Source organism: Ochotona curzoniae, unplaced genomic scaffold, assembly GCF_017591425.1.
Source record: "Ochotona curzoniae isolate NIBS_2020 unplaced genomic scaffold, NIBS_Ocur_1.0 contig_430, whole genome shotgun sequence".
Taxonomy (NCBI): domain Eukaryota; kingdom Metazoa; phylum Chordata; class Mammalia; order Lagomorpha; family Ochotonidae; genus Ochotona; species Ochotona curzoniae.
The window spans coordinates 26,502,817-26,791,174 of record NW_024466219.1 but is presented as its reverse complement, the minus strand read 5'-3'; the positions used below and the strand labels follow the sequence as shown (position 1 = coordinate 26,791,174).

Below are 288,358 nucleotides of genomic sequence, written 5' to 3'. Positions count from 1 at the left end.
TCAGAAATCTCTCCGTCCCTATCTGAATGGAGAATTGGGTTATTCAAGGTTACTTCAAAAACCTTGTGGAAAATGAAATTAACTGTTTGTTTTACTGCAGAAGGTTTGAAATTGAATATGCAAGGAATGATCAAAATATTCATGGAAATGCACATTATGAAGAACAACTGTACCTGGATTTCAAATTGCTTTTTGCATCAAAATAAATATATTTCAACTCCATTTTCTGCGAACTTTTTAAAGTGTTCTTATCTTCCTTGAAGGTTTTATAGAAATAAAACAGATTTGAAAGCTTAATAGCTTTTTTACACCTTGAAAAAATCTGGGATTATAATTTTCTTACAAGAGAATCTTTCAAACACTTCAAAATCTTCTGATATACTTGCTACCAACCAGTCCCATCTGCTTATACCCCCACTCAAAGTTCTTTCTTAGATATAGTTGATATAATTTTCATGTCTGATCTCTCCCCACCACCTATTCTCTTCCCCTGCCACCTCCCTCTCTCTTTCTTTCTCTCTGTCACACACACACACACACACACACACACACACACACACACACAAATACTGCTACCTTAGAGACTTCCCCAACCTAAAATACATGTCCAATTAGGTCTGTAGGACTGACACATCAACTTCCTAAGGAGGCAGTAGTGAACAGCCCCACTATTTTGAGAAAGAAACAAGTGTGCAAGAAACAAGTGTGCCTCTGCAGAACACTTAGCCAGATGCAAACCATAGTGCAGCATTCTGGGAAAATGAGCAGAGAGCTGGCGAGTACAGCCATGCATCCCCAAGCTGATTAATAAGCTCTGCTGGGAAGCCAGTTGGTGAAATCTTTCTACCATGCTGTCTCTTTTGTTCTCAAGTGCAAATCCCCAGTAAATCTTGTCTTATGGTAAGTTAAGAATGAATTGGTATCACTTCCTTCATATTATATCAGATAACTTCAAGGGAATTGCGGGGGAGCGGGTAGATAGTGAGGAGAACAAGGTCCCAATGACTGGTTTACTCTTCGCAAATGCCTATAACAGCTGGAGCTAAAATGGGACAAAAGTTGGGAATCAAGGATGAAATTCAGGTATCCCATATAGGTGGCAATTATCAATTATTTGAACCAATTTTTTCCACTGCCACCAAGGATGCACACTGAAGAAAACTAGAGTCAAGATTCAGAGTGGGCACTGAACCTGGGTATTTGCATGTGGCATGCAAACATCTTAACAATGAGGCTGCAAATCCACTTCTGACATTTTATTGTTGTACACATTTTTAGTGTTGTCCAAAATTAAACAGATATACAGAGAGAAGGAGAGACAGAGAGGAAGATCTTCCATCCAATGGTTCACTCCTCAAGCAGCCGCAACAGCTGGAGCTGAGCCAATCCCAAGCCAGGAGACAGGAGCTTCTTCTGGGTCTCCCATGTGAGTGCAGGGTCCCAAAACTTTGGACTGTCCTCAACTGCTTTCCCAGGTTACATGCAGGGAGTTGAATGGGAAGCAGAGCAGCCAGGATATGAACTGGCGTCCATATGGGACCATGGCATGTTCAAGGCAAGGACTTTAACCACAATGCTATTGCACCTGGCCCTGTTCTTCTCCACTTTAAATCCATATTTCATTCTTGACTTAGTTATCCATTATTGGGTAACAAATTAGCCCAGAGAGTTTAGGAAACAAAATTTACTATGGATCATAGCTTCTGAGGATCAGAAATGCAGACTTAGCAGGATGATGATACCTTAAGACCTCTTACAAAGTGTCAAATAAATTGTTAGACTAGGTTGTAGGCTTACCTGAGTCTGTAGAAGCCACATCTAAGGTTACTTGTGTGTTTTCTGCCTTGTTTTCCTTGCTAGCTGTCAGCCGAGTGGTTTCACTTTCACACCATTGTGTTACAACATTGAGGCAGATAACTTTTCCCAGAATATATCAGGAGACAATGAGAGTGTGGAAAGAAAATAACCAAAATAAAAGCCGCTTTCTGTCCAACATCAACCTCAGAAGACAGATATTACCCCTTCTGCTGTATTCTACTGGTTACATGGACTGGTACTAGTCCACTGCAGGAAGGGCTCACAAGTGTATAAATGCCAAGAGGCAGGAATCACAGGGACCATATCAGTAAGTAGATGGCTACCACATGTTTCTATTGCTTACTCTACTAGCTTTAGAATTGGCATTAGAGCCAACAGTAATGATAACACAAATTATTTAGACAATACCCTATAATTGCATAAGATTAAGTTCATTCACTAAATCCCTCATTATGTACATATTAAGTGTTTTTGCCTCTTTGATTAAATCTTGACTTAAGAACTTCACTTTTGGCCACCTTGCTTGGGCTAGAACCTCTGCTGCATCAGCCACTTTTGGCTGATAGGCAGGGGTGTGCATCCTGGCCTGACTGCTTAAAAAGCAGCTGGTGCCATCTTGGCTTGGGTCTTCAGAGCACCTATTGGCACTGGGCTTTGCCCACTGGCCACCCATCAACAAGCTCTGGGGATTTGGGGGTAAGGAATTACTGCCCAAGAACATCCATGGATAAAGCCACTGTACATGTAGGTGAAGAATGAATTGTGAGGGACATCCAATGACAGGGCCATTGTACTTACAAGTAAGTGAGGGAACTGAGACCCAGTGGTTTGGAGGGGAGAGACTGGAAGACCTGTAAGGGTATACTAAAACAGGGTGTGGGGAAGGCAGGGTGCAATAGTGGCCAGCCCATACAAAGGCCAAGAAGGAGGGGCAGGCTATGCTGGGAAAGGGGCTATCACCTACTGGAATGTGTGAGATCCGAGTCTTGGAGTGGACCAAGTGGGGGAACTTGGGAAACTCCCCTATGGGGTCATAGCTTCCATTGGTGAGCACATGGTCCCAGACCTGGAGGTCAGGCAAGCTGGCAAGGTAGTTCCACCTGTTGGCATCCTATGGGTTGGTTTTGGAAGGGGGTAGACCAGACAGGGCCAAGAAAACCTTAGCTCACTGGCAAGTGTAGAAAGCAGGCTGGTATGCAGGTCATGCTGGGAAAGGCTGTCATACCTGCCAGTCTGCTTGAGTAGGGCTGGGAGCAGACTGAGCGGGGCTAGGTGCTGGTACCCACGAGAGAGAGTTGGGACTGGGGGCAGGCCAGGTCATATCAGGCTACAGCATCCAAAAGCAAAGGCCAAGATGGGGTGGGGGGGCGGGGTGGTGGTGCTATGCCAAGCTGGGTCAGAGCAACCACTGATACAACAAAATTTATGGCTTAGAATAGGCTTGGTTGGGGAGCTGACTGGGTTGTGGTTGAACTATCAAAACCTCTTGAGAAGGATCCTTGGTGCTCGCCTCGCATCAGGAACCCTGGGATGACATCAGATGGCTGTCCTCCATCCCAGGATATGAAGGTGGTTGGCAGGCTAGGTGTGGTTTCTTCTCTTGTATCCTCCTTTCCCCCAGATGCAAGAAGAAAAGGAAAGAGAAAATGTGAAAATGGTGGTCTCACCCACTTTCCTGTAGCCCTTGACTCTTTATACCCTAATCAACTACGTAAAAATCATCAAAAATAAACTTTTTATTGAAAAAAATAATGTACAGGAAAATTTAAAAAAAGAACTCCACTTTGTAAGGTTCTTACAAAAATGAATTGATAATCTGCAATCATATATTAATAAATTAATTAGCTACTACACTTCTGAAGCCTTAACTACCATGTCCAATATCTATAGGAAAATGCATTAAAAGTTACAATTAGGATGCCAGTAATATCTTCTCTCCTTTATATTCTAAGGGGTATCAATCCTTGAAAATACTTGGCCATGGGACTGGTAAACTAAGGACCAGAACTTTATGTGATACCAATTATGGAGTCCAAAGCTTTGTCCCACACAATTCGTAGAAATATTTTGTTGGTAATGCTGACTACCAGGCACCTGTTTAGCAACATTTTATTATTTCTGTCATTTGGAAAAACATGACCTGAGAAGCTTAGAACTGGGAGAAATTATGTTGCTCTTGTTCTACTATCTTTTCCTGTCCATGGGATTCAGACAATCCAGTTGACAGTTCTCAAGAAGGAAAACCATATGGGGAAGGGGTTCCTAAAAAGCAAAAATAGAACTACCTAATGATGTGATAATCTCACTTCTGCGTATTTATCAAAGAACTGAAAGCAGGATCATAAGAAAACATTACACTCCAATGTTCATTGTAGCTCTCTTCATAATATCCAAAACATGGAAACCACCTAAATTTGTACTGATGAGTGAATGGGTAAAGAAATGGCAGCATAAACATACAATGAAATCATGCTCTGCCTTAGAAAAGAAGGAAATGATGCTATATGCAACATATGGGTGAAACTTGAGAACATTATGCTAAGCAACATCATCTGGTCACAAAACGACAAAAACTGATTTCACAACTAGGAGGCATCTAGCACAATCAAATTCACAGAATCAAAGACTGGATAGTGGCTGCAAAGAGATAGAGAGAGGGAGAAGTGGGGATTACTAATCAACTGGAATAAAGTTTCAGTTAAGCAAGATAAATAAGCTCTATAGATCCATTGTACAATGTTAGGAATATAGTGAATAAATACTATAATAGAAAATTAATGGTGTTAAAACTCATGTTATCCCATGTTAAGTGTTCTTATTAAAATGAGATGTTCTCTAAAGGTCATACAATCCCTTTGCTTTAGACAAATATTGAATAGGGCCTGGCATGGTGGCCTAGTGGCTAAAGTCCTCGTATTGAACGCACCGGGATCCCATATGGGCACCGGTTCTAATCCCGGCAGCTCCATTTCCCATCCAGCTCCCTGCTTGTGGCCTGGGAAAGCAGTCAAGGACAGCCCAAAGCCTTGGGACCCTGCACCCATGGGAGACCCGGAAGAAGTTCCTGGATCCTGGCTTCGGACTGGCACACCACCGGCCATTGCAGTTACTTGGGGAGTGAATCATCGGACGGAAGATCTTCCTCTCTGTCTCTTCTCCTCTCTGTATATCTGACTTTCCAATAAATAAATAAATCTTTAAAAAATAAATAAATAAATAATAAATGATAGGGATAATGAATGGGGCTGGTTGGGATGAACTGACTTTAATACCCATCAACATGTACGAGAGCTGAATGGGATGTGGGACAGACAGGAGCAGTCTGCTGTACATACTGGCAAGCACAGGAACTAGGGCAGGGGTGGGGCCTGGTGGCGGTTTTTGTGGGTCACTCCGAGTAGGCTGCAGCTCCCACTGGTTTACATGAAGGCCAAGTATGGGATGGGCAGGATTGGGCTAGGCTCCAATACCCATTGGATTTCATGAAACACGAGGCTGGAGACAGAACTGACACAGCAATTGCAACTACCAGTGTGAGTGTAGGCTGATTTGAGTTTTAGATGGTGCCAGACCCTGTATTGGCAAACACACACAAGAATCAGGTCTAGAGTGGCCTCAGAGGTTTCTTGGGAGATTCCCTACCAACTGAAGTGCTGGACTCAGAACCCTAACCATGGAGAGAATTTCAGGTTCCATGGGCTGTCTGTGGGAGTGGATGTGTCAGAACTGGGTCTCCTAAATGGCTCAGATGGAGCAGAGGACAGCATATCCAAATGTACGTGGAGGATGTGGCAGTACATCAAAGCCTCCAGAGAACACCTGGTACTATGGCAGAGGACAGAGGACAGAACAAATTGATCAATTACCCCAGCCAATTATTGGCAGTCAAGATCTGGGCAGACGGAAACACTAAGGTGGATTATAGCAGCCAATAGATTCGAGAGAGATTTCATTGTGATTGGAATAGTGGGATCGTCAACAATTCAGGACTGTTGAACTGTCAAAACCTCTTGAGAAATTCAGGTTTTGTAAATTTCCATTTTTCTTCCTGTTGTTGATTTTGTATTGTGGCTTTTCATTTAAGAGGGATGTGTGGTGACTGCGCAATGGAGACTATCATGTCCAGATGTGAAGATGCAGTGCAGTGTGCATCTCTACTTCCAGATCAAAGATGGACTCCCAATGAAACTATTAGCCGTATCTTGACAATGGGAAGCTGGACTCTACCATTGTCCGTGCCCACAATGACGAACATGTGACTGTTTATGAAGAGCTATGCTATAGTAATGATATAGGGGAATTTGGTGGGGGGAGGATATTTGGGGAGGGGGCAGGGAAAATATAAATTAATTAATTAATTAATTAAAATAATAAATGATAGGTAAGTATTAGTCTAGTTCAATCCTGGCTGTTGTCTGTCTCAAAGATATCTTGCCTTACAGTGGGATGTCTGATGTATGTGAAAGGGGTCTCATTCAGGTCAGGAGAATATGCTTCCTATGGAGTAATCCAAAATCACCCCAAAGGCCATATCCTCCCAAAAATCACATTTAATCTTTCCACCCTGTTTGCTTCTCATCCTTTCCCCAAACCATTCAGAAACACACCTGAACTACATCATTGTATAAAAGACAGTGATCCAAAACCCCACCCACTTTACCATGCCATATTTGATTAGGAAATCCTTTGTCCAACATAAATCCTTCTTGTTCTTTTTAAGACTCATTTCCTGGGGCCAGCATGGTGTCATAGCATGCTAATTCACCTGCAAGGCCAGCATCCTAAATGGGTGCTTGTTTGAGTTCTGGCTATTTCACTTCTAATCCAGCTTTCTGCTTATGGCCTGGGAAAGCAGCAAAGGATGGTTCAAGTCCTTGAGTCCTTACACCTATTGGGAGACCCAGAAGAAACTCTTAACTTCTGGCTTATGTCAGCTCAGCTCTGGTGGCCATTATGGCCATTTTGGAAACGAACCAGAGGATGGGAGTTGTGTGTGTGTGTGTCCCTGTCCTTCTCTCTATAAACCTGACTTTTGAATAAAAACAAATAATTTTTTAAAAAAGATTCATTTCCTGTTGTGCTCTTTAGAGTGGAAATTGAAAACAAAAAAACATAAAACAACAATACTGTGTATAGATCTTATGCGGCTCATTACTAAATTTTCCTTGGTTTTGGTCCCTCTCTCTCCCTCTCTCTCTCTCTGTGCCACACACACATACATAAGCTGAAATGTCTCTTCTGTCAGCATTATTACTCATTTCCAAGGCTTGATACAAGTTTGTGTCTTTCCATGTTCTATGGGAAGCTCTTTTTGCCATCTTATTTTTCAAAAACACTCCCAATTTGTTAAAGTTAGAGATTATACTACATCTTCAAAGCATTTCAGCAAAAAAAGAAACTACTTAATGTTAGTTTTAAATTAATAATAAAATTTTTGCAAGGGAACAGGCATTTGACCAAGATATCTGAATCCAGTGTTTGGTCCCAGTTCCATCCTGATTAACGACTCCACCTTCCTGGTAATGCAGTCCCCAGAAGGCAGAAGTTGGCTTCCTGCCATCCACACAGGAGACCTGGGTTGCGTTCCTGGCTCCCAGCTTTAAGTTCCCTAAGGTTGTAAACATTTTGAGAGTAACCCAGTAGATGGAAGGACTCTATCTCTCTGTCTTTTAAAGAAACAAATCTGAAAGCAATCAGTACCGTAAAATGAAATGGATTTATGCTCAATGAAATGATCATCATGGAAAGTCATTAATATTTTGAAAATTTGATATAAATTAATAATCATTTTTCTACATGTAGTCAACTAAAACTCAGGTAAATCTTCAACTTACTGGTGACACAACTGCCTCATTCTAGGAGAGCTACTGCCCTCACCATTTTGATGAGTAAAACTTTGACTCTCATTATTAGTCTTCTCCCTAACATTGTTGATTGCCATTGTAATTTGGGAAATAGCCCACCTTCTCCATAATTCTCCCTCTCCATGTAGAATGCTACACTACATTAGAAAAGATTTGATTAATTTTAGTTTAATAGGAATCACAGTTTAAAGGAGTTCTTGCTTGGATCTTTCATTAGATTCATTCAAGCCTCTCCCTTTCTCTTTATACTTTGAAGACCAAGAGTCCATTAGTTTCATCCTGCGGCTACAGTCCTTCCTTTTATGATTTCCTCAGCATTATGAATTTTTTCCTTGTTTTCAATAACATTGACTCAATTAGACTTGATTATAGGTCACTCTTGGTATATTTGAAGTCTTTTGTTTTCTTTTTATGTAGACTGAGTCTGTAGGTAAGATTTTGGAGAAAGGGATGTGCATTGGCTTTCATTCATGATCTTGCTAGCAAAGATAGAAATGGGTGAAAAAACTGGGGAAAGTAGAATTGCTCTGGAAGAAGACATCAAAGTCCTACAAGAAGTAGATTTATCCTGAAGCTAATCATACTTGAACTTCAGGCCCGTCACTTGCATTGTATGCTTCCAAGCTTTAGGGAATGATCCTAGCATTTTAAATTCACCCATTTGTACCATTTTTCCTTAAAGAAGAGAACCCCCCTCTCACCAACAAGTGTTACAAGAGTTAGCCCTCAAAGACTGTATCAATCTTAAAGATGGCACTCAATGCTAACAACACACCCCTTAGAGGGAAATACTTCCCCTGCATGATCAAAGTTGGACTCAGCATGTGACCTGAGCCCTGGATGGGTGAAACATAGAGTCAGGTGGCTGGAGAGATGTTTTCATAGAAAGCAGCAGCCTGAAACGCAAGGGAAACCACATCTCAGGAAGTCATGATCCCCATGTGGAAGATAGCCACAAGAGATGACATCCTTGAAACCAACCACCGTATGAAGGACCTTCATGAAGGAGTCACCAGTGACCTGACTCAGAAAGGAGAGTAGAGACTGTAATGGTCAGGTGAGACAAGGGGGGCCCAAAGTCACCCACCTTTTCATCCTAGAACTCAAAGCCATCATATAAGTTCCCAAATTCCCAGTACACGACCAAGGTGGATGGTGCTCTGCTCCATCAATCACACCTAGAGAACACATATTTCATGTCTTTTATGCTGGAGTCATGGATCACATTTACTTATAAGAAAAGTCACATTTCTTTTAAAGTTCAAAAAATAATGACATGAAGGTAACACTTCTCTGAGAAACTGCAACACAGACATATTTTAGAACCTATGTTCGTTGACACACTTTTCTATTCGTTAAATCTCTTTCTCTAACAAGATGTTAAGAGCCCTTACCACAAAGAAGCCCTTTATTGTTCTGTAGAGTGTGTTTTTCAAGATATCTCACTCCAGCTGCTGCAAAACCTGATGTAAACAGTGAATTCTTCAAACATAGATTATACATAATTGATAAAAACATGTGACAATAAGGAAGGAAAGAATGTTAAGAGCATTCAAAATCAAGGTCATGTGCACGTTTTTCTCTGTGCATCCTCCCACACACCCCCACTCCCACACCTGCAAAAATAAGTCTCAGGCATTTATTTTGCATCTTCCTTCTTGCTTGTAATCTCCATAGATTTGCAACGCTGCCAGTTCCACACTAATCACCACAAGGTTATTTCACTGTGATATTATTTCTTTTAAACAATTGCCAATAAACTTTCCAGTCTCTATCAAAGGGACTAGGGTTTTTTTCCCCCCAAATCTGTTTCTAACCATGTTTCATCTTGTTTGCCTTCTACTCTCTGGAAACAATTCACGACAAAGAAATAAACAAATAATGGAACACACTGAGAAATAGTAATGAGGAAAATATGTTAACAAAAATGTGAATGCATCTTAGAAGTTGAAGCCGTATTTAAATATAGACTGTGATTAAGGTTTAGGTTTTGAGGAGTTTGGACAGACATTTGCTAGTAACACAGATGTTTGGAAAGACTTCTCAAGTAAATATTGACTTCAGTCAACACAGCCTGACATTTCCTCCAGCTTCTTTGACACTGGTAAAATGCTTGTTCCTTAGTAATGTGTGTGAAGGTGGAAGGGTAAGCAAGCAAGCAGATGGCTGCTGACGATGCAGCAGATAAACAGACGATAGTCCACAAAAGATACAACTTTTTCCCAGCACAGTTGTCCCCCAACTTTGGGTGGTATTTCAAACATACAGATTTCTGGTCAGTTTCTGACTCAGAAAGTTTGGCATGTTGCCCAGGAATCAGTATATTTCTAAAATCCCCAGGTGTTTTTGATCTACAAACAGGTTTAAGGAACTATAGCCCTGACAGTTCCTACCACAATTACAACTATCTGCTCAGTACCCACGTCAGCAGGGCTGGCGTGGGTCAAGACGAAATAAGATGCAAAAGGAGCAATAACCTTATGTTCTACAAAGAAGGTCCTTCAAGGTTAGGGCTGAAGCACATGGCCGCTGTGTCCATTTCTTGCATAAATAGTGGAATTTATCCTGCGGGCTGCCAATTTGGCATCCATGTGGAGCATTAAATTCATTTAGCAAGTAAGAAAGTGAGGCTGTTTAAAAACATTGGTTAGGGTAAACATCAACTGACAATGCCCATAGCTTTTTATTGTAAACAGCTGTGTTTGCTCAAACACTAACAATCACACACAACTACACCTTGAATTTTCAGTACCACACTCCTAACAGTTCTTTCACAGATGAATCAATCATACTCAGGAATGCCAACTATAGCAGAACAATAGATAAAATCACTGAAGTCAACCAGACGTGGGAACAGACATGTGGCCCAGAAATTAGGATGTCCACATCCAACGTCAGTTTTCTGGGTTCTGTTCCTGACTGAAGCTCCTGATTGATTTCCTGCCAAAGCAGACAGTAAGAAGCAGTGGTGATGACCCAAGTAGTTGGGTTCCTGCCACCCATGCAGGATACTTGGCTGTCAGCTTCAGTTCTAGGCCAGATCTGGCTCAACCATTGTGGGCATTTAGCAAGTAAACCAGCCAATGTGAGCACTTTTTCTCTCTCCCTCTCTACTCCCTTGTGCCAGTGGTTGTGTGTGTGTGTGTGTGTCTTTAAAATTAGATGAAAAACATGATTTGAAGCATAGTTTGTTGCACCAACTGACTATGTTCATGGATACAACTCCTCAGTTCCTATTCTTCAGGGCTCACCTCTATAGTATCCAAGTATACTGCACGGGTGGCAGGAACCCAACTACTTGGGTCTCTATAAAATGGAGATAAAGTAGTAGTTATCACACAGTTATCTTAATTATAAAAATATAACACAGGTGAAGCTTCCAGTTGATGCCTGGTCATCAAAATTTCAGCTGGAGGCAAGCATCTGACCTTTGAGTGTTACCTTTGAGTATTTAAAGAGAAACAATTAGAAATGGTGCTCCTCACTGTCAAATTTATAGAAGATGGTTTATGAAATAATTCAAGGCAAAGAAGAATCCATTGATTCTCCTCCAGCATAATATAGTTAATTAAAGTATTTCTTTGGGAAAAGTCAAAGTTATATCAATAGCAGGAATAACAAGTTCTGCATCAGACCAAAAAGGAGGGATGCTTGGAAGGAAATTGATCTGTATAATGATATTTGATTTCCAAAACATTCAAGGCAACTAGCCAGAGCCAGAGAAGACCTCTAGAGTTTCCACTTATCCATATCCGGGAACAGACTCCCAACTCTGCCTTTGGCATGCAGTGGTGAAGACTATAAAAGATGCAAATTCTGAGAAGGGACTTGGGTCCTGACAATTTCTATAGGGAGGGATTCCTAAGGGCAAGTGGGAACTCTGGAAGTAGCAGGAATAAAAGGGCAAATGCAGTGGAGATGCAGGATACAAGGATGCTTAGGATTGAATCCTGTCTGCATCTGATTCAGCTTCCTGCTAATGTGCAGAGGATAATAACTCAAGCACTTGGATCTGAGCCACTATATGGAAGACATTGATGGAATTCCTGGCTTCTGGTTTCAGCTTAGCACCATCCTTGCTATTGTAGGAGTGAATCAGCTGATGATTTCTCTCTCTCTCTCTCTCTTTTGCAAGGAACTTTTCAAAGAGGGATATAAATTGAGAGGTTAGGAATGAGGGAAGTATACAAGGGCATCCTCAAGTTGTCTGGGAAACATCAAGGTAGGCCTCTCCTGCTAGGCCTAGGTAGTAAGACCTTGACCTTTGTGTGATATAGAGGGGCCCAGAAAACAATATTGGGAAAAACATAGATTCTTCTTCAGTTCTTTTTTCCATTCTGTCTAACTTTGGAATTCCCAAACAAAGCCTTTTCATGAAAAAACCTCTTATGAAATTTTTGAAGTTTTTGGGCCCACTGGTGACCCCAAGGAAAAATCAAGAAAGCCTCACAGTAGATCATGTGTAACAAAAGGGGAACATCCATAGCCTATTATCCCACATTGTCCCACTCCTTGAACGTCCTCAGCCCCTCACAAGGGAATGCTAGTGACACACTCTTTAGAACCAATTAAGAAGAGGCTCATTTATATAAAGAGAGAATTGGTAGCTCCTGTGATAAATGTTGATAAATCAAAGGCAGCTCAAATTTTATATGCCAAGCTTTTCAAGGATTTGAACGTAGAACCTACGGGATTTGTGAACTTATAATTTCCAGATACTTTTGAAGTCCATAGTCCATCATCTTACACAGTTTAGCCTTTAGTCTCAGCTGACATAAGAAGTGGTTGACCAGTTACTCCTTCCTTTAGCTCTTTGGAATGAAGTTCATATTATTATCAGTCAAGAAGAATATCAGGCGGAAGTGACACTGGCCAAAGCAGAGTCATATAGTTATCTCATTTTATCTTCAAAACTTCATTTATATGAAGAAGCTCAGAAACTGAAATTCCTAAACATGAACTTAATCCAAACTACAAGGCTCCATGAAGTGTTAAACCCAGGCTCCTAGCCCTTTTTTCACACCCATTCACACTGCAAAGTGACAAGGAGAGGAGTCAGTATGGAGAGTAGGTTCATCTCTTAGAGAAACTCCTGTGTGAACGCTGAACACAGATGCAGTTCAGACCCCACTGATATATGGGTTTTTTTTAAAAAAATACATTTGAATTAAACATAAAGATTGACTTATCACACAAATAGATTTTTACCTTTTTTCTTCCTACTCAAATGAATACCAGCCACCTTTTTTTCATTCAGTTGTTCCCTGACTAGTGGGAAGAGCTCTGTGCTAGCTGCTGCAATATTGGGTGGAGCCCACTGTTTGCAAAAGGATGCTGCAGGCTGGGTTTTGGCACAGGAACATGAGCATTAGGTCAGTAGGTCAGAGTTTATTTCAACTGGGATTCCTATCCCAGCACAAGAGCTTAGATGGACATATCAGATACACATCACTGTAGTCAAAGGTAGAATTCAGACTTTGATACTCAAGGGAATTTGAGAAACACAGGGTCTTCAGGCTAATCAGTAAAGATTGTCCTAAACTGAAGACTAAATGGGGTATGTGTGTATGCTTGAGGGAGTGATTGGTTAGGCACTAAGAAAGACAAAAACAAATATTATTACTCCGAAATGATCACAGGATCCAAGTCAGAGATCTCAGAGATCTGCTTAGAAACGACATCTTTTAAGGTAGGATCTGTGCAACATTCGTTCTGAATTTGAAGATGACACTGACTTCTTATGAGCAAGCTATTAGAGTTCAGTGGCATCCGCACGTTTAGCAAATGTATCATAGATTGTTTCTGCTTGTGAGAGTGTATGGGTGAGAGAGACAGAGAGAGATTGAAAGAGAGAGCAGGAGAGACCGAAAGAGAGAGGGAGAAGGAAAGGAGAAAAGAAGAGGACAGAGAACGAAAGCAAAAAAGGAAGATGGCCTCTCACTGGACCCTGTTTCCGCAGCTCTTCTGATGCTAAGAACTGAAAACATCAGAGAATCATTATGTCCAATCCTTGACTCTAAGGTCTTCATGGATAAACATGTGCACAGTGAAATATCAAATCAGCCAGCTTATAAGACACAGAACTAGAAAACTAGTGAGGGAAAGTAGTGGGAAAGATTTGAAAGATAAGATTTGGACCAAATTAGGAATAGTTGGTCTGACAGGCCAAGAGGAGGCTTTGGGAAACTTTTTCTTTTAAAAATATGTTTTGGAAGCCATCTAGCTGTTTAGCCTCTTGTGAGCCAAAGATATACGTACTTTCCTACTCTTCAGCCAAAGATTTTGATGTTATTTAAATAATGTCTTCGTACATTTGCCACAATTTATGCAAAGAAAGCATTTCCCAAAGGTTGTGTTCAAGTCACATATTGTAAATCAAATCATGTTTTAAATGTACTCAGGGACCTTACTATTTAAAAAAAAAAAAACCCTGTTAAACATTTTATCTACTGAACACACAAACATGCACAGTGCATATCCGTGTAAAAGTGTATGTATGTGTGTATATAGCACATTTGTCTTGGTTTAAGATTGGATACAGTTGCAGTTTACTCACCCACTACATTTACTATTTACACAGCTTTTACTTTGCTGTCCTTCCAAGGACTGAATGACCTGAGTGCAAAGCCACTGCCCTAAGTCTTCATATCTGCCTGACTTTCTCTGAAAGATACCAGTTCATTGTCACCTATTTTGTGTCCTCAATAAGTGACTGTCAGTGCAATGTCTGACATGTAAAACATCCAGTGAAAGCATGTCTTACTTTATAAGGAGGAGGAGGGAAAGAACTGCTTGTACACTCCCTGGGTGTCTGTCAGGAAGAGTGCTGCTTTGTTTTTAAGGACTCAGTAAACCCTCAGCATGAGGAGCTGGGGAGAGGATGTCTGAGGCAATGAGCTTCTGAGAGTGGAGGATGGGGAGGGATCAGGTGGAGGAAATTTCTAAATCCAGCTTAGAGAAATTCCACAGAGCAAGGAACTGTTGTGCTGAGGTTATGTCTCTAGACCTTCCTGAATTTCTTAGCTAAAGCAGACAAACATGGATCTATTGCTTTAATTATCAGCTTACTGCTCTAGTTTCCCTTTCTGCTTTGTCAGCAGGAACCATATCCACATACGTAGAAGCACTGCCCATATTTGCATGCAAGAGCCATCTGTTTATTTTGCATCTGGCACAGGCTGGCTGGGACCTTCTGTGAATATTTTTCTGGTTATCTTGAACTTGAACAAATCTTTTAACTGCTCCTACTCAAGGCTCTTTCCTTACAAAACTTTCTGTCCTGGAATAACTTGTCCCAGGACACAGATTAGCACTGTGCCAGGGAGATAAAAGGCACTGCCAGAGATGAGGCTGCCACACATCCCACCTGCACCAATTCTGCATGTTCACAAGCTCTCATCTCTCTCTACATCATCCATCACAGACTCTGAACTAGTTGCAGGGACATGGGACATTTAGCTGGCTATCAACCCTGGAACAAATTGAAATGCCAAATCTGATGTTATGCTAATGTGATGCTTAAATATGTGTTTAATTCAACTCAATGAATAAAATATTCCATTGATTATCTAAAAATCTATCTATGGATTTGGTTGTTGTTAGTCCATTTTTCGTTACTTGAAGTAAAATACCTGACAGAGGCTCCTTAGGAAAAAAACAACAAGGTTATTTTAGCTGACAGTTGTAGGCAGCAGAATCAGGATGCCCTATGGGCCAAACATCTGATGGAGGCTGGTCACCCTGAGTGTGTAGGTGTGATGATGTGGCGAGGGACAGGTGTGGCAGGCATGATCAGAGAGAGACAGTCTAGGCTAAACTTCAACTCAGATAATCAATCCTCTTACAAGAACCACCCTCCCAGTTCATGACCTAGTGACTCAAAGACCTCTCACTGGCCCCTTTCCAGACAACTTTTCATCCACATTAAAACGTCAGAGATTAAACACCTGTGTGAATTTTGCAATGAAATCCAGCCGTTCTCAGAATACCTCTTTTCACAAAATTGGCTGTTTGGTGCTGTGTTGTCACTTCCTACTAGTAGTTTATACTCAAAAGTAAGACTGATTCCTCCCCAACTCAACATGTCCTTGAAAAGTTACAGAAACCCAAGAAAAGAATGTGAAAGCCTATGGAAAGAGCAATCGGGCTGGAGATGGAGGGCAGTGACTTCAAAGAATTCTTTACTTTTGTTCTGATTTTTCTGCCCAGTTGTATTTGGAATCATGGAGCTAGAAGAATATGTGTAGGAGTGAAATATAAAACAGGAATTAAAATAGCTTAAACTCCCCAATAAAGCAATTGAATTATCACATTCCCTCCCAGAAGTCATTCAGTTAGTGGCATTTAGTCACATGGATCCCTGGATGAGGTCTCCATACATTTCTTCTGCCTAAAATCAAGAGTATGACCTTTTAATAAGGTCATATGATCTCATATAATTGCTAATAACAATGGCTACCATTATCAAACCCTGAACAAGGCCCGGGTCTTGTGTTAAGCACTTCTCCAAACATTATCTTGCTCAGTTAATCTGCAAAACAACCCAAGGAGATCTTACCTTCATCACTGTCCTGATGAAGTAAGTGAGGTTCAGCATAGCAAGCATGTCTTGTTTTGGTCTGCTCAGCTTTCCTCCCCATGAAGATGAGCCTTTCCCTCACTCTGTAAGCTCTGAGGGTTGAAATCACAGCTCCATCTCATCAAAACGTGATGGGGCTAAGTACAAGAGCAAGGCCTGCCAATCAGAATCTCTATCCTGAGAAGTTGCATTGTGAGCTGGAGATTCATGCTAGGACTCAAACGCAGCTGGAGTGGAGTACCCTAAAGGTCCAAGAGATTTAGCATCACATTCAAGACCCCTGAACTGTCCCAGACCCCACTCTTTACAAGGCCTGGGTCTTAGCTCTCACTTTCATTCTGTGAGAGACACTGTTTCCTTCCAGCAAATTCCTTTGGGGAATTTTAACCAGAGTTATTTGTTCTCTGCAACCCAACAAACAGGTGAATTAATTACTTACGGCTCTCTGTTACTAAGGGGTAAATTAGGCATTTTAACTCAGGATATTAAGCTACAAAATTCTACAAGTAGCATCTGTTCTGCTGATTCTTTCGTCCTATCACAGTCATCTCATTCGTCATTCTTGGAGCAACAGGTTTTTGCGGTTTTTTACTCTTCTGCTAAAGGTTTGGGTCATTTCGTTACTAGTATAACAATCAGCCAATATCAGGTTTGTTTGTGTGGTTTCTTTTCTTGATTTCTACCAGGAAGTACATGAGTGATTATCAGCCTTGTAAACATGGACAGGTTGCTTCACCTACCTGATGTCTGCTTTCTCATCCATCTGTGACAATAGAGAAAAAATTGAGAGACTTGCAGGCTCCTTCCAAGGAGGAAGGATGCTGGTAATTGGAGGGTCTTCTCTGCTAAGCAAGGGTGATGGATGAAGACAGGCAGAGTTATTGAAACACAGCTACACTACCCATAGGCTTGGGGGAATGATCCAGGAGGACAAAGGCACCCAGTCAGTTTCAAACTTTTGTTTATAATCCCATGACAAAAGATTTTGAGCAGGAACTCTCAACAAAGTACATTATTTTTGCAAATATTAAACATTTACTTCTGAATCAATACCATATGTTTGTGTATCTGCATGATAACTAAGGGCTCCTCCTACAACATCCACATCTACTGGGACCCCACTGATTAGGGATCAAGGGAACAGGGTATCTGTGATAACTCCAGAATTATTTCATTTGAACCAGGCTTTTTGCTGTAAGGTTTTGTTTTTTTCGTTAAAGGTTCTCTCATGCCCCATAAGTATGCATGTAGAAATGGAATCCTAACTTATCTTTTGTCATATTATATCCATTTTTGTATATGTTATATATATATATATCTCCTGTGAGATGGCGACATTCTTGGGGACAAAGGTTTTGTCTAATTTACCTTTATGTGCCCAATATGTAAATATTAGTGTCAAATAGGCAATTATTTAACAGAACTGTGTTTCCTCTGTAACATTCCTCCAGAAATTGTCCACCCAGGCACTGCTTTGTTGTGTTCATCTTCCCTGGGGCACCACGAGACAGTAGCTAAGACCTTTGGAGCAGTCACCCAAGGTTCCCAACTCACAGCTTCTGCTCTCAGCCCAGCCTTGCTAATCAATGCCAACTGAGCGTAGCATTTAAAGCACAAACAAATGTAAAGAAGTAAATATTAGGAGATTCACTTTTAGGTTCAGAGAAGAAAATCTATCAAATAGCAATATCTTAAAACCCATCTTTCCTATGTACATAAGCTCTGCTGGAGGAAGGAGCAGGGTTTCAGTGGGGACTCTGAGCTCCCAGGGCTACAAGAATCAACAATGTGTGCCTTCAGGTTCTCCCCAGTAGCTGTTATAAAACCAAAGTCCTATGGCCGGAGGCTCTTCCATGAGAATCACAGTTCCCATGTCTGCAATTTTTTGGTTCTGAGGCACTTAGGTTTTGTGTTCAGGTCAGGAAACAGTGCATATATATGTTTCTTGGTTTCTCTAATCCCTTAACTATATATTATTGGAGTTTTTGGTGACGGAGTTTGCATCTCACATTTTTATGACATTATGCAATTCAGTATGCCCTGGCATCCCACAAGGAGCCTGGGAAAACTCATGCATTCAACTTTTTCACATTCTGGAGAAGGCAGTGGAATTCCATTCTTTGTCCTTGATGTTTTTTTCCCCCAACAGAGGAAAGAGGGTTGCAAGGAGTAATTCAGAGAATTCAAAAAATAATCAGGCTCTACACTCATATCCTCAGGGAGGAAAAAATTAAATCACCCAATTGAAAGTACTGTCTCTTTCATGTGTTCTCAAACAGTGAAACAAAGGACTAGCAGCCCACACCCCAGATTTACAAAACAAGGTAAAACAAACTCAGAAATAAAGATAATGTGAATGGTGAGACCTGCAGGAATTGAAAACACGGATACTGCATTCCATCCATGAAGAGGGCATTTCACCTGTGATGGGAGCTCCTTCCTTTGAGACGTGATATTAGCACTAAATCCAGGAGGCTGGCACTGGGGCTGGAGTGCCTGGACAGACCTGACTGGGGGATTTATTCAAGCCTTTCTCCAGCTTCACAAATGCTGCCTCAGCTGTTTGTGGCGGGCACTTTGAGATGCAAATACAATGTTGGTCCCTGGTTGCTAATCTCAGTTGCTATTCTAACTACTCCTCTGTCCAGGAGTGAATTGGCTGGAACATCAATACTACCCTGCAACATGCAGCGTCATGTCACGTCTCTGCGCCTACTGCACTTTAAGAAGAAAAGTCTTGACAGAATTTCCCTCTCAACGGGGCTAATTAGTTATGGCTTTTTTTTTTTTCTCCCTCACTGCTATTCAGTGAAAAGCAACCAAATGGAACCCCCGACCCTCCCTTCCTTGAAGTTCCCTAAGAAAGGCACAATGCACAAATCAAGGGAGTGTCTTTCCTGGGTTGGGTTTTTCTCTCCAAATCTGTGTCCAAAAATATGACTGTGGTATTTGTGCCTCTGAACTTTTTCTTGCCTTTTGTACAGAAGACGTCGTTTTCCCTCCTAAACCTGGAAGAGAAGCAAATGTTCACTCTCAGTTGCATTCTCTCCTGGAGCCAGACTTGCTTCTGATCAGGGACAGATTTGTAGTGAGATTGAGTGGTCTTCATGGCTGTCGGCAGAATAGTAGCACTCTTTGTGGAGGGGGGTGACAAGCCATACAAGTGCTGCCTACTTCATCTGCTTGCACTGAATGCAAACTTTGAAAAAAAAAACTCATTGAAATATTTTCCCATAACCTATATATGCTAATTGAAGGAAATCTATCTATCTATCTACCACATCATCAAATTCAATCACATCATCAAATTCAATCACATCATCAAATTCAATAAAGAGGAGAGAGGAATCACTCACAACTCCACTGCTCACACTTGCAGGGTATTAAATCTTACTTCTTTATCTACACATAAATTTTCTCCTTGGTTAAAATATACATATACACACAAATGCTTTTTAGCAACTAAACAAAATATTCTGTATATTTCTAGTACAAATTTTCTGAAAATTTATTTTTAAAAGATCTTTATTTTGTTTTACCTTACGAGTAGACCATAAATAACTTAATCAATCCCCCATTTTGAGAATATTTGAATTTTTTCTTTGGTAAAAAAATTGTTGGATAAAATATGTATTCTGAATAAATTATTGATAGTGTCATGAAAATCAATTACCAACCATATAAGTGTTATTCCAAAAGTAAGCAAAATGCTGCCTTTTGACTCAGTGTCTAATTTTTTGAAAAAAGATTATGCCAACTTACAAGATCACCAGCTATGTATAAAATTATCTTTAATCTCTGGTATTTTGATAGACATAAAGCATGTCTTATTGTTATTTGGTCATACACTGAAATTTTTTCTCTCTAGTTTCCATCTGTGCTGCATTTGTTTTGACTACCTTAACTCTGTGAATACTTCCTAACTCAGAGCCCCGAGTCCCCAGAGGGACAGTGCTTAACGACCTTTTGATTAGGAGCTGAGTAACTTTTCTATTGATGTACCAAAACTTTTTACATATTCTATTCTGGAAGACAGTCAACTATATGACACAGTGTTTTTTTTAATCAGTTTTATATTTGACTCTTAATATTTTTATAGAACATAGGAAATAATTTTATTGGCTTTCTAAAAATATTAAATGAAGAGAAACAAAAGATAAACAGACGTTAATCTCCTGAGTAGCGCTACCCAGCTATGTAAAATTTTTTATCATTCTTACAATTCAAACTATTTCAATATTTTGTTTTATAATTTTTCTTGTTTTATAATCATCTGCAATTTCTTCTATTGTTCTTTATTAATACATAAATCTTTAAATGTATCTGGAATAGTTTTGGTGTATGGCATAACATAGGGTTATAATTTGATATTTTTCTGAATTCTTTCTTCTGCCCAATCTATCTCTTTGCAAAATAGGGATATCAGGAGGCTGATGCCACAGTGTAACAGGTTAACAACTGCCTGCTAGCAAAAGTTTCCCTGTGGCACCACTATCCTATAAGGGCACTAGTTGGAGTCCTTACTTCTGATCCAGCTGCCTGCTAATGCAACCAGGAAAGCAGCAGAGGACCAGCCCTTTGTGCCCAAGTAGGAGACCTACAAGAGGCTCATGGTTCCTAGCTTGGGACCATCCCAACTCCAGCCATTGTGGTCATTTGGAAATTAAACCAGCAAATGCAAGATTTCTCTCTCTTCCTCTCTCTGTATCTCTATAACTCTGTCTTTGAAATATATATATATATATACATATATGTGTGTGTATATTAGCATACATATACATATGGAGAGATAGAGAGATTTGGGAGCTGCCATTGTGGTGCTGGCATCGCATATCAGAGTGCCAATTCAAATCTTGGCTGCTGTGCTTCTAATCCAGATCCCTGATAATGCACCCGGGAAGGTAGCAGATGCTGACCCAAGTACTTGACACCCTGCCACCCACATGGGAAACTCATATGAAATTCCTCTTGCGTTTGGCCTGACTGAGCCCTGGTTGACCCACTGCAGCCACCTGGGAAATTAAATAACAGAAGGAAAAATTTCCCTCTCTCTCTCTTAGTCTCGCTCCTTCCCCTGCCCCTGATCTGTTGCTCTGCCTTACAAATAAATAAATTCTTGGATAAATAAATACACAGCTCTGGAGCTCTTTGCTTCCAAGTAGATGTGGAAGAGTGAATAGATGGAATGATGAGTATGTCAAACAATTCTGTAAAAGCAAGGAAGTATACCATGTAAGTCTAGTGCTTCTGTCAGGTAAGTCTCCCAACATAAAAGCAGAAATAAGATATACAGTCTTAAAATATATTTCAAGCATATATATTTATTCATATGTGCTTAAAATCCTATGATGAGAACACCAAAGTGCATGCTTCCTTTTCATCCAATTTGCCTTGATGCTTAAGTAAATATAAATTGCGTTCAGAAAGTCTCACCAGGGGAGAGTCCAAATCGGCTAACTGGGGATCAGCACTTTCTCGTAAAGTTTAATTAGACTTGTCATTGTCAGTCCGTTCTTGGTTAGAAATAATTAGTAGATCTTTGTCATAAGAGAAAGGCAGAACAGTTCTTCCTGCTGCCAGCATTCTGAGCAACATGAAAGCAAGTCTAAAATCTCATATGGAATTGATATGAACTATCCAAGTGTGTGTGTCTATACAATGCACACTTCTCCATACATGCATATATAGGAATTTATTGATAACAAATGTTTACAGTTATGGCGAGTTTCCTTCGCTCTCATTTTAGAAGCTTAGCATGTGTTTTTAGGGGAACAAAATTTTGGGAGAACAACATACAAAGATGTCTCCCACTACAGTATATTTTTTTTCAGGAGGGAGCTTACTCAGAAAACCAGGTTAGTAGAGATCCCATGTGAAGTCAGGGACAGGATTTGATATTCAAGTCACACTTCATCTATTTGAAGTAGCTTGTTGTTGGACAGACCTGACTTTGTTTTTTGCTTGTCTTTCACATGGCTTTTATGTCTCCCAGGAAGAGGGGGCAGGAGAAATGTCAATCAAAATCAGAGAGAGAGAGAGAAAGAGAGAGAGAGAGAGAGAGAGAGAGAGAGAGAGAGAAAGAGCCTTCAACACTGAACCTGGTATCCTTAAGACAGAACAAGGAAGCCTGCTTGAAAAGAGCCACCAGCCCTGAGTTGCAGGAGCAGAGTTCCCTCCCACGTGGATGCTCACGGAGGAGCCCAGCTCTGGCAGGGAGGAAGGAAGCAGAGAGATCTTCTGTGGCTGTCAATGCAAGTGTCAACTTTGTATAGTGGTTCACAAATCCTGAGAAGTCCAGAATGTTCCCCCATGTGGCAGGATTTGACAAATCTAAATATAGCTTCACACAGGGCATGGAGAATGAATAAAGATATTGAGCTTATAAGAGACACCATTTAATAGTCTGCACCGATACAGGCTTTTTATACATTCTCACTTGCTCATGCCCATACAAACACATACCTACAAAATTAAGCTCAGAAATCCTATCCCCATCCAACCTCCAATACCTCACCTGCTTATTCCTAAAGTGCAATTGTTTACACCCCAAGGCTAAATAATGCTTAGCTAAGGAGACTTAAGTTTTATATTTGGTCCTAGGGTTTAAAGCATAGCTTTGTCTACAATGCCCTGACTAGACCTGCCTTATTGACTCTTGAGCTCCCTGCCTTCCTGCTACCCTCCAGTGCCATTGCAAAAAACATGTCAACCCGGCTTTCAGCCCATCAAAACTGACCTACAGCCCTGGACGCCTAACCCCCACCCTCACCACGTGTGACCCTGAGGAAATAGTTTACCTTCTCTTCTTCATTAACAGGTGGTACAAGATGCCACTTCAAAGATTTAGGTAACCAATTGAGCAGAGCCCTCGGAGCAGGCCCCACATAGGGGACCCTGAGATGGTTGGGAGGCTGGGTGTGGTTTCTCCCTTTATTTCTCTGCTTCCCCCAGACACAACAAGGCAAAAAGAAAACCATGGTGTTATTCACTTTCCTCTAGCCCTTGACCCTCTGCACCCTGATCAACGATGTACAGACCATCAAAAAAAATTGAATTTTAAAAAATGTTTGGGTAATGCCTTGTTGGGATAGTACATACGAATAATTTTCACAGTGCCCTAGTAACAAGCTTCTCTCTCCATATATTTGCCACCATGTCTGGGGAATTATGTTTAGTTCTAGGCACTACTGACTGTCAGAAGGGACTGCTAAAGTATATAATCCAAAAAAAATCTGCTTCAAGGTGGAAGAAATGATAGTTACCCTCTGTAAAACAGTATGCCAATGAAACTTAGTTATTTCTGTCATTTTTTTTTTCTTGGTCAAAACCCCCAAGGAATTGAGACAGAAAGAGCCAAATTGCCCAATAATGTCACAGAGTTCAGAGGCACCGATGGAACTGAAGCCGAAGTCAATCTGAGTCCAAAGCCTGCACCTTTCATACTCCTCAAGCCTGCTTCCTGCCAAGTGATAGGAGCAGTGAGAGGACCGGGGACATTTGTGAGGCTGCCAGGGTGTGAGGACCAAGTGGGAAACCCTGAGATCTCCAACAGCTCATCCTCATGATGATCTAGTGGTCAGCAGCAGGAAATGGGAACAAACTACAGAGTGCTGAAATGCATGTGAGATTTTAATTCCGGCACCTTAAATTATGGACTTTTCTTTGTCTTTACTTTCCTTTTTCTACCATTAAGAAAAATTCACTTTCTCCCCTGACATGAACTCAGTCCCTTTCTAAGGGCTGATTTTCTCAGAACTGCTAGGAAGCTCCCACAGGGAGACACACACTCAGATAGCCTAGGGTTGAAGCAGGGGCCCATGACATGGCTCTTGGACACTGATAATGTGCCCAGGCAGGGCGAGTGCTTGCTGTGTATCTTTGTTCTATGTGCCTGACAGGTACCAACGCACGGAAGTCTCGTCACATCCCCGGGGACAGTTTCTAATTAATATTCTGTATTTCTGATGTCAAGCCTTATGAAATGGCTTGCTCTGTTTGCATGATAATAGATAATACATGCAATCAAACGACACATTGTAACTTCCATACATATGAACTATCCCAAACAGAGAAATCTATGGAGATAGCAAGTAGACTAACAATAGTTTATAGATAGAGGAGGAATGACTAGGGAGCTAGAGGAATGACAGTTAAAAGGAATGTTGATCTGTTTGGAAATAAAACAAGTATTCTAAATTGGGCTGTGGTGATGGTTGCACATGTCTGTGAATTTACTACGAATCACTGAATGGTACACATGGAGAGAGTTGCATGTTGCTCTTCAGTAAAGCTGTTTTAAAACAGAAATTGTAACAGCAAGCAAGAAACACTGTTATTTCCTTCTCTAACATTAAGCTGGTCTGACATTAAATTTAGGTACTTATTTATCTTTGGCGTCAGAATGAGCAGAACACAGATAATTTCAAAATGTTGGACAACAATATGAAAACATTCACATTGGGTTCTAGAACACATTAGAAGGATTAGGAGGGAGTTGATTCTCTTTTTCAACTACATTTTGCCTGGGTGACAATGTAAATTTGCCTTTCTTGAGTTTACAAAAAAGGGACATCCAGGGAGAGATGAGAAACAAATTCTCTAAATGGTAAAAGCCAATCAGTGATAAAATGTGCTTTAAGAATGGACATTGTAAAGTAACAGTTTAAACCACTTCTTGGGATGCCCACACCCCATATCATAGTACCAGGTGGCACCTTGGGTATTCTGCTTCCAATCTAGCTTTCTGTTACTGCACTTGGGAGGCAGCAGGTGCTAGTTCAATTACTTGTTTCCCTGATACCCACGTGGAAAACTGAGAGGGAGTTACTTCCTGGCCTCTGGCTTTGGCCCTATGTAATACCAGCTATTGTGTGTACTTGGGGAGTGAAACAGCAGCTGGAAGACCTTCCCTCATGCACACCCCATCATTCTGACTTTCAAACAAACAAATAAACAAACAATTTTTTAATGTGCTTCAAGTAATTCACAAGGAGGAAGAGCAATTATGTGGATAATTAACAGAACACAAATATACATGTACACACCATACCACACAATATTTTGTCATTAAATTCGGCTGAATCTTTCCTTCCTCTCTTTTCCTTCATTAGCTTGATTACCACCTCAGCTATGAATAAATGACCCCACTGTGTGAAGCCTACAGCTCATAGAAATGGGCTATTTAAACATTAAACGGAGCCAAGTAGACAGAAGGCAAGATACGGCTCTAAGCATATGAACTCGAACTTTTTTTGCCAGATTCTGACCAGCAAATACAGAACACTCTCACTGAGCAGAAATTAGCTCATCATTTGTCTATAGAGTTGGCCCAGGGCAATCATTTATTTCCATGTTCCATCTGCATCCCTGACATCCCTGTAAAATGTGGTTGGCATCCTTCCAGAATCAGGTTTTCCAAGAGAATTCGAGGAATCATTCCCAGTGTGGGTCACAACATGATACATGTTTTTTCTTCAAGGTAGGACTTACCTCAACACAATGGAAGTTTTCTGCCAGGGGAACAGATACAGCCCCTGTAAATGAACCCAGCAAATGGACAACAGAGTAAGTTATATCTCCTGGGTGAAATGACATGACACAGAGATGGGAAGAGAGAGAAGAAGCTGGTTCCAGTGTCAACAGGAGAGGTTGACATGTGTTGTGATGCTTAAAAAAGAGAAGGAAATCTTCCAGGCCAAATGAGAGCTTTCTGAACCCCTGAAAAGACTGCTGGCTAATACAGGCCAGTGCTGCAGTCCCTGTCCAACTCGGCTTGGGATGTTGCCCGTGTAGAATTACAGAAGACAGTGAAAAAAATTAGGGAGTAATAATTCCAGGTCAGTGTTTCCCAGTGTTCTCAGCTACTAGTCCATACAAGTGTCTGCTGAATTTGCACCCACTCTCTTCAGCTTTGTCTTCCCAATCTGCCCTTTTCAAATCTTGGTATTATTCAGACTACCTAGCTCAGTCCTAATTTCCAAAACGTCTTGCTATTATCTCATAACCAATCAAAGTCACAGGAAATCGGAAACCTTTATCAATTAACTAGATTTCTTATAATAGCTTTTACAACTAAAAATGGATTATGTTTTAGTCACTTTGGACTATATAAAAAATAACTATGTTATGGGTAGCTTAAAAAACATTTAATTCTTGTGGGTCTGGAGATTAGAAGTTCAAGATCAAAGTGCCAGCATTGTTGGTTTCTGGATGAGGGGTCTTTCTGTGCATGTGTGCAGGGATAAAACTGTGTGTGTGTGTGTTTAAGGCTCTATCCTCATAGTTTAACTTAAACCTAATTACTTTCCAATGGCCCCACCTATCAATACCACCCACATTGAAGATTACGTCTTCAGTATGTCCACAGCAAATCACAAGTCAGAAGCTATAGTTGTTTAGGTCTTAAAGGTTAATCCAATATCATATGTTGAAATTTAATTTCCAATGTGATAATATTAAAAGGTGGGAGACTTTTTATATGATTAAATCATGAGGGTGTAATAAAATTCAGGCCCTTATCCAAAGGGCTTGGGAAAGTGGGTTTTCTATTGTCAGCCCTCCTGCCACAGAGACACAACTATGCCCTTCCTGCTATGTTAAGCGTACAGAAAGACTCACCAAACAGCAAGCACTGACATCTTTATTCTTTTTAACCTCTAGAACTGTACAAATAAATGAGTGTCACTTACAAATTACAGCAGTGCAAATGGACCAGCTAGTTGTAAGATATAGTAACTCTATTAAAGGGACCAGGTTACAGACAGAGAAAGAAGGCCACAAAACTGAATTTCTTCTCTCAGAAACTCTTCCTTTTCCCTTGGTGTATTAGAAATCTATCAGCTTGCCGGGCAAAGACCATTGTAATTGTGATATGGAGGGTCAATAATGGGAGTTGTTGAGTAGGACAAAAGAAATGGTAAGACTCAAGATTAACTTTAGAGAATTGGCAATGCCCATCTTGACATATTCATTTAAAAACATAACTCACATTCAAAATCTAGATAGGCTTTCTTCTGCTATCCCCAACCTTTAAAATACTTGCACATGACTTTCGGGATAACTCCCAGAGGAAATTCCTCCTTAAATTCACTCCAGCCCCTTCTATTTAATGCAATACTCAGCACCAGGCACTTCTTTAATTGATACTTTCGAGGAGCTTGGCATATGTTTCTACTCACTCACCATAGGAAATCCATTTGCCAGGTGCTGTGGTCTTACCAACACATTCTGTTAGAACACTTGTCATTGACATGGGAGACATTAGCTCATAGACAAAACAAACAAAAAGCCCAACATGACTCACTCCCTAGTTACCTTTTTCATCATGTAAGGGATGAACTCAATATTTTCTTCTCTTTTCCTTGGGAAAAAAAGAATTACTCAAGTTCCCCTAGCAGATATCAGGTCCTCGAGGACCTGTCCACTTGCTATATTTCCAGGCACTCTCCCTAATAGCAAAGGATTATAGGTAAGCTGAGTGGTTTGTACTTCCTGTACATGCTTGTATCTTTCTGATTGCCAATGCCTTGTGTGGCTTCCTGCCTCCATCACAAATGCCTTCCTCTCAAATTCCAAGTTGAAATTTTATCTATCCCTCAAAATCTAATTCTAATGCTATCTTATCCATGAAATCTTTCTTAATCCACATCCTCCAACTCTTTCCGCTGTTGTAATTAATCTCCTTCCTCCATAGCCATATCTACCTACATGATCATCAAATTTTGCCTGTTATCAACTTACTTATCCACAAGTATTTCTCTCACTCAAAATATGCTTTAAGGTACTTTACCCATCTTCATAATTATCATGGCAACCAGAAAGTTGCCCTGCATAAACTACTTTAGCATGTGATATATTGGTGGAATGTACGATTCTACCTCTTGCTTGATGGACCTTTAAATAAAAGGAGTTAAAAAATAATTTTGTGCCAAATAATTTATTTTGTTTTGGACTAACTGAGGCAGCCTTTAGAATATGGTAGTGATGTCACACTTTTATATGATTGTCCTCTTGGGGAGCATAAGATTGAACCACCCTCTGATGGCTGGAATTAAAGAATCATTTCAATGGAAATAAATATCCAGGTTGCTTAGTGCTCACAAAAAGAGAGCAATCTAGCATTAGCAAACACCGAGTCAGAAGGTAACTTCAGTCTAGCATGAGAGGGATACTGCTTTCCCTTCTAGAGTGACAAGTGCTTTACAATGACTCACTGCCTTGGAGTCATTGAGAATGCATTCAATTCCAGAGGTGAGAGGTGAACTGCTCTGCCTACATGTTTATTGGTTGCACAAAAAGCAGAGGTTCTAATGCAGGATCCATAGACATTCTGACCTTGTGAGATACAGTTATTTCATTTTTCTTAGCTCGAAACTTTGATATATTCTCCTCACCAATAGCATTCTGCTATGTTAAGGACAATAAGGGCTCGTCAACAGAAAACACAGGGTGAGCTATGTTCCTGTCTGTATTCAGAAGGATCAGCGCGTGGTAGATGCTGAGCACAGAGGTGATCCTGCAGGGAACCTGGGGAGCCAAAGGAGCCAGAGTACACATCAATAATCCGATACTAAAAGGATCATGATGCTGAAAACTTTATCATTAACTACTTTCTAATTAGTAATTGTTCTGGGCTTTTTATATCAGGTATTCTAAGAATGGTTGATAACTATATATTTTTTGTTACATTATTTTTTATTGATTACATTGCATTATGTGACACTGTCTCATAGGCTCTGAGGTTCCCCCAACCCTTCCCCAGGCCCTCCCCCCATGGTGGATTCCTCCACCTTGTTGCAGGATTACAGTTCAAATTCAGTCATGCTTCTTTCATTGCAAGCATAGAGTCCAGCATCTTATTGTCCAGATAAATTCAACGGTTCCTTGGGGAGACCATCTCTGGTCTGAAGGCAGAGATGGCAGAATATCATCCCGATCAATTAAAAGCCGTAACATAACATCAACAATAGTTTACAACATTATGGAATTGACATGGTATTGAGTAAAAAATATGTTAAAAATGCAAGTTCTTTACCACTTCCTGTGACTACTTCATTGACATTTCAATTTTAATTTATACACAGAACTGGCTGCTTACACCTTAAAATGGCTATAGGGTACTATTCAGCTGTCTCGTGTCTATTTTCATTTTAGCATTCAGCAGTTTATAGTATTGAAGCTTAATTTTGCTGAACTTGGTGGATTTGGGGATAGTGTAAACTGGCTTATAACTCTAACAAGCATATGTCAACAGTTGAAGTGCAGAACAGTTTTAGGAGGGGTTTGCAGAGAAATCTTCAATACCTTAGTGAGGAGTAACTAATCTTTGTGTCCTACCTAGTAAGGCATGTGTGAGTCCACACTGACCATTTCCTGTCTGGTTCCAAGCTTTCCTTGTTGTGATAACTATAATTTACTCATGCTATTGCAAACACATTAAGCATAGCAGAATTACCCAAGATGATTTTAGCGCTTTGCTATAGGAACAATTCTACTTGGAAGAAAGATGTCTCAGAAGTCAATATCAAATTAGGTTAAAGATAATTACTTGCAGAGGGTGAGTGACAGAACAACTCAGAATAAGTTCTGAAATACATTGCCAAGATATTGATTTTGTCTAAATGAAGTCCACATTGTTTCACAGTTTAAACCCCCTTAGCACTGTTCTCGGCCTTGGGCCACCTCTGAAAGTATCTACAATATGCCACAATACTGAGCACTAATTTACTGAGTTCCTTGCAGCCACACAGTGAGAGACCACATTGACATTAAAATACTATCCCTATAATTCAAAGCTCTCATAGTTTAAGAGAGGATGTGAACCTCCAAATGGATGATTAGAAAAACAATTTTTGGTGACTGAGATATGCCAGGAATAGTTACAGGAGCTCCAAAAGAATGTCAGTCACTGAACTGATGACAAACCTAAGAAATTTCTTTCTTGCATGTTTCACACTGAATTAATTTGCTCTCAAGTTATGTGAATAGACTTTTAATTGCTTGCAATTATTATGCTGCCATACCAACAAGAATTTTCTCCGGTTTCTGTGGCTAGATTTTTCTTACAATTAATTAGAGTTCCAAGCACCAAACAGAGATTCTGAAAGACCATAGCACTCTCATGGTGGAATGAGGACCTTGGCACCTTCTCCATCACAAAGCATTGATGAGACTGGCGAAACCATCAAACACAGTCATTTCAGAACATTGGAAGCAACCAAAAGCATTTGATAAACTAAAAACCAAATTATTCAAGAAAAGCTACTGCATCTCAATGAGAATAGTGGGGTTTATGCACTATTCCAGTTCTTCCTCCTCAGGTTCATGAAAGGAGCCAGGAAGATGGACAGCTGCATTGCCACGGATAAGGATCTGATTTGAAGTTCCCCCTAAAAACCCCCACAGCTGGGACATTATCAAAGCAAAAGCAATTTGTGGCAAATAAGTGGAAAGACCAACACTGTAGCTCACTAAAGCTGTGATATTGGTAGGGACAAACAAGGCACTAGCTAAAAACATAAGTGGCATATTTGGGAAAATAAGAGGCCAGTTAAGTGAGTTTCTATATACTCCGGTATGTTGCTGACGGATCTCTAAGATGGTGCACTTGCTTGGGTTTGCATTCACACTCAGGAAAGAGTGAAAAGGGCCTCAGGGGTTCTAGCAGGCCATGAGCTTCTGCATGAGCAGAAAGTGAATGTCAGCCGTCCGGGCTTTGAATGTATGTAGCAAGCCACACACAGATCCCTTGGCAATGAGTGGAAGGCTCGCTGGATCGAAATGTTGACAATAAATTTCAAACCAATTATTACACTGACCCTTCAATTTTCCATTCTCCACTCATTCTCTGTCAGAAAGACCTATGACCTCTTGATGAAGCCCAACCTTCTAGCTGTAGGAAAATCATTTTTATCCAATTGCCATTCAGAAATTAGAATTAATTAAAAGAAGGAAGATATTAAGGCAAAAATACCAAAGCAGTAAGTTAAGTGAAGTGTCCATAATCAGATGACTGGATATAAACTCAATGGAATATTATTCAGTCACAAGAAAAATGAAATCCTGTCATTTGCAGCAAAATTAGTAGAACTGGAGGACATTATCTTAGGTAAAATAAACCGGAAACAGAAAGAAAAATACTGCATATTCTCTCTCATATATAGAAGTGAAAAAATTGAGCTTTATTATCGAATAGTAATGACTAGACCCTGGAAGGGGTACTGGGTACGGAAGGAGGTTGGATAACGGGTACCAAATCAGAATTAGCTAGGAAAGACAAGGTTGTGGTATTACACAAACTATCACATATTTTGTGACCAAATAGAAGCAAGTGGTCTCCAGGCACCAATTATAAAATAATATCAAAGAAAAGGAAATATTAATACCCTGATTTGATTAGCATCTATTGTCTATAAGTTTTGAAATATCACACGATACTCCGTAACTATATATAATTATTGTTGACAAAAAATCTAATTAAGTAATACCATCAAAATGAGATGAAATATAAATACTTGAATACTTGTATAGATAAATAAATAAGTAAATAAATACGGATATAAATAGCTATCATTGATTAAACTGTACTTCTTTTTAAACTGGTGTGTTCAAGAGTCATTTTCCAGCTATGTTTCCTTTACTCTTTGCCTCGCTGCAGTTGGAAGGTGGCAGCTGGAAGCATGGCTCTAGTTGCCATGTCCCTCAGAAGCTAGTGCTGTGGACCACGGTAACAGGCTGTACATGGAGAGCACTGGTAGCTGCAAGCTTGTATGACCAATCCCAAAAAGCAGCTGGGAAGGGATTTGAGATATGAGATATGAGATATATCTATTTGAGATACGGTATACCCCTGGGGACACACAGATACTCCTTCAACTGCACACTGTTCCAGCACTTAAACGTCTGCTTTGCCTTGGCCAAAAGAACTGACAAACAACTGTGACTAGAAAGCCAGAGGTTCATCCAAGAGGAAATGCCTCCAACCTCCCCTCCACCAGTAAACGTCTCAGAAATCACTTTGTTCCAAGGAAGCTTTCAAGAGCACACTTGTTCAGATGCCCTCTGAAACGCGAGATGTACATATGCGAGGTATGTCAAGGACAGGGCTGCGCTCCGTGCTCAGCACCATCTGGAGGTATTAGCATGAGTGAATCCACTTATCTTTTTTGTCCTCTTGCAAACTCATTTTCCAAACTCTTGTACCCTGAGTAAGGCTGTTCATGCACAATAATTTGGCTTTTATAAACATCCAAGAACATCAAAATTAACTCTGCACATTTATCCCAGAGGAAAAAGATATCAAACTTTGATCTAGTCTCAGAAACATTCTTTGCACATAAAACTTTTTTGATCACTATAACACCAGGAAAATGGTTTAATTATGACCTTACTATTGGATAAAAGTGAATTGTGTGCGTCCCTAAATGAGACCTGTAATACCCTTTCTTTAGCAGGTGACATCCAGGAGGAACTTCTCTGGTTGGCATGCACAAGTTTAGACCCTCAAATTAGAATTTCTGTGCAAGGTGAAACACATGCTGCATCTAAAGAATCCTTTATAGTAGGGCCTGGTGCAATAGCATAGTGGTTAAAGTCCTCCCCTTGCACGCCCAGAAACCCATATGGATGCCAGTTCTAATCCCACCAGCCCCGCTTTCCATCCAGCTCCCTGCTTGTGGCCTGGGAAAGCAGTCGAGGATGGCCCAAAGCTTTGGGACCCTGCATCTGCATGGGAGACCCGGAAGAAGCTACTGGTTCCTGACCTCAGATTGGCTCAGCTCCAGCCGTTGCAGCCGCTTGGGGAGTGAACCATTGAATGGAAGATCTTCCTCTCTGTCTCTCCTCCTCTCTCTATATCTGACTTTCCAATAAAAAATAAATAAATCTTAAAAAAATAAAGAATCCTTTATAGTAAATGAAAATGCTAGATTTATGATAGCATCATGTTAAACCTTGAATTGACAGGCCCTACAAGGAACTTGAAGATATTTTTTAGACTCAGGAATGGACTAGTTCACAAAATATCAGCCTATGTCAAAAAGAGACATTGACTCTGAGCACTTTCATCATATGCATTCCCAAAGAAAGTGTTTCGAAGGACACTACAATCTTAATTTCTTTCAGAAACAGAAAACCATAACTAACGGGAGTACTTTTTATATCCCTCTGGCTGCAGGATGGAAGAATATCTTTTTGTGAATATTTTCAAATTTAAGAAAACTAGATGCTATAAATCCAGCACTCTTTGCTCCATTCAAATAAAGTGATAAGATGAAGAGACCCTAGGTTCTTGTGCGGCCAATAGTGGACACTAATTTGGAGAGCTCAGAGACACAAATCTGCTCTAGGAAAGCTACTTGGTTTCTCTGAATCTCAGTTCTCTTTTCCATAAAGTCTAACTAATAGTGACACTCATCTACTTCATGGGAATGCAGCTGGAACCAAGAGATGCTATTTGTAAAATGCCTCCACTGTGCTGAAATTGAAGTTACTGGTTTGTGAAGACACATCCTCCATCTCTTTGCAGATTCTCAAATCTTCCCAATTTTGGTACCTTGAGAAGGGCCATGATAAGGGTATTTATAGTGACCACAAAATAAATCAGGAGGCAACTTATTATTTTCTCTAAGGTCATCTGTTAGGCACACCATTATACCTCGCCAGCAGTAAATGCTCAATGGCAACTCCTTATCATTTTATGTTTTGTGATGGTCCATTGTATTGCTATAACACCCAAAGTTCTGGGCTTCTGCTTAGAGGTGACCATCAATGGGAAAAAATGGTTATAAACAAATTCAACTAGCTTTTTCTGGCCGTGTGACTGGAATTTTAGAATGGTAATTTCACTGATATTCTTTTTAAATTATTTTTATTATTTTCAATGATGTATTTTATAGTTATAGGGATTCTCCACTTGCTCTTTTCTTTCTCCCTCCTCAATTTCCCTCCTCTCACCATTTCCCTCCAAATTATTACAGTAGTATAGTCCTTTAGTAACAGTTTTAACATTCTGTTTACCCAGAAGACTGAAAAAGAGCATGTGTTTTTTGTTTAACCAACATTTTAAAAGAAGCTACAACTCGGTACCAGTCTGACTTGCACAGGAATAAACTGGACAGGAAGGTCAGAGAAGGCTTCAGCTGGAAGGACTTTTATACATGTCCCTGAAGAGGACAACAGTTTTAGTTTCCACCTCAGCATAACATTAAACACGACACCTTTCCTAATAGTGGAAAGGTTAGCTGCGCAGCTCTTCTACTTGAACGGCAGATGATAAGACTTTCTAGAACAGCCAATCTTAGAAAATAAATCTCATTACAGAGAACTCATATGGATCCTTATGACCTTCTGCAAGTCAAATTGGCCAGGGTTTCTAATGATACCACATCTGTATTCATAATTATTTCCACCAGCTCATTTCCTGATGATCAGTTGAGAGAAGTGAAAAAAAAAATAAGACTCACTTACAAATTTGTTGCTCTCCCTATGTGTTTCTCCTTCCCTCTCCTCTCTTTCCTCTTCTGTCTCCCTCCTCCACTTCTTTATCTTTTCCTTAGTCTCTCTCCAACTCTAGCAAGGAACTGACGAACAAAAGGAAGGGACTGTTCCAATCTGAGCTAAACTGGGAATGCTAGATAGTTTGGCTAAGGGAGAGCCAAATCCCAGAAATCCCGGGGAGAACAGAATGGTGGAGCATCATCTGAAAGTAAGATGTCTGGAAAGATAAGTTCTCAGTACCAAGAAGTCCAGCAAAAAGCAGTGAAAACACAGCCACAGAAAGTAGGAAGAGCAGGAAGCTCCCAACTCTAAACAGAAATGCTCAATGGAAAGGCAAATAAGGTCTCTGTGTCAGAGCAACAAAATTATCGGGATTCAGGACAGCATTTGAATGCAGGACTAGATTGAAGGGAAGAAATCAAGGAACTAGAAATGCTGTGTGAGTCATAGGTGGGCATAAGTCAAAACCAGAAGGGGATTAACTAGGAGACTGGCTTTGTGCTGACTGTCTGGCCCAAATATCTTTGACTGATAAAGGACCAGAGCAAAATGTACGTGAAAAGTTGCTTTGGACAGCATCATCTATTCTTCAAAAGAATGTTGTGACCCAGAGTCAAGAAACCATGTAAATTATTAAAAAGATTTTGTAGAGTTTCCACATAGAGGACTCAGATCAAAGCTGGTTACTCATCCACTAAAATAATCCAGGCTTATCAAATTACAGCGGCTAAATCAACTCTAAAAGTACTTAATATGCGTAGGCAGTAACTACTCTGGTTTTGGTAACAGAGTTGTTCTAGGAAAATTAATTCTCAGAACTTCTTGTTCTTGAGCAAGTAAAATATAGCACATATGCTGAGGACCATTGCTATTTTCATATGATTTCAACTGAAATGTTCATGATATGTAAGCAGAAAATAACTAAATCTCACTAGGTACCTGGATCCCCTAAAAATGTCTGGTTGATCTCGACAGGTTTTTATAAAACACGTACTTGTTAGCAGAACCAAACTTACCCAAAGGCAGAGTATATATTCCCCAGAGTATATGATATATATATTACCCAGAGTATATGATATACCCAGAGTATATCATTCCCCAATCAGCTAAACTCAAGCTCTGACTATGAACTGTTGACTCAAAACTTAGTACTTATTGAGTACCTACTAAATATCAGGTAATAAACAAAGCCTTGGGAACAAAAAGATGTGACCATTGGCCTCTGCTGTTCCACTTCATGAGAAGATGGACTGTTAAGAAGCCAGATCATTAATATATACAAAGAGATATATGGAAAGACATTGCATGATAGAGATTTACAAGGTATTTTTTGGGGGTAGTTTTATTGATGCAGTCCAAGCTCCTGGATCAAAGGATTATATGCAACAGGGCTCAATAAAAATCTTGCCAATAGGCAAGCATAAATAATACCTCATCTGTTTGGGAGATGGACAGTGAGTATTTCGGAGATATTCAACAAATAAGCATGCAAACAAGCATGTTGTATAGTGGTTAAAGCATTGCTCAGGACTTCAACATCCCATATCAGAGTGCCTGCATACAATCCTGACTCCACTACCAACTCCAGTTTCATGCTAATACATACACCGGGTGGCAGAAGGTAGTGATGCAAGTGATTGGGTCCCTGCCACTCACATGGGAGATATAGATGAAGGTCCAGGTTTCTGACTTTGGACAGGACTAACCCCACTTACTGAATTCATTTTGGGGATATACAAGCCTATGGGAAATCTGTGTATTTCAAAACAAATAAATTAATAAACAATGTTTTAAAAATAAGAGGTAGACCCAGCCAAGTGTTGGCACTGAACATCTGGGCAAACTGAGACTCTAAGGTGGACTGTGTTAACCAGTGGCTTCTGGAGAGATTTTATCATACTCAGAGTGGCGGAATCAACAGCAATTCAGAACTGTTGAACTATCAAAACCACTTAAGCAATTTTAAGCTGTGCCCTAGGAGTATGTCCCACATCAGAGACACTGGGATAGTTTGGAGAGTGGGTGTGGCTTCTCCCCTTATCTCTTTCCTTCTACCAGATACAGGAAGGAAAAAAGAGAATGTGGAAATGATGGTCTCACCCACCTTCCTGTAGCCCTTGACTCTTATCACCCTAATCAACTATGCAAAAATCATCAAAAATAAACTTTTAAAAAGATAAGGGGTTGTGGGTTTAAAACCTTCTCTGGGTGATTATAGAATAGGAAAACACTTTAAAGTGTTTGTGCTTTTAGTACAGTGGCTAACCATTGAAAGAGATTTTAATCAGGGAATAGATTCAGTATACATTTGGTTGAAAAGAGATTATTCTTTCTATAGTATTTGAAAATTTGTTGAAAGAACACTGATGTTCTGATGAAGAGTCCAGGAACTGGTGGAGCTTAAGTAGGAGTCAGGCATCATATTCTGAGATCACCCTGAAGCTGCTGCTCCTGCTGCTGCATAGCACCTCCTTTTAAGTACCGCTCTGATTTGCGTGCCTGACAACTTGTTGAGGAATCAGGCACATGATTGTCAGAGCAAGGTGAGAATTTACACATTGTGTGTTGTAGCCACTTCAAAGCTGTGAAAACTGCCTGACGTCATCTCACTCCTCAACAGCGCTCAACACCAAAAAGTCAGAAGGGAACTTTGAGAGGCAGCTGTTCACCCACTTGATAGGAGTGTTACAGCACAGCTGGATGTGTGGGAAGCTAGACCCCAGAGAGTCTATGTGAGGAGTGCATAATCCATGGCTGCTTAGCAAGACAGTTCAGCTACAATATTAATGATGCCAATGTCACAGCTTTAAGATTCATGGGCGAATTAGTCTCAGTTGTACAGTACTCTTTGTCATGGGTGCAATTCCTAGTCTCTATGTACTTCTCAAAAATATGTACTGGATGGGTGAATTTTTAAAATATGTTTTAAAATACTACTGGGTACAGTACTTATTTGGTAACTATTTGATGAATAAAAAATCAGGATCAAGACTTTGTTGCTGACTTGTGCCCCTAGTCCAGCCAGCATGCTGGTTCTGATGCTTCTTCCCTTTCTGCAGTTCCATAATTCAGGTATCTAGGGTTTTAATGCTCTTTTCTCTCTTGTTTCCTAAATAATCACTCAATATTTATTCATGTTCCACGATCACACATTCATTTCTCAATGGAATGGCAGAGGCCCATGACAACAGGGAATCTAAACTTCTATCATTCCAATCAAAAGATCCTATCACAACCAGGCTTGCCTTATCTCCATTCTTGAGATTTAAAATTCTGCCTGCTTCCAAGAATCAGTGCCCACCCTGGGCCGTGCTTCTGATGCCTGAGATCCCAACTCCTTGTGTCTTGGATCAAGCTGGGTCAGTCTAGGAAAGCCCCTCATCCTCCTTCCCTCAGGACATGCAGGGACTATGATCCTGTTCATCAACTTATGACTGTTTCTCCCTCACCTTTTCCTAGAATTGGAGACAAGAAAAATAGCTTGGTGGGACTGTGTGAGAGGATGGTGGCATTATGAATTGTGTAGTAATGTGTGCTCCCTGCTCTGCAGGCCTGCTAACCTCTTTCCCAACTGCAGACTCAGGCACAGCCTCACCAGGGGAGCATGATCCCTTTCAAGGCACTTAGCAAATGCACTTGATATGACTCCTTGATTGGAAGTGTCAAAACCTCTGCAAACAACCAAGAAGAGGAATGGAGTCAGTCAGCCTTGGTTAATGCACTCTGCTAGCACTTGCCACTTGCTCAGCCTAAACTGACTCCATGTGGAAGACTTGGCCCCTGTATTCTAAAGGAAGTGCCTCAAGCCTTGTTCCTATTTGATATGCCAGCACAAGGGTCACTCAGCCTGATCCTAACATGTGGTTTGTGTTACATGTACATAACATAGAGCTTCCTATGGGACTTGCACTCTCTCATGTAAGGTGGCTTTGCTGAGAAGGCGAAAGATTCAAGAAAAGAATTACATTTGGCCTCAAACATGGCCAATGGGTTGATGACATATCAGATAATACCTGGGGACACAGCGATCCAGTCATCTTAGAGTTTGTGATTTGAGGAGAGGACACTGGAAATAATCTGGCACAGAAAGCACAAGTGAGATTCCCAGGGAGAAGGTGGGCAAAATGCCATGACCAAGAGTGGGCATCAGCCATTACTTGGGATCACTGCATCCCTTACTGGAGGGTTTGGGTTCAAATCCGGGCTTTGCTCCTCATTCCAGATTACTACTAAAGCACACCCTGGGAGGCAACAAATGAAGGTTCAAGGGTTTGGGTTCCTGCCACCCACGTGAAACACTCAAATTGAATTCCTGGCTCAGAACTGCTAGAGTTCGGGAAATGAATTAGTATGTGGGAGTATTCTTGATAGATGATAGATACATACATACATAACCATCAGCACACAGCCACTAAAATGCCTGAAAACCATAGCAGAGTATCTGAGTTCAAGTTCCTACTCTATTGCTGATTTTAGCTTCCTGCTACTTTACAGTCTGGGAGGCAGCAGGTAATAGCCCAAGTACTTGAGCGCTTCTCATGCACAGGGAAGACCTGAGGTAAGTTACAGGATCTGGCCTTAGCCTCACCCAGCCCTGGATGTTGCAGGCATTTAAGGAATGAACCATTGGATCTGTATGTATATCTGCCTCTCTAAATTTTGAATACATTTTTAAAATAAAATTAAAATACCATGACCAGATTCTAAAGAGAATCATGATTAACAAAAGATAAAAGTTTACAGAATAATTTAAGGTTAACATCAACAATGCAATCCTGGGCCTGGCAGCATGGCCTAGTGGCTAAAGTCCTCACCTTGAACGCACTGGGATCCCATATGGGCACCGGTTCTAATCCCGGCAGCTCCATTTCCCATCCAGCTCCCTGCTTGTGGCCTGGGAAAGCAGTCGAGGATGGCCCAAAGCTTTGGGACCCTGCACCCACGTGGGAGACGTGGAAAGAAGCTCCTGGCTCCTGCCTTTGGATTGGCACAGCACAGGCTGTTGCACTCACTTGGGGAGCGAATCATCGGATGGCAGATCTTCCTCTCTGTCTCTCCTCCTCTCTGTATATCTGACTTTCCAATAAATAAATAAATCTTTAAAAAAATGCATTCCTCCCAAATCCCAACAATGATTTAAGTGAGAATAAGTCAATGAGTCTGTCCATTTTTTTAAACCTGCTAAATTCTTAAGGTACAGAAGGCATTATGTTAAACTCTTCACAATTATTTTCTCACTCAATCTTCAAAACAATCATAACTATCAATCTGTTATTATGCCCATTTTAAAGATGAAAAATAAATTTTCATAGGATTAAGTAAATTGGCCAAAGTCTTATAATTGGCAAGTTTCTCAAATATGGACATAAATCCGGACAATCCAACCGTAGCCTTTATCCTTAATCTTTACCTAAATGAGAGTGAGATGGCATAAAACAACAATATCAGGATATTATTTAAAGCCAGAATCGGTTGGAAACTATGAAAATAATACTATCTAAAGAGTTATATTGAAAGTAGTATTACCAATTAACACCTTTGGAGATTCAAATGGTATCATCCAGAACAGCAAATAGGTGCCACTTACATGTCAGTTATGTTCTCTAAGATAACATGCAAGCTGAGCTAGAAAGAATGTCGGAGTGTGCAGTGGCAGCATATATGCTGTGTCTGCCATTCATAACAGTAGGCCAAGATGGCAGAGAGGGACAGCAAGGTTCCCTCAAGCAAACAAGCAGATGTTGACATAGATGTGTGGGCAGTATCAGAGAGGCCTAAACATGGCAAAAGTTATCTAACCCCTAGGACCAGACTGCTTGTAGCACAGACATGGCAAGGGGGTGGAGAGTGAAGGACAGAACACTAGTGGAGTTTCCAACTTCCTCTTCAGTAAACACTGGTTAAGTATCTAAGAATAACTAGTTAAAAGGCAAGATTCTTCTTCCAGAACAGGATACTAGAAAGAAATTGGGCAAGGTTCCTGCTGATTTGGAATAAAAGCTCGAAGAGAAAGGGAAAGGTAATTAGCCATGGCCTATCCCTAGAGGACAATCACAGTAAGACCATCAACAAGGCTGCGTCGCACTGCTGGATAGAACTATGGACTTCAGATCTGCAGATGGCTCACCAAGAAGGGTCTGAAGTTGTTCTATAATACAAACCAAGCCAGCAACTGGGAACTGAGCAGTCCTCATCATGGAGTTTAAGAAAGGACAAAGCAAGAAACCAGCGTGTCCTTACACCCACCTGATGAACAGAGAATAGGAAAGAACTGGTTTAGCAATCAAAGGAAAAAGGCCTGGAGGCTGTTAGTAGACCAGTAAATTAAAATGAAGTAGCAGCCTACCTGGCCTCTATGAATGCCTGTTTACTAATGCTGTTACTGGAAGTGTTGTCCAGATTGAAAGGAAAACAATTCAGATTGTGCATTCACAGGATGCCATCTGGAAAGCTGTGCGCAGGCCTGGCCATGCCACGTTAAGGGGACAATGGACAAACTGCAGAGGGTCATGAGAGAGTCTAGGATGTGCAACTGTAGTAGTGATTAAAGGTGGGTGTGTCTTTATTTTTTGGTCAATAAAGAACCTTTAAGGAACAGGTTAGTTTCTTCTAGCTAAAGGGTTGACCTTGGGAATAGCTATTCAAATGATTCATATTAACTTCTGAGGGTGGGATTAGAGCCAGAGGGTGACAATTACAGGGATATTAAGTTTTATTCCACAAATGAGGGCATTTATAACAAATAAGCAGCTTGTCCCAAATGACTTCTCCCTAGACCATTCTCCAGCTAAAAATTAAGAGATACATTATGTGTATTTTTTGGAAACCCTATGTTAGACAAACTAAACAGGCTTGCTTGTGGTTGGACTCTAGTGTTAACAAGTATCCAACAGGCCAAAAGGACTATTTCCCCAACTTAACTGACCACAGAATCAAAGTCTAGTTTAATTATTAAGATTTCATGAGTATTCTGTCAATGTGTCCTGAAGCAAATACTGTAGAAAGCACATTTGAGAACTCTAAACTGAATGCATTCAGTGGGTTGTTCTGTGATGAAAAAGAGAAACCAGTCCAAATTCGAACACAAGTCCTTCAGATTCTACCTCAGAAAAGGGTTGTACAAGAGTTTGGTTATAAAGAAGATGTTTGTATTAGATGATTTTAGAATAAATGGTTCTGGTTCCATGACTGCATCAACAACATCTGTCCCACACAGAAACATTTCCAAAGGAAAGTGAATTTGTTATGATATGAACAAGTCTTACAGCATTGTAGAGGTCACCACAGAAGAATAGTTAGCTAGCTATTTCCTGAGACAAGTCTAGCAAGAGTATATTGTTGGTAAATGTAATTTTATAATATTTCATAGGATTGACATTACCCTAATCATCCTATTATGTGTAGAATCTTCCAGAAGTCCTCCAAGTCATGAGTATCTTTTTTCCCTCTTGTTCTTCAAACCTTGCAGAGCTGAATTTGTCTTAACTATATCCATGGCTTCCTCTAAATATGACCCCCACTTCTCAAATTTTTATAGCATTTGTCACAGGCTGAACATCTGTGTCTTTCCCAAATTCCTACTTTGAAATCAAGCCCCAGTGTGTTGGCATTTGGAGGTGGATCTCCAATTAGGGCATGAATGAGATTAATGTCCTTTTAGGAAGTGTCTAGGAGCAGCTGTTTGACCTAGTGCTTAGTATATCCACATCTCATTCTGACAGTGTGCCTGTTTGAGTTTTGGCTCTATTTCCTGATTCCATTTTCTTGCTGCTTAAGACTCTGGGCAGTATCAGGAACTCAAGGAATTGGGTTCCTACCACTCGTGTAGGAGACCTGAAATGAGGTCTTGGCTTCAGCCCATCCCAGCCCAGCCCAGTGCCAGCTATTAAGGGCATTTGAGGAGTGCATCAGTAAATGGGGATTCTATGTTCTCTTCCTCTCCCTATTCCTCACCCTCTCCTCAACTTAGGCAATTTTTTTTAAAGGAAAAAGTGAGAAAACTAGCTAGTTCTCTTTCTACCATAGGAGCATGCATAAGAATTCAGCATTGTACAGCCTAGAAAAGAGCCCTTACCAGAACCTAGCCATACCAGTAGCCGGGTCCCAAACTTCTGTCTCCAGGGATATAAAAAAGAAATGTTTAATACTTAAGCTATCTGTTCTATGAAAAGCAGCTATAGAAACTTGAGCTCAACAAATCATCTACTTAAACACTTTCAGAAAGACAGGCTGGGATATAAATTTTAAATAGATCAGTTTAAGAGCTAAGCGTCTTCTATAGGCATAAAACAGAGGCGTATAACTAGTTTTTAAAAAGTAGATCTGGGGTACTGCTGCTATTTTCCATTCATCCCCTCATTGGTACAATTGAATAAAACAGACACTTCTATTTTGTCCACCTCTGTGTTCTTGGTGTGTACACACTGGCCCAGAGTAGGCACTCAGCAAATATTTGTTGATAACTAAAAAAAATAGCAGTGGGAAAACCTCTAATTCTATATGAACAGAAAATCTCAAGCAAAATTGGAATGATTCCCTTCAGAGGGAAACATATCAAGAGGTGTCCCCAATGCTGTGATAGCAGTTTATGACTGACCGGCAGTCTCTGACCTGGACATGGTACCCATGCTTGTACGGACATGCACTTTAGGGTGGCGCCCGCCCCCCATTCCCTGGCTGTTATTCTTCCTGGACAAAAGCCTCTCCCAAAAGTTATAAAACAAAACAACACAGGCCTTGTTGTTCAGTATGATAAACCTAACTCTCTCCTGGACTTGTTCCTAATCTGGTCCTGATCACCAGGACTTGCTGTTGGCCTACGAACTTGAACTTGCTCCACTGTCTCTAAACTCTGACTTCCATCCTTCGCTATGACGCAGCTCTCTTTCCTAGTCTTGCCTTTCCCCTGAGCCTTGCATCTGCCTACTTTCCTGGGTTCTCCCTTGTAGTCTACTCATAGGACCCAGAAATATGCCTCTCTAGACAATCACACAGCATGAGTAAATGAGACCAGCAAACAAAATACACAGAAGACCAAACAAAATGCCCATCTCAGCATTCTCTGTGCAAAACTAGGAGGAACTTCCATGAAGGCTGGAGCAGGCTGACCATGGAGAAATTTTCAGGTTAAAAATGAGCATTTTAGAAACAAGGCAAGTAAAGAAATTGAACTCCAAAAGCTGTAAGGCACAGCCCTTCAATCAATAGGGGAAGCAGGAAAGATTTCTACTTGCTACACGTTACCCTGTTTTCAAATATCACATTTAAAACCACACTCCATTAAAGAGGGTTTATGTTGGTGGACTAATATGAGGGAAAAAATGCATTTTACTACACCTTCAATGAAAGGTAACAAAGCAATAATCAGCCTGACTTTACACAAAGAAGTTGGCCGAAGAGAGTTCTCTAAATCCAAGTGAATTTAAAACCAAAGATTGAGGGATGCAGAATATCATAAAGCAAACAACTGGACTTCATAAGCAGTTTCAGTGCCCTTGCACCTGGAGATCCCTCAGTGTCTGGGAGCATCACTTGTAGGTGTCACTGTGAAGCACCTGGGGGAAGAATGTGCTTGACATTGGTGTCATTTGGTTCTGTCCCATGCTGCTTCAGAATCATTGGGCCTATTTCAGAATGGGTTAGTATCATATGTCAGCCTTCACACACTCACACACACACACACCGAGGTCGGGGGAGAGAGAAGAGGAAGGAGGGGGAGGGAGGGAGGGAGAGAGGGAGAGAGACCATACACCACACTGCAACAAGCTAGTGATGCTTTCAAGGGAGAAGAGAGTATTAAAATCTCCAGAGGGAGACTGTAAAAAGCATGTTCACTGAGTTTGTGGTTCACTAACATGAATCACCGAGGATGTAGCTCCACGGATGTCTATGTCAGCACATATCAGCAGACACACAGCGAGCAATACACTTTCCTTCAAGCCACCAAGCTTTTCAGAAGTCACTGAGCATCTCTGCTCCTGTCCTTGCTAAGGACATCCACGGCAGATATGGCAGGGCAGAGGGTACTTCAGGGCAGTACATATGCGTCAGTGCTTGGGAGTCAAAATCTGGCCTCCAAGCAATTGACTCTGCATGGAAATCTGCTTGCATTAACCAGCTGGGTGCTGGAAAAACATGCCTCTGCTTCACAGAAATCATTTTACTGACAGATGTCTGGTCTCCCCTGAAAGGATTACTGGGCAAATAGCAGATTTGCTTCCAACAGCAGCTTAGTGAATCATCACTGATGTCAGGCAATGCACTAACTGAAAACATTTGGGGAAATAGTTGGAGGGGACAGCTGTGAGCTCTGGTGTGGTAGCATCTTGACAGGGAGCCAACACTCTGGAATCCATGTGACTGGATTTTTATACACGCGATTATCGGCAAGGACCTTAGAATGTCAAGACTTGTTAGATGCAAATCAAAATGTTGATTCCAGAGTGGAAAACAGTTCTTCCACCTTAAAAAAAAAAGACAATATTCTGTCTTTATTTGGTAGCAATGTAAAGTTACAAAAAAAAGTTGAGCTTTCAAGGTTGAAAGGGACTACAGAAGTGATTCAATGCAGTAATCCAGAGGTCAACTTCTACAACCTGCTAAGACACAAAGTAAGAGACTGAAGAGCTATTCTATTTAAACACTGGTTAAAAGCCTACTAAACATATTCCAAAATCCGTACAAAATATAAATGTAACTACATGCTAATGTCCAATACACACATGTGCCACACACTCCTTTTTTTTTAAAGATTTGTTTTTATTATTTTTTTAATGGAAAGGCAGATATACAGAGAGGAGAGACAGAGAGGAAGATCTTCCGTCCGATGATTCACTCCCCAAGTGAGCACAACGGCCAATGCTATGCCGGTCCAAAGCCAGGAGCCTCTTCCGGGTCTCCCACGCATGTGCAGGGTCCCAAAGCTTTGGGCCGTCCTTGACTGCTTTCCCGGGCCACAGGCAGGAAGCTGGAAGGGAAGCAGGGCTGCCGGGATGGAACCAGCTCCCATATGGGATTCTGGGCGTGCAAGGCGAGGACTTTAACCACTTGCACCACCGCTCCGGGCCCTTGCCACGCACTTCTTACATATAGGCACTTATTTAGACTCTTCTGGCCCTCCATCTACATCAACATTACTGCTCATTAGAATGATCTGAAACTTTCCAAAATTCTGATGCCAACTCCACATTTCAGACTGGGTAGACTGAAACTCCTGGAGGCCAAACCTTGGTGTCTAAGCATCTGCTAAAACTTACCGGTGACTCTAACATGTAGCCTAGGTTAAGAACTGTTCCAGAGAGAGCGTACAGTTGTTCATCCACTCATTCACTCATTACATTTATTTAAGAAGATCTGTTGAACTTTTAGTATGTGTCAGGCACTGTATCTGACACAAGGAAATGATGATCTTGGATTTCAATGAATGTTCAATGTATAGAAGGGAAATTAATGAGCTACAAACTGATTACTTCATTTAAAACTTATTAAGTGTTCTGGAGGAAGGATTATTGCTGTGAGAGCACATGGAACAGAGCATCTAACCCAGACAAGAGGCCAGGAAATCTTCCATGAGGGAGTGACTTTTTTGGGTGACATCTCACGTTTTAGTGATATTAACCGGCAAAGAGCAGGAGGGTTCATTTAACCTTTCTAGAAAGAGAAGCAGTATGTGCAAAGAGCCTTTGGCAAGAAGGGGAGGCTAACAATAAAATAAGGAGGGGAAATAGTGTGGAAAATACATAAAAAGCAAATTGTGTGGTAAGTGTTTGATACCACTTAAGATACATGCATGTTTAGAGTACCTGAATTCAAGTCCCAGATTCTAAATCTAGCTTCCGGTTAACACACACCTTAGAAGGTAACATCTGATGGTTCAAGTGCTTGGATCCCTGCCACCTATATGGGAGACCTCGATTGAGCTTCTGGTTCCTGGCTTAGGTTTGGCCCAGACTCAGCTATTACATACATTTGAGAAGTGACCCAGTAAATGAACAATCTCTGTCTCTCCACACGTCAAAATACATCTATATATAAAATCAGTTGTCAAGAATGGCTAGGAGCAACACTGAGAACTAGATGACCAAGGCCTTATAAGCTACTATGTTAGCCAAGGTCTAAGCATGACAGAAGAAATCATTCTGAACATTTAAAATAAATGAAATAGAAGGTAATGAGATGGATTGCAGATGATGAATAAAGAGTGAATGTGAAAGGATAATGGGAAAATCCAGCAATTAGCAGCAAGTCACACTTGGGCCTGGCTCTGGGGAACAAGTGCTTCTCCAACCCAAAGGTTAGACTCACCTGGTGGAAGGAAGCTCAGATCGTTACAGGTCTACAGAACAATCTCACTCTTAGGATAACTTCCTGTTTCTCCCCAACATTAGGCACTTATCATTAAATGAAGACTCCTCAAATAATAAAATAATAAAATCCCATCTGGTGCTAAACCTATCTCAAGCCTCTAGGCAAAATGAAGTTCTATTCTTTAGATTCAGTGCACTCGTGTGGAGGGCAAGGAGATCATGAACATATGGTAGAAACAGGAGCCTACAATTCACCCATGATGTTGAAATCAGCTGGTACCCCCACTAATGAGAGCCCTTGCTTTGATGTTGGAAGAATCACAGTGACTAGAACAGAGGAGCCCAAGCTGAGATCAGGTGCCCACTAAGAACAAACTGCTATGTCCTCTATGTAGGAAAGGATCTGTATTCATTTTGTAGGGTTGTCATAACTAATTCCACAAACTGGATGGCATTAACAGCGACTTTTTTTCCTTATAACTCTGGAGGCCAGAAGTGCAAGATCAATGTGTGGAGAGCATTATTACTTTCTGAAATTCAAGTCCTTCACCTGTAGGGGTGACTATGTATCTTCTCATGGTGTTCTTTCTGTATTTCTCCTTGTCCTAATCACCTCTTCATATATGGACACAAATCATACTGGAATGGGACTCACTCCAATGACCTCATTTTAACTTAATTCCCTCTATCTCTGAATAGTCACATTCTGTGACATTTGCAGTTAGGATTTTAGTAGAATGAATTCTGGGAGGGTGGAGAACACAATTCAGCACATAAAAAACTACAGTGTATTTAATTTGCCTCCAGGTATCTGGCTGATTTCACCTTCCCCAGGAACAAAGCCATATCCAGGCTCAGCACTGGCCATGGGATGGAGAGTTGAGCCAGACTTGTGACAGGAAAGTTCACATTGTTGAGCCCAGTAAGGGGAATTGCCAAAGTTCCTCCCCAGTCTTCCCCACTGTGATCCACGGACACGTTTGAGTGAGCCTATGTGCTCTAGCAGTGCCTTCTGACCAAATCAGCATAAATAGGAGACTCATCTGTGAAAGCACTGTAATGGGAGCCTGGCCTACTTGCTTGTGCCTTTCAGACATGCCTGAACCCAACCTCCTTTAAATACCATCCCCACTTGATAATTAATTGTGCTGCAGATATTATGGTTTGTTGAACCAAATGATATTTACTTTATTATGAACAGCTTAGGTCACAACTTCTATGTCATGGTAAAGTGTTCAGTTCTCTACTGAGGCCCAATAGCAAAGAAGAACTATTTTTCAAAATGAGAATTGGCAGAAGAAAGCATAAATTTGCTTCGAAATCCCAGAGTAGCCAACAGTTCCATCAAAAAGTGTCCATAAAAAGAATTTTTATTTTTCATTGACACTGGAACACTATTAAATCTTGTTGGTCACAAAGTCCAAGTAGAAGGTTGACTTGCAACACAGCCCAGCCCTGGTACAGTTTTCTTACTTTGGCCCCTCTTTAAACCAGCAGTCCTTTAGAAAAATTGAAAAAAGTTTGGAACAGCATATTCCTGTGTACTACATATTGACTCTGGAACCCAAAGATGTCCCTGAGCAACATAGCCATATTATCATAAAAACAATGGAAGCACAACAAGTGGCATGGTTTAATTCACAATGTTTTAAGGCATTTAACTTACAATGTTCTGGCTGTCGTGTGGATAAATGATAGGAGGAAACCAAAATACAAGTGAGGATCAGGGTCAGAAGCATTAGAGTGGCCAAGTAAGAATTGATGTAAGTGGTGAAGTGGTGCCCCAGAGGTGGGCAGAAGTGGAGAACTGCCAGAGCTCAAAGGATGAAAGAGTAAGAGCCCTCATCGAAGTACTGCAGCTAGAGGGGAAGGAGAGAGATTGTCCCTTGGATCATGGCTTCTGCTCCAGGGGATGCTGGTGCCCTTTACAGAGGGAAGAAACAATAGAATACTGGTGAAATCAAGCCAGTCAGAGGGCCATCAAATGCCAGATTGCACAAGAGAAACTGCTAGAAAAGCTCCAGTTGTTAACATCCCACTAAAAATACACACATCATGTCTTTGAACCACTTCTTAACTGTTAGGGTATGCTCGTGATGGCAGTACCACCACTATTCTTCCTGCCATCCTACCAAAGCATTGCTGCCAAGGATATCTACCACCAAACTGTCCACAACAAACTGTGATGGAAATGACCCAGGGCATTTACAGCTGTAATCAAATATGAATCCCAAGTCAGGGAGCAGATAGAGCATAAAGAAAAAACAGTGAAGTAGGTTAGCAAGTTTCTGATGCTGAGGCTGCATGTGAGCAGCTTTGAATAAAATTATAAATGCTATAAAAATTAGAACCATATCACCCAACACAAATATGTGTCTTTTGGGAGCTTGTTTCACAATGACTAATGGAAAAACATGACTCTGGCCTGACACTCCCAACACTGACCTCTCAGAATTACTGACCAGAAACCCTGGTGAGTAATCCTGCAGCCTGGGGGTTTGCCTGGCAGTGAAGACACTGTGCCATAGCACCACCCACTGCAGAGACTGCTCTGAGTTTCCTGAACAGTTACCTACCAGTGAACGGCGCGGCCCAGAAGAGGGATAATGACTGCACAACAAGGGAGAGAGATCAGCTCTGGCTCCCTTTCATTTCAGCTTTAATGAAAAATGTAACCTCCAGTTCCTGTGACCCTGAAAGCATTAATCGCTGAGACTGAACTGAAACCTTCCATTCATCACTAGAGCCCTGTGATTCCAGGAGGGTCACAGCATGCTTGCCCATTCCATCTGTCACCTGCCTTCCTCTGATACTTCCTCGTGTCAAATCATAGAAAAATCAAGGCAATCATTTCAGGGTCTGAGAACCCACTGGACAGTGTGTATCAGAGGATTAAGGACTCAGATTCACTGGGTTCAGAGAGCTAGGGTTGGCCTCTAGAAATGGAATGACAAGGTCATTTGCCCTCCCCTGATGACTTAGACTTTGGTTTTGTAAATTTAGTTTTAGTTACTTACTTGAGGGAGCAAGGAGTGAATGGAGGAAGAGACAAAGGAAGATAAAGAGAGAGGGAGGGAAAGAAACAAGTAGGGAAAGATAGAGGAAGGGAGCTATGGAGGGAAGGAAGAAGGGAGGGAAAGAGAGAGATAGGAAGTAGGAAGGAAGAGAAGGAGGGAGAGAGAGAGAATACAAATATTAACATCTACTAGTTCTGGGAGTGAACCAGTCCAGAGCCAAAGGCAAAATTCACTCTAAGTCTCCCACATGAGTGACAGCAACCCAGTTATTGGAATCATGACCTAAGCCTCCCAGAGTCTGCAATAGCAGGAAGCTGCAGTCAGGGCTAGAGTAGGACTCAAGACCCAACACTCTGCCCCAAATATCTTTATCTTGATGGATGGATCAAAATTACTTAGCAACACTGTTCCCAGTCTTCACCACCACAATGTTTGGCACATGTAGTTGCAGTACTAAAAAGAGAAACACTACAAGAGTGAGTTGAACACTTACGATTTGACATTAGATCTGGCTCAAGTCCCAGCACCTCTGAATCCAATTGAAACTTTCTGTTAATGGATCTTAGGAGGCAATAGATGATGGTTCTCTTCCAACTACATGAAAAACCTGGATAGGTGAGTCCCCACTGTCCGTTTCCTGTCTGGTTCTAAGCTTTCCTTGTTGTTCTCTATCTATTCTAACTTTTGTTTTGGTTTGGTTTGGTTTGGTTGTTGTTGTTTTCATACCTTACTAGGTAGGACACAAAAATAAGTTACTCCTCACTATGGTATTGAAGATTTCTCTGCACACCCCTCTAAAACTATTCTGCACTTCAACTGTTAACATGTACCTTGTTAAAGTTATAAGCCAGTTTGGGCTATCCTAAAATCCACCAAGTTCAGTAAAAATTATGCTTCAACACTATAAACTGCTGAATGCAAAAATGAAAATAGACATGAGACAGCAGAATAGTACCCTATAGCCATTTTAAGGGGTTTAGCAGCCGGTTCTGTGTATAAACCAAAATAGAAATGTCAATGAAGTAATCACAGGATATGGTTAAGAACTTGCATTTTCTAACATATCGGTCACTCAATACCATGTCAATTAACTCCATAATGTTGTAAACTATTGTTGATGTTATGTTACGGCTTTTAATTGATCGGGATGATATTCTGCCAGCTATGCTTTTAGACCAGAGATGATCACTCCAAGAAACCGTTGAATTTATCTGGACAATAAGATGCTGGACTCTATCCATGGTACATGCTTACAGTGAAAGAAGCATGACTGGATTTGAACTGTAATCCTGCAATAAGGTGGAGTAATCCACCATGGCGGGAAGGAATGGAGAGGGGTTGGGGGAACCTCAGAGCCTATGACATGGTGTCATATAATGAAATGTAATAAAAATAATAATAATAATAAAGAAAAACCTGGATGGAGTTCTGGCCTCACTTCAGCCTGGCACTGCTATGCCTGTTACAGGTATTGGGGGCATGTACCAGCAAATGAAAGATCTCTCTCTCCCTTTCTTTCTCTGTGTGTGTGTGTGAGACTTTTTATCTCTCTGCTTTTTCAATAAATAAGTCCTTTTAAAAAGAGAAGCTAGAAATAATGTTCCCATTTTCAATCTACAAACCTTCCTTTAAGGTTTTTTTTTTTTTTTCATTTGTGCTTACATAGACCCTAGTATGATCCAGGCATGGTTTCATTAGACTAGATCATGAGGTTTGTCTAGGTTACAACTTCTAAATTATTCTAGTCATAGTTAAAAAAAAAATAAGAATTCAAATTTTAGTATTTGAAAAATAAGTACCCTGCACCCAAGAAGGCTAGATACATTTTTTCACATCAAACAGAAAGCATGAAACTATCAAAGATGACTCCAACAAATAAATTCCATTCATTTGCCTCTAGAACTTACCAAACTCTGTCTCTATAGGTAAGGGTGCTAGTTTTATAGGACGCACATCAGGATCCAGTCATATCACATACCCGCAGAGCTACAAGGTCCTAATACCATATGCAGTATATTGTTATACACATGATTACTAAATAACACAAAATATGAAAATCATCATATATAAGTTTATGTATTGCCCTATATAGTTTGCTTTTCTGTTACATACATGCCATTATTTAAACAAAACAGCAATGCAACTAGTTTAAAGAGTGAACTAGTTGTAATTAATACTGGGGGTAAACTAAACAAGAAGTATGGGATGCCATACTTGAAGGTAGAAGGTTAGCCAGTTGTGCCATTGTGCCAGACTCAATAACAGTATTTTTCTTCTGTCAATGATTTTTTTTAAATCATCATTGGATACTTAAATTTTATTTACTATATTACTGCACACACTTAGATGCAAAAATGTTATTTCGAAAGAAAATGCAGCAAGATAATTAGCCCAATGTTAACAATATTTAACTGAAAAAAAACCACAAAGACATGTTCAGGTACCACGGAATGGTAAGCTACTCTACTCTATCTCACTTTCCAATACTCTCTTCAGGTTGCCTACAGCCTATAAGACATCTTTTAAATTTCATTATGAAACACTGATTACAGTGAAATTCGTTTTGACCTACAATTCTGTTCTTACGAAGTACATATCACACTGATTCCAGGGGTGTAAGTTAACATTCTTACACAATGTATTTATTTGAATTTGAAATTCTCAGCATTTCACTTACTAGCAAGCAAAAACTTTTAGACTTGAAGGATCTTGAGTCCAGCTTTCTAAAGTCTGCCCACTTAGTATTTGCATACTGATATTAGTGGGTCAGATGTTGGTTAGCTCACTCCTTTGTATATATATTTTTTTATTTGCAGGGATGCAGACCTGTGTATCGAAGTCACAGTGCAGGTGATCATGTCCAAAAGGGCCATCCTTTTGAAACATTCTGAAACGTACCAGATGTCATCATAAGTCGAACATGTCTTTCTCAGAAAAAGCTTTGAACTTGTGAAATAGAAACTGGATTCCAAACAAATTGTTTTAGTGAAGAGACATATCAAGTTCTATTTAAGTTGGCTGCCCTTTACTGGTTACTTTTTTTTTTTTTAGTTCTGAAGCACTGTTGTTTACCAAAAAATTAATCGTATTTCTAAGCTTTATTAATTTTTAGCACAATCAGGGTAACATCAAATACTCAACCGAATCACTTTGCCATTTTCTAGATTTCTCTGGCTTCTTCAAATATCATCAAAGAAAACAGAATAAATTTATATCCTACTTTTTTCCAAATCCCCAGTATTTTTTTCTCAGATTAGGCAACATTTGTGTTTTATGTTGTGAAAATGTTATTTTGCGGAAAGTCAGTTGCTAAATTCCTTTGCAATGGTTACCATCAAAGACAGCCATCATTTGTCCACGGCTAAGGACACATTTCCTTGCACTTCTATAAAGCTAAAGCTCTCATGACATGCTTTGACACATTTGGAGAAAACTGAAAATTACAAGGATGTTTCATTATTAAAGCTCCATTGTCAAAACTAAGCAAGTTCCTTAAACAGCGCTATATGCAACATATGTAGGACATATAGCAGGTAAGATCTGTTCATTCAGTTTCATAAGAAGTGGAATTTGTGAGAATCAAGATGGCAGAATAGGGTAAGGACACGTTAAAACGGATAGAAAAACAGTTAATCACGGTGAAGCAGAGAAAACACATCCCAGAAAATAGGAAAGGACTGAACAACAGAATAGGGATACCTGGAGACTGACAGATACAGGAAAGCAGCAGACACAGCAGTGTGGTGTTGCAGTGACTGATACTCCAGCAGCATTCAGCTAACAGCCATCTGAACTCCACCAGCAACCAGGTGGGAAGGGACTTGCACTGGGAGCTTGGGAGGTGAATCCAGACAAAGAACTGTCCATCCTGCTGGTTTCTTTGATTTGACCAGGAGCAGAGACAGAGTGGCAGATCCCAGAAGGACAGTGTCAGAAAAAGGTGGATTTCACAGCGCAGTCAGCCCCCTAGAGCTGAATTGAGCACCATTTTGCGTAAGGAGACAAAGGCAAGGGAAAGGACTGAGCATAAACTGAGCTCAGAGTGAACTCGTTTTTGACTCAGTTAATTGCAGCAACATGGCATTCTACAGGTTCCACCCAAGACAGGACTGGGTAGCCCTAAGACCTGATGGCCAGCAGATCAAGAACTCTAGTAGTGGTATGTTAGGCATCATTTCACACACTGTGGCAATAGCTTTAGGACTGCAGAGGACAACAGTGAACTGCACCTGTGCTGAGCTCATGAGAACTCCCTGAGGTCCGTGGATTGCACTGCTACCACAGGAAAACAATACCAATTGCGGCATCGTACGGGTCAAATTAGGTCCGTGTGGCATCCAGACCTAATGTCCAACAGGTTCTGACAAGATCAGTGCCACCAACAACCTAACTATATAGGACACCTGGTGTCTCTCTAATCCTGGGACCTGCTACAACCGAAAGTGGGAGAAACATTGTACAGACAACAGTGCAGCTTCAGCACAGTATCACAGGAAGTGGAGAGTGGTAAGCCAGGAGCTGGGGCTGTGGAGACCATGGTGGAAATCTAACATAAGAACCCAGACCTGAAATTCACTGGAGGTTGTGTCACAAGTGGCTGCAAGCAAAGAGTTGTGTACACACTGCAATAAGTAAAATCAAACAGTAGACCTGTGAGTGACACAGCTTAGAAACCTGCCCCAAGGAGAAGACTCTGCTAACCAGAAGTACAATGACCAAGAGCAAAAGAAGAGACAAAAACACAATAAGCATTACCAAAAACTCTCCTGCAAAGGAGCAAAACCCTATGCCAACCTCAGAGTTCACTGAGGAAGACATCGAGAATATGAGGGACACAGAATTCAGAGAACTCATTTTAAAGCTTCTGATCAACAATGAGAAGCACATACAAGAGTTCAGACATTTTAAGGAAGCAATAAAGCAAATCAAGGCTGATATATCAGAAATTAAGAACACAGTAGAGCAAATGAAAAGTACAATGGAGAGTCTCCAAAACAGAATGAAGCAAGCAGAAGAAAGAATCTCAGAATTGGAAGATATTTCCTGTCACCAGGAAGAAGCAAACAAAAAGCTAAAAGCAGAGCTGTTTCAGGCAAAAAAAAAGTATTCAAGCATTGAAAGACACTATTAAGAGTCCAAATATAAGAGTTATGGGAGTCCCAGGAGGTGCAGAAAGAAAAGCTGAGTTTACAAATGTATTTGATGAAATAATAAGGGAAAATTTCCCTAATCTAAACAAAGAATTGGGAAACAAGATCCAGGAGGGGCACAGAACTCCCAACAGGCTTAATCAAAGGTGATCTTCACCAAGACACATGATCATCAAGCTCTCTTCAATTGAACATAAGAAAAAGATCCTTAAATGTGCAAGGGAAAAAAAATCAATTGACATATAAGGGAATGCCAATTAAACTCATAGGAGATCTCTCACAGGAAACTCTACAGGCAAGAAGAGAATGGAGTGACGTATTCCAGATTCTAAAAGGAAAAAATTGTCGGCCTAGAATAACATGTCCAGCAAAGCTTTCTTTTGTCTTTGAAAATGAAATAAAATTCTTCCACATAAAGAAAAGCTAAAAGAATTTGCCTCTTCCAAACCTGCCCTCCAACTGATACTTCAAGATGTTCTCTTGACAGAGATAGCAATAGCACCAAACAAAACCAAAGGCAAATGGGAAGAACATCCCAGTAAAATGACAACAGAAGACCAAATCAATGAACAACCCATTCCTAAAATGACAGGACCACCCAAACATATTAACCCTGAATGTAAATGGCTTAAGCTCAATCAAATGTCACAGATTAGTATACTGGATTAAAAAACAAAACCCATTTATTTGTTGTCTAGTTGAGACACATTTTACCAACAAAAATCAGTGGAAACTATATTGCATGGGTTTTGAAGTTTTCTGTTAGTTTCATCTCTTCAAAACACTCTCTTCTCATTAAATCATGCTACTGTAGCATCATTTTCTGCAAGAAGGTTCTTGATTTTCATTTCTTCAGTGACACATTCGTCATTTAGTTAGTAGCATGTTATTTAACTTCATGGTTTTGTTAAGTTCTTTTTTCTCCCTCATGTTGATTTTGTTTTGTGGCTTTTCATTTAAGGGGATGTATAATAGCTGTGTAATGGAGACTGTCATATCTTGTAACATGTCATTTAACTTCATGGCATTGTAAATTTCTATTTTTCTTTCTATTGTTGATTTTGTATTATGATTTTTCATTTAAGGGGATGTACAGTAGCTGTGAAATGGAGACTAACATATCCAGAAGTGAGGATGCAGTGTGGTATGCATTTCTGCTTCCAGACAAAGATGGACTTACAATGAAACTGTTTACTATATTTTGACAATAGGATGCTGGGCTCTTTACCATTGTCCATGCCTGCAATGATGGACATATGACTGTATATGAAGAACTATATTTTAGTAATGAAATAGAGGTGGGGGGAGGAATTGGGGAGGGAATAAGGGAAATGCATGGAATTGTATCATAAAATGATAATAAAATAATAAAACATATGAAAAAAAGAAGTGGAATTTGCCAAAACACATATTTTCACTGTGTCCTAATTATGCATATTAATGAGCAAAGTCTAGTTTTTATTTGGATATCTTAGTCTCATGTCTTGTGTTTCACAGTTTTATTGAAACCTTGAAAACCAAGAAGACAATTTGAATCTCATTTTTTCAGATCAAAGTACTTATAAAAAAGGTAACTTTCTTTTTGTGCTTTAATGCATTACTTAAGTGTAATTATTTTTAAGATTTTTCAAATTCAGCCCTGCAGTGCAATATGTTATAAAACCGTCCTCTTTTGTTCACCTGAAGGACATTTTAGTTGTAATCTGTGAATCAGAAAAATACAACTTGACTAAGCTTGATAGAGTAATCACAAGCAGATACTCAATTATGTTATCTTGTTGGCTAGAATACCCAAGCTAATTCAGTGGTAGCAATTTTTGACTGAGAATTGTTACCTTTCAATGAAATGGAAAAAAAAATTGATCGACTTGAAGGCCTGTTGTGTTCCAAACTTATGAATTCAGTTTCAATACGTACTTTCAGATCCCTTTCTTCACCATAATCAGTCATAAGTTCTGTTAGCCTTATGCTGCAGTGTCCTGTTTGCAGTCTTTCCGTCATTTGCTTCCATTAACCCAGTTCTATATGTCCTTTCCTCCATTGTAAAAGGAATACACTTTTTAGTCTTAATTGGTATGTGGGTCACACTGTAATGGTTTTCATTTTCATTATCTAAAATCTTAGCAAACATGGTCCTATAGTTATAATGTGACTTCACGAATTTCATGCGTCAGGAACTGAATCCGCAATGTAACAGTGTTGAAAGGTAAGACCTTTGAGAAGTGATTAAGAATGATTTAATGCTATTATTGCAGGGTAGTTGATAGAGTTGGTTTGGCCCTCTTTTGCCTGTGTGTTCTTTCATTCTCACTTTCTCACACTCTCCCTCTTTTGCCCTTTCACCCTCCACCATGAATGACACAGCAAGAAGGTCTTTGCTAAATGTGAGCCCATTGACCTTGGACTCCAGACAACACAAGCACTCTGATGTGGAATGCACATGTCCCAGTGAGTATCTTAAACACTAGAACAAGTAACCATCCTGAGAAAATACATTTTTAATATTTGGAAAACTGACATCTCTTTGGTTGATGTTTCCATTGTACTTTGTCACAAAAAGGAAATCCGTCCTATTATAATATATCAGAAAATCTTTTATGGGGGGAGGGTGGCATGTGGCACAATGGGACAGGCTGCAGCCTGCAACCAGAGCATCCCATCTGAGTACAGACAGCAGATAGACATCCAGTTGCTTTACTTCTGAACCTGCTCCTATCTAATATACCTGGGAAAGTATTGGAAGATGGCCCGAGTGCTTGGGCCCTTATTACTCATGTGGATGACTCAGATGGAATTCCAAACTCCTGGCATCAACCAAGCCAGGAGACTGTGGTCATTTGGAAAGTGAACCAATGGCTGAAAGACAGGAGTCTTTGTAACGGCCTCTCAAGTAAGTAAGCAAAACATCTTTTATGACTAAAACTCTTTGTCCCATCATGCCTGCAATAAAATTATGTATATAAATGCAAGCTAAAAATCAAAGTTTTCTTTATTTCCAGTGACCTAAGGCATTAAATATTTGAATACATTTTTAGATTGAATTACCATTACAATGGTTGGCAAACACACACTCACGCCAGATGTATATTTTTACACATTTATATTGTATTAATGCACAAAATTATATTGGGACTATATCACTAGTGATATTAATCTAGATAAAGCTTTTTATGTGTATAAATTTGGCCACTAGCAGTTAACTTTATTTTTTGTTAATGAGCTAGAAGCAATTTAAATTTTTTATAAAGATTGATTCTAACTAGAATAAATATTTTATAATCTCATTATATAGTATAGGTTTTAACTAAAAATAAATCAGAAGTTTTTCCTGTACTTACGGTGGACATTTAACCGAGTGTAAGACATTCTCAACCCTGGTTGGAATACCATATCTGGGTTACGCTCCCATTTCTGATTCCCAACTCCAGCTTCCTACTAATATAAGCCCTGGGAGGCAACAGTGATGGTTCAGGTATTTGGGTTTCTGCCATCCACATGGGAGGCTCAGATTGAGTAGCTCTAGCCCAGTTCCAGCTGTTGTGAGTGTTTGGGAAGTGAACCCACAGATTGGAGCATTCCTTCTTCCTTCTCAACCTGTGCCTCACAAATAAGTATGTAATGTATTTATACAATTTTTCCAAAGCTTTATATATGTCTTTGGAATGTATCTTGAAAAGCTTCCTGATACATCTGAAAGAATTGGTGTCACTGTTTCATATCATGGTTCAGAAGTGACTCACTTTCTAACTATAAAGAAAGAAATAATATTCCTTTGAAAATAACTGGGAAAAGTTTACATTTAAATATCTCAAGAAGTCTATCATTTTTATTTTTGAAGATTTTTTTTTTTGAGCGAGAGAAAGAACTCCCATCCTCTAGTTCATACCAAATGCCTGTGATGACTAGGACTAGGCTAGAGCAACCCAGGTCTCCCAAATGATGACAGGATGCCAGTTACTTGAGCCTTCGCTCTTGCCTCTCATTGTCTGCCTTAGTAAAAAATGGATTTAGGACCTGGAAGTCAGTGTTAAACCCAGCTACTCTGATACAGTACTTGGAAGTCATAACTACTAGACCAAACACCCACCCTAAGAAATCTGTATTTAGCCTTCCCTATTTCTTATAGTTGCTCTCTGCTTTACTTTTACAAGGATTTCTTTAAATATGTAAAGAATGAAAGAGGCAAAATATCATTTTTCTCACTGGCCCATTCAACCACATATCTAAATGAGACCTTCTCAGCATAAGGAATGTCCTTTTTCACCTTTATAAGAAGGAAGAGAGACCAGTGCTGCTATGCATCAGGTTAAGTTACCATCTGTGATACAAGCATCACAACAGCTCTCTGCTAATGTACCTGGGAAAGAAGTAAATAAGTGTCCAGGTGTCTGGGCTACCTATGTGGCAGACTTAGATGGAGTTTCAGGGTGTGGGCTTTGGTCTGACCCAGCTCTTGATGTTATGGCCATTTCAGAAAAAAACCAAGGAGTGGAAAATTTTATCTCTGCCTTCCCCTCCCTCTCTCTGAAACTCTGCATTTAAAATAAACTATTTAAAAAAAAAAAAACAAGATATACTAGTAAAAACTAGGAAAGACAGGAAAGCTATGAAGTTCCTCATGTCTTCATTACCCAACAAAGGAAGTCTGGCACTTGGAGGTTTTGACAGCCTGGGCAGTGTGCCCGTGGTAGAATCTGAAGTGGGTGAGGGATAAGAAGAGCTATAAACACAAGGTCTGTTTTCCAGGAAAGAAGATATTAATGGCGAGGGTTAATGATCTGGAAATTGATTTTCTTAAAACTATACATTGTGTGACTTAAATTGTTTTTACACTCTCCAAAGGGGCATGTACACCAGTTAGAAGATCACTGAGTAGAAGAACTTGTTTTTTCTCTAAGTGGTATGTCCATCCCAATCCTATTGTTGTCAATACCAGCTCTGTGCCCTTAGGTTAGGGGTCTACCCTCCCTGAGCCCTGGGTTCCTTTTGGGTAAAATGGCAATAGTCAGACATACAAAGGTATTTCAAATATCCTTGGATATCTCATGGAGGGTAGAATGAAAAGATAAATTATTTTGCTGTAAAAAAAGAAAATTTTAATGCACATAGTTTTTTCATAACACACATTTCATGAACATTCTGAAGATCCTATATATCGTAAAATTCTAATGAGCAATAAAACAATGTTCATATCCACCTCAACTTACAATAGAGTATGACTTGACAAATTCACTATAAATTGAAAATGCCTCTTATATAACTAGTCTTAATATCAGAGCTAAGCCTAGTTTAACTTAAACATGCTCACAACACTACATTAGCCTTCATTTGGGCAAAATCATCTAAAAAAGTTATTTTTAATGAAGTTTGCAATATCTTATGTATATGTACCAACGGGCATTTTGTAAGCATAACGGGATGTGAAAATACAAAACACAGTATTCCAAAATACAACAACATCTAGTACACTATAAAGTATCCATTGCTTACTCCATGGTCATGTAATGGATTTGGAGTTGAAGGTTACCATGCTGTCCAGCTCCGTGAGAGAATCTGCCACCAATTACTAAGCCAGGAAATAATCAAAATATTAGAAAAGGGGAATATGTTATAATGGCACATCTTGAGACACTCAAACCCCATATTGGAGTTCCTGGGTTTACACTCTCTCTGCTTCCAATCCAGCTACCTGCTAATGTGTACCTTGGAAGGCATCAGATGATGGCTCCAGGACTTGGGAACCTGCCATCCACACGAAGAACCCAAATGGAATTCTGCTTCCTATTTTCAGTTGTGCCTACCCTTGGCTGCCAGGATATTTGAAGAGTCAACCAGCAGATGGAAACTCTGTCTCAGTTTATCTCTTTCAGTCCTCTCTGCCTTAAAGATAGATAATGATCCAGCCCTGTGGTGTAGCACATAAAGTCACCACGTGAGGTGCAGAAGTGCAATGCCATCTTAAGCCCTGGCCACTCTACTTCCAATCCAGCTCCCTATTAATGTGCATGACAAAGCAGTGGAGAATGGCCCAAGTGCTTGGACCTCTGCACATTCATGGGAGACCAAGAGAAAGCTGGCTTTAGACCAGCCCATTTCCAGTCACTGCAGTCATGTGGAAGTGAACCAGAGAGATAATGAGAGATCTCTCTTCCTCCCTCTCTGTCTCTCACTGAGAGAGAAAGTGTGTGTGCGCGCGCGTGCATGTATTTAACCCTGTTTTCAAATAAAAAACAAAAATAAGTAATAAATAATTTTTGAAAAATTCTAGAAGAGAGGAGTTCAAAGGCTCCAAACATAAAATGATAATATCAGTTAGTCTGATGATTAAATTTTACAAAATAATTGAAATATGATACATAATACTATATCCTATAAATATTTTGTAAAATATTTTTTAAATGTAGGAGATGAAAATAAGCAATCTGTTTTTACCATTGCCCATTAATACAAGTATCAAATTATCATACCTATACCTCATAAATCTGTGTAAAGTTTTTTTCAATAAAAATTCAAAATTCAAAGAACAACTCTTGGATAAACATTACCTTCACACCATAGTAAAGTTGAAAAAACATGAATCAAGCCATCATTAAGTCAGAGAGAGACTGCATATAATGCAGCTAATACTTCACCTAGTTAATACAGTGGCAAACCTTGGATAAGCCGCTCTTATTAGGTAATTATTGTCACTGTCATTGCTGGAATTTTAGTACAAATGTCACTATTAATCTCTACCTGCAAGAGGCATCAGATTAGTAGACCAACATATGAGCCAATAAATGATCCAGAGCAAAACTGAGTATGTTTTGCACAAGCTTGACCTGAGAATTCAGATTGCTGGTGGAGCAGAATCCATGACTAGAATCTGTATCTGTTCTGAAAGTATTTCATGTGGTTGCTATTGCAGAGAATGGTTTAGTCATTCTGTTTCCCTGCTAAAGTCTTTGTCAGGCTCTTGTTTAGAATTCTGCTTAATCACTGTACTAAAGGTTTTGGTGCCTGTGGATTGTGCAAATGCTTAAGTAGAACACTTTACAAATAATTCCCCTAATGAAATGCAGACCAGAGGCCACTTTTTTCACTCTAAGGACTCTGGAGGCAGGTAGACCAGAGTCCAGCTGCAAGCAAGAATGCTTGAGTGATTCGATTCTTCACTAATTAGTAAAAAGAGTGTAACAACATTAACTTTTCAGAGTCAGTAAGAAAAAGTTGCATAAATATCTAACATGTAATAGGTATTCAGCAGAAAGAAGAGGAAATGAGATGAAAATTGTGTAAATAATCAAGTAAGGAAGAATGTCCAACACTATGAAAAGATTTAGTTCAAAGAAGACAGCACAACTTCAGTTCTGGAAAAGTGGAGTTACAGTGGGAAGACCCTAAATGCTGGAGTTTGTAGCTAAAGGAGGAAGACCTGAAGTGAAAACTGACTCAAATCTCAAGCTAGGTGCAGGACTCTGACGATGAAAAGAACTGGTTTCAGTCCTGATTTATTCGTCATAGCACTTAGGTTAAGTCATGCCAGGCTAAAGTTCTGGATACTATTTAGAGAATGATCTTCTGAAACTCTTCAAGTTAACATACCTTGCATACTGTAAACTAGTCCAATGTGATGCATACATGGACCCTAAATTCCTGTTATTTTTCCACAAGTTATTATTTGGGTTAACAAATTAACCCAATTTCTGAAAAGTCCTGAAGCAAGTGCACTTTTTCCCTTTCTTTTACCCAGCATGTCCCAAATGATTTTCAACTTAGCCTATTGTCTTCACAACACCCTGATTAACAGCTTGTGGAACATGGTTCAGCAGAACCTAGTCTGGGAAATATGTCTTAGGCAAGACCTAGTTAGGCAGTTAAATCACGACTTTGGCCAAGCGTTTTGGGAAAAACTAGAAGAGGGCAGGGAGAATAACTCATGATGTGTCAAACTAAGATGCAGACCAAGAATTGTATAGATAAACTTCATCATGGACTAACAATGAGGTGACAAAAGAATCTGATCATTCTGAAATATGGAGTGACTAACCTTAATGTTCTTGAAACTCTAATCCCTTTATGCTTTTAAATTGAATTTCCAAATTCTGTTTACTAGCTCTTTTAAGAACCAGAACTCCAGACTACTTTGTGATTGTTTTGAAAGAGGATTCTGCAGCATGCCCAAAATTGAGTGTGAAATGGTTAAACAGTAAATTCTAGGGTCTCTGCAGCCAGAGCTCTTTTTAGTAGTTTTGCTCCTGGCATGTCTCACTTATTCCCAGTGATACAGCCCTTTTCAATTCACACTGGAGCTACACCCATTTCTTCCCAATGAAAATCCAGAGGTTATAAAGTGGATCTCCCCAATTCCTGTCACTCCACCTTCCTCTGGCTCAATGTGGAGGAGAAAAAAAGGCAGTTACTTTTTAGTGATATGTAAGTAGTAATTAATAATTTTCAATTAGTAATGTTAGAAAACAGTAACTTCGCTAAGCTGCAACCAATAAATTTTCAGCGCTTAATTTCAGGATTTTAAGCCCCTGAAGATAAAAGAGGCTAAAATTCTGTGTCAAAATTAAAATACCCAGGCCTGGCGCCATGGCCTAGCCTTGAACACCCCGGGATCCCATATGGGCGCTGGTTCTAATCCCAGCAGCTCCACTTCCCATCCAGCTCCCTGCTTGTGGCCTAGGAAAGCAGTCGAGGACAGCCCAAAGCCTTGGGATCCTGCACTCGTGTGGGATACCTGGAAAAAGTTCCTGGATCCTGGCTTTGGACCGGCATAGCATTGGCCGTTGCAGTCACTTGGGGAGTGAATCATCAGACGGAAGATCTTCCTCTCTGTCTTTCCTCCTCTCTGTATACCTGACTTTCCAATAAATAAATACATCTTTAAAAAAAAATTAAAACACTCTTGGGCCAAGAATAGTGGTATAGTGGGTAAAGCTGTCCTCTGCGACACTGGCATTCCACATGAGCACCAGGTCATGTCCTGGATGCTCTACTTCCAATCAACTTCCTCCTAATGGCCTGGGAAAAATAACAAAAGATAGCCCATGAGCTTGGGTCCCTGCCACTCATATGGGAGACCCAGATGAAACTCCTCACCTGCCACTCACATGGGAGACCCAAATGAAGCTCTTCACCTTAGCTAAGTGCAATTGCAGCCCTTTGTGGATATCTGGGAAGTGAACCAATAGATAGAAGGTCCTTCTTCCTTCCTCTCTCTTTCTCTCTTTCTGTCTCTCTCTCTCTCCTTTTTCTTTTCTCTCTCTCTCTCTCTTTCCCTACTCTTTCTGCCACGCTTTCAAATAAATAAAAATACCAAAATAATTACAAGGCCATTTATATGAAATCTGTATGAGCTATAAATGACACTGTGTAAAGGCCTTAGGCCAGAATGAGCAAACTATATTAGAACAAAGGCAGTTCTCCTAGACATGCCTGGAAAAGTACTTCAATAATTTTTACAGTGAGGAATTTGGATTCAATTATATGTGCCATAACAGACAGCATACATAGCAAATATACCTGACCAAGTTTATTATACAGCAAACTACACATAGTTAAATTCATATAACAAGTTAATTATTCAGAATTAATGTTTTTTACTGTGCATATAACATCTGTAATTAAATGATTATTTTAAGTCCACATAATTGGTACACAAACCTATAGCAAGGAAAATTTTACTGAAAACCTCAGACATAATTTTGGTATCTAGAATGAGCAGACCAGCTAAGTAGCATGTCTTGCAATAGGTTGTGTTAGCCAGACTGACTTTTTTTTCTGACATGCCAGTTATCCTACATTCACTGATGGTCTACATACCCCCATGGCTATGTATCAGCTTTAGAATCTCCAGAACTGAGTATCAGCTGTGTTTTGCTAAAATGAAACACTAAGGCAAGATCAAAGGCTTCTTCCCAGATGAGCTAATGTTCTGACCCTAAAGATCTTAATGCTTCCCTATTTTTCCTTCTAGTGTATGGCAGGACATATTATCTCCCAAGAGAGGTTTTAACTCTGAAAAATGGCAGTGCTCGGGGATGCCTACACTCCCTCCAAAGACTGAAAACATTAACATACAAAAGTAACTTTTCCCATGCATTCCTCAGAGCAGGCAGCAGCCCTAGCAAAATATCAGTACCTGCCAGAAAGCTACTTTCTGGACAGTCAGGAAACTGTGCAAATAGGAAGCAGTATAGCACCAACTACTCTGGGATTGCACTGTGCTGTTGACCACATGATGCAAATTTCTTCTTACAGAACAAAGTCAGAAACAGTATAAGAATAATCCAGACATACACAGGGACACAGGTAAGAATGAATGAATGAATGAATGAATGAATGAATGAATACTTTCCAACCCCCTCACTTGGCCCTCTAACAAATTCATGGTGCTGCCATTATAGCCAGACTCTCACACGATATCCTCTTTGCAGATCATTCAGTTGGCAAAGGGAATGCAGGGGGAAATGCATTCCTCACAGTTGAAGCAGCGTGTGTGAGACCTGAACTCACACTCCTGCTCCCACTGGCTTCTGCTCACTGTGGATAGAAAACCTCTATGGTGACGGCACAGGAATAGACACTAACTATCCAATGCCTGGAGGATGGTGACTACAGAGAAGCTCCAAGACATAGACCCTTGGTTTCTCTTATTTCTAGCTCTGTTGCAAAACAAAAACAGACAAACTCAAAATACTGAAATGAGCATTGTGACTTGGTAGGTAAAATCATTGTTTGGGATCCTCACATGCCAGATGAAAGTACCTGCTCTTTCATACTTCTTTTTTTTTTTCTTAAAGTAAGATACACAGAAAGAAAGATCTTCCACTCACTGCTTCATTCTCCAAACAGCCACAATGGCCAGAGCTGAGCCGATCTGAAGTCAGGAGCCCAGAACTTTCTCCAGGTCTCCCACGTGGGTGCAGGGTCCCAAGGCTTTAGGCTGTCATGACTGCTTTCCCAGGCCACAGGCAGGGAGCTGGATGGGAAGTGGAACAGCTAGGACTAGAACTAGTGCCCATATAGCATCCCAGTGCATGCAAGGCTACCACGCCGGACCCTACCCACATGACTGATACAACTTTCTGTTAATATCTTAGGAAACAATGATGAGGGTCCATGTCTTTGGGTTCCTGTTACCCATATGAAGGACCTGGATGGAGTTCCTAGCTCCTAGCTTCAGCCTTTCCTAGCCTGGTTATTGCAAGTATTTGTGAAGTAGACAAAGAGATAGTTGATCTCTCTCTCTCTTTCTCTCTCACTCTCTTTCCTCCTGCTGCCATTACTCTGCCTTTCAGATAAATATACTTTAAATTAAGTTCTCATGTAAAATGCAGGAAAGTTGTCTTTTCTGTTGCTCTCATTCAGCCGTGATTCCTAAAGAACACGGACATTGAAAGGTTTGTGTCCCAGGAGGTAAACCTGGCAAAAGAGGGGAACTTCCTCAATGTGAGACCTTCCTGTCACTCTGGGAGAATGAAATATACCCCTGTGAGTGGTGGCTCAGCCGTCTCCTCTATCCACTTTTGTTGAGTCACTATTGTGCAAGCATGCTAGTAGTGATCAATTTGAACATCTCCCTGACCTGTGTTGAGTCAACAAAACTGGATCAGCAACCACAGATAGTGTTCGTTCAACTTCAAGCAAGCAGAAATTTGTGCCAAAGATAAAAGTTAAAATGCTGCTGGAGGTGCTGTGACTAATTAAGAATCTGAATATTTCCCAAGATCAGGAGCTTCTAAACCAGCCATAAAGGACATCATGTGGGTTGCCAGAAAGGGGAACAACTGGGAGAATGCAGAGCAATAAACAGGCAGCAAGGTCAACAACAGAGAATAGCTCGACTCCTGTTAGGGAATCAAGTTCAGAGCAGTGGTCAGGGGCAGGAAAAGGAAGGGCAAGACAAGCATTGGGGCTCTAGGATATTACAGCATTGAACAGTGCAGGGCCAGGCAGCAGAGGTGCCGCAGAAAGGAGTGTCAGATGGATATAAATGTTTAGCTGCCTTTGCTGGGGAGGTCCTATGTCCAGTTCTTCTGCTTCTGACAACTGCTCACTGAAAAACATGGATGTTTCTGTGGCAACTCTGCAAACCGGTGTTCCCTAATTATTCATAAGGTCCCAGGTACCTCTACTCAGCATTCTTAAGATCATTTATTTAAGGAGAGGAAGATATGGCTTTCTGTTGTTTGCTCTCAGTCTTACATTTGAAATAAAGTTCAAACATATATTACAGCAAAATATTTAGCTTTTCTTTGAGTAGAGTTTAATCCAACAGTTCAAGAAATGATATTCATGCCTGAAAACACATTGGCATCTGCAAAGGAGCAAAAAAACCAATAAATAAATAAATAAATAAATAAATAAATAAATAGGGTTAAGTCACCCATTTTTCCTATGGCTAGCATCTTCCCTCCTGTTTAGCTTTGCACAGATGCCAACAATAACAAGAGGAAATGCCTGGTCAGGCAACACAGCCCCTAGTCAGGTGAGACAGCTGCTGCTGAGGATGGATGACCAGAGCTAAATTGCTGCAGTATGCTTAAGGAGTGGTAACAGGACTCAAGAGGGAACATTAGGTCCATGATTTGGAACGTAACAATGGTTACATGAACTTCAATGTTGTACTGTGTGTCTCAATTCCAATTTATATTTCATTCTGAGGTAGATTTAAGATAGAAGAGCTTCTAACCCAAAGTCCCCTGAAGTCTTAAGTCATGCTGGACTAGACAGCTGCCTCTGGGACTCCATCTGTATATCGGAACACACTTGGTTGAATCAGTGAGATCTAGATCTCCCACATCTGAACCCATCCTGAAAGGAGGATTCATTTTGCTATCAGACTGTCCAGTGGGTCCAGATTTTGTCATAGAATGCACAGAAACATATGTGAAATTAGTTCCAATGATAATAGGTATTTATGCAAGATTTCTGCCTGCACTTAATCCCCAACAAAAAGCACCATCAGCATCACCATTAATAACACCTAGTGAATTTTCAACAGGCAGAACCTAGTGTAAGCACTTCCTTTACTGAACAAAATTTCATGAAATCATCAAGCCAACACATACGTTCTGTCATTTTTAATTATGTTATTACAAACCAACTTGGAAGGTATAACGACTCTTCTTACTATGATGGGTAGTTATTATTAAAATGCAAGAGAGTACACAGATTGTAAGTTATTGAAGGCATGAATAAAAGCATTCTGATTAATTCTGAGCTGTTCTTCTGGTTGACAGAGATGCTTTTTGTTTTATACTGTGATTACCAATTTCCACATAATTGGAATAAGAGAAAATGCATACAAAAATTGAACTGAGGACCAGGCACGGTATCCTAGTGGCTGAAGTCTTCACCTTGCAAACACCAGGATCCCACAGGGCTGCTGGTTTTAATCGTGGCAGCCCCACTTCCCACCCAGCTCCCTGCTTGTGACCTCAGAAAGCAGTAGAGCATGGCCCGAAGCCTTGGGACCCTGTACTTGTACAGGAGACCCAGAAGCTCTGGGCTCCTGGCTTCAGATTGGCTCAGCTCTGGCCATTGCAGCTATTTGGGAAGTGAGCCAGTCATGGAGGATTTTTCTCTGTGTCTCTTCTCTCTGTAAATCTGCCTTTTCAATAAAAATAAATAAATCTTTTTTTAAAATATTGAACTGAATATAATGGGTTTGAGAATTCTCATGATAAGCATTCATTGAACTTGGGTTGAAACTCCAGCTGAAATGCGTTCTTGATTTTGATTTGTTCTAATACTACTAATGAAGAATGAAAGCCAACTACATAGAAACAAAATTAATTAACTTGGTTTATAATTTACTTGGGAGAATATCCTCAGAGTGTCACAGGGAAGGGAGGAAAGACAACAAAAGAGGTATAATTGAGTTGGTTACCGCTGTAAACATAGGCTCAGTCTCCACCAAGACCTTCTGAAGAACCATACAAAGATTACCTGGAGGCCATGCTTCATGGCATACCAGGTTGAATTGATGCCTGGACATAGAATACTGTATGGGTTCCAGTTCACGTACTTACTGTTTCACTTAAGATCAGTTCCCTGCTAAATGCATGTGGGAAAGAAACAGAAGATAACCCAAGCACTTGGGCCCTTGTCACCAACATAGGAAACCCAAAAGAAACTCCTGGATTCATCCTGACAAAGCTCTTCAGGGACCGGATCAGTGCATGAAAAATCTCTCTCTCTCTTCTCTCCATCAATCAAACCAATCACCCTCTGCTATACTCAGTTATGCTTTATGGGGCAGCCATTTTGTGATACACCTGTGAGACCTAGGCCTGTGACTTCAGATTTAACTGTGGTCAGCTCCTGGGCATACGCATGGCTTTCTATCCCAAGGGCTATTTGAGTCACTCAGCTTTTCTGTCTCACAATTTTCAGCTCTACTCGGGGACATGTTTCATCTACTTGCAGAAAAGGCAGAAGGTGGGGAAAGTTGTTAGTGACACAATAATTCCAGGGGATTTCCCTTCTTTCTTTACTTTCCTTCCCTCTTCCCTCTTTCCTTCCTTTCTTCCCTCTCTCATTCTGCTCCTTCTCTCTTTCTTTCAAAACTTCTTTATTTGAAAGGCTTAGAGACACACACACACACACACACACACACACACACACACACACACACACACACACACACACACACCCCTAGAGAGACAGAGACAGAGAAAGGAATAAAGAAGTTGTGAGGGGAGGGGAAAAAAAAAACTTCAGAAAAAGAAAGGTTTAGACTCTATAGGAATTTAAATCTAATAGAATTTCTCAGCTAACCAAAGTCATTGTCTTTCCTCCCAGCGGTGGTTTTTGGAAATTTGCTGTATATCTGTTTTTGCTCCTGAACTATTTATTCAAGCATTAGCACCATATGTTTGTACATGTTAAACCAAACTTCCAAGCATGGGAGAACCTTGTGCTCTGATCAGCAGGCAAGGAAAGCAATAATAGAATCAAAACAATAGATGCTCAACATTTATCAGGGACTAAAGGGTAATTTATCATGGATCTGAAATTATTTGAAATAATTTCACTTTCCCACTGTGGGAGGTTACTATAGCTTTTCCATCCACTTCCAGCAGAATCTGCAGTAAGCGAGCAATGTCAGAGATTGTGTTCAAAATAGCTATCTGTTGCTATTGGTAACTAAAAGTAACTTGAACTGTAGGAATCTATGCCCCTTTTTGATTTTCAGATGGTTGAGACTTTTAGAAAAAAAAAGAACATAGTTTATTTTTGGTTTTTATGGTCCAAATATTTCTCACAAGGTCAGTAGGCCTTGGGAAGGTTTTTATCCTATATTTAGATTACCAAAGCTATGTTTTAAATGAGAATGCTTGGGACTTTTCCAAAAATTAAACTTAAAAATGAACTGGGAGATAAGAAGGATGTCAGCTGCCGACCACAGCATTTACATGTGCACATGAGGGACATCACCATCACGCTTCATAATCGTCCATTCTCCACTGACTTCTCAGTGGTCTTCGTAAAATGTATTAAGCCTTTCCCCTCAATCCTAGCCCTGTGCCTGCTTTTTGGACTTGGTAAGGTAATTTGACTAACCCATATATTGAGAGTTCTGTATTTGCAAATAACTGAGTATTCAACCAAACTGACATAAAACAAAAGGAACTGTATTAACTCTTACATTTGGGAAAGTTCAGAAGTTCAGGCACATCATGCTGCAGGCCCTGAGGCAATATTTCTAATGACATATTTACTTTCTATCCCATGACTCAACTTACTCTGTCTTGATTCTATTCTCAGATTCTCATATGTACTCCCCCTGTGACTCCACAATGGTTATTTCCTGCTTGGAAACAATGTCCTTCAAGGCTTAAATCTGGTAGAAAATGGTGTGTCTTTAGCTCATAATGTTTAAGAGAGGTTCAGAAGTTTACATTGATTTAGACCAGTTAGATTGCAGTTCCACCCTGTGCCAAGAAAATGTGGTATACCAGTTCGTTTGGGCTTTAATCCAGTTTTTATTCTCAGATCTAGAGTTCTATTTAGACAATAAGCAATAGAATGGAGAAGAAATGAATTTCCAAAGGAAAAGAGAGATATTGGCAGAAGCAGGAGGACTGGATACCAGGGTAAAGGAGCAAATACCCAATTACACTTGACTTTGACCATTAGCTCTTCCTCAGCTCAGATGCCACTCAGTACTCCAGCCATTTTGAACTCCCTATTCCCCTAGTTTACCCAGATCATTTTCTTCTTTGTGGCCACTGTGAGCTGAAATATGGAAATGGATTGCCTGTAATGAAAGAGTGTAAACGCTCTTAGTCTAAGAGAGATTAAGTCATGCATAATTGTGATCGTTGTACTTCATCTTTTACAGCATCCTGGCAACATCAGAAATCCAAAGAAGAGAATGTCGTTGCTTCTGAAGGATATTGGTCATGTAAACTAAAGCACTTCTAAGGTCTTAAATGCATCTTGATATAAAAAGAAATAAGCTGGGGGCTAGCATTGTGGCAGAGTAGATTAAGCTTCTGCCTGTAAAGCTGTCCCGTATAGACTCCACTCCTGATCCAGTTTCCTGTTAATGCAACTGGAAAAGCAACAGAGGATGCCCTAATTGTCTGAGCACCTGCACCTATAAAGAAGACATAGAAGAAGTACCTAATTTCTGATTTCAGCCTGTTCTAGTCCTAGGCAGTTGCAGCCCTTTGGGGGATCAGCCAGCAGATGGAAGATTTCTTTCTCTGTATCTACTTCTATTTTTGTAACTCAGCCTTTGTAATAAATGAAACATATCAAAAGGAAAGAAGGAAGGAAGGAAGGAAAAGAAAGAAAACCTCCCCAACAAATCCAAAATCCCTTTGCTTATTCTAGCCTGAGATGATAGACAAGCTTCCAAATCTGACTGCCCCCGAGCCATATTCTTTGTAAAAAAAAAAAAAAAAAAAAAGAGCAACAACAACAAAAATACCAGTATGAATATTAGTTAGAACTGGTTTTTGCAATGGTACCAATAAAATTTTGAAAATGCATTAATACCTGTTGTCTTAAGAATATTTAAGGGCTTATCCACAAGCAATTAATCTTTTTGAGATTACTAGGTGCCTGACCTGGCTTTTCAAGCTCAGAAAGAAGAAGGCCAACTTAAAGTTTATGGAGGACCATGAACTACCTAATCAACTTTTTTTCCCACCCACATATGAATAGAGCTTAAAAGGAAAAGTTCAACATAGCAATTTCATCTAACTCCTGGAATGTAAGCATAATGAAACAACCAAGTGTTAGCTCTTTTTAGCATTAGCTCTTTTCAGTATAAGCCCTTTCCTGTTTGCTGCTACAAGCCAAAACAGCAGACACAGTGAGATACACAGGAGGTTTTAATCCAGCCAGGATGATGGCCATGGGGATGGGAGCAGAGGCAGAGAGAGGGAGTGAGACATCTCCTGCCATAGTGACAGGAGGCTCCAAGACAAGGAAGGGAGCGAGGGAGGATGAGCACGCATACATGGGAGAGTGTGTCTTTACGGCTGGAGGTGGGTATCACAGGGCCATGAGGGACTGGTGGACAGGGCCGTGGGCAGGCGCGAGGGATTCATGTCAGGCCTGTGGGGATTGGCAGGTGCAGTGGTGGGTGAGGACTAGGGGGAGAGACTGTGAGGAGTTGGTGGATAGGTCCATTTAGGTACATTGCCATGAGGTTACAGTGGATTGGTAGGTACAGGGTTATGAGGTTGCAGCAGACTGGTGGACAACCAAATTTGAACCTAAAGGGCATGTGAATCTTAAGGAAGTAGATATTTAAAATGGTGTTGGGATCAAAATGGCAGGGGTCTTCAGGGCTGATGTTTGAGTAAATCCTCACACCAAACATAAATTTCATTTTTTTCTATTAAACAAACATATATTTTAATTCCATTTTCCAGGAACTTTCTGAAGTACTCTTGTATTTATCAATAGCTGATAAGGTCCCAGACTAGATACATTAAAATGACAAATAAGATCCCTGCCTTCAAGGATTAAATATTCTGGCAAGAAACAACAAAATAATCTACAAGTTAACAGCACACATTGCTGAATGTCCACAAGGGTAACAGTAACCTTAACTGAGAGCCAACACTCCTCTTTCATTTCTCTTCCAATATTTCCACCTGGAAAAACAGGTGAGCAGACACAGTTTCTATGATATTTTAATCCCTGCTTGGCATATTCCAACTGGTGATCCCTCCTCTGCCATTGTTTCCTTCCTGTGAAATTCTGCTGTGTCAAGGCCATCATGGAGCTTTTTTGCTAAGCTTTCCGTACTGCTGTGAAAGACCTGTGAGCTGGAGGAAGCATCACTGAATAATTTAAGGGCAGGTTCTCGCTTTCCACAGTAACACTCTAGTTACCTAAGATAGCATCAGGCCACCCAGTTTGCCATCTGTGTGGTGGACTTGACTAAAACAGCCAGGCTGTCCAAAGAATCTCATGATTTATGGACATCACTCAAAATCAAGGGCTGCCTGATACAGGGTGTTGAAGAAGACCTGGTTAGATTGGTTGGTCAGCAGCAGGTTAACAAGCAAAAAAGCAAGCAGCAGGTTAGCAAGTGCCTGTCTTCGATAAGAACACATTCATGACTGATTACAAGTTGTTATTTTTAAACAGGTATGGAAGTTGTATCTAGTTGAACCATACCACTCCAGTCTCAGATATCTCAGTAAGCATCTTTGCCTAGAAAATCAGAGAAATACAAATTAGATAATACATTTGAGTCCTAAATATGAATAGAAATAAGATACCTTGTGTGAAGAAGACAAAATGAGGGAAGATTTAGAACTCCTCACCAAGCTTTCTGAATTCAAATCTCCATTAGAAATATTTTTTCTAAATAGCCCTTGAATTGCAGACATACAAGATTTCTAGGTGTGGCTACTGAAATGTGTTTATTTAGTCAAGGCTGATTAGTCAACAGAAGCTAGAGTTAGAGGAGGAAGGGAAACAAATCACAGGAACAGAGTCCTCTTTATATCTGCTCTGTGAAGGTTGTTCTTATTCATTTAATTAAGCTGCTAGATTAATTTAGGTAAGCCCTTTGTGATTCATTCCTATGCTTGCTGGGAACCCAGCCGGAGCCTAAGCTGGTTCACCGTAGGACTCAGGCGTGTCAGAGCATATTCCTACGACTTGTGGTAGGGGACCTAACATAGATTTACTAACTAAGGCATAAAGAAACCTCTGGAATTCCTTCTTCTAGAAGGATACTGCCAAAGCAATACAATGATCTAGAGAGGAAGGATAAAGGGGTTCACGGGGTAAAGGGCCTCTTGTATGGGAACCCGAAACCCTTCTTGATTTTGAGACTTGAAATTCTGCTTCAAGAAATACCAAAACTGGGTTAGAAATGCATTCAAAATATTGTTTTTTACTCCAAAAATTGCAAATAGTGGTATTGTTTCCAAGATCATAAGAGGATTTTTAAGCATTGTTAGTTCATTATGCATTACATGTAAATGTGATCCAGTGCAGGGGTACAAGAAAAGGCTGTATGGTGAATGCCCTCTCTGTCAAGTCTGGTGGTAACTCTCAGAGGTGGCATAAATGCCCTTGTAGGGAGTTAGCCCCATCAGTGGCTGGAGTCTGTTCCTAGGAATGTCTGTTTGTTCAGTCCTCACTGACCCAGCCTGAATATTATGTCTAAGGGGTCACAGGAAAAGAGCAAATGGAAACCACAGGAGCTCTTTATCCAACAGCTCTGAAAGACACTGAGTAAGCAGATTTTGCTGCCAACAACTTCCTCAGCAACTTTGGTGATTCTGGCAACTTATAGGAGTTGACTCAGACTTCTTTGTGACCAGGCACCAGGAGTCTTGGCACAGGTGTGTCTGGGCTATCATAACACTGCATTTAATGGAGCAGTAGTTGCATCTTCCAGGCATACTGGCAACAAAGCTATTGTCCATAAGAACATTGGCTAACAGAGAATTGAATGTAAGGAGAATTTCCCTTGAGAGTCAGGGTAGTGGAAAAATGCAGTAGCCATGGAATAACAACAACGGTCTTGCTCCATAAAGCTGTCACCATCCTCTATTTCAGGGGTGAACCTCCCTGGGAGAACACATATCCTGTTGCACCAAGGCTGTTTTTAAAGGAGAAAACTCTCAGGGAGTTACTACAACTGATTCTATCTAACTCTTAGGTTAGTATTGAGAAGTCCACACATCCACACATAAAAGGCTCACTCTCCCATAAAACTTTATAGGGAAATTTTAAAATACTATGAGGTTGACTTTACATGCTGGTTCTTTTGTCTTATTTCTAGAGTAGTAGTTCAGAATTCAAGAAAGAAAAATGTTATTTATTGTGGCTCTTAAACACTAGTAGGAATTATCATCATCACCAATCATTAAATACTTTATTCTTAGGCATATGTTAGATGCAAATAAAACAGGAAAAGGAATAAGCCATCCAGAACTAGATGTAAAAAGGGAGGATAGAGCTTACAAAGGTGTTGTTATAGGGTTGATCTCTAGCTACCAAGCTCCATGCTTGAATGATCTTTCCCACCTATAAGGTTTCTTCTACAGGAAAAAAAAAATGCAAGGAATCTGAGATTTCATCTAAATTGAACCTAAGATGTGGGACATTTTAGTCAAGATCAAATCCAGAAAAGCTTTCAATCTAATTTTTGAACAATGTTTTATGTTTAGGCAGAATATGAAGGTGACTTTAAATTTGTGTTCATTTGTTACAACATGGATTCTTTTCAATTGTCTTAGAAATGATGGCTCCAACCCACAAGATACTGACTAGCAGAGATGTGTATACCATACGACTCTAGCCCTGGCTAGAGCTAATAAGATAAAGAATGGCCATACAAGATGGACCAATCAATCTCTCTCTAGAACTAGAATAGGATTAAGAAATATTTGAAAGTGCTGTTAGCCAAGGAATTAATGTAACCTTAGATTCTGTGAAGCCATCTTCTACCTCATGAATGGAGAAAGGCCAATGTGTGGGGAGCAGAAGCTGATGCAAAGTGAAAAAGGCACAGATGAGCCCAGCTATCAGTGGTGGAAATCCCTGCGAAATAGCTCAGCTGTCACCCACAGGTTCCTGTTATTCTCTAACATGGGCTTTTTAAGAGAGCTGACCTCTATCACTGTGAGGCAGATCTGAATTAAACATGCTTCAGCTAGAAGAAACTGAAAATGCTCATATCTAAGGTTTGTATTTCTCTGCATCATCATTTCCTTCAGTGATAGTAAGCCTCCCATAAAGTCTTCTATTACAGTGTGGGCTTGGCTTAGCTGCAAGTAAAAGAAGGAACTGTTTGCTGTAGTAAAGAGAGCATAGACTATCCTCATCCTGAGTTAAAACTCATGATTGTAGTATCAATAGAAGGGAGATGCGAAGTAAAATGTTCTGGAACTGCAGAAAGCGGTCAGCGGGAAAGTGAATGATGATCCATGATAGAGTGCAGTTTGCCAGCCCGGAATCAGGCAAGACATGGGTATAACTTTAGTATAGTTGACCTAGGAATTAGCATGTTGCAACCTTCTCCACTCACTTTTTCTTAAGCATTAGGATAGGGACTGGCTAAATGCCCAACGTAATTTCCTCCCTGAGCACACAGAAGACTACATTTCTCAGAGCTTCTGCAGTGCCAAAGAAACATGACAGGAAGTGATGTAGGCCTCTTTGAGCCCTGAATGTTAAAATCTCCATAGTATCCTCTTCCTGGTCTCTCTTCGCTTGCTCAGTTCAGATGCTACACAGAGGTCTCCAAGAGACCTATAGAAGACAGCGAAACCAGAGACAGAAGGAGCCTTAATCCCGAGTCCTTATTTAGCAGAGCATTATAGACCTGTTTGAATTGATCAGATCCAGAAACAAACATTCACTGTGTTAAACCACTGAAGGATTTTGAAGCTGCCTTGCTAATGCATCTAACATTAATTACTCTTGAAACATGGAACAGCGTAGCAAGATATATAGAGCCCTATTATAATACAGATGATGGCCTTTGAGCCAGCAGAGATTTGGGCTACACAGATACAAATCAGATCTAGATAATTCCCCTCAAAGAGTTCACCATCTAGAAAGAAGCTTAGAGAAGTGACAACAGAAGAAAAAACAGGATGCTAATGATTGACACTGTGTTCTGTTGTAGAGATTAGCGATGAGGCACAGAACCACTAAGAAACAAACCATCAACAAATGTGCTGATTAGGACCGCTCACTTGACAGGCTCATCAAGAGTCAAGAGCTTGTCTTAAAAGTGGTGAAGTTGTTGAGATTCTATCCATGTATTATACCCAAGTGCCCAGTTTTTGTTTGATCAGATCATAGGGTGTTTGGGAAGTAACCTTTTTTCCTGCATTACCATGATTTTGCTTGTGTTAATGCAGCTGTTAAAAAAACAAAACACATTTAAGAAATGTTATCCTAAGTTAGTCTTACTGAACCAAGACCTTGCTCACACCATGCCATTTAAGTCACTAAGTAACTACAAATTAAGACATGACTAAAGATGTAAAAATAGGCTGACACTACAGAAGGAATAGATGTCCACCTGGGACAGATGAAGTTTCTGTATTTCTTTTAATCCGCTTTGCTCATCTCCTTGGGAACCGTTGAAGGTAGCAAATTAGAGGCTGGCAATGGCAGTTATTTCACAGCCTGCCGAGTTAAAACTGGGTGGAAGGAACTAAGCATCCAAGTGAGTGAACCTGTAGCTTTCACTCTCATTGTTAATTCAAATGTAACTGTGATACAGTCTGAAACATGGATAGAAACATATTATGTGCAAGATGCCAGGCACAGAAAGGTCACAGATTATATAATTCTGTTTATGTGAAATATACAAAATTCACAAATGCACAGAGAAGAAAAGATTTGTGATTTCTAGGACCCGATGGGAATGGAAGAGGGGCAGTGATTTTCACTTAATGGTATAGGACTTCCTTTGGGGCAAAGAAACTGCTCTGGAAATAGAGTCAGGATGTTTGTGAAACACTGTGTGTGTATCAAATGCCCTGGACTCTGTGCTCCAAAATGGAGAAAATGGCAACTTTAACCTCAACTTTATATCAAATTTTAAAAAATAAAATCTTTAGGGCCTGGCACCATAGCATAGTAGACTAAACTTCTGCCTGGGGTGCTGATATTCCAAAGATACGCTGGTTCATGTCCCAGCTGCTCCACTTCCAATCCTGTTCCCTGCCCATGACCTGAGAAATCAGTGGAGGATGGTCTAGGTGCTTGGGCTCCTGAACCCCCATGGGAGACCCTGAAGAAGCTCCTGGCTCCCAACTTCAGCTGGGTTCTGGCTATTGCAGCCATTAGGAGAGTGAACCCCTCCCTCTGTGTCTGTCCTTCAGTCTGTGACTCTGCTTTTCAGGTTAGAATAAAATAGATTCTTTTTTTCAAAAAAAATTTAATAGCTTACATTTTTTGTTATTTTCTTGTCCCATAGCACTCTTTTTCTGTCTCTTACTCATCATTCCTGATGCTTTAGTAGTAATACTGATAGCACTAATAACACAGAAATTAAATGCAATTCACTGACACCCAACTAACAAAAATGCAACATTAGAGCAATTGACCACCAAAGCAATAGCACATGTATATGGGGAAGTCAAGTACTGTTCAGTCAAATCTCAGGAAAGGTTATGTTTTCACTTTGAACAGAGAATTATGGGTTCCTGGAAACAAGATGGTGGGATAAATTAAGGACAGGTTTAAACAGAGAGAGAATCCTTAGCCAGAATGAAGCAGAGAGGCCTTGATCCTGGGACTCTGTGCAGAGGGACACCTGGACACCCGTGGACACACTGAAGACGCAGATGTAGCAAGTGGTGTTGCAGTGAACAGATACCCCAGCAGTGGTCAGTGATCGGTGATTGGAGCTCCACCAAGAGCCAGGTGGGAAGGGGAATTCACCAGAAGCTCAGGAATTGAACCCAGGCATAGAACTGCCCATCCTGTTGACTTGCTTGATTCGAACATGAAGAAGCAGAGTAGCAGAACCCAAGCAGGTGGGCAGAATTGCAGCCCTTGGACTTCTGTGTCCCCATCCTCTATCTGTAGCTGTTTTGTTTTTTTTCCCCAAAATTTTACTTAAAAGATTTCAATTTAACCTCTTAATCTTATTTTCAGATCTTTTTCACCTGAAAATATTCCTCCTGACAACTACAGCGAGAGGTTTCTGATTTAATAAATCTAGCTTGGATCAAAAAAAAAAAAATTCTAGTGGATTGAGATGTAGCCTCATTTGTTATATGTCAAGATTAAAGTTTAAACATAGGTTGGTTATATATACATTATTTTAGCAAAAAAATTTTGTAAGAATCAGGCAACGATATGGACTCCCCAACAAAATGTTATATTTTATCACTATTTATAAATGATAGACCATATAACGTTCATACCCATAAAATCCATAATGCACTCATAAACTTACCTTTTATTCAGAAATCCAGTAATTAAACTGTCTAAATGTCTATAGCCCTTCAGGACCTAAATTGATATATTTGTTCACATTCCCACTGTGAAATGAAGAGAAGAGGAAGGAATGAAACTATGGAAGGGAAGGAGGAAAGGGGAGGGAAGGAGAAAAGGAGGGAAGGAGAAGAAGGGATATTCTAGATAATCCTAATTTTCAAACTGAAGTAGTGAATATAAGGATAGCTATGAAAGACACAGGGTTCATCTCCACGTAGTAAAGCAGAAGCCTCCCGTCTGCCTGAAAGTTTCCCTAAAGTTGGGCAACCCAGAAATAGCTAGTCCACTGGCTTGCCCAAGCTTGCTTCTGGAAACTCATAGAACATTAGTGGTTTTCCTTTGGGTGAGCACCATCTCCCATTGCTTTCTCTTGCCTCTAATCATACTCATTAGCACCTTAGTTCACATTTGTGTATAAATAACTAAATGTGACCTCAAAAAAGATTGAGCTTATTCCCAGGAAAGTTCTGGTGTGGAGAGAGTGTTGAAAAGAAACTTCAAACATGCAACATAGCTTCACAGTACAGGCCAAAGAATGAAGACTCTCAAACAATATTAGTCCCTGGGTCCAGGGTACTTATTTAGAGCAAAAAGGATTTGAAAGAGTAAGTATAAATGTACTGGAGGCTGTGTCACCTCCAGGCCAAGCTATGCAATGTTGACCTTTTGTTTTTTAAAAGGAGGCAGACAGAAAAAAAAAAGGCTCCCATTCACTGATTCACTCCCCAAATGCCCACAACAGCCACAGCCAAACTGATCCAAAATCAGGAGCCAGGAGCTTCTTCCAGGTCTCCCATGTGGGTGCATGGGTCCAAGGACCTGACCCATCCTGCACTATTTTCCCAGGCCATAAGCAGAGAGCTTGATCAGAGGTGAAGCAGCAGGGACACAAAGCAGCACTGGTATGGGATATCGCCACTTGCAGGTAGATTAGCCTGATGAACCACCATGTGGACTACAGATGTCAGCCTTTAACTTGCACATTAGACCCCACATAGAAAGTATTAGGGTTAGAGTGAAATCTAAGGTAAACAAAGGCTTTTGGGTGATAAAGATATGGCAGTGTAGATCTATCACTGGCAACCAAAGCATTATGTTTGGAGTGATTTTGACTTGGGGATGTTGTGTAGGAACTTTCTAAACCGTCCATTCAATTTTGCTGTGAATCCAACCATCCAATTCATGTGACTTTTTCCACTTGTCAACTATACGGATGATATTCCCAAGAAGATTCCCAGACACACCTACTCAGTGCTACCTTTAACCATTTGGCTATGCTGCTTCACTGACTCCCTTATATATGTAGGAACATGAGAGAGGAAAAAGCCAGAAGAGGGATGGTCTGCTCTGTAGGACAGAACTGGGTGTCAATGTCTCGAGGTCACTTTTCAGCATACATTCCATTTGTCTTGGCCTGCTGGAAATGCTGAGCTAGCATTAGTTTGGCAGCATTCACAGATGTTACAAAATGGGAGGCACATTTTCCTTCCACTGGAACTCACCTTCAAGAGTGTTAGAAAGTGATGAGCTGAACAGGAATCCTAGCTGAGTTATGGCTTCTGGGTTGGAGGGAAAACCCAACAGTAGCAGCTAAATCATGAGGAAATACACAGGCTAGAGGCAACTTTGTGGCTCCACATGTGCTTATAAGGCATTCTTTTTCCTGTGTCCAACCTTCCCCTAAAAAAATAAAATAAAAAGTAGTAGATGCCAGTTTGCCTGTGTTGGTTTTGATTCTGCTCCCTCTTAGAATTGCAATTATTGTGGTTTAACAAAGGACCATTCTAGGTCACCAGCTGTGCCTCCTGAAGGGGCAACTCCCATCTGGAAAAACTGATTACTAAAGAAATACAGGAAGGAATATGAGCCTATTTCTGGAAGAATTCAGGTTTCCAGAATTTCTCATTTCGGACCCTGCTTTCCCAAACAGCATTTGGGATACATGACCCAAAAGGCCATTTTGAAGTTCTCACACTGGGGCTGAGTCATTTGGGGCAAGCGAGGCTTAGAAATACAAATGGTAGAATTCCTGGGGCCAACAAAGGTTATGTGTAAGAAAACGGGGAGAAAGAACAGTTTTTTTCCCCTGGGAAAACAGAGACTCTATGATGGACTATGTCAATCATGGATTCTTCAAAGACCTCATCGTGCTTGGAGTGGCGAGATTGGCAGTGATTTATGACTAGTGAACTATCAAAAACCACTTGAGCAAGAACCTCAGAGCATGCCCTATATCCAGGACCTGGGATGGGTGGGAAACTGGGTGGGCCTTCTCCCTTAATACCCCCCTTTAAACATGAAGGAAACAATATGGAAATAATAGTGTTACCCACTTTCCTATAAAGCCCTAGAGCCTTTTTACCCTAACTAACTATGTAAAGATTGTCAAAATTATAATAAAAAAGTGTTAAAAAAAAAGGACAGTTTAGGCAAATGTTTAGGCAAATGTCATTAGAAAGTATACATAGGTATATATATTCAAATGCACTCGAATCAGTTCAGCTAAATCACTAGTTTTATGCTAGAATAAAACATTTACTACCGGGCCTGGTGCGGTGGGGCAAGTGGTTAAGGTCCTTGCCTTGCATGCCCGGGATTCCATATGGGCGCCGGTTCTATCCCAGCAGCCCCGCTTCCCTTCCAGCTCCCTGCCTGTGGCCCGGGAAAGCGGTCGAAGACGGCCCAAAGCTTTGGGACCCTGCACCCGCGTGGGAGACCTGGAAGAGGCTCCTGGCTTCAGATCAGCATAGCATCAGCTGTTGCTCTCACTTGGGGAGTGAATCATCGGGTGGAAGATCTTCCTCCCTGTCTCTCCTCTCTGTATCCACCTTTCCAATAAAAAAAAATAATAAAAATAAATCTTTTAAAAAAAACATTTACTATCTACAATGTCCAAGTTACCATAAAAGAACTTATTCTTATATGAAGAAAACATATAATATAATTGGGGGAAAAATAACATATAATAGAAACAGGCCTAGATATAGTATATTTATCGGATTCTCAAAAATGCACAAAAACAGTTACAATATACACATGGAACGATATAAAGAGACATATACAAAATCAGTAACCAGAAGAGAAAGTCTACCACAAAATTATGACTATTTTAAAGAACAATAATAGCGCGCATGCACACACACACAAAAAAAAAAAAACAGGAAGTAAACTAACAGATTGTGCAACTGGGGACCCACAATGAGAAGTATAAGAAAACTATTTTCTAAGAAATGTTCAAATTGATATATCAACTTAGAACCCGGGAGTCACAACCAACCTCAACAAAATAAACACCAGAAAACCATTCCTCAGCATACATAATAAAGTTGCTAAAGTCAAAGAAAATCTTGAAAGACACCAGGCAAAAAGAAAACATATGTGATGAGGAACAGCAGTATGTATGACTACTGAATTCCTTCTCAGATCAAATGCAAGCTAGAAGATAACTGAATACCTTTCTAAAGTACTGAGTGAGAAAATAGCCAATATTCAAAATTTATATCAAGAAGGAATACTCTAAAAAAAATGATTCATGTATTCATTTGAAAAGCAGAATTACAGAGACAGAGATCTTCCATCCACTGAGTCATTCCCCAAATGGCTGTAAGGGTCAGAGCTGAGCCAGTCTAAGGCCAGGAGACAGTAGTTTATTCCAGGTCTCTCATGTGGGTGTAGGGGCCCAAGTACCATCTTCAGCAACTTTCCCAGTTGCATTAGCAGGGAGCTCAATTGGAAGTGAAGCTGCAGGGACTTGAAACAGTGTCCAAATGGAATGACAGCACTAAAGACGGTGGATTACACCATACACACTATGTTGGTCTCAAAAGAATCATTTTTTAAAATTAAGGCAAAAAGAGAGGAGAATCAAGATGGCAGAAGACACGTTTAAACTGACAGAGAAACATTTAATCAGGATGAAGCAAAGAGGACATATTCCAAGAAATAGGAGAGGACAAAACAATAGCAGAGGGATACCTGGAGACTGACAGATACAGGAAAGCAGCAGGCACAGCAGTGTGGTGTTGCAGTGACTGATACTCCAGCAGCATTCAGCTAACAGCCATCTGAACTCCACCAGCAACCAGGAGGGAAGGGACTTGCACTGGGAGCTTGGGAGGTGAATCCAGACAAAGAACTATCCATCCTGCTGGTCTGTTTGATTTGACCAGGAGCAGAGACAGAGTGGCAGATCCCAGAAGGTGGGATTTCAGAAAAAGGTGGATTTCACAGCGCAGTCAGCCCCCTAGAACAGAACTGGGCACCATTTTGCGTAAGAAGACAAAGGCAAGGGAAAGGACTGAGCATAAACTGAGCTCAGAGTGAACTTCTTTTTGACTCAGTTAATTGCAGCAACATGGCATTCTACAGGTTCCAACCAAGACAGGACTGGGTAGCCCTAAGACCTGATGGCCAGCAGATCAAGAACTCTAGTAGTGGTATGTCACGCATCATTTCACACACTGTGGCAATAGCTTTAGGACTGCAGAGGACAACAGTGAACTGCACCTGTGCTGAGCTCATGAGAACTCCCTGAGGTCCGTGGATTGCACTGCTACCGCAGGAAAACAATACCAATTGTAGCATTGTACAGGTCAAATTAGGTCTGTGTGGCATCCAGACCTAATGTCCAACAGGTTCTGACAAGATCAGTGCCACCAACAACCTAACTATATAGGACACCTGGTGTCTCTCTAATCCTGGGACCTGCTACAACCGCAAGTGGGAGAAACGTTGTACAGACAACAGTGCAGCTTCAGCACAGTATCACAGGAAGTGGAGAGTGGTAAGCCAGGAGCTGGGGCTGTGGAGACCATGGTGGAAATCTAACATAAGAACCCAGACCTGGAACTCACTGGAGGTTGTGTCACAAGTGGCTGCAAGCAAAGAGTTGTGTACACACTGCAATAAGTAAAATCAAACAGTAGACCTGTGAGTGACACAGCTTAGAAACCTGCCCCAAGGAGAAGACTCTGCTAACCAGAAGTACAATGACCAAGAGCAAAAGAAGAGACAAAAACACAATAAGCATTACCAAAAACTCTCCTGCAAAGGAGCAAAACCCTATGCCAACCTCACAGTTCACTGAGGAAGACATCGAGAATATGAGGGACACAGAATTCAGAGAACTCATTTTAAAGCTTCTGATCAACAATGAGAAGCACATACAAGAGTTCAAACATTTTAAGGAAGCAATAAAGCAAATCAAGGCTGATATATCAGAAATTAAGAACACAGTAGAGCAAATGAAAAGTACAATGGAGAGTCTCCAAAACAGAATGAAGCAAGCAGAAGAAAGAATCTCAGAATTGGAAGATATTTCCTGTCACCAGGAAGAAGCAAACAAAAAGCTAAAAGCAGAGCTGTTTCAGGCCAAAAAAGTATTCAAGCATTGAAAGACACTATTAAGAGTCCAAATATAAGAGTTATGGGAGTCCCAAAAGGTGCAGAAAGAGAAGCTGAGTTTGCAAATGTATTTGATGAAACAATAAGGGAAAATTTCCCTAATCTAAACAAAGAATTGGGAAACAAGATCCAGGAGGGGCACAGAACTCCCAACAGGCTTAATCAAAGGTGATCTTCACCAAGACACATGATCATCAAGCTCTCTTCAATTGAACATAAGAAAAAGATCCTTAAATGTGCAAGGGAAAAAAAATCAATTGACATATAAAGGAATGCCAATTAAACTCACAGGGGATCTCTCACAGGAAACTCTACAGGCAAGAAGAGAATGGAGTGACGTATTCCAGATTCTAAAAGGAAAAAATTGTCGGCCTAGAATAACATGTCCAGCAAAGCTTTCTTTTGTCTTTGAAAATGAAATAAAATTCTTCCACATAAAGGAAAGCTAAAAGAATTTGCCTCTTCCAAACCTGCCCTCCAACTGATACTTCAAGATGTTCTCTTGACAGAGATAGGAATAGCACCAAACAAAACCAAAGTCACCTGTGGGCCTCATGTGGCCCAGAACAGGGAATAACCAGGCTGGCCTGATTATTCCTACTGGTGCAATCTTCAATTAGAGTGGGTGAGGGTTGTTGGGGCTTAGCCGCAGCATCAGCTGGCAGAAGCTGGCACTGGGGGCTAGTTCTGTCAAGTTAAATCACAGAACCACCTGGAGAGTGCATAATTTGGGAGTGTGAGTGGCCTGGAAGGGGAATAGTAGGTTCCTCCCTCTTGGGTTACCACCCCCCATGGAAAGGCATGAAAATAAGGACAGGGGCTGGGGTGGCTTGAGAGACACCCAGCAACATCTGTGTGGGATGGATAGTTGAGCTGGTTAGATGGAACAGGTTTTAATACCCACTGACATGTATGAGAGCAGAAGGGGATGTGGGACAGACTGGACTAGTCTGCCACATATACTGGCAAACCATGTCAGGGGGCGGGCCTAGTGGGGATTATTGTGGGTCACTCCGACTAGGCTGCAGCTCCCACTGGTTTATGTGAGGGCCAAGTGTGTGCTAGGCAAAACCAGGCTGGACTACAACACCCATTGGTTCCAATGGAACACAGCGCTGGAAACAGAACCGTCCCAGCAACTGCAAGCACCAGCTGATCAGGGTGATGGACTGTGCTGAGCCCTGTGCTTGCTAGTACATACAAGAATCTGGTCTGGGAATACCTCAGACAAAGTTTCTTTGGGGACCCCCCAATTGAGCTTCCGGACTCAGAACCCTAACCATGAAAAGACAGAGGACAGAACAAGTCAATCAACCACCTCAGCTATATGTTGGCAGTGAAAAACTGGGCAAACAGAGACTCTATGATGGACTATGTCAATTAGTGGATTATTCAACGACCGCATCATGCTTGGAGTGGCGATATTGGCAGCAATTCAGAACTGCTGAACTATCAAAACCACTTGAGCACGACCCTCGTAGCATGCCCCACATCCAGGATCTGGGTTGGGTGGGAGGCCGGGTGGAGCTTCTCCCTTAAAATCCCCTTTTACATCTGATATATAAAGGAAACAATATGGAACTAATTGTCTTGCCCATCTTCCTGTAGCACTTGAAACTTGTTACCCTAATTATGTCAAGATTGTCAAGAAAATTAATTTTTTAAAAAAGAGGTTTTCAGAGAAATAAGAAAAATTAAATAAAACAAAACACCAACCTTAGTTGCTGGCAGCAAGAACAAAGATTCAATCTCCAGTTATCCAAATGTGTGGGGTGGATTCTGTCCATACAAATACCATTCAAAATTTAATTTTAAAACCCTAGAGTTCTTCAAAAGATGAGATTTACTGAACTGTGGGAACTGATGATAATTTGAATTATTCACAATGTCCTTTCCATTAAAACAATGAGCCATTCTTTCAAAGGAAGAGGGAAAAAGCCAATAATTTGCCAGCTGCTGTACCTCCTTTAAGCTACATATGTACTATGAGGCATGCTCTCTTGGTTGCTAAGACTGGTGTACACAGAAATAGGTGACTTAGTCAAAGTCATTTAGCTATATATGATGAAGTTAGGACTGGAATTCAAACACTAAACCTAATGTGTGGTTCTGATGTCACTACACCGAGAATTGTGGCATCTTCGTTGCCATAGATTTCCACAGAGGAAGCCACCAACCTTTCTGTTGACAAGTTGACCACTGCCTCCACATGCAGAAAGCCTGCACTATTTGGGTGACAAACAGAAGTAGTGATACATGGGTCTTTATTCTCCAAAATACTCAAACCTCATGGAGGAAGAAAATATAGAAATAGAACTATACTTCACCAGGCATTAATTAACAAATCAGAATCTGATCTTGCTTCTACTTTTTTTTTCTTATTCTAAAGATAATAACTACTCTAATCCCATCATTTGGTATATCTCCTTTATCTATTCCCTTTCCTTTTTAAAGATTTAGTTTCATTTGAAACGCAGATTTGCAGAAAGAAGTGAGGAGAGACAAAAGAAATCTTCCATCTGCTGGTTCACTCCCCAAATGACCACAGCTGGAACTAAGCCTATCTGAAGCCAGAAGCTTCCTCCAGGTGTCCCTCATGTGCAGGGCCCGAGGAATTAAGAACTTACACCATCCTCCTCATCTACTCTCCCAGATCATAAGCAGGGAATTGGATTGAAAGTAGAGCAACCAGCACCCATATGATATGTTAGTGTTGCCAGTAGAGGACTAATATACTAAGCTGCAGCACCAGACCCATACCTCTTGTTTTATAATGTATACATTTATATGCAGATTTTAATTGAATCATTTATAAATATGCTTTATATTCTGTTTTGGTTGAATATGTTACATGGATTTTAACATAACATTATAATTATAGTAAAATAAAATTCCAATGGCAGTATTTTCATACTATCAGTATTTATTTATTATAATCTATGACTAGACATAGATTTTTAGTATGTTATATTTAAATAAACAATAAATTGAACATTCTAGACTACAAATCTTAATCCCTATGTTGAGGTATTAATTTGGGATAAATTCATTTAAGATAAATTGAGAGTGATTTTTATTGAATTCTGTTACATGACATTAAATAAAATGGAAATCCCTGAACAGAACTGGGGTACATTGCTTTGGAACCACAGACTTAGAATAAAGCATCACATCATATCTCCAAATCACTCATCAATTGGTTTACATTCTATGTTCCTTTTGAGTTCCTAACACATTTGGAGGTTTACTTTCTGATGGTTTCTAATGGTATATTTTTGCATTAAATTTTATTTATGAGGTTTTGTAGTCTCCTTTTGAGATGTAAAATGCGGTTTATTTGATACAGTTGGAAGCCTTTACTGTCTCCATGTTCATTACTTTATACATTGAAGCAATTTCATTGTAACTGACATAGCAGAGTGCCTTGAATCTGAAGGAGGTCCTTCAAATTCCATCTGACTAGGGCTTCATATCTAATGTTCTAAACACCCAGTAGAGGAAGAAAGAGTATTTGATGAGACTGCTAAGGACACCCCTTTCACATCTACACTGATATGTTTGTAGTCACAGCTGACCTGAATTATCTTCTTTGTTATCCTAATATGATGCGTTAAGAGTTGTTACAATGATGGACAACAAATGGCTGTAGAGAAGACTTTGGGTAAGGTGATTTTAAAAGTGACTATGATGCTAAAACTTTTATGAAAACATGATTCGGATAAAACAACTTTAAGATACCAGAATTCATATTCCTGTGATTTCAGCAGGAATAATAATTGGACATCAAAAGAGAACTATGAGGGCTTGTTTGGAGGTTCTAGCAGAGGAGCGCAGCTACTCATATACCCTTGAACAGAGAAATCTTCCACCTCCTTAGAATGAGTGTGGAAGATATTAAGTATAATCTATTAAGAATATATCAGGTATCTTATAGATAACAGACTCAAAACAGCATTAGACATTAGTAAAAGTATAAGGACACACAGGGGGAATCAAGAGTGATCCTGACAACCTCTTAACAGGAGGTCATATGCACAGAGCAAGGGGGAGGGACCACAGAGTGGAACAGGACAACAGGAGGCCTGTATCCCAACCCTGGAGACTCCCGGATCCTCACCTAGGACTACCAGAACAGGCACCAAGGGCTATATCTCAACTGCCAAGGAGACCATGGGGAATTGGAGTGCCCTTTTAGGCCAAGAACTCTGAGGTCATCCACTCCCTTTCGGATCTCCCACATGGGATGGAAGATGCCCAGAACATTCCTCACAGGATCCAATGTCACTGGAACAATAATCGAGAGCACTGAGTGGACCTCAGAAACAGAACAGTAAACTTCCTTTGGGACTCAGGAGGGGAGCTCTCTATGGTTCTTACTTAGTTCCAACTTTGGATCCCCTCCTTCTCTTGCAACGACCATCAGGGTCACTCTGAAGCTGCCCCACCCCCCAAAATTATTAGGTTAGATAGAGACCAATAAGGAAAGCTTAGAACCAGACAGGAAATGGCCAGTGTGGATTCACATATACCTTACTAGGTAGCACACAAAGATTAGTTACTCCTCACTAAGCTAATGAGGAGTTTTCTGCACACCTCTCCTAAAACTGTTCTGTGCTTCAAATGATGATATATGCCTTGTTAGAGTTATAAGCCAGGTTTGACTATCCTAAAATTCACCAAGTTCAGTAAAAATTATGCTTCAATACTATACACTGCTAAATATAAAAATAAAAGTAGATACAAGACAGCCGAATAGTACCCTATAACCATTTTAAGGTGTATAGCAGCCGAATAGCACCCTCAGAGCATGCTCCACAGTGAGAACCCAGGGATGATATTGGGTGGCCCATTCCTGGGTACTGATGGTACTGATGCGGTTAGGATGGACGGTGCAGCTTCTCCCCTTCTCTCCCTGTCTTTCCCCCAAATACAGGAAGAAGGAAAAGAAAGTTGGAAATAAGGGTTTCATCCACTTTCCCCTAATCCTGAATCCTTCCCACCCTAATCAGTAGCCCATGTAGGTATGCATTTTTCTCATTTATGTAAACATCATCAAAAACAAATCTTCAATTTTAAAAAAAGAGAAAGGAATCAGAGAGCCACCAACCTTTTTATTGACAGACTTATTTCCTTCAGATTCTCAATGCCAAACTTATCTCTATTTTACCACATTATCTTATGGATCCAAGAGTGTTTGGAAGCTGTGTTCTGATTTTGGTAAGAACATATGTCATCAATTGTTTGCTGGTAATGTGCAGATTTATAGTTCATCAGAATAAGGCCTGATATATTTCTTCACCACAAACACTGAATATTGTCTTATAAAATTTTTGTTATATTAGTTGTTTCCACAAAGTCCTATAGTTCAGGCAGCTGGTAGAAGTCAAGAGTAACATAAATATTATAGTGGTTAGAATTGGTATCAAAGAGGTAGTGTGGTTGAAACTGGGAAAGTCAGGAAAAGTTAATTTTTATTTAATATAAAATAAATTTGGATTGCCTGTGGGACATCCATACTTAGTACATCCATACTTAGTACATCCATACTGCAGTACTTAGTAGGTCATTGGGCACCAATTGTACCACTCAATAGAAAGACATAAACTGTAAACAGAATATTCCAATATTAATAAGTGGTAGGCAGGCAATCAGGGGGTGCAGGTGCTATTGCCTAAGGAAAATTTAAAATGGAAAGGAGCTGAATATAGAATCATTGGGAGTAACAACTTCATTGAGGGGTGAAAACTAAAGGCATTTTTTAATGAACAGCCACAAAGGTACAGCTAAAACTCAGACTGTAGTGTCTTTGAAGTAAAGCAGGAAGATTTTGAGAGAGAAGAAAAAGTGAGCATCTGCCAGAGAAACAAGATGGATAAAATGTGTTGTTTAAAAAATCTGAGACTGAGCAAATTACAAACAATGAAAATTTATTTTTCATAATCTAGGGTCTGAAAAACCCAAAATCAAGATGCTAATGGGTTGATTTACCTGATGGGAGCTGTTCTCTGCCTCCCATATAGTGCCTATTATTGTATTCTCTGGGGGAAATGAATGCTGTGTCCACACATTGTGGAAGGTGAGTGGGCAAGCCTGAGAACACTGAATGGAACTTCCTTTACAAGGACCTGTAATTCCATTCAAGAGGAGTACAACCATCATGAACTAATCATCTTTTAAAGACCTTTCTCCTTAATGTCATTTCATTGACCATTAGCTGAATATTTTTCAATAACTTTTTAAATTATTTGGTGAGTACACTCTCAAACCTTAGCAGATGGAGTTTTTATGAAAAAAGTTTGTTAAAAACTAATAATTAATAATGAATTCCCTCATTCTGCTTTGCTTGCTTTCAGGTTCAAGTCAATGTCAACAACTTTCAGTGGAGCTTTGGTGAGGATAGGAGTATCTCTGGATTAGGCTTGAGGAATAAATAGAATTTCCTAATAAATTATAGAAATTGCATTTCTTCCCCTTCCCTGCTCCAAGACAAATTTAAACCTTAGAATCTTACCTACCTCTGGATGGATGAATAAATGAGGGGAAAAAATATTGACATGAACAAGCTCTTACGGGCCCTCCTGCGAGAGGATTCTGAACCCACTTATTCATCAAGTCACATGGAATGGAAGACAGAACTCAGAGAAGGATTATGTGCCTCACAGGACCCAAAGGAAGCTTCAGCCCTTGAAGCAACTGTTCCTCCTGAGCATGAGACAGCAAACAAAGCATTGCGCAGTGTATTTCCCATTGAGTAGGATGAACTCTCTCATTTTGCTCTCTAGGAACACATAATAATAAGCCCAGCTAAGAAAGTAGCATTCATGATGTTATCATCTGATAAGAATAGATCCTATCATTCATGAGAACATATTCCAGAACATTCCTATTTAATTGAATTTTCTTGGTAATAGAAATGCTATTTGTCTATGCCATTTAATAGAGTAGCTTCTAGCTCTGTGTGGTTACTGAACACCTAAAATATGATTAGTATGACTGAGAAGCTGAGTTTTAATTTTCATTCAAGTCTACCTAATTTAAAAGTCCCAAGTGAGTAGTGCTCTTACTGTTAGACAGTTCTAGGTATTTCAGCAAGGTGTAAAAATTGCTGTTATTTATTGTACTTGTGATAAACTTGTTTTTTTCTTTTTAGCTTCTGTACCGCTATCTGGTCAATTTTGCCTGGTTATTTTAGGTCTGCAATCAAAGTTATAAACTAATATTCATATAAACCTAACATAATTTGCAGACTTTCAGGTTTCTGATCTAGAAAACTAGCATGTCAATAACCAATGCTCTATTGTGATTGACATACTTCAACCATAAAGCCCAAATATGCAGTTTTCTCATTTACTTATACAATGTTAATCTTCTTCCTTGATTTTGTGAGTCAGGGTTTGACAGTATCCATAAATCACTAGTTCTCAGGGTAAAGCAAATCCTCCAAGAGTGCTGAAAATGCATGGTGGTGGTAGTGCTGGTATGGAACAACCATGATCGAAAAAAGGGACAAAAGGGGCTAAAGCCTCACTGCTATATTTCATGATACTCTCGCAGAAACTAGGTAATTTCTAATTCAGATCATACTAACAGGCCTCCAGGGTCTGGCTTAATAAAAGTTAGAAGATATACAGAGAATTAAGACGGTGGAATAGGGTAAGGACAGGTATAAACAGATGGAGAAACATTTAGCAGTGTAAAGCAAAGAGGGCACATTTCAGGAAATAGGAGAGGACAGAATGACAGCAGAGTAGCATCTGGAGACTTGCAGACACAGGAAAGCAGCAGACACAACGGTGTGGTGTTGTAGTGACCAATACCCCGGCAGCATTCAGCCAGAAGCGATCTGAACTGCACTGGCTGCTAGAACTCCACCAGCAGCAAGGAGAGAAGGGGCATTCTCCAGGAGCTCAAGAAGTGAACCCAGACCAAAAAAAAAAAAAAAAAGCCAAAAAACTGCCTGTCCTGCTGGTCTGTTTGATTTGACAAGGAGCAGAGACAGAGCAGCAGGTCGCAGATAGACCATGAGGGAACAGGGTAGATTTCACAGCCCAGTCAATGCCCTAGAGCCAAATCACGTGCCATTTTGTATAAGGAAGCAAAGTCTATGGACAGTATGTGCATGCACTGGGCTGGGAGTGAACACATTCCTAGTTCTGTGACCTGCAACAATGTGGCATCCTACAGGTTTTATCCAAGACAGGTCTGGGTAGACCTCAGACCTGAGGGCCAGCAGATCAAGAGCACTAGTAGTGGCACGTCAGGCATCATTTTGTACAGTGTGGAAAAACGTTAAGAATACAGGGACAACATTGAGCTACACATGTGCTGAGCTGGGAGCAAACTCACTGAGCTCAGTACATTGTACTGGTCCCACAGAAGAATAATACAGATTTTGGTAAGGTACAAAGGTCAAAATAGGTCCGTATGGCCCTCAGGTTCCAGCAAGATCAGTATCACCAACAACCTAGTTATTTAGGACTCCTGTTGTCTCCCTAATCCTGGGATCTGCTTCAACTGGAACTGGGAGAAAGGTTGTACAGACAACAGTGCACCCTCAGCACAGTATCACAGGGAGCAGAGACTGGTAAGCAAGTAATTGGGGCTACAGAGACCATGGTGGAGGTCTAACATAGGAACCCAGACCTAGAACTCACTGTAGGGAGTGGCTCAACTGCCTGTTAACAAGAGCCATGTACCAACTACAATAATTAAAATCAAATTGCAGACCTGTGGGTGACACAACTTAGAAACCTGCCTCAAGAATAGTCTACTAACCAGAAGTACAATTACCAAGACCAAAAGAAAAGATAAAGGCACAATGAATATTATTGAAGACTCCCCTGCAAAGCAGCTAAAGCCTTTGCCAATCTCAGAGTTCATGAGGATGACATCAAGAAAATGAGGGATACAGAATTCAAAACACTTGTTTTAAAGCTTCTTATCAACAATGAGAAGCATGGAATACAGGAGTTCAAGAAATTTAAGGAATATGTCACACTAGAAATGAATCAAATGAAAGCTGATATATCAGAAATGAAGAATGCAGTGCAGCAAATGAAAAGTACAATGGAGAGTCTCCAAAATAGAATGAAGCAAGCAGAAGAAAGAATCTCAGAATTGGAAGATATTTCCTGTCACCAGGAGGAAGCAAACAAAAAGCTGGAAGCAGAGCTGTTTCAGGCAAAAAAAAGTATTCAAGCATTGAAAGACACTATTAAAAGGCCAAATATAAGAGTTATGGGAGTCCCAGAAGGTGCAGAAAGAGAAAATGGTTTTACAAATGTATTTAATGAAATAATAAGGGAATATTTCTCTATTCTAGAGAAAGAACTGGGAAACAAGATCCAGGAGGGGCACAGAACTCCCAACAGGGTTGATCAAAAGCAATCTTCACCACGACACACGATAATCAAGCTCCTTTCAATCAAACATAAGAAAAAGATCCTTAAATACACACATTAAAAAAAATCAATTGACTTAGAAAGGATTGCCAATGAAATTCACAGGGGATCTCTCACAGGAAATTCTATAGCTCAGAAGAGAATGGAGTGACATATTCCAGATTCTAAAAGCAAAAAATTGTCAGCTCTGAAGAACATATTAAGCAAAGTTTTCCTTTGTCTTTGAAAATGAAATAAATTTTTTTCACAGCAAAGAAAAGTTAAAATATGCCTCTTCCAAACCTGCCTACAAAAGATACTTGAAGGGTCCAGCGCAATAGCATAGCACCTAAAGTCCTCATTTTGTACTTGCCAGGATCCCATATGGGCGCTGTTTCTAATCCCGGTGGCCCCATTTCCCATCTAGCTCCCTGCTTGTGGCCTGGGAAAGCAGTTGAAGATAGCCCAATGCCTTGAAACCCTGCACCTGTGCAGGTGACCTGGAAGAGGCTCCTGGAAGAGCTCCTGGCTCCTGCCTTCAGATAGGCACAGCTTTGGCCATTGTGGCCACTTGGAGGGTGAATCAACTGACTGAAGATCTTCCTCTCTGTCTTCTCTGTGTATCTGACTTTGCAATAAAAAAAAAATTTTTTTTAAGATACTGAAAGATGCTCTCTTGACAGAGAAGAGGAATAACACCCACAAAAACCAAAGGCAAAGGTGAAGAACATCCCAATAAAATAACAACAGAAGACTGAATCAATGTGCAACCCATTCCTAAAATGACAGGACCAAATTACCACCTATTTGTATTAATTCTGAATGTAAACGGCTTAAACTCATCCATCAAACATCACAGATTACTAGACCGGATTAAAAAATCTATTTGTTGCCTACAGAAGACATATCTCACCAACAAGGATAAGCAAAAACTATGTCTCGTGGATTTTGGTGTTTTTATTTAATTTCACCTCTTTAAAACACTTTCTTCTTCATTAAATTCTTCACTAATTGATCATACAGTAGCATCATTTTCTTTAAGAAGGTTGTTGGTTTTCTTTTTCATTTCTTCAGTGACACATTAGTCATTCAGTAAGTAGCATGTTATTTAACTTCATGCCATTTTTAATTTCTTCTTTTCTTCCTATTGCTGATTTTGTTTTGTGGCTTTTCATTTAAGGGGATGCATAGTAACCGTGTAATGGAGACTATCCTATCCAGTAGGATGTTATTTAACTTCATGGCACTGTCAATTTCTATTTTTCTTCCTGTTGTTGATTTTGTATTGTGGCTTTTCACGTAAGGGGATGTATAGTAACTGTGTAAAGGAGACTATCATATTCAGATGTGAGGATACAATGCAGTATGCATTTCTACTTCCAGATCAAAGCGGGACTCCCAGTGAAACTGTTTACTATATCTTGACAATAGGATGCTGGACTCTCTGCCATTGTCCATGTCCACAATAATGGACATATGACTGTTTATGAAAAACTACACTAGAGTAATGATATAGTGGAATTCAGTGAGGAGAGGGGGTGGGACGGGGTTAAGAGAAGTCCCAGAGCCTATGGAACTATATCATAAAATAACAATACAGAAAAAAAAAGAAGTAGTGATATACAGAAACACATTTTCTATAATGTGAGTAGAAGGAAAATTCTGTATGTTCCTTAGAACATGGGAAAATCCTTGAGGGTGATGGGAGCCTAGAGATTGATGCAATCCATTCGTTAGCACTTCCCCAAAAATGAAAGATGTAAGGCTTTTTGGAATGGGCAAGAAATGAGTTTTCAGAAATAGAGAAGGAATCAATCAGTAATGATCCCCTTCACATGGATTAGTTTCTAAAGTTAAGTCTCAACCTAAATTAATGGAACATGAGACAAAGTACACCAACACTGTAATTTTACTTATTGTTAAAACTGAGGATGAACAAAGAATTTCATTTTGAGACCCAAGGTTGTACAAAACTTCAAACACACTACTAATAAAACAAATCCCTCCAGTTCAGCAGTGTTCTGATGTCTTGCTTGTGAGTGCTCATAAGGATGTGTGTGCACCTGCTACTGTGTATATGTTCATTGCCTTAGTTGTGCTAAGTCTAAAAGCTTAATTCTTTCAAAATAGCTAAAGAGTAGTCACTGGATAGAAACAATGCCCTTGCTCAAAGCTGGTTTCTTTATTTCATTGAATAGTAACTGTGTTGCTGAGGAATATCTTTTGTTCCTAAGGGATTCCTTTGTGCTAAGACTAGAATTGGCATTAAAAATTATTTGAATTGTTTTTCATGTAGGGACTCAGGGTTACAGAGACAATTAGTGAAAGGTTCAGGGTTAGAGCCCAACATTCTTGCAAAAACATCATTAGATATTCTTAGGAAACTTAAAGTGTGGGCTTTCCCTTTTTTCTTTCCTTTTCCTATTTATTCAAATATGGTGTAATTCTTGCAGACAGAATGTAATGTTTAGGTAAGTGCTAAGGAGAAAAAGAGGGGAGAGTGCTATAAGCAAGACAGGTACTGTAAAGTAGAGAACTGTGTTTAACAGCGCCTCCCTTAGATCATGCCTATTCTACTCCCAACCCATCTGCCTCTGGTGCTGTGGAAAACACACTATTTCCACAATATCATCAAACAAAACCAGTGTTGGCTAAAATATCCAACATGGCTGATTGCATGCCATGAGGACCTGCAGTGAATTATGATAACATTACAATAAAATTACCATGCTGACACTCTTACTCATCCACCTGGCATCATGATACTTCACAATAAGGCAATAAAATTGTTGATACTCAAAATGCTACCCCAAACACCCACCAAGGATATTCAACACTTCTAAACATATAAAAGGATATTCTTAAATCTTCAGCTACAGCTTCCTCTTGAGTGTGCCCACATTCTCTTAAGTGCATATTTTAACAATGCAAAATAAATTTTATTCATTCACTGCTTGTATCTTGTTTGTATCTCATCCTTGAATTTCTTCCTGCCTCAGACCAAGAACCTGGGCCCAGCTACCCAATGAGCAAAGATCCTCAGCAAAATCCTAGCCAACGGAGTCCAGGAATATATCTACAGATCACTCACCCAGACCATGTAGAGTTTCTCACTGGCCACAGGGATGGTTTAACATTTGTGAATCAATAAATGTGATACTCTACATCAACAAATTGAAACACAAAAACTATATGATCAGGCCTGGCACCGTGGCCTAGCGGCTGAAGTCCTTGCCTTGAACATTCCGGGATCCCATATGGGCGCCAGTTCTTATCCCAGCAGCTCCACTTCCCATCCAGCTCCCTGCTTGTGGCCTGGGAAAGCAGTCGAGGACAGCCCAAAGCTTTAGGACCCCACACCCATTTGGGATACCTGGATGAAGCTCCAGGCTCCTGGCTTCAGCTCGACATAGCATCGGCTGTTGCACTCACATGAGGAGTGAATTATCGGATGGAAGATCTTCCTCTCTGTCTCCCCTCCTCTCTGTATATCTGACTTTCCAATAAATAAATAATTTTTAAAAAAAACTACATGTTCATCTCAACAGATGCAAAGAAGGCATTGGATAAAATCCAACACTACTTCATGCTAAAAACCTTAAGCAAGATGGACATAGAAGGAACATTCTACAACATTCTACCACACAATCAAAACAATACGTGAAAAATCCAACACTAACATCAAACTGAAAGGAAAAAAATCTGGAAGCTTTTCCACTAAGATCTGGAACTAGACAGGGATGTCCACTTTCACAACTGTTATTCAACATGGTATTGGAAGTCCTTGCCAGAGATATTAGGCAAGAAAAAGAAGTTAAAGGAATTCAAATTGAAAATGAGGAGTTAAAATTATCCGTGCTGGCAGACAGCATGATTCTTTACATAGGAGAACCGAAAGACTCAATCAAGAGTCTACTGGAACTCATAAGAGACTTTGACAGGTAGCAGGATACAATTAATGAACACAAATTGATGGCTCGTATACATAAACAGCTCCATGACTGAGAAAGACCTCATAAGAACTTTTAAGTACAGCACTCTTTAAAATAGCAGAGAAGAATCTTAAATACCTTGGAATTAATCTAACCAAAAATGTGGAAGACTTCTATGATGAAATTTACCCAAAAAATGAAAAAATAAATACAAGACATTAAAAATAGGATCAATGTCATCGAAATGTCCATATTACCAAAAGTAACACACAGGTTCAACACAATATCAAACAAATACCAATAACATTCTTCTCAGAAATAGAAAAAATGATACAAGTTCATATGGAAACACAACAACCCACAATTAGCCAAAGCTATCCTGACAAAATAAAAATCAAGCTGGAAGAATCATAATTCCAGACCTCAAGACATAATACAGGACAGTGGTCATCAAAACAGTCTGGTATTAGTACAAAAACAGAGATCAATAGAACAGAATAGAAACACCAGAAAGGAGCCCATACAAACATAGCCAACTAATCTTCTATAACAGAACTAGAAACAATCCAGGCTAAAGGGCTGATCTCTTCCATAAATGCTGTTGGGACAATTGAATAGCAGCCTGCAGAAGTAAAAAAGCAAGAACGCCACCTTTTACCTTATATAAAAGTTAGCTCGAAATGGATCAAGCACCTAAATCTGCATTTAGAAACTATTAGAGGAAGACATAGGAGGCACTCTTCAAGAAACAGGACTGGGGAAAGACTTCTCGAAAAAGACACCAAAAGCACAAAACCAAAATAAATAAATGAGATTATATCAAACTGAGAAGCTTCTGTATAGCAAAGAAAACAATCAACAAAGTGAAGAAGCAACAACAAAATGGGAGAAAATACCCAGAATTTACAAAGAATTTCAGAAACTCAACAGCAGCAAAACAAACAACCCTGTGAAGAAATGGCAAAAGAAATGAGAAGACATTTTCCAAAAGAATAAATTTAAATGGTAATAGACATGGAAAAATGATCAGGCTCCCTAGCTATCAGCAAAATGCAAATAAAAACCACACTAAGAGGATCACAATGCTTGGTACATGCTAGCAATGAAGGAATCTGAACTGAACTTGAACTGTGTCACGCAACACGGTGGAGGAATCTACCATTGGGGGGGAGGGTTTTGGAAGGCGTGGTGGGAATCCCAGTACCTATAAAACTGTGTCATATAATTAAAAAAAAACAAACAAAACAACAACAAAAAAAACCACACTAAGGTTTTACCTATCTTCAGTAAGATTGGCTTACATTCAGAACTCCACTAACAACACCTGCTGGCTTGCTGTGGGGAGAAAGGCTCTCTACTTCACTGTTGGTGAGACTGTAGGCTAGTACAACTACTATGGAAGTCAGTATGTGGAGTGCTAAGACAACTGAAAATTGATCTACCATACGACCCAGTTATCCCACTTTTGGGAATATATTCAAAGGAAATGAAATCTGCATATGAGAAAGGAATCTGTAATCCTATATTTACAGCAGCACAATTTACAATAGCTAAGACATGGAAACAACCCAGATGTGCATCAAAAGAGGAATTGATAAAAAAAAACTGTGATACATTTTTCCTATGGAATACTGCTCAGCCATTAAAAACAATGCAATTCTACTATTTGCAACCAACTAGAGCTCAGTAAAAAAAAGCAAATTCCAAAAGGACACATATCATATGTTCTCTCTGATATAAGGCAACCTTCATGCAAAATAAAGATCATTATTTATAGAGGTAAACATGCATGTATGTATAGTCATCTAGAGAAACTGTGTAACAGGCACTACTATATTAAAAAATTAAGATTCATTGCAGTATGCATCTCTACCTTCAAATCAAAGATGGACTCCCATTGAAACTCTTAAATATGTCTTGACAACAGCATGCTGGATCCTGCCATTCTCCATACCTATAATATCAGAATACACTTAAACAGCAGAACAATGGACTTATGACTATTTTCAAAAGGACTATATTATTGTAATAAATTTAGGGAAATCAGTCAGGGGAGATGGGAGGGGAAATCCCAGAGCCTTTGGAACTGTATCATTAAACATTAAAAAAAAAAAAAGAGTGAATCCCCAACTGAAATGCTGGACTCAGAACCCTAACCAAGGAAAGAGAGAAGACAGGACAGGTCAATAACCATCTCAGCTATATGTTGGCAGTGAAATACGGGGCAGAGACTCTTTGATGGACTATGTCAATCAGTGGATTCTTCAAAGACCTCATCGTGCTTGGAGTGGCAAGATTGGCAGCGATTCATAACTGTGGCAATACCAAAACCACTTAAGCAAGAACCTCAGAGCACACCCTACATGTGGGACCTGGGGAGGGTGGGAAATTGGGTGGGGCATCTCCCTTAATACCCCCCTTTAAACATGAAGGAAACAATATGGAAATAATAGTTTTACCCACTTTCCTGTAGCCCTAGAACCTTTTTACCCCAATTAACTATGTAAAGATTGTCAAAAATATAATTAAAATTTTTTTAAAAAGAAATTTCGTAACTGGAAAAAAAGAAGAAATACATAAAGTAACACTGTCATTGCACTTATATGAATCCCTGGGATTTATAAATACATAAACCCCTGGGTTTTATGTTGAGTGGTCCTATAATAAATTCCAACTCCTTCTTGTTCAAAAAAAAAAAAAAAGAGTGAATCTACTCTTAGCTGAATAGACAGGGACTGTATCTATGCCAAGGAATCCTCTTTTGTGGTGGTTATACTGTAACAGCAGATTTCAACAAATTCGTTAAAAAGAGAACTAAAAATGTAGGCTTTATGGGACAGCATTGCAGGTTAATCCTCTGCCAGCTTCCCATATAGGCAATGATTTATGTTCCGGCTGCTCTACTTCTAATCCAGCTCCCTTGTAAAGGTCTAGGAAAGCAACTGGGAATGGCCCAAGTCATTCAGACCCTATACCCATGTGGGAGACTTGAAAGAATCTTCTGGCTTCCAGCTTCAAACTGTCCAGCTCTAGCCTTGGTGGCCATTTGGAAAGTGAACCAGAGGATGCAAAATCTCTCAATTGCTCTCTCTCTCTCTCTCTCTCTCTCTCTTTCTCTCTCTCTCTCCTCTCTTGTCTTCTCTCTCTCTCCCCCCACCCCATCTCACTCAATCTCTCCCCGTTCTTTCTCTATCTATTCCTCTGTGTGCATGTGTGTAATTCTTTCAAGTAAAATAAAGCTTTTTAAAATGTAAGCTTTATTTCTCAACATAAGCAGTGAGGATCCTGAAAATTTAGCTATGTCAATATGCTACTTTTACATTAAGTAAAGTAGATGCCATTCCAAAAAAAATTTAAGATTAAGAAGCTAATGAAGTGAAAATGAGCAAAATCAGGACAGTAACATGGATGTGTATTGATTTCCCATGGAAACTATCCCCAAAATGCCCTTCTTTGTCAAGAAATAATAGGAGTGTTATGATGATGCAGAAGGGCTATCTTGAAGCTCCAAGCATTTTCCTGCTGAAGCTTTGGCAACTTTCTCAAAACACTCTCACAATAGCAGATGTTATTGTTCTTTGGTCCTTGACAAAGTCAACAAGGAGAATACTTTGCACATTGCCAAAGATTGGGGCCATGATGCTTGTTCCTGACCCGTGCATGCTTCGTAGCCATGACTTTGGTTTGATGTTTTCTCAGGATCATACTGGTAAAGCCACATTTCTTCTCCTTTTCAATTTCTTCCAAACATGCTTCAGGATTTGATCCATTTTATTTCAAATTTCTGTTGAAAACTCCTCCTGTCTGCATCTGATCCAGGCACTATCATTTGGCACCCATGAGGCAGAAAGTTTGCTCCACCTTAATTTTCAATCAGAATTGTATAAACTGAAACAGTTGAGATGGCTGCAATGTTGGTATTTATGTCTGCTGATAAATATTGGTCCTCTTCAGTTAGAGCACTCACAAGATTGATATTTTGATATTGATGACTCAATACCTAAATCCTTACCTTGCACATAGATGCCAGTTCATGTCCTGCTCCACTTCCCATCCAGCTCCCTGATTATGGCCTGGGAAAGCAAGAGAGAATTCAGCCTCAACATGCTTTCCCAGGGAGACTCCTTGACCCAACCTTGGTTGCACTCCCTTTGCAGTAAGCTTTCACAAAAAGTCCAATATAACAAGCAGCACAAACGAACTCACTTGTTTCATGTCAGTTTCCTCTGAGGTATGATAAATTTCATAAAGGTACAGGTCATGCTAGAGATCTCAAAAACAAAACTCTGAAACACAGATGTTCAAAAATTAATTGTTGACTTGATTTACTAATTTAGTGGTTATGCATTGCATGTATATTTGGCACATATAGACTGCTAGAATCCCCTATAGGGAGAAGTGAGAAAGCTAGCTTAGAACTTTAAGATGGAGCAACAGAGGAAGATTTTTAACAGCACATATTTTTATACTAAAACCTCCATACATAGAGTGTAGAGCATGGAAATAAAAGGACTGAGAGTTGAACAGGTAGGTAATCTGCCTGTAAATTTTGTACATGATCTTCACTAAGTAAGCAAATAAAAAAATCAGTGTCATAGAACACCTCTGCCCTCCTGTGTTTGATACAGAAAGTTGGAAACCGAAAACATTTTATCTTGGACAGTGTCCAGTTTGGCTAGGACCCTAGAAAAGTCATTTTGCATTCTCAGTGCTTCCTCTTCCTCCTTGGTGAAAACCAAGAAGCAGACAATTTGTAGCAATGCCAGCTTTTCTCTTTTCAGACTCAGAAGATAACACATGTAATTCTTCTTTGGGTATTAAAAAAAAAATACAGAGTAGCCAACTTCTTGATTTTAAAGAAAACATCCTTGGGCCAGTATTTTCCTGCTGTTTAAGATGACTACATCCCACATTTCAGGACCTGGGCTTGATCCAGGTCTGACTCCCAATTCCGGGTTCCTATTAACGTATAACTTGGGAGGCAATGCTAAGCATTCAAGTAAACGGGTTCCAGCCACCCACATGTGAGAACTAAATTGATTTCCCAGCTATAGACCATTGTGAAAATTTGGAGAATGAACCAGTAGCTGGGAGTGCATTCATATGCTGTCATTCTCTCTCTCTTTCATAAATAAATAGAAATCCTCAAAATGAGATAATTAAGGATGGAATAAGTCAATGATAGGAGGTTTGAAAATTCTGTAGTTTGCCAAAAATGGTTCAGAAAATTTGAAAGTGTTTTTAATATTAATAGACTATTACCTACATAAATGCATATGCACATATCTCTTTAGGTCATGTACAAGTAATATGACCTCAAGATATTCACAAGCACACATATAAAAATAAAAATAAAGGAATGCAGAAAAGCGCTATCAGCTGATAACTGCAGATAAAGGAGATATGAGTACTTCTTTAAGTATTCTAGTAACTTTTTAAAAGATTTGAAGTTTTGCAATTAAAAATATCACCATGATTAATAAAGGTAAAATATTTTAAAAGATTCTATTTAATTCGTTTGGGGGCTTGTGGAAGCTTCACGTACTGACTCCTATGTTCCTCTCAAGATTCTCTTTAGCCACTAGGATGCCCACGCATCACTGCTGAAGGGGTTTGCCTACACATTCTCCAGCTAGCTCTCCCAGACATCTGATATCCCGGCTGAGATTTTAGAGCTAGTCTACAGTTCATACCATAATGACAAGTCAGGTTTCCCCAGTCATTCACCTGCAGGGTTTCCCATCAACTGACGTCTTACTTATAATCGTCCTTAGAGGTAGAAAGTGGGGCCAGATGTCCTTTGGATTATGGCTTTCAGTGCTCAGGAATGTGAGGCTGGAGTCTGGACTACAACTTTCTTCTCCCTGGTGAGTTGACTACTCAGATGTTTTAAGCTGGCTCGTTGCTTATTTTATGCTCTGCTTAGCTTCCTTTTCTGTCTCCTGAAAGAGCTGTGCTCTAGTGTCTGCCTGGCAAAGTTGCTAATGGCAGCATTCCCGGAAGATCCCTGCTCCAGATGATGTCAGACCTCGTGTGATCCAGCTACCACATATTCAGAAACATTACATCATTCCAGGAAACAATTCCTTCTAATGCACAGCTCACTGTTGCTGTCAGCTGTGGGTACAGCTATGGGCAGCAAACACATTTTCAGGTAAGACAGCTTTCACAGGCTGGCAGCCAATCCTAGGCAGATGTCAGACTCACCTGGGGTCAGATTGCCCCCAACAAAGATTCAATGACTTTGGGGAACGTACGTACCACATTACACTACATAACACATTACACAGTTGAAGATGAGGAATGAAAGGAAGGTGGCTTTTTCTTAGAAAGATGCAGTATCATGTGGCTTGCATTTCACTAGGTCAGATATTTTGGTATTTCAGGTATGGGTTACATGGGAAAATGTCAGTGTAAATGCTACCAAATGATTGGCTGAAGGAAATAGAATACTCATATGGGTAACAGAATGGAATAAAAAGCCTATAATAATAGCATTGGAAAAAGAAATCCTACTTTAACAACCTTTATAATCCACAATCCTTCAAAATAATCATGGAAGCAAGACCTTAGAGGAATGGATGAATAATCAATACTTATCACTAGGACAATTATACTAACAGAAACATAGCAACCATTTATTGAGTTCTTATCATGAGTCCCACAAATTCAAACACCAAATTCATTCCATGGCTTTGCTAACTGCAAGACTGAGCAAACCTGATCTTATGTTTTAAGGGAGTCCATCAGGGTTCAGTTGACTCTTTCCACCTACTTAGCAATGCTGAACTCTGTTACCTCACCCTCTTGTTATCCAGACTCATTCAAGTACATCTGCTTTTGGATCAGCATTTCCTGAAATCTAGTTTAGGACAAGCAAGGATGGCTTCAGACAGTTATGTGGATCTTAGTGGTTTGCTGACTCCTCATCAACATAAGAGGCTGAGGAAAGCAAGGAACAATTAGTCTCACTCACATTTCCAAGGTACTTCTATTGACAGAACCTCAGTTTCTGTCTCCACTGAGCAATGGGCCTTCTGTGTAAATGCCACCTACATAGCACTCACCTTGTATCATGCTTCAGCTTGCATCCCTGCCTCTTGTCTATTGGCAATTCCCCAAAACTGTTTTTCTTCCTTCTCTCAACCATCCTACAAATATTCAACAGTCTTTTCCAGCTAAATCAAGCCTCCGGGAAGTATTTGTTCCCTGTTTTGTCAAGGGTGTGTTCATGCTCCTTGTTTCCTTGACTAGCTAAAGCCCTGAAGTGGAGCGAGAGGGGGTGGCAGGTGGTGGGGAGGAAAGCAATCCATACCTACTGCCTAAGTTTGGTCTCCTAGCAACCCTCCTTCCCCACAGCCTGGGAGGTAGGTAGATGTGTCACAGGGAACAGGGCTGCAGAGGTGAAAACATGTGGAAGTTCTTTCCAAGAATGAAATTGCTGCTTAATGATATTTAATATTGCAGAAAAAGGGACTTGCTCTCCCTGACATATCTAAGACTCAACACTAAGGATAACAAATAATTTTCCAAGAAGGTTGAGGCTATTCTTTGATGCCAACAGCAGAAAGATCTATTTAAAAGATACTTGGTACTAATACCTCACCATAACTTGCCCTAAAGACTGATCACAGAAACAGTGGTGTTAAATGCAGTATCTTTTTGGCATAAGTAGATTGATGTGTTATACATAGAGGATGCAATCAAGTTAATCAAAAAGTATCTTATGGTCATTTCTTTCCAGTTTTTTTTTTATTTGATCAACAAAGATCCAGAGAGGTTAAATGACTTACCTCAGGATTTCCCAATAAGGGAAGGATGGAGCTGGGTCCACAGTACTCTTGTAGGCTCAGTCCAGGACTCACTCTGTTACCCCCACGATACCTTCCAGGCCCAATGCGAATGTGACACACTGGCTGACAGCACTCAAGGATAAGAGTAACAAAACAGCTGGGTGGGGTTTTTTGGTAGGGCTTGTGATATAGACAGAGCAGAGCTAAGGAGCCACATGACCTGTGCTCTTGGCCTTATTAGCAAGATGTCCTTCATGGCCAAGTTGACCAAAACAGACAAGAACAAGGGAATACTGCAAGTGAAGCACTAATCACCGGTGAGACTACCATTGAAACTTCACTCTTGACTTGAGCCTTAAAAATCACAGACATGGGGCCTGGCATGGTAGCCTAACAGCAAAAGTCCATACCTTGAACGTGCTGGGATCCCACATGGGCACCAATCCTAATCCTGTCAGGCCCTGCTTCCCATCCAGCTCCCTGCTTGTGGCCTGGGAAAGCAACTGAGGATTGCCCAAAGCCTTGGGACCCATGTGGGAGACCCAGAAGAAGCTCCTTGCTCCTGGCTTGGAATTGGCTCAGCTCCAGCCATTGCAGTCATGTGGTGAGTGAATCATCTGACAGAAGATCTTCCTCTCTGTCTCTCCTCCTCTCTGTATATCTAACTTTGCAATAAAAATTTAAATATCTTTGAAAAAAAATCACAGACATGGTGTTGGCACTCTACACCCATAGTGACTACAGAGAGTCTCTGTACTAAGAAAAATGAGGCCTTGAAGCAGGATTTAATAGTCTCCAGAATTACTAATCAAAATTCTTCATTGTAAGCTAGCCCAAGTACTTGGGCCCGTGCCACCAACGTGGCTACTGACCTCAGCCTGGTCCAACCCTGGCCATCTTGTCCTCTCTTCCTCTCTTCAACTCCCTGTCTCCTTCTGTTTATAATCTGCTTTTCAAATAAATAAATTTTTAAATAAACAAAAGTCTTCATTGTGAATGGCAAAATATATAATATTATATCCACATTATCTTTTTATTTAAAAACCTGAGTAGGGCCCGGCAGTGTGGCCTAGCGGCTAAAGTCCTCACCTTGAATGCCCTGGGATCTCTTATGGGAGCCGGTTCTAATCCCGGCAGCTCCACTTCCCATCCAGCTCCCTACTTGTGGCCTGGGAAAGTAGTCGAGGATGGCCCAAAGCCTTGGGATCCTGAACCCGTGTGGGATGCCCGGAAGAAGTTCCTGGATCCTGGCTTCAGCTCGGCATAGCATTGGCCGTTGCGCTCACTTGGAGAGTGAATCATTGGACGGAAGATCTTCCTCTCTGTCTCTCCTCCTCTCTGTATATCCGCCTTTCCAATAAATAAATAAATCTTTTTTAAAAAAAAATCTGAGTAGCAGGCCCAGCACAGTAACTAGTGGCTAAAATCCTCGGTTTGCACACCCAAGATCCCATAGGGGTGCTGATTCATGTCCCGGCCACCCTGCTTCCCTTCCAGCTCCCTGCTTGTGGTCTGGGAATGCACTCAAGGACAGCCCAAAGCCTTGGGACCCTGCACCCACGTGGGAGAGCCGGAAGAAGCTCCTGGCTCCTGGCTTCGGATTGATGTAGCACTGGCCATTGCAGTCACTTGAGGAGTGAATTATCAAATAGAAGATCTTCTTTTCTGTCTCTCTTCTTCTCTATATATCTGCCTTTCCAACAAAAATAAATAAATCCTTTTAAAAAAAAAAACGCGTGAGAACCAAGACTCAATTGTGCATCAGGCTTCTCTTGCTCGGTCTCTATTTAACCTCTCTTGTTGCTCCTATTTGAAAAATCAACATGAATCTCCAACTTCCTCTCTTTGTGGCATCATGGCCCCTGAGATGGGACAATTGTTTCTCCAGCTTCAAACTCAACAACCACAGGGAAGCACTCAAATGCACCCTGCTGTGTCATAAGGGGGTTCTGATGAGCCAGACCTGTCACTGGCCCAGCCTCTTTAAAAGTGTGGGAGAGGGAGAAAGAGTAGTTACTAGAACAGTAGTGGTGGAAAACTTTGATGGATGATAAAAAGACACTAGCTAGCACCATCTACTGCACGTTATTTTCCACAAACAATTGCCTCCAGCCCACATGCATACATCTGGCCCATTAATAAATAAAGTTGCATAATGACATTGGCAGACCCAGGGATTCTTAGCAACTTAGTCAACCATGTCAAAATTGATCCAGATCAGCAAACCCTGCAAGTATGCCCTGAAAACAGAAAGACAAGAGGCAATACTCCAATTAAGAGGGCTGGAGGAGACAGTCAGGGATCTGGGTCCTAGATTTCGGTTTGTCACTGACCAACCCAGTAACCTTGGGTGATTCCACTCATCTTTCTATTTATTAAATGGAAGAGGTTAGCCCAAGAGGTCTAACCTAATACCCTAATACCCTACAGGTGCAAACCAAGCACAAGAACAAAACATGCCACTGCTCCCTCTAGTGGTTCCTTTAAGAACTGCTTCAATTTGTCACGGAAGAAAGGTATAACTCTCCGCAGAGCTTGATGAGAACATTTTCAAAGAAACAAGGTTAAAAAGAAAAGTTCTTGTGACAGAAGGACATCACTGGTTTATCATGCAAAGTCCTGGAGAAGTGCAAAAAAATTGAGACGTCTCTCCTGCATGGATATATACCCACTGTGACATCTATGCATCAAGATACCATATGTTTTACCAGGAGGTGGTAGAAATAGGACAGTGAACAAAAAGAGCTTTGGAACAGTGTAAAACCTTATGTCCAATAGAGAATGAGAGAGAAGTATTAGTCTCACAAAGTCTCACAAATGTTATTAATCAAAACTAACTTGTTCCTAACAGTTACTGAGCATCTGTAGGACTCAGATACTGATTGTTAACTACAACTCTAGGTAAGACAATCATAGTTCTCACCCTTCTGGAACTTATATTCTAGTACACAGACATCAAGTGAATTAAGGTGTGAGAAGTACCATAAACTGGAAACCCACATGTCCTCTGAATTCAAAACAGGAGGTACAGACCTGTAACTAGAGAAGCTGTCACAAAGAAAGCGACTTTAAGCTATGTTTTGTGTGTGCCAAGGGGTACCAGGTCATTTGTATGCAGTAGGCAGTTAGCAAAGCAAGTGATATGCAAATGCTTGTGGGGACTAATTTTCAATTGTTTAAAGTATGATTTAATCTTTTATCACATGCTTTACCTGGCAGACACAAAGATGAACAAAACATAATATCCTTGCCCTCACAGACAATAATCCATGGATAGCAAGGTTTGGATCCAATAATATGTGTATTCCTAGAAGCCTGAGTTGCAAATTGAGGGTGGTGATGATATTAATAGAAATATGAAGGATATGAAAGGCAAAGTTTGTTCTGGTAAACATCACACTTTAGGGATGTAAACCTTTATGGACATGCATTGCAAAGTAACAGCTGAGCAAGTAAAGCAGATACAGGCTGCTTATCAAGGACCAAATCCCCAGGAAAGCATATACCATACTTCACAGATGATGAATAAATGAAATCACTGGCTTTGCTCATGCTCTTCTAAGAGTTGATAAGTATACTTTATTTCTTGAAGTCCATAGAGACACAGGCTTCCTTCCATTTTTGCCACCCATGCAAGGCCTCCATTACCATGGTTACCATATGGTTCATAATAACTGTTCCAATTCCATTCATCCTGAGCCCCATTACAGCCAACAGGAAAGAGGAAGGAATAAAGTCACAGTTATCTTTTAAGGAAAAACCCAGGAGGAATGAGGAAATACTTCCCCTTAAGCCCATTAGCCAGAGCCTTAAGGGATACCAGGTAATACAGTCTATTGTGAGTGGCATTGGTGAAGAAGAGATTTTGTTACCATGTATAAGAGGAATAATGAAAAACCAGCAGCCTCTGCCACCCATAACAGAGGCATCACCATTACCTCTACTTTCCCTCCAGCCACCAGGAACTCAGGTTTCCTGCAGTCATTGACACTGCAGAAACTCTGCATCAGGGCATGTCATTGGCAGAGCCAAAATCAGGTGCCTGCATTCCATTAAAAATCAAGCTGGGATGGTAAACATCTGGCTTAACTGGCATTTAGATTTGGAAACAGATACCATATTCCACCATATCCACAAGATGTGGAAATGTCCAAACATAGAAAAGGGAGGAAGTGCTGAGTGACCTTAAAAAAAAAGATCCAATTCTCCTGCCTTTTGCCACCAACGTGATTTGAATCCCCACTAGATAATTCAATAATTTAAACTATACACAAAATTGATTCTGCTTTTTCTCATCCAGGATTCCATTGTGAAGCTACATAAAAATACTGCTAGTTCTCACAATGATTTCTTGAATATGACAACAAACACAGGAAGCAAGCAGACTACATCAAAACTTAAAACTTTTCTGTGTAGAAAGACACCATAAAGCGAAAACAACCTACAGAATGTGAGAAAATGTGCAAATAAGATCAGATAATGGGTTAATATATGGTCTATACAACGAGCTCTTCTTTCTCAAAAACAGAAAACCCAACGACCCAATTGTAAAATGGAAAGAACTTGAGTAGGTATTTATTCATAGAGAAAATATATAAATGATCAAAAGGCACATCAAAAAATTCCCAACTTCTCTAATTATTAAGGAACTGCAAATCAAAATTCATGTCCATTATGGTGGTTACTATTTTAAAAAATACAAAATAAGTATTGACAATGATATGGAGAAATTTGGACTCTACGTTGTTGATGGAGATGTAAAATGATTAAGATAGTACATTTTGTGTTACATGTGTTGTATAATTTATTGGCAGCTCTTTTCATTGTCACAATCAGATGCATGAGGCAACTATGAACCAAAGAGATTTATCTCAATTCATGGCTCTGAAGGCATAAGGCCTCTTCTGGTGATGACTCTCTTGTTAGTCCCAAGACAGCACAAGTCACCACTTGGCAAGAGATAGAAAGCAGGTGCATCTGTCTATATCAGTGCGTCTCTCTCCCTTTGCCTTGCAAAGCCATCAGGAGAGGTGAGCATTTAGTATGGAAGATAAGAACTCACTTGGGGTAATGATGACATACTGGAGTGCATAAGTTTCTAGTCTTAACCATCACTCCTCACTGCAGCCTCCTGCTAATGCACATCCCAGGAGGCTGCAGATGATGGTTAGGTCCTTAGGTCTTTGTCGTCTATGTGGGCTATTCAGATTGACTTTCAAGCTCCTGGCTTTAGGCTGGCCTGTTTCAGGCATGTAGAGAATTAAATAATGGATGGCTGTTTAATTTCTCTTTCTATGTCTGTCTCTGTCCTTCTTTGCCTCTCAAATAAACAAAATAAATAAGCAAATATTTTTTGAACAATCATAGGGGCTCTTAACATCATAATTGGAATGTTTCCACTCTCCTACACCATAGGAATATGACCATCAGGATTAAATTCCTCCACGAGTTTGAGGAGACAACCCATAATCAAAATAATATATTCCACATTTTTAGATAGTATACTAGTTCCATTTTCCTTTTATTAAAAAGAGAGAATCACCATTATAATGCTTCTAATGCCTATTGGAAATGGATCTCAATGGACATTTTATCATTTTTTAAGATATGCGTTTGCTCGACAGGCAGAGCAAAGAGAAGCAGAAACAGAAAGAGCGTCCACCTGCTGGCTCACTTCTCAAATGCCACAACTGCCTATTCTGGACCAGTTTAAGGTGGGAGTTAGGAACTCCATTTTGGTCTCCTACATGCGTAGCAGAGACTCAAGTACTTAGACCACCTCCATTGCCTCCCTATGTGTATTGGCAAGAAGCTGGATAAGAAGAACAGCCAGGACTCAATCCTGCACTCAGATGTGCCAGGATCAAGCAGCAGCTTAACATGTTGCACCAAAATGGCTACATCAAGAGCTATTTTTTCTGATAACACAGCAGTGGCTTAAGATTCTCAACTCCCTTGCATGTGTATTTCCCAGAATGTGAGACTTAGCAAAATAAGACAAACAAAAGTGTGGTCCAAAGCCAAATTCATAATAGTCCTTACTCTTGGATGGAGAGAGGAAACGGGTTTATATTCCTTTAACTCAATGGAATGTATCTTTATTATATAAGGAATAAGATTTTCTATTTAATTAACTGAAGCATAACCAGTATAATATTCTGTGAATAGTCTGAACTAGCTCTCTTCTTTTATTGAAAGAGGAAAAAAGTCTAGAATGAAAATATAAGCAACTGAATGGGCCAGACATCCAAGTCTCAGAAACTTCAAATACTGTGAATAAAATACAATTCCTTAGCACCATTATTACATGAAAGAGCATTGTAATAACTATAATTTGCATCATGTGTAACAACCTATAGAAAATTGTTATCTACTATACATTATTTCATGTGAATGCAAATATCTTCATAAAGAATAAATGAGTATCATTGTTCCTATTTACATATAGGAGAATATGTAAGAACGCATAGAAGATAAATTATACAGCCAGGCTTAGAAAGCAAGAGGAAAAGGTAAAAACTAAATCATGAACACAAAAATACTTTCCTTGGCGCTCACCCACCCAGAAATGAAAGTTGCTTAATATAAACAGCAGGCGAGCGTACTCAGGCTTTCAAGTATATGTACTGTCTCAATTTTCATTCACATTTTTGTGCCTTGCTTTTTAACTTTCTTCTTCACAATGGAAAACTAAAACCTTAGAATTTTAATTTTAACTAAGAGCCATATTTTAAAATCTTAAAGAGATAAAGAAGGTTAAAAAATACTTAATCATTTTGGCTACAACCATCTAGAAATGTTGGATAAAATATAACAAAGGCTTTTTCAAATCATAGCTAAGGGCAACAAAATAAAGAAGAAATCGTAGTGAAATGAAATGGGAAATTGAGAAGAAGCTGAAAAGGAAGTCTGTGAATCAGCACTGGTTATACTGGAGCAGTAGGTTTTGCCAATCTTAGTTACTTGGTCAGCTCTAGTGCCCATGTGGAAACTGACCTATAGAAGAATGGCAATTAAACTCACAACTGACCTCTCAGAGGAAACTCTAGGCCAGAAGAGAATGGAGCAACATATTCCAGATTCTTACAGCAAAAAATCTGTCAACTCAGAATAACATATCCAGCAAGGCTCTCCTTTGTCTTTGAAAATGAAATAAAATTTTTCCACAGTAAAGAAAAGCTCAAAGACCAGGCCCTGTACCTGCTAGTACATGCAAGAATCTGGTCCGAGAACACCTCAGACAGTTTCTTTGGAGATTTCCCCAAACGAAATGCTGGACTCAGAACCCTAACCAAGAAAACAGAGAAGACAGAACAGGTCAATCAACCATTTCAGCTATATGTTGGCAGCGAAATTGGGGCAAACAGAGATTCTATGATGGACTATGTCAATCAGTGGATTCTTCAAACACCTCATAGTGCTTGGAGTGGCAAGATTGGCAGCGATTCATAACTGTGGCAATATCAAAACCACTTAAGCAAGAACCTCAGAGCATTCCCTACATCCGGGACCTGGGGAGGGTGGGATATTGGGTGGGCCTTCTTCCTTAATACCCCTCTTTAAACATGAAGGAAACAATACGGAAATAATAGTCTTACCCACTTTCCTATAGCCCTAGAACCTTTTTACCCCAATTAACTATATAAAGATTGTAAAAAATATAATTTAAAAAATTTTAAAAAAAGAAAAGCTCAAAGAATATGCCTCTTCCAGACCTGTCCAACAATAATACTTAAAGGTATTCTCTTGACAAGGGAATAGCTCCCACAAAAATCAAAGGCAAATGTGAAAAACATTCCAGTAAAATAACAATAGAAGACTGAATCAATGAACAACCCTTTGCTAAAAATGACAGTACCAATTACCACCTATTCATATTAACCTTGAATGTAAATGGCTTAAATTCATCAATCAAATATCAGATTAGTTGGACTGGATTGAAAAAAAAAAAAAACATCTGTTGCCTACAGGAGACACATCTCACCAACAAAGCTCAGCAGAAACTATATTTCATGTATTTTGATGTTTTTGTTTTGTTTTCATTGCTTCAAAATAGTTTTTTGTCACACTAAATTCTTCAATGACTCATAGATCATGTTAGCATCATTTTCTTCAAGAAGTTTCTTGATTTTCATTTCTTCAGTGACACTAGTCATTCAGTAGCATGTTATTTATCTTCACGGCATTGTAACTTTCTATTTCTCTTCCTGTTGTTTTGTTTCGTCATTTTTCACTTAAGGGGATGTACAGTATCTGTTTAACGGAGACTATCACATCCAGATGTGAGGATAAAATGCAGTATGCATCTCTACTTCTAGATCAAATATGGATTCCCAATGAAACCATTAAATTTTTTTTATTGTTGTTAACATTGTATTATGTGATACAGTTTTATAGGCACTGGGGATTCCCCCCACCCCTCTCATACCCCTCCCCCCATGGTGGATTCCTCCACCTTGATGCATAAGAAACCATTAAATTTGTCATGACAATAGGATGCTGGACTCTCTGCCATTGTCCATGCCCACAATGATGGACATGTGACTGTTTATGAAGAACAATGCCATTGTAATTAGATAAGGGAAATCAGTGTGGGGGGAAGGGATTTGAGGAGGAGGTCAGGGAAATCTCGGAATCTATGGAACTGTATCATAAAATGATAATAATAAAAAGAAGTTTAAAAAGAATTTTAAAAAAGATGATGGAAATATCCTATATCTTAACTGATAGAAATATTGAATGACTAATTCATTAAAATTTATCAACTTTGGCATGTAGAATCTGTACATTTGAAGATAGAACAGGAAACAACAGCTGAGAAGGATGTTCTAGCAATTGTTTCCCTATCATTCCTAACAGCCATTCATATACCAAACTACCAGCACAAGAGGTAAGGAAACCAGGTGAGAGACAACAGTACCTGGCTTCAGTAAAAGAAAAGTTACATTGAGGAAGGCAGGAAGAGAAGTGTTGCCTTTATCACTCCTCCCTTGGCTCCAACTCCAAATATCGTAGCTTGAACACACCACACCTTCTTGGGAGAAGCACAGGGATTAAGTCCCAATACTGGCCTCGAAACCCAGTACTCAGCCTACCACAGTAAAAACCCAGTGCCAAACAAGGCTCTAACGCCCCTGTCTGTGCCAGTAACCTGCAGATTGAGACTCTGCCATGGCCTAGGTGTTGCCTCTCCCACCCTGTCTGGGTGCAAGACTCTAGCTTCTGAGAAGTAAATGGAAAATTCTGTACACGACTTTGCCTTGAAGCTCAGCGTCGAATGAGATCCAGCATCAGATAAAGTCTGCAAGCTTCTATTCTCAGACGGGCGCTCTCAGATGGAACCTTTAGATCAGCTCCAGCACAAAGTGGAGACTTGTGTCCCACTGTGGCAGTCTCATTTCAGACGCCTCTTACCACCAGCCTGCAGAGATCTGGAGCACAATGAGGATCGGAACCAGACAGCATCCTGTGCTACCTAACCACAGGCTGTTCACTGTGAATGAATTAGTTTGGGCACACCCTGAGCCCCAGGAAGAGGCGTGTAGGGAGACACTGAATGTTCCTTCTGAAAAACACTGTTGATTTGGAACAAACCTGGGATAGGGTGCCCTCTAGTGCTGAAATAGCTATAACAGCCGACCTGTAACAACTGAATTTAAGGCACCATCTAGTGCTGGAACAAGGGAAGAAAATATTGCTTCTTCCAACTCGAGAATGAAGGTATAAATAAAGCCAGATTATGAAGAATAGGTTAAACGCCTAATCCTTCAACAAGCAGATAAAATCATCTCCAACAAGCATCACAAACACTCAGGAAACCATGGCCTCACTTATTGATCAAAATAAGGTGCCATAAATGCACCAGAAAGCAACTGATACACTCAAACCCCCAGAAGCAGAATTTAAAAAGCTGTTTAAGGAAACTTAGTGAGCTTCAGGAAAATTACAAAGAAATTACTAAGTAACATAGAAACTTAACAGGGAGATTGACAAAAACTTTTGCTTATAGAACAGCTTTTTTTAAAATTATTAATTACATTGCATTATGTGACACAGTTTCATAGGCTCTGGGATTCCCCCAACCCCTCCCCATGCCCTCCCCCCATGGTGGATTCCTCCACCTTGTTGCAGTATTACAGTTCAAATTCAGTCAAGATTCTTTCTTTGCAAACATATACCAAGCACAGAGTCCAGCATCTTATTGTCCAGATAAATTCAACGGTTTCTTGGGAAGACCATCTCTGGTCTGAAGATAGAGCTGGCAGAATATCATCCCCATCAATTAAAAGTCCCAACATAACTTCAGCAACAATTTACAACATTATAGAATTCATTGACATGATATTGAGTGACCACTGTTAAAAAAAAATACAAGTTCTTAATCATATCCTGTGATTACTTCATTGGCATTTCAATTTTAGTTTATATACAGAACCGGCTACTATATACCTTAAAATGGTTATAAGGTACTATTCAGCTGTCTCGTGTCTATCTTCATTTTAGCATTCAGCAGTTTATAGTGTTGAAGCATAATTTTTACTGAACTTGGCAGATTTTAGGATAGTCTAAACTGGCTTATAACTCTAACAAGGCATATGTCAACAGTTGAAGTGCAGAACAGTTTTAGGAGGGGTGTGCAAAGAAATCTTCAGTACCTTAGTGAGGAGTAACTTATCTTTGTGTCCTACCTAGTAAGGTATATGTGAATCCACTCTGACCGTTTCCTGTCTGGTTCTAAGCTTTCCTTGTTGTTCTGTGTCTATCTATTCTAAGTATTTTTTATTTGCTTTTTTGGGGTGGGGAGACGGCTTCAGAGTGACCCTGATGGTCATTGCAAGAGAGGGTGGGGATCCAAAGTTGGAACTAAGTAAGGACCAGAGAAAGCTCCTCTCCCTAGTTCCGAAGGAAGTTTACTGTAGAACAGCTATTTTTAAAACCAACTTTCCCTGGAGCATTTCACATTTAACAAATCTAAGATCAAAGTCGGGATTTTTTTTTTTCCTTCTAAATCCATTCTTTGTTTTACATTAGCCATCCTGATTTTTGACATGACATTGCCACCTCTTCCAGTTCTTTACACTAAACACTTGAAGAACATCATAAGTCTTTTCTTCCACCATTAGCATCTAATTATGCATTAAACGTCAGTTTATTTTGTGGCAGAGTAGCACTGCCATTCCAGTTGTCATTATTTCTCACTTAGAATACTAATCTAGAACCTTGAGGGATATCTCCCTCAGTCATTCCAATTACTGCTATCTTTTCTTAAAAAACAAACAAAAAACCCTGCAATTGGTTACTTCTTACACATCGTAAAAAAAAAAAAAACCCAGATTATTATATTATTTGAATTTTGAGACCCTTTTCTAACAGGACAAGCCTCATGGTCAAAAATCACTTCTCCCAAGGGGGTAGACATTAAGTCATTGCTCAAAACATTCACATACCTTGTCAGAGTGCTGGGGTTTGAGCCCTGGCTCTGCTCCAGGTGGCAGCTTCCTGCTGATGTTCAACCTGGGTGGCAGCTAGTGATGGCTGAAGTAGTTGAACTTCTACCACCCCATGGCAGACCTGGATTGAGTTCCCAGCTCCTGTCTTCAACATGGCACAGCTTCAGCTATTTCAGGCCTTTAGGAGAGTAAACCAATAGAAGGGAACTCACTCTTTCCCTCAAATTAACAACTAATCAGCTTTAAAAACGAATCCATCTGTTATTTCTTCTATAGTTCTTTATCCAAAACTTGAAGTCACCCTCTGCTCCAACAAAAATCATGATTTCTTTTATGGAGTGCGTGGAGAGTTCATTCTTGCTGCTTCATTATACCCACTATGGCATCTTAGTGGAATCAAACCCTCCCTGATGTCTGTTGAATAAAAACTAGCTATAATACCCTTGTTTCTTCTCACATGATCTTCAATTCTGGGCCTCTGCTAAACTATGAAGTAGAGGTTCAATTACTCTCTATCCTTAGATTCATCTTCTTTTATTATTATTATTATTTTATGATACAGTTCCATAAGCCCTGGGATTTCCCTTACCCTATTCTGCCATCTTGATTCTCCAATCCTCCCCCTTCTTAGCAATGCTCAGTGTGCTCATGTTCTCTTCTGCCAACTTAGGCCTCTTTCTGGAGTGACTACATAGAACACTCTTTTTAAATCACTCATTTCTCAGGCATTCCCTTCTGAATCTCTTACAAAAACCTACACACTCCTGGGAATGAATTTAGAGAGAAGCTTCTCCACTTTACAAATCAATAAACTAAGGCCCATAATGTGGCATGCATTGTCCAACATTATGAGACAGATGTGTGGCAAAGCTGAGATAGCTTTGAGGTCTCCTGAGTACAAGTCCATTGCTGGTCTTTTCCAGCAATGTTGCTGCCCATCCTGCATATCAACCCACTCAACCATATGCTTGGCAGGAGCCCATTGCTAATCACCCCCAGTAAGCTCCTCTCATCTCCTTTTTAAGCACCTCTCATCTCCTTTTAAAAATACATTTTACTTATTTTGTATAAAAGGCAAAGTCACAGAGAGAGGGAAGGAGGGAGGGAGCAAAAAAGATGGGGAAAAAAAGTGAGAGTGAGTTGTCATTGCTCAAATGCCGCAATAGCCAGTGCTGGGTCCAGGATCCGGGCACTTCATCCAGGTTTCCCAAATGGGTGGCAGTACTTGGGCCTTCTTCTGCTTTCCCAGGTGCATCTTCTTACAAGGCGGTCTCCTTCTGAAAGAAAACAGGTGTGACAAAATTTTACATCAACTCATCATGTTAGCAAGAAGCTATTCTGTGTGTTCTGATTTTGATTAATACACATCAAGGTCATTTTCTGAAATATATTTGCCACTGCAATCACAAGAGAATGGAGAGGTTGGCTCTAGTGTCACACTGGGGGAGGGGAGTGGGTGATGGCATTTAGTAACACTTGTTAGGATTCTGCCTCCCTGCAGCCATGCAGGAGTACGCAGGAGGGAGAGAGGATTTCATAGTTCCTGACATATTAAAATTTAAATATTTTCATTCCCTAATATTTAAAAACAAAAATAATCCACCATATGATTTTAATGTACCACAATTATATCAAAGTCGTCTTCCTTACAATGTGTAAAAACATTTTACTTTTTGCAATACACATTAATTAATGGCAGACATAGAATTAAACTCAGCATTCAACACAATTTAACCTACATTTGCTATATAAAGTTTCTTCCAAGGAAGATACAGATCATTGAAGAAAACAGAATCAGATCCAAATTTCTTTTACATAAAAACAGAAGTGCCCTAAAAATAATAAAGGAAGAAAGCTGAAACACAAGAGCCTGAATTGTAAAACACTTGAATTTTTTTAAATCTCTTCCTCTGCTCTTCCAGGTACATTATCAGGAAGCTGGATCAGAAATGGAGGAAACACTTGAAAACCGAATAATATGCTGCTAAATGAACAATGAGTTATAGAAGAAACCAAAAGGGAAATTTAAAAATCACTTGAAACAAACGAAGGCCTCAATCCAACAGATCACAGCTTACGGAATACAATCACGGCAGTGTTAAGAGAAAAGTTCATTTCTTCAATGCTTATGTCAAGAAATTAGAAAAGCTCCAAGTAAATGGGCTAACTATATGTCTAAAGGAGCCAGAAAAAACAACAGCAAAGCAATGTTAAGACAGCAGAAAAAAATAAATAATCAAAATAAGGGAAGAAATAAACTAAATAAAGACCAAAAGAATAATACAGAAGGTCAATGAACCAAAGAGCAGACTCTTTAAGAAAAATCAACAAAATAGCTTTCCAAACTAATTTTTAAAAAGGAAGGGATAAGATATGAATCAGTAGAATCAGAGACAAAAAAAGGAAATATAACAAAAGATATCTTGGTCATTTGTAGTATAATCAAGAACTATTACAAGTAACTATACTCCAACAAATGAGAAGATCTTGAAGACATGGATATATTTTTGGACTCAACAATCTACCCAAATTAATTCATGAGGCAATAAGTAGTTTAGATAGACCTATAGCCAGAATAGAGATTGAATCAGCAATTGAATAGCAGCCTGCAGAAAAAAGAGGACCCACACCTGTTACATTATACAGAAATCAGCTTTTAATAGATCAAGTACCTAAATCTGCATCCAGAAACCCCATCAAACTATTTCAAGAAAACATAGAAGGACTCTGCAAGATATAGGACTGGGAAAAGATTTCTTAATGGTTGTGACCCTGGCATCCACATGGAATACCTGGATGGAGTTACTGGGTTTTGGCAAAGCCACAACCACGGCAGGCCCCAGGATCTCTCTTTTAAGGCCAGTCATCAGAACTCATTCATGTTAACAGATAAGGGACAAAGTTCAACGGCTATCTGGGCTCCTGCTATTATATTTTTGTAGTTTTATGTATTTATTTAAAAGAATTATAGGGGAGAGTGGGAGGAAGAGAGAGAGAGAGAAAGAGAGAGAGAGAAAGAGAGAATCTTCTTTGTATCATTTGACTCTCCAAATGGCTGCAGTGGTTGTGGCTTTGCCAAGAGCCAGAAACTCCATCCAGGTATTCCATGTGGACGGCAGGGTCACAAGCACCTGGGTCACAAGCATCCTCCATTGTTTTCTCAAGGGCATTAGCAGGGAGCTAGATCAGAACCAAAACCGTCAGGACTTGAACCAGCATATTGTGTGGGGCATCCCAATTCACCGCACTACAACACTGATCTCCACCTCCTGCTAGTTTTGTCAAATATGTTTTTCTGAGTTCCTGAACTCACACTGTAGAAAAACGCTGGCTCTACTAGGACACGTACTACCTGTGCATTTTCTGCAGTGTGCTTTCCAGCTGTCTGCTTAGTGACATTCATTGTCTGGCACTACCCTCCTGCCTGCCACAGAAACCATGGCAGCAGAACTGAGGCGTCCGCCTGCAGTGCTACAGCTTCCTTGGGGAAGCTGTCTAGAGTTCAGTTGGTGAATGTATTGTTCTAAACTCTTTTTTTAAAAAATTCATGAATGAGCCTTTTCAACACTGCTTGGAAGGAAGTCAAGACTCTATGGCTGAAACGGAACCAAAGCAGTAGTGAAATTCAGTGCCACCCTGGAGATACAGGCAAGCCTTAGGATAAAACAGGTTCTGCTGAATCAGCCAAGGACAGCCATCCCCACAAAACACATATCCTGAAATAGAAACTTGAATGGATTTCACAGAATGACATCTTTTGCTTCCAAAAAACAATGAGCTTTTTGTTTTGCTTTGTTATGTTTTCTCAATCTGCAAAGCAGAGAGAAATACAAAGTTCCCATGAGGTGGTTCACTCTTTAAATGCCTACAGCCCATGGGGGCTAGTCAACGCAGTGCCTGGAACTTGATCCAGGTTCTCCCATGTAAGTCTCAAGGACTCAAACACTTAAGCCATCACCTGACACCTTCCAGGGTGTGCATGAGCTGGAATTCGGAGCAGAATAAAAACTCACACTCAGGCACTCTGACAGGATACAGGCATCTATCCCAAGTGGCACCTCAACTACCAGGACAAAAACCCACCCCAATAATATGTTTTTAATTAACCAAGTAAAGCTATTTTCTCACTCATACACAGTGGATAATCAGGTCTCCTCCGGGAACTGTGAGTACCCACCGTACTTTGTGACAGACTGATTTCACTTTAAAAAATCAAAATGAAACACAGGTTTTCAATATGGCATCTATGACTATCTAAATACTTGGAGAAACAAAAAGCACGGAAGGGTATTTGGTCAAGTAGTTAAGGCTTCATGTCTCCTATCAGAAGGCCAGCCGTCGTTAACAGCTCCAGCTCCTGACTCCAGCTGCCCACCAAGCACACCCTAGCAGGCAGCAGCCAACGGTGACTACATGAAAACCTGAGTATAAACAGCGTAATTCTACACGAGTAGCAGGTGTGCAGGAGGACATTTTAAGAGAAACTTAAGTCTTCAAAATCTGATATTTGCGTGATACGGTCCTCCACTGGCTTGCCACTCACTAGTTCAAATTTGACTCATCTCTGAAATGCAGGAATCCTGCGACTGGTAGGGCAACAGTAGGAAAGCTGAGTGACTCAAACATCCGAGCAAAGTTCAATTAGATCATCTCTGGATAACAGCCAGAATGACTGCAGGGCTTCGTTGACGTTGGAAGACTCAGAAGGAAGACTAAAAACCCACCTCCAGCCTCCACGTAGACGCTGGAACCTCTGCCAGCAGCCCCGCTCCTCACGTGACTCGAACCAAGCCTGACTCGGCAGTGGGCGGTCCCGCGCATGCGCAGTGCTCCGGGGGCGGGAGTCCCGAGTGCGCTGACAGTTTCCGGTTTGGCTTCCCCGCCTCCTGCGCGGCTAAGGCTGTCGGAGTTCCGCGGCGGCCGCTGCCGTGGGGCGGAGGGGCTTGGGAGTGCTCAGCCTTAGGCGAGTGCCGGAGTGGGGTTCCCGGAGCCATGGCCTGCTCCATTGTCCAGTTCTGCTCCTTCCAGGACCTCCAGGCCTCCCGGGACTTCCTCTTCCCTCACCTCCGGGAGGAGACCCCCAGTGGCGCCGTGCGGAGGGACCCCAGTAAGTGCTTCTCACCTCGCCGCCCCCTTCGCGTGTCTCCCGCGGCCCCTGCTGAGTTGCCACCGCCCCAGGACCCGCTCCACCTTGGCTGGCCTCAGGGACGACCCCCTGCCCGCCTTGCCTTAAAGCCGGGTCAGCTGTGGTAGCTTCTTCCCGTCCCAGCTTTTTGTTTCTCAGTCCCTCTGCACCCAAACTGCATCTGGTTTCCTCTTGCTCGGTCCAGCACCCCACCCCTTCCGAGCTCGCTCTCCCCTTCCTTCCCGGTCTCCCCGCTCCAAGGTACCTGCTGGGTGATCGCACCCCATTCCTTGCCTGAGGTCCGTGTTCCACCCTGGCATTGCCCCGACGCCCACTCTCCACCCTCGGGAATGTGGTGTTTCTTCTTCCAGATGCGTTGACCATCCCCAACGCTCGCTTCCCCCGTCCCCTTTTCCCCATTCCGATTCACAGAACAAATGGCCGATTGACAAGTGGGAGCCTTAAGGTGGTGACTAACTTCTTCTAAATAAGGAAAATAGCCTGTCAGGAAATGAGTTTGAGAGTGGACATTAAGAACTAAAATTACAGTGACGGGACCGAGAGAAGTCAGTTTGCTTCTTTGCGGTGGGAAGGCTTCCACCAATTAGTGTGCTGACACAGGGTTAAAGTCTCCTCCCCCCCCATACAATGTAAAATCCCATGGCTGATTTACTAGCCATGGCATGACTCCTCGGATTTCTTTACATTTATCTGTTTGCAAAGGTGCGTTTTTGTGTTTGGGCTTCTCCTGGCGTTATCAGAATGAAGCACATTTTGCTGTGTAGTCTAGTGCCGTGCTGGAATGGTGATGTAAAGACCACACGAGAAGCTCCTCTCCCGTTTTAAAATTTAGGAATATCAAATCAAAACTGCTCATGAATACTCCGTGGAAATTGTAGGTGCCACACAACCAGTAGGTAAGGTTGCTGGGGTCTGCCCTCTCAGAGCCTGTGGTTTGCCGAGAGACAAGGTGGCTACCTTATGTGTGATTGAGATGTGCAGGAGGCACTTCCTTGAAGTGGTCACGCTTAAGCCTACCTTTGAAGTAGAGGAATATAAAAAGGTAATAGCATGTGTAGAGGGAGAGGGTTGAGAAATGACAGGGTGTTCAGAGAATCAAGACCAGCTGAAGGGCTGCAGAGGAGGAGGTGAAGGGAAGAGTGGGGCAGGTGGGGCCGTAATAGCAAAAAGAGCTAGACCACGGAAAGTCTGTCTTATGAAGGTTATCAGGTGGATCTGGAAGTAGGGAAATGGGCTGGGCAGATTTATACCGAAGGAAATCGACCGAATTTTTCAGTGCTTGCAGCGTGCTCTGGCAGCAATGTGGAGGGGAGATTGGAAGCTCGGAAATTGGTTGGGAGGCTGTTTCGGTAATGAGCTTGAACTCAAATAACGAACAGTATCTGAGAGGAAGAGCTAGATTAGAAAGCTATTAGGAGGTAGAATCTGTGAGACTTCCGGAAAACATGATGAATGAACATTTTTAAAAATGAAGTCGACTGCCTCAAGGAGCTTTGTAGGTAGAGGCGAGACTGCAACCAGGAGATGCTGAGAAGAGGAGCACAGCTTTTTCCCATTTGCTGCCTTTTCTTTCTGACACCTGTTTCTAACTGGCCTTTCTGCTTCCACTCTTGCTGTGGAATTCATTCTCAGTAGCAGTCAAAGGAAGCTTGTGAGACAGGACTTAAGATGACAGCTTTCTAGTTTATAACCCTCTGAGGTTTTCCATTGAGCTTAACATGAAGTGTGCAGTTCTTACCTGGCTTGGCAGCCCTAAGGCTTTGCTTCCTGGTGCCTTTTGGAACTCTTACCGCTCTGCTTTTATTTGTATGCTTCACTGGCTTATGTTGTTAAGTTACCTAGTTTCCTTTGTGTCTAAGGCCTTCTGTCTGTTGTAGACTGTGCTTTGAATGCTCCTTGCACATCTTTGCTACCTGCTCCTTGTTATTTAAGTTCAGTTCAAATGACAGCTCTTCAGGGTGGGCTTTTCTGACTAATCGAAAGTAATCAATATGACTTCCTTGCTTCTGCTTGTTACTCTCAATCATATTCTCATCATTTTTGTTACTATATTTATACTGTTAAGTATAGTCACTTCAGTCACATGTGGCTATGGAATTTGGCTAATGTGACCGAGATACTAAATATTTTATTCTACTTAATATAAATAGCCTAATGTGACTAATGGCTGTAACACAGTGTGCCACATATATGCTTAAATGCAGTCAAATATAGGCAGAATGTTTGAGGATATACAGTGAAGAATAGACTCAATGTATAAACCAAGTCAAGCCAGTTGGGGAAATCTTTTTTATATATCAAATACCATCTAATATAGATACAAAATCTGATCTGATCTTCATTTTTTGAAAGCATGGGATATTTGCTATGGTTAGGCATTTTAAGGCTTACCACACGCCCTGTAGTGATATGATTTGCAGTGTGACTGAATTCCCAAACCAGAGCCTTTGGGAACTGGCAGTTACATTTGGGAAAAAAAAATATTTTTGGAAAGTACCAGAAAATTTGAAGATAATTTCAGTTAGTTTTGTGACTCCTAATCTGCCTAATAATAAAATAAGTTTCTGTTGACATACCAAAATATGTCAACAGACTTTTTCCTGAAAGGATAGTAGATAAAGCATGCAAGGAATTATGTAAGAGTCATCCATTGAAGTCTTGTTTTTGTTTGTGTACTCATTGAGAAAAGTGGTTTTTTAGGGATAATCATACCCATGGACTTCTTTCATTATGAAATATCACAAAGAGCATATAAAGTAACCATTTTTAATACATAATGAAGATTGTTTCTCTAGTTTGAGATCTTGCTAGGGAGAGAGGTAATCTTAAAGTAGAACATTTATACAAATTTTAGAAAATACCAAATACTGGATTTATTTAAAGCTAGACAAGGGTTTAGCAAGTAAATTTTTATCAAAGAAGAATTTGAGACTTAGATGTTTTTAAATGTCTCAATTTAGCCATTGTTTATAGAGTACTAAGCACAAAATCAGTTTAAACTACATGAAATGAGTCCTCAAGAAGTTTCCAGTAAATGAAAGATTAGTAAATAACGTGAGTATTAGAGGTGTTATACTCTGATTTGGCACACGATCTAGGAAAATGAAGGGATTTTGTTTTATTCTATATGGGAAACCTAGGAAAGTCATATAGAAGGTAAAATCTCCACATAAATCATTTTTTGAAGATTTAATTTTTTTTGAGAGGTAGATTTACAGAGAGATGGAGAGAGAGAGGAGATTCCATCCACTGATTCACTCCCCAAATGGCCACATAGGCTGGAGGTGAGCTGATCTGAGGCCAGGAGCTTCTGGGTCTCACACTTGAGTACTGGATTACAAGGACTTGAGCCATCCTCTGCTTTGTTTACTCAGGCCGAAAGCAGAGTTTGTTGGAGCAACCAGGACATGAACTGGCACCCATTTAGAATGGCAGTGCTGCTCGGCAGAAAATTAGCCTGTGAACCACAACACCTGCCTCCACATAAATAATTTAATAGGTGTTATCCTTTAGGGACAGAGAAGATGGTCAGACAAGGGATATGAAACAGCACAGGGTTGGAAAGTTGGAAATAGTAAATCCTGGTGGGAGAGTTAGTTATGGTAAGAAGTGACACCAAAGGCCAGGTGTTTTGGACTCCTCTTCCTCTTTCTCCAGTCTTAGGGCCTGGGGAGGCCTCTGGGAACAGGACTTCTGGAAGTTAACTGTGTTTGGAAACTTGTAGTGCAAGGCTGTTTGCAGGTGAGGTCTCCAACCAAAGGGAACACATAGCACTATTTAGGATGGAAGGTGATTATGCTCAGGATAAAACTAAATTCTCATTGGGCAGGAGATGTGCCTACGTGTACAAAGCAAAGAACCATCCAGTGACTCCGGGTGACAAACGTAACAAAACCAGTCATTTGGGGAAAGGTAACTTGTGATCATGGAAACAGTGGCATGGTTTGTGCCAAACTGCAAAGCAACCTTCCTGCCAAGGCCAGTGGTCACAGAATCCCTGTGATGCTGAACCCCTTAAAGATTTAAACTATGGAGAGTAAATAAGTAAAAATACATTGATTAAAATAAAAGTACAGCTGAAGACATTTGTATAGTACTTTAGATTTTATTCATTAGCCAAGTCTTTAGATTGAGGTTTGAGTACTGCAGAATTATGAGTTTGCCAAGGGTTACTTAGAATCTGATTGTTTAAGTGAATCATTTTCCACGTATGCCTGTAAAAGTACCTGCTTTTCGATCTCTTTCCCTACTTTACTGAAGGCTCACCTTTCACACGTTCTTAAAAAATTTAACCATGATGCTATAAATTTACCCATTTATTTCACTAAAAGATTTCCAGTAATTAAAATTTTGTGATATTTGTGCAATTTCCCTTAGTTATCTGCTTCTACTAGCAATTGCGATAAGCAAGAATGTTTTAATATTTAAAAACATATGACCATAGAAAAAGTTTATCAGCTCATATCCCTTTTTGTGGAAAGATTTGGGACTGATATTAAAAATGTGTTGTATTAGAATAACATTCCCCAAGGTAAGTAAAATTAAAAATTTTTTTTAGAAAGACAAAAATTGTTGGAAAAGCTGACATGATTTTAATGGATATTGAAAGGTATCATTTTCCTGTATTTAAAAATCCAGTCAAATTCTGACAGAAATAGTATTTTAAATGCTCGTATTTATAGTTTGTCAGAAATTACATATCTTTGTATAAAAGATGTATACTGCTTAAAACTCTTGAGGCACATGTGATGTGGAGTTTAAAGACCACAATCCTATTCTGTGATTCTCAACTCTTTTTAAAAATTTCTGTATATAACATACATCAAAAAAGGTGAGCAGGGACCCAGAAGAGCTAGAACCGTTTTGGAAAAAGAAAAAAGTTGGGAGACTCTTGGTCTTCCTGAGTTCATAGCTCTGTTACTACACTTATGATAAAGAGGTAACCCAATCGAATAGAATGATCCCTCATGTATTAGGTCAAATAATATTCAAAAAGTTGGCAAGACCATTCTATGGAGAACAAATGATGTTGAGAGAACAAGGGAGTTGGATCCTTGTTTTGTACCATATGCAAAAATTGGCTCAATATGGAATAATGGCCCAAATGTAAGACCCATACTATATAACTCCTAGGAGAAAAGAAGGAGCCGACATTGCGGCATGGCAGGTAATGCTGCCACTTTTTATGCCAGCATTTCATATAGACATTTCATATAGCACATTTCATGTAGAAGTATCCTGATTGCTACACTTCCATTCCTGCTTCCTGCTAATGGCCTGGGGAAAGCAGCAAAAGATTGCTCAAATTTTGGGGCCCCAGCTACCCTTATGGGAGACGAGGAAGAAGCTCCTGACTATTCCCAGGCCCAGGACTGGCCATCCGCAGCCAACTGAGGAGTGAAGCAACAGATGGGAGAACCCTCTTCCTATCCCTCCCTTTATCTCTGTAACTCTTTCAAATAAAATACAGGGAAAAAAAATCACACAGAAAACATAAGAAAAAAGATTCATGATATTGAGCTTGGCAATGATTTGTTAGATTTGTCACCAAAAGCATAAGGAACAGAAGCCAAAATATACAAATGAGACTATACTAAGCTTAAAAACTTTTATGTGCAAAAGGCACAGTCAACTTAAGTGGAAAGGCTTTCTATAAAATGGGGAAAATACCTGCATTATCCGCTGAGGGTACTATCCAGAAGTCCTTTAACACAGCAATGACAACAAAATCAAATAGCTACTTTAAAATGGGCAAAGGACTTACCCACTTTTCCTAATGTGATGTAGGAATGACTAACAAGAATAGGAAGAATGTTCCCCATCACTAATCATGAGAGAGTCACAAACCAAAACTCAATGAAATGTCACCTCACATCCAATGACTAGATAATGTTGATGAGAATGTGAGGAAATCAGAACCCTTGGTCATTGCTGATATTGTTTATAAAATAATGTAACAATTGTAAGACACAATAATAGCAGTTAGAATGGTTAAAATAATTATCCATATGGTCCAGTCTTCCTCATTTAGAGTATATAGACAAAATAATTAAAATGCAGAATCTTGAGCTTTGCACATCCATTTTTATGGTATTATTCACATAAGAAGGATTTTGAAGTAACCCGTGTGTCCATTGACTAATGAATGGCTAAATAAAATGTGGTCTGCTCATAAACTGGATTGTTCTTGAGCCATGAAAAGAAAAAAAACTGTCATGTATCACCATGAGAGAATCTTGAAACCATTATGCCAAATGAAAAATGAGTCATAAGATTAATATTATGATTCCTCTTTCATGAGGTATCTAAAATAGTTACTTTCATAGATATAAAAAGCAGAATGGTATGATAACCAGAGACTAGGGAGAGGAAAGAAAGCAGAGCTGTTGAATGGATACAGTTTCAGATTTTCAAGATGAAAAAGTTCTAGAAATTTGTTCATAACAATGGGAAAATGCTTAACACTATTAAATTGTGCATTTGAAGGTGATTAGGATGATACTCTATTTTCAACCACAATGGGTAATGTAAATTGTGAATGATAGTAAGGAAATAGGTCATTTTAGAATGAAACCTAAGTTGCTTCTGGTGGAAAGTGGCCTCTTGGGGATCTCTGCTGTGAGCAGAGAGGATAACCATTGCCAGTTTTACTGTAGGAATATGATAGCTGTTAATAGTTTCAAGCATAAAGTGTAGCACTTTCAAGTTCAAGCTTTAGATAAATTAATACTGTGAAAAGCATTGTTTGGGGACTCTGAGTTGGTGGGGTGAGAGAGTGTTATTTTTATCAACCTGTTAAAGTGTATAAAGGTTGCTATAAAGAAACAAATATTCCATATGTTACAATGGTTGGAATTTTAAAAAATTGGATGAATGGGTTCCAGAGAGCAGAGTGCTTAAATACGGACACCAATCTGCAGAAATAGAACTGAACAACCAGGAACAGTATGCTGAGCAAGGAAGAGTGACTAAACTGGGAAAGATTTGGTCGGCATCAGAAAAATGAAAAAGCGACAACAGTGAAGGAAAACAGAAACACCTGGAAATGGAAATGGTGGCAGCAGCACAGAGATTCCCCTTTCTTCCAATGGGGATCCTACTGTTGACAGTAAGAAGGCATCCATGAAAAAAGTGGAAGATGAGTCTTGAGGAGCTAAAACCATGGCATGCAGATAGCTGGGACTCAAATACCAGAAAACAGCTTTTCTCTTTCTGCAAGGAAGTATGTGGCTTCCAATCTGGGAGATGATGCAAATTATATGAAATCTCATGGAAATACAGATAACAAGGAATATGCTGTTAGTGAAGTTGTGGCATGGGTAAAAGAATGTTCCAAAAAAATGCTGGGTGCTCTACTTCTGCTCTATGAATTTGAAAGAACAGCGTATGCTGAAATCCTTGCCGATCACTTAGATGCACCCGTGTCCCAGGTGTATGGGGTGCCACATCTACTGCATCTATTCATGCTAATAGGAGAGATGTTGACCTATACACCTTTAGATGAGAAGAGCCTTGCTTTATTGCTGAGTTACCTTTTGTTTTCTGCTTAAAAGTTTAAATTTTATGGTACGATTCCATAGGGTCTGGGATTTCCCTACTCCCTCCCCAAATTCCCACTCCCTGATTTTCCCCGTATTACAATAGTATAGTCCTTCATAAGCAGTCATAAGTCCATCAGTCTGTTAATTGTGTCCTGATATTGCTGGTACAGACAATGTCAGACAGTCCAGCATCATATTGTCCAACAGTTTTGTTTGGAGTCCATCTTTGATTTGGAAGTAGAGATGCATACTGCATTATATCTTCACATCTGGATATGATAGTGTCTGTTACACCTCGCTATACATTCCCCTAAATGAGATGCCATAAAACAAAGTCAACAACAGGAATGAAATTAAGACAAAAAAATTTATAGCACCATAGAATCAAACAACCTGCCACTGAATAACTAACGTGTCGATGAAGAAATGAAAAAGAAAACACAAAAGCCTGTTGGGTAATATGATGCCACTCTGCAATCCATAAGCCAGCAAAGACTTTGACAAGAGAAAGTAAACTGTTTGGAGGAAATGAAAATAAAAACATTGAAACACGTAAACACATGGGTTACAACAAAAACAGTATAGAAAGGGTTATTGATCTTGTAGTTTGCATGAAGGCTGCCTTATATCAGAGAGAACATATGGTGTTTGTCTTTTGGGGATTTTAATTAGAAAAGGGATTGCAACATTTATTTAATTTGAGAATTGCTACCAGTATATTCAATGATGGGCTATTCAGTGTGCATAACGACACATTCATCCATTTGTGCTCTTTTTTTTTTTAATGGTGCTTGAGGAGCCCATCCTTAAGTCATTCATGTTGCTCCTTAATCATGTTATTTTTGCTCAGATTGTTGGAGAATGGTGGCTGGCTTCATGGTTTTTAAATTTGTGTCTGATGCAAATTTTAACACAATATATGGCAGTGGTTTGTATAGTTAGTTTTCTGAAAATGTACTTCTTTTAAGAATTACTTTTCAGGTCTTTCATAATTTTTTTTCTTTAAATTTCAAAACAAAACTAAACAAAAAGTATAGATTTGGCAGTTTAAATCTGTCCTACTAGAAAAATGACTAGGCTCAGAAAAATAGAACTAAGGCAATAACAATGGGGTTTGAGACTTACTAGATTTAGCAGTGAGAATCTGAGAAAGTTGAGCTGAGAAATGCCATAACTTGGCTAGTGCTTTAGAGACAATTCTTTGTCAAAAAGAGGAAAGTGTATGAGTGACAAGTGATGGTGGAAGGAAATAGACCAGTTAGGAAGCTCTGTTGCAAATCCTAAAAGAACAGATGATCGTTTCCTTAGGTTTCACTCCTCAGATGTTTTTTAATGTTTCTACACAGTGTGAGTACTGGAAACCTTGGGCAAGTATGTTTTGAATCAATGCTATGTTTGATGCCCTCTGATACAGTTGAGATAAAAATGAAGGGTAGGTCACTGAGTCTTCCTTACAAAGAATCCTTGAAACTCCCAGGTATGTCTGCCATGCCTGTATTTCTCCTTCAAAAAGGAAGTCCCTAATACATAAATGTCTTTGCTTTGTACTGTGTGTGTCTCGGTCCCTCAGCAGAGCAATTCTCCAGAACTGAGAATCTCATGAAATCAATAGTAGACATTACTGTGATCTGATCGCTGCTGCTTTGTGAAGCACCTAAAATCAAACACGAAAACTTTACTACTCTTACTCCACCTTAGGATTTAAGATTTTAGTGCTATGCTGTCTAAAAGGATGGTCACTAGCTATAATCAGCTATTTGAGTTTATTTAAATGACTTAAATAAAATTTAAATTCAGATTCTCATTCTGACTACATTTCAAATGCTTAGTGGCCACATGTACCTGGTGGTTATTACACTGAGCAGCACAAACATAGAATACGTCCATCATTGTTGAAAACCCTGTTGAAAAGTTCTGCCTTTGTGAGCATCCTTCCAGACTTTCTGTGCTCATTCAAGAAACACATTACTTAGCGATTTTATTTATTTTGTATTTTAATCTGATTTTTAATATACCTATCTGTTATCTATTTGGTTAATTTTATAATGTTAACAATTTCAAGTTTGTAAAACTGTATACCATTTTCCCCAGATGGTTACATAGTATTTTTTTTTAATTTATTTTTATTTTTATTGGAAAGGCGGATATACAGAGAGGAGAGACAGGAAGATCTTCTGTCCGATGATTCACTCCCCAGATGGCCGCAACGGCTGGAGCTGAGCCAATCCAGAGCCAGGAGCCTCTTCCGGGTATCCCACATGGGTGCAGGGTCCCAAAGCTTTGGGCCGTCCTTTCCCGGGCCACAGGCAGGGAGCTGGATGGGAAGCTGGGCTTCTGGGATTAGAACCAGCACCCATATGGGATCCGGGGTGCGCAATGAGAGGACCTTAACCACTGAGCCATCGCGCCGGGCCCAGTTACATAGTATTCTAAGAAAGAGTTTACCAAGCTGTTTTTAATGCTTTGTTAATGAACATTTAGGTTGTTTCTGGTATTTTTGCTCAAAGTACAGTACTCCAGTAAGTATTCTTATATATGTTGGCCTTGACTGCCAATTACACTATAAAATAGTTTCCAGGTTCACTCTTGTCCATAATGAACAGAAGTGCTTAAGCACAAAAATAATTGTCATCATTCTCTGTTATCAGGTTTTCTTAAACTTTTGATTAAATGCTGTAATTTGTATTTTTTTGGGCAAAGTTGAGTGTTCATGTTTTTAAGTTAGCACTTTATAAAATAGCTATTCATAACTTTGATAAACTTTTTACTGGATTTTAAAATTCCATGTTGCTTTAATAAATGCTTAATATGCTGAATTTTTGCAGTTCTTTGTATTAGTTCATTATATGCCTGGATCATTAACATTATTAATGGAGTAGTTTTGTATGAACTTTTTTTCTTTAAATCAGCAGCTCATTTTCCCCATTCCCTGACTCCTGGCAACCACTGCTGCTTCTGGGAATTTTGCTTTTCTAGATTGCAGATAACAATGATGTCATACACTATTTGTCCAATATTTTTATGCATATATTTTATGTCCTTTGGCAGAGTGCTTTGCATCACAGCTTTTTTGCACCATAGAGGTCCTCTTTAATACGTGTCTGATTGTCCAGGTACTTGATTAAATTCATTGTTATGATCCAAATCTCTTAAAAGCCTTACTTTGCAATTCTGATTTTAATATAAGGGAAACTGACTTTTATTATTTTGTCTTAGATTCCTTATCAAGTTTAGTTTTTCAAAGTTTATAATTTTGATGCTTATCTTCATTTTCTCCTTCATTTAAGAGATGTAAAAGAGCAATCTGAAAGTTGCCAGGTGGTTCATTTCCAAATTGATTATCATTTTGATGATGGGGACCATATTGAAGCATTACTATTAAGGATACTTTCTGCTTGTTTTCTGTCTTTTGAAAATCTAAAATTTAGATATTTTGGCTCATTACCCTAATTGATAATTTTAGGTATATTCTGGGCATAAGAAAATATTTTTTTTAATCAAAGTAACCATAAAATGTGCCTCATAGGGAGACTTGCAATGCTTAAGATAATGCTCTTAAGCATTGTTCCCAGTAAATACCACATATAAATTTAATGTTCCCAGTAAATGCCACATATAAATGCTCATTATTATTAGTAGTAGTTATAAAGCTATTGATGTTGAAGGTGTGGGGCTCAACTACTGGGGCCCTGCCCTCCACAGGGCTGCCTGGATTGAGTTCTGGTCTCTTGGCTTCTGCTTGGCCTAACCCTGGCTTTTTGAGCATGTGGGAATGGAGCAGCAGGTGAAAGAGCTCTCTCTGTTTCTGTTGTCCCTTACGTGCAGAACAGCTGGAAACAGTGCTCAGATCTGATGTGAGGGGATTGATTAACTTCTGCTACCTTGAAACAGTGGAATATTATGGAGACTTAACAAATAATGACCTACCATCTATATTAATTGCATCAAATAACTATTCCAAAGTGTGTGGATGACTTTCCCCTAGTATCCCAATTTGAGTAATTCCAGTCTTGGATTGTGTTTGCCTGTTGATGTGTGTGTTTTCTGCACTAAGTATAAACTGCTTCAGAGCAGGGAATAAGCACTGTCCGTTGTGTCTCCATCGGTGGTGTACAGTTGGTATGGAGTGGAGACTTTGCAATGAGTGAGTAGAGTCTGTGTCTTCAGTTGTGTCTTGCTTGGATGTTTGTTTTTGTTTTAGAAATGCTGACAGTAAAATAAAACACAATGATAAATTTACCATTTATATATTTTTCTTTAATGTGGAACCAAAACATTTCAGGTTTTTGTACTACTGATAAAATTATTACCAAGGTATGTACACTTTAATAATGGCAAGATTATGCTGGTATAGGGATAATATAATCTGAATATGAGGGGAAGTTTCTCACAGGGACAGCAGTTGAATATTAGGACACATTAAGGAAGTTGTATAATTGGCTTCTCTAGACAAATTAGCTCGCATTTTTTATGTAACTACCCACATTTCATAATGGTATGCCTCACATTCATCTTAGTAAGCCATACTTGCCTTTTTCTGTTGCTTTGGATAGAAAAAGACTGATACATACATTTAAGAATGAAATATAAAAAATTATAAAGGATGTATGTCTTTTTAATATACATATTTTTCTTTAATCACTGAGTTCCTTTGAAAAACAGTACAACAGGAGGAAGGGCATATGAAATTTATTTAGATGTATAGATTTTTGGAAGTTTTTTTTAATAAATGTAGTCTAAAGATTTAGGGATTTGGGAGGAGAAGCATATTTTTAAGAACATTTCAGTGTATTTTTCAAGAACAATCAAAGAAAATGTACTGTTTCTGCTGATATGTATTTTCAGTTATGTGTATTGAATATCAGGAAGCATTTTCTGTTTGTGATCATGAGAATAATTTGAGAACAGGAGTCTACTGACTCTGTAACTTGGAGGGATCTTAAAGATCTGTCTTTTGAACATCATGATGTGAAAGAAAGAAACCCCTAACGCCTCTACTTGCTGAAAGCAGGGGCCTTCTTTCAGATTACTACATGTTTTTAGGTACGGGGAAGAGTCTGCGAACATGAATTCTATTTTCTCATTTTACATTTCCCTAGAAATAGAAAAAGGCATAAATAATTAAATAGCACCTTCTCTATTCTTTAGAACTATTTTTACTTTGTACTACTAAGTGATGTTTTCCTACCTTAGCTAGTAAGAGCTGAGCAAAATTGGTTGAACACCCTGAATTATTTAAATGTCATAGGTTCCAAAAGTTCTTAACTTTTTATGGAAATCAGTACATTAACTTTGATTTTTTTTTTTCTTATCTCAGAAGAATAGAAATGAATTAGCTTCTGTGTAGGAAGATCTTTTATTAAGAGAACCGAAATAAAGTTTTCAGTTTCCTACCACTTAATGGTTTAATTTTCTCGTTTAGTTTTGGACCTGTAATACTCATATTGGACAAACAAATACTGTCAGATTAACTGTCCACTTTTAGAACTACATTTTCTTTTTAGCTTCAGGTTCTTTTTAATGAACAAAATATACTGTTTATAAAGACAGATTGCTTAGAAACCAAATAATGTGTTTTAGGAATTACATTGCATAAGCTAGAAGTCAGATTTCTTATATAGACCTTTGTAAGAGTAATTCATTCATTAGAAATATCCATAAGTCATCTGTAATTTTTACGATTGAATTAAAATGTTTTTGTGCTGTTTTTCAAAGACTTTTTTTTTTTTTTGCTTTTTATATATTTTGCCATAATCTAATCTGTTTTGGGGGAAAAAGACCTCCCGAAAGGAATTGTTGTATTTTACCTTTTGTGAGTTTACTAATTTTATTCATTTATGCAAAAACATTTAACCCAATAAGGGTTAAGAAAAAACACTTTATGGTTATGTTACCAAATTTGTTCCACCTTATACTCTCTTGACAAACCTGTTGAATGACGTAAATCAAGTCCTCACTGCAGTTGTTGATTTTCTGTGAATTTTAAAGGAAAAACATGGCTCAGATCTTGGAAACAAGAAATTTTAAAGACTGTCCAACCTTGGAGAAAGGCTTGGGGAGAAATTATTAAGGATTCAGAGCTAAGCAGAAATGACTCATGTACCCAGAAATGTCATTTTCTCATTTTGCAGTACAGGAAATGAGGTGAAATGCCCAGTTAGAACATAAACCCTGAGATATTTTGCTTATGGCTGGACTGCTGTCTCCGTGTGACACAGTTGGGGGATGGCTGCTGTAGAGCAAAAACTGGATGTGAATCACAGCAAAAAGCAAACAGTATCTGAAAGCATTCTCATAATATTTTTAGATTTCTCCAGGAAGTAATATTTTCTGTCTTTTAGCTTTTTTTTTAAAGTATAATCTGTGTTGCTCACCATTGGCAAAATAATAAAGCACAGATCAAAATAAAAATTACGTATTTTGTTATTTTTATCCTTCAAAATGGCATGATGCTGTTTGGGAATTCATTGGCCTTTGTTCAAGCCCTACTGAAAATTAGGTTGTTACAAGTCACAATGGAATGAGGAAATTGGTTTTCTACAATCGGTGCTGGATTTTTTGTTAGTAATCATGCTGGTGCCTATGTGGCCTATGAGCATCATAGTTGGAAGGTTTCCCTGCTATGCCACAGCAATGGTCCCTGTTCTGAAATGTTGGAGTATATATTGTGTGCTCATGAAGCGTGCTGATATTTTAACCTGTGTTAAGTCACCTACTTGGAACAAAATTTTTAGAGCATCGTTTCTGACATAATCAAATTATGCCACTTAGACTTCAGTTAGAACAAAAGTGCCATATTTTTCCTATTTTAGAAACTGAAACTAGACATTGGTACTTTCCAATTATTTGTCTCACTAATTGGAATGGAAGATAATTATCAATAATATTATAATGTTACATAAGAAACTTATTTTAAAATGATACTTTTGACCTTGGAAATGAAGTTTATAAAATTTGTAAAAATGAAGCAGTAACAATTGTATTTTGCTGTTGCAGAAGGTTTGGAATTAACAGCTAATTCATTATACTTAAAAATCTTAATTTAAATGAAGCTGCTTATGGAGGGTAAATTGAGCAATACCTCAGTGAGAATGTTTCCAAAGACTCATTTAGTAAATAGTAAGCATTTATTATGTTCTGAAAATATGTATATGCATGCATGTGTATATATATGCCCTCTGAAAGCTTAAATATTTGTATAGACAAGGTGTTCATACCTGTTCATTCAGTCAACTAATTATAAGTCAACTGATACATAGTTATCAGTATATGCACTGATAACTAACATTGCATCAGAATGACTCAAACATTGTATAATTGAGTTCTGAATGAAAAACACAGATACTTTACTGTCACAGAGGGAAAGAATTTTTGAAAGGCAGTCCTTTTCCTAAGTAATTTATGAAGGATTTATGAAGGATTTATGAATTCCTGGAGGAAAAACTGAATTTGGAGAGGGAGAGACAAATGGGAAGGAATTTGGTTGACATGTCTGTTATGGGCAAAGACAGAGGGTAAGAATAAGAATATTATTTGAGGAAGCTTTGGATGTTCACAGAAAGTAGAAATGAAAAACAAAAATATAAAGTTTATATAAGCTATTTCAAGCTCAAGATATTTTTATAAATGTTGATACCAGCCATTTAGTCCATCCCTGTAGAATTAAGTGTCCTGAAACTATAACCATGTCAAAACAATCCTTTTTGCATGATTAACTGAAGAAAAATGAGTTCCACTCTGTTTTTTTTTTTTTTAAGATTTATTTATTTTTATTAGAAAGTCAGATTTACAGAGAGGGAGATCTTCCAGAGTAGAACCAACCCTAAGCCTGGAGCCAGGAGTCTTCCTGGTCTCCCACATGGGTGTATGGTCCCAAGGCTTTGGGCTGTCTTTGACTGCTTTTCTCAGGCCACAAGCAGGGAGCTGGATGGAAAGTGAGACCACCAGGATTAGAACCAGCACCAGTATGGGATCCCGGCATGTGCAAGGTGAGGACTTTAACCACTTGGTTACTGTGCCAGGCCCATGCTGTTTTGTTTTGTTTTGTTTTGTTTTTGTTTTGTTTTGTTTTTGCTTTAAGGTTAGGAAATAAGTGAAAGGGATAAATCGGGACTGAAAAATAGATGCCTAATTATTTCCATAAAATTTGCCCATATTTTATGAGATGTGAAAGACTGTTGAAGCTTTCCAGGGTGTTTTGTTTTGTTTTTGTTTTGTTTTTCCATTGAAGTTTTGATTTTCTTAAAATACTATCTTCGTAGCAGAAGTATTATTCATTGATCTTCCAGAAAGTCAACAAACAAAATAGCTTGATCATCCTAAAAACTTCTGTCATGACCTTTGCTTTTGCCTGATCTGTCTTTGCTTTGACTAGACCGTTTTCACTGAATTGCTTTGGTTGTGTTTTGTCTGTGGGGTCATACTGGTAAGAGCATGTTTCATCTCCTGTTACAGTTCTTCAAAGAAATTCTTCAGAACATGATTCTGCTTGTTTCAGATTCCTATTGGAAGTTCTACTCTTGTGTGCAACTAGTTGGCACCCATAAAGCAGAAAGTTTGCTCTACTTGAATGTCTCAATTTCTTCCAGTTTCTGTCTCTTTCAAATACAGGTGGGAGTGGGGCACAGGAGGACCTTCTTGTTTTTTGAGGGCCATTGTTCCGATAAACTTCTCATAAATCATCAGTGATTTCACCATTGTTGCACTCAAACTTCACCATAAATTGGGTGTTTATTTTTGTTCAGTCGAGAAAAATACTTGCTGCTGTCTCATAGAACTGTTTTGAGATTAATGTTGGGTTCTTTGTAGTCCATTAAAGTAGGCCCTGTTCAACTATGTTATAGTAAGTTACTAGGAATTTACTTTGCAAAAAACTTTGAAATCTATGTATTGTTTTTCACAGTGTTCATTTTTATACTAGTTTTTCACAAGCTAATTATGTCACTACTAAGTGTGTCTGTGTGCCAAGTACAGTTTCTGACACTTCACATATTTTAACTATCACAACTCTGTTATGTTGATGGCTATTAACTCCATTTTGCTAAAGAAGTTTTAGTAAGAAATTGAATATATTGCCCAAAGTGGTATGCCATATAAACAGGTACGAAATTACTTCAGGGATAAAAGTGGGACTTCAACCCAGGTCACCTGACACTGAGATTGTGTCATCATTCCAGACTTGTGCAATCTTATGTGGTAGCCGCTAGTCACACGTGACCTTGAGCATTTGGAATGTGGCTGGTATTAATTGAGATGCACTGTAAAATGTAAAATATATATCAACAGGTTGATGATTTAATATGAAAATGGAATGTAAATTATCTCAATTTTAGATTGTATATTGAAATGACACTTTTGGGGCCATTTTATGTTAAAATAGATTTTAACCTAAATTTTACCTGTTATTTTATTTTAAAATGATATGTATGGCTCACATATTTCCTTTGGAAAGTGGGTGAACCATCCAGCTGGAAGTAAAAGAATATTTAGCATCAGATTAGACTGACACTTTCTCCTTGCAGTTAGTGTTCCTTTAAGCATGATTCATGCACCATCTGCCTCATATCTGCAGCATGGGGAAGGTTGGTAACCACAGATTCTTGCACTCATTTCAGACTCTGGAAATTGAATCTGAGAGAAGGGCCATCTCTGAAATTTTAGTCATTCTTAACTCAATTTTAAAAATTTCTTCCTTGCAGAGATTTTTAAGCTACTTGTCAAGAGAATTTGCAAGGGAAATTATAATTAGAGTTTTGCAAAGGTAATGAAAGTATATGCTATTTGCTTACTTTTCTGATCAGTTTTGTTACTTCGAACATCAATAAAATTATAGACATAGGCAGTTGGTAATAGTATCATTTAAGGAATTGCTTTTTGGAAATTAGGCAGCTTGCAACTTTTTTTAATGAAGATAAAACAACAATTCAAATTATGCTATAATTTTTTTTTAAGATTTATTTGAGGCTGGAACTGCGGGCAACTTCACTCTCTTCCGTGAACTCTAGGGTCTGGGGACACAGGCTAGGAGAATGGGCCTGATATTGTGCATGTGTTTTGGTCCCAAGGGCAGGAGGGGCTGAGAGGAGGAAAGACACCTGGCTAGCGTGATGTGCCCATGGGCTGTACCAGAGGTCTTATACATGCACTTGTGCCCCAGTGAGTGGAGAGGTAAGGTCCTAGCCCTGCACACTTGTCAGAAAACTGGGTCTGGGAACCCTTCTATGATCTTGGGTCTATGATGGGCAGGCAGAGCTTCAGGATGACATGCCACCCCACCAAAAGACTGAACTTGGGAAGACTGGCCTGGCGAACACATGTGCTTCCGGGTACAGGACTGGATTGCTCAGGGAAGGGGATTGGGATGTGAAGGAGAGAGGACCACTGAGGGAGTATGTTGCAGGTGAGGAATGATTTCTGGGGGATTTCCACCACTGTACTTGCAGGTAAGCAAGGGGGCTGAAACTGAGCAGTTTAGAGCAGGGAAACCCAGAGGATCTTTTGCAGTCAGACTGATGCAACCTGCCAAGTGGGAGGCCTGAGCTGGGCTAGTTAGCATTGGCCTCTGGTACACACTAAAGCTAGGGTTGGGGGCCTATCTGGCAGGGCTAGATCACAGCACCCACCAGTGTCAGAACAGGGATTGGCTCACATTAGACCTGGTCATGACACTAACTAGCACATGAGAAAACCAGATCTGGGGGGCAGATTCTGGGAGGGATATATGGGCTTACCCCTGTTGAATTGCAATTTCTGCTGCTTTGCTTAAGTGTTTGAGGTGGTGACAGACTGAGCTAGGCATGACCATGGAACCCTATGACACTCATGGGTGGTAGGGTTGGGAATAGGCTGGACTGGTTCAGACTGCAGCACCTATAGGCACACCCAAAAATAGGATGTGGAATGGGCCAGATTCCAACATCCACCAGTTCATACAAAGGCTGGGACGGAGGGATCATACTATGCTGGGTAAGGGCCTAGTGCCCATTGGCACATGTAAAAACTGGATCTGGGAGTGGACTTGGTTGGGGGATTTTGGGAACTACCCTGTTAGACTGTAGCTCCCCCTGATGTAGCATGTGATTCAGGCCTGTGTGTTAGACTGGACAGGGTAGTTCCACCCGTCAGCAAGTGTGTGGTTGGTTCTGGAGTGGAGTGGACCAGGCAGGATCAGACCAAACCTTAAATCATTGGAGCCAAGATGCAGTACAAGTCTTGTGGGGCTAGGGTATTGCACCTACCATTTTGCATGAGCCAGAGATGGGAGCAGATTGGGCATAGCTAGGCTGCAGTACCCACCAATAAGATTTGGGACTGGGGGTGGACTGGAACAGGTCAGGCTGCAACATCCAATGGTAAAGGCCAAATTGGAGATGTGCTATGCTGAGCTCAGTCAGAGCAACCACTGGCATATGTAAGCTCTGTAACTAGGAACAGTTCTTGGGAGCTAGAGGAGTGCCCCATCTCCATTTTGGTTCCCACTAATGAATGTGAGGGCCAGAATGGGGGGTAACAATATGGTCTGGGCATGACTGCAGTGCCTCTTGGCATGGATGTGGACTGGGTCTGGGAAACACCAGACTGGGCTGCACTCCAGCACCCACTGGTGCTCATGAGAGCCATGATGGGGGTTGGTTGGGCTGGATTATGTCTCTACCCCCTCTGAACCACACGAAAGCTGTATCTGATTGTGGACCAGGTGTGGCTGGGCTGTAGCACCCAGCAGTAAGAACTGTAATGGATGTGGGCTGCATGGGCAAAGCTTATTGTTTCTGCCAGGACAAGAGATGGTCTAGGTTGGGCTGGAACAAGCACCCACTGGTATGTGCAAGATCTGCCACTAGGAGGAGACCTGATAGAGATCCTTAGGGAAATCCTGTGTCAGAGAGCAGCCCAGATCAGGCCATGTTACAGTACCTGCCAGCATACTTGTGAGTCAGGTCTGGTGGTGGACCAGGCTGGGCCAGGTTATAACTCCCCCTGGCATATCCTATATCCAGGATGGGGTGTAGGACAGACTCAGTGGGGCTGCAACACCAGCCAGTTCACATTAGGGCTGGGAGTGGGAGCTGGCTAGACTGGACTAGGTTCAAGAAGCCATCAGCCTGAACTGAAACAGGGAGCAGACTGGGCTTGGCCAGGCTGCAGCACCCACCGGCAAATGCCAAGGTGAGGTGGGCCATGCCAGATTGGGCTGCAATACCCACCAGCACATGTGAGATCCAGGAGTAAGGGGGTTGGGAGGGATTCTTCCGCTGGTTGAGGTTTGCCACAGTGTCAGCTGCCAAATGCTGGGACTGGGGGCAAATCCTGTCAGGGTAGACTCTGGAACCACCTAGAAAGTACAAGATCTGGGACTGTGAGTGGGGAAAGTAGGAAAACTGTGGGTACCTCTCTGATGGGTTGCAGCTCCCACTGGTGAGCATGGGAACTGGGGCTGGGTACAGGTCTGGCTAGTCAGATGGTGGCACCCATGAGCATGAGTGTGAGCTGGATAGTGAGGTCTGTTAGGTTGAGCTGGGCTCAACACTCACTGACATGTATAAGAGCTGAATGGGGTGTAGACAGACTAGACCAAATGTGCTTCACATACTGGCAATCACAGGAACCAGGGCTGAGGGTGGGCCTAGTGGGGGTCACTGGAGGTTGCTCCAACTAGTCTGCAGCTCCTGCTGGTGTACATGAGAGCCGAGTGCATGGTGGACAAGGCTGGGCTGGGCTGCAGCATCCATTGGTTTGCATTCGGGCTGGAAACTGAGCTGACCCAGCAATTACAACTACCATTGTGTGCATAGGCTGATGTGGGTGACAGAGCTGGAACGCATACTGGCAAGCACACATATGAGTCAGGTCTGGGATCACTTCAGATGAGGTTTCTTTGGGGATCCCTCCAATTGAACCACTGAACTCAGAACTCCTACCATGGGTAGAACCGCAGGAGCTGTGGTGTCCACCGTAGAGTGCATGTGTCAGAGCTGGGCCTCCTCAGTGTCTTAGAGGGAGCAGTGGACGGTATGCCCAGATGCACATGGAGGATATGGCAGGCCATTGGAGTCTGGGGAGGACATCTGGTACCATAGCTGAGGAAGGAGGGCAGAACAAGTTTCCTAGAAGGCCTGGAGACAATGTAACAGGTGCCTCTCCACTTTACCTTTTGTGTCTGTCATTTTGGTGAATTACTGAAAGATGAAAGGCCCATATTTCAGCTTTAAAATATTGCTATAAATTTTAGAGCAATTTGCACTAACAGCTTTAACCTATTTGAATAATAGTGCTATTTCATTTTCCTAAAACATCAGTTTATAGCCTTACATCTTGTTAGATTTACTTATTTGAAAGTCAGGGAGACAGAGGAAGAGACAGAGTAAGAAGTGCATCTTCCACCTGTTGGAGAATGCTATAGCGCTGGGAAACAGCAGCTAGCCTGTTAATGCCACAATGCCACCTCCCTATCCTTGTTTTGGGAAAATGCATTCTTGTGGTGGTGGAAGATCCCCCTTTTCATTCTCCCTCCCTTGTTGAGAGGTCTCTAGCCAAGAGTAATGAAAACTGTAAACCCTGTTGAGCACAGGTATCTCTCAAAAAGTGTAGGTATTTTTCTTCTTGAATGATTTGAGTTGTGGAATGGATACTGCATCTGCAGGCGCAGGAGCTGCGAAACCTGCCGGCATCAGTTGTGTGAGTCATTTGTGGTTTGAGTCAGGGACTTTTTAGTCACCATGGAGGGAAATAACCAGATTTTATAGTTTTATTCTGTATGGCTTTCAACAAAGGTGATGGAGTAAAGTAAGGTTTTTTTTTTTAATTATTTGCTTTTGTATGCAGTACCACTTAGCCCAATGCCCGTCACATAAAAGATGGAGTTTGTTGAATGAATGATTATCTGACTATCCTGAAGGGTTTTAAATTGTATTCTGCATGGTCTTTTTGGGATGTGGTAGTTTAACATGTTATTTTTATGACAATTTTAAAATTGAATTATGGGCTTCAGAATTATTTTTTTCAGTACTTTGGTTTATCTTTCAAGAGAGTGGGCATTCTAAATCAGAATGGACTGGCCTGGTTGCCTGCCATCAGTCACAATTAAGAAGTTGTTTGCAGTGGAAACATGAACCAAATAGATTACCTAATAAAGTGCCAATGGACAAACTGATTTTTCAGTTGGAAAAAATCTCTAAATCTCAGTATCTAAGGAATATTTATATTTTTTAATAATAAAAAAAGAGCCATCTCAGTTCTGGCCTTAAACATAAACCTTTCTCTTCCCTAATCTTACCCTTCTTTAGACATAGCAGAATCAAGTTAATAATACTTAGGTACATTGGTTTTGGAGCTTAGGCAGACTTGAATGGAAGTTGCACTGTGTATTTTGCTCCTGGAATGTGAAGTGATTTTGTATTTGTAAATCGCTTAGATATAAAGAGGTGTTCAGTTGTTGTCACATGTGTTGCATCTTTCTGCCTCTGCATTTTTTCTTACTCATACTGACTTTTTTCTAACCGTATTTTAAAGGTTCAGAGCTGTTTTTAAAAACTTGGATGATTCCTCCATGTATTTTTGGTGTTTTACTTTCTTTTACTCCCTCTCAGAGTTCCCACTGTATTTAGTTACAGTATTTATCACATTATTATGATTAGATGTTCGCTGAAATCCTACACCACAGCAGGAATTCTTTAAGAGTAAGGGATATAATATTTTTCTTGGTTGCTACTACAGAGTTTAGTACATGGTGTTTAGCAGAGTGTTGGCTAAATTGTTGATTGACTTGTATATAGAGATCTTCAAAAATTGTGTAGTGTTAAACAAATGATAATGCTATTTTAGGACTTAATATATGCCTAGCAATGTGCTTGATGTATTCAGAGGTAATTACTTGAATTTAACTGGAAAGAATTATAATGTTACACAAAGCTAATCGAGCAATGATTCCAGGTTATGGGTTTCTTTTTTTTAATCACATTTATTTTTTTTAGCCAACTGCTAAAACTTTTTATGTAAGTCAAAGTCCTAATTGATTTCTTTCTGCCATAAGCCATCAGGCTCAGTTCATGTATTACATTAATTTTTCAAAAAATTTTAAATCTGCATAGATGATTTTTTTTGTTTTTCTATTCTATAGCTGTTATACATTTATGTAAATCTTGATGGTCAGCATTGGTAACACAATCCTCCGAGGATTTTATTATGCTGTTTGACTCAAATTCTCACAACCACTGTGATATTTCTACTGTAATTTTCTGTGGTCATATGGTGAGCTAATTAAAGTTACAGATGGCCATATGATAACTTGCCCTAGGACAAAAGCCCAGAAGTACTGGATATAGAATTTGAGCAAACATTAGATACTTAAACTGCATTACATCAGTTTACATTTTAAAAATTAGTAAGTCTGATTCTTGGGCTTGATGTTTTATCTGAAGTTTATCAGCTTTTAAAATTTAAGATAATTCATATGAAATATCTAAAGCTTGTCTCAAAATAGTTGCTCAGAAAATGATAGTTTTATATTTTAGGGTAAATTCAAAGAGAACTGTACAAAAGGTAGCATAAATAGAAGGAGTCATTATCTAAACATATCTGGGATTTTAATTCTTATTACATTGTCAACTCTCTTTTCATCTGAGAGAATGTTCCCATATTAAAAAAAAAAGAAAGAAAAAAAATCAATTTCAAGGGCAAAGCCAAGTGGTAAGATACTGGCAGCCCCACATTGAAATACCTGAGTTCAGTTCTTGGCTTAGGCTTCTGTTTCCGTTTCTCTGCAAAACCCCAGGAGGCAGCAATGTTGACTCACATCCTTAGGCTTCCACCACCCACATGATGACCTGGGTTGAAATCCCTGCTCCTGACTTTGACCTTAGCACAGCCCTGGCTGTTGGAGGTATTTGAGGAGGTCACCAGTGAATGGGAGCTCTCTGTGTATAGCATGTGTCTCTGCCTCGTAAATAAATAAAAATTTAAAATAAAATCAGAGTATAAGAGATGTTGTATAAAAGTAAGGTGATTCTGGGCCCAGCATGGTAGCCAAGTGGCTTAAGTCATCACCTTGCATGCTTCAGGATCCAGTATGGGCACTGGCTGCTCCACTTGCCTTCCAGCTCCTCCCTTCTTGTGGCCTGGGAAACAGGGAATGGCCCAGATCTTGGGACCCTGCAACTGCATGGGAGACCAGGAGGAAGCTCTTGGCTTCTGGCTTCAGATAGGCTCAGCTCCAGCTCTTACAGCCACTTGGGGAGTAAACCAGTAGATCTTCCTCTCTGTCTCTCCTTCTCTCTGTAAATCTGACTTTCCAGTAAAAATAGATAAATCTTTAAAAAAAAGTAAGGCGGGGCCCGGCGTGGTGGCACAGTGGTTAAGGTCCTCACCTTGCACGCCCAGGATCCCATATGGCCACCAGTTCTAATCCCAGAAGCCCAGCTTCCCATCCAGCTCCCTGCCTATGGCCTGGGAAAAGCAGTAGAGGATGGCCCAAAGCTTTGGGAACCTGCACCCGTGTGGGAGGCCCAGAAGAGGCTCCTGGCTTTGGATTGGCATAGCATCGGCCGTTGTGCTCATTTGGGGAGCAAATCATCGGACGGAAGATCTTCCTGTCTGTCTCTCCTCTCTGTATATCCGCCTTTTCAATAAAAATAAAATGAATCTTTAAAAAGGCGATTCTGTTTGAAAAATTAGGATTTTTTTATTAATAATTTGCCTTTGAAAAAACAAGTCACTTTTTAAGGACTATGTGAAATTTTAGGTGTGTTTTTTGTTCTGTATTTGTCTAATGTTTAAGTAGCTAACATTTATCATGTTTTAGATTTGGTAAGTTACCCTTGCAGTTTTATTTAAATGTGTATAAAACTTGATAGTTTGTTAAAATAAATAACTTGCAAACAGATTTATTAATAGATTTGGAAATTCATCAGGTTAGATATTTGCTGACTGTTATTACAAGTAACAAAATGGGTATAACATAGTTTACCATTGTTTTCTTCCTTCATCCTCAGTATTGTGCAGGGGTTAGTTCTATTATCTCTAAAGAAAATATTTTAAATTTTGTATAAGCCTTATATTGTACCTAAACACTTTTCATCTTTTTTAAAATAGGTAAATCAACAAACTGGGAAGATGATGGCTGGGGAGCCTGGGAAGAAACAGAAGCTCAAGAACCTGTAAGTTTGACAACTGCACACATGCCACTTGAAAGTTACATCTTCCTTTTGTAAGGATGGTGACATTTCAATGTTACATTGACACTTTAAAATCTATGTCAAGGACAGTTTGTGATTAATAGTCCTTAACTGTTAGATAACTGTTCTGTTTGTAAATACATTTACTTATTTATTTGAAAGGCAGAGCAAGAAAAAGATATCTATGTATCTGCCCATCAGTTTGTCTATATTCTTGTTTATTCCCCCAGATGCTTCCAGCTGCTGGAACAAGGCCAGTCAAAGCCCAGAGATAGGAACTCCATCAGACTACCCCATGTGGATAGCAGGGAGCCAAGTATTTGAGCTATCCTCTACTGCCTTCCCAAGCACCATGTGCGTGTCTGTCAGCCATCATCTTCCCAGTTTGTTGATTTACGAGGGGTCTCTAGGCTCCTGGCTTCAGATTGGCTCAGCTCCAGCGGTTGCAGCTAATTAGGGAGTGAATCAGAGAGGATCTTCCTCTCTGTACATCTGACTTTCCAATAAAACTGAAATTTTTAAAACTTTTGTAGCTACTAGAATTTAGCCATAGATGAGCTAGACAAAGTCCTTGTATATGTTAGTATAGCACTGAGTAATAGAAAACTAGAACTTAAGTAGCAAGGAAATTTAGTAGTCCACATAAAAGGAAGAATGTAAACAGAGTGAGCTCTGGGGTTGTCTGGTGAGAATAATCAAGCATGTCATCAAGCACTTCTTATCTGCTGTATATATACTGTGTTGACTTCGTCCTAAGGCTTGTTTGTGTAACTGATGGAGCACATGTGGTGATTATGTTCATTCATGACCAAAGGGGGAAGAAGGCTTGCACGTTGTGCCACTCTTCAAGCAAGAAGAAACTTTCCTAAAAACCTGTACTAAATCTTACCTTGTATTTTCTTGGAACACGTGCTCATTTATGAAATAATTACTCACAAGGGATTTGAGATTTTTTTTCACTCAGTCAGGGTCTGCTTCTCTTGAGGCTCATGACTACAAAGGGGAGGAATTGAACAAAATCACTATCTTTTCTCAAAAAAGAATGAACTGTGGCTACTTCAAACATGGAAAATGAAATTGAAAGGCAAGTTTATCTTGGTGTCAAAATTTTTTGAAATTCATATAAACTGTCTTCAAAAGAGCTCATGAAAATGTATATGAGGAAAGAACTAAATGCTTGAATTTTAATTTTTTGCAACCTCATGTATACTGGTTAGATTTTCTTGTATTCCCTGTTCCTACGGGTTTATATTCTAGTGAGGAGAGAGAAATAACATGCAAAGTATCAAATGATGATGACAGCTATGCAGGAATACAAATGGCGATGTGATAGCAAGTGACCAAGGTGACTCCTACAGACTGTTTAAAGAAGGCATTTTTACAGAGTGTGTCATTTAAACTGAGATCTACAAAACCACATAAAATCAGCAAAATGAAGATGTGGCAAAGAGCATTTTAAGGCAGGGAAGCATTTCATACAAAGACTAAAGCAAGAATGAACTTAGAGTTTTAAGAAATGCAGAGAAGACCAATGTGGCGTGTAGCCGAGCAGGCAGCCTCATGGTGGGGTCAGAGCAGGAAGCTGATTGGATGGAGGATGTTGTTTCTTTGTTTGTTTGTTTTGGACTAGTCTGAAGTAGAGAACAAGAGTGGAAGCAGGGAGACCAATTAGCAGGCTGTTTTAAAATGAGAGTTGCTTTGTTTAAGATGATATTGGTTAAAAATAAGAAACCAATTTAGGGTAAGTTTAGAATGTAACAAGGTTGTCCCGTGAGTTGTTTATGAAAAATCAAAAAATTCAGGAATAACTTCTTTGATCTATAGGGTAGCATTCAATACATAAAACATGATTAGAGGGCCCGGCGCAGTGGCGCAAGTGGTTAAGGTCTTCGCCTTGCATGCCCGGGATCCCATATGGGCGCTGGTTCTATCCCAGCAGCTCCGCTTCCCTTCCAGCTCCCTGCCTGTGCCTGGGAAAGCAGTCGAGGACAGCCCAAAGCTTTGGGACCCTGCACCCACGTGGGAGACCCGGAAGAGGCTCCTGGCTTTGGACCGGCATAGTATCGGCCTGTTGTGCTCACTTGGGGAGTGAATCATCGGATGGAAGATCTTCCTCTCTGTCTCTCCTCTCTGTATATCTGCCTTTCCAATAAAATAATAATAAAAATAAATCTTTAAAAAAAAACATGATTAGAAAATGCTTGTATTTCCAAGTGGCAATAGGCATCGTTCTCTTTATTTTGGTACTGTTTGAAACTACCATTATAACCAGGTTGGTTTGAACAGTTACCTTGATCCCAACTCACAGCACATTCAAGCTTACTCTTTATAGATGAACTGCAAACATTTATGTCAAAAATAAAATACTTTAATATTTTTTAGAGAATCTAGCTTCTCATGCTTCACATTTGTACCAGTCACCTCTCTGTGAGCATTGTGAAAAAGCAGAGAAATATTTTAGTGTCATTATATCAGATTCTGACATTATCAGTGTCTTGTTTACCTGATCTTTGCCAAAAGGCCAAGAAGCAATCATCCGTGCCTTCTTGAATCACCTGTAAATTTTAGTAAGCAGCTAGCCAAGTAAGTATTCACTAATTCTTAAGGGCAATTTTTAAGGAGTCAGATGTATTCTCAAAATTTCTAAAAACCATACTAAAATTTTTTCAAGCTTGCGTTGTTCCAAAAAGTGTTTCTTTTTTTAAAATCTTCTACCACCTGTCCCTACCAAATAAAGGTGTGAGTGTCCAGAAGTCACTGTGGGACTCCTGTTCTTTCCCCAAATAAATTATTTCAAATTACAAGCAAATGTGATATGAATAGTGGAGAAGCACAAACTAGTACAAGAATAAACAGTTTTGTTTTCTTTTTTTCTCCTAAATATTTATTTATCTATATGTTTTCGTTGAAAGACAGAGTTACAGAGAGAAGGAAGAGACACACAGAAATCTGCTGATTCACTCTCAAAATGGCTGCACCAGCCAGAATTGGGCTGGTGCAAAGCTGGGAGCCAGGAGCTTCTTCTAGGTCTCCCTTATTGATATAGGGCCCAAGCACTTGGGCCGTCCTCTGCCTGTTTCCCATATTAACATATGGGAGCTGGATCCAAAGTAGCACCACTGAAATGACACCCATATGGGGTGCAAACACCACAGATGGAGGAATAGCATGCTCTGCCACAGCACTGGCCTCCAGAATAATCAGTTTCTAAAACCCTCTCCAAAGTATTTACCTTATGTCAATATTAAATTGGGGAAAATTGAAAATAGGTTGGAAGAAAAAAATCGGAACACTGTATGCTAAGAAACCAAGACATGTTCATGGAGTAAAGATTTATGTAAACTCCTATGGTGAGATTAAGAACAAGAAAACATTTCAGCCTAGTCTACTTTGTATAGTTCATATATATTTATATATGTGTTATATATTTTTGATTTTTGTATATATGTGTATGTTGTAGTACTTATTGGTTGTCTTAAAGAAAACGTAAGATATTTGTGCTTTTAGAACTGGCTTATTTTACTAGGCATAATGGTTTCCAGCTGGGACCATTTGTTGCAAATGATAAAATTTTATTCCTCTGGCAAAGTAGTATTCCATCAAGTAGATTTACCACAATTTCTTATCCATTCCTTAGTTGATTGGCATCTGGGTTGATTCCATGTCTTAACTATTGTGAATCTGTGATTGCAGATCATACTCTTTTTTTTTTTTTTAAGATTTATTTATTTATTGGAAAGTCAGATATACAGAGAGGAAGAGAGACAGAGAGGAAGATCTTCAGTCCGATCCGATGATTCACTCCCCAAGTGAGCACAACGGCCGATGCTATACCGATCCGAAGCCAGGATCCAGGAACTTCTTCCGGGTCTCCCACATGGGTATAGGGTCCCAAGACTTTGGGCCGTCCCCAACTGCTTTCCAAAGCCACAAGCAGGGAGCTGGATGGCAAGCAAAGCTGGTGGGATTAGAACCAGTGGCCATATGGGATCCCAGCACGTGCAAGGCAAGGACTTTAGCCACTAGGCTACTACGCCAGGCCTGAAATTTTTTTAATAATGGAAATTTACCTATACACTAAATTAAAAAAAACACTTTGCAACTCAAATAAAAAGAAAGAGGCATCACATTTTATTAAACACTTTTATCAGTCCTATAATCATAATAAAAATGATTTTTTGTTTGCTGTCTAACTGTAGTTAACAGATTCATCTCTCTCAATAGGATTATTTGCTAACTTGTTCAATACTAAATTGTTCAATACTAAATCATTCTTAAGTGATTCCCTACATAGCATTCTTTTAGTACCTTGCTATTTTAAGTTAGTTTATATTTTAAAACATGTATTGATATTCAAATAAGATTTGTGATAGATATTGTTTGTTGATCATCTTTGACATGTTTTGATAAACGTTATTGTAAACTATATTAAAGAACTGGGAAAATTTTCTTTTTCTTTTTTTTCTTCCCTCTTCTTCAGTCTGAACAAGTAGAGTGGAGAACTTTGTTTTTATGTATACAATAATTGTTGTTTTATCCGTAGGAAGAAGGGAATGCTTGCAAAGCACAGAAAACTTTCTGGCTTCAGGACTGTGTGTTATCCTTATCTCCAACCAGTGATCTTATGGTTATAGCTCGGGAGCAGAAGGCTGTGTTTCTAGTGTGTAAGTACTATATTCTTTTAACTCGTCTTTAATGTATTGAATAAAATAGAAAATTAGGTAGAAAAAATGTCATTCCTATTGCATGCATTTATGCAGTAGCATCTGTAATTTTGGTATTACATATAAAATTTCCTAAATCCTTACCCTCCTTCCTTCTTTCCTCTTACTTATTTCCTTTATAGTTTCCTTTCTTCCTTTGCTTTTTTTCATTTTCTTATTTTAGCTTTCTCTTTGTGCCATTTCAAAGGCAGTGCTGGGTATTGCCCAGTTCTTTTCAAAGGGCAGTCACCAAGCCCTTAACAGTATTAATACGAGTGATATGATTTTCAACTATAATTTTTGCACTTATAATATAGATTAGCAGTTTTCTATTTTGAAGATAGTTTTAAACTCATAATTTTTGTTGAAGATTAGAATAAACATTTGGGGGCATCAGTTCGGTAGCGTAGAGGATGAAGTTGCCGTCTGTAGCACCAGTATCCCACATGGGTACTGATTCAAATGCTAGCTACTCCACTTTCAATACAATGTCCTGCTAATGTGTCTGGAAAATCAGTGGAAGATGGCCCAGTTCTCAGGTCACTGCACCCGTAAGAGACCAGGAAGGATCTCCTGGCTTCTTGCTTCAGAGGCCCAACCCCTGGTGTTGTAGCCAGCAAATCTTTGTCTCTCTCTATATATAGTCTACCTTCCAAATAACAGAACTAATCTTTTTTTTTTAATGAAGACTTAAGGGATAGATAAGATGTGAAAAATTTAGCTGATCAAAGTAACATAAAACAGCTATGGAATGAACTTATAAACAGATTTTACCATCTAGTAGTAGCATGAATCTAATAGAAAAGATGTTCTCCATCATCTGAAGACAAAAGTAGTATGGCAAATAGAATTTATAAGGTGGTACATAGGAATTAATAATTTTATTCTGTAAGAACCTGGCAGGCTCAAGATCCAGGGCTGGGAGTGTGTCTAGCAGAACTGTGGGCACTCCCCTGCTGGGCTGCAGCTCTCGCTAGTGAGCATGAGAGCCGACGGTTGGGGTCAGGCCAGGCTAGTTAAGGTGGCAGCACCCGTAAGCATAGCTGTGGGCCAGATCTGAAAGCAGCTCAGGCTGAGCTAAGCTGGAACTCCCATGGATGTGCACAAGAGCCAGATGAGATGCAGAATGGATACGGCTAGGCTGCAGCACATGCTGACACTTGAAAAATCGTGCCTTCGAGTGGGCCTCATGTAGGTATTGGAGGTGGCCCTGACGAGACTGTAGCACCCATTGAAGTGCATGAAGACCAGGCCTGTAGTAGGTGGGCTGGGTTAGGCCATAGCACCCCTCAGTTTGCAAGACAGATCAGGATAGGGGTGGAACTGACCAGGCAGCTGCATCCACCAGCATGTGCATTGAATGGTACAGGTGACTAAACCTGACCTTGCATTAGCTGGTACATACAAGAGTCAAGTTTTAGGTCATCCCAGGTGAGGTTTCTTGGGGATCTCCCAAATTAGAACAATGGATTCAATCCTCAGCCACAAGGAATATTATAAGATTTGTGGTCCAACCTTGGAGTACCTGTATCGGGACTGGGCCTCCTCAGTTGCTGATACCTGTGCAGTACACAGCATCCCCCGATATACATGGGGGACACATCAGCTACCTCATGTAAGCCAGCAGAGGATGTCTAGTGCCTTGTCAGACGATGGAAAGCAGAACAGATTGGGAGTCCCTCCTGGCCAAGCTTTGCAACAAATGCCTGAGTCTATCAATATACGGTGAGGTGGACTTGGTCAGTCAGTAGACCTTGGAAAGATTTTTTTCAACCCTGATGCATGTTATTTCTAAGCTTAGGACTTTTCAGAACTATTAAGACCATTTAAGTAACACCCTTGGAATATTCTTTTGCAGATTGGGATCTCTAAGGTGCATCAAATGACTGTCCCTCACGCTTAAATGCTGTTATAGTTTGACAGCAAGGAGTGACCCTCTTCCCTTCTCCCTTGTGAAGAAAACAGAGACATTTGTCCCACGCACCTTCCTCCATCCTCCCTACCTGATTGAGAGACCCACATGGGCATACATCCCACTCAACTATGTGAACAATGTTAAAAATAAGATAAAATAAGAACTGTGACTGTATTACATGGGCTTAACTGGGGCGATGTCTAGGCATAGGAGACTAGGGTTTTTTTTTTATTTTAATCTTATACAATTTTGAACTTTATTGTGTATTTACCTATAGATAGTCCTGAGAGAGTTAATACAGAGCCATCAACTTTTTTTATTTTTTTTTGATACAATTTAGTTGGCGGTGGGCTCTTCCCTACCCCTCCCCATATTCCCTCCCCTCCCCTCTCCTCTGTTCTCCTCTCTAGGTTCATAATGTGTGTCCACCGTGAGTTTTCCCAAGTGCTTCACACTTCCACTGGAGTGTCTCCCAGCCATGTAGGAGAATAACTTTTCATTGTGGGTTAATTCCTGTATCCTGGGGCCCTAATGTAGGTACAGTGAGGACTGGACCTTTGTTGTTTATGGGCCGTACCAATAACAGTTATATACTGACTATCTCAGCTGGTGATAAACAATCCACCTTTTATGGATGGTTAATTAATGAATTACATCACAAGTTCTTGTTACATTAGCAAATATGAAGTAACATTGATTAACATAGAGTAAGATTCACATATGATATCTCTAGATTTGATATCATTATATTATTAGAACAAACATATGATATCTGACCTTTTTGGGATTGAAGAGCCATTAAAATTTACATTTATCATTTTGAAGACAAACAATAAATTTTATAAATTACTGTTTAGTATATCTTAATTTAAAATTATTTAATATGTTGTCTTAATTTTTTTTTCAGCAAAATGGAAGTACAGTGATAAAGGAAAGGAAGAAATGCAGTTTGCAGTTGGTTGGAGTGGTTCTTTAAATGTTGAAGAAGGGTAGGTGCCAGTTAAATTGTTTTTCTCTCTGTATTAAATATATGTCTAACATTGGCTTGTAAGTGAACTTACTAGGAAGTTTCATTATTTGGAATTAGTAAATATAAATATATATCCCATCGGTAGAAATTGCAGAGAATGGTTGAGGTAGCAGATTGTCTATCATGTTATCTTTGAAAAAAATCAAGCTTGAAGAAAATTTTAAGGGAAAGTTCACAAATAATTTCATAAAATACTTTTTTTATGTATCTTTCCCTCTGCTTGCCATTACTGATTTTTTTTTTTATCCAAAAACGTCACTAGCAGTAATTGTCCTCTCTGTGTTGAGTATTTGGCTTACACGTAAAGGGGGCAGTGGCACATTAATTCTTAAATCCCATAAATGCTTCAGAAATGCAAGTTGATATGTTCAGGTTTTCTACTGGTTCTATGAAACTTTGAAAACCATGAACTCTGTCTGTTGTAGTTACATCACGGAACAGCTCAAGGCGGTAACCTTGAGCTGAAATCTATTTCAGTTACATTTTTATGGCTAAACACTGATCAGAATGAGTAGTCCTCTATACTTTTTGTTTTTAAGGTTTTTAAGATTTATTTATTTATTTCAAGGAGAGAGTGACAGAAAGAGAGAGAGAGAGAGGCAAAGTGTAAGGAGCCCAGAGTTTCAGCCAGGTCATTTGTGTAGATACTGGAGCTCATATTATCTGGGCTATCCTCCACTGCTTTTCCAACCACATTCACAAGAAGCAGGATCAGAAACACAGCAGTGTGAACTTGAGCCAGAGCTCTGACATCAGATGCCGGTGTCACGGGCAGGATCTTGGCTCAGTTTGCCACATTGCTGCTTCTCCAGACTGAGTTCAGATCAGTAGCAATGAGGTGGAAGCATTCACTGCATACCTGCAACATTGTAGGTGCTTTCTGCTATTTTCAAAATAAATTATAATATCTCTCCTTAGGTCATTTAGTTTAAGCGTTTTAAAGACATTTAATTTCTGGGAATTAAATTTGGGGAATGAGTGATGAAGTCATTCTTAAAAATTCAGTCAGATGCAAGCCTTGGGAGAGGGGCTACAGAGTAGTGAATCTTGTCAGCCACTATTTTATTCTGGCTTTGTCCTCGAGAATACTTTATTTGAAATACTCAGAGAAAGAGAAATGGAGAGAGGTTTTTAACCTAAAGGTTCACTCCCCAAATGGCCGCAATTGCTGAGGCTGAGCCAGGCCAAGGCCAGGAGCCAGAGTCTTCATCTGAGTTTCCCATATGGGTGGCAGCAGCCCAAGCACTTGGACCATCTCTCTCTGCTTTCCCAGGTGCATTAGCCGAGAGCTGGATTGGAAGTGGAGCAGCTGGGATTCTAAATAGGACTTGAACTATGTATCACAGGTAGAAGCTTAACCCATTGTACCATGATGCCAGCCCCCAGATACTTGTTTTTATCAGAATTGGTACTGGATTTTAAGCCTTAAGATCTGAACTTAACTCACTCTCCCTCTGCCAAATGGGAACCAAGATCTCTTTTTCCATCTTCAGCTACTTAGAGCTGGATAGAGGGGTTAAAAGAGAGCTCTTCTTGACCCGACATGATGGTTCAGTGGCTAAATCCTTGCTTTGAATGCACCAGGATCCATACAGGCACCGATTCATAACTCGACTTCTCCACTTCCCATCCAGGTCCCTGCTTGTGGCCTGGGAAAGCAGCAGAGGACAGCTCAAGGCCTTGGGACCCTGTCTCCTGTGTAGGAGATCTGGAAAGAGCTTCTGGTTCCTGGCTTTGGATTGACTCAGCTCTGGCCATTGTGGCCTTTTGGGGAGTGAACCAGTGGATAGAAGATCTTTATCTGTTTTCCTCTAAATTGGCCTTTCCAATAAAAATAGATATATCTTTATAAGGAAAAAAGGGAACTCTTCTTGATGCTTACTTCAGTGTATTATTTCCTATTATTATACTAAAATATTCCACAGTGTCTCCTCTATATTCCCCGGCTTTCTAGCAGTGATTTGAAGACACCCTCATGTGCATGGATTTCAGAATTTTCTGCACAAGAATAAACTTACATTTTAATTCCATTTTTCATGAGCTTTTACTTTTTAGTTATTGTTGTTTTATGTTTTTATTTTTCATGATATAGTTCCTTAGGCTCAAGGATGTCCTCTTCCACCCTCTCTATCCCCCCATCCTTCCCACTGTTTTCCCCTAATTAAAAGTAACTTGTCGATTACTGGGGACAATTTCTGCAAAATATAAAATAAGAAGACAGATATTTGAAATACAGTAAGTCCCTAAAACATGGACCTTTAAGATGTCCAATTTGCATGTGCTATGACTGGCAGTTCCTCTCCCCACTGCATAGCCCCTGCCCTTAATCAGGTAGATAAACCAAAGTCATTAACTAATTCAGATGAGAATGGGATGGTAGAAAATGACAGCCATTTTCTCAGTTCTGCATACAATCAATTGTGAAAGTAAACTTTTATATTCTTTACTTTCTTGCTTTTAATGACAATACAGAATGAAAGATATTCTCTTCTATTAATCACTAATGAATGTAGCATTATATTTATCTGAATGAGTTTTATAGCCCCTAATAGTGTATATCTAGTTATGCATTAAATATAACTGATCCACAGAGGTCATCACCATAGATTATCCTTTAATATCAGATTGTAGACCAATACACATCATTGACTGATTCAGTTGGTAAGCATGTGATTTTTATATTTCTTTTTAGGGAATGTGTAACTAGTGCTCTGTGTATCCCACTAGCAAGCCAAAAGAGGTAAGGAGCCAAAATAGAAATTACCTGCTTTCTGTCCTTTGATTTATGAGCTGTTAAGATCATAAATTTTGTTGTAACAGGAGTTCCACTGGACGTCCTGATTGGACCTGCATAGTGGTGGGTTTTACTTCAGGTTACGTACGTTTCTATACCGAGGTGAGTTGAGTTTTCAGCAGATAGTGAACTCTCATTGTCTGTAATAGTTGTGCAACTCCATTAAACTAGTTGGTGACTTCATACTTGTTGGTTGGAAAGATATTAATGTCTTATTAGGGTAGAGGCTGGAACAGGTGGTGAAATTTTCTGGTAGAACATAAATAGAAGAGTACCTGTTGTTTTCCTAGAAAGAGATTACCTTTATCCATGGAAAATTTGGGGGGAAACTGTAATCTCTGCCTGGCCCAACCTTTTGGTTGAGCTGTGTTGTTGGTGAGAAAATAAGCAAGGCCCTTCCCTGCTTCCTTCTAGAACGGTGTGCTCTTGCTTGCACAGCTTTTGAACGAGGACCCAGTGCTTCAGCTTAAATGCAGGACCTATGAAATCCCCCGGCATCCTGGCGTGACTGAACAGGTATTATAAAAAGCTTTGTTCAAAGTGGCAATGACATTACTCTGAAACATTTTTCCCTTTATTGGTTGGAAGCTTAAAATTATCATTTGTGGAGCAGTTATCCATACTGTTGTATTCTAGAACTACAATCTGTTTGTAATAGAGTATCATTTTTTGCTTTTATTTATGAAATATTATGTTTCCTGCTACAATAAGACACTTAAAAAGAAAAGAAACAATTTAAGAGACAGAATCCTCATCTGCTGATTTACTTCTCAAATGCCCATTGCAGCTGAGACATAACCAGGCAACAGTCAGAATCTAGGAACTCAGCCTACAGCTCCCATGTGGGTGGCAAGGACTCATCCACTGGAGCTACTTCTTGCTGCTACACTAGGGTGGATATTGGCAGGAAGCTGAAGTCAAGTGCCAGAGACAGATACTGGATGCAAGCATATCAGTGTAGGTCACAAGCGTCTTGACGTTGAAGTTTCAGAATTTACATCCCAGTATAATACTTTAGTTACAAGTCAATAAAAGTTTGTTATTTTTAGAATTTACTAGTGATACAGGCAAAGGTATGGTGTCATGTATATTATTTTTAATTTGAAGTTGTCAGAATTTCCATAGCAGAAGAAATAAATTCTGGCATTATTATTAATAGTACTATTAACCATTTTTCCTAAAAGCATTATTCACCATGTATAAAAACTCACATTGAGAATTTTGAAGTCTGTCCAAAAAGCATTCTAAAATTGATATTCCATTTAATTTTACTGTTTGATTGCTTGCCTCTGCTTTGTGTATTGAATGGTTGATGGTTTATTTTATATTCCCTTATTTTGACATTCAGGAGTTATTAGAAATGCGTATGTGGCATGTCTGTTTAAGAAAATGTGTTGTTTTCCACTTTGTAAATAGAATGAAGAGTTAAGTATCTTATATCCAGGTGCCATTGTGACTATTGATGGATTTAGCCTTTTTCAATCACTTCGTGCTTGCAGAAATCAGGTAGCAAAAGGTAAATTTTTTTTGCAAGAAATGTTTAACTGCTGATGCTTGTTTTATTTAATGTGACCTGTTTGTAGAGTTAAATATGTCTTCTAAGTATGTCTTCCAAACCAGTGCTAAAAATACCCTACTGCTGCAGAAATGAGAGTACTTTATGATAATTCTGCATTGCTCTGCTTACAAGGAGAAAGAAGCAAGTGGGGGGGAGGGGATAATTTTTTTAGTAGCAGTACCAGCTGGAAGTCCATATCAGCTCCTTTATGCTCATTTGGAACTGTTCTGAGTAGAGGAAAGCAGGAGGTCTGTATGTATGAAACTCCATTGTTGTTGACTTAGGCGTGAAGACTGCACAGTCAAGAGTTCTGATATCACTCTTAGTTTACATTCTGATGCTATCTTTGGAGAAGAATGTTGCATTTCACCATATTCAATGTTTTCATAATATTTAATTACTCAAATTTAACCCGCCATAAGCTCCATTAAGAACATTTAAAATAATCCAAAGAGACTAGTAATAAGAATTCTATTAGTTAAAAGAAAAATCTAAATATAGCTAATTATGTAGCATAAATTGGTGTTATCAGTCATTCACTTTTTCACCATTTTTGATTTTCTGTCTGTCCTGTGTAAGATTATAAAGTCATTTTATCTCCTAGGAAGTTAGTAGTCCCTTTAGTGCTTTCTGATTGTAAGAGTTCTGATTATTTAGCCACAAATTGTTGCGGTATTTATTTCTGCTTGCAAGAAGGTTTTCTTTTCTTGACTTAAATTTTAAATCTGTAGTTTTAGAAAGTTCTATTTTTGTCATACGCTTATTAAAGTTTTCCAGAATAAACAGATTTCAGTATCATTCTAATATGTAGTGTGGAGCTTGTGCATGAACCCGTGGTGAGAGGTGATGGCTTTGCTTTTCCTTCTGTTATTCACGAGATGGAGGGACTGAGGTTAAAGACTGGCCTTTCTTTACACATTTTGGCAGTGCTGTCACTTTACTGTTAGCATGTTCCTTTTGTGTCTGGCCCCAGTTGCCTCGCTTTAACACCTGGCTGTATGTGTGCTCTGCCATGGGTGTCAGGGTTTTAGTTTGTCAGTGAGTAAAGGCACCAGATGCTGTACCCAGAGTTTCTCCACTTCAGGGTTTTCGTTTTTAAATCCTCCTGTCAGTTTAAAAGTCTCTTGTGATAACCCACTGTTTTAAGTGTATCCTTATGTATATTGTCTTAACATAAATCTTACTTTATTCCTTGTTTTCATTATTTTGGCTCATACATTGAAATTTGGAATAATGAATTTTTGTATTATCATTTTTGTAACACTTCGTTTTTTCTGTTATAATTTAGTTTGGATTATCTACTTTTTCCCTGACAGCTACAGCATCAGGCAATGAACACATACAGCCACCACCCTTGGCTTATAAGAAGTGGGGTTTACAAGATATTGACACTATTATTGATCATGCAAGCATTGGTAAGCCTTACCAGTTCAAATTTTTGCAGTTACTTCTTACACCTTTTGATGACCATATGCTGTGTATTAGAAATGAATAGTTACTCTTACGTGAAGAAATGCATTGCATTTAGAGGGACATTTGAAAGTTAGGCTTATGTCTTTAAGAAGCTGTAGCTACTCTTCTAAAGAATTTAATAGCAACAACAGAAGGATTTTGTGGTTTTTATTTTGTCCATATAGTGACCATGTAAGGTCTTTTAAAGTTTAACCTTTAAATGAGAACATAAATAAAAGCTTTTTGCTTGTTGCAGCTACCTTTTGAGAGCTTATTGTATTAGATATCAAGAATATAGAGATGGATAGACATGATCCCTGTTATCCGAAAATGTGAGCTTTAATTTCACAATTACTAGAGTAGAGAAGTATGCCAACAGAGTGGTAGCAGAGGAGCATGCCCCTAGCGTTGAGGGGATAAGAGAACAGGAGGTTGATGTCAGCCTACAGTTGAAGGAGTGAGTAGAGGTTGACGCAGACCTAGCCAACGTGTACAGAAGTGTCAGGGTAAAAGTGCATAGTGTGCTGAACAAACAGTGAGTGGCAAGGCTAACTGACAAGAATGAAGTCCAGTATGTAGAGAGCAGTCAGATTCTGAAAGGTTTAGTATAGCATTTAGAGGAATGGCTAAGTATTTTCATTTAGAATTTTTCTCCTAGCAATATAGAAAACCATTGAGGAATTTGGAGCAAGAGAACCTCTCACATTTGCCTGTTAAAAAATTGACCTTGGTGGCAATATAGAGACTGGAATGCAGGAGCCGAGCGCAGAACCTGGGGCTCTTACACAATCTATAAATCATTTAAGAAGAGTTTCTCTCTGCTGTCCATACCCGCAATGTCAGGATACAGTTAAATAGCAGAATGATGAAGTTATGACTGCTTCTGCAGGACTCTACGATTGTAATAACATAGAGGAAATCAGTGGGGGGAGGCAACTAGGGGAGGGGGCAGGGAAATTCTAGAGCCTAAGGAACTGTATCATTAAAATAAATTTTATCATGAAACAATGTCATGATTTTCATCCTTCATTTGATAGGTTGATAGGTTGATATCAGGTTTATTGATTTGTGCATGTGGAACCATCCGAAACTCCACACATTAATGCCTTTTGTGTCTTTTTCAACTCAACACAGTTTTTTAAAGACTTATCCATCTTGCTCCATTATTAAAGTAATTTAATATTGTATCATATTTCTGGAAATTTAATAATAGAATAAAGCCACTTTGTTTATTACAGATTTTTTAAAAAGTAATGTGTTTCTGAATTAAGATAGTAAAAATGTGAGTAGAAAGGGAAAAAATGTTACTTAAAAATGCATTTTTGCTTAACAATATAATAAATGCTTGTCAAGAAATTCAAATACTACATAAATGTGTACATGGAAAAAGAAAAAAAAAAGTCTTCTAATTTATACTATCCAGAGATATATTGGCCTCTTGGCAAATATCCTTAATGACTATTTGGAGTTGTGTATGAGTGTGTGTAAATTCGTATATAATATGTATTTTTTTATAGAGAGATAATGTTTTCATGAAAAGAATTTTATACTATCAAGTATGTAATAGCCTTTTCTCAATCAGAATGTCACAGCCAGCTCTTTTCAATTTTTCCAAAGGTGCATTTTATGAGTTTTAAACCCAAGATAGGTGGAACACTTGAAATGTGGCAGTTGAAGGGAGGTTTACTTATATACGAGAAACTATTTATTTAAATAAAGATTAGTTAAAGGAGGAAACCTCAAGGAATAGTACACTGAAGTTTGCTTTTTTTTCAAAGATTTATTTTTATTACAAAGTCAGATATATAGAGAGAGGAGGAGAGACAGAGAAATATCTTCCCTCTGATGATTCACTTCCCAGGTGAACGCAATGGCTGGTGCTGAGCCAATCTGAAGCCAGGAGCCAGGAGCTCTTCTGTGTCTCCCACACAGGTACAGGGTCCCAAGACTTTGGGCCATCCTCGATTGCTTTCCCAGGCCACAAGCAGGGAGCTGGATGGGAAGTGGGGCTGCCAGGGTGAGAACCGGCGCTCATATGGGATCCTGGTACTTGCAAGGCGAGGACTTTAGCTGCTAGGCGACGGCGCCGGGCACTTTTTTTTTTTTAAGATTTAAAGATTTATTTTTATTGGAAAGTTAGATATATTGACAGGAAGAGAGACAGTGAGCAAGATCTTCCATCCACTTATTCACTCCCCAAGTGGCCACAATCGCCATAGCTGCACTGATCTGAAGCCAGGAGCCAGAACCCTCTTCCAGGTCTCCCACATGGGTGCAGGGTCCCAAGGCTTTGGGCCGTCCTCCACTGCTTTCCCAGGCCACAAGAGGGACCCGGATGGGAAGTAGGGCTGCTCAGATTAGAACTGGTCCTCATATGGGATTCTGGTGTGTGCAAGGCAAGGACTTTAGCTGCTAGGCTACTGCACCGGGCCCCTGTAGTTTTCTGAGCAGCCAAGCTTGTAAGCATTCCTAGGCCTTAGAAGGTGAGAGCAGGGAGTATTCCAGAACTTGATGACAATTAATGGAATTAGTGCCTTGTGAGCAGTATGGGTTTTGACCAAGGGCCGTAGTGAACTTTTAGGGAGACTGCAAGGGCAATACAGTCCTGACTGTTCTTTCCGTCCTTGGTCTCCTACTGGGGCTTACTGCTGTGTAAACCAAATAGGAATCCAGCATCATCTGTGCACCTGCTCCCTGAGAGAGAGCAGCCAATAAGAGGAGGGATGTGAATGCTCCAGAGGGGTTAAGGGAACGTATCTGCCATGGGCTTTTCACGGCATCATTCTTAGGTGAAGTACTCTATAATTCTTTATCAATATTTCAGTGTGTCTTTTTTTTTCCGATAACATAAATATGCAATAAAATGATACCAGAGTGATAGGCCAGCTGGTTATCACACTGCCTACCGCATTCTGATTTAGCTCCCTGATAACACATCTGGGAAAGCTTCAAAAGATGGCCCTCGTACTTGGGTCCCTGCCACCATGTAGGAGACCCCAGTGACATTGAAGACTCCTGAGTTCAGCCCGACTCAGCCCCAGCTTTTTCAGGCATTTGGGGAGTTAGCCAGTGAAAGGAAGATTTTTCTCCCTCTCTCTCTAGACCTGTAATCTAAATAAAATTTAATTTTAAAAAAGCCACAAAATTCCAAAGTGTTGAGTTCAGTTCAGTGAGCTTCCCCGATCTGATCATTAAACATTGGAATATTAAAACTGGCTGGGGAAAATGATTGGATAGAAATTATTCTTCTGTTCACATATTTCCAACCTCTAATTGAAAACAAAATGTACAGTAAACTTAAGGTGTGTACATCTTGATGTAAAGCCTGATTAATTCATTCAGTGAGTGAATGACTACCTGTGTTGTCCTGTGTGATAACGTAGGCGCTAGAAATACAAGTCAGAGAGGACCCCTGCCCTGATGAAGCCTTGATACTAGTGAAAGGAAGAAAAATAACAAGGCTAAGTGAATATATATAATATCAGAATGTTAGTCAGTGTCATGAGGAAAATCACCAGAGGAACTGTAGGCAGAAAAGGGAGGAAAAGCATCTTCAGGGCAGTGACCTGAAAGTGACCCCCCTGTCCTGGGAAGACCTGTGGGAAGAGTGACCTGGAAGGGAGTCCCCTGCCCTGGGAAGACCTGTGGAAGAGCCTCCGAGGCAGAGGAAGCAGCAAGGCGAGGGACCTTGAAGACTTTAGTGTTCCAGAAGCAAAGAGGTCATGTGAATCAACTCTAAAGAATGAAAGGAGATAAAATGTTGGATTGAAAATGTTTGTTGTAGTGCTGCTGCATATGGATTAAAAAAAATTGAATTATATTCTAAACACATTAAGTGTTGCTAATCGATTCTGAATAAAGGTTTGCTTTTGAAGATATCTCTTTTAGTTGCTATTTAGAAAATGGATTGTAGTGGGAATCAAGGGAGACCACTTAGGAGTATGTTGTAATATTTCAGGCAAGGAGCCAGCATTGTGGCATAGCAGCTAAAGCCTTTGTCTGCAATGACAGCATTTCATATGGGTTCTGGTTCAAGTTCCAGCTCTCCTGGGAAAGCAGTAGAGGAAGATCCAAGGGCTTGGGCCTCTGCACCCCTGACATGGGACACCCAGAAGAAGCTCCTGGCTCCTAGGTTTGTCCTGACCCAGTACTGGCCTTTGTGGCCATTTAGGCAGTAAGGCAGCAGGTGGAAGACTTCTCTTCATCTCCCTCTTAATATAATTCTGCCTTGAAAATTAATTAAGCAGATTTTTTAAAATAATAATTCAAGCCAGAGAGAAGTTTAGGTTTACCTAAGGTAAAGGCAATGGAGTTGGAGATAGGTGGACGGAATACTTTTGTACTGAAGGAACTGTTTAAGAATTGAGGCAGTTAGAAATGAAGGATTTGTTTTTAGTTAGCATTTTTGGCTTTTGACACTTTAGTCACTACTGTTTTATTGTGTACCTTTTCTTTAATCGATTTTTTAAATCAAGAGGTAGAAAGACAGGGCACATACAGATACCGTCTCTTTCTGTTGATCTCTTTCCAGAAGCCTGCAGTTTCTGGAGTGCCAAACCTAGGAGCCAGGAACTTAGCCCAGATCGCCTACATGAGAGACAAGAACCCAGTTGCTTGAGTCACCCTGGGCTACTTTCCAGAGTTCTCATTAGCACGAGGCTGAAAAGAATGGCCCACATAATGATATCAAGCCTTGTGTGGAACATAAGCATTTTAACCAGTGTCTTAACCAAATGCCTGCCCCCGAAGTAGCTCACTCTGGCATTCACATGTGTGGCTTGTGTGGTGATAAGGCATATATATAGTTGGAGTTAAAGATTGAAAGCACCCATCAGCCATTTTGTTAAAATAAATTAAAACCAGTTTTAAATTTGGTTCGGTTTATACCCAGATTGTCCTCTGAATATTTTGTAGTGACTTATACTCTCTTCTGTATTAACAGAAGCTGTTAAATTTTATTTATGTTCATATGTCACAACTTGTTAATCTTGGTCCATCCTAAAATTGAAGTGAAACAAAATGTTAATGATCCGTAATGACAGTATTGTTTAAGTGCATTCAAATGATGAGGTTTTTTTCTTTTCATTTATTAGGAATTATGACTCTGTCCCCCTTTGATCAAATGAAGACTGCCTCCAATATTGGTGGATTTAATGCAGCAATTAAAAATAGTCCACCTGCCATGTCTCAGTACATCACTGTAGGAGCCAATCCATTTACTGGCTTCTTCTATGCTCTAGAGGTATGAATTTCATCAATAATTATAACAAACCGCTCTTGACTTTTCAGCTTATGTATAAATTAGATATGATCAGTTAGTCTTCTTAATTCTTCAGGTTAATTAAAACCGTTCTAAAGTCACTGCGAAGCAAACCTCTTATTTCTGAAGCCTTGAGTTCTCTGGCAGCCGAGTTGTCTTCACCTGTTGATGTACTAGTCAGAAGCTCAGTGTTGTTAATGTTGTCAGCCCTCCAGGGATATGAATGCATGAGAAATTTTAAAGGCCAAAGAAGCTGCCAACTATAGTTTGTACGAGGTGAAAATTATTTCCTAAAATAGGGAAAGATTAAGTGTTAGATTTGGCAGTTCTTATTTCTCACTTACAAAAAAGCCGCCTCAGAATTGTCCAGACTGTTTTTCTATTTTTATTTGAAAAGCGAAGGCAAGAAATAGAGGTGGAGGGAGGCTCTTTTGTGAGTACATAAGAAATCCTTAATGCTTAGCCCAGCTAGAACAATGGTGTCTTATTACCCTCATTTAGGATTTATTTTAAATAAGGTAAAATAGAGTAGTAATGATTTCATTTTAAAACTATAGTTAACATTTTCTATTGCTCCTAAAATAAAGTTTTTAGTGTGCCCTCTGAAAGAGACTGGAAGTACTACTAGTCCAGGCTTTACAACCTTTCAGGACTTTTTAATGTAAACCTTGTTGAATGTTTATTTGTAAGCTATTAAGTCTTCTCTTTCAAATATTCTGCTTTTCAGGGAAGCACACAACCATTATTATCTCATGTTGCACTAGCAGTTGCAAGTAAACTCACTTCTGCTTTATTTAATGCTGCCAGGTAATTATATAACAATTAAATTTACAAGTCTGTGATCTGTATCTAGCTTAGTTTTAACTTACATTTAAGAGTTTACACTTTAAATTCTAGAAGTCCCTCTACTTTTATTGTAAATTTTCTTTCTTCTCAGTGGTTGGCTTGGCTGGAAAAGCAAGCATGAAGAAGAAGCTGTCCAGAAGCAAAAGCCAAAGGTTGAACCAGCTACCCCATTAGCTGTAAGGCAAGTCTGGAGCACTTCTTAAATTGTAGTATTAATTAATTCATGATTTTCAGTGTTCTTATTAGTTGACTTGATCTCATGAGCTGTAAGAACTTTTGATAGTCATTAATATGAAGAATTTAAAAAAAAACTATTTATTTTGAAAGAGTTCCAAGGAGATAGGAAGAGACAGGTTTTCCATCCACTGATTCACTCCCAGATGACCACAGTCACCAATAGTGGACCGAGCTGAAGCAAGGGGCTTCTTGATTTCCGGCATGGGTGGCAGTAGCTAAAACACTTGTGCCATCTTCTGCTGCTTTTACCCAGGTCATTAGGGAGCTGGGTGGAAAGTGGAACTGCTGAGACACAAGCCAGATCCCAAATAAGACCCTGGCTGCGTCTATGCAACACACCAACCCTTTAATTTGGTTTTTAATCATTTCATAATACACTTAATAAAAGTAACACCATGAAAGAAAATGGAACTCCTCCCTTGTAGATATTCTTTGCCCAAGTAGATTCAACTAATTATTATTAAAATGTATTTTATCTTCTAAGACCTTTTTCATCTTTTTAAAATATATGTATTATATTGTAACACGTCACATATCCTATATTCAGCCAAGAATCAAGAAATTAGCCACAAGGCCCTGTAGTTACAACAGTTTGAGCATTTTGTCTCAGGGCCTTCTCTCAGAGTGAGTGCTCCTGGTCCATTTTAATTACCTCCTTTTTTTGCTCACTGTTCTAATGAGGTTGATGATAAACCATATACTTTAGAAATAACGATTTAGCTATTTTTATTTATGTCTGAGAGGTAGGGAGAATAAGATTGAGACAGAATTCTCATCCCTAATGGGAGGTAGTGAGAGAACAGAGAGAGAATTCCTGTCTACTGGTCCACTTTACAGAGGCCTTCACTGTCTAGGGTGGAATAATCCAAAGTCAGGAGCCAGCTACTCAACCCAGGTCTTGATCCACATGGGTGCTGAGAAGAGTTCCTGGCTATCATTACTGCTTCCCAGGGTTGCCTTCAGCAAGAAGCTGGAGTCAGGAACCAAAGTGAAATTCAAACCCAAGTGTTCAGATACAGGGCATGAGTATTTACACTAGTGTAGACTAAATACCCACCCTTGAGATAACTGTTTAGGCAGAGAAAAGTTTTAGTTCTGGCAAATGATATCAGTGTCAGCAATTTATGCCTAAAATAGAAAAGAACTGACATGAAACAAAAATTTGAAGTACACAAAAGATATCTGTGTAGAAGCAACATATTATGAAATTTAATTGATAGTGAGGGTCTTCTTTTTTATAACAAGTTTGTTAAGAAAAAAATAGTCCATAGAAATATAAGGGGAATCTGTATAGAAACCCAACATATGACTATATTTTTATTTTATTGCTTTTAGTTGCTTTAGATTACAGATATTAGGTATGATTAACTGTTAAGCAAGGTTCATATTTCTTTAGATAAAAATAGGTGTGACATTTTATTTATGCATTTTATTGTTGTGCATGTCTGCAGATTGGAACATGATTTGAGCCTTTTGTTTTCTTTTAAATATCAGATTTGGACTTCCAGATTCTAGACGCCATGGTGAAAGCATATGTCTGTCTCCATGTAACACACTAGCAGCGGTCACTGATGACTTTGGCAGAGTCATTTTATTGGATGTAGCTAGAGGCATTGCAATACGCATGTGGAAAGGTACTTCTTTACAAAAATTTCTTTACAGAAAGAAGTTAATTCATGTTTTATTAAGAGTTGAGCGATGTTATTATCCTTCAGTTTCTGAATAATGTTCATTAATCCTTCAGATTTTTCTAACAAAATGAACTCAGATTGGTAACACTTGGTCCCAGTGTTAATTGATCGTTTAAGTTTGATCACCTCACGGACACTTGTAGAACCTGTGCCTTATGCACTTTCTGTAAATTGTCAACTGTCCTCATCAGTTTATTAATTCAGCTTCCTCAGCTACAATCATTCTTCTTCATAAGGGCACTCTTGATCTAAATGTTCCCAAATCTAGAATGCTACGTCCATCAGATTCAAGATAGAAGAATGTAGCACACCCGTCACCCCTGATTATATCTACATACCCGTGTACTTGGATCAGTCCACTTAGCTTATCAATAACAATGGCACAGAGTTTCGTTTAGCTGCTAATAAATCAGTGGTTTGATGTAATTATCAGTTACCATGGTGTGCTAAGGAACCCCACTCAAAGGCAGACCAGCTGTCCCCTTGGGTTCAGAGAAGAAAGAGAAGCTACCTGTCAGTCAAGTGCACTTGGCAGAACCTACCCACAGTCTTTGTCATCTTTATGTACAACTTAGTAGCCAGGACTTAGTTAAGAGAGACTGAGTACATTGTCCACCTGAGTTTAAAAAAAAAAAAGAAGTCCCTGAATAAAGAAGATAATGAGAGAATATACTCTTTAAAGTCATCTGGAACATAACTTGTCAGCAAAAATTATGAAAACCATAATGAAGGTACCATCTTTACAACATGAAAAAGAATAAGTTTGAGGATATCACGTCACTCTGAACCAGGTTGAGGCCCCTGTCACCTTCCTGCCAAACAAGCTGTACAGGGACAGGCAGACATAGTCTTCATCTGCTGTTTAAAGAATACTGCTGACCATCCTCATTTCTCAGTGCCTGTCTCCTAGACAACATCAGGGTTGAGAAGGTACAGCTGTACCATTTGCCCAGATCCATGTTAGTGCTGGCCTTCTCCTGTCTCTGCAGTTTATGCAGTCAGTTTTCTTTTCCAGGTGTGCTAGAGATGGTTGCATCAGTTGTCCATGAGAGGGATCATCCTCAAACTGGAAGAAAGCATTAACTGCTGCTTTCCTTTGCTCGTGCAGGAACTTTCTTCACTTTACAGCACTTGTTTTCCCTCTGTCAACCACCAAGGGGCTTGAATAGCAGGAAATCAACTTGGGCATGGGGGAAGGTGGTGTGTGTGTATTTTAAGTAGACTTTTAACTGAAATCCAAACCTGGTCATCTCCCCTAAATATTTTTGAAGTAGGGAATCTTTTAGTAAGAGGGAGAAATGGAGATAGGAGTAGGTAGCGATACTCAAGAGGCTTCAATTTTGTCTATTAAAGAAAATAATCTAAAGCAAATTAAGGTTGGTGACTGATTATTTACTGTATTTATTGTTAACTTGTCTGCCTAAGATATTTGATAGGCAAAGGTAATGCCCCATCACTCTTCATATATTCCCCAGTGCTTGGGGAGACTGCTGCTGAACCTTGACGAATTAGCTAATTACCTCCCCCTTCTCTCTACCCAAGGCTACCGTGATGCACAGATTGGGTGGATTCAAATTGTAGAAGACCTGCACGAAAGAGTGCCAGAGAAGGTGGACTTTTCTCCCTTCGGGAATACTCAGGGTCCAAGTCGAGTAGCCCAATTCCTTGTGATTTACGCCCCAAGAAGGGGCATTCTAGAGGTGTGGAGCACACAACAGGGACCTAGAGTAGGAGCTTTCAACGTGGGAAAGCACTGCAGGTAAGTTGCAGGCCCTGGTGTTTTTCTAGCTACAAAAAGAAATACAGGAATGCTTTTATTAAAATAAAGCTTTTGTTACAGCTACTCATTAGGCTGCAAGTTATTGGAAATTGTAATGTTCTTTACTATGGCTTTTTCTGTGAGTGCCTCATACATAATTAAGGATGAAGTACTTAATAATAAAGAAATGACATTGAAAATGCCATCATTGCCTGTTGAATTAGGTCACTTATGTTGTCCAGGCTGAGAAGGAGAAGTTCCTTCAGATTCCCCTGCTGATGATGTTATATGAGCTGACTGGTTTACTGTTGAATGTAGGCCTGACTCTGTCTTGATTCCTGCTTCACATACATTTTCATATCAACATGTATTTGCCCCAGTGCTCCTAAACTGGCAGTATTATAGATGTCTCTAAACTTGTAAATCTGTAAGGTTCTCTAACTAAGACTCCTTTTGATATTTCTCTGTTTTCTAATATGTTGCCATGTTGGTATGTGATTTCCTTAGGCTGCTGTATCCTGGCTATAAAATAATGGGCTTGAATAATGTTATCAGTCAGAGTTGGCAGCCACAGACTTATCAGATCTGTCTTGTGGACCCCGTGTCTGGAAGTGTGAAAACGGTGAATGTTCCTTTCCATTTGGCACTGAGGTAAGGCTTATTGAGTGTCTGCCGACTGATGTTCCTCTGCTAACATTTTCTAGTCTCTAGGAACTGAGATTTGCTTTATAGCTATTTTGTTCTTTTTTTGTCTTTAGACTGCTACTTTTAAAGCTAAATGGGAAGCGTATAAAGGTGAAATGGGAGTAAGTTTTAGCTAGAATGAATGCATTTGACATCCTGTGAAAAATGTTACATTTATTGTTTTAGTGATAAGAAGAGTGAGCGAGCCAAGGATATGCATTTAGTGAAGAAACTATCAACTTTATTGAAAATGAAATCTCCCAATCTTGGTAAGCATCCCTTAAGTAAAAATAATTAAGTATATTGTCTTGTCATCTTAAAAGCAATAAAATATTCTGAATAGATCAGTCACAATATTTAAATGGGGGCAGGCATTATGGAATACCACTGTCAGACACATTATTGGAGAGCTGGGTTGAGCCCCAGCCATTCCACTTCCAATCTAGCTTTCTACTAATGAAGCCTGCGAGGCAGCAGATGATTCTTAGGTGCTTGGGCCTCTGCCACCCACTTGTGAAGCTTGGTTGGAGTTCCAGGCCCTGGTCCTGCACCAGCTCTGGCTGTAGTAGGCTTTTGGAGAGTGACTTTGTGTTTGGAATATACCTCTGTCTCTTCCTTACACACATTCATTCTTTTTTCATCCTCCGCTCCCCCTGCCCCTGTTACTTAAAAGGCACCTGTTACTCTGCCTTTTAAGTAAATTAAAATAAATAAATATTAAGTGTGTATATGAATGCATCAATGAGCTCTTTAATAGTTCCTTTTCAAATGAGATGTACAAGTAATTACTTTTACTTTTTATTGGAATTGTGCAATGTAAGAAAGAAAAAAGTATGCCATCTTAGAGATGTTGAAATTTATAACATAAAACAATTATATAAGAAAACCCCACAATTCTTTGGACTGACAGATAATACAAATGTTAGTTTACTTTAGAATATTTTGCCATAATATTAAAATGTAAAACTTTTAATTTTGTATTCATAGATTCAGTTGAAACAGAAATAAGGGAATTGATTCTTGATATTAAATACCCTGCAACCAAAAGACAAGTAAGTGTATTTAATGAGTTTTTGTACTTATAGCTATTATACAAATATTCACGATTTTGAAAAGTTTTACAACAAAAGAAACTTATCTTTTAATTCCATTTCCATGCACTTTTTGAATTACCCTGGTACTCCACAATTCAATTTTTTTTATTTTCCTATTTATCACCAAACATGACAGATTAAAGTCTTCATGGTTTTAATCTTACTTATCCATTCTTATTTTACCATGTGGATGTTTCTGTTGTCTTTCTCTTTTTAAAAGTGTTTGTTATTGTGACTAGCATATTTATATATAACATTATTTGGATTACAGAGTAATGATAAACACATGTGTATGACTAGCCATCTCAGAGACTGCAGGCTAGGACTAAAGGGGCCTGCCTTTCTCAGTTTCATGTCCTCCTCCTGTCCCTAAGGGAGCCACAGTTCAGAGCATTGTTTCTCTCTCCTGATAGTTGCATCATTTCTTTGTGGCTCCTTTGAAATATACTGATGCATTTTCTGTCTTTCTGAGCTTTTTTATAAATGGCGTTGTTTTCTATGTCTTCTGTGACTTCAGTTTTGCCTTCAATATTACATTTATACATGTGTGTATCATATTTATATGTACTCTATTAATTTATGTAGCTGTAGTTGTACCTGTAATTGATTCATTTAGCATACCATATCAATTTTGCCTTGGAAACTATTTATCCACTCTCTTGTTAATGAACATTAAGGTGATTTCCAGCTTTTTCTCCATTACAAAGAATGGTGCTATGCTTGTCCTTATAGCAATCTCAGAGTATACTTCTGCAAGTTTCTTTTGAGTTTATACCTAAGAGTAGAATTGCTAAGGTGTGAGCTTCTTTAGCTATAATAGCTGATGACAAATAGCTGATGATGAATAGCCGTAATAGCTGATGTTTTTATTAGGAGTAGTAGTAATAATTAGTATTAGTTGTACTGATTTATATTCCCTCTAGTATTTTATAATAGAGCCCTTGTAGCCCCATAGCCTCAGCATCCCATAGTGTTGTCATGCTTGTCACCTTTCCTTAGTTTTGTAGCTATTCCCATGGTAATTGATTGCGATTTCTTTTACTGTAACTTTTTTATTCACCCTTATCTTAATGCTTCCTATGTCTTAACTCCATACATTCTTGCATGTCACTTCAACCGCCATAGGTAACACCTAACTCCTACTCTATTTTACGCCAGAACCAGATAGATGATAAATATTTGTTTCCTGTTATTTTATGTATATTAGTCATAGCTACTCAACTGTTCCCTCTTCAACTTTTTCAAACACTTTCAAGTAGGAGCCTTACTAAATAATTCCTTATAATTGACAACATCTAAAATAATGCTTCTGAGAATATAAGAGGAAAAAAAATCACAATGATTTTTTCTAATTCCCTGGCACATCACCCAACACTCCTGCCAATAGGCACAGCAGTTACATTCTTAAGCTGATTCTAAGTGTCCTCTAGTTTCATTCAGTTCTGACTCTTTTTGCCAGGAAATGCTATTAGATCCCAGAGGTTAGGGACCCAGTTCCACAAGATTTCACTTCAGACACCTGGCTTCCTACTAACCTGCTGTGAATTGGGGCTTCAACAACACCCTCCTCGGTTTTAATTGATTTGCTAGAATGGCTCACAGAATTTGGAAGAATACTATACTTATATTTTCCCATTGTTGTAAAGGATGTCACAGAGGAGTCAGATGAACAGCCAACTGGAAGAGAGGCTTAGAACAAGGAATAAGGGGAAGGATGCAGAGCATGCATGCCCCTTCTTGGTGAGCCACCCTCCAAGAACTTCCATATGTCCAACAATCCGAACGCTCACCCCCATCCTGTACTTTGGAGTATTCACGGAGGCTGCATTATGCAGCCATGATTGATGACATCTTCACCAGTGATGATCAGCTCGGCCCCTCTCCCCTACACAGAGTTCAAGGGATGGAACTGACAGACTCTGCTAGCACTGCTTTTGCTCAGGAAATTACAATGATTTGACTAGCTTGTTTGCCTCGTTTTGGGGATAGAGACCAACACATATTCTTATTATTGCATACCAACATACAGGGGAGAATGTTGTCATTTCTGTTGTAGTTATTGTTAGAAACGCATTTATTGTGGAACACAGATGTCTCAGTGACTTCTTTTTTTTTTTTCTTTTTTGGTGCAGCTGGCAGTGTTGTATCTCATTCCCCCAAGGCGGAGTCTCAGTTGTTACAGATGATCCCGTGATGATAATGTTGGCATGTAGAGCCAGCAGTAGAGAAAGTCACAGCCCTGACAACCCTCAAGAAGCTAGGACAGTACAGACAGCCTTGTTTGTTTTTTGTTGCTGTACTACCAAGTCATGCATGGAGTTAGGAATTTTAAAAATGTTGGATGGCATGTATTATGACACGATGGTTAAGCCACTGTTTGGGATGCCTGAGTCCCACATCCAAATGCTGGTTTGAGTCCTGGCTATTCAGCATTTTTCTGATCAGGTTTCCTGCTAGCCCATTCTGTGAGGCAACAAGTGATCACTCAGTACTTGGCCCCCTGACACTGCTTGGCTGACCTGAGTGGGTGTTCCTGCCCCTGGCTTCATCTTGGCTGAGCCCTGGTTGTTCAGGAGATTTAGGGTGTAACTAGTAGATAGAAGATCTGTTTCTCTTGCTTTTTGCTCTCTGCACTTCTAGTAGATGAAAATAAATAGATAGTTGCAAAACACAACAACATAATTATCTATTGTTTTATAAGACTAAGAAAGGGAGGGACCCACATTAGGCTTTGGGAGACAGAATGATGGGAGGAAAGTAAGCGAGATGCTAGCCTGGTGTAGTTGTGAGCATATTTGTTCTGGGCTCTCTCCCCTTATGGCCGCTTCTTTGGAGGACTCAGTGTTAAGTGTGACATTGTGAGACACCTTTGGAACTCATTTCTCACCCATAAACAAACAGAGGTTACTGTGTAGTGATCTGATGTTTGTCTCATGCTACATTCTCAGTCTATTAGAAACCCAGTTGAATATGCTGATATGAAAGAATGAATATGAATTTTGTATACATTTTAATCCCTTGATGCTGAGGGTTGCTACTTTAGGAATGAGGAAATATTTCAGAAATGATGATGAAAGCTCTTAAATATCTACCGGGAAAGGTAGTTATGGTGGTATGGAGCACATGTGCTATGCCTGGGATGGCCAATAGATTTAGCCACTTATGCTCGAATGAAATATTTAAGTTATAACTAAATCACTGTGAGCTTGTATTATTGATAGGGCAATAACTTCTATTTTCGCTTTATACCTAGGTGTAGTATAGGTTTATTCAGATTTTTGTTATTAATGAAGATGTTAAGATGTAACCATTCTGTTAAGTACCAGTTCCCTTCTAGTAATTATTGTCTTAGTCTGGACTTTTTGTCAGTATACCATATTTGGCATGACATGAGGTGGATTACACGACACTTGGGATACAATTTAAATTCTGAGATATATGTATAAAGATATCTTAAACGTGTAGATTCTTGTTGCAATTTGGTGTAGTGAAAATATACACATAAATGTAAAATTTCAGAAACATTGCCTAAATTATGAGAATTGCTCATTATCTTTTTTCTAGGCTTTGGAAAGCATTTTGGCAAGTGAACGATTACCATTTTCTTGCCTTAGAAACATCACCCAGACATTAATGGACACTTTGAAAAACCAAGGTAATAGAAATGTATCATGAAAAATAAAAAATTTTAAAAATACATTAGGCAGTACAAAATGCATAAAATAGATATTTTACCTAAAGTTGTGTACTTTCTATTAATTCCTGTCTTTCTCAGCTCACAGTCTTTATTATTTGAGTCTGTGGTTGACAAATTATAGCTTGAACTGCAATTGCTTTTTCAAATAGATTAAAAAAAAACCAGAAAGATAATAGGGCTTGTACTGATTAAAAGTTGTTATGGTCTCGCATCAGATTCTGTAACTTTGGTAATAAAAAGCTGTTTATTATTCTGGCTGCTATGATATTACTTTCAAATGGAAATAACATGTAAGGAATGGGAAGCATTTTATACCTTGAGTATTTGGAAACCTTTTTATTCTTGATGTATACTGTTGGTGAATATATTGTGTCTTATTTTAAAAGAAAAGTTTATTCAAAAGGGAAAATTGAAGAGAGATCTTCCATCTGCTGGTTCACTCCCCAGATGGCTGGGGTTGGGGTACGTCAAGGCCAGGACCTAGAAGTTTCATTTGGATTTCCCACATGGGTACGAGAGTCCCAGCACTTGAGCCATCCTCTGCTGCAAGTTAAGCTGCCACCTGGGAATTCCGTTTCAAATCCTGGTTATTCTGCTTCCCAATCCAGCTACCTGCTAATGCATCCTCAGAGGCTGCAAATGATGACTCAGGCTCTGTGCCCAGCCATCCAAGTGAGAGTTCTAGGCTGGATGGAGTTCTAGCTGCTGGTTTTGCCTGGTTCAGTCCTGGCTATTGTAGGCATTTGGGGAATGAAAATGTGAATTAAATATGACTCTTCACTTGGTAGCTCTGCCTTTCAAGTTATAAATAGGAAAAAATAAAATAGAATTTTTTAAAATGCCATGTTTTTTAAATACACAGTTTTTAAATATATAATCTTCTAATGATCCTTACACTGTCCCTTTCCACTTTCCAAAAAAAAGAAAAGAAAAAAATGGGGCAGTTTTCATTGGCTGCTTTTTTTCCCCCAAGGTTTATTTATTTATTTGAAAGGCAGAGAGAGAGAGAATAAGAGAGAGCGCTTTGATCTGCTGGTTCATTCCCCAGGTGGCTGCAGTAGTTAGGGCTGGGCCAGGCTGAAGCCAGAGCCTGGAACAGATAGGGTCTCCACCACAGGCTGTGAAGCAAAAAAAAAGACATAGGTTATTTTCTGCTGCTTTTATAAGAATATTGACAGGATAGTGAAGTCTGAAAGCAGAGCAGCCAAGACTTGAACCACTTGAACCAGTGTTCACAACTGATGATGTTGTTGCAAGTGTTGGTTTAACACACTGAACTACAATGCAAGTGCCAAAGTTGTGTTATCTTTAGCCACAATGAGTAAGACCAGGCAGCTTTGTATTTGGGTGTCCTTGATATGAGCATAAAGAACAGCAGATGAGTTTGGATTAAAGGAAAATATTTTCAAAGATGTTCCCAGGTCAAATCTTTGAAATTTGAATATTTGACAAAAATAGTTCTTTTGTCTTCTTGTCTTTTTTCCCTGTTCCTACTAGAGCATTTTATTTCATTTAAAAGGTTAGATTTTTATTGTAATGGAAACATTACCTTTGTTTTGAAAATATGGTATAACTTCAGGCATCCCAATATTTAACAAAACATCAGAAAGTAATATAACAGTAAGAGATTTAATGAAATGAAACCTAGCTATCAGTCCGTTACATTTTAATTCCTAATTATTTTTGCTTCTGCTTTTTAGAGCTTGAATCTGTTGATGAAGGATTGCTACAGTTTTGTGCCAATAAACTGAAATTACTGCATCTCTATGAATCTGTCAATCAATTAAATTCCCTTGATTCTCATTCTGACACACCATTCTCTGATAATGTGAGTAACCCAAAGTTTAGTGTTTTTTTTTTTTCCAAGGATTTGTTTTTACTGGAATGCAGATTTACAAAGAGAAGGAGACACAGAGAGAAAGATCCCCTGTCCACTGGTTTACCCCCACAAGTAGCCACAATGGCAAGAGCTGAGCCAATCCGGAGCCAGGAGCCAGGAGCCTCTTCCAGGTCTCCCTTACTGGTGCAGGATCCCAAAGCTTTTGGCCGTCCTCAACTGCTTTCCTGAGCCACAAGCAGAGTTGGAAGGGAAGTGGAACAATCCAAAGTCCACATGGGATCCCAGCGCATGCATGGCTAGAACTTAAGGCACTAGGCCATCACACTGTGCCCCAAAGCTTAGTTTTACATTAAATGTGTTTTCATTTTTTTAGTTTTTAAGTTAGAACTAAACAGGTTATTTTTTAAGTTTAGTACGTTTTATTTACAAACTCCTCTGCTGAGTCTTTGTGCCTTGCTATTATTGGATTTTTTTATTTACACAAGAACATTATATTTTGTTAATCCATTTTTATTGCCCTTGAATCATTTGGTTTTGTTCAATTATTTCTTCAAGGTAACATAAAACAACTTTTTAAAACAGAATTTGTACTAAACTGGATTAAACAATGCTGTGTTTTAAGGAAAAACAAATGATCTTTCAAAATGTAAAGCACCAGTTTTTCTGTTATTAAATTCATATGGCTTCCTCATTTGTATACTGAAATAAAATATAGTTTAAGATACTTTTTATGCCAAAATATTAAAAATAATCGTAAGATATATTTTCATAATGTTAGTACCTATTTGCAAAACAGAGTGACAGCTCCTTATAATCTCTTTGCAGTGCAGTGCTGTTTGCTTCTCAGCAGCGTGCCCAGCATTCTTGACTTTCCTACAGAGATCTGAAGTTTTGCTTAGTGGGAATAGGATCAATTAGAGTCCTCTCTTCACAAATTCCTATGTGACACTGGGCAGTTTCCTTGGCCTCAGGACTTCATGTCAACTTGAAATTAATGACTTGTCAAGTCACTGATAATTTTTAATTATCTAGAATGTTTGAAGGGATTAAGCTGGGAGCATTTAATTTTAAATTTACAAATGTAAGAATAAAAAATTTTAGAAAAAATCAAAGATTTTCTCTGTAGTGGAAACAACCCCCACACTCTATATTCTCTTTTACTTTTGAGATGATATACATCTGTGCATGATAGTCCCAAGCCATCATAAATGATCACACAGCTTTTTAAGGATCTTTCAGATTTCTGTCTACTAAGCAATAGTGTAAAATCATTTTAACTAACCAGAAAGTCCAAGCTGATTAACTGATGACCACAAGATTGCCTCTACACTTCGCATTTTCTTCCAATATGGAAGAATCACGGAATTAATAATCAATTGGCAAATTAATTTTTTTTTTAAGAATTAAAACCCTGTTTTGCTCTAGACCCATTCGGATGCTTCAAAAACATGCTGTTGGATCTAGGCTGAATGGTTGATTTTGTACATAAAAAATTAAAATTTGAAAAAGGTCATTTTTCCCATTTGAAGGACATAATATATAAAAGGTCGCATGTAAGTTTAGTGTATGGAAGTATAGATATGTGTTTTATAGCATTTTGTGGTTTACTTTTTGTTTAAAAAATTAGTATTCTAAAGTAAATAAACGACACTTGTTTAAGAATGCAGCTTAAGGTTCTTGATGGGTAAGGAAGATTTGCTTGCTGTGAAAAATGTATGGTCTTTGAGTGTGCAAGTGCATTTGTATACATGTCCCTAATTTAGAAAAGTGATAGTAGTGTCAAGAAATGTTTCTGAATAAATGTTGTGGGAAAATAATTCGAGGGGCTGGCAGGTTCTGTCTGTGACTTTTCAGTCTTGGTATCCCTGAGAGTCATATATTTATAGATGTAGATGTAGTGGGAATTGTATCCTTATGTTTTTATTATGAAGTTTTTGTAATGCTTTGTTTAGTAAATAAACTTTAATTTCAAGTAGTTCTTTACTTTCCTTACAATGATGGGAGCTGCAATAGACACCCATTGTAGTCTTTATTCAGAGTACACAATATGATGTTTCTTGAAAATGTCTTAAACTTCCAACATTTTACAAGAGTAATGGACTAAAGAAGGGCCTAAAATGATACTTTTTAGTATGTAGTGTTTTGAGATTAGTTCACTTTAATCTCCCACTAAGCAGAATGCATTATAGCTGTTATATTATTTTAAAAAGTCAAGTTTTGCTTGCAGCCTTGAGTTTCAATTCAGATAGTGGAGTTGGTACACGAGGTTGATAATGTGAAGAAAGACAGTCGATGCAGACTTTTTTTTCTGTTTTTAAGGACTTGGCTGTGTTGCTAAGGTTGGATGAAAAGGAGTTGCTTAAGCTGCAGACATTGCTAGAGAAATACAAGCAAGAGAATACCAGGACTACTCTGCGGTTTTCTGATGATGAGGATGGAGTGTTGCCTGTAAAAACATTCCTGGAATATTTAGAATATGAGAAAGACACGCTCAATGTAAAGAAGATAAGTGAGGAGGAATATGTGGCTTTAGGTAGGTGAAAATAAACCACTTCTGAATCCTACCTCTTCTCAAAGGAATCCTGATGGGAGAATTCAGCAGCTCAGAAATGCATTTTGTTTTGAAATTAACTAAACAATTGAATGTATATTGTTTGTTCAACACAAGGTAATCCTGATGCAGCGTCATACAGGATGTATCATATTAATAAATACATTGAGGATATAACGTTAGACATGAAATGATTGCTGTCTAAGTAAATCAGGCCCTTATTTTGTCGTCTCATGATGTTTTATTCCTCTGGAGGTCTAGATTGCAATGTAGGAAAAGATTATTAGTCCCAGTGGTAAGTAATCATTGACTAATGTGTTTTATTTTTGTACTACTAGGAAGTTTCTTTTTTTGGAAGTGTTTACATGGAGAAAGCTCAACTGAGGAAATGTGTCACACTTTGGAGTCTGCGGGACTTAGCCCTCAGCTGTTACTGGTAAGGTTTTATTGCTAGATGCTGTTCTTTTGGGATGTCATAGAATGTACAAGAGAACCTTTAAAAAATGATCAAAGAAACTTGTAATCATCATACTTAGTAGAATATTTTTTGTTCCCTATGCATTTAAAAATTATGTGTTTATTTCATTTGAAAGGCAGTGCAAGGCCAGGGAATGATCCAAGTGCCACATCCTTTTCTCTCCCATCCAGCCTGCAGCCCACTGGCTGGCCCCTTACCAATCTGCAGAGAATCCATGCTTACAGAGTAACTTATTACCCTTCTGGTAACATTGGGAGAAGGTAGAATTCAAAAATTGCTTACGTTAAGAGATGAGGAGTGGGAGTGTGATATAGAGGTTAAGTTACCGCTTAGGACACTCACTACCCTTCAAGAGGGCTTAGTTGGAGCCCCAGGTCACCTTCCTGCCAATACTCACCCTGGGAGGAAGCAGGTGACTCAGCTAGTTGGAGTCCTGATCTCCAGCTCCACCTCCTTCCCATTCCTGGCTATTGGGGAGCAACAGCTTGTGGGAGTGAATCAGTTAATGGTTGCTCGCTCGCTCTCTTTTCCTTTCCTGTACCCAACCCTTCCATCTCTCTCTCTCTGGCTGTCAAATAAAACATTAAATAAACACTTTTTTAAATATGTGCTTTCCTTTAAGCATACACACACATGTGCAGAAGAAGAGGTATGAACAGTGAAAATCAGATGTTCCACAGATAACATTCTCTTGTTTTGTCCCACACATTATTTGACGTAACAATAACCACTTATTTTCCAGCCCAGAAAGTTGCACTGTCTGTATGTGTACCTGAATTTTCTAGAAAAGTGCAACATTTTGTCAGTGTTAGATATGCCTGTAGACTTACAGAGCTTTAATTTTATTTCAGTCTCTGCTCCTGAGTGTTTGGCTTTCTAAGGAAAAAGATATTTTAGATAAACCACAGTCTGTCTGCTGTCTTCACACAATGCTGTCCCTCCTGAGCAAAATGAAAGGTAGGACACTGGGGTGTGATTGCCGGGCAGTCTCGGGATCTGGGTTGCTGCTCTTGAAAACACAGATACCACAGGAAGAGGAGGTAGGGCAGTTAGTTAGTCTGAACAACAGGAGACCCTAGTGTAAAAACATTTTCCCCTGGGTATTTGTTCATGATTTGATTAAGCTCTTAGTGTATTTGAAGTACACTTTAATTAAGACAATTATACATTTATGCTCTTTGTTATTAAACTTATGTTTTGTGAAATTAACAATGCGTTTTTGTAAGGTGAATTGAATGGTTTCTGGGGAGGTAATATTTTTCCTATTTTTGATCTGATTATCAGAATGTGTTTTGATGTAGTCAGTTATGCTTTTCAATAATAATGAAAATATTCCAGGTAGGGTTTTAATACTGACTCAGAGGCAGGATGACAGAGCATAAATAAATGGGATGTAAATGTTCTGAATAAGATAGCTATTTTCCAGTTCATTCAGAAACATAGGGCTAGCATTTTTAACATGAAAGATTCGGCCAAAAAAAAAAAAATCAGCCAGGTAAGAGTTTTTTGGAATTTTCTCCCTCCCCCTGCAGTGGCCATTGATGAGACATGGGATTCCCAGTCTGTGTCCCCTTGGTGGCAGCAGATGCGCATGGCCTGTATTCAGTCTGAGAACAACGGAGCTGCTCTGTTATCTGCACACGTTGGGCATTCTGTTGCTGCACAGATATCAAACAGTATGGCAGAAAAAAGAGTAAGTGAGGGAAGGTGCGGCTTAGATCTGTATGCAGTGAGTAGAGCCACTCTTTACTGTTCTGAAAGCACATCATCTTCATTATCATGAAACATCTAGAATTTCATATATATGTCCAGTCAGCTGTTTGCCTGGGAAGAGGCAAGAAAGGAGCTACCACTAACTTGTCTGCTCACGTGCTGTGCGTGCTTGGCTACACCTGTGGCCCCTGGCTTGCAGAAAAAGTGGCTGAAGGTGCCAAAGAACTGACTTTCTGCCAGGAGCTGGGGACCCATGACGAGCCCCTATAAAGTGAGTCACTGACTGGATTCCTCATCTACAAGAGATTGAGGTGGGCCCAGCACCATGACCTAGTGGCTAGATCCCCACATTGCATGTACCAGGATCCCGAATGGGCACCACTTAGTGTCCCAGCTCCCTGTTGTGGCCTGGAAAGGCAGTAGAGGACAGCTCAAAGCCTTTGGAGCCTGCACCTGCATGGGAAACCCAGAAGAGGCTCCTAGCTTCAAATCGGCTCAGCTCTGGCTGTTTCTCTCTGTCTATCCTTTTCTCTATAAATCTGCCTTTCAAACAAAAAGAAATCTTTATTTATAAATAAATAAAAGAGATTGAGGTAAGTCTGTTGTTATTCAGGTTTTCTCTGGTTCTAAAGCTCCATGATTATTTTTCCCCTAGCATTGAGTGGTTGTAATTTTTTGGTTTTTTATTGGAAAGTCAGATATACAAAGAAAAGAGACAGAGGGGAAGATCTTCAGTCAGCTAACTTGTGTCTGCTAATTCAATTCCCAGGTGGCCACAATGGCCAGAACTGAGCTGATCCAGAGCCAGGAGCTACTTCCGGGTCTCCTGCATGAGCACAAGGTCCCAAGGCTTTGGGCCGTCCTCAGCTGCTTTCCCAGGCCACAAGCAGGGAGCTGGATGGGAAGTAGAGCTGCCAGGATTAGAACCAGCGCCCATATGGGATCCCAGTGCATGCAAGTCAAGGACTTCAGCCACTAGGTTACCACTCTGGGCCTGGCTGTGATGTTGTGTAGTGATAGCTGCCTTGTAGCTTTTCTCATCTCCTGGGTATGCAAATTTTTATTAGAAAAAGGCTAACAATCCTGGTATCTTGGGTGAATCAAATATTTTTTTTTTTTTCTGGCAAGATGCTGCTTTAAGTTAATGAGACACCTCCATGGGAATGACTCACTTAACATTTCCCATCTCAGGGCCCGGCGCGGTGGCACAAGAGGTTAAAGGTCCTCGCCTTGCACGCCCGGGATCCCATATGGGCGCCGGTTCTAATCCTGGCAGCCCCACTTCCCTTCCAGCTCCCTGCCTGTGGCCTGGGAAAGCAGTCGAGGACGGCCCAAAGCTTTGGGAACCTGCACCCGCGTGGGAGACCCGGAAGAGGCTCCTGGCTTCGGATCGGCGTAGTATCGACCTGTTGCGCTCACTTGGGGAGTGAATCATTGGACGGAAGATCTTCCTCTCTGTCTCTCCTCTCTGTATATCCGCCTTTCCAATAACAAAATAATAAAAATAAATCTTTAAAAAAAAAAAAACATTTCCCATCTCAGTAATTGTAGGCTACATTTAATAACACCAGCTTAATACATGGAGTAATAGAAGGGAGACTTCAGTTACATTTTTCATGTTGGCAAGTATATTCTGAGGAAATGTCAGTATCCTGACTCGTATCCATAGAAAAAGCTGAGGCACTTGTCATGGTGAGGCAGAAGACTCTGAAATGTGCCCTGGTGCTATGGAGGCCATTACTGCGGGGCTTCCTATAAATGTCTCACTCCATCATCCTTACTCCTGAGCCACCAGGCTCCTGCAAACCCTCACGTTTCCTCCAGGCTAGTAATAGTCTTTGTCAAATAGTTCCTGTGCGTTGTTGCTTTTTGATATCTCCTTACTGTCCAGAGGCTTCCCGAGATTCACCGGTGTGTTTTGTCTTAGTTTTCCCAAACAGCCTTGGGTTCTGATTCGGAGGCCCTCACTGATTCCTGGGAGGCCCTTTCCCTTGACACCGAGTACTGGAAGCTCCTGCTGAAACAGCTGGAGGACTGTCTCATCCTCCAGACGTTGCTTCACAGCAGAGGGAGCCCTGTGGCCTCCAAAACATCAGCACTGCAGGCCGAGCCACTTCCAAGGCTTTCTGTGAAGAAATTACTAGAAGGAGGAAAAGGTAAGCCACGTTGTATTTGAGCATCTGCATCTGCAGGTTTATGTTTTGAAGTGAAATGACTTGAATGAATGGGGAATAGGCTGTATATTTGGATTTTAAAAATAAAATAATCCTCTCTGTTTTCTCCAAGTCTGATTTTGTCCATTTCCTGTTCAGGAAGCCCTAGGTACTGCCAGCTGCCTTGCTGCATAAGCAGATACTCTTTTTTTTTTTTTTAAAGATTTATTTCTATTATTTTGTTTATTGGAAAGGCAGATATACAGAGAGGAAGATCTTCCGTCTGATGATTCACTCCCCAAGTGAGCGCAACGGCCAATGCTATGCCAATCCAAAGCCAGTAGCCTCTTCCGGGTCTCCTACGCGGGTGCAGGGTCCCAAAGCTTTGGGCTGTCCTCGACTGCTTTCCCAGGCCACAGGCAGGGAGCTGGAAGGGAAGCGGGGCTGCTGGGATAGAACCGGTGCCCATATGGGATCCCGGGCGTGCAAGGTGAAGACCTTAACCACTTGCGCCACTGTGCCGGGCCCATCAGATATTCTTTTTTTTTTTTTTTTGTTAAAGATTTATTTTTATTATTTTTTTTCATTGGAAAGGCGGATATACAGAGAGGAGAGACAGAGAGGAAGATCTTCCGTCCAATGATTCACTCCCCAAGTGAGCGCAACAGCCGATGCTATGCCGATCAGAAGCCAGGAGCCTCTTCCGGGTCTCCCACGCGGGTGCAGGGTCCCAAAGCTTTGGGCCGTCCTCGACTGCCTTCCCGGGCCACAGGCAGGGAGCTGGAAGGGAAGTGGGGCCACCGGGGATAGAACCGGCGCCCATATGGGATCCTGGGCGTGCAAGGCGAGGACTTTAACCACTGCGCCACTGCGCCGGGCCCAGCAGAGATTCTTAAAGTATGTTAGAGGACCTCAGGAGTCCTCCCTTTGCCAGCTGTAGCAGGCCAAGTTTTCCTCATCAATTCTGGCCATAGCAGATCACTGATTGGAGGAAAATTAAGATAGAAGACAGATATTAACTAGATTTTCAGAATTTTAATCTTCTTACCATATAAGAAGTTGCACATTTGGGATACTGCTAAGATATTACCTAGGACATATGCATCCCATTTCTGAATGCTTGGATTCAAAAACTGACTCTACTGGTTCTGGTTTGCTGCTCACGCAGCCTCTGGGAAACAGCAGGTGATGGCTCAAATACGTGGGTCACTGCCAGCCATGTAGGAGCTTAGATTGAATTTCATGCTCTGGGCTTTTCCCTGGCCTTGTCCTGGCTATTACAGGGAATGAACCAGTGGATGAAAGATCTCTTTCTGCCTTTCTCATGTTCTCTCTACCTATCTGTCTTTCAAAAAAAGTAATTTCTATTTTGACTGCATATATATGTATATATATATATATGTATGTATATTGCAGTTTTCATTGTAGATATCTTTTATATCCTTGAATAAATTTATCCCAAAGTATTTAAATTCTTTGTAGCTGTTGTGAATATTACTAGTCTTATAAATTTTCTTTTTCAACCATGTTTTTGTCCTTATATATAAAAGCTATTGATTCTTGTGTGTTTATTTTATATTCTGACACATCAGATTCCCTTATGAGTTCCATTAGTCTGTTAAGTGTGGAGTCATTTTGGTTTCCCTAAGATGGTGTCATCTGCAAACAGTGATAATTTGACTTCCTCCTTTATTTACTTGTGTTCCTTTGATATCTTTTTCTTGGCTACTGGCTCTGGTTTAAGCTCTAGAGCTATATTAAATAGAAATGTTGTTAGGTGGGCATTCTTTTTTTTTTTTTTAAGATTTATTTATTTTTATTACAAAGCCAGATATACAGAGAGGAGGAGAGACAGGAAGATCTTCTGTCCGATAATTCACTCCCCAAGTAAGCACAATGGCCAGTGCTGCACCGATCCGAAGCCGGGAAGCAGGAACCTCCTCCAGGTCTCCCATGTGGGTGCAGGGTCCCAAGGTTTTGGGCTGTCCTCGACTGCCTTCCCAGGCCACAAGCAGGGAGCCAGATGGGAAGCGGGGCTGCTAGGATTAGAACCGGCGACCATATGGGATCCCTGCCTGTTCAAGGCAAGGACTTTAGCCACTAGGCCACGCCGCAAGGCAGGTGGGCATTCTTGCTCTGAATGGAGATTTTCAAATGTTTCCCCATTTAATTTAATGCTGGTATTGGGTTTCTCATGTATAGCCTTGATTATGTTGAGCATTGTTCCTTCTAATCCAGTTTGCTTAAGATTTTTATCATGAAGGAATATTGTATTTTATCAAATGCTTTGCATCCATAAAGGTAATTAAATGACTTTTTTCTTCAATTTATTGATGTGATACATTACATTTATTGATTAGTGCACTTTGAGCCATCCCTGCATACCAGCAATAAATCCTACTTTGGGTGAATGATCTTTTTGATATGCTGTTGGATTTGATTACCTAGTATTTTGTTGAGGATTTCTGCATCTGTATTCATTGGGGATGCTGCTCTGTAGTTCTCTGTGTTATATCTTTTTCTGGTTTTAGTGATGCTGACCTCATAGAAAGTTTGGGAGGATTCCTCTCTTTCGGTTGTTTTGAATAGTTTGAGAATTGGAATTAGTTCTTTAAAAGCTTGGTAGAATTGGGGTTAGTACAGTGGCTCAACAAATCCATCTTCTCCCTATAAGCACTGGAATCTCTTATGAGCACCAATTCACATTCCAGCTGTTCCACTTCCTATTCAGCTCCTTGCTTGTGACCTGTGAAAGTGGTGGTGGACAGGCAAAGACCTTGGGACGCACCTGGGAGACCCACAAGAAGCTCTTGGCTCCTGGCTTCAGATTGGCTTAGCTTCAGCCATTGTGGCTGTTTGGGGACTGAACCAGTGGGTAGAAGATCTCTCTGTCTCTCTTCTCTCGATCTGCCTTTCAAATTAAAATAAATCTTTAAAAAAAAAAGTTTGGTAGACTTCGCAGTGAAGCCATCCAGTCATGGGCTTTGTTATTGGGATGATCTTCATTACTGATTTAGTCTCCTGTCTTGGATGTCTTTCATTTGTAATTTAAATTGTTTTACAGAAATTTTCATTTTTCTGTGTTGGTCAAAGTGAATTTTAAAGTGTAGACATGCAAAATATGGTATCCAGACTTGTATGCATATATATTTATATGTACTAATATTTTCTGAAAATAAAAAGTTCCTGAGATAGCAAATAGCTCTGAGGATTAGAGATGGATAGTAATATTACTGTTAATCTTGTTGCTTTAAGGGATCATTTTCAGGCTCAGACCTGAGTGACAGTGTGAAGTCACGAGGAAGAAAAGCTCAGACACTTTTTTGGCTCCCTTTGAGGACCTTGTTTCTTATGTGTTGTAAATTTCCATTTTCTTTCTTGTCTCCAACTCTAGGGGGCATTGCAGACAGTGTGGCCAAGTGGATATTTAAACAGGACTTCAGCCCTGAAGTATTAAAACTGGCTTCTAAAGAAAAAGATGTGGAAAATCCAGATGAACCCAAAGAAGGCTTTAACAGAGGTTTCCTTGAGGTGTCAGAGGTGGAGATGGACTTAGGAGCCATACCAGGTGATACACACATAACGAGAAATCTGAAATGCAGAGCTGGGAGATGGGGCTGAGGCTTCCTCAGGGAGAGTAACGTCATCGCTCTCCTGACTTTCAGACCTGCTGCGTTTAGCCTATGAGCAGTTTCCTTGCAGCCTTGAGCTGGATGTGCTACATGCCCATTGCTGCTGGGAGTATGTTGTTCAGTGGAACAAAGATCCAGAGGTAAGATTCTCAGTATTCCCTCTGGGCTAATTCTGCTTCTGTGCTCAGGATGTGGCTGTGGGAGGAGGACTTACTAACTTGACCAACACTGACCTTTTCCCTTGTTGCAGTGAATCTGGTAGATCTTTTTCATATCATTCTTCTTAATAATCCTCACAAGAATCCACGAAGTATACCTATTATCAATAACTCTACCCTGGAAAAGAAAAAACTAACTCAAAAAAGTTAATTTCCTTGTTTTACGACATAGTGCCAAATAAATGCAAGGATTTAAGAATAGGTTCTGCCTTGCAGTATGTTTTGTATTACTGGTTAAATAGGGTAAGTTTTCCCCCATTATTTTCTAATTTCCTCATGAGATGGTTCCTATAAGCTGCTGTTAATATCATAGTCATTACGATGAAAGCTAAGATCCCAATGTTAACCTAGTGTCCGATTGTCCAGATGTTAGCCTAGTGTCCAACTGTCCAGATGTGCATTGACTTGTTGCTTTCTTACACTTGTCTTGGAAGAACAATCACAAGAGCTGTGTTGTGTGCAGGGTTGAACTTTGTCAGGCACTGTTTCTACTAATAGCCACCATTTCTCCCCAGGCCCTGGAGAAATTCCAGTCTTAGATCTGGATCCCTGGTGAAGGGCTGACTGAATCTCTGTTTCCACATACCTTCTCTTTTGTAATGAAGATGCCAGCCAGTATTTCAGGGTTGATGCCAGGAAAAAATAGATGTAAATTATATGGTGAATATTCCACTCTACAAATACATCCTTAACTGCGCCTTCTTAGTATTTGAGTAAATTATTCTTCTCAAAGCAGAATTCTTTGTCCTTATATCAGGTTGCATTCTTGCAAAAAGAAAAATTTCACAAATAGACCAATTCTCATTTATATACACATATATACATATATATGAACTTTACTGACATTCTTCCTTCCTACAATAATTCATATACATATTAAAGGGAAACACTACAAAGCAAGTGATTTAAGTCAGAAAATAGTCTTTGATCAATTAAAAATAGTCTTTGGTCAATTAAAATATACTTTGGTCAAAATACGAGTTTAGGGCAGAGGATCCCCTCAGTGTTCCTCAAACCAAACTCTTCAGTGGACTACAGCCACAACTGTAGTTGTTTTTGAACTCCCTTGAATATTTTTTCCATCCCATGAGAAGAAATGTTAGAACTAGAATGACATAATTTGTAAAATAGGAATGAATTCAAGTTAAATGCACAACATTTCAGAAGAAAATGCTATAGTATTCATCAATAAAGAATGGTAGCTTGCATAGTGAACACAGAACTGGCGTCAGGTCCCACTGCCATTGTTTATACAGTAGCCAGTAAGTGATAGCACACAGAGAATGTGACCTTTGGGAATGATTCTCAACCTTTTGTGTCAGTTTTCTCCTAATATGGGCAGTATAACACCAGTTATCTTCCAAAGTTACAGAAGCTCATAGAGAAAATGCATGTGTAACACTCAACATTTTGACTGTTGTCACCATTGAGCATTGGAGAATTACCTTCACTGAAAATAAATGACTGCTTTTTGCTTGGTTGAGTATAAGATGGAGCATCTCTTTGCTCCATCCAATGCTAATTTGAGATCTTCACACACACTGCTTTATTAGGCTCAACACTGTTGAAATTTTCCTTGGAGAATTTCCAACATCAATATGTATTGTGAATGGTGATGTGTTATGTGTACAGATTACAGAATTCTTTAGCAAAGACCTGGATTTTTTCATCAGCATTACATGCTAACATTTGGCATTTTGTATGTGCATTTCCTCAGTTAGAAAGAGCTAAATTTCAGGTATTCCATCTAATATTTTACATTTCCTCCTCTGCTTCTTGCTCCTCGTGCTTTCCACTACCATAATGTGTAACTGATTTGCCATTTATTTTCTCTCTTCCTTGCTGGAATATAAGCTCTGTAAAATCAAGGATTGGATGTGCTTTGTTCAATATAGTATTGCCACAGCATAGCCAGGTGCTTAGTGGAAGCCCAGTAAATATGCAGAGTGAAAAAATGAATGAATTGTATCTATAAAAGTAAGTTCATTACATTCATGTCTGTTGAACCAATTTATTAGGCAGAACACTGCTATGACATACAAATCACAATGAACTTATGAGTTAATCCAGGATATGAAAATTCTTACTTTTCAGAAAGTAATCATTATATGCATAATGTGAACTTGGACAATTCTTACCAGATGTTACTTATCTAATATTTTCCACATTCTTATTGCAACATTCTTCATTAACTTTCAGCAGAAATTAATGTATCACGTCTTCTTTGATATATAAACACCCAGTAAATGAAACTAGTAAATAATTTTTATTTTTCCCTTCCTTTTTTCCCTCTGGATGTAAGGAAGCACGTTTTCTTGTTAGGTCAATAGAACACTTGAAGCACATTGTTAACGCACCTGTTCAGAATGGTAAGTAGACAGACATTAAATATATCGTTGATTAGTTCTAAAGAGGCATCCTGATGAACAAATAGGGAAAAGTTTTTTAATTGATCGCCTGTCACTTACATATGAGTTTCCTGTGGGTTGCTATATGCTAAGTAATAGCTGTTTCAGTTACCTGGAAAACTGCTATCCAGAAAGAAGTCAGGGAGCTGGTAGATCCCATCATCTCTGTCCTCTGGCTAACAGTTATTCCCAGGAGTAAGCAAAGGAACTACTGTGCAAGAATCATTGATGCCCTCTTCAGTTCACAGGTAGAGAAAAAAGGAGGGATGAGCTTCTCAAGCCGTAATTCTGAATAAGAAGGTAGTTAGTCAAAAACGTAAGACTGGATCCTAAAAAACCATCTGTGTATTTAATTCATATGTTCTCTGCTGGCTACTGTACCATAAGGACTGCTGAAAGTCCCTTGACAAAATGTTACCAATTATTATACAGAACTTAAAAACAACCTGTTCTACTTAATAGTAGTAAGAATTGAGATCAACATTAAGCTAGTTAGCCGTCAGTAACGGGTGAGACTAGGTGTTGGGCTGGTAAGAAGGGGTATCACACTCTCTTGTCTGTGTATATTCTAGAGCAGCTAATTTCTTTACCTTCATGTAAACCTTGCATTATGCATATTGGCTGTTTCCACAGATTCTGATTCAGCCCAGTTCTGACTTCTATTAAAGATAGAGATTCCCATTAACTTTATTACGTAAGATAAAAAATATGACACCTAAATGTCCCATATATAACATAAAGAAGATAGTGTGATGAATGTGATACTGCTTACTGTTACATTCTGTTCACCACTTTACTTTTCCTGTTCAGGCATCGCACTGATGATGTGGAACACGTTCTTAGTTAAAAGGTTTTCTGCTGCTGCATACTTGATGGATAAGGTAATCTTAAATTTCATGTACTAACTTCTTCTTTCTCTGCACAAATTAAAGCAATAGTCTAAAGGTTGGGCGGGGGGGGGAGCATTGTGGTACAGCACATTAAGTACCTGCCTGTGATGCTGGGTTTCTGATTCATTTTAATGCTAGTTCAAGTTTCCGTTGCTCCATTTCTGATCCAGCTCCTTGCTAATCCATCTGAAGCAGAAGGTGACCCAAGTGCTTGGGTCCCTGTCACCCAGATAGGAGGTTCAGAGGGAGCTGCTGACTCCTGGTTTGGCTTTGGCCTATCCCTGACCATTGCAGCCATTTTGGGAGCAATTTTAATCAGTGGAATTATATGCTCAGATTTGGTATCTCTAGGCCACTGGAGCAATCTCAGCCAGATATGAGAAGCAAAAAGTCTCCTGTAAATTTCTTGCTGCCTTAGTATTAGGCCTGAAAGCAGAACTTTTACCACTCACTTATTATCAGGCAGACAAGTGCAATAAAATCTTCATAGATACTGAATCGAAGAAATCTGAGATATAACTCTTATCTGCTTTATTTTTCCTTCTTGCTAACCTTGTGAAATTGGATGCATCTTAAGAGTGAGAATTTGTAGGTGGTCTTCAGCCTTCAGTCTGGCTCTGGGCTTTATGGCATTACAGTTCATGTTAGCCAGATTATGTGTGAGCTTAGTAAGATATATTTTTCAAGTTATACCACAAAATTAATTGCATCTACTATTGGTAGAACCAAAGATAAAAGCTTGCCACATTTGAAGTTTCATAATTTGGTTACTTTTTACTTTCTGATAGTAAAACCTTCTTATTTAAACTACCAGATATTACAACATTGTGTCCTTTTGCCTTAGGTTGGAAAATCCCCAAAGGATAGGTTATGCCGAAGGGTAAGTGAATCCCCATTTAGCTGGCAGTAAAGTTGTTAATCCTACATTTTCTATAGTCCCTTATTAACTGTGTGCAGGGACTTTGTCCATTACCACTTGATGACACATTAGGAGATAAGAGAATGATTTGTTAAGGAAATTGGTGGTGAACTAAGTGCAGTTTTAATTTACCTTTTTATATTATCAGCATGTTTAACCTAAATTTTCATGTGCTCAACTCTGGACTGTGGTAACATGCTGCCATTGCTATATATTTTTATTGTAGTTCAGATTAAAAATTTGTAGTAGAAGGACCCAATGTCATAAATTTGATCTACCTATTTGTAATCATTATTGCACAAATATAATATCAGCCAAATTATGCTGCCCATATACTGTATACTAGGCTTATACTTCAGATATTGATATACAGTGGTAGTTTTGCTTAGAATTTTGGAATGTTCTTGCTACAAATATCTTCAGAAATGTTGGAACATGGGATTCTAGCTAATTCAGGCCCACAGTCCCCACAAAAATCAACACTGTTGTAGAAATCTTGTGTGTTCTTCAGAGCTATGTTGTGTTTACAGTTGTATATGTGTGCACACATGCACTCTGAATTATTTACTGTGGGAATGTTTGGAATATATTGATTGTAGGTTTAATAAAAGACTACACAAATACAGTGGCCCTGTGGTTAGGCCTTCTAAGGAACCTTCTATGGCAAACGGCATGAGTCCAGTATTTGTTTCTCAAGCTGGAGAAACCTGGTTCTGTTCAGAGAATTCAGTTCGGTCCTTAAATGATGTGCTGAACCAGACAAGGGTGCTGAGAACTCTGCCAGTGGGATGCTCAGGTGTGAATGACTGTCTCCTGTGATGATTTTCTCTCACAAATCCGCTTCACTGTCCTCCCACCACATGCTGCATGGTGCACACAGGAGTACACCAAGCACAGTGACTTTTAACTGACAGTGGTATCACGTTTTTTAAACCTGATAATAATTTGGTTATCTCTAAACCACCTTAAGGAAGCAACTTATGTTAAAGCTTAATTTTAAAATCTGTTCAGGGTAGGGAATCAGTTGAACAGCTATGTGTTGCCTTCTGTTATTTCTCTGATGGGAAGTAGCAGTCGCCCTGCAGAGGCTAATTATGTTCTTTTTTAAAAAAAACAGGATGTGGGGATGAGTGACACAGCAGTGACATCTTTCCTTGGCTCCTGCTTGGATCTTCTTCAGACTTTACTGGAGGTAAAAGAGGTGTATTTCTATTCTAGTCAGTTCCTGAAATATTACTCTGAATATCACTGAATTTAAGAAACAATTTTTATGACAAGATTATTTTTTTATTCATCCCCTGTCTTGATTTCAGCCTAAATAATAAATTTTAATATTAAAACTTCTTTTAATTGTAATCTGGGAGGTGTGTGAAATAATGGATTTGCACTTCACTGCTGATAATTCTTCATTAGGGTATTTGCGAGATCTTGCTATCTCCAATTATGAATGTGCCCGTTTCATTCTCGAAACATTTAGGCAGATGTTAACAGGGATGAAATGCAAGTGCCTGTGCTGGAAACCGAAGATGCCTGGCTTTCTGTGGAAGGGCCCATTTCGATAGTGGAACTGGCCCTCGAACAGAAGCACATCCACTACCCCCTGGTGGAGCACCACTCCATCCTCTGCTCCATCCTGTATGCAGTCATGAGATTTACTCTGAAGACGGTCAAGCCCCTTTCACTCTTTGACAGTAAGGTGAGTACTTCAAAGGATTTCAAAGCCATCTGAGTGTCAGGTACAGCAGGTATATGGAGTCCCCCTGCTAAAATTGACTGATTTTAAAGAGAAAAAGAGTTGCCATCTTTCAGTTTACTCCCAAAGTGCCAGTAGTGGCTCGACCATCAATTAATCCAGGACTCCCATGTGAGTTGCAGAAACCCAACAATTTGATCCATCACCACTGCCTCCCCAGGTGTCAGCACCAATAGGTGCTTGTCAGAAGCCAGAATTAGACATCAACAGCTGACAACTTCGATATGGAATGTAGGCATCTTCACCAACTGGTCACATGCCCACAGTTGGGTTTTCTGATTGAGTACAGGCTGTTCAGTGCTTACTGAATTATATAATCTTTTCAACTCTTCCTTGGGCCATATCAAAGGGTCTTCAAAAAGTTGATGAAAAGGATGTGTTATGAAAAAAATTAAGGATGGATTTGCAAGAATTTTGCACCAAAACTTACCTTTTTGACTTTTTCACTTTTAGAAGTACCCGTGTACCTGTGCCTCCCTCTCATCCTTACAGCCCTGACTTCAGCCTTCCTCATCCCCTGGCTGGTCCACCTGCCCCCTTTCTCTCTCTAGGGCTGTGTTCCAAGAGCTGTATTCCCCAGACAGGAAAAATGAAGATAGTTCTGTGCTGGAGACTTCTGGGCTCCTCTGTAGGATTGGGTTCCACATTCAAAAAAAAAAAACCTGGCCTCTATGAATTTGGTAAACCCTCTTCTTCCTCACAGAGGTGCTAAAGGAGGGATTCACAGGAGTCAAAGAGATGAAAATGTCAGCTTTATCACTGAGCTCTCCACTGAGAGAAATTAGGGTGAACATAGCTTAGGCTTGTGGGAAGTTGAGCACATTGTTTTATCCCTAAATGTGAGGTCTGAGTACTCCAGAACAAGTACAGCCACATCCCTGCAAGCTGCTCAGGGACCTGCCCTTTAGGAACATAGAGCATAGTGTGTTCTTCCTGTAGGAACACTGCCCCATCTAAGTCATGACATTCAGCCCCTCCTAAATTAGGTATAGGAAATGTCCATCCCACAGGCCATATGAAGCCTAGACGTTACATAGATTTATAGAAGACCGATATTTAAGTTGGTAACTTTGACCCACAAATGATGTTAGAAATACGCAAATGACCCTTAGCAATAAAATAGTTGCCCCACACTTGTCCTAATATAGTGTATGGCAGGGGCAGACTGGGGTGCAGCAGGAGACTCGGAATACTCCTTTTACAGAACTCCTGTCACATGGAGGTGGGGCCGGGAGGAAGGCAGCTGCCAGTACCATTGCTTACTTGTCCTGACCTGTCAGCTGAAGCTACTGACTACCCTTCAATCCTCAGAAATCATTTTGTTTCTGGGATGTTCTATTTTCACAGGTGATAATTTTGTATTCCTGGCTCCTATTTAATAGATTATAAAGTGTCATCTTCCCTTCAAAAGCTTTGTCTAGAGTCCCTAAACTTATTATCTCTTTACTATTCATGTGCCATGCCTGGTGGACAATGAGCTCATTAAATGTGTGATGCACTTATAATTGAGAAGTTAAAGGACAGCTACAGGCAGTGCTATGCCCAGGGAGGACATAGCATTGAGAATTTGGGAGTCCCTGATTATCAGCAGTGGATAAGACTGTGGACTGAGGAGAGGTCATCAGTCATGAAGGGACTTAGAACAATCAGTAGCTTAATACCAGACCAGACACCCTGCTGAAAGAGTTGGAAAAGGGTACAGTCTAATCCAGCTTCAAGCTTAGGAAACGGGGTAAGCCATTTGCAAGGAACTCCATTTAAAAGAATTTTGGACAGCTAAAATTTGAAGGTTTATTATTAGCAGAAATATTTTTAAGAAATTTTTATTAGCATATTTAACATGTAGATAGATAGCAATAGTCTACTTCTGAAAGGCAGATAAAGAATATGATTATAAGTAAAAGCCTTAATAAAGTAGCATTATATATTTATAAATACTTAGTTTGAATAAATTAGTAATTGCAATTATAAAAGGTTGCTTTTTAGTACCTAACCTGATACTCCACCAAAAAAGGGACTGCAGGGCCAGGCATTTGGTGTGATGGTTAAATAGAAGGCAGTTTTGAAAAATCAGAATACGTCTTCTAGAATGAGATGAGAGCATGCTGATGACATTAGCCCAACCTAAGGCAGCTGCCAGTGTGACCTCTACAGACTCACAGGGAATCAATCCCATTGCTATTCTTGCTAACTAGACTAATTTTTCTTACTCCATCTTCACATTTACAGAGTGGAAATGATACCTAATGTGTACTTATGGTCATTGTGATAGTTAATTGCCATGATTGAACATGACTACTAGCAGTATCAAAATAGCATAATGAACAGTATTATTATAGACCCTTACATGTAAGACCAGCAGGTAGGAACTAGCCTAAAAGACTGAGTGAGGTGTAGTTAAACAGTCATATCCAAAATGTGGGTTGCACTGGGAAATCCATGAGTAGCTTTAACCTGGACTCACGTGTGATGAGGTATAGAAGGACATCAGTATCTGAGGTGACTTACTTGCAGAAGAAACAATAACGCAAGATGGTGAGGACATTTGCCAAGGTGCCCTGGTTAGAAGAGGTAGGCTGAGAAAAGCCAACAGTCTTTGCTCTGCATTGCACTTTTCTGCCAAAGAACTTCTGAAATCTCGCTTTCAGATATTGTTATAACTTTTCAAATATACATCTGTATCCTTAAAGTTAATGTTTTTTAAAGGATTTAGAGTACATATAGTCATCTATTACTGCATAACAAATTATTTCCAAATTTAGTGATTGGAAACAAGAAAACATTGTTGGTTTTCTGAAAGTACCTCTGGCTTAAAGTGTCTCATAAGGTTGCAGTCCGGATACTAGCCAGGATTATGCTCTCACGATGGCTCCATTGGCTGCTGGAATAGGTTCAGTCCTTTGCCCATGTGCCTCTCCATACGACAGCTCCCTCCCTGCAGAGCAAGAGTGAATCTGAACACCCATAAGGCAGGAGCCGTGGTCCCTTGGGAATCTAATCTGGAAGTTACCTGTTCTCATCTCTACCTGGGAGTCCCCAGCCCACATCTCAAGGCAGGGATTATACAAGTCATGATCACGCTGGGTGAAGGAACCCCTGGGGACCTCCTTGAAGGCTGCCTATCACAGCCTGGTTCATTGCTATAAAAATCAAATGAATAAAATTGTAAAATATTATTGGTCAAGGAAAACATTAAAGGCAACCAGTGACTGACTTATTCCTGCTTAAATGACTTTTCTCTCAGTAATCCACACTCAGTGATTTTCATGATCTCTTTCTTTTTAGGGAAAAAATGCATTTTTTAAAGACCTAACTTCAATTCAGCTACTGCCTAGCGGGGAAATGGACCCAAATTTTATTTCTATACGACAACAGGTAAATTACAGTAATTTCATTTCATTTTTATTTCTTGGGAAAAAAATAAGCAAAAATCTACCTGACCTTTAAAAGGATGACCAGTTTCAAGGTTTTCCTGAGAAATGGTTTTTCTTATTTATGTGTTCCTGTTTTAATGATGAATAATTTTTATGGAAAAACCACTATAGTACCTGAAAAACTAACAATTACTTTTAGATTTTTTTTTCTTTTTAATGAAACATGCTAACATGATATTACCATCTGTTTCTGTTTTCAAGTTCTTACTTAAAGTTGTTAGTGCAGCTGTGCATTCGCAGCATTCAGCGGCAAAGGACAAAGCTCTCTCAGAAGAGGCAGTTAGCACTGCTTTTGGGAAGGACCTGGACTGGCCAGTCCTGGCTGTGGATTTAGCCCATCACCTTCAAGTTAGCGAAGATGTTGTTAGAAGACATTATGTGGTGGAACTGTACAACTACGGAATTGACCACCTGGGAGAAGAGGTAATAACAACCCCAGGAATAACCATTGTGCTCAAGTTATAAAAACTGATAGTAAAAATACCAATAAAGCATAGCATTTTGGTTTTCCTTTTGTTAGAATTCTTGGGCACAGAAATGACCATTTAAATATTAAAATAGAAAACCATAATCACAATCCCCAGTGGGTCATATTTGCTCTAATGCTCAGGGACATAACAGAAAATAAAACAGATGATCTCTTCATGGAAACATGTAAAATTCTCTAAGTGGTATAAACAGAACTGCTGCAGTGGTTTAGATTGTTTAGAGACAGTGACATTTACACTGAGCCCTGCAGCAGTCAGCCATTCAGAACACTGCAGAAAGGGTGCTAGACAGAACCACAAGGACAGAAACCATGAGTTGGGGAGGGACTGGCAGCCAGGTGGAGAAGGCTCAGGATGGCCTACCAGACAGGAAGGTCTTCAGAGAGTTTGGGAAATGGAATTAAGATACTTTTATTTGATGCAAACAAAATGTTACTGAAATAATTTTTTCATAATATTGCCCATAAAATTTTTGAAAGTTTGTGTTAGGAATAAAGAAGCAAGAGATGAGGTTGGGAAGTTGGCAGGACCAAATACTAGAAAAATAGAAGACTAGTATTTTCAAAAGGCAGTGGAAGATTTTAAGCAGTCATAACATATAACAGAATTCCTTTTCTTAAAAAAAAAACCACACTTTTAGGTTTTCTTCTTATGCAGTAAGAAAAAAATAGGTGATAAGCATAATATTTGGTTTTGATTTATTACAATTATATCCGTGCCACAACTCAAAAACAATGAGATCTCCTCACTGACACCCCTTTTCCTAAAGTGAAACATGAGCACTTACTGTATCATCTCTGCGTTTGTATGCTCAGGCCATACTGCAGGTCCAGGACAAAGAGGTCCTGGCCTCTCAGCTGTTGGTGTTGACTGGGCAGAGGCTGGCGCATGCACTCCTCCATGCCCACACAAAAGAGGGAATGGAGCTGCTGGCCAGACTGCCACCCACACTGTGTACCTGGCTTAAAACAATGGTAAGTAAAGTGAGATCAGCCCTCGGACACTCGATGTTTTCTAAAATGTGTATTAGAAAATTATGAAGGACATTTTAATTCCAAAGTAAAGTAATGTTATTGGGAAGTAATTGTTGTAGTTACTGGGAAGTTCATACCAATCATTTAGTTGTGTAATCACTGAGCTACTTTTTGTGTCCCATTTGCAGGACTCCCAGGATCTTCAAAACACTGAAGTGCCAATTGCAACAACTGCTAAACTAGTAAATAAAGTAATAGAGCTCTTACCAGAAAAGCATGGGCAGTATAGTCTGGCCTTACACCTTATTGAAGCTGTGGAAGCCATATCTATTCCTCCTTTATGACACTTAACCTACTGAAAATAGTCTAAACTTGTGTGACTCTAACATGAATTAGTGCATGGTTATTTTACACGGTGAGATCTGGAATTTTATGGTATGTCTTATTTTGTTCTTTTGTAAAATAACTGAAAATATGTATTAATTTTCAAAGTGCCATCCTAGCTAAATCCCTCCTCCCCTTTGTTAATACTGAAGATAAAATATAAACTCTGCTGTAATTACTAATGCAGATATTTTACTTTTATTTCTAATTCAAACACGTAGCTTTATTGTTAAATTTTGGTATTTAAGATTGGTTATAATTTACAGATCATATTCCTATGAAATCTATTATTTCGTAGCCCAAGTGTTATTGTTGTAATTAAATTTAACTGTGTTTATGTACAGTCTGCATCTGCAAAGGTTAGAGCCCTCTCCCGTTCTCCTGTAATAAACACTGGGAACATGCTTCCGTTACCATGCTTAATCCTGTCCTGGGCTGTCACGTGGGAGCTGAGGATGCTGACAGGTTCCTTTCCCCAAGTCTGCTGTTGCTTGAGGAAGAAGAAAGGTTTCAAGATCATCCTGTTCATCGGAAGGGACACTAAAGAGAACCCCTTAATCTATTGTACTTGCCAAAACTGAAGATCTAGGAAGCAAACAAAGCAGCAAAATTAATGATAGCTTAAGTAAAATTAATTTTGCCAAGTTGCAAAATTTTAGATCAGGTACTTGTAAAAAAAAAAAAAATGTATTATCTTGTAAGACTTTTGACACAAAAAATCTAAAAAGTTTTAAGTCCAAGTTGTTTTTCCTACAGGTGTTTAGAAATATCTGCTTCTGGGATTGGTGATATTATCTGGCCTTGAACAGTACAGAAAAAAGCTAACATATTACAGCATTAGCAAACCTACCTCACAGCTCAGTTGAGAGGATAAAATACAGCAAATTTTGTACCCAAGAGTGCCTACCTCTGACCAAGTGCTAAATACTTACTGATTAAGACAAAGCTAACCAAAATTCTGTAAAAAGTACTTTGACTTCTACAAATACCAAATATTATTGTACACCCTTGAAATGTAGCCATACAGTGTAATTATTATTCTGTCAAAGATCACAATTGTTATTCATAGTAACTTACTGTGATACAAAAGTTTGTTCACTTTCATCTAAGAAGCCAACTATAGCAATTATTCAAAATTGAGTATGACCTTCAGGGAGATAAAAGAAAAATAGATACTTGGAAATATCAAACACGAATTCTTTCCAACTAGATTACATGCAAATCAGATTATTACTGGAAAAAATAATAATTACTATTTAAGTAGCATCAAATTTTCAGTCTTCAAAGGTAAATTTTTAAGGAGTCTTGAATATTTGTGAGCCTCATCATGGCACACATTTTGTACATTAACTGCAATGGATAGGGCCATAAGCTTGTCCAAACTCGCAGCATCTACTTGGATCTCCACTACCCCACCACACACTCCAGAATGTTTGTCTTTACCTTGTCTCTTGTTATATACAACCTAAGGAAATCAGTTCTTTCCATGAGTGTTCTAAATACTCTGAAAGTATTTGGAAAGCTGGTCAGGAAACTTGAAAGTACAGGGATTTAAACTTAAAGATTAAATCCTTAATTCCATTATTTTCTTGGAGGGGTTACTGATTAAGCATTTTAGATAATAACTGGTTTCACTGTAGAACACACAATCACATCTGGGGATCACCAAGAATAAACTCAACTATCGTTCACAAAACTATAATACAAATCTTAAGAAATCTAACTTTACAGGCTTAACATTCATTGGTTTCTTAAAGTGAGTTCTGTGTTGTATGGTTAGGAAAAGCAGCTAAGTACTTTTTTACTGAATAAAGGATTTTTAATATAGGTAGGAAAATAAAATTCATGCTTACATGTGTATTCTGTAATAATGAAGAGCTACCAATCAAGGAAGCAGATGTTACACAGAATGTTTCTCAAAGCTGTGTGGCACTTACTGTAGTTGTTGATGGTAAGACAATAACCAATAGTGTTTTCCTAGTGTATATTCCCACCTCCTGCACATTTCTCAATTAAGTTTAATGCACTTTTTTTGACCTTGTTAAATGTACTGTATGATGTTGAAGGAAAAAAATGTTCAAATAATAACTTCCACATTACAGGCTGCGTTTACACACAGACCTGAAGGGGCCAGGATAAAGCAGATAAACAGCATAGAGAACTAAGCTTATAAACCTTTCATACTTTTGCAAAAAGAAAATTTCCACATTTGTCACAAAAATCCATTAAAGGTCAAAGTAAACACTGTTACATTTAGGTTGCTTTTTAGATTTAAGATCACAGAAAACCAAGATTTAATAAAACCAAGCTTAAGTTGAATATAACTCACTTAGACGTTGCTGTAATCCACATCATTTACAAAAGACAAATATTTTTGCAGTATACTGTAACAATACTGAAGTCCTCTCTACTCTGATAGGAATTAATCTGTTGGGCTTCTAAAATTTAGATTTCTGCTGAGTAGAATTAGCTTTCCTTAGAAAGATTTTAATCTAGTACTGAATTGTTTATAAAATGCTCTATTATTTATCTATTGTAATGTATTGTAAGTAGTGAAATTCTGTATATACTGCTATTTTCTGTATCTGTTCTTCATTGTGAAGTTATGTATATTAGTAAAATAAATTTTAAGCTTTCATGTTTCCTTAACATTCATAAATGTAACTATTAAGACATCTCATCTGAATAACAAATTTGGTGATGTTTTCCTTTCTAAAACAACCTGCAGCATTGGCTCTTTTCACCAGTGGTTAGAAAGAAGTGACTCTTCTCGACTCTGAGGAAACACCGTCTGCCATTCTCTTAGAACAAAGAGTTTTGCCATTCAGTATTCACCGTCAACCAGTAGTTTTTCAGAACGCCTTTATTTTTGAGACATCATGCTTTTCTGAGTCCAAAAGATTTATAAAATATAAAACATTTTCTGTGCATATTTTCTGAACAAGTTCATTTTAAAGAAATACACACAAGTCTTCCTCCACACATTATGTTGTGTGTGTATATATACATATATTTCTACTTTGTATATACATTATACATTACAGGAAATGCTGTACTTTTATACTTCTGATTTGACGCTAATTCTCCATGTTACTCTTTCACTCATTACCTGAATATTGGATGTCTAGTATTGTAAACAGCTCAGCTAAGCTGTGGTACTCAAGTACTATTTTCCATTAACAACTCCTGCACATCGGGGACACAGTGTATCTGAGGCCTCAGATGTGTACTTCCAACAGCGAGGGCATTTTTCTTTGGTGCTGGGCACGACAATTACTTTATATGAAGACTCTTCACGAATGTCACCACCTATAAATGAGATACATGACAGTATTTTGACAGCTCAGTTAACATGCAGCATTTTTTAACTGGTGTAGTATGTGATGCTTTCTCATTCCTCTCTTGGTAAAACGGGTCAGATGCTGCCCCACCTTCCCCTGAATAAAAACATGGTAAAAGCTGATAACAAGAGCTGAGGGATCTGAGACCCTAAGAAATGAACCAATTTTTGCCCAAGTAACTGAGTTGTGTCTGCTCAGGCAGAGCAGGCTTTCTAGCTCTTTACCCACCTATTGACTTTCCAGCTACCAAGATTTTAAAAACCAAGCTGTAGCAACAAATTTAGTGTCCTCAAAATAGCTATCTTAATACTATTAATACTCTTAAGGAAAAAAGTTTAAATTATCCTCATCTCTTAAGAGTTATTTATTTTTATTGCAAAGTCATATACAGAGAGGAGAAGAGAGAGTAACATCTTCCATCTGATGATTCACTCCCCAAGCAAGTGTAACAGCTGGGGCTGAGTTCAAGCTGAAGCTAAGAACCAGGAGCTGCTGCTGAGTCTCCCACATGGGTGCAGGGTTCCAAGGCTTTGGGCCGTCCACGACTGCTTTCCCAGGCCACAAGCTGGGAGCTGGAGACGGAATTAGAGTCTATGCTTATATGAGATCCCAGTGCATGCAAGGTGAGGACTTTAGCTGCTAGGCTACTATACCAGGCCCTGATAATTTAAACACTTTGTACAACTACAAAATAGTTTAACATTTAGAAAGAAAATTAAACCAGAATTTATTATCTGATCAGTGGTGCTAAAGCAGAACTTCAAACTGATGTAAATCAGTCCCCTACCTCCTGATGGTGAAAGATAGAGGCCATATCAGCTTTCCCAGAATACCTGTTTGCCCTGCTTGTTACTCTATTAATGCTGTTTCATGTACATTTCCATCCCAAAGGATGGATCTGGTTGATAATCCACTAAAAGATAATTACTAACAAAATGAGTTTTTCCAAGCTGGGCTAATAGAGGTACTCCATGTTGCCTTCCTCCAAAGCACAGGAGAACCAAATCAACAAATAGCCACATTTCAAGATGAATGCTCAGGAACACCAGAATTCAGTAAGGGAAAAAACCACAAACAACATGACACAGAGGCCTCAGACAAAGGACAAAGGCAATCAGCAGCTGACCACCTGGCCCTGCAGTCAGGGAGAATCTTCACTGCAGAACTAACAGCAGTGTTGGCAGAACTGACCTACCAAATGCCTGTGCAGGTGATCCCAGCTACAGGAGAAGGCCACAAGCATCAGTGACCAGTAAAGAGCCTCATGGAGAACTGGCCTGATTACAGGAGGCATTCACATTAGATCCCCTGGTCTGGCACCAGCGTGGAAGGAGTTCCTACTGGAATCCATACTGACCCTAGGTGATAGGAACACTCTATACAGCATAATCACTGGGACCCACAGACACTATCCCATTGGCAAGCAAGTTGCACCTCAGGAATCCCACTAGACCAAGACCAACAGTGACCTTAGCTGCGCCACGCCCGACCTCTAAGTATTTTTAAAATGCCTAAGATATACCACTGTGAGAAGGAGTTCAATACAACTTTTTCCTGGGGGTGGTACCATGGAATAGCCTTTACCTCAAGAGTGCTGGCATCAGTTCTTCAAATCCTGGTGCTAGTTCAAGCACCAGCTGTTCTATAACCAATGTAACTCCCTGGTAAGACTCTGGAAAAGGAATGCCTGGAAGAAGCTCCTGGCTTTGGCTAGCCGTTGTGGCCATTTGTGGGTGAATCAGTGGAAGGGTGATCTGTCTATTTTCTATGTAATTTTGCCTTTTGAATAAAAAATATTTTTGAAAGCTTCCTTACACCCTCATTAAGAATAGTTTAATAAGGGTGATCACTATGGTACAGCAAGTTAATGCCCCTGGTTAGAACGCCCACAGCACCCACAATGGAGTGTCTGGAATCATATCGTGAGTCTGCTTAAAAAAAATCATATATAATCTATTCCAAAGGCAGAGTTACAGAAACATGGAGAGAGGGCGAGAGAGATTTTCCATCCACAGGTTTACCCCCTTAAATGGTAACAGCAGCCATGGCTGGGCCAAGTCAAAGCCAGGAAGCTAGAACTTCACTTGGGTATTTTGAATCAGTGTCCATATGGGATGCTAGTGTTAAGTGTGGGGCTTAACACACTGAGCCACAATGTTGGCCCCAAGACTCTAATCCTGTTGTTTCTGATGCATCCTGGGGGGAAAACAGATGATGGAGCAGGTTCTGGAGCCCTGCCAACCATATGGGAGACCCTGATGGAGTTTAGGGCTCCTGCATTTAGCCTGACCAACCCCAACTATTGCAGGCATGTAGGAAATGAACTAATGAATGAAATACCTCTCTTTCTCTCCCTGCCTCTTTCAAATCCTCCTACCTTGGCCACTCTGCCTTTCAAATAATCACTAGCTAAATATTTTAATTTTGTGTGTACATAATAGGGAATTTTGGAATCAGTGATGGAGAGGGCTGGGTGGGACTTGGAAAGCACTGGAGGATTAAGTGTCAAAGGAGAGGATATTTCACATCGATGACAATTATTTATTCAAAGGAAATTAATCTCCTGCCTCTTCTAGTCCTCGCTCTCAGTTCCAAAGATTATTAGGTGGAGTATTTTTGAGAAATGCCTTGGGAATTGGCAAGAGTTTGTGCTGTCTCCCTGAAAAGACAGATTCTATCTGGAATCTAGCTGTCCAGCACAACGTTTGAGGTAACCTATCATTACTTAGTTCTACAGAGACCACATATTAATTTCAATCGCTTCTTACCTTCTAAATTGATGAGGAATGTTCCTTGAAGTTCAATTGCATCTTCACTTTTCTCTCGTGGTTCCTGAGCCAGTAGAGTTGACTGAGAAGCCATCATCAGTTCATTCAACTGAGAGGTGCTGGAAGTCTCCTCAGCTTGTAACATCTGGAAGTGAGCATGTGAAAGTGACTCTCTAAATTTTTATCATAGACTGCACATATGAAAATAGACACTATGGATTCTTATGTTTAGCAAGAAACCTTTTAGTACCACTAGTTTGACAGGTTTTTAACTGAAGCAATCAACCGTATTTAAGAATATATGCTTACCTTCCTTCACTTGCCTAAATGCTAGATGTCTCATTCCTAAGAGTCACAAAAGAATTCTACATTTACAATCCCATTTTACAAATGAGGAAATAGACAAAGAGAAGTTACCATGCTCTTATTCCTGTAAAAGTCCTCCTTGGAACAAGGATTAAGGAACTATTTAGAGGCCAACACTGTGGTATAGCAAGCAAGGCCACTTGTCTGCAACACGAGTGTCAAACACAGACACTGTCTCAAGTCTTGGAAACTTCACTTTCAATCCAAGAATACCAATGGTGGTAATATGAATACAAAGAACCCTTATGAAGTACACTGAATTTGAATGTCTGACACACTTTACATTCTTTACTGTAATTTTGATCTTCAAAATGATGTGTGAGCCTGCGTAGATATTCCTTTAGAAAGGAAAGCCTGGAACAGGTGTTTGGCACACGTGGTTAAGATGCCACCTGAGATGAAAGCATCCCATATCAGAGCGCCCAGTTTGAGTTATCCACCTTTTTCTTTAAAAGGTTTATTCATTTTTATTGCGAAGTCAGGTATACAGACAGGAGGAGGAGATGGAGACAGAGAGGAAGATCTTCCATCCAATGATTCACTCCCCAAGCAGCCACAACAGCCGGAACTGAGCCAATCCAAAGCCAGAAGCCAGGAGCTTCTTCCAGATCTCCACCGTGGATGCAGGGTCCCAAAGCTTTGGATCATCCTTGACTGCCTTCCCAAGCCACAAGCAGGGAGCTGGATGGAAAGCAGAGCCACCAGGAATAGAACCGGTGCCCATATGGGATCCCAGTGCATTTAAGGCGAGGACTTTAGTTGCTAGGCTACTGCACTGGGACTTATGAGCTCATCCATTTTCAATCCAACTTCCTGCTAATATGCACCCTAGCAGATTGCAGATCAGGGGAAACCCAGAGTGAATTCTGGGTTCCTGGCTTTGGTCTGGCCCAAATGTTCTGTTGCAGACATTTGGGGAGTAAAGCAGTGTATGGAAGATCTCTATATCTGCCTTTCTAATAAAATGAAAATAAATATTAAAAAAATATGTCGAAAAATCCATAAGAAAACAAGATTATGCTCTAAGTTTCAATATAAATGATCCAAAACAAGCTATATTCTTTTTAGCTTATCAAAAGACTGAAGTCTAAAAAAATGTAATCACATATGACAAAAAGACTAGGACTACACTGTGAAGATCTTCCCAGGGCATGCATTAACACTATGTTTTAATTGGAAACAGAGTGGACTTAAACTAACACCACTAATATGGGATGTACGCACCATATTTTACTGTTATCTTAACTACTGTGACAAACGCCCATTTTAATGCATAAATTTTTCAAAAAGAAAACTTTTTAATTTTACCAAAGAAAATACAATGGGTACTTCTCCGGAAATTGATACAGGCCGAATGGTTAAAACATATTCATTGCAAATCTGTTAAGCATTTAGACTAAACAGAAATTTTAAGACAGTAGGTTAAACTTTAAACCAATCTGGCCAATCTAAGAATTCCAAGAAGAAAATTATAATGGCCCTTTGCAAATAGTATGATCATTTTGAAGCACATATGATAATCTACTGTACTCAGCAACTTTTTTCAAGTTCTCACACAATTAAAGATGGAAATCTTACAACATTTGTTTTGAATCTGATCCAGGACAAAATTCTCAGAAAACTAGAACCTTTGTGTGGTACACTGCTACTGTCATAGGCTCATGGGTCACCTATCTGCTAACCAGTACTGAGGTCTTCACTGCCAACACAATGGTATGATACCTTCCACATCTCTAAAAAGTGACAGGTAAATGTTATGTAGACTGAGTATAATAATTTACAAGATAAAGGAAAGGGACACCCCTCCCCTCTTGGAAGCAGGAAGGAGAAATAGAAAATTTGGAAACAATGATCACACTCACTCTTCCCTAACCCTTGAGCCACCCATCCCACGCTGATCCACTATGTTATCCTCATCTAAATAAAAAGAAAAGGAGCACTGAGATGCAGAAAACAGTATTGGAGAAAAAAAGTATTTAGGCAGTTTAAGACAGCAAATCTCAGGAAAGCAGGATCTTAACAGTACCAGTTCCAAAGGTCCAAATGGCTGCATACCTCAATTATCTCAAAAAGCAGTCCAGGCTCGATCACAATGATAACCTCAAACTCAGCTGCATTTTTGCCAGGGATGCTTCCAAGGAACGAATCTCGCATTGCACATGCGCTCTCCACTGCTTCCTCCAAGCCAGGCTTCTTCCAGATAGAACTTGTACTGATCCACCCAGTGCGAAACACACTCTTAGGTTCTTAAAAACAAAAGCAAAAACTAACTCAGTTACACTTATTTTTCAACTGAAAGTTCTAACGATTAAATATTTACTTTTAATGCTAGTAATAACATTTACTAAAATGTTATTTATCATAGTCATCTGATGAAATATTAAGAAACTCATACTAGCTGTTTATAACACATTTATTTTAGCATTGAGAAATATGTTACATTTTCAACCAAGGATAAAATACATAGTAAGATATCAAAGAAAAAAAGATGCTTAGAAAAATAAAATAGGAATATCCTAGTATCAGCACTCATCCCCTATGGTTATTAAGCTTATAGTGATTTTCCCCCCTTTCTTAACTTCTGCTCCTAGTGTTGCTTAAATTTAGTTCAATTAGAATAGACAACCATAAGAAAAGTCATTTTAAAAAGCATACTGTGCCTTTTAATAAAATCTAAAATATATTGTGAAACATCTATAAATACGTTCACAAAAGAAGCTTCTCAACATTGTCATTTAAGAAAACACTATACATGGATTGAGCACCAAAAAGAAATGTATCCCGCTCTTGCACAGATAGGTTGAGAAACTATAAAATGACCAGGACACATTGGGACACAAAGCATTCATTGTCACAAGGTACATAAAAACTGAAGTTGTACTCTCATTAGGAATACTTCTCACTTAGAGAAATAACTAGATCTCCTTACCTTTAATGTAAGGTATGTGTTGGAATACTTCTTCAGCCAAGTGAGGAAGAATGGGAGCAAAAGAACGGACTATTACATCCAGGATTTTAGCTAATGCAGTCTGACAGGAGCGCCGTTTGGGATCATTCTCATTTTCACAATAAAGTCTGAATAAAAACAGAGATTGACAACAGGATAGCATCTGTCTCAAGTAAGTTTGCTCCTATAATATATGATTCTAAAGCCTCTCCTAATCAGAAAATAAAATTTCCTTTCTTTTTTAATTAAAGATTTGATTGATTTAAAAAGCAGAGTTGGTGAGGGAGAGACAGAGATTAACCAGTTGCTGGTTCAATCCTTAAATAGCTGTAACAGCCAGGGCTGGACCAGGCTCAAGTTAGCAGCCACAAGCTTCTTCCAGGTTTCCTGCGTGGGTGGCAAAGAGTCCAACCACTAGGGCCATCATCCATGGCTTTTCCTAGGCCATTAACAGGCAACTGGATAGGAAGTGGACCAGTGTCACAAGTGGTGGCTTTACCCGCTATTCCACAGCACTGGCACCCATAGCTTTTTGATAGCTTACCCTCTAATCCCTCCAAGTGTACACACCTCTTCAAACAACTCTCACTGTTTCACTATGTCCAATTCTGGTCCTCAAGTAGATGGCAAACTCTAGATTACTGTGTTAGAGGATAACTAATCTGTTAGTTGATGGCATTTAACATGCAACTTCCCAATCTACACAATGCTGCAGGTATCTTAAAGGAAGGAGTGGGAGTTATAATCCTCACATAACTGGTCATTAAGGTGCTGAGAGATTGGGTTGACACCTGACATTAAACTCATTGCTATAAAGATGTCACTGTCACAAAGGTAGAGCAAGACAGCAGCTGAACAAGATACTCTGATAATTACCTAAATAGAAATATCAATTTAAACAGCTATTCACACACCAAACCACTTTTTTTTTAAGTGAAAAAGCTGAGGAAGTTTATTAAGGGAAAAAAGAAAGAAAAGCAAAACATCCTGGCAGCATAGGGAGAGGTACCTAAAAGGGTCGTGTTTGAGGGCACATTAAGCCACTTTCACAAAAGCCACAGAAGCCAGGCCAAAGAGCACAGCACCTGGTTTTAAAATGGGAAAAGACATGAGGAAGAAAACAGAAAGCAAAGAGTTGCCTGTAATATCACTCTCCCAGCTCCAAGCCACAATCTGGAGAGCCACATTACCTCCCATGTCAAAACAAGAAATTAAGTTCAGTCTCAGACTTGATTCCAGTGCCAGGTCACTGTGGCAACATTCAAAATCAGGAGCACCCCATTGTCTTTCCCCAATGGGCATTCCTGTAGTCTAAATATTGGGACCTTCCACAGTCAGATGGCTGCCAGACGGCTCTGTCCAATGGTAGAGCAAGATTCCAGCAGCTGGTGAGCAAGGCACGAAGGGAACCATAGAACTTTGCCTTTGGGCCACTACTTTGAGTCCTAGTTCCCAGCAGAACCCGGAGCCCTCTACCCACCAGGTCAGCAACTTGCTGACAGAGGACTTGTCCCATCATCAGACAGAAACCCCCACTCCATTAGGATGTATTTGTTTCAGCAAATATCATTACCGGCTTCAAGTGTGCCTGATGCGCATCCCTGAGACTGCAGGCCTGGTGACAGTCGGCCCCAGATGTGATCTAGCGCAGCCCAAGTTCAGGTGGCCAAGAGGCTGCCTTTATCACACATCCACCAACTTCAGCGAGGAACCAGGGAATCACAGAACTGTATCTCTGGACTCCAGGCTGGGTTGGTAAAACTCAACAGTGGGTAGATCCTATGAGTCTCTGTGCCTGGCCAGAGGTGACCAAAGTATCTAAACTTGCCCCCAAATCAGGCAGACACCTGCACTTTGGTGAGATGAACCTGTTTCTGCATGAATTACTGCCAGCCTTACAGAAGGCCTGAGACACACACCCAAGTTTACACAGGGCATAGGGACCGAGATTCAAGTGAGTCTCACGTAAGTGACTGCTTTAGAACTGAGGGGCAGCTTCTCTTTCCCCACGTTCATACTTGGGCAGAGAACAAGTAACCTCCACAGAACTTGTGTGAGACTTAGTGCCTTAAATGTAATATCCAACACAGAGAAGATTCTAAAGATCCCTGTCTTCAGGATGGCATCTGCAAAGACTCTAGACCTGCTCTGCGGCCCAGGTTATCAGTCATGCGCCAGCAAGCATCATCAGGGCCTGACCAGAGCAACCCGGCATATGGGTCCACATCAGCAGCAAAAAAACAAAACATGACAGGTCTGCTCCATCCCCAGAAGAGACTTGTAAGATCAAACTGCTCCTTGTAGACAGTTTTCTAGTACATTCTGAACAAACTGAATTTGCCACGTGTATGAACTTGGGGTTTATTTTATGACAAACAGTGAAAACACATCAACAGCAAAAATGTGGCAAATCTTGATTTAGTGTGCCATCTAGTGCAGAATCAGCAGAAATATCCAGAGGTTCAGAGAAAGCAGAGTACTGAGAACTTCTGGCAAGACAAAGTCCAAATGAGATTGTTCACCAAGCGTCAACAATTTCCAGGGATCCACTGCCTCACCTAATGACCAAACATCTAGAAACTGAAAAGTTTAATGTTTGCATGAAGATTTCAAAATACTGGCTTTAAGGAAATTCAGTGAACTCTATCAGGAGTAGTTTAATGCTCTAAGTGACAGACTTAATAGTGATGGAAGAAATAAAGGAAAACCAAACAAAACTTTGTCAACTGAACAATATACTAAACAAAATTTAAAACAGAGCATATCAACAGCAACACACATCAAACAGCAGGAAGAATTGGTAAGCTCAAAGACATTATTTGAAAATACACAGTTGAAAAAAAAATAAGAAGAATAAAATGGATCTTATAAAAATGTGGGGATGGCATGAAAAAAGCAAGTCTCAGAGCCTGCACAATGGTGTAGCAAGTTAAGCTTCGCCCACCATGCCAGCATTCCATATTGGCACCAGTGAGTCCTGGCTGCTCCACTTCTGCTACAGCTCTCTGTCCTAGAAACAAGAATGACCCCAAGTATTTGTGCTCCTATGCTCACATGGAAAACAAAGATGCAGTTCCTGGCTCCTGGCTTTGCCTGACCAGGCCAAGTGTGACCACCTGGGAATGAACCAGCAGATGCAGGCTCGCTGTCTCTCTCTCTCTCTCTCTCGCTGTCTCTCTCTCTCTCTCTCTCTCTCTCTGCCTTTCAAGCAAAATTAAATATGAGAAAATATCTGAATGGTTGGGTTTTAAGAGGGACCTGAGAATACCAAAGAAATAAAAAGAAAATTGCACAAGATAATAAAATGCTTTCCACTCCAGAAAAAGATACAACTATCAAAGTACAGGAAGGTCAAAGGTTGCAAATCAGAGTCAATCTAATCAAGCACACTCAATATAAATTTTAATTAAGTCTGCCAAGGTTAAAGATAAAGAGAATATTCTCAACGTTGCAAATGAAAGAAACAACACCTAAAAAGGCTGCAGACTTCTCAGCAGAAACCATATGGGTCAGAAAGGAGAAGGACAAGACTGAACAAAAGAAGTACCAGCCAAGAATGCTGTACCCTAAACAAAGCCATTCTTTAGAAATGAGGGAACAAGAAGGCCAACTCCATTGAAAGCAAGAGAACCTGCCACCACCAGACCTGTCTTACGTGAACCATTAAAGTTCTTGAAGCTGAAAGACAAACTAATGAATCAGAAGACAAGAAGACAATAGGAGAGTAAAAAGCTCACTAGTGAGAGCAACTAAACAGACAAATCCAGAATGCTACAATACTGTAAGCACGGTATATTTATAATTCATAGCTTTAATAGGAAAATTAGAGAACAAAAGTGCAAATTATTAAAGAAATAGAAAGTAGAGAAAGAAGAAAAATGGAAAATCAATATTTACAAATGTGAGGTGGAATGGGGTGCAAATATAGTTTCTTCATTAAACGTGTTTATTTTCCTGTCTTTATACTGGATGTTAAGTTGCTATCACCCCAAAGTAACTTGATATAACCAAAGATGTTTTTGGTAAGACTCAGATAACAAAATAAAAGCCTATAAAAGATTTACTGAAAATAATAAGAAACAAAAACACACAGACCTAGGGGAAAAATCCAAAAAGAAAGATGGTGAGAGGGACAAAAAAGAAAGGGACTACAATAAAACTAGACAACAGGGATGGACATTCGGCCAGCTAAGCTGCTGAACAGGCTGCTGACACCACAATATCACCTCTGCTCCCAACTCCAGTCTCGTGTTAATGTGTGTTCTGGGAGGCTCAGCAGTTAGGTAAATACCAGTCAAAAGGGAGAGCCACGAGGAGTCCCAGTTTCCTGGTTTTAGTCTGGCCATGCCAGCTTGTTGCAGGCACAGGGTGACTGAACAATTGAATGGAATATATTTCCTTCCAACCCCCTTCTGTTTTTGCCCTTCAAATACAATAAATATATTAAAAAAAAAAAAGGCAAAAGACAGTACTGACAAAAATGTAGAAAAAAGGATAAAACTTGGTGGGTACATAAATTAGCACAACCACTGTCAAAACAGTAGGGAGGTGACTCAAAAAGCCAAAAACAGAACCATTATATGATCCACAATCTCATCACCAGGTATATATTCAAGATAAATGAAATCACTATGTTAAAAAGTGCAATTCCCAAATTTACTGCAGTGCTATTCTCAACAGCCAATAGAAACAACTTAAATGTCCACCAACTGATGATCAGATAAAGAAAATGCAGCATACACACAGATTGGAATACTATGCAGCCATACAAAATGATGAAATCTTGTCATTTGCATCAACATGGAATTGGAGATCACTGTGTTGAGTCAAGTAAGCACAAAAACATAAGAATGGTATGGTCGGGCCGAGCACCGTGGCCTAGTGGCTAAAGTCCTCGCCGTGAAAGTGCCGGGATCCCATATGGAAGCCAGTTCTAATCCCAGCAGCTCCACTTCCCATCCAACTCCCTGCTTGTGGCCTGGGAAGGCAGTCGAGGACAGCCCAGGACCTTGGGACCCTGCACCCATGTGGGAGACCCGGAGGAGGCTCCTGGCTTCTGGCTTCTGATTGGCACAGCAACGGCCGTTGGCTCACTTGGGGAGTGAATCATCAGACAGAGGATCTTCCGCTCTGTCTCTCTTCCTCTCTGTATATCTGACTTTGTAATGAAAATAAAATAAATCTTAAAAAAAAAAAAGAATGGTATGGTCTCACTTATACGTGCAGCATAAAGAGTTATCTCACAGGATTAAAGAGAATAAAACAGCTGTTCCCAGAGACTTGGGAGTACAGACAGAGGCAGAGTAAAGGGTACAACGGTATACTTAGACAGGAGATGATACTATTGCGTAACAAGATGACCAGAATTATTGTCAGCCCAAGAAAATGTTAAATGTTTGTTTACCATGATTGTACATTGCTGAGTGTATACAGATGATAAAACATCAATGCTACCCAAAAATATTTTAAAATTTTATGTCTCTAAAAAAAAAAAGAAAACAAGAAGAGAGGAGAAGAATTGGGGAAGAGAATAAAGGGGAGCGGAGAAGAGAGGGGAGAAGAAACAAGAGGAAAGAGGGAAAGAAAAGAAAAAATGACACAGAAACATTAACAGGCAAATCATCCTTCTGGGGATCTGGACAGCTGGAGTCCCATCGTCCCTGTGGGAGCAGGATCAAGTCCCGACTGCTCCACTTCTGACCCAGCTCTCCGCTTACGACCTGGGAAAGCAGGGGAGAAATGTCCAAGTCCTCGGGCCCCTGCGCCCACATGGGAGACCCGGAGGGAAGATCCTGGCTCCTGGTTTCAGACAGGCTCAGCTCTGGCTATTGCAGCCATCTGGGGAGTAAATCAGCAGATAGAAGACCTCTGTCCCTGTCTCCTCCTCTCTCTCTGTAAAAACTACCCTTCAGATAAAAATAAATTTTAGAAAAAAAAAAAAAGATAGCACTTAACATCAGGCCTTCCACAGAATATAATATTACACAGTTTTCTTAGGAAATTTCTTGTATTTTTGTCTCTTCAATTAAAGATCCGGAAATTCCTGAAAACAGTATTATGTTTACTCTCTCACGTTAGCAACTATTACTTCATGAACACACTCTTTATAAAACACCACTAGGTGTTTTATGTATATTATCTCTTTTCATTCTCAAAACTATATCATATGATTATCCTTAAAGATGAAACTTGGGCAGGTTGCCCCAAATCACGAAGCTAAGAAGTAGCAAGTCGAAACGCAGAATCACACTTGACCCCAGATCCCAGCTACATCCCCAACATTTGCCAAACGCGAACTAGACATTTAGTAGAAATTTGTTGAGCATTTTAACATTTAGTCATACCTACCTATCTTTGATGATGCTGAAATAAAAGTTGGAGAGCTCTCTTGTATAAAATGCTCGCAACAGCCGAGTAACCTTTCCAAAATCATATTGTTTGTACGACTCAGAAATCTAGGGAACAAAAGCAAAACAAATGTGGAAGCGGAGATAAACAACTGAACATGAAAATCACCAGGATCCAAATAGGTTTCAAAAGCAGACAAGCACAAATTAGGCACAAAACAAAACAAATTCTTCAGTGTCTTTCAAGCATCATTTCTGAAAAAAAAAAACAAATTCATATAATCAAAAACACCTGTTTGCTCCCTAGGGTCTACAAAAGAACACTTACCAGGAGAGAGGATCAGGATTTAAATGATGAAGTTACATTTTTAAAGCAGCCTGGAGTAAAGGTTACCAACTATTCACGAATGCTCCCCCATTTACACCTCATCAATTTCTGATTTAGGTAAAAATCAGCATTTATGCTTCTAATTTGAGTATATCCGGAAGCTAAAGACATTTTCAATTTTGACAAAACACAAACTATCTGTGCTTCTATATAAATAAACAATGTTTTACAAAACACGTAAGTAACTTCAGCTATTTTTATATTTTATTCCATAGAGCACTTTTGTAGCAACTCTTACTTAATTTTGTCTTGTTGAACAAATAAAGTTACTTTCAAAAGAGAAAAAAAAACACTGGCCTAACGCCAAGCAGGGCCTACCGCTCGCCCACGCGGCTCTCTCTTGAGAACTTAGGACGCATGCCGGAACACTTCACAACCGGTTGAAGCAGAACAGAATTCAGCAAGTGTAATTTATCGAGAGTATGATAGCAACTATTCCTAACAAGACTTGTTTAACACAGATAAAACTAAAATTTTAACAAACAAGAATACTGATACTGTTGTTTTCCAAAAGCCTATTGTTTCACACTTACCTTGCTTGCTAAGTCCTGAAGTAAGTGTAGCATATACTGGTCTATGATGTACATATTGTCCACAGGGACAGAATCTGTTTCAGGGTTGAAATCAGCCAAATTACCCAAAAGAAAGCGGAGTGTATTCCTAAGCTGTTCGTGGTGAGAAAAATTACAGTTAAAGTTTATGAGAGGTTATTGATTTTTACTGAAAACTTTCTATTTTATAACCACCTAAGTCCATCCAACTCTTAGAGAATTTTAACGGGTTATGTTTCTTACCATATCATTCCTAAATAAGAATACACATGCAAACAAAAAACAAACAGAAAATCCTCAAACTCACATTCCAATAGCTTATTTTTGGATCCACAGTTGAAGACTGAATATCCACTTTATTTCTTTATAATACTAGGACAACAATCACCTTTTAGTATCCTAGTTTATCCGTAGCTGAGAATGTTATTTCAACTTTTTTACAGGTGAAAATGATGGCAAAAGGAAGGCACAGCTTGAGATGCTATTCCCTGTTTGGGGTCCCTGGGTTCAATCCCAGCTCTGCCTCTGATCCCAGCCTCTGGCTAATAGACTCCCTAGCACATGCAGCGGATAGCGTAAGTAGTTGGGTTCCCACCCAACTTTCCCACATGGGACACCCGAGTTGAATTCCAGACTCCTAAATTTGGTTTGGCCATGTCACAACAGTTTTTGGCATTTAAGAAGCGAACCAGTAGATAAAAGATCTATGTCGATCTATTTCTGTGTCTTTCAAACAAATAAAACAAAAAAAAATGTTAAATAGAATAAATGTAAACTTATTAAGTACTTAAAATGTATACAAAGTTAATGCAAAATTGTATATGACACAATGTATAAAATGTAAAGATGTTATATGAAATTATTATACATATCAATTATCTTAAATTAACAGAGGAAATTTTACAATGCTCACAGCCTCTCATTTTCAAGTAAAATGTATCTTAATTTTATAAACGATAATTTAGAAAACTTCTCATTAAGAAGAATAACGATGCTAACCTTGCTAATATCATCCCTAGCAGCATTCAGGGCAGATGGACCAATCGTCACTTCAGTGAAGACGTTAGACTCAGCTACCCACCAGCGAAGAACATCAGCACCATAAGGAGGCTCTTTGTTCTGATCCTTTTGATTGAAAAAAAAGATACAAAGACTTTCAATTTCAACTAACAGAAAAAATATTTTATTTCACTACAATAAAATACAGGCAGACAGTCTCAAATCAAGACTCTTCAAAAGAATACATTCTGGAATCTTAATATATTCAACACACTGATGCTAATGCTTCATCTCTTTGCTAGTCATGTCTGAATCCACCTGTCTTAGTGTTTATGCACAAGGCAGTGCAGTGTCCCCATGCTGGGTAAGGGGAGGACATGAACTGCCTGCCTTCCCTTTCAGCCTTCATTGCCTAGCAACTCAGTACTCAAATCACAACTGATAACAGGAAAAGAAGGCAGTCAAAAGTCATAGCACTAAAGTAATAGTCACAATTTCTTTTATGAAAGCAACTCAAAAAAAAAAAAAAAACACTGCAAGTGATCAATTTGAGATGTGATGTGACAATCAAGTAAAAACAATTTCCAAGCATATAATAATGAAATATGCATTTATGTAAAAGTTGTAATCTCATTCATTTCTTATACAATTCTCTTTTAACTGCAAAATTAGTTTACATTTTAAACACTCAGATGGGGCCAATGTGGTAAACTAACAAATAAAGTCACTGACTTCCAACACTGGCATCCCCTATGGGTCACTGGTTCCAGTCCCAGCTACTTCACTTCTGATTCAACTAGTGGCTAAAGCAACAGAAAGTGGCCCAAATCCTTGGACCCCTAACAACCCTCATGGGTGACTTGAAGGAAGCTTCCGGCTACCGACTTCAAACTGGTCCAGCTCCATCTGGAGAATGAACTGGTGCAACTGTCTCTCTGACCCTCTCTATCTCTCTCTTTGTAAACTCTGTCATTAAAATAAATAAATAAATCTTGTGTAAAAACTCATCGATTATGTATGATTCAGGACCTAACCAGAAACCCTGACTTGAAATGACTCAAAAGGCCATAATCCTTTTTTTATTAAGATCATATATTATATAAGAATCTGTTTTTTGGTATAAAAGGTTAGCTTTTCTAACTGAAATAATTAAGAGTTGTGGTTATCAATTTTAGAAATTTGCAATATAAACATGAGATTTAGGAAGCCACCTACTTGCCCTCCATTGATGACAACATCAGGATTAACAACATTCCCTAGAGACTTAGACATCTTCTCACCCTTTTCTCCGAGGGTAAACCCATGAACAACCACTGTCCTAGGAAGATAAACCAGATGATTTTAGTAAGCTCAATTATTCTAAGACAAATGACAGCTTAAAAAAAAGTATACCTTAACTTGAACAGAAAACAAGATTTTTTTCTTAACAGATTAAAGCTTTTCTGGAAAGACTTTTAGCAGCTTACTTATGAACACAAAACAGGAAACTATACTTCAACACAGAAAAACTTCCAATGTTTTCATGTACTAAATCAAGTATTTCCTGAGCTAGTGTTATCTACTGCTTTGGATCACTCAAGTAACCAGTACAAGAGTATCTTCAACTATAGATTATCCCATCAAAGTTATCATAGTCAATTTAAGAAAAACTAATTATCTCCTGCATTAAAAAATATATATTTAGTTGAAAGTCAAAAAATATTTAGTTGAAAGCCAAAGTAACAAAAAACAGAGAAATCTTCCACCCACTGATCCACTCCTTAAATACCACAATGCTCCAGGAGACGAGCTCAAGGCCAGGATATGGATCCCCTCCAGGGTACAGGAGTCCAAGTACTTGGGCCATCTTCTCTGCTTTCCCAGGCTCATTAGCAGGGAGCTGGACAGGTAGTAGAGTACCCGGGATTCAAACCAGCACCCACATGAGATGTCAGTGCCGCAAGCAGAATCACAGTGCTGGTATGTGGTGGAGTAGGCATTGGCTTTTCAAAGCATGTCACGCAAAAAGCATAGCATGCAAATTGCTCTGCTGCATGTTCTCATTGTAAGGCAGCAAAAATCAACATTTGCCAAGTTATTTTAAACTGGGCAATATTCCATTAGAATTTCAAAAGTTGTTTTCAAGTGAACTGTGAAACAAAGTGTTTAATTTTAAAATGCTTTGGTTTCACCATAGTAATTTGAACATATACACACACATATATATATATATAAACAATTAGCATATATGATAAAATGAATTTTCTCCACATTTATTTAAAAGCTGCAACAAAGGCAATGTTGTCTTGGAAAGGAAGGAAACAGAGTCACAAGTAAATTCTTTTAAACTGAAAAAAAAAAAGAAGCTAAATTAAGCTAAACTATGATTGTAAAGTGGGGACTTGGTGATTTTTATTGGAAACTCCTGCAGATCTGCCGTGCAGGAATGATCAGGAGTGCTGTCATGGAGAAGGTCTGTCTCCAATAACACTTTCCTGACACTGCTCTGATAAAGCTTTGATAAAATTTCTCAAAATACTCACGTAACAAGCAGAAACTACTATTCTCCGGCTCTCAAGAAAATTAAATACCTTAAGCATACCAAAAACTGTTGCTATGACCACTGCTTTTGCTCTGACTGGCTAACTTCTAGTTCTTGGTAGTCACTACTTTGATAGTGATGTGCCTTTAGGATTGTAAGACGAAAGCCATGTATCTTCTCCTATTGCAATTTTTTTTTAAAGATTTATTTTTATTATTTTTTTATTGGAAAGGCGGATATACAGAGAGGAGAGACAGAGAGGAAGATCTTCCGTCCGGTGATTCACTCCCCAAGTGAGCGCAACGGGCCGATACTATGCCGATCCGAAGCCAGGAGCCTCTTCCGGGTCTCCCACGTGGGTGCAGGTTCCCAAAGCTTTGGGCCGTCCTCGACTGCTTTCCAAGGCCACAGGCAGGGAGCTGGAAGGGAAGCGGGGCTGCCGGGATTAGAACCGGCGCCCATATGGGATCCCGGGCGTGCAAAGCGAGGACCTTTAACCACTTGCGCCACCGCGCCGGGCCCTGCAATCTTTTTTTTTAAGATTTATTATTAGGAACAGCATGGTGGCGAGTTAAGCTGTTTACTGCAATGCAGATATCCCATATGGGCACTGGCTGAAGACCCAGATGCTCCCCTTTTAATAACAGCTCCCTAGTATACCCGGGGAAAGCTGTGGAAGATCGCCCAAGTACTACTTGGGCCCTGCCACTCCATGGGAGATAAAGTTGCTGGCTCCTGGATTCAGCCTCATCCATCCACAGCCATTACAATCATGTGAAATGTAAGCCAGCAAATGGAAGATCTCTCTCTCTCCCCATCTAACTCTACCTTTTGAAATAAATAAATATTTTATAAAACCTGGTGGAGGCAGCATTGTGGCACAGTTAAGCCACTGCCTGCAATGACAGTATCATATAGAGACACCTGTTCAAGCCATGATTGCTTTTCTCATCCAGCTTCATGCTTATGCCCTGGTGAAAAGCAGAGCCCAAGTGACCTGGCCTCTGCCACCCACATGGGAAATCTAGATAAAGTCCCAGTCTTGCTTTTGCAGTCACTTGTAAAGTAAGTCACTTAATCAAAGACCTTTCTCCATGAACTCTGTCTTCAAAATCAATACGTCTTTCTAAAAATGTATGTATATACATGAATATGTCTATGTATTCATGTGAAGGGTAGTGAAACAGAGAAGAGATAAAGAGAAACACACTGCCCATTCCCCAACTGGGAACAACAGCAGAAAGTCACATTGAAAGCAGAGCAGCTAAGGCTGGAAGTGGCACTGATACGGGATGCCCACACAAGGCTTAACTCCATCCTCACAACACAGACTTCCGTTACAAATGTCTCAAGAAACGTCTCAGGGATAGATGTCGTGGCGTAGCCAGCTAAGCTTGGTATGCTCACATCCCTTTGACGAGTGCCAAACTGAGACTCAGCTATTCTACATTTTAACACTGCAACTGGGAAGGTAGAAGTTAATAGCCTAAGTATTTCGGAGTCCTGTCATCCACAGGGAAAACCAGGATGCAGTTCCAGGCTTCTGGTTTCATCCTGGCCCATGCCTGACTGGCTTTTTGTGTTTGTATTAAACATTTATTTTTATTGCAAAGTCAAATATACAGAGAGGAGGAGAGACAGAAAGAGAGAAAAATCTTCCATCCACTGACTGGTTCACTCCCGAAGTGTCCACAACAGCCAAAGTAGGACAAGGAGACTAGCTTTTGTTGATGCCTGAACTATGCTGAACCTACCACTTCACCTCACTGTGTTTGTCATCACAATACATTTCCTTTTCAGACCCATCAGCACAGTGCTTCACATGTTAGCAAATACTTAGAAGAGGTAGGCAAAAAATGCAGATTTGCTTAGTTCAGGTATAAATACTTACTTAAAAGGTGCTTTTTTCCTTGTTGCCACACTTGTTAATAAAGAAGACTGAAACCATCCTCCAAGCTGATCTTTTCCTTCCAAATATAAATCTGCTCTTTGATCAGTACCTGAAATCCATACATATACACACAATTTAATTAAAAGAAAAATGAAGTTGTATCAATGTTTAAATAAACTCAATCACTATTAAGCTCTACCCATTGCATTCACATGAACTCTTACCCTCAATGACAGTTTGATAATCAACATAAATATTATAACTTTTCCCCAGCTGTAGATAATTGCCTAGGTTTACCCTGTACCTAGGCAAATGCTAAACTGCTGGGAGAAAATCCACCAACAGCTGGCTCCAGTTCTGGGACAGTTTAATGCCAATTCTGTGTTAACTGTATCAGTTTGCCAGCACAGATGCTTTTTAAATTTTTGTTTTAATTAAGACTTAGAGGAATGAGGGTGGAAAACCCACCATGCCACCATGGATACTCGCTGACCAGGGTCACCCCACTGCCATCACCATCACATCCTTGAAGAGGGAAGTGGTGTGCACTGCTAGGAGTAGGGGACTGCAGACAGGTCAGAATGGGGGCCACTAACAGCCTGACACGTATTAAATTATTACTGGGGGATTTCACAGACCAGGATACTATACACATAGGTAACTGAGATAGCTGAAATGAGTTAAATCAGAAAGGGGAATCCATAGGGCCACCCTGGGTCAGTCCTAAGCAGCCACATGCATGTACAACAGCCAGGACTGAGGGTAGGCTGGGCCAGGGTAGGCTGCAGGATCCACCAGCAAGAACTGGGATTAGAAGCACTCTGGGCAGGGCTAAGCCTTTGCACCAACTAACATATACAAAAGCAGGTGCTGGGGGCAGGACAAGTTGGGCTGGGTTGCAGAATCCACTGGAGAGAGCTGGGACTGGGGGTAGGCCAGGCCAGGCCAGGCCAGGTTAGGCTGCAGCACCCACCAGAATGCACAAGAACTAAGGTTGAAGGCAGGCCAGGTAGGGAATCTTTGGGTACAATCCCCCTAGAACACAACCAACCACCAGAGTTCACGAGAGCCAGGGTTAGTGGTGAGTGGGTTGTGTTAGGCCACAGCTTCCACTGAGAACAGGGGCTGGGAGTGAGAACAGCAGGAGTTTGTAGAGGTCCTGCAAACAGGCTGCAGCACCCATCAGTGAGCTCCGCAACTGAGGCTGGGAGCAGGCCAGGCTAGGTCCCAACACCCACTGGTACATGCAAGAAGTGGGGCTGGAGCCAACTGGGTTGCAAGAGGCTGCAACATCTCCCAACACACATGAAAACTGGGACAGGGAACAGGCCAGTAAGGGTTCTTTGAGGTAACCCCAATTTGGCTGCAGGACTCCGCAGTACATGCAAGAGCAAAGCCTGCGAGCTGGGTTACATCACCCACCGGTTTGCATGAGAGTCAGGACATTTCTTTATTGCAATTGGAAAGGCAGATTTACACAGAGAAGGAGACAGACAGAAAGATCCTACATCTACTGGTTTACTCCCCAAGTGGCTGGAGAAAGCTGAAACAAGCTTTCTCCCAGTCTCCCACATGGGTGGAGAGTCCCAAGGCTTTGGGCCATCCTCCACTGCTTTCTCAGGCCACAAGCAGGGAGCTGGATGGGAAGCAGAGCAATCAGGACATGAACTAGTTCCCATTTAGGATCCCAGCACTTGCAAGGCAAGGATTTGGCCACTGGGCCATTGCACCAGGCCCCCCTGAAGGCTCTTTTTAAAGAGAAAAAAATATGGTGGTATGATATACACACAAGATAAATATTACTGATCCACAATGGCTGGACTAATTTACATTCCTATCTTCCTTTTTCTCCACATTGGCACCAACATTTGTCATTATTAGGCGTTTTTATAATAACAATTCTAAATAGGGTACAATAATACTTCTCTGTAGTTTTGATTTGTATTGCTTTGATAGCCATTAGTGCTAAGCATTTCTTTCTTAATTTGTTGACCATGTGAATTTCTAAGAAAGTCTGTTTATCACAGTTTGATACCCAGGTGGGAGACGGTGGTGATGGCTCAAGCACTCCCACCCATCGGGGAGACACAAACTGAGTTCAACTGAGTTTCCTAATCCTAGTTTTGGGTAGGCTCATTTTTAGGAAGGGACTCAGAAAATGACAGGCCAATATGTCTCTGTCTATTTGCTTCTCAAAGCAATTTGAACACCTATTAATCTTCTGCTGATTTTTTAAGTTATTCATACAGCTCCTGTACTTAGATATATATATTCAATATATATTGAATACACTTAAGTGTATAAATATATTCAAAAGAAGTGATATCAACATGTCAGTTACCTGTTCTCACACATTTATTGCTGCAATATTCATAACAGCTAAAACTTATGAACAGCCTACATAGCCATCATATGGATAAATGGATGTGTGTGCTCTCTGTGCTTTTCCTAGTTCCCTCTCACACAGAGGAAATTTTTTTAAATAAATGGGAATAAGAATAAAATGTAAGAAATTCTACTTCTTGACTGGCCTAAGATTTTTTGCTGACTGAGGAGGGCATGAAATCTAAGTAAAACAGTTTTCATCTGTGCATGTAGCTCATCCATGTTCTGGCAGCCTTTTTCACAAGTACCTGATAACCTGACAAGTTTAAATTAAGCTGAATTGGGGCTGGCAATATAGGATAACAAGTTAAGCTACTGTCTGCAATGCCACAATCCCATGTAAACCCTGGTAAGAGTTCCTGCTACTAAACTTCCTATCCAGTACCGTGCACATGTCCCTAGGAAAACAGAAGATGGGCAGATCTCATGCTTGTGGGAAACCCAAACACAGTTACTGGCTGCTGGTTTCAGCCTGGCCTCACCCTGGTCATTCAGCCATTCGGGGAGTGAGTCAGCAGATAGAAGCACTCACGTGAGTCTAAGCCTCTGCATTCTCTCATTTGACTCTGCTTTGCAAATCAGTAAGTCTTTTTAAAAAAAAATTAAATTTCATGAAATTAGTTACCTAATATAACAGGAAATGAAAGAAATTATTTACTAAGAAGGTATGATCTTATTGTCAATTACAGTCACAGTCAAAATTTCTGCTTAAGAGTCACACACTGGAAACAATATGACTAAATTCTACTACCACCAACAGCAGCAGCACAGACAGGGGCTAAAGGCAGCTTTTATTTAATTTAACCAGTCACTAACTCCAAGTGTAACCTCCACCTGTGGCACGTAACGTAAAACCACTTTGAAAAATAGAAAAGCAGCAAAGCAAGTAGCATTAACTCTCCCCAAGGTCAAAGCAGTGAATCCATTCTGAAATATGCTATTGGGGACATTACCACATTTGGCACATTCTGGTCTGGAATTCAGAAGGTCACCTCAATGTACAGGCAGGAATCTCTTCTTCCTGCTAAACTGAGCTTTAGTAATATTATCTGCCTACACGTTAAATGTAATTTAGAGTTCCTGGATCCTGGTTTCAGCACGGCCCAGCCCCAGCTCTTGTGAGCATTTGGGGAGTAAACTGACACAGGGAAAAATCTGTCTCCCCGCCTCTCCTCCCCCACCCACCTTACAAATAAAATGACTAAGTTAAAACTGAAGAAATTACCTGGCAGAATATAAGACCACGAGGTTCCACTATCAAACCAGATATCCAAAATGTCCTGACCTGGCACATACTCCAAACCATCAGGACCACCAACCTAATTAGATAATACGAAAATATTTTAATTACATAAGGATCACAATATATAAAACCATCCAAAAAGTTAAAATAACCAGTAAATTCACATTAGATTAAAACATTTTGAGCATTCAATTTATTGCAACTATATTTGCATGTGAAAGTGACTATAACAGGGCTGCATGGTGATGCGACATGCCAGTGGTCCTGGTATTGGGCTCCGGTTTGAGACCCGACTACCACACTTCTGATCCAACTCCCAGCTGATGGCCTGGGAAAGCAGCAGAGAATGGCCCAAGTGCTTGGGTCCCTGCACCCAAGTGAGAGACCTGGAACAAACTCCAGCATCCCAGCTTCGGCTCAGGACAGCTGTGACAGTTGTAACCATTTAGGTAGTGAACCAGTGGATGGAATTTCTCCCTGTTTTGCTCCCTCTCCCTCCATAGCTCTCTGAAGTGCAATAAATAAACCTTTAAAAAGATAAAATAAAGGTGACTATGACCCCTTAATTATATATCTATCTACATGAAATCTTTTAATGGTTTATTGGAATTATCTTAAAAACAGGGTATTTTTTTTTTAAAAGATTTATTTTTATTATTTTTTCATTGGAAAGGCGGATATACAGAGAGGAGAGACAGAGAGGAAGATCTTCCGTCCGGTGATTCACTCCCCAAGTGAGCGCAACGGGCCGATGCTATGCCGATCCGAAGCCAGGAGCCTCTTCCAGGTCTCCCACGCGGGTGCAGGTTCCCAAAGCTTTGGGCTGTCCTCGACTGCTTTCCCAGGCCACAAGCAGGGAGCTGGAAGGGAAGCGGGGCTGCCGGGATTAGAACCGGCGCCCATATGGGATCCCGGGCGTGCAAGGCGAGGACCTTTAACCACTTGCGCCACCGCGCCGGGCCCAAAACAGGGTATTTTTAAATGTATGTCACAATCAGTTCTGAGTTATGAATGATGAGCAGTTTTCTCAATCACATATACATTCTTTAGTCAACTAAAGCAGTCAGAATCAACACTGGCCCTCAAGGAGACAACAAATGGCCAACACTCCACTGCTAAATGCATACAAGGGACATTCAAAGATCATGGAAAATATACTTGACAAGACTACATGAATTTCAATTTTTCTTTGTCTTTCATAAACTTTTTCAAGTACCCTCATATGACACTTCAATCACTAAACCAAAGGGTCACACTCACACTACATAAGCTTCTAAATTGACATCCACAATAATATAATCAATTTTAGCTCCCAAGAATCCCTCACATTGTCAGTCAGTCGTGAAACACAGAAAGGCTGTTGAACACAAGTGGAATTCACCTGAGATAAAACCTCTTTCGGAAGAAGCTGCTCAGGGGGAAGAGTCCACCAGATGTCACTGCCGTGTTGCTCCACCAATTTCACAATGTGCTCCATGGTTTGGCTATTTTATGGGGAGAAAGCAGAACTACTAAATTATTGTGCTGAACAAACACTTTAAAACTTATTAAATAATGATTTTTATAACACTAAGACAGGGCCCGGCGGCGTGGCCTAGCAGCTAAAGTCCTTGAACACACCAGAATCCAAAATGGGTGCAGGTTCTAATCCAGGCAGCTCCACTTCCCATCCAGCTCCCTGCTTGTGGTCTGGGAAGGCAGTCGAGGATGGCCCAAAGCTTTGGGACCCTGCACCCACATGCGCGACCCCGAACAGGTTCCTGGTTCCCGGCTTCGGATCAGCACAGCACTGGCCGTTGTGGTCACTTGGGGAGTGAATAATCGGATGGAAGATCTTCCTCTCTGCTCTCTGTCTCTCCTCCTCTCTGTATATCTGGCTTTGTGATAAAAATAAACAAATCTTAAAAAAAAAAAAAAACACACTAAGACAAAATGAGGCAAAGCCATACCAACATGGACTTTGACAATAGATATCCAGCCTTGTCTATGTCACCTTCTGCTTGTCATCATGACACTCTCAGAGCCACCTGTCTCCTCTTTTAAGGAGAACAATACAACTCATTTATTCAGAAATTACTGAGCACTTTCAATATCTTGTGCACAATTCTAGGCACTGGAGATTTAGCAATACAGACAAGATCTTGGCCATAAAAGAACAGATTTCAGTGATTCTACCTACTTTCCTCTGAATTACCACAAACTAAAGGAGACTAGACATTGTATTTAGCAAAGTGTCTAATACGCAAGAGAAGGCCAATAAACACATAGACTAAATACTGAAACTGGTCATATCTTAGAGAAGTTATAAATTATTTGCCAATTAAACCAAGAGAAAAATGCAAACTTTGCAAAAGGAATATTGTACTTTTATTATAATACGTATTTCATTGTTAACAGCCTTGATAATATCACAGCCTTCCCTGGTTGCTTTCCATTTAGTCACAGTACAAAATGGTCAACAGTATGGACTCCCGGGCTGGGTACAACAGCTCAATTGGCTAATCTTCCCTCTTGCAAGCTCCTGGATCCCATATGGTTGCTGGTTCATGTCCCAGCTGCTCCACTTCTGATCCAGCTCCTTACTTGTGCCTTTAGAAGGCAATAAGGGAGGCCCCAAAGTTTTGGGTCCCTGAACAGATGTGAGACACCCAGAAGAAACTCCTGGCTGCTGACTTCAGACTGGCTCAGTTCTGGCCATTGGGGGAGTAAACCAGCATATCTGAGATCTTTGTTTCCATTTCTGTCTCCTACTGTCTGCAAATATACCTGTCTGATAAAAAAAATTAAATAAATCTTGAAAAAAAAAAAAAGAATATGGGGGGGCCTGGTGAAATAGCCTAGTGTCTAAATCCTCGCCTTGCATGAACCAGGATCCCTAATGGGTACTGGTTCATGTCCCAGCTGCTCCACTTTCCTTTCAGCTCCCTGCTTGTGGTCTGGAAAAGTAGTGGAGGACGGCCCAAAGCCTTGGGATCCTGCACTAACATGGGAGACCCAGAAGAAGCTCCTGGCTCTTGGCTTCAAATCAGCTCAGCTCTGGCCATTGTGGCTACATGGGGAGTGAACCAGTGGATGGAAGATCTTTCTCTTTCTCTCCTTCTCTGTGTAAATCTGCCTTTCCAATAAATTCTTTTTTAAAAAGTAATGGGGACAAATTAAAATATCTTACAAAAGATTTCTCTAAATTAATCCTCTTTGAAGGATTGAAAATATGTAATATTACCAGTGTGCACTTTGAAGAATAAACAAGCAAAACAGAAATAAACCTGAATTTCTAAAACAGACATTCCCCTTGGAAGGAAGTTTAACAGAAAAGATAAACTGCCATGTTATAAGATCATAAAACCTTTATACAGTAACTACGTAATCATGGGACAATAATTATTTAGTTATACATTAGTATTTTATATAGCTAACACAGAACACTTTATCAGTTAAAAATGTGACTATACTTAGAAAAATGAATGAAACTAGTAGCTAAAATAAAAATTTTTAAAAAACCAGTAAAAAAGTGCACATATACAACTAGACACATTATTTGTACCAACTATGAAATTCTCATCAAAAAACAAAGATTCTAAAGGTAAATGTAATTTTTGTCTGTTCTTTTTAAGATGTAGTTACCATTAGATTAGCAATATTAAGTAAACAATAAAATGAAACAGGAAATGATTAAATACACTGGAAAAAATAACATGGGTAAAAAAACACATAGGTATATCATTCAAATTTTATTCTATTTTGCAAGTAAGAGAAGTTTAATATTAATAAACCACACATGCTACTTTTTAAAACATTTTCAGAGCCCTTTCTAACTGGGTTCACCAAAATACCATTCACAGTTAGTGGCTCTTGACAGAAGGCTATTTTGCACCTTAGGTTCCTTTGAATGGTAAATAACAAGAAATATAGGAAGAACCAAGCTTTCAATTGTCTTCTACATCAGGTTCCAGTGATGTTTTTACTCCTCTGTTCTGTCTCTTTAACTCATTTGTAAAGACAGTCACTGCAAATGCAATCACAAGCCTATTGTCAGGCCTTTGCTAAGTAATGGCCAACGTTCTTATTGCTCATGCATAATAAAGACTGTGGACCAGACAGGGAACAGGGCAGTCTCGGGATTAATCTGTTGACAAAGCAAGCACTGAGTCCAAAGACCAGACTCCACCTATGAGTTATAGGATAATAACCGGAATGAACTACTTTATATTTCTGACCTTTAGTTTCTATGAGCACTAGGATATAAGAAGACTATATGAATTTTGACACTTAAAATGAATCATCATAAGAAAAATGGGAAATCTTATGACAAGAGATGAGGTTCCATATCTACTGCAGAATGTCAAATTCAACTTCAGTTAAACCAACATCAAATGGTCCTAAAATTCTACTTTAACTATCATTTAATCACATTGAATATATCATATCCAAGTCTATAAGAGTGTCAAACAATAAAGGAAGATTCCAGTTTTGTTGCTGGCATGTTATGAAGGTAACTGTAAAACACACCAAGCTAAGATAAACATCTCTAGTCCAATGAAACTTGCTTTAATTACTACATTTTCTTACAAGGGTATTAGAAATTCACTTACATATATTACATGCTTTAATATAAGAAATGTAATCTTACACTTCCTGTACATTTTATTGACAAATTAAAGTTCTTTTAAAAAAAAACTTTCAAGATCTCTTATTTCAGTGAAGAGGAAAGTTTGTTTGCTCTGGCTTTCACTAATACTTACTAGAACTAATATTTACTAGAAGCAGCGCAACCACATCCTGTTACTACAACAGTGAAAACCAACCCTGCAATGATTTTTAAAAATCCAAATTCAAAAAAGCTACAACAAATAAAACAGAAGCCTAATTTTTCATTAAATATACAAACAAATTTGAACATAAGAAAAATGTTTACTGCTTCTAAAAGGGGAGAAGCAGCCAGGCTCATTAACAGGTGAATCTCACTAACATTTAGCGAAAGACTTACTTCCTTACCTTATATCAGAAAACACAAAAACAATCGGGACTAAATATCATCTTCTAACATACTCGCTTATGTACAATGTTTTGCAACTCAGCTTAATTCTGAGATCTTAGAGAAGCAGTAAAATAAAGCCATCCTTACAATTAGAGAATTAAGCTTAACAAGCACATGTTAATTAGACTGACTTAGCCTTCCAGTAAATAATACCTCATTTTGTACATGAGAGCTTTTGGAGTCCTAACCAAGGCAACAAAAGTTAAAAAGTCAAAATTATTTCAAATAAGAGTGGAACTCTGCTAACAACACCTGCTGGCACAGATGTGAGGAGAAAGGTGCCTTCCTTCACTGTTGATGAGAGTGTAGGCTAACACAACCACTACGCAAGTCAGCATGGAAAGTGCAAAGTGAACTGAAAATTGATCTGCCGTATGACCCAGCCATCCAAGTACTAAAATATTTGCAAAGGAAATAAAATCTATATATGAGAAAGGGATCTGTAATCCTATATTTACAGCAGTACAATCTACAAGAGCAAAGACAGGGAAACAACCCAGATGCCCATTAAGAGGAATGGATTAAAAAAACTGTGGTACATCTATTCCATAGAATACTACTCAGCCATTAAAAAGAATGAAATTCTACCATTTTCAACAAAATGGTTCCAACTAGAGACAATTGTACTCAGCGAAATAAGCCAATCCCAAAAGAACAAATATCACATGTTCTCTCTGATGTAAGGCAACCTTCATGTAAAATACAAGGTCAATAGATACAGAGGTAAATGGGCAAGTACATATGGTCATCCAGATATAGAGGTAAATATGCATGTACATACAGTCATCTAGAGGGACTGTATAGCAGAGACTACCACATCAAGACATGAAGATACAAAGCAGCATGCATCTCCACTTCCAAATCAAAGATGGACTCCCAGTGAAATTGCAAAATGTATTTTGACAACAGGATGTTTGACTCTGCCATTCTCCATACCCACTACATCATGACACACTTAAATAGCAGCATGATGGACTTATGACTGATTGTGAAGGACTATACTATTATCATATTATGGGGAATTCAGTGAGGGGAACAGACTTGAGAGCAGAGGAGGGGAAATCCCAGAGCCTATGGAACTGTATCAGAAGACACACAAATTAACTTTTTAAAAGTATAGATGTTACATATATGAATTATATTTACAAATGTTTTCTTCACTAAATTACACCCTCCATTTTTTGCTTGACCATCTCACTTTAGGTGATTTTAAATCATTCTACCTTGCTTTAAAAAACTAGTACAAATGGGTACGTAATTTATAGCAAATATGGCAAAATGTTGAAAAACGTTAAATCTGTGTGCTCATTAAACTCCTTATATTTTCTATATTATGTGAGATTTTAAAACATGTAAAATAGAAAAATAAATTTTATGCTAATATACAAAAATGTTAATGTTTAATACATCCATATGTACTCATTACAGAGCTGTGGAAAAACCTAGAAACAGCCAAACATTTAGAGTGCTACATAAATTTGCTTTTCATAAACAGGTAACTAAGTAACCACTAACTAAGAAGCCATTTATACTGGCTTCATGTTTTCCATAACTGACTTAAATTACACCTCTTTTTAGTATTATGTGCCTTTATAAACAACTATAGTGAACACTTTATATATATATGTACCTTATCTATGCATATGTGTATAGATGAAATATATACATATATTTTGTACAAGAGACTTTAGCTTTATTTCCTCAAAATAAATACTTAGAAGTGGAAGTTTTATAATGAAATGAAATTACGCTTTACAAACTTTAAAAAATAATTTCCTAAGCATTTTCCTGCAGCATTAAATACTCTTCAGAAAAAAAGAAAAAGTCTGAATTTGTCTTTGGAGACTTAAGAAATCTCTTTCGTTAATAATATCCTGTATTTCATACAAGCACTTGTAGTGCTTGTTAATAATATCCTGTATTTCATACAAGCACTTGTAGTTAACTTGTAACCTAGAGATTAGAATTACTGCTGATAAAAGTGGGTAAAGCCACTTATCACTACATAATCTGTATCCTTCCATTCAAATGCTGTACTTTGCAAAGCATTAATCCATCATAAAAGTCTGTACTTTACTCAAAGGCCTTATCTAAACACATGCACTACACATCCCTTCTTCGGTTTCAGTGACGACCCACAAGGCAGTACGAGGACTTATAACACCAATCATGCTGAACTTTGAAGTCAACTGGGCTGCAGGCTTATTCAGCATGGAACTGAAAATGCGGCAGCATTAGGATTAGCAGGCAATGAAGCAACCACTGCTGTCATCCAGGATTTTCTGCTGTGTAACAATAGTCAAGACTTTCAGACAACTTTTCATCTGCACTTTACTCAAATCAGAACAAGGTAAGATATTAAATGCTTCATGTTTGTTTACTAACTACAGGAAACAACAAAACTTTGGAGGGAGAATTTTATATTTTAATTTAATTCTATCTTTTAAACATTATAAGAAAAAAAATTTTTTTTTAGTTTTATTTCATGAATGTAAAGAAATGTAACTTTATTTTAGTAGTACTACTCTAACCCAAAATGTATTGACTTTTATTTATCTCTGACATATAAACACCACAAATCTGAACTGTTCAGGCATGTTTACAATGCATAAAGTACAATCAGAGTAAATATATCTCCTCGAACATTTAATATTCATTTGCTGGGAGAACATTTAAATTTCTTTCTCCTTGTCTTTTTCTTGAGAATACATTGATATCCACAGCCATCCTACTTTGTAACACAACATTGGAACTTAATATTTTTAACTATATAACTCAGAGACCTTTAATCAACATTTCAAAAATATGAAGTAGCTAAACTTAACACTCCAACTAAACTGGAAATTTCCACATTGTTTGTACTAAATCTCTTGTAATCTTCTTAAAGCCTGGGGCCAAATTTTCAGTATGCATAAACTAACTGGTACATTAAGACTGAAAAATTGACTTGTTAAAAGAAATGTAACCAGCTGCTTTTTTTCCTTCCTAGGGAACCAATGTTTTAAAATTCCATGCTTCTTATACTAAAAATCACTTGTTTGTATTAACTAGGAATATTCACTAAATTATAATGTACTACATTAGATTCAATAAATGATCAATAGTGTTTAAGTCAGAAATGTAATTCTTTCTTGAAAAAACACAAATATGAATATGAAATACAATGAGACTATCAGGGCAAATTAAACATCAGAGTTTCAAATCTAGCAGTTCCTAAAGTCTTTCAGGACATGAAAAAAACCAGGCTAGCGCAGTAGCCTAGCGGCTAAAGTCCTTGCTTTGCATGCACCAGGATCCCATATGGGCACCGATTCATATCCCGGCAACCCCATTTCCCATCCAACACCCTCCTTGTGGCACGGGAAAGCAGCTGAGGATGGACCAAAGCCTTGGGACCTTGCACCCATATGGGAGACAAGGAAGAAGCTCCAGGCTCCTGGCTCCGGAGCAGGGCAGCTCCAGCCGTTGCAGCCACTTGAGGAGTGAATCAGCAGACCAAAGATCTTTCTCTCAGTCTTTCCTCTGTGTATATCTGACTTTCCAGTAAAAATATATCTTAAAAAAAAAAAAGAACATGAATAAATCAAGACTTTTTTTTCTGTGAAAGAAGTATACTTAAAGGTCTCATACAGACCATAATAAAAACCAGAAGAAATATTTCTGAGGTGTTAATGGAGTTATCAACTGTAACAGCAACTCCATGTGGATTATGTACCAATTTCCAGTGGAGAAGCTGTTACTTTTGATGGTTACCAACTTGCTACATGGAAATGTGAAAAAAGAAAGCAAACTGGTCATTTCACTCCTGTTTGATACACAAGAAGAAAATATAATCACTAACCCTGTTCTACAAAACTGACAGATTATCAATTTTCTTGAATTCACCTAAAGGACCTCACTGTGGAAGAAGGCTGAAGTCACCACTAACTGACAGAGGGGTGGGTTTCTGGCACGGAGCTTAGGTCGTCTGGAATGCCTGCATCCCGTGTCAGGGAGCCCCGTTCCGGACTCTGCTTCTGATCGTGGCTCCTGCTAGGGCACACCGTCTGAGGACGCGGGTGACGGCTGAAGCCTGTGGGCTCCTGGAACCCACATGGCAAGACTGCACCAAGTTCCTGGATCTCAGCTTCAATCCACGGCAGCCCAGGTGATTTAGAGGCATTGGGAAGTGAACTAGCAGACGAGGGAGGAAGCACTGTGTTCTATGAGGCTCTCATATTGTTTCTCAAAAAAAAAATATTCATAGACAGACACAAAACACTGGTATACAGGAAAATGACCTATGAATTGACAGACGATATGGCTAAGTTTGTCTGTCATTTCTGTAGGCCAATGTTCTGTATACTGCTTTCCCTTCAAAATGAGAAAATATATTGGTAGCAACACAATGACAGATACACACACAAAAAAATCCATTCCACAGCTCAGAAATGTACTGACCCAATAAAAATGATACTTAATGAAAACTTATTTGTGTTTTTTTTATGAGAAAGCTGACGTTCGTTTTTCCTATACTACTAACCAATAAAACTACATATTATTTTATTGTCATTGTGAAATGGTCAATTACATCATTTGCTCTACTTGGTAATATGCAATATAGTCTACCTTAATCATTTCAAGGGAATTCTCTCAAATTTTTAGTCTCTAAACACCTACAAGAAGTAGAAACAAGGACACTCGCACTTAAGAAAACACTCTCCAGCATAAAACTTTAAGTGTTACTTGTATAAATTTATCTCAACTACAATCATTTTAATCCATGCCAGAGGTAATAAGACATGAATAATTCATCTAGCCAAGGTCTAAATTTTAAGAACAACACAGGAATGATATTTAGAACAAAGAATCTTAGCCCCAAATTAAAATAATACTGAAAAATATCTTAGGACAATCTCCTAGGTTCTACCTACAGTTTCTTTCCCTAAGACATATTCTTACTTCTCACCTGTTCTTACTCTACTTTTTAAGATTCCCTACAATCTGCCTCCATCAGTCTTAATTACCATCCAAACGTCAAGGTCCTCCACGCACCCCACCTCCAGTCTCCCCCAGATGGTTCTGATCCATCCTCCATGCTCCTGTCCGTCCTGGTCCTCAGTTCCTGCTAATCCTACTTGGTAAAGCTTTCCTCCTTCCCTACCTAGTCCTCGAGGCTCACCTCCAGTAACATGTCTGCTTGAGGCAGAGCCTCTGGTCCACCCCTCAGTCGTAAGTATCAATTGTTCATCATGTAGCAATACAATGTATTGTTGTTCTAAGGTGCCACCCCTCAGAATATAGCGATGCCAGCTATCTTTCTAATAAAAAGCTTGAAAGAAAGCTTTCAAGGTTACTAAGAACTACTACTACAGGATCACCGATGCCCTGGAGTAGTAGCCTAAGTCATCACATGCAGCACCATCAGCCCACATGAGCACAGGGTTCCAATCCCAGAGGCTGGCTCCACTTCCAGTGCTGCTGACAAGCTGATGCAAGACTGCCCCCGGCTGTCCTCTTTGAACCTCTGCCTTTCAAATCAAATAAACAAGGTGGGGAGGGTCATTAAAAAAAAAAAGAAGAACTAGTCTACATATGACTATAAAGGATTAAGAAAAAAAATACAACACGCTAGGGTCTGACATGTGCCACAATAGGTTAAGCTGCTATTTACAACACCAGTATCCCAAATCTGAAAGCAGTTCAACTCCTAGCTCTAACCCGACCAACCCGGCTACCTGATAATGTGCGTGAGAAAGCAGCAAACTGCCCAAGTATTAGACCACTGGCGCCCATGTGGCACACCCACATGGAAGTCCTAGCTCCTGGCTTCTGTTTAATCTAGGCCCTAGCGTTGTGGCCACTCGCGTAGTGAAGCAGCAGAAGTTAGATCTCCTTCCCCACCCCTTCCACTCTGCCTATCAAACAAATATGTAAATACTTTCTAAAATAGATTTTGAAAATACTTTAGTCAACATGTGTTTTAAAAAAATTCTTATAGACAGGTATTGTTGCACATGGAGTAAAGCTGCCTCTTGGAATGCCTGTGTTTCACACCAGAATGCCCAAGATACAGTCCTGCCTTGGATTCCAATCCAGTGTACTGTCAAAAAACCTACGAGGCAGCAGATGCCGACAAAGTATTTGAATCCCTGCCACTCACGTGGATGATTCAGAATTTCTGGCTCCCGGCTGCCCTAGCCCCTCATGCTGCAGGCCTTTACGAAGTAAAACAGTAGGTGGAATGGATATTTCTGTTTTTCAATAAATATTTTAAAAGAAAAACAACTAGAGCAGGTAAGCCACTTCTCAGGATATCCATAACCCTTAAAAGAGCGCCAGTCCAGGTGCTGGCTACTCTGTTAGCCATCACACTCCCTGCAGAGACACAGAGGACGCAGCAGATACTGGCTAGGTGTTGAGCTCCCTGCCACTAACGTGACAGACCCAGACGGAGATCCTGCTTTCAGCGACTCAGCCCCTGCTAACATAGGCAATTAGAGAGTAAACCAGAAAGCAGATTCATTTATCCATGCAATCAATCAATAAATCTCAATTCTCTCCACCCAGTGTGGTAGCCTCACAGCTAAAGTCCCTGCCTTGCACACACCGGGATCCCAACGGGCACCAGTTCGTACCCCAGCCGATCCATTTTCCATCTAGCTCCCTGCTTGCGGCCTGGAAAAGAAAGCAGTAAAGCCCAAAGCCTTGGGACTATGTACCCACAGGGGAGACCCAGAACAAGCTCCTGGCTCCAGGCTCCTGACCGGATAAGCTGAGCTCTGGTCATTATGGCTACTTGGAAAGTGAAACAGCGTATGGAAGACCCTTCTGTCTGTCTCTCCTCTCTGTATATCTCACTTTCCAATAAAAATAAATCTTTCCTAAAAAAAAATCTCAATTCTCTGTCCCTTGAAAACAAATCATTTTGGAGGTTCAAGGGGTAGGACTTATGGCAGACATCATGGTACAAGTTAAGCCAGCACCTGGGACACTGGCTCCGCATCAGAGTAGCGTTGAATCTAGTTTGCAAAGCTCCTTGTAACACGCCTGGGAAGCACCGATGATGGCCCAAGTGCCCAGGTCCCTGCCACCCAGGCGGTGGACGCGGGTGGAATCCGGGGCTTCCAGCTAGAGCCTGGTCCAAGCCTGCCACTGCCATTTGCACAGTGAACCAACACATGGGAGAGAGTGATCTATCCCACATGCCTCTGTTACTCTGCTTTTCAAATATAAAACTAAACTCTTTTTTAAAAGTTCATGCAGAAATACCTAATTTGCATTAACATTTCAACTGCATAAGATAATTTTTTTTTCATTACAAAGTCAGATATACAGAGAGGAGGAGAGACAGAGAGGAAGATCTTCCATCCGATGATTCACTCATCAAGTGAGAGCAGTGCTGTGCCAATCCGAAGCCAGGATCCAGGTACTTCTCCAGGTCTCCCACACGGGTGCAGGGTCCCAAGGGTTTGAGCCATCCTCGACTGCTCTCCCAGGCCACAAGCAGGGAGCTGGATGGGAAGTGGAGCTGCCGGGATTAGAACCAGCACCCATATGGGATCCTGGCACGTTCAAGGTGAGGACTTTAGCCGCTAGGCCACACCGCCGGGCCCGATAAGAGAATTTTTTAAAAGTTCACATTTAACTACCCCCAGAAAAGATGATTGTTTTATTATATGTAACTTATACCAGGTAAGAGGGATCTCAATAGCCTATTTTTCCATTTTTGAGAAAAACAACTCATTTTCAAACACTGACAATTTTTAGTTTGAATTTTACCTGTTGATCAGGTATTCATCCTTCGTCTTATGATGGAACACAGGAATCGGAACACCCCACACTCTTTGTCTTGATATACACCAATATGGCCGCCTGTCCATCATTTCAACCATGGCATTCAGTGCTGATCCAGGAATAAACTTCACCGTTTTCAGCAATTCCTGCAAGTTAATCAGAACTCAGATCTAGCGGGAAGACAACAGCACATTCTTTCCAGAACTATCATTACCTTTCCTAATGCAATTTCTTATTTAGTTTTTTTGTAGTTATACACAGTTCCTCATCCACCAAAAAGCACTTAAGATTTCAGAGTAAACGAAGCAAAGTAAAAGGCTCAGTACACGATATTCAGAGCAAAATTACCCTTTAGAGAATTTAGCAAGAGATTTTACAATTTCCAACTTAGACCGACCTGAGGTCAAAACATGTAACAACATTTTTGATCTTGCATTATACTTCACTGAAACAGAGTTACTGTCAATGAAACTTGATTTCAACCACTGGTTTAAATGCTTAAAAAATAAGCAACTATTCCAGGGTGAGAAACAAGAACGGCGATGTAATTTAATTTTACAAAGAAAACTTCATAGGAAGACACTTTCTAAACTTTCCAACTGACTTACACCTCTCAGGATCTCTCCCACCCTCTTATCCCCTCGGAAGTCATAAACTGTTAGCATCTGATTTCATTTCAGTTGTCAATTAACGAAGCATGAAATATAGAGCAAAAATGTTTAATGATCTCCCCAAAAGCCAAAATTCACTAGCCACATAGTTAAAAATCTCTTCATTTGCTAATATATTTTGTATTTACTTAAATGAACATTTTTTAGAGCCTTATAAGGCTTCTAAATTCCCTCCCCAAAGCCCACTGTAGCACCATCTACTGGCAGAATAGCACATCTACGCAACTCAATTAATTTAAAAATTCAATGTGAAAACTGAATATCTGACTTTGCAAAGGAATTATCGCTATTTTTTTCAAAGTGACAATAATATGCATGCTAAAATATTATGGGGAATAAACATAATATGGAAGAAATACTGCCTTGAGTTTGCTTCAAAATAATCCATTGAGTGGACAGTTAATGGTGGCCATCATAAGGGATATGCTAACCTGATTACTGTTGAAGTCAGGCAGAAACAATACAACATAACCCTGTCTTGCCATTTTTATAAACAGCAATTGAAACTGTCTATGAAGAAGAGTAGAAAAAAATTTGGCTCAAACATTTTTTATCACACTTAAAATACTCTGCAACCAAAAAACTGTGAAGAGTTGAAAGTTAGAAATTTTAACATACACAAATAAGAAAGCCTTCATGGCAGTGAAAAAAAAAACTTATATCACACTTGTGCAAATTATAGAAGTTTAAAAAATGTAAACTGTTGCACAGTTTTGGCAAGGATGCTGAACTGGCAAGCTAACAAGCAAACCACTGAGTACAGCAATATCTTATATTTTAGAAACAGAGCAAAGTATCTGTACACTCAGCCCAGTTACCAAACACATTTTTGAGCTCTTCCATTCAAGAGAATCAAGTTATCTAAGTTCCCTCGGAAGGTATATATGTGTGTGTGTGTGTGTGCATATTATATCTATATATATACACACACACACACACACACTTACATACCCCCCCACACGCACTGAAAGAGCCAGCTCACATGTTATCTTAAAAACACAGTATATCCATTAGTATTTTCTAAGTTAGAGTAAAAGTGTTTCAAATGCACTGCAAATCCACTATAGATGAAAAGGTTTACACTCTTCCTGTAACATCTTTTACTGGAAACGCCTATTTACTTACCCCATGAGTGAGGTATTGTCATCTTTGCAGAGATGAGAAAACCGAAGTTCTGGGATGTTAAACAACTTGCCTGCCCCAGTCCTATCCTAGTTCTATGCTTCTTGTACCCCAGCATTCAAGAAGGCCCACCTACTCTGAACGGAATTTCAAGGTCATTCCAGATCTAATTTCCTCTAATTTCACTACAACAAATCACAACAAAAGTGATCTTTTACACTCCCAAAATTCCAAGCTAACTTTGTATGCAACCTTGTAAAACTTTAGAGAATGATAAATTCCACCTTTCCTACCTTGGCTGTAGTCCTAATGTCCGAGATATTTATAAACCACTGCTTGCTGGCACGAATAACCACTGGTTTCTTAGTTCTCCAGTCATAAGGATAGCTGTGTACCAATTTTTCCTCTTTTAACAAATTCTTCGTGGTCTGAAGCATCTTTATAACTTAAAAAATATAGAGAGAGACAATTTATATTAAACACTGGAAGTGTGAGCAGGTAAAGCTGCCATTTGGTATGCTTCCATCCCATACTGGTTCAAGTCTCAGCTCCCCTGTGCTTCTGACCTAGTCCCTGCTACGACGCCTGAGAGACAAGACACAGCAGTCCAAACACCTGAGTTCCTGTAACCCACACAGAAGGCCTGGATGCAGCTTTTAGTTTGCTCTACACTAGCCAAGTCTCTTGTGAACATTTGTAGAGTGAACAACCAAATGGATGATCTGTCTTTCCTCTCCCTGTCACTCTGCTTTTCAAATAAATACATCTTTTTAAAATCTAAAGCGTCAACATTATACATATTTTTAAAGTACTATGAAAACCATAACACATGCTAAACTCTTAGGAGTACTAAATCTACACTAAAAGGCATCAAGAAGAGTAGCCACTCTGGTACAGCCTGAGTTAATTCTAAAGCATGTTATTCTCTCACAGCTCTTTATATCACAGGAAAAATAAAAAAAAATCTATCCAGAACTCAACATTTCAAATCCAAAGTCATAATCTTTTACACTATGAATCTTAACCTAGTCTCTAGGTATCCAGAACTCCAGCGTAGTGAGCTGAATTGTGTCTCCAAAAAAGATCCTAAATGGTTGTAACTGTGAATGTGACCTTACTGGGAAATCTGGCCTTGGCACATATAATTAAGATGAGGTCACAATGATGTAGACTGCACCTTATATCCAGTCATGTGGATCCTTAAAGCAAGAAAAGATGCACAGTCAAACACAGAGGAGCTAAAGGCAGCCACATGACCACTTGACCACACGGGCAGCAGCCCAGTTGTAAATCAACAAACACAAGGATCTCCACGCACTACTAGTAGCTAAGAAGAGGCAAATAAAGACTGCTCCACAGAATTTATGGAGGCAACAGGACCTTGCCAACCCCCTTATTCTCACTTTTAGACTTCAGAATTTGATAGAATAAATGTATCTTATTTTAAGTCACCAAAGTTATGGCAATTTGTTATAGTTGCCCTAGAAAACGAACACATCAGGTCCAATTTGCTTTAGTCTTAGCTGGGCAAACAAAGGCCTCATAGCACAGTTTCCAAACCTACAAAATAAGGCAGAAACATAATGTAAGACTGAGGAAGTGGGGTGAACATGGTGGCATGGCACGTAAAACTGCTGGCTACATTGCTGGTATCCCATATGGGCACCAGCTCACAATCTAGCTGATGCACTTCCGATCTGGCTTCCAATTAATGCGCCTGGAAAGGAAGCAGAAGACAGACCAAGTCCTTGGGCTCCTGCACCCACACGGGAGATGTGGAAGAAGTTTCAGATTCCTCGCTTCCACCTGGCCCATACCCAGTCACTGTGGTGACGTTCCTGAATCAGCAGATGGTGAATCAGAAAGAATTACTATCTGTAGTTTTTTTTTTTTTCTATGCAACTGACTTTCAAATAAATCCTGGGGGGGAAAAGAAAGGAGGAGGAGGAGAAGGGTCCAGCACAATGGTTCAATGGCTGAATGTTCAACTTGTACGCACTGGAATCCCATCTGGGTGCCAGTTCCACTACCTACCCAAAACTCTGCTTTGTGGCCCATGAAAGCCATGGAGGATAACCCAAAGTGGTGGGATGCTGCGTTGACATGGGTAACTCCAAACAAGGTCCTGGCTCCTAGTTTCAGATTGGCCCAGCTTCGGCCATTATAGCCATTTGGGGAGTAAACCAGTGAATGGAAGAACTTTTCTCTTAGTCTCTCCTTCTCTCTGTAAAGATCTGTCTTTCAATAAAAATAAATGATCTTTAAAAAGATAATTTTAAAAAGATTGAGGCACTCCCAAAACTGGTCAACTATTTGAACTAAAAGTAGAAAATGTTCTGATACAATTAACATCTAACTCCAAACTGGAGCTCTCTTTCCACAAAAGTGCTAACACCTATTATTTTCTTGATAACTCTAAAATAATACTTCTCCCTGTTGACAGTTCTGATTTGTTTAAAAAAAATTGAGCTACTTCAAAGCAACAGATAGTCTCAAACTCCATTTCAAATCATGGCAAAAATGCAATTCTAGCATTTTGTTTCTGGTAACAGTAAAAGAAAGGAGAAGAGCAAACAAAGGCTACTATAGGTTGCTTTTCAGAAAACATTTATAATATAAACAGAAAACAATACTTACCCACATCGGTTCCTTCTTCAAGGACAGATTTGTCTCGAAGGTCAGGACCTGCATCATCTGTGAAAATTCCATCTTCATTCACTAAACAATCCTACAAAGTGTCATGGTGAACAATTAGAATATCAAGATATTCTACCTTATGACAATATCTGATAAAGTAACTGATTTAAAAAAAAATCTTGGTATAGTCTATTATTCTTCTATACTGAAATTATGGGTGCTTCTGCCTCAGCCAATAGGAATTTGTGTGTCTTATGCACTTTTACTTGCTTTCTCCCCCCGCCTTCCCCATTGATTTCCCCTCTAGGATTACAATGGATAGTCCTTCAAGAATAGTCCTAAGTCCATCATGCTGTTATTGAGGTGTTTCCTAACACTGTGGGCATGGACAATGTCAGAGAGTCCAGCATCCTACAGTCAGGATATTTTCAACTGTTTCCTTGTGAGTTTCTGCACAGGATAGGTGTTTGGCTCAATGGTTAAGACACTGCTTGGGACTCCCAAACCCCATGCGGAAATCTCTGATCTCAGTCTCGGCTCTAACGTACTCTAGCTTCCTGCCAATACGCACCCTTGGAGGCAGCAGGTCACACCGTTCGAGAATTTGAGTCCCTATCACTCATATAGAAGACCAAGACTGAATTCCAGGCTCCTGATTTTGGCCTGACACTGCCCCGGGAGCGAAACCAAAAATGGAAAAACTGTCTCTCTGACCCTCCACCTTTCAAGCAAATAAAATAACCAAAATTACATCAAAGCAAAAAAAAAAAACATGTGTTTTTTTTTAATTGGATAGAGGACGTATCAGATATTAAACTGATAAGAACAGATACTACACTTGATCTTAGCCAAAAGGCCGAGAAGCGATTTTTAATTGGAAAGGCAGAATACTTTAAGTTTCACAACAAAATATATTAAATATATCAAACCATCTTAAACTGATCTCTACTATTCACATATTACGACAACGTACACACTTACAAATTCTAGAACTCGTATTTTTAACTAAATAGCTAAAGTGTACAAATTAAAGAGGATTATCAGTGAAAAAAACCAAACTGCTGGGGGCAGCATGCAACCTGGTGCAGCACAGCAAGGTTCAGCTTGCAATGCCAGTGTCCTCCTGGTCAATGCTAGTTTGAAGTCCTGCCGTTTCACCTCCAATCCAGCTCCCTGCTAAAAATGCCTGGGAGAAGAGAAGATGGCCCAGGGACTGGAGCCTCTGGGACCCACATGGGAAATGGGAAACAGTGCTAGGATCCTGGCTTCAGTTCCATGATCCAGTCACTGTAATTACCTAGAAAATGAACTGGCACATAGAAGAACTCTGCCTCTCCCTCTCTTTCTGCAACCTTGCCTTTCAAATAAATAATATTTTTTAAAAGGAGTAGAAGGGGAAAAAAGCTATCCTTTTCAACCACTTACATAAACTATACTTAACATTTTAAGGACCAGAATTAGCTAGTCTATATTACTTAATACTTGAAACAAAGTACTTTTAAAAATGTGCCCCATGTAATATGTATTCTTGAACTTTAACTCTGATTTTAAAATTCTAGATATTTCTAAAATAGAATGAAATAAAGACACTTTAGCATATTATAGAAACCTAACCATTCAACAATGACAAGGACAAAATGATTACCACAAAGAGATTTTAAAATTTTTCACTCTCAGTCTACAAGATGAATAATTAAAAGGGACAAAAGGGGATCAGTACCACTGGCAGATTGTGCTGAGACGCTACACCATAATCCTCCAAGCCATGTGCTGGGGCTGTGTGGACCAATCCTGTTCCTTTTGCCATGGTGACATGATTGGCAGGCAAAAGGGGAGAGACTTTATCAGGCTTCAAAGGATGACGACAGGAGCCACTTTCTAAATCTCCACCTAGGGGAAAGGGAAAACAGTTAATCCTTTTATGTGGCCATTCTCTTCCTTTTGAGTTTAGCATGGCAGAAGAACAGAATCTAGAACAGGATCATCTGGTCTCAAGTCCTGACTTCGCTTACTCTATGACCTTCAGGAATCTAGATGAAATTGATAAATGGGGTTCGTAACTGAGAGGGCAGCTATGAGGAAAAACAGAGTTAACGCACTTCAACTGTCTGGGCCACTAATCATTCCTATCAGATAGTAAAGACTTTAAAATATTAGCAATTTTATGTATAAATAAAAACATATAAGTGAGTTCCAGTAAAATTCCTCTATATATAAACTTTGGAATGTAAGAATAAAAGTTTCTCTATCAGCAGATGGATGAGCAATGGGTTTTAATAAACTTGTTGTGGGAAACCACTGCTACTTTCATATTCCTATTCCTAAAAATGATAAAAGATGGTAAACAACACTTAACATTCCTAGCCACTCAGAATATACTAGATTCAACATAAATTCTTTATAATACTACTATAAGACAGGTAACACTACCCACAATTCATTAATAAGAAAATCACTTCAGAAAATGTAAACAGTATGCTTGAGGTCATAGTTCAATAATGATTGCCCCAATTTTCAAGGCAAGTTTTACTCCGACTTTAATAGTCCATGTCTCTATCTCCTTTTAGTACCCTATCAGACCCTTCGCTATTGATTTTTCTACACCTCCACTAATTCTGACCTTTACTACCTTCTGAGTTAAATCCCATTAACCAGCCTTTCACATAACACAAAGGCTATTTTCAAATTTATTCTTCCTCATTTGAAAAAGGCAGAGCAACAAAGAATGGGAGGCAGAGCGAGATCCTCCATTTACAACAGCCAGGGCTGGGCCAGGCCAAAGCCAGCACCCAGGGACTCTATCCAGGTTTCCCTGCTTGGGGACAGGGACTCGAGTATGTGAGCCATCACCTGCAGCCTTCAGGCCCATGAGCAGAAACCTGAATCAGAAAGAGGCAGACTCAACCCCAGGCACTCCAATAACAGATACAGCCATTCCACATGGCAACTTGCCCCACTGCACCCCAGCACCTGCCGAGATCTACGAATGACAAGGATCACCTGGTTCTATCCATTTACTGAGTGAGTCTGTTCACCTGATCTACTTCCAATAATTAATAAAACTTCATTGATCCCTTTAGTCCTCAGATGTTCCCCGCAAATTACTCATTCTCACAAATTAAAAAATGTTGATTTTTAAAAACTCCACCATGGGTAAGGGTATGGAGAGGGGCTGAGGGAATCCCAGAGCCTATGAAACTGTGTCACATGATACAATGTAATTAATACAAAAAAAAAAAAAGAAAGAAAACCTATGTCCTCAGAGAAATTTGTTTTTCCAGCATACAGCAATCAAAACTACATAATTTGTTCATACTATCAGTCTTTTTACCAACATTTCATTTCACAGGTGGTTGCTGACTTTGATTTGGGTTAAAAAGTACAATGCATAAAATTGCACAAAAAAAGGGACTGGTGCAGTATCTAGCGGCTAAAGTCCTTGCCTTGTATGCACCAGGATCCCATATGGGTAGGTACCAGTTCTTGTCTTGGTGGCCCCACTTCCCATCCAGCTCCCTGCTTGTGGCCTGGGAAAGCAGGCGGGGACGGCCCAAAGCCTTGGCACCTTGCAGCTGCGTGGGAGACCTGTAAGAAGCTCCTGGCTCGGCTCAGTTCCAGCTGTTGCAGCCACCTGGGGAATGAATCAGCGGATGCATGATCTTTCTCTCTGTCTCTCTTCCTCTCTGTATATCTGACTTTCCAATAAAAATAAATAAATCTTTAAAAATAAAGAAACCTTTTTTGAAAAACTGAACATGAAAGCCAGACACACAGAAAGGAGGAGAGACAGAGAGGAAGATCCTAAGTCCGTTGAGCCTACTCCCCAGGGGACCGCAAAGGCCAGAGCTGCGCCTATCCAAAACCAGGCTAGGAGCCTCTTCCAGGTCTTCCATGTGGATACAAGGACCAAGTTCTTGAGTCATCCTCGACGGCTTTCCCAGGCCACAAGCAGGGAGCTGGATGGAAAGCAGGGCTGCCAGGATTAGAACCAGCACCCATATGGGATCCTGGCACGTACAAGGCAAAGACATCAGCCATGAGGCTACCATGCAGGGCCCAGTTATAGTTCATATTTTGGAAGTCTCAATTTACAGTTTACTAACAACTTCTTTGACAGAAGCAATGCCTTTGGAATGATTATCAAAATGTATTCAATTCTCTCTTAAATAACACACCAGAAGTATGTTTTCTTCCTAGCCTTATTAAAGCAGTTAAAAATAATTTTAATAACTAACTTTGCATAAAATTTTACGCACTTACTCCCAGAACTTTGCCAGAAGTAGTTTTCAATCTGTAGTGCTTTTGTCAGTAATCACACTTTCCTATATTCCAATCATGCCGAATGCACAATTCTCTTTAGTATAATCAATGTAGAATATACACTAGAAAGCTGCAGGCCATATCTGTTTCAGTTCACAACGATCAATGTTCAACCAAGCAGTGAGCTCAAATCGGCCTGATACTTGGATGACTGTGCTGGTCAAACATCTACAAATCTTTACCTGAGAACGTTGAAATAACTTCAAATGTTGTTTCCAAAGTTGAAGCAACAGATGCTACTTTATCTGCAGCCAGTATGTAGAGGTCTCCAGAATCAGAACACTTCACAAGCGCATACCTACCGTAACATTTCAGGAGGAAATTATTTATAATAAAAAGAAAAACAGAAGAGTCACATTTTATTTTCATATATCACTTTAGAACAACTAGCCAGAAATTTAAAAAATACTATTTTTACAATATATCATACATTTGTTTTGTCTTCCAAAAAAAGCTAGGAATAAGGTACTAAAAGGAATCAACTAAAGCTAAAAAACTGGGGTATAAAAATAAATTTAAGAAGATAACAAAAATGAAATAATATCACTTATGGAATAAATCCAACTAGGACATGAAACAGAAGATGTATTAAGACACCTACTTTGACTCAGGCATATAACAAATGGCCTCATTAGCTGGAATTGTCCAAGGTTGGGTGGTCCAAATTAAAAAACTAACAGGAGAGGAACTATCCCCTAAAAATAAAGTAATAAATACGTTAGCAAATGTTGCAAGTCTGTAACTAGAATACAATCAAGCAATGAATAAACCTTACCTATAAGAGAGGCCAGCTTAGGGGGAGGTTTCAGGAGCGGGAACTTGACATAGACTGAACGGCTAACATGCTCAGGATTATATTCAAGTTCTGCTTCAGCCAAAGCAGTCCTAAAGGTTTAACAACATCCCAAATAAGTATCTGGAAATACCACACATTTCCCCTCTTTAATCACCCAAAGAGACACATACCTTGATGAGGGAGACCAAAACACAGGTTTATAAGATCGATAAACCAAGCCCTAAAAATGATAAACACATCCAATTAAAGGTGAAATTTTGTGACACATACTTTAGTATACTTTATGATTAAAAGAAAAAAAAGAATCATTACCTTATCATACATTTGGTAAAAAATTTTCAACTGTTTAGCTTCATATTTTGCATCATAGGTGTAGTAGCAATTATTCCAGTCCGCCATTATTCCCCAACGAATAAATGCTGATTTCTGTTTGTCAATGGCTGCCTTAGCAAATGACCTAGCTAAAATAGAAAGGTGAAGAAAAACTTCTTAAACAAATAAATTTAAAGTATTGTTTTATCTCTCTAGATAGAAGTGTCTCGGCTAAACCAGATACAAAACTTCTAACATCAATTAAAATTTAGAAAGTTAAAATTTTATTCCTTTCTTTATTTTCAGATCTGATATAATGACCTTACATTTAGAAAAAATAGACCAGAAAAACTTTCTAATTATTTCTTACTTTAAGAAAAAGATAAAGGCTAATTCTCATAGATGCAAAAACTAATCAGTATATTGAATCTAAGATAATCATAATGCATTTCACAAAGAAATAATGAAATCCTCACAATCATATCCAATAAAACAAAACATTAAAAAAAAAAAAAGAGGGTCCTTGGTGTGGGTATTGTGTCAGGGGATTATACTACTGTCACGGTTGTTCCACTTTCCATCCAAATCCCTTTCTGTGGACTGGAAGAGCAGTCAAGGCTGACCCAAAGCCCTGAGACCCTGCACCCACGTGGGAAAGTCAGAAGAAGCTCCTGGCTTCTGGCTTCAGATCAGCTCAGCGCTGGTCATTGCAGCCACTTAGGTAGTGAACCAGCAGATTCAGGATCTTTCTCTCTGTGTCTTCTTCTCTGTAATAAATATGCCTTTCCACTAAAAACATAAAAATCTTTTTAAGAAATCACATTTTTTTAAAGGATAAATGTAAATTATTTACCTTTCTCTCGAATTTCCATAGCTGAAAGATTCTGAGCTTTTCCACCAAGTTCTGATAATACTTTAATTTCAATGGGCAACCCATGACAATCCCAGCCTGGCACAAAATGTACTTTGGAACCTCTCATCATATGGTACCGATTGGCTATGTCTTTCAAAATCTGCAAAGACAACGTAACAGTCATTAGCATATCAAACACGTGGTCCATAATTTCTATTCTTTTCTTAATGCAATACCATTTTAAGACACTGAAGAAGCCCAAGTTTTATTTCATTTTTAACAAAGATTTAATTGTTTTATTTGAAAGGCACAATCACAGAGACAGACAGAGCTCTTCCATCTAGTTTACTCCCCAAAAGGCCACAGAAGCCAGAGCTGGGCCAATGGGAAGCCAAGAACCTGGAGCTTTCTCTAGGTCTCCCACACAGGTGCAGCAACCCAAGGACTTCAGGTATCCTCTTCTGCTTTGCTAGGCACATTAGCATGGAGCTGCACCAGAAGTGGAGCAGCCTGGATTCAAACTAGTGCCCAAATGTGATGTTGGTATCAAGAACAGTGGCTTAACATACTGCACCATGGCAATCACCCCTTTGGCTCAAGTTTTAAAAAACTTATATAAAAACAACCTATTAAATATTCTAATTCAAGTACTGCTTACACACAAAAGTGATACATTTAATTTTTTTAATGTTATTCTCTTCACTCAAACAACAAAAAACAACAGACCTGAAAGTGAAAAGCATTATACAACAAATCACTAATTTTTTATGGGAAAAAAACAGCCCCATTGTATCTAAGTGCTTAGGCCTCTGCTGCCTCTGCCAAAGTCCCCAGCGGAATTTCTGCCTCCTGGTATGAACCTGGCTCAACCCTGGCCACCACAGGCATTTGAAAACTGAACCAATGGATGGAAAAATTTCTCTACGTTGCTCTTTCAAGCAGGTGAAAATAAACACTAAAGCAATAGGCTTATAGAATTGGACAGCAGTGGAAGATGGTGCAAGCAATTCTTTGGCCCTTGCCACCCAGCACAGATGAAGTTTCAGGCTCCTGGCTTCAGCCCAACCCAGTTGTAGACACTGGGGAATTAATCAGTGGATACCTGTCTGTCTCATTCTGGATTCAAATAAATTTTTTTAAATTTAATTCTACAATAGAAATTGTTTGATTCCATTTTCAGCATCCTTGGAATGATAAAACTATAGAAACAGAAAACAAATTTGTGGTTATCAAGGAAGGGGCAGTGGAAAAACAAAAATAGAGAGGTATGGCTATAAATTAGCAATAGGAGGGATTCTTACAGTGATAGAACTGTCTGGAATCTAGATTGTGTTAACGTCAATATCCTAGTGGAGATACCACACTACTGATTTACAGGTTGCTACTATGTGCAGAAGAGGGATGGGGTTTGGGGCCTCGGTCAATTCTATATAAAAATGTGCTATGGCTCCACAGACTAGTCATCAACCTGCAAATGCTGGCATCCCATACAGTTGCCAGTTCATGTCCTAGATGCTCCACTTCCTTCCCAACTCCCTAGCTTGTGACCTGGAAAGCAGTGGAGGATGGTCCAAAGCCCTAGGATCCTGCACACACATGACAGTCCTGGAGGTGGTTCTTGCTTCCTGGCTCCAGATCAGTTTAGCTCCAACCATGTGCCCATTTGAGAGTGAACCAGAGCATGGAAGATCTTTCTCTCTGTCTCTCCTCTCTGTGAATCTGCCTTTCCAATAAAAATGAATGAAGCTGGGCCGGGCACAGTAGCCTAGTGGCTAAAATTCTCTCCTTGAACACGTCAGGATCCCATATGGGCGCCGGATCTAATCCCGGCACCCCTGCTTCCCATCCAGCTCCCTGCTTGTGCCAGGGAAAGCAGTAGAGAATGGCTCAAAACCTTGGAACCCTGTACCGAGATGGGAGACATGGAAGAGACTCCTGGATCTTGGCTTATGTCATGACCACTAAGGGAGTGAATCGGCAGAAAGAAGATCTTCCTCTGTCTCTCCCCCTCTCTGTATATCTGACTTTCCAATAAAAATAAATCTTTTTTTTTTAATGAATAAAGCTTTGCTTAAAAATTGCATTTGAATTCCTATCTCAAATATAGAATTTAACTTAGTTTTAAAGAAATTTTTATCAAATAACTACTTAAAAACAAAACAAAGCTCTTCAGTTAGTTCTATGAAAAAAAAAATAAACGCCTTTCTAATGAAATGTTAAGAGACCAGAGTTTGGTCTCTGTACAAACCAACAAACTTTAATGCTGAACATGCACAAAACATACAACAAACATATCTCAAACATTTAAAAATGTTTCAATGCAACTGGCTTGATACTAATATTGCAATTGGCACAAAACATACTGCAATGAAGTACTCTAAAGCAGTATTGATCTGCCCAGGAACCAGACTTGTGGCTTTGAAAGTACAGGAACCAGACTTGTGGCCCGAAGTCACTCCGTATCAACGTTTGCACTGAAGCACAAAAAACTGAAGGGTGGTTAAACAAATTGTAGTACAGCCTCTCAATGAGGGTTATTGAGAAAGAAACCATTATTTATAACATTCTCAAAATACCATAAGGTGAGCAAAAGTAGTATGTTACTTTGTTCAGACATGGAAAAATAGATATGATACAACTCCATTTACGTGTAATTTTAGAATAGTCACAAGTTCTAAAGCAACAGACTCAAAACAGTAATTGCCTAGTGAGGTAGGCTGAGTAGAAATAGAGACAGCCTTGGCTTCAAAGGCGCAAAAGGAAGACTCCTGGGTAACACATTTGTATTTGATAACTTGTATTGGAGGTGGCTAAAGAGATGTACACAACTAGCAAAACACACCAAACTGAATAAATCAGAAAATAATTTGGCCAGTGAACCAGTTACTCCATCACTACTCAAGATGCCACCTACAGAGCCCAGTGCGGTGTCTCTCCTTCTCTGTATATCTGACTTTGTAATAAAAATAAGTAAATCTTTAAAAAAAAAAAAAGATGCCACCAACATCAATGTACGGAGTTTTATAACACACTGAAACGCAACACGCCGCTTTCTTCACTAACTCCTGTTACAAAAAGAGTCTCAGCTGCATTAATTTGTGCGCTGAGGAACAAAGTCAACTGACATTTTGGTGGAAGCGCAGTATTTCAGCACAGGCTGACCTGTAATATGACATTTGCTTTCAGCGGGAACTGACCCAAGCCAGGAGCCCGTGGGAAGAGGGGGGAAAAGAAAGGGACTTGCAACAAAAATCAAAATCCCTAATTTTAAATTCAAAGAATTTCAATTGTCTCAGAGAACCTAAATCTTTTCCTCTAATCATTTTCTATTTTAAACCAACAGCGAACCCTGAGAAACCAAACCAGGCCTGGACTCTACAAGTCAATGCCAGCAGCCTTCCAATCTACAGACTACTCCCCTGCCCGCGCGCCATCATTACCGAGTGTCTCATCTCATTTCAAAGTCAGTGTGCTCTGAGCTTATGACTCAAAACCGATCCTCCCACACTGTTCTCCACCTCGGGGACAGCTACTGGGTCCTTCCAAGTGGTCAAAACAAAACTCCTTGCAAGCATCCTTGATGCTTCTCTGTCCACGCAGTCCAGCAGCAACTTCTGTCCCTTCTACCTTGAGGCCACCCCCAGAATCCTACCACTCCACATCACCGTTACGGCTTCAGCTCTCGTCCCCACACTCACCACTTTGGGGATATCACATAAATGTCACCTTTTCAGTGAGGAAGGCATCCTAGACAAACTAAAGTTAGTTTCCCCATTCCCGTCCTCATCCCTCCTCTCTGCTTGCACTTCCCTCCACCACTCATCACACGCCAGAGCGTAAGAACAGAACAAGTCTCCATTTTGTTCACTGCCATTCCTACAGTCTACAGCATCTGGCCCATAACAGGTGCTCAATGATTACATACTAAACACTGACCAGAGAGTAAGCATAGGAAGACCAAAGCAGCAATTTTTCTCGCAGGACTCAAACTGTTTGCTATTTTGCAGTTTAAATGTTTGAGTTTTAGATACCAATGTAAACACATAATTGGCATGTAAATTTGTTGTTTTGTAAAGAGTACTTAAAGCAACACATTCTTTCAAGTGTCATAACCTTAAACTACAATTACCTTATTCAAAGCATGTCCCACGTGTGGGTCACCATTTGCATAAGGAGGTCCATCATGGAGACAAAATTCTGTCTTTGCTTTTCTTTCTCTTTGCCATGAATAAAGCTCTGAAAATCCACATTTCTGTGAAAAAAGAACAATAGTGAACATCACATAAGTACATTATTCCTGAATCAGAGCAGAAATAACAACCAACACTTGCTAATTTTTTTTTAATTTATTGGAAAGCAGATTCACAGAGAAGAAAAGAGAAAGATGTTCCACGCTCTAGTTCACTCCCCAACTGGCCGCACTGACCAGAGCTGAGACAGTCCAAAGCCAGACACCTCTCCCATGTCTCCCACACAGGTGCAGCGCCTCAAGGCTTTGGCCCATCTTCCGCCGCTTTCCCAAACCACAAGACAGGGAGCTGGATGGAAAGTAGAGCAGCCAGGGCACAAACCCACAAACCGGTCCCTATCTAGGATTCCAGTGCTTGCAAGAAAAGGATTTAGCCACATTCTTAACATTCCCATTTACTTAACTCTGAAATTAGAAAAGGCAAGGGTGCTGAAATGCTCAGCTGGGGACACTTGAACCTTTGCTTGCCATGATTTCCAGATGAAAGTCAACTTCCCACATGGCGTACAGGACCCTACAAAGGCCCACTACTGGGCTGGCCTGGTGACGCAGCACGCGAAGTCCCCATCCGTGACACTGGTCTTTCATGAGCCATGGTTCCAGTCCCAGCTGCACCCCTTCCAAAGCAGTTCCCTGCTAACACACCTGAGAAAGAGGCAGAGGGCTTGGGCACCTGACCCTTGCTGTGGGAGGCCCACAGGTTTCAGCCTGGCCCAGCCTCAACCTTTGTGACCACATCAGGAGTCAAGCCGCGAAAGGAAGATGTCTCATCCCCTCTCTCTGTATAACTCTGCCTTTCAAATACATCAGTGAGTCTTTAAGACAAGCCTGAACCTTCAGTCCCACCGAGTTCTTGGGTAGTCTCCCCACCCTAGTAGGGGGGCACTGAAGGGCCTGACCTCACTTCCTGCCCCTCCCTAAAACTGGAACATATCTCGCAGTCCCACTCTTCTGCCCTCACTTGCTGCGGGACCTCAAAGCACCTGGCAGCTACACGCCTGTTTCCTCACCTGCCAATAATCACGACCGCAGCTGATGTAAAGACTAAATAAGAAAACGTGTGAAACCTAGCATACAGAAGGTTGCTGCGCCAAACATCTTAAAAAATTAGATGGACAACACTGACGTGTGATCTGAAACGGTCACTAAAATGAAGAGGATTTTTTTTAAGACGCTGGAATTACCGAAATCAACCAAGAAAATCTCAGCTTATAGAAAGAAACCAGGCGAGGTTACTGCAACTTCACCTTAGAAAGGAAGTCAATTCCAACCAGGGCCCAAGCGCTCTAACACAGCAGGGCTCCCAGCTCTCAGCCCTGAAGGTTTGTTTCCATGCGTACACCCGAATTAACTTCTTAGAAGTCTTGGGGGAAGAGGATCTCAAGCCTGCTCTGCACAGAGCTGGCACGAGCATTCGAGCCATGGCGCTGAGAGCCTGCCCCAATTGCAAGACTTTTTCACCTAGAGATTTCCTCCCTCCGGTTTTCCGCCGAAAACACTAGAGCGCGCGGACTGAGGCCACCCGACTGGGCACCCTCCGGCCGCGGGTGGCCCAGGCGTGGCCCCGTGCACCGCCCGCCCACTCGGCCTGCCGGCTGCGTCCGGCCTCCCCGCCCTGGCCCCGCGCTGCAGGCGGGGCCCGTACCTGCTGGATCTCCAGCTCTGTGTCCGGCTGCCGGCGACCCAGCAGCTTCATGGGGAAGCTGGTCTGCGGCAGCAGCACCGTGTCCCGGTACCTGCCGTTCTGGGGGTTCGTCTGCTGGCTGTTGGCCCCGGACACTGAGCGCACCACAAGCCTCCGGGACGTCCCTCGCCACCCGGGGCTGCGGGGAAAGCGGGGCGGCCCCCACAAACGCCGGGCTGCAGCCATGGCCGTCGTCGCCCCGGGCCCGTGACAGCGGAGCCCCCAACGCATGGCGGGTTTACCCCAGCCGCCCCTGAGCGCGGGGTCCTAGGATCCCCAAATCCGTCTCCTGGCACAAGTATCCTAAAAGAGAGGCGCGCCGTGTGGGAGTGCGCACGCGCTGGGAGCGCGGAAGGGGCGGAGAGCAGCCCCAGCACTGCCGTTCCACTCCGCGTCTTCCCTGCAGCCTCGCGCATCTGGGCTCACGTGGGGATCCCAGTGCACTGCTGCTTAAAGACACACACCTGCCACCGCGCCCTCCGGACATCTAACGGTTCAACATGCAGTCCCTAAGAAAATTTAAAATCCACCTTACATCCTTTCTTGTGGCCAACCCTAAATTCCATGTATATTTTACACAGCAACTCTCAAGGTGAGCTAAACAGGTGACCAGGCCTGGAGAGACACAGGTGGCCAAGGCTTAACCACCCTGGGCTGCTCTGCCCAAGGGAGTACAAAATTCCATAAAAATAGTGTCAGAGAACAAGCAACAAACTTGCGTTTTAAGGCTTTAACTGTCTTTAATATCAATTCAGGAATCACACAACTATCCAGCTCACAAAATTGAAAAAAGAAGAGGAAAGGAAAGAATTTTTAAAAAATAAAACTCCAAGAAGCAAGAAAAAGCCCAAGAGAGCAGAAACAAGAAACCAAACATGGACTGAGTATTTCCAAGTCACATTCCTTAAATTCTCTTGGCTTATTCAAGTTACCAATCTGCCTTTGCAGGTCTCAGAAGTAAGCAGGCCAGGTGGAATTGTGGAGGGAGTGTCTTCATTTGGGTTGGTTTCTGGGCCTAATGTAAGAGCAGAGTTCAATCCCATGGCTACTCATAATTTAAATTAACAATCTCATAGAGCAACTTGTTTGTCCGTTTTCTGTTAGGTTTTCTAAATGCCTGTTGCCTCCTGCTCTTGTAGAATAGCAGACAGTGTGTGGAAATATCTGCTCTTGTTTTCTGACCGATTCTTCTGTGTTTAGCTGTATTCTTAACACTTTAGAACCTTATAACTTTATTGTACAGCATACCTTTTCGGGAATGGCCTTCCTCGTTGTAAAACACAATGTTCAGAGCAGTTTTTACATAAAGTTAAACAAATTAGAAGACTGACAGATTTTCTACAAAATGGACAAGAAAAATAACATACCAGGAAATGAGAAGGCAGGTAGCAAATAGCAAGTTAAATATTAACCTTTCATCAGACAGGAACTCTAGCTCTGTGCCTGGGCAAGAACTCATTTCATCTCCAAAACCACAAGAGGAAAGACATGGATGCAGAGCTAATTCACCATACAAGGTCAACACTGTGTATAGGGACTGTCTGCACCCATAAAGCCAGACCATGAAACGCCAAGCCCCGCAGTGAGCTCTGATGCAGTGGGGCCAAGCCTCCCATGGACACCTGCATCTCAGAGCACCTGGGATTGAGTCTGCCTCTGCTTCCAGTTCCAGAGGCCTACTCATGGGCAGCAGGTGATGGCAGCTCAAGTATTTGGGTCCCTGCCACCCTTGTAGGAGATCCAGACAGGTCCTGGCTTAGAAGGTTGTTAAGTGCCTAGATTCCAGAATCAGAGTGGTGCAACATTGGTTGTGCTTTGTCAGAGGGAAGTGAAACAGAACCTTAATCTGTGGACCCATATGGGCCTCACTTCCCCTCCAACTCCCTGCGGCCCCATTTCCCATCCAGCTCCCTGCTTGTGAACTTGTGAGTCTTGGGACCCTGCACCTGCCTGAGAGACCTGGAGCTGCTTCAGAACTGCTCAGGGTGGCTGTTGCAGCCACCTGGGGAGTAGAGAGCTTTGTCTCTCCTCCTCTCTGTATTACTGATGTTCAAATTAAAAAAAAAAAAATCTTTTTAAAAATTAAAAATATAAAGTTTCCAAACAAAATGTCACTTTTAACAATATGAGAGATACCTTAAACAATACAAAATGGCTCCTTGTTGCCTTGATAAAAAAAACATTCTTATCCTGATTTTATACCATCATACTACAATGACTTTGCTTTTCTTCCTTTTTTTAACATTGTTATTTTTATTGAAAATGCAGATTTACACAGAGAGGACAAAGAGCCTCCATCTGCTGATTCACTCCCCAAGAGTACACAACTGGCTGATCCAAAGCCAGGAGCTTCTTCCAGGTCTCCAACGTGGGTGCGGGGTCCCAAGGCTTTGGATCATCCTCGGGTTAGGGAGCTGGAAAGGAAGTGGAGTAGCTGGGGAATAAACCAGTGCCCATATGCGGTTCTGTTGCTTGCAAGGCAAGAATCTAGCCACAGAGCCATCGCACCAGGCCCTAAGTTTGCTTTTCTAATGAACTGGGGCATTTTGTCTTTAAATGGAGGAATTATAGCTGTTTACTTTATCATAAATACCATTGTGTTTTCTATTTTTTTAAAGATTTATTTATTTTTATTGGAAAGGCAGATAGATATACAGAGAGGAGGAAAAACAGAGAGGAAAATCTTCTGTCCAATGGTTCACTCCCCAAATGGCAGCAACAGCTGGAACTGAGCCAATCTGAAGCCAGGAGCCAGGAGCTTCTTTCAGGTATCCCACACGGGTTCAGGGTCTCAAGGCTTTCAATCGTCCTCCACTGCTTTCCCAGGCCACAAGCAGGGAGCTGGATGGGAAGCAGGGCTGCTGGGATTAGAACTGGTGCCCATATGAGATCCCAGCACGCGTTCAAGGCGAGGCCCTTAACCGATACACTACTGTGCCTGGCCCCATCATGTTTTCTATTAACCCTGGCATCTTTTATCAATTTCTATATTCTAACCACAGTGCCATTTTTAATATTAGGGAATGAAATCATTGCACACTCACTCTGTCCATATCATCCCATATTTACCACCTTCTCCTGCACACATGTAAGTGGAGACAGGTACAAGGAGGGTACTACTTAAATACACTGTGTATACCCAGATAAAAGAATAGGTGGCTTTTTTATGAACACAGGTCTTACATGTGTATGTCTAAATTAGGAAGCAAGTGGCTGGAGTATGTTGGTCCTCAAACACAGCAAAGATTTATTAATTTGTGATTTGTGATTCAGAGCTCTGTATAGCCATTCTGAGAATTGGTGGTACAAATGAGCAATGGATGGTGTACATTAGGATATGCAGCAGTTACTTTTCACACAACACTCAGTTCACACATGACCCACTCTTTGTGCTTCTGCATTGACAATTTAGGCTTGATTGTCTAAATTTTTAAGTTTAATATGGCTATTATTTATTGATTTACAAATAAAGTTATTAAATATTAAAAAAAGAATGGGTGGCTTTTCTTTCAGGTTGTATTTGCTTGCACACGCCAAAAAAAAATTTAAAATAATAACACATACGTTTTCTTCTATGCATCAAAAAAACTAAAAAATCATTTGTGTGGCACACCAGCCAGGAACTGGAGAAGTCTTCCAGGATTTAAGGACAGGCAAAACAAAAATGTGGAGGTGAGTGCTTCTCAGTCTTTCTAAAAAAAAAGAAAAATTTAAGGGCCTGGCATGGTGGCCTAGCAGCTAAAGTCCTTGCCTTGAATGTGCTGGGATCCCATATAGGCACCGATTCTAATCTTAGCAGCCCTGCTTTCTCATCTAGCTCTCTACTTGTGACCTGGGAAAGCAGTTGAGGACGGCCCAAAGCTTTGGGACCCTATACCCATGTGGGAGACCTGGAAGAAGTTCCTGGTTCCTGGCTTCGGATCGGCTCAGCACCGGCCATTGCGGTTACTTGGGGAGTAAATCAGGGGATGGAAAATCTTCCTCTCTGTATATCTGACTTTGCAATAAAAATAAATCTTTAGAAAAAAAATTTCAGGGTCAGCATTTTGTTATGGCAGCACAGGCAATAGAAAATGGCAACTGTCAAGCTGGACCCCCTAAAATATTCTCATGCACCATAACTGGACCCTTGCCATGACCTTTACTTCTAGCGGAGTCCCTTTGAATGTGACATATATATCTCAAAAAAATATGTTAGACCTGATGTGATGGCTCAATAGCTAAAATCCTCATCTTGCAAGTGCCAGGATCCCATATGGGTGCCAGTCGTGTTCCAGCTGCTCCATTTCCCATCCAATTCTCTGTTTATGCCCTAGGAAAGCAGCAGAGGATGACCCAAAGCCTTGGGACCCTGCACTTGTGTGGGAAACCTGGAGAAAGTTCCTGGCTCCTGGCTTTGGATCAGCTCAGCTCCATCAACTGCAGCCATTTGGGGAGTGAACCAGTGGATGCATAAAAGATCTTTTTATCTCTTCTTTTCTCTGTAAATCTGATCTGCTTTCCAATTAAAATAAATACATCTCTAAAACAGAAAAATATTTCATTCCAGGAAGGGACCTTTTGTTTGGCACAGAGCCTCTGAATGACACATCCTGTTTGACATTGGCCTCTGTGAGATTCAGAGATTACACAGTCACAGCAACAGAATTAACAGTCTTATTGTTTTTCCATTGGTGCCTGCCAGTTGGCTTGCAGATGGCCAAGTTTCCCCTGACAGCCCAGGGCAAAACACAGGTCTGTTGTGTGCTTAATCACCTCCTTTATCAACCAGCTGACAGATTCAGAACTTGGGTAATCCCATGCATCTGATTAGATTCCACAAGTAACTCTAGAAGAGAAGGATGCCCAGCCATGAGAGGATTTCCTGACAGTTGCCCATCATCACACCAATGTCAGCCTAGTCCACTGGATAGTCTCTAGTGCCCACACCAAGGTTAACTTAGTTGATTAATTTTTCATGCCAGTATGAGCTTAAAAACTTCTGATGGGGCCTGGTGGCGTGGCCTAGCGGCTAAAGCCCTCGCCCTGAAAGTACCAAGGATCCCATATGGGCACCGGTTCTAATCCCGGCAGCTCCACTTCCCATCCAGCTCCCTGCCTGTGGCCTGGGAAGGCAGTCAAGGATGGCCCCAAAGCCTTGGGACCCTGCATCTGTGTGGGAGACCCAGAAGAAGTTCCTGGATCCTGGCTTCAGCTCGGCATAGCATCGGCTATTGCACTCACTTGGGGAGTGAATCATCGGACGGAAGATCTTCCTCTCTGTCTCTCCTCTTCTCTGTATATCTGACTTTCCAACAAATAAATAAATCTTTTAAAAAAATACAACTAAACTGATGGTAGCCATTCGCAACTTCTCCCCTCTTCCATTTGCAATGGTATGGGACAGTCTGCTGGCCAGTGAATAAAGACTGATGAGCTTCTAAGAGTTTGCCTCTGACCCATTTTTGGTACAGAATCGTTAACTCACAACAGTAGTTGGTAAAACTACTGCCTGCAACACTAGCATTTCATATGGGGGCCACTTAGGTCTCAACTGCTCCACTTCCAATGCAGCTCCCTGCTAACGGCCTGGGAGAGCAGTGGAAGATGATCCAAGTGTTTGGACTCAGAGGAAACTCTGGCTCCAGGTTTCAACTTGGCCCAACTCTGGCAGTTGGGACCATCTAAGGAATCAATCAGTGGATGGAAAATCTCTCTCTCCAATTCTTTTAAATAGGTAAATATATATTTGAAAACGTATATATATTTATTGTTTAAAAGAGCAAAAGATGCTCCCTCAGTCCTCAGTCCCTGCAACAGCCGGGAAGGGGGTCCAGGAACTCCATCCAGAATGAAAAGAAAGGAAGGTGGAGCCACTTAGTTCCAAAAACTGCCTTGCAAGTTTTGTCTCTTGGTGGTGCCCACTGACACTTCCAGGGGGACAAAAGGGGAACCCACCTTAGAGTTGTTGTGAGGGTGTTGGCACAGACCCCGTGGCATTCTGGCACCTGGATCTCACCACAGAGACTGGGCAAGATCTAGAAAGGTCAAAGCACTTGTCAGATGGGCCGGTTACAGAGGTGACAGGTGGCCAAGCTGGGCTGAGATCTGGTGTACTGGTATGGTGTATCTTATCTCTAGGCTGAAGAAGTATTCACCTAGCTACAACAGGCTGCAGGCACACAGCGCCTGAGAGCCTCTGTGGTCTGCGTCTCGGCTCGCCTGGCATTAGCTGGGTGCGCCGCTCCAGACACACACACCGCGCGCCCTGGGCGAACTGTGGGCACCTGGCGCCGCCGCCAGCGGTCTCGCCTGTCAGGACTTGCAGCTGGGGCGGAGGGCGCCGTCGAGGAGGTTAGGAGCACATTAGAGAGAAGCACACTGAACTCCGCATAAAGTGGCTTTGTGGTTGCGGAGGTGCAGCCGGATAGCTTGGTGGCCACCCCAAAGTCTCCACCAAGCCGAGTCAAGAGCAGCAGCCTCTGCGGAGCGAAACCCGCTCGCCAAGCGGACACGTTTGCAGAGTGACTGTACACGGTGGTCTGAAGACTCCAAACACTGACGCCCACTTCTAGAAGTGGACACACTTTTCCCGGCATCCCAGGTGACGCACGCCTGGGGAGGCAAAGGGAAAAGCCGGAGCGGACTCTTGTCAACCGGCCGGAAGCGCCCGTGGTGCGCTTGCGCCGAGTGCCCGCATGCTCAGTGGCTACGGGAAGTTTGCCCCAAGTGACCTATTGCGGTACTGGACGCAGAGAGGGACTTCTGGCCTCTTTGCGAGCTTGTCGCTGTCCCTGTGGAGTCGCGTCCGGAGTGGCTCCTCCTGAATCGTTGTAAAGTCTCTCCTGCTGGTCAGATCTGAGTAGTGATTTCTAAATTCCACTTTACTCAGGTAAGAAGAGGTTCAGGTGACTTTATGTAATCAGATCGCCTCTCTCCAGCTACTCCGGTTTGGGACCTAGAATATTGATGTTCAGGGTTGTCTGTGTTTGTTCTACTCCGGAGTCGTCTTGTAGCGGGAAGTTGCAGTAACAAGAAGGCAAACCCTCCTCGTGAATTCGTTCGTAGACCGGAGAGTAGATGCTTTCAGACGAGTAGATATTCTCACAGCGGCCGTTTCCGCGAGTTTGTACTCCTCTGAGGTTCTTTGGGCTTCCCTGGAAATGCAATGGCTAGTTGATAAGTTGAGTGTTTTACTGAGATTCTCGAAGCCCTCCCGGGAGGATTGCTCCATGTCAGCAGAGCGGAGGAATGTGTCGCCTCACCCTCTTTGCAAGCAGGGCAGACTTACCTGTGCCAATCTTGCCAAGGAACAGCCTTTCCTCTATTTTAATTTGCCTTTCTTTTACAACTAGGGAGGTGGGGCATTCCATATATTTATTAACTATTCGTCTTTTTCTAGAAATCAGGCTCACTCTTGCTCATTTTATTTTTGGATTATTCGTTTTTTACTTATTGATAACTAAGAACCCTTCCCAGATTCACTCATTTGTGTAGCTCAGGATACAAGATTTTTAAAAATAATTTTGCAACTTACGGCATTGTGGTTATGTGGAAATTTAAATTTTGTGCAAATTCGGCATTTTTGTTTATTTAACTTAGAAGGCATTTCACTAGTGGCATATTCCCATTCTTACGGCTTTATTTTAAAAAAGCATTCATTCACCAAGAATAAAGAAATAAATAAATATATATGTATGTAATTGTAAAGGTAGATATACAAAAAGATTTTCCATCTTCTAGTTCATTCCCCAAGTGGCCACAATGGCATGAGTAAGCCAATCCAAGAATTTCTTCTGGTCTCCCACACGGCTGCGGGGTCCCAAGTCTTTGGGCTCCTCTGTTGCTTTCTCAGGCGCATGTGCAGGGGACTGGATGGGAAGTGGAGCAGCTGCGACAGGAGCCAGCAGAGCCCTTATGGTATTCTGGTGGATGTAAGGCGAGTATTTAGCCACTAGGCTATCACACTGGGTTCTAGTGTGTGTATATCATTTATTTAATTTGAAAGCCTGATATATAGAAAGAAAGAGAGATAGAGAAGATCTTCCATCTGTTGATTCACTCCCCAAGCAGCAACAATGACCGGACCTGAGCCGATCCAAAGCTAGGAGCTTCTTGCAGGTCTCCCACATGGGTGCAGAGTCCCAAGGTTTTGGACTGTCCTCTAATGATTTCCCAGGCCACAAACAGTCAGGTGGATGGGAAGCTGGGTGGCTGGGATTAGAACCAGTGCCCATCTGGAATCCGTGTGCATTCAAGGTGAGGATTTTAGCTGCTAGGCTACCGTACTGGGTCCCTCTAGAATATGTTTTGAAACAAACAATGCAAAAGGGAATTAATATTTTTAAAGTCATCCATTCCCCCATGATTGGCAATATTACTGTTAGTATGTTTGTGTCAGTCACTTGAGTGCAATTAATTTGATTCATTTGTGTTTCTAGCCAAATTATTTAATGAGTGTAGTTTTGTGTATATTGGTAATAGAGTGTTCGCATTCTTTGTTCTTTTTTCAGAATTTGCTGTGTCATGCCCTTATTCTTTTTTTTCCCAGAGGGATTTGAACTTTGGCATGATTTTGCCCAAGTCTGAAAGAGAAATAATTTTAATGTTTTGATTGGAAACACATTAGTCAGTTTTTTAGTCAAATCCTCATATGCTTTCATCCTCATATGCATTCAAGATACTTCTCCCAGACAGTGGTAAAAAACTGCTTCTTTGATTGCAATTAGTTTTCATCCTTCTAAAGTAGCCCCAATGGTGACTGTAGACAATTCATAATATGTAAATACAGGCGGATGTTAGATTGATCACTTTTGTGCAACCCTTTTTCACAAATGCTCTGTGCCTAAGGCCAGAATGCTAGGAAAAAGAAGGCATTGTCTGAGTTGGGGTCATGTTGGTTCTCATACTGCATCCTGAAGGGAAAAACCTCTTGCAAAACTTCTAGGAACTCTTTGCTAACTTGGCTCGCTGCCTGATAGCAAAACGTTTGGATGTTATTTAACAGTATTAATAGCTGATCAGTAGTATTGATACAAATGTTTAACATGTGTTACTCATCCACAGTTGCAACAACACTATAATGTAGGTACTGTTATCTCCATTGCATAGGCACAAAATGTAAGGACCTTTCTGAAGGTCATACAGTAACTGTGTGCCAGAACCAGGATTTGAACCTGGGTATTTAGGCCCAGAGTGCATGTGCTTAACTACCAAGCTGTTTGACTCCATGGTCGGAAAGGCGTGTAGTGAAAGGTGGTGTTTTAGCACCACGAAGGTCTGAAAACGGTGGAGTAGAGGGTTTAAGGAGGTTGAGTTGCATCCAACAGGTTTTGGCATTGTTATTAGTTCACCAGGAGCATAAGAATATATTTCTCATATGAGGACCTGAAGAGGGTACAATTTAAAAGGCTAGCAGGAGCCTGTTCCATAGACTTTTTTTTTTTAAGAATTATATATTTTACTTGAAAGAGTTATAAAGACAGAGAGGAGTGAGACTGGTTCACTCCCCAAATGGCTGCTATAGCTAGGTTGGGTCAATCTAAAGCAGCGAGCAGGAGCTTCTCCCTATTTTCCTACGTGAGTGAGGTGTGCGGGGGTTATCCCCACATATACTTCCATCCTTTACACGTTTCATACCTTTCTTGGCACTTGCCAGTTTGATATTGTAGGTGTTAGGTTAGGTTATGTGACCCACCTCCCAGATAAATAGTAGCTCCTCAGAGGCACATGTTACAGCTTATATTTCAGCTGCTGAAGCAGCTTCCCTGGATGTAGTTTGCATGGTGTTTGCACCTTGAATACCTCACACAAAAACTTTCTTCCATGCTTAGGAGCCTGAGCTGCTGGAGGCCAGCTCCAGCCAAGTTTGGAGCTCGAGAAGGAGATATGAAGTCAGTGAAAAGAAAAGACACAGACTCTGTCACTTGGTGCCCTCTCATAACAGCTCAAGAAGCTGTCCTTTTTATTTACCCAGCCATATCACAAGCTTCTGCACATTTAATTGTTCTATTTTTACTTCATGACTAAGGAGGCATGTACAGACATTTGGTCATTCTGTTTGTACTTCATGGCTAAGCAGTGCCCCTAAAGATAATTCTGCAAAATACTGTATTCATATTCTTCAAAGCAAGCCATTGTTCATTCTTCAGTGGTAGCCATGGAGCGGCAGCCAGGACTCCAGGGCCAAGACACATGTAATTACCTGCTAATCAGTAATACATTCCTACCACATTTCTATTTCTACAATTTACCCATCACTCAGTGAGAAAAAATATGCTGCAAGGCATAAAAATCCAAGACAAAAGCTTCAAGTAGTAAATCCCCCTACAACTACAGGCTCTATAACCCCATAAACAATCAAACAATAATTAAAAGCATATCTATAATATTAATAAAAGCATCCTTTAATTCCTCTAACCAAAAATTATATAAGAGGCTAAAACAGATACGTTTTCCTATGCTCCAAAGAAATTGCAAAGACAGGCTAGCCTTTAAGGTCACAGTAACTGAATTTACCGCCATAGCAGTTTCAGATCATTACTCCCATCACTTCCATTAGTTTGTAGGATTCTTATTGAGCCATTTCCCAGAAGGCATGCAACATGTCTGGGCCAGATTCCAGGGCAATGGGTAGGCACACAATCAGGTATCCAGAAATGGCATAGGCTTAATTGTACTCCTGTGTGTAGCGAAAAGCCACTCACCAAGACATTATCAGTAACATTAACTCCCAAGCTAACATCAGTTGCAAAAGTCATCTCACAGAGGCAAATGATAATGCCTCAATAGGTTACAGAATTCTTAGGGTGGTGGTTGAGTGTCCATGCAAAAGGGGGTGACACTGCATCAAGGTGGTCGGAGAGACATGCTCCAGGCCTTGCCAAACAGGGGAGCTGTTCTCTTCACACTTTCGTGTCATCCATACCCAGTGCACGGACCTCAGCACTGGGCTGACTCTGGTGAATCACAAAATAAATACATACCTGGAATTGAATTCAAGTAAATAAAACCAGTGCTGGACGTTGGAAGTAATAAGACATTTTTCTCGATTTCCTTTAGGACTCATCATGGCTTCCAGTCACACGGTCTTGATGCGGTTGGTAGCCTCAGCATATTCCATTGCTCAGAAGGCAGGCATGATAGTGAGACATGTCATTGCTGAAGGAGACCTGGGTATCGTGGAAAAGGTACTGCATGTGTCATTTCATACCACTCTGTTTTCCTTTGCTGAGGTTTAATTCAAAGGTGTGTCTATTTAGACTATTAGCTAAAACACTTGATGGATTCTTTGTAGAGACCAAAGAACCTTTGGTTTAAAGGACTCCATTTCTGCAGACATCCTAGAACCATGATTTTATTTATATAACAAGGCCTCCTTTTTTCTCCTCCAAGAATTACTTATTTATTTGAAAGACCAAATTAGAGAGAGAGAGAGAATCTTCCTTCTACTGGTTCACTCACCAAGTGGCTGTGATGTCCAGGGCTGGACCAGACTAAAACCTAAAGCCAGAAGTGTCTTCCAGGTCTCCCTCACGGGTGGTAGGGGCCCAGGAATTTGTCCCATCTTTTACCACTTTCCCAGGCACCTTAACGGAGAACTGGATAGGAAATGGAGCAAGCATGACTCAAACCGAGTACCCACATGGTATGCTCACCTCCCAGGTGGGGCCAAACCTGCAGCAAGAGAGTGCTAGCCCCTGAGTACATCTTCCGGTGAATATCCAGTTCCAGGGTAAATCCTAGAGGAATCCAATTACCTGTAAAACCATGAGATTCTTAGGGAAGTCAACATATTTGGTAAACTTTGGCATCTAAGTCTGTATTCCCTACATTCAAAACAATACTTTTTTTTTTCCTAAATGAAGTAAAAACTGACTTTCTTTTCATTATGGTGATTTCTAAGTTAATATGTTACTAGAAAGTTTTTAGTTATGGTTGATTCTTTTTTAATGGGGGGAGGGCAAAAAGAACTCTTCCCTCTACTCTTCACTCCTCAGATGGGTGCAGTGCTAGAGCTGGGCTGGACCGAAGCCAGGAACTTCTGTATCGATCAGAGTCACAACACTAGTGCTGGTGACTGATTCTTTAAACATCACTCTATGTATGTGTTCCAGTTTAAGGTAGTATTTTTTTTGTAAGATTTGGTTATTTGACGTTACAAACTTTGAAAGTGAACTTAAGTATAATGACTTTTAATCTTTTAAGTCTTTAGCATGATCCTTAAAGACTATAAGATTGTATTGTTTTTATATTTATGTATTTTTATATTCATATTAGATTTTTGTCCAAGTGAGACAATTATGGATTATTATTTATCATTAACACTTTAATAGAGTCACATAAATAGGATCATAATCAAATCACTCATTTACAGTAAGATATCTACATAGTGTTATTATTCTTAGAAAATTTAGGAGTATTTTTTGTGTGTGTATATGCATGTGTATATATATATATTTAAGAGTATATATACACATACTTTTTACACACATACGTGTGTGTGTGTGTGTGTGTGTGTGTGTGTGTGTGTGTGTCTGTAAAAACAACTCAAGGGGGAAGCATTTAACCTAGCAGTTAAGATGTCTGCATCTTAAATTAGAGGGCCTGGGTTTGATTCCCAGCTCTGGCTCTGGATGCCTGTTGATGCAGACTTCCGAGAGTAGTGGTAATGGCTCAAGTAATCGGGTTCCCATCACCCACTTGAAGATCTGGACTGAGTTTCTGGCTTCCAGCTTCAGCCTGGCCCAGCTGTAGACATTACAGATATTTGGAGCAAACCAGCAGATGGGAACTCTCTCACTTTTTGTATCTCTCAAATTAAAAATAATAACAACAAAATTCAAGCTATTCACAGAGTGTAGATGACATTTTCCCATCCAGAAGTCACTGTTAGATGCATTCATAGCTGGGGGAACATTCTTTTCCTCATGGAGAAGGTTAATTGTTGGTAGAGCCCAGGACTCTGCTCCAGACTTTGGCCTATTTTCTTGGAAGGCTAGTTAATGTATTGAATCACAAGATTAAGGGTTAAAAAATAGTTGTTAGCACTGAGAAAAGTAAGCCAAATCCAGGAGGAGTGATTATAAAATGCTAGTTCATACTCAAGTAATACAAGGTAAATCCAGTTCCATTTTTGTTGTTGTTGAATGATGTTTTAGAGGTGAGCATGTAGCTTAACATTTCAGCCATGGAAGCTGTGTCCTGTATGTGAGTTCAATCACCTGTTCCATCCCCTCACCCCAACAATCTGAAAAATGCAAACTGGGTGCTAATGAAGTTACTGGGTAACTGCCACCATGTGGGAGATAAACTAAGTTTTTTTTTTAGATTTTTATTTAGTTAGTTAGTTTTTTATTGGAAAGTCAGATTAACAGAGAGAAGGAAAGACAAAGATCTTCCATCTGCTGGTTTACTGCCCAAGTGGCCACAGTGGACAGAACTGAGCTGATCCAAAGCCAGGAACCAGGAACTTCTTCCAGGTCTCTCACATGGGTGCAGGGTCCCAAAGCTTTGGGCCATCCCCACCTGCTTTCCCAGGCCACAAGCAGGGAGCTGGATGGGAAGTGGAGCAGCTGGGATACAAACCAGCATCTGTATGAGATCCTGGCACATGCAAGGCAAGGACTTTAGCCGCTGGACTACTTAGTGCACTGGGCCCACGAATAAAGTTCTTAACTCCCAGTTTCCTCTGGTCCTGTCCCAGCCATTCTGGGCTGAAAAGGATTTGTTCTTTCTCTTTTACAAGCTCTCTTCCCCAGTCACTCTACCTCTTAAATAAACAAATTTATTTATTTATTTTTTCAATTTTCAATCTTGGGTTTCAAAGAGAACTTCCATTCGCTGATTCACTTCCTAACATCGCTGTAACAACTAGGGTTGGGGAGGCTGAAGGTAAAGCGTGGGACTTATCAGGGTGTTATGTTGGTGGCATGGCCTAAGAACTTCAGTTTTCAAACACTGCCTCCAGGGATGTGCATCAGCAGAAAGCCAGAGAAGAAGTGGTAGACCCACAACTGAATTTTCCAGAATGAGATGTCAGTTCCCAAAGTAGCATCCTTACCACTGTGTCAATGCAATACCAAATATTCAAAATAAATAAATAAAAGCAAAGATTTTCATTGACCTTATACATGCTTAATGAAATCACCATAAAGTAACAAATGCTTCTCAAAATGGTGCTAATGTCTTTTGCAAAAAATGGTTTCTATTTTTAAAATAGTAAAAAAGTTTAGCAGAAAAGTAAATGAACATATCTGTCTTGTCATCACTGCTAGTAATTTGGATCATTTCCTTCCAGGTTTTTAATTTTGCATCGCTTGCTTTATTTAAAGTGAATTTATGTTGTATATATATATATATTAGCTGTACAATTACCTAGCCTGTAGCTAAGGCTAGATTATTCATGTTAGAAGAAGAGTTGCGTTTTCATTATCCTTTGTATTACTGTTCAGACACGTCTAAAACTTTATATCTACTTGTTAACACTTTATTTTAAAAAAAAAATGCAACATAAGACTGTCACTAGGGTATGCAGAATGATGATTTTTGGCACTATGCTGATACAAAGAGAAAAAGTTATCTTAGAGAAGAAATAATTTTCCTTATGGAAGTAGTGAAATGACTGTTAGTGTGTCTTCTCTGCAGCAGTGGTTTCCAAATTTGACTGATACATGACTATTCCTCAAACTCAACAATTAAAGTGATTTCATTCAGCAGATATTTATAAAGCGCCTGCTGTATGCCAGGGAGAAAACTTCAGGGACAAAATTCCTAAAACATTCTGTTGGAATAAGAGGGGATGGCCATTGTAGTTGAGTGAGTTGAGCCGTTGCTTAGGATACCCACATCCTATATCAAAGTACTGGGTCCAAACATTGGCTACTCTGCGCTTCTGATGTACCAGGGAGGCAGCAGATAATGGCCCTACAACTTGCAGTCTTGTCAAATGTGTAGGAGACTTGGCTTGGTCCAGCCTGGCCTAACTTTAGTTGCTGTGGGCATTTAGAGAATGCAATAATGGAAGATTTCTTTCTCTGTTGCTCTGCATTTCTTGCTCTGCTTGGGCCCCTGTACCTATGGCCCAAAGAATACATGGATACATGGATGAAGCTCCTGATTTATAGCTTTGGCTTGACCATAGCATGTTGTGGCCGTTTGAGGAGTGAACCATTGAACGAAAGACCTCTCTCTGTAACTCACAATTCCAAATAATAAAAAAAAAAATCTCTTAAAGAAAAAAGTGTAATCTGTATATCCACTTAACCAAGCTTATTTGTGTTTTTAACATGCAGTTTCTCTCAAAGAAAACAAAGCTTTCAATTACAAAATTTTCCATTCTTTCACTAGCATGACTGTGTGTTCTGCAAGGAGGGTGCCATAGAAGAGCTATTTATTAAAACTACTGCAATTCATGCTTATATTTTTTATTGATGCTATTTCTTTTTATACACTAATGAATCATCTTTAGTACTCTTGAATTATTAGCACAAGAATTAGGGGAAATTACAGAAGGATCCATTTAGAGAATACTTTTCAACTAAAGATACAGTATTTGTCATAAAATGATAGATTTTCTGTCTCTTAACATGTTTAAGCAAAATGGTAGTATCTAGAGATCTTAGAAATTTCTGAACCAGGAAAAAAAAATGTGCTGTATAACTTTAAAAGCTCTTTTTAAGTTTTAATCACTGTTAATCCTGAGAGTAAATCCATCCTAAGAAACTAGTTAATTCATTTGTAACTCTTAAAAACCGACAGTGTAATATGAATTGTGTAGATAGTCATTCATTAGGAATCAAAGGACAACTTCACATTGATCTGCTAAAACTGACATTCTGTTACAGACCTCTGCGACGGACTTGCAGACCAAGGCTGACCGGTTGGTTCAAATGAGCATATGTTCTTCACTGGCACGGAAATTCCCCAAACTAACAATCATAGGGGAGGAGGTAAGAGTTGTCAGGAATATAATAGTCCCTTAATCCCTGTGTACCATATAGGCTTGTAATGAATACTGAGGGTTTTATACTAGTATTAACGGTTTAGCCACATCTCATGTTAACCATATCTCATGTTTACACAAAAATCATTATATTCCTTAGATTTGGAACAAGTACCTGACTGTAAAGAATTTTGTTCCATGTCTGGGACAGATGTCTCAGTCCTTGGCTATTGAAGGTACTGTTACTGTTATGCTCAGGATGCAAACTGTACGAGGGTGAGAATTCTAGAACTTTGGAGTAAAATGTAGTATTGGTTATATTTGAAATTAAGGTACCTTGCATTCCTATCCAAAGAGCATGACCCTTTGAAAGAATTGGCATCGCATGTCATTGAGAGAATAGAAGTATCCAATGTTAGAGCCTCTTGTTTAAATAAGCTTATAAACTTAAAAAGACTTTTAAAAATCGTGTTCAGGGTAGTGAATTGGGACCATTTGCTCCATTTGTTTGGGATATGGTTTTATTTTTGCGGTTTGTGTTAGATTTTGTTTTAAAAGCTGACTATGCGCAGTAAGCAGAAGGGCTAGTCAGCACTGGGATGCTGCCCTTGTACGACTGAGAGAAGACGTGCTCTGTAAATCTGAAACATCTCTAGTAACTGTCAGTATTACCGCTGCTCTAGGATCTGCCCTCTGAGGAAGTGGACCAAGAGCTGATTGAAGATGGACAGTGGGAAGAAATACTGAAGCAACCATGCCCGGCCCAGTACAATTCTATTAAAGAAGAAGACGTAAGATCTGTGCTTCTCTTTTTACTCCATGTTTCTTGCCATAGTAAAGGAAATAACATTTGCCTCTAGGAAAACAAGTTGGTATTTTTAAAATGAGGGCAACCAGGAGCTTGAAATCTTTGAGAACCAACATGGAAGCATCAGGCAACCATCTTCTCATATGCCTACGGTTGTTTCACATCCTAATGGCTGCCTTTCCACTCTGAAAGTATTGGAAATGGCTTTGGAAAGAAAACCTAATTTGTTGTTTAGAAGAGTTGATTGTAAAACACTTAGTTGATAATAAGCTAGAAGAAGATGGAAAAGCTTGCTACCTTGAATTTTTAGAAGACCTTAAAAATCACACCACTGTCTGGTTATAGTTGCTCAAAAGTTAAATCTGTCATTTCACATTAACCACCAACTGCCTTTGATTTTAAATACTTTATCAAATACTTAATTAAATATTTACCATAAGCAGGACACTTGGCTCTGTGGAAGATACACAAAAACTGAGCATAGTTCCTTCTCTCACAAATGCACTTCAACATGGCAGTTTCAGTGGTCAATGGGAATGTATACTGAATTATGGTAAAAGTTCTAATCAAAAGAAATTTCTTTCTTAATTTGCTGCATTAATGAACTGGCATTTTTCTTTAGCTGATATGAAGAGAATTCACAAAGTTAGTAGAAAATGCATATTATTCGCCACCCTCCCCCCCAAAAAAAACAACGTGCCTGTGGCAGGCATTGGTACGGTAGTTAGGACACAGCTTAGAACATATGCATCCCATAGGGGAGTGCAAGGGTTCAAGACCTCACTGCACTTCTAATTCCAGCTTCCTGCTAAAGCTTACCATGGAAGGCATCTCCAGGTGGCTCAAGTATCTGGGTACCTGCCACCCATGTGGGAGACCTGAATTGAGATTTGAGGCTCCTGGTTTTAAACCACCCCACGTGACATTTGATAAATGAGCCATTAGGCAGAAGACGCCTCTCTTTTTCTTCCTTTCAAACGCATGGTTTTCAAAACAATTTGCACCAAAATAAACATCTTTTAAATCCATCTTTCCATTAACTTTCTGAATTTTTCTCATTTGAACAATGTTCTTAAGATATTTTGAGTGTATTTTTAAAAATCAACATATGTAATTTATAGATAAAAATGAATACCAACCACAGATTGTTCAAAACATTTTTTGCTGGTGCTTTGAAGTTTTGAAACGCTATTAGCTCAATGTGTGGTCATGACCTTCTGCCTAATAGTGACAGTAAACTTTTATCAGTTAAGCATATCATGCTTAAAATTCTTAGATAACAAACAATAACTAAAAAAAAAAGAAAAAATGAAGAAGAAAACAAAATAATTCTTAGATCAAACTCTTATCTACTTTCTGCGAACTTTTTCCCTTTTACGAAACCGGGTGGAGTTTTCTTACAATTTTTTGAAATATCACACTGTTGATACTATCTTAAGAAATTTGTTATGTCTATAGCATGAATTTTTAAAAATTGTCATTTTACTCAATTTAAATCCGCTTTGGGAAATGTGTATACTTGATTTAGATGTCTCTCCTTTTTTTGAAGCTTGTAGTCTGGGTTGACCCCCTCGATGGTACCAAGGAGTATACTGAAGGTTGGTATCTCTATTTGCATTTGACAGCAGTAATACCAGGATATAATGTTTAGCTGTAAGTATTTGGCATTTTAGATACTGTATGAAAAGCTGGTATTATATTTTCCTCTAAAGCTCCCTTGTGCTCCAGTTATGTAACTGTTGTCATAAATCAGTAATTGTCAAAACAAATGGAAAAGCTTAATTTTCTTCGAACAATGCCCCTCTTCTCTCCGCCCCCAACACACACACACACACACACACACACACACACACACACACACACACACTCTCACTCTCACTCTCTCTCTCTCTCTCTCTCTCTCTCTCTCTCTCACTATCGGTCCACAACTCAGAGTCTCTAATGAGAATGATGGACGTGTGACACCAGTGTGAGCATGGGCCGTGCTAAACCTTCAACTTCCTGGGGCGACGAATGATGACCCACACAGCTGTGCTGCCCGTGCCCTGCTGCCACTTCCCGTTCCCATCCTATGGGAGCCATCTTCTCCATGCCCTTACCTTTTAAAGATTGCTTTTGAAACCATTATACTGTTTCACCTTCCTTGCTGAAGCTATCTAAAAATGAGACAAATTAGAAAACCTCTTAGAACTTTGTTTTTTTTAAGATCTAATTAATTTTTTAGATTGGTTTTCAGCTTCCAAGCTTAAAGAAAATTCTCATCATTACCAGAATAAAACTCTTTCCTTGGAGGAGACATATCCATGATGAATTAATCACATAGTGCACGTTGGTAGATGTGTGTGCGCGCGTTTTACTGAAAGCATTTCTGTGACTGGAAACGTGAAAGCTCTGGACAGCTTTACTGTGTATAACAGTGCCTAGAAGGCTTATTTAGGTCTTTAGCTCCATCCCCAAAGAGTTTAACTTGCAAGTTCTGGAAGGAGGTGAAAAAAATCTCTGTGCCTTGAAAAATTATGCTGATTAGTTCGATTTTGTTTTTAAGATTTATTTTATTTTTATTGGAAAGTCAGATATACAGAGAGGAGGAGAGACAGAAAGATCTTCTGTCTGATGATTCACTCCCCAAGTGAGTGCAATGGCTGGTGCTATGCTGATCCGAAGCCAGGAGCCAGGAGCCTCTTCCAGGTCTCCCACATGAGTGCAGGGTCCCAAAGCTTTGGGCCATCCCCGCCTGCCTTCCCAGGCCACAAGCAGGGAGCTGGATTCCGGGATTAGAACCAGCGCCCATATGGGATCCTGGTGCGTTCAAAGCAAGGACTTTAGCCGCTAGGCCACACCGCCGGGCCCTGCTGATTAGTTCTAATGCTGGTTGGTAATCCATGGATCCCACTTCAAAATGACTTCCTTTAAAGGCATAAAATATGAGTCCAGAGAGCATTCCAGGAATGTAAAGAAATTCATCAGGTAAGAGTGAATTGAACAATTGAGGAAAGGACATAATGGAGTCAAATGATCATAGCCACAATTCTGGCTGCTTTATTTAACTGGTTTACAGATTATACTCATGATATTATGGTGATCAGTTAATTAAATAAAATGGTCATAAACCCTATTCCTGTGTCTGGCCAGTTCTCTTAATAATTTTTGTGCTCTCTGTCTAAGTAGAGGTAATCATGGATGCATTATTGCAATCTCTTACCTTTACTGCCACATAACTTGAAGTACTTGACATACTGATGATGAGTCATAAGTGAGATTAATATAACTGATGTTAATTTCTTCTTCATAGGTCTTCTGGACAATGTAACAGTTCTTATTGGAATTGCTTATGAAGGAAAAGCCATAGCAGGAATTATTAATCAGCCATATTACAACTACCAGGTATTACTATAAATAATGCAAACATATTTTACTATGAATAACTATGAATAACATATTTTACTATGTGAATGATTATGGAAACATATGGTTGCTGATGTGATTTCTCTTTTGGTTGCTCATACAGTCATTTTGAGAGCTTTTCAAAATACAGATTTCCACTTCATACCCCAGCAGTGCTGACTCAGAGCCTGTGGGGGTGTTGGTGCCACAAATGTATTGTTACGTGTGTATTCACAGGCACATTGTGTGCACTGCAATGGAAATCTTTGGAAATTACCAACATCGTTCTTGATTAGTTGGCCATTAAGAGAGCTGATTTACAGGTAGTTGTTAAAGTGCATTTCAAAAATGACCTTTTGAGGCAGAAAAAGATGCTAGCCAGGTTCTCCTGGTAATATTGCATAATACCCTAAGTGGTATTATTGGTAATAAGTAAATATCCTTTTGCGCTTTTCTCTTATTTGTCTTTTCTGATCTCCCTTTTCTTATTATACATCAAAGAAATTGTCTGTCTTAAGCACAAGAGTTTAGTGTAATGTAATAGTGAGGATATGTATTTAGATCACATTAAATTTTAAAGGAAATTGCAGAGAAGAAATATAAGCTATTTCCAGTGGTGTGACCTTAATGGAACTTTAGAGAAACAAAGCATCCAGAATAGACAACTACTTCTGAATTTACAACTTAACAGCAGGTCAAATCTTTACTTCTACTTTATGTTTATTGTTCCAGTTATCTATGATTATAAATTTTATTTATAATCATGTATTGCTTAGAACTTAACCAGAATATATATTGGAAAAGTCATATTACAAATTAAGTGTCTGTTAATTCTTTTAGTAGAACTTTAATGTTTATATGATATTGTATACAGATAAAAGTTTTTAGGTTTTATGTGAATTTTAAAGTGAATATCACTTAAAAGAAGGCCAATTAATTCATAGATGACATTGTAATGCATGTCATCTTTGAACAGAAAAAGATCTAAATGGCTAGAATTTGTTGATAATTTTCCTCACTTGTTTCAGAGATTAGAAAAATTGTATTCATTTTCCACAGAACGTTGAAAAGCAGAAGTTAAGGGAAGACAGGACTGAAGCAAAGGTGAGGAAAATAGGTAGGGGTTTGGTTCTAGCGGTAACCAGGACAGAGGCAGACAGTTTGTGGTTCCCTGGGTGCTCATCGTCCATCCCACCCACGGGTTCCTTCTCTCCTGCTCTGCTTCTCCTTACCTCTGTTGTTACCTCCCTCTTATCTTGTTATTCCTCCTGCCCTGCTTCTCATCACACTGTCTTCCCTATACTCTCCTTAACCATTCTTTTGTTCATGGCTTAAAACTAGTTGCAATGAGTAACAATAGAAAAGCTGCTTGTCTCTACTGGTGGTCTTTAAGGCTAAAGACTCAGTGCTAATTAATCACCATCATCATAATAATAGCCAAAATTTATCAAGAACTGAAGAGCTTATGGTGCACTACCAGGCTCTAGGATTCACAGGTGTTATCTCCTTTCATACTCATTGCAGCTCTTTTTACAGCAACCATTACTCCCATTTTAAAGGAGAAACTGTGTAAGCAGCCTAGTGGTTAAGATGTCTGTGTCCCATATCAGAGAATCTGCATTCAGTGTTCAGCATTGGCTCATTATTCTGGTCACTTAATGATTGCAAATACTATCTTTCTCACCTTTAAAATATTGATCATACTATACTTCATAAAGTTACTACAAGGAGTAAATGAGATAATATGTGTAAAGCACTCAATATAGTATCAGATGCATGCTTAGTACTCAGTAAAATATGCCTGTTTAGTCTATAACATATGCCCACTACTTGCATATCATTGTATTTAACAGCTCTTAACTGCATCAATTTTATTTTCCCTAAAAACTAGATTATGTTTGTCCATATCTAAGTGTATAGGGCTTCTTCAAAAAGTTTCTAGAAATGAAAAGATGTGTTTATTTTGGGGTGAAAAACTTTGAAATCAATGCTTAGTTTTGTGTATGTGTGTGTGTATTTTGTTTGTTTTAAGGATTGAACTATTTATTTGAAAGGCAAAGTGACAGAGAGGAAGAAACAGAGATCTTCCATCCAGTAGATCACTTCTCCAAAAAATCCCAACAGCCAGATCAAAGCCAAGCTGAAGCCTGGCTGCAGGAACTGCATTCTCCCTCGTCTGGCACATGGCTGGCAGGAACCCAAGTGCCAGGGCCACCTTCCATGCTTGGTAGCAGGGAGCTGACTTAATAGCACAGTAGCCCGGATTTGAACTAGAATTCTGATAACAGAATTCCAGCTTCACAAGAAGTTCAAACTCTGATGCCAAAACACTGGCCACCCAAGCGTAGGGTTTGTTTTTTTCCCCTCTGAAAAGTCATTATTTATTTTTTTTTTATTTTTTTTTTTTAAAGATTTATTTTTATTATTTTTTCATTGGAAAGGCGGATATACAGAGAGGAGAGACAGAGAGGAAGATCTTCCATCCGATGATTCACTCCCCAAGTGAGCGCAACGGGTCGATACTACGACGATCCAAAGCCAGGAGCCTCTTCCGGGTCTCCCACGCGGGTACAGGTTCCCAAAGCCTTGGGCTGTCCTCGACTGCTTTCCCAGGCCACAAGCAGGGAGCTGGAAGGGAAGCGGGGCTGCCAGGATTAGAACCGGCGCCCACATGGGATCCCGGGCGTGCAAGGCGAGGACCTTTAACCACTTGCGCCACCGCGCCGGGCCCAAGTCATTATTTATTTTATGATTCAATTCCAAAGGCTCTGGAATTTCTTTTCCCTCCCTCCCAAAGCCACTCCTCCTCTCATTTCCCCTATATTATTACAATAGTATAGTCCTTCAAAAACAGTCATAAGTTCGTCATTGTGCTATTTAAGTGTATCCTGACATTGTAGATATGAACAGTGGCAGAGTCCAGCATCCTATTGTCAAGATACATCTAACATTTTCATTTGGAGGTTTTTTTTTTTGATAATACACATTGTATTTTCCATGAGCTTTTTAAAGACCTCTTGTATTTAACAATCTAGTTGAAATTCTTTTGAGCTTTGCAAAGGGGACTGGTAGATTGTACCAATGTATTGTTACCATTTTGCCACCACAATTTATAATGAGATCCTAAACTGATCTCATTATCCATGGCTACTTGCTGGCAGCCTGCCTATTCAGCGGTCTGCCATTATGTGTAACATAATAGACCTTTTCCAAATTACCTAGTCCCCTAGTAATACAATTCTAAATATTCCTTGGTGTCCCATCCAGCAGGACAGTCAACAGGGGTCACAACCAACCTAGGAGAGAATGAAGGGACAAGAGACACGAAGAATATACAGCAAGACAGTATGTCTGATCAAGCTGTCAGTTTATTGATTTCAACTGAGGGTTTTTGTATTCTTCAGTAACTAAGGCTCAGGGAGGGAAGGAGAAACTGGAATGCAGGCCATGGGCTCAAGACCGATTGTTCTCGAGCAACCACCATATCAACAATAGTAACCAACATATCAACAATAGCATAGGTAATCAGTAACAAGATGTTGGCAGGTACAGCATAAATCACATTCTGAAACAGTTGCTAGAAACAACTGAAGCTTGCCTACAAGCAGGGGACTGTGTCCTGCCATAGAAGTTGCCCAGGCTCCTCCACCAGAACCTCTCCCACTGCCAGTTTTTGCGCATACCAGTGGGTCCATGAGCCAACACTACTCAGTTCACCTCCTGTGCTAGCAGGAACAGTGGCTTTTCCTAACCTCTTTCCCAAGCATCTAGCCAACCAGGGGTTTTCCACTGGCCCATAGTTCTATATTCAAAATGGCTTCAGTGTGGCTATAGTATACGACTCCTGACACCTTAGGTAATGAAAAATAGCAAGACATGATATTTCATTCCTGTTGACTTCATTATTTTTTGAAAATGTTGCACTTTCAAATACAACAAAAAGATTGCTAGACAATTCAGTGATGTAATCTGTATGCAATGACTCCTTTCCTGAGGACTCCAGGGATCAGCCCTAAACCCTTGTAGCACCTTCAGAACTGTTGATCAAAACAATAAGATCGATGGGCCCGGCGCGGTGGCGCAAGTGGTTAAGGTCCTCACCTAGCACGCCCGGGATCCCATATGGGCGCCGGTTCTAATCCTGGCAGCCCCGCTTCCCTTCCAGCTCCCTGCCTGTGGCCTGGGAAAGCAGTCGAGGACGACCCAAAGCTTTGGGACCCTGCACCCGCGTGGGAGACCCGAAAGAGGCTCCTGGCTTTGGATTGGCATAGTATCGGCCGTTGCGCTCACTTGGGGAGTGAATCATCGGATGGAAGATCTTCCTCTCTGTCTCTCCTCCTCTCTGTATATCTGCCTTTCCAATAAAAACATAATAAAAATAAATCTTTAAAAAAAAAAATAAGATCAATCAGCTGAATGTCTCGCAAAGTTGTCAACAATAATGTTCTTGTATTTTATATTATTGACGGTGTTTTCACTTTTTAATAGTTAACTATAACTAAATATTCTATATTCTGAATATACTAACTGTAAGAGTGTAACTAACTATCCCATTAATGGCTAACTGTATTTTTTTTCTCTAAATGATTGCAAGCTTTGTTGTTGTTTACATAGGCAGGACCAGATGCTGTGTTGGGGAGGACAATCTGGGGAGTTTTAGGTTTAGGTGCCTTTGGGTTTCAACTGAAAGAAGTCCCTGCTGGCAAACACATTATCACCACTACTCGATCCCACAGCAACAAGTTGGTTATCGACTGTGTTACTGCTATGAACCCTGATGATGTCCTGCGAGTGGGAGGAGCAGGAAATAAGGTAAGACAAAGGTCGGTCATGTGCTCGGAAATGCAATGGAATCATGGGAGAAAATACTGAACTTTTTCACAAGTTGAGCCAAGAGTTTAAGAGAAGGGATTAAACGTGGTGATTTGTTACCATTTGTAAGTTGCAGCAACATCTCAATTTAACAAAAAGATGTAAATGGTCGGGTTTTTTTTTTTTAATGTTAGTAAAATTCAGTAGGATAGGACCCCCACATCTCTTGGTAGAGACCGTCCTGGGATATACCCTAGACCTTTCTCCTGTACACACTAGGGAGAGACCTTGCCTGTCTCCTTCCTGGTTACTTCCTCCAGTGTTTCCAGGCTTCCAAACAACTGAGAGGATTATGAGCTGGGACACAACTTGACTTCCTTTCCTAGCTCTGGTCTCTTCTGATTTGTTTGTCCTCTGATTACCATCAGGATGTTGCCCTCAGATGTCTCAGGCGCAGCATGTGCCATGGAGCTTTTTCTCTGTTTTTCTGCCTCTGCATGTCTTTCTTTTCCCATCTGTTCCTCTGGTTAATGACACCACACTTTTTCTATTAGCTTCACTAAGACGTCTGAAAGTCACTGTTGATGCCGCCTTTCTTGGCATCTCAATTTGGTCCTACACATGTGTAGGTTTATTTATTTTTATTGGAAAGTCAGATATACAGAGAGGAGGAGCGACAGAGGAAGAGCTTCCGTCCATGCATTTACTCCCCAAGTGGCTGCAATGGCTGGAGCTGATGCAATCTGAAGCCAGGAGCCAGAAGCTTTTTCTAGGTCTCCCACATGGGCACAGGGTCCCAAGGCTTTAGGTTGTACCCTAATGATTTCCCAGGCCACAAGCAGGGAGCTAGATGGGAAGCAGGGCTGCCGGGACACGAACTGGTACCCATATGGATCACGGCATGTGCAAGTTGGGGACTTTAGCCGCTAGGCTACCACACTGGGCCCATATAGTAGCTTCTAAAGTGTTCTCTCAGTTTAGTCCAGTCCAGAAAAAGTATTAATGCAATTAAGCATGAAAATTCCCCGCCCCCGTCTGAAATGCTTGATTGATTCTCGATCACAAGAATTTAAGATCCAAGCCTACTAGCACGGAATTTGAAGTCTTCTGCATCCTTATCTCGCATCTGGGCGACACCTAGACACCTAATGGAATATAGTTTCTGACATTTGTGTGTTTTGCACTTGACTGCCCAGCACCAGGAAAATAAATTACGATTAATCATTGAACAGAATTTGTTTCTCTCACCATGGAAGTGATAGTCAACTGTTTTTAAGATTTACTGTTAGCAGTAAAGAATGGATTTTATTTTTAAAGTACTTGGAAAAAAATGTATAACATTTTAAAATGAAAATGTGTTTCAGTGTTCAATAAAATAGTGATAGTGACAGATGCAACTTGTCTTTACCACTTCTGCTTTCACAAAAGCTCATTACCTTTTTCTCAAAGGGCACCATTCTCCTAGGAAATAGAGCTCTCATCCTGTACATCGCTGTCTCCTCTCAAAAAAACTTGTCATCAGTTCTTAACTTTTTTTTTTTTCAGTTCTTAACTTTTTTATATCAAGGGCTCCCTTGAGAATCTAACGAAGTCTACAGCCCCTCTCCCCTAAAAAAATAAAGCTGCAATAGTTCTTCAGATAATGTTGACTTAACAAATCTCTTCAATGAAAGAAAAACCCATTGTTCAAGACTAGAAATAGATATTGTGGCACGGCCGGATGAGCCACCTCTTGGGATGCATCACACATCCAAATCTTACTTCTGCTTCTGAGCCTGTGCACCCTCTGGGAGACACTTCCTGGCCATCCACATTGGAGATACAGTTGAAGCTCCTGGGTCCTGGCTTCTGCCTGGCTCAGATCCAGATGTTATAGGCATTTGGGGAGTGAACAAGCAAATGGAGATCTCTCTGTCTCTTCCCACCCCGTCCTTATCTCTCTCTCCTTCTTTTTCTCTCTTTGTCTCCCTAGCTTCCTCTCTCTCCTCCTTTACATCTCTTTCTTACTGTCACTCTGCCTTTCAAGTAAACAAAAATAATCTTAACATTTAAAAGATGTTTTTTATTTTTATTTGAAAGGCAGAGTTAACACCGAGAAAGGGAGAGACAGAAAAAAGATCATCTGTCCTCTGTTCATTCCCCAAATGATCGTAACAGCCAGAGCTGAACAGATCTGAAGCCAGGAGTTTCCTCCATGTCTCCCACGTGGGTGCAGGGATCCAAGGACTTGATCTATCTGCATTGTTTTCCCAGGCCATAATCAGGGAGCTAGATCAGGAGTAGAACAGCCATATAGGATGCCAGGGCCGCAGGTGGAAGCTTACGTACACATCATGGTACCATTGTGCTGGGTCCTAAACATTTTTAAAAAAAAAAAAAACTTACAGTAATAAAAATAAATAAATCTTTTAAAAAACACCTATAACAAGACTGAAATATTTGGAGCTGTTGTGAAATAATTGGTTGCCTTGTGTTCATTGAGATTTATCTCATTCTATCATTCTGATTTCTCCATGTGAATACTGAATTTTTTAGTAATAATTGTTTTTAAATACAATCAAAAAGGTCAATAACTTGAATTCCTTGTATATCAACTTACTGTTAGAATCATTGCAAGTTCTCTCAATGACTTCAATTTTGTATTAGCATTACAGGATATATTGGGGTAGCTATTTAAATATTTTTCTTTTGATAGTGGAAACAGCATAGGTGTGATTTAGATTTAGGCAAACACTTGTTAAACTCGTCAGCACTGCACATCTGTTAGGATTTGTCTCAATTTGTATGTTACTGTACTGCTTGATATTTACCTATCCTTTATTTATTAAAGGCCATTAAACTTTTTTAGAAGTTTAAACAGTTTTCTGTGTAAATATGTATTGGTTTTTACTAAGAAAGAAAAATACCATGAAATAAGAAAAAAACATTAATTTCCTTGCTTAGAATATGTATATTTTTCAGATATTTTTGTAGCTTCTTAGACCAGTTTTTCCCTTTCAAATTACTGTATTCATATCTGTTTATTCATAATACTGGTAAAATTTAAATCTGCTAAAGTGTCTCACTTATATTCGGTATAACAGAGGAACTGATTTGTAGCCTTCATAGAAACTAGCAGTTTTTCTTATTTGTGTTTGAAATATGGAAAGGCTATTTGAGGGAAATTGAGATATAATTATGATTATTGTTTTTAACATTACAGATCATCCAGCTGATTGAAGGCAAAGCCTCTGCTTATGTGTATGCAAGCCCTGGGTGTAAGAAATGGGACACGTGTGCCCCAGAAGTCATTTTACATGCTGTGGGAGGTTGGTCCATTTTGTATGGGTGAATCGTGATATTTTGTGCTAAGAGCTACTCTTTTCATGTTATTACTGCCTAGATTCTGAGAATGTAAAAACTCAGAAGGAAACTTATAACTTTATCCAGCGCACATCCTTGATTTTGTAGATTAAATAATGAATTTTTCAGGAGATTCATTTTTCTTGATAATCTTTTTCCTTAAGGATTTATTTATTATTCATTGGAAAGTAAAATATACAGAGAGGAGGAGAGACAGAGAGGAAAATCTTCTATCCAATGATTCACTCCCCAACTAGCCACAATGGCTGGAGCTGCGCTGATCTGAAACCAGGAGCCCAGAGCCTCTTCCAGGTCTCCCACACGGGTGTATGGTCCCAAGGCTTTGGGCCATCCTTGACTGCTTTCCCAGGCTGCAGGTAGCAGCTGGGGAAGGGAAGGGAAGTAGCCGGGACACAAACCAGCACTCATATGGGATCCCGGCACGTTTAAGGCGAGGACTTGAGCCATGAGGCTATTGTGCCAGTCCCTGCTTATATTCTTGTAGCTTTAATATCTTATATATTATTTTTTCTTAAGAAGTAGAATGTTTACTGTCAGTCCCTTTCAAGACATACTGGTGGGGTCAGTGTTGTGGCATGGGTGGCCAAGGCTCTCCTGGCAGTGCTGGCATCTCATGGTGCTCCTGCAGCCTTGGGTCTTATGGGATGCCAGCGTCACAGACAATGGCTTTTGCTGATACACTACATCAGCCCCTAGTGACAGATTTTCTTAAAGGCAATAGAACACCTAACTTTTTCTCTGTCATTGCTCATAATATATTTTATCAAACTCAGCATATTATATGATTAGGGTGTTAGATTGTATATCATCATTATCTGTTGTTAGAAATGTAAAATGAAGCTGTAATATACAATTAGGAATGTTAAATGAAATTATAATGTTATACATTTAACATTATATGAGCTTACTTCACTTAAACACCAAATGTTAAAATGAAATAACAGGGCCCGGCGCGGTGGCGCAAGTGGTTAAGGTCCTTGCCTTGCACGCCCGGGATCCGCGTGGGAGACCCAAAGAGGCTCCTGGCTTCGGATCGGCATAGCATCGGCTGTTGCGCTCACTTGGGGAGTGAATCATCGGACAGAAGATCTTCCTCTCTGTCTCTCCTCTCTGTATATCCGCCTTTCCAATAAAAATAAAATAAATCTTTTTAAAAAAATGAAATAACAGAATGAAAAAAAATCTTAAAAAAATTGTGGTTGGTGCAGATGGAGTACAACCATTAGAAATGATTGACACCTTGGGAGAAGAGATATGAATTGATACTAACAAATACAAATTGAAAATGCTAAGTAAAAATAACCGTAATTGGAAACAAAGAAAATAATTCTTTGGTAAAAAAATTCTCTATACTCTTAAGTGAATGAAAATTTCAACCTAATGGTTGCTTGTTATTTTATTCAGAAGTTACTGGCTGTTTTTGGATAGGGAGATAAAGGCGATTAAAAGCAACTGGAAACCTGATCCTGTCAGCCACTGATGCTGTGTTGATATTTGTTTATTTTTTTTCTCTGTAGGCAAGTTAACTGATATCCATGGGAATGCTCTTCAATACAACAAAGAAGTGAAGCACATGAACTCTGCAGGGGTCCTGGCCACGCTGAGGAATTACGACTACTATGCAAGTCGGGTTCCAGAGTCTGTCAAACAGGCACTTGTTCCTTAAAGGGCTAGGAGAAGGACTCATTCTCAAAACAGTAATTGCTCGTATGCAATTAGAGCTGTGTCTTCATTCATTGTGATTACTGGTGATTTCTGTTAGGATTAGGAAATAGATTTACCGTGTTAAGCTTGATTAATTGACTAGTCTGACATCTGGAGAGTTTTTAAAGTTTTCATGTGATATTTCTTGTCTTCTTTTTATTCAGAGAAATGAAAAAAAAAAGGTTTAGTTACGCCTAACCATAAGGGTCAGTTGTTGATTGAACATTCCTATCTCTTAAAGCAAAGTTTTCCAGGTAGAACATAGACAGGTTAGTTGCCTAGCATTTTACTCTCCTATGTTCCTGCTTCACACATAAATATAAATATTATTATGTATGTTGATGAAACAGTTTTATGATAAAAAGTTTCCTTAAAATAAATTATTTAATCTTAGCTCTTTGTGTTACTCACTGCTTCTTACTGGTTTTTTCATGTATTTCAAAACTATAAATTCTCATGTGATAGCACGCTGAACTAAGCTGCCATGTGCAGTGACAACATTTCATAAGATTGCTGGTTGTAGACCTATTCACTCTGCTTCCCATCCAGCTCCCTGCTAAGCTGTTTGAGAAAGCTGCAAATATGGCCTAATACTTAGGTCCCTGCTTGCACATTGGAGACCCAGATGAAGGCCCTCACTCCTCACCTTGGCCTGGCCCAGCCCAGCTGCAGCAGCCATTCGGGGAATGAACCAGTGGATAGTAATTCTCTGTGTTGTTGTAATATAATCTTATCTGGTCTCCCTATCATGAGTCCTGCCTATCCTAAACCTTGTACTGTTCTTTTGTCAAAGTGATTCTCATAAAATGGAACTCTGACCATGTCTCTCATTCCTGCTTAAAACTCCACTTTGTATTACAGGATAAACTCTAGGTCAACATTATACACAGAACATTATATCCATGATTTAGGCTCTTTCTAACTTGTGAGGCTTTTAATCTACCATTTCTAAGATATTTTATAGTTTGCCAGTAATGAACAAGTCAGCTTTCTGGGTACTCACAGCTTCATGACTCCAGGACTTAGCTCATGTTGTTCCTCTGACCCCTATCTATCCCCTAATTAGGACATCTCATCACAGGCATTTTTCTTTACTGTCCTCTGCTGACCATGCATGATCAATTCCCATATTCTGCAAAATTTTTATTTAAGATTCACTTATTTGTATTTAAAAAAAGAAACAAAGTATAACAGAGAGAGTGAGAGAGAAGTTATAAAGAGAGATGGAGTGACAGTTCTCCCATCCACTGATTCACTCCTGTAATGGCTGCAACAACCAGAATTGGACCAATCCATAAACAGGGAGCTGGACCAGCAGCAGAGCAGCTGGGACATGGATCAGCATCTTTATGGAAGTTTAGTTTGCTATGCCATGGCACCAACCCCTTCTGCTTTATTTCTACTCCCATTTTTAAAATGATTATAAGATGAACATATCTTGGTTGCTATACTTATATAGCAACAATCTCCAGTTATCTTTCTGTTTTATCTGCAAGACTGTAGGAACTTTGAGGGCAGAGACTTTATCTTTTTTTTTTTTTTTTTTTTTTTAAAGATTTATTTTTATTATTTTTTCATTGGAAAGGCGGATATACAGAGAGAGGAGAGAGAGAGAGGAAGATCTTCCGTCCGATGATTCACTCCCCAAGTGAGCGCAACGGGCCGATACTATGCCGATCCGAAGCCAGGAGCCTCTTCCGGGTCTCCCGCACGGGTGCAGGTTCCCAAAGCCTTGGGCCGTCCTCCACTGCTTTCCCAGGCCACAAGCAGGGAGCTGGAAGGGAAGCGGGGCTGCCGGGATTAGAACCGGCGCCCATATGGGATCCCGGGGTTGCAAGGCGAGGACTTAACCACTTGCGCCACCGCGCCGGGCCCGAGGGCAGAGACTTTATCATCTATCCCTCTCTATCTCCTGTCAGATACATCACAACAGGGACATGGAAAAACTGAACTATCACATATTTTAATGCAGCAGATAAAGTTGCAGCTTGAGATGCTTGTATTTCTTACCGGAGTGCCAGTTTAGTTTTTGGCTGCTCCACTTCAGATCCAGCTTCCTATGAATGCTCCTGGGAAGGCAACAGCTGATGGATGGACCAAGTGTATGACCTCTGCCACCCATAAGGGAGACGGATAGAATTCCTAGCTCATGGCTTTGACCTTGGCCAGACCTGGCTTTCTAGATAAGAAGGTTCTTTTTTTTTTTATTCCCAAGCAAAAGGAATAGTGTTAAGTCTTACGGCAAAATCAGAAGTTTCTTTCAAATCAGGTCTATAGATGTTGTGGAATTAAGACTTGCTTTACTCAACCACAGTTTTTAAAGGAAAAGGAAAGTAGCAGCCCAAAATTATGCCAGGAACACAGATTTCTGCGTAGTAGGCATTTGGGGCATGGATCAATAGATGAAAAGTATCTCCTCTTTCTCTCCCTTTCTCTTCTTCCTCTTGGTCACTGTGCCTTTCAAATAAACAAAAATAAAAATAAACCTGAATTAACAGTTAAATTTGGTGCAAAAATCCTTGTATAGCCTCTCGTATTTTCCATTAAGTTTTTTAAAATTCATTGTATAAGGATTCAAAATGTTTTTTCCCCAAAATAAACTTTTCAGTTAATTCTATTTTCCACAATTTTTTATAGTATGTTGATATACTGAGTTCAGGGATGTTGAAAATCCAATAGTCATTCTTGATTAAAAAACAAACAAACTGGGGGTTGGCACAATGCCTCAACTAGCTAATACTCTGCAAGTGCCAGCATCCCATATGGGTACCGCCTTGTGTCCCAGCTGCTCCACCAATCTAACTCTCTGACTGTGTTCTAGGAAAGCAGTGGAGAATGACCCAAAGCCTTGGAACCCTGTACCCATGGGACATGGAGGAGGCTCCTGATTTCAGATTGGTTCAGCTCTGACCATTGTGGCCATTTGGGGAATGAACTGGAGGAGGGATGGTTTTTCTCTGTCTTTTTTTTTTTTTTGTAAATATGCCTTTCCAATAAAAAGAGGTAAATCTTTTAAAAAAATAATCCATTAACCTTATAATCAATTTTGCTTAATTGGATAATGAATATCCCCGAAAAGCCATCAACAAACACTATCGTTTCTCTTCTTTAAATTTTA

The 288,358-nt window shown here is 39.9% G+C and overlaps 3 protein-coding genes, 1 non-coding gene and 2 pseudogenes across 7 annotated transcripts; 4 read left to right on the top strand and 2 right to left on the bottom strand.

Moving 5' to 3' along the window:
- Window positions 1–122,548: 122,548 nt before the first annotated feature.
- RAB3GAP2 (RAB3 GTPase activating non-catalytic protein subunit 2) lies at window positions 122,549–202,678 on the top strand. The gene is made up of 35 exons (XM_040985703.1): window positions 122,549–122,739; window positions 147,405–147,469; window positions 152,031–152,151; window positions 155,013–155,094; window positions 157,828–157,875; window positions 157,956–158,031; window positions 158,344–158,445; window positions 159,346–159,445; window positions 160,804–160,902; window positions 166,033–166,181; window positions 166,927–167,006; window positions 167,137–167,226; window positions 168,777–168,916; window positions 170,516–170,732; window positions 171,240–171,383; window positions 171,603–171,685; window positions 172,404–172,468; window positions 176,075–176,165; window positions 177,908–178,035; window positions 180,367–180,580; window positions 180,937–181,034; window positions 181,928–182,033; window positions 182,609–182,769; window positions 184,717–184,945; window positions 188,337–188,510; window positions 188,608–188,714; window positions 191,095–191,161; window positions 192,011–192,081; window positions 192,935–192,970; window positions 194,127–194,201; window positions 194,487–194,705; window positions 198,048–198,137; window positions 198,398–198,619; window positions 199,500–199,658; window positions 199,847–202,678. Exons 1-35 carry the CDS (start codon window positions 122,625–122,627, stop codon window positions 200,000–200,002), a joined length of 4,179 nt encoding a protein of 1,392 aa, XP_040841637.1. The 5' UTR covers window positions 122,549–122,624; the 3' UTR covers window positions 200,003–202,678.
- Window positions 123,752–130,328, top strand: LOC121160071 (annotated as a pseudogene).
- LOC121160141 lies at window positions 164,085–164,214 on the top strand. The gene has a single exon (XR_005884501.1). It is a non-coding gene; the product is annotated as a small nucleolar RNA SNORA36 family (small nucleolar RNA).
- Window positions 202,679–202,887: 209 nt separating the features above from the next.
- Window positions 202,888–255,549, bottom strand: IARS2 (isoleucyl-tRNA synthetase 2, mitochondrial). Its single transcript, XM_040985705.1, has 23 exons — window positions 255,209–255,549; window positions 253,444–253,566; window positions 249,315–249,474; window positions 248,462–248,610; window positions 248,320–248,369; window positions 248,129–248,238; window positions 247,955–248,048; window positions 247,536–247,651; window positions 244,754–244,923; window positions 243,034–243,124; window positions 240,690–240,841; window positions 238,589–238,749; window positions 227,171–227,273; window positions 225,772–225,865; window positions 222,162–222,270; window positions 218,965–219,067; window positions 217,750–217,875; window positions 216,733–216,864; window positions 215,813–215,919; window positions 209,447–209,592; window positions 208,573–208,763; window positions 206,152–206,296; window positions 202,888–203,351 (listed from the first exon to the last, which is right to left on the bottom strand). Exons 1-23 carry the CDS (start codon window positions 255,476–255,478, stop codon window positions 203,209–203,211), a joined length of 3,045 nt encoding a protein of 1,014 aa, XP_040841639.1. The 5' UTR covers window positions 255,479–255,549; the 3' UTR covers window positions 202,888–203,208.
- LOC121160120 lies at window positions 243,780–243,901 on the bottom strand (annotated as a pseudogene).
- Window positions 255,550–261,910: 6,361 nt separating the features above from the next.
- BPNT1 (3'(2'), 5'-bisphosphate nucleotidase 1) lies at window positions 261,911–285,633 on the top strand. 4 transcript variants are annotated; one of them, XM_040985699.1, is made up of 10 exons: window positions 261,911–262,118; window positions 266,288–266,415; window positions 271,072–271,176; window positions 271,853–271,960; window positions 273,527–273,575; window positions 275,270–275,361; window positions 276,421–276,465; window positions 279,976–280,173; window positions 283,376–283,481; window positions 285,054–285,633. In XM_040985699.1, exons 2-10 carry the CDS (start codon window positions 266,296–266,298, stop codon window positions 285,200–285,202), a joined length of 972 nt encoding a protein of 323 aa, XP_040841633.1. In that variant the 5' UTR covers window positions 261,911–262,118; window positions 266,288–266,295; the 3' UTR covers window positions 285,203–285,633. The 4 variants fall into 4 exon arrangements, with proteins under 4 accessions (XP_040841633.1, XP_040841634.1, XP_040841635.1 ...); XM_040985700.1 differs by lacking the exon at window positions 276,421–276,465 and having other exon boundaries at window positions 261,948–262,118; XM_040985701.1 differs by lacking the exons at window positions 261,911–262,118; window positions 271,853–271,960; window positions 276,421–276,465.
- The last annotated feature ends 2,725 nt before the right edge of the window (window positions 285,634–288,358 follow it).

What these genes read in the sequence shown, in the direction of transcription:
- RAB3GAP2 (XM_040985703.1), top strand. Translation starts at nt 122,625, where the DNA reads ATGGCCTGCTCCATTGTCCAGTTCTGCTCCTTCCAGGACCTCCAGGCC. An exon ending in GCTTCTTCTATGCTCTAGAG is followed by an intron (nt 166,182 to 166,926) that starts GTATGAATTTCA and finishes TCTGCTTTTCAG; the next exon opens with GGAAGCACACAACCATTATT. An exon ending in ATTACTAGAAGGAGGAAAAG is followed by an intron (nt 184,946 to 188,336) that starts GTAAGCCACGTT and finishes CTCCAACTCTAG; the next exon opens with GGGGCATTGCAGACAGTGTG.
- IARS2 (XM_040985705.1), bottom strand. Translation starts at nt 255,478, where the DNA reads ATGCGTTGGGGGCTCCGCTGTCACGGGCCCGGGGCGACGACGGCCATG. An exon ending in ACATTAGGACTACAGCCAAG is followed by an intron (nt 238,750 to 240,689) that starts GTAGGAAAGGTG and finishes ATTAACTTGCAG; the next exon opens with GAATTGCTGAAAACGGTGAA. An exon ending in CGAAAGAGGTTTTATCTCAG is followed by an intron (nt 225,866 to 227,170) that starts GTGAATTCCACT and finishes TTATCTAATTAG; the next exon opens with GTTGGTGGTCCTGATGGTTT.
- BPNT1 (XM_040985699.1), top strand. Translation starts at nt 266,296, where the DNA reads ATGGCTTCCAGTCACACGGTCTTGATGCGGTTGGTAGCCTCAGCATAT. An exon ending in TAACAATCATAGGGGAGGAG is followed by an intron (nt 271,177 to 271,852) that starts GTAAGAGTTGTC and finishes CCGCTGCTCTAG; the next exon opens with GATCTGCCCTCTGAGGAAGT. An exon ending in TGGGAGGAGCAGGAAATAAG is followed by an intron (nt 280,174 to 283,375) that starts GTAAGACAAAGG and finishes TTAACATTACAG; the next exon opens with ATCATCCAGCTGATTGAAGG.